Source organism: Mirounga angustirostris, unplaced genomic scaffold, assembly GCF_029215605.1.
Source record: "Mirounga angustirostris isolate CCGP_5_RB_7025 unplaced genomic scaffold, mMirAng1.0.hap1 SCAF_5, whole genome shotgun sequence".
In the NCBI taxonomy this organism is placed as follows: domain Eukaryota; kingdom Metazoa; phylum Chordata; class Mammalia; order Carnivora; family Phocidae; genus Mirounga; species Mirounga angustirostris.
This window is the reverse complement of record NW_026991713.1, coordinates 47,510,684-47,759,681: the sequence shown is the minus strand read 5'-3', so window position 1 is coordinate 47,759,681 and position 248,998 is coordinate 47,510,684. Positions and strand designations below refer to the sequence as shown.

General features: G+C 40.7%; 4 protein-coding genes and 2 pseudogenes across 25 annotated transcripts; 3 read left to right on the top strand and 3 right to left on the bottom strand.

The window, feature by feature from the left end:
• The first annotated feature begins 4,130 nt into the window (after positions 1-4,130).
• NUP107 (nucleoporin 107) lies at positions 4,131-53,750 on the top strand. 3 transcript variants are annotated; one of them, XM_045873011.2, is made up of 28 exons: positions 4,131-4,298; positions 6,556-6,647; positions 7,138-7,224; positions 8,017-8,132; positions 10,901-11,045; positions 15,531-15,634; positions 19,053-19,180; positions 20,107-20,155; positions 24,217-24,288; positions 24,675-24,763; positions 26,452-26,530; positions 28,026-28,139; positions 32,283-32,373; positions 32,525-32,601; positions 34,541-34,600; positions 35,294-35,439; positions 35,562-35,610; positions 39,045-39,114; positions 39,428-39,546; positions 40,659-40,697; positions 41,223-41,373; positions 41,711-41,823; positions 42,652-42,754; positions 43,238-43,398; positions 44,179-44,304; positions 46,116-46,229; positions 52,864-53,031; positions 53,397-53,750. In XM_045873011.2, the coding sequence occupies exons 1-28, from the start codon at positions 4,291-4,293 to the stop codon at positions 53,502-53,504; spliced, it is 2,778 nt and encodes a 925-aa protein (XP_045728967.1). In that variant the 5' UTR covers positions 4,131-4,290; the 3' UTR covers positions 53,505-53,750. The 3 variants fall into 3 exon arrangements, with proteins under 3 accessions (XP_045728967.1, XP_054362914.1, XP_064446992.1); XM_054506939.2 differs by lacking the exon at positions 8,017-8,132 and having other exon boundaries at positions 4,180-4,298; XM_064590922.1 differs by lacking the exons at positions 6,556-6,647; positions 7,138-7,224; positions 8,017-8,132 and having other exon boundaries at positions 4,181-4,298.
• Positions 47,004-48,533, bottom strand: LOC123843527 (dnaJ homolog subfamily A member 1-like; annotated as a pseudogene).
• A 5,629-nt stretch (positions 53,751-59,379) lies between the features above and the next one.
• SLC35E3 (solute carrier family 35 member E3) lies at positions 59,380-87,769 on the top strand. Of its 6 annotated transcripts, none has more exons than XM_064590917.1 (5): positions 59,380-59,998; positions 60,869-60,979; positions 65,424-65,582; positions 65,845-65,897; positions 87,566-87,769. In XM_064590917.1, exons 1-5 carry the CDS (start codon positions 59,597-59,599, stop codon positions 87,750-87,752), a joined length of 912 nt encoding a protein of 303 aa, XP_064446987.1. In that variant the 5' UTR covers positions 59,380-59,596; the 3' UTR covers positions 87,753-87,769. The 6 variants fall into 6 exon arrangements, with proteins under 6 accessions (XP_064446987.1, XP_064446989.1, XP_064446991.1 ...); XM_064590919.1 differs by lacking the exon at positions 87,566-87,769 and adding an exon at positions 67,832-69,073 and having other exon boundaries at positions 59,382-59,998; XM_064590921.1 differs by lacking the exon at positions 87,566-87,769 and adding an exon at positions 86,681-86,699 and having other exon boundaries at positions 59,384-59,998.
• Positions 87,770-105,186: 17,417 nt separating this feature from the next.
• Positions 105,187-148,061, top strand: MDM2 (MDM2 proto-oncogene). 14 transcript variants are annotated; one of them, XM_064590908.1, is made up of 14 exons: positions 105,187-105,556; positions 106,073-106,144; positions 106,292-106,376; positions 109,327-109,401; positions 111,645-111,778; positions 115,220-115,269; positions 118,681-118,748; positions 118,878-118,974; positions 123,927-124,087; positions 128,035-128,190; positions 128,935-129,012; positions 131,203-138,021; positions 140,398-140,635; positions 142,209-148,061. In XM_064590908.1, exons 3-12 carry the CDS (start codon positions 106,296-106,298, stop codon positions 131,764-131,766), a joined length of 1,464 nt encoding a protein of 487 aa, XP_064446978.1. In that variant the 5' UTR covers positions 105,187-105,556; positions 106,073-106,144; positions 106,292-106,295; the 3' UTR covers positions 131,767-138,021; positions 140,398-140,635; positions 142,209-148,061. The 14 variants fall into 14 exon arrangements, with proteins under 14 accessions (XP_064446978.1, XP_064446980.1, XP_064446979.1 ...); XM_064590914.1 differs by lacking the exon at positions 106,292-106,376 and adding an exon at positions 110,075-110,161 and having other exon boundaries at positions 105,188-105,556; XM_064590907.1 differs by lacking the exon at positions 105,187-105,556 and having other exon boundaries at positions 105,833-106,144; positions 131,203-135,180; positions 140,398-140,474; positions 140,568-140,635.
• Positions 138,571-208,131, bottom strand: CPM (carboxypeptidase M). 2 transcript variants are annotated; one of them, XM_064590916.1, is made up of 9 exons: positions 208,054-208,131; positions 207,567-207,729; positions 166,814-166,911; positions 156,795-156,967; positions 155,051-155,235; positions 154,181-154,351; positions 151,168-151,320; positions 143,025-143,173; positions 138,571-140,931 (listed from the first exon to the last, which is right to left on the bottom strand). In XM_064590916.1, the coding sequence occupies exons 2-9, from the start codon at positions 207,724-207,726 to the stop codon at positions 140,689-140,691; spliced, it is 1,332 nt and encodes a 443-aa protein (XP_064446986.1). In that variant the 5' UTR covers positions 207,727-207,729; positions 208,054-208,131; the 3' UTR covers positions 138,571-140,688. The 2 variants fall into 2 exon arrangements, with proteins under 2 accessions (XP_064446986.1, XP_045728955.1); XM_045872999.3 differs by having other exon boundaries at positions 208,036-208,100.
• An 11,907-nt stretch (positions 208,132-220,038) lies between these two features.
• LOC123845189 (U2 spliceosomal RNA) lies at positions 220,039-220,135 on the bottom strand (annotated as a pseudogene).
• Between the last annotated feature and the right edge of the window lie 28,863 nt (positions 220,136-248,998).

The window sequence follows — 248,998 nt, the reverse complement described above, 5'->3', positions numbered from 1 at the left end:
CCTAAGAAACACTCAACAATACCAATGTAGGGGCGCCTGGGTGGCTCAGGCGTTAAGCGTCTGCCTTCGGCTCAGGTCATGATCCCAGAGTCCTGGGATCAAGCCCCTCATCGGACTCCCTGCTCCGCGGGAAGCCTGCTTCTCCCTCTCCCATTCCCCCTGCTTGCGTTCCCTCTCTCGCTGTGTCTCTCTTTGTCAAATAAATAAATAAAATCTTAAAAAAAAAAAAAGAAAGAAACTTAACATTTAAAAAAAAAAGAACAATACCGATGTAGTATTCCTGCATCCTGTCCTTCCAAATGTTTTTTATTTTTTTATTTTTATTTTTTAAAAGATTTATTTATTTATTAGAGAGAGAGAGGAGGGGGAGGGGCAAAGGGAGATAGAGAATCTTTTTTTTATTTTAAGATTTTATTTATTTATTCATGAGCCACAGAGAGAGAGAGAGAGGCAGAGGCAGAGGGAGAAGCAGGCTCCCCGCGGAGCCGGGAGCCCGATGCGGGACTCGATCCCAGGACCCTGGGATCATGACCTGAGCAGAAGGCAGATGCTTAACCGACTGAGACACCCAGGCGTCCCTCAAATGTTTTTTTTTAAAGATTTTATTTATTTGACAGAGATTGAGAGTACAAGCAGGGCGAGTGGCAGGGAGAGGGAGAAGCAGTGTCCTGCTGAGCAGAGTTTTTTTTAAATGCTTATCATGAGAAAACAATGGGGACAAATCCAAATTGAGGAACATTCTGCAAAAATTGGTCTTAAAGTCTGGAGGACTATTCTAAATGAAAGTAGAACAAAGAGACAGGACAACTAAATGCATAATCCTCTATTGGATCCTGTATTGGAGGAGGGCTGTTATAAAAGGCATTATTGAGACAATTGGGGAAATTGAATATGTTAATTACGGTAGTCTGTCCATGCTAAATGTTCTGAGTGTTTATTGTATTGGGTAGAAGAATGTCTTGTTCTTGATTTAGGAGATGCCTTCTTAAGTACTTAGGAGTGAAGTGTCAAGATGTCTACAACTAACTTTCAAATGGTTCAGACAAAAAACAAGAACAGGCAATTGTGGGGAAATGTTAGTAATTGGTGATTATAGGTAAAGAATATATTAACACCTTGGGGTGCCTGGGTGGCTCAGTCAGTTAAGCATCAGACTCTTGGTTTTTGCTCAGGTCATGATCGTGGGGTCGTTGAGATCAAGCCCTGAGTGAGGCTCCGTGCTCAGTGCAGAGTCTGCATGAGATTCCCTGCCTCTTCCTCTCCCTCTGCCCCTCCACCCACTTGCATGCTCTCTTCTTTCTCTTTCTCAAATAAATAAAATTTTTTTTTAAAAAAGAATATATTTGATGTGGGAAACAAAGACAGAAAAAAAATTATTAAATTCCTTACTGTCTACAGCCCATGGACAAGTCCTTGAAACAGGCAGAGTGACATTCCTCTAGGGACTCAGCTGCCTCAATGTTAATATTTTGCTAAGGGCAAAAAGCAATCTTAGCCTGACCCCCCAGGATCCTGTAAGTCTTCTTCTTCTTTTTTTTAAAGATTTTATTTATTTATTTGAGAGAGAGAGAGAGAGAGAGAGCATGAGAGGGGGGAGGGTCAGAGGGAGAAGCAGACTCCCTGCCGAGCAGGGAGCCCGATGTGGGACTCGATCCAGGGACTCCAGGATCATGACCTGAGCTGAAGGCAGTCGCTCAACCAACTGAGCCACCCAGGCGCCCCCTGTAAGTCTTCTTTAACATATAAAAATTCCTTTGGAAACTTCCTTTATCTTCACCCCAACCCCCACCAAGATACATGTTAGGAATCATCCTCTAAGCACATGGTCCACTGATATACATCTAAAGGGCCTGAGGGTTTACTAAAGAATAATAAGTGACCTTTCCTAACAATAGCTAGCCTCCTCAGGGTCCTAGAAACCTTGCTTCCAAAACACCTTGGAGGCTTGTGCTATCCCTAACTCCCTCCCAACTTCAAACTATAGAATCAGTCACTCCTCACAACCCCTGTGCAGCTTTTTCTGCCCATGGGTTCTGTCCTCGTGCTTTAATAAAACCACCTTTTTGCACCAAAGTCGTCTCAAGAATTCTTTCTTGGACGTCGGCTTCAAACCCTAACATCTTTCCTACATCATATTGACACCTATTGTACTGTTTTTCAGCTTTAATGTAGGTTTGAAAGTTTTCAAAATAAAAAGTTAGGGAGGGGATAAACAAGGAATGATTTTCTTCCTCAACTGTTAGGGGTAAGGGAGAGGAAAGAGTGCTCTAGATCAGACAGTTCGGGTCTGAGTGCTCTTGGGATAGCTGTTTCCTAGTCTTTAGCTCCTGTGCCCCTGTTCCCAAGCCTTTTCTCCAGCTTCTTAACAATTCTGTGAGTTCCTGATAGGCTTCTAGTAAATTCCCTTTTGCTTAAGTTAATGATAATGAATTTCTATCATTGAAATCAGGATCTCTAAAAATAAAGCTGGAATATATACAATATGCACCACACAAGGAGTTTGTTCCAAATAGTTTTAAAGTAGGTAATCAAATGAATACATTTTCAAATATTTTGGGGGTAGTATGATGTTCATGCCTACTATTTAAATGTGTCAAAGTGAACCCCCCTGCACTTCAACAAGAGTTTTCTCTTTGCCCATGAACTGAACATTGGGCTAATCCTTTGACCCAAACTGCTCTTCCTCTTTATTATGTGCATTATGGTCAATCACTTCAAATACATTATATGAATAAAACACATTGGAATTCAGTTGCCAGGGGACACATGGCAAGAACCTGAACCACTGGCTCACATGGTGAATAAATTTGCTCCAGCACCACAAAATCATTAGGACCAGATTTCACTTTCTATAAAAGAAAAAGTGCACTTTTGTACAGGAGTATTTGGAGACAAGAAGAATGAGAGAGCACAAGGGCGGGACTCAGCAAGTAGGTTATTGAAAGAGGATATTTTTTTAAATTTAAATTTTAGTTAGTGAACATACAGTGCAATATTGGTTTCTGGAGTAGAGTTCAATGATTCATCACTTATATACAACACCCAGTGCTCATCACAACAAGTGCCCTCTTTAATACCCATCACCCATCTAGCCCATCCTCCACCCACCTCCCTCCATCACCCCTCAGTTTGTTCTCTATTGTTAAGAGTCTCTTATGGTTTGTTTCCAAAAGAGGAGACTTTTGAGGACTACTACGTGAAGTGGACATTTGGCATCTCATTGTTTATCTTTGCAATAACTCTCTGATAGAAGTGTTACCTCCATGCTACAGATGAGGGGGGAATATGTGCAGGAGGAGGGTTCGAGCCTAGATAGAGCCCCAAATCACTTTTCCCCCAAAAAATGTCATGTGGTCTTAGTGTGTCAAGAGGCGTTCTGGTACATTACCTAGGATTGCAGCAGAATATAAAAAGGTAAGGAAAAACTTGGACTGATTCCTTCAGGGCCAGAATATACTACTTTTTGGCTATAGGGGCACTTTGAAATAGAGGGCAATACCATCACCCTTTATCCTTTTTTGTATGTTTATTTCAAGTTTTTATTTAAATTTAAGTTAGTTATTACAATACATATGCTGTAATATTAGTTTCAGGAGTAGAATTTAGTGATTCATCACTTACATATCACTCTTTATGCTTTTTAAGACAGGTGATCTTTTTCTCCTTAATAGGGGAAAATATCAAGTAAAAAACGAACAGCCGTTATGGAAAAAAATTTCAAGAATCTTAGGGGGGTTACACTACAATTCAAACAAGGTGAGTAAGTGAGACTGACAGGGACCCCTGAGGTGGAGGGCAGAGTCTGCACGTCTGAATTCCAAGTCCGAGATTCCTTCTTACTAAGAATACCAGGAAATGACTGCAGGTTTCTCTAGACTGTCAACATACCTCAACTTTCCCTTTAGGATCACCTGGCGCTTGGACCACGCCCACAAATACCCGTCAGGCAAAGTGGCCGCCGCGCCTCCGCGCTAGACCCCCTCAGGCACCGCCCCCTGCCCGGCCCAGCACTGCCGCCTCGGCCGGGCCGGCCCCGCCTGGCGCCATCACGCTCTAGCACAGCCTTCGCGCCTGCGCAGGCCGGACCTGCGGCAGTAGGCGGAAGTCGTCGCGCGTGCGCTAGATGGGAAAGCTGTTTCTTCTCCCTCCCTCCCCCTTCCCTGTAGGGCGGCTCTTCTTGGACATGCTTCCGGGTCGAGGGGTTTGCTTCCGGAGAGCGGGAAGGCTGAAACGGGGTGATTAAACTGGAGCCGAGTTTGCGAGGTTCTCGTTGGAGAGAAGGCCGTGGTCATGGACAGGTCAGTTCTGGTGGTACTGGCCAAGCTCGGAGACTTGCCCCTCCTGCTTGTTGGCGGAACGAAATAGGTGAAACCCAACTCTCAGAGGAAGCCGGGGAGGGCCCGGGTGCTAAGCCTAAGACTGCTTTCCCGGGGTGGGGGCCTCTGTAGGTAATGGAAGAAAGGCCGCTTGGGTCGGGCTGGGTATAGACGGTGATAATGCCCTGCGTTCTCGCGGCAACTCTGCCATCTGTTTTGTGTTTTCGCGCGACATTTGTCGGTCCTGGGGTGGGCGGATAGGAGGTGGCCCGGCATTCGAGATGCTGAGTGACCTGCCCGAGATCACAAAGCCAGTCAGTGACGGAACTGGGTTTTCAACCCAGACTTTCTTATTACAAGTTCCAGCATCAGAGAGTTACTGAATTGAGTTCTTTCAGTCACCCTGGCACTATGCTAGCTACCTGCGACATAGGTGAGTTACTCTATGTTCTTGGCTACGGGGAGTTGGTTGTATAGTGGAGGAGATATCCGAGCAGTGCAAAGTGATGTGTTTTGACTATTCTGTGAGAAGAGAAAATGAGGATGCGGTTAAGTCCACCTGCCACGGGAGGTAGCAGGAAGACTTCTCAAAGGAGGTAACTTTCTAGTTAGTCTGAATAATAGTAGCCAACACTGAGTGCCTTAAACGCTTTAAATATATTACTGGGGCGCCTGGGTGGCTCAGTTGGTTAAGCGACTGCCTTCGGCTCAGGTCATGATCCTGGAGTCCCGGGATCGAGTCCCGCGTCGGGCTCCCTGCTCGGCAGGGAGTCTGCTTCTCCCTCTGACCTTCCTCCCTCTCATGCTCTCTGTCTCTCATTCTCTCGCTCTCAAATAAATAAATAAAATCTTTAAAAAAATAAATAAATATATTACTAGCTAATTTAATTTTCCTACAGTCGTTTGAGGATAGGTACTATGATCCTCTTTTCATAGATAATACTGGGGCTAAAAGAGCTTAAGAAATTGGTCACAGTTAGGAAGCTAGTAAGTAGAAGAACCAAGTTGCCAACCTGGATCAATGTGTCTCCAGATTCCAGGCGGCTCTTTCTGGTGAGTTAAGTGTTCACCAGGTGGGTGAACAAGGGGGCAAATGTAGGCCTCTGTAGAAGAAACAGCATGTATAGGGTGCAAGAATATGAAAAGGAATGCGTTGTGTAGCCGAATGGTCACATGCAATGTGTGTTTGTATGGGGATGTTGGTTGCTGAATGTGAGGCTGAACTGGTAAGCTGGGGTTAGGTTGTAAAAAACAAAGGAAATTTGGACTTGATTCTGTAAGCCAGAGAGATTCCGTAGGCTTCAGAGCTACCTGAAGGTTTTAAGTGGAGGAAAAGCATATTAGATTCTTGTCTCAAAATACAGGTCTTTTAATTCACACAATTTATATTTTATTTATTTATTTATTTATTTTTTAAAGGTATGTTCTTTTATTTATTTATTTATTTTAAAGATTTTATTTATTTGACAGAGACACAGTGAGAGAGGAAACACAAGCAGGGGGAGTGAGAGAGGGAGAAGCAGGCTTCCCGCGGAGCAGGGAGCCCAATGCGGGGCTCGATCCCAGGACCCCGGGATCATGACCCTAGCCGAAGGCAGACGCTTAACGACTGAGCCACCCAGGCGCCCCTCACACAATTTATATTTTAGACCTTGGACTGAGAATGGTGGGAGATCAGAGGCTCTGTGACTGCAAGTAGTACTGAGACCAGAGACGTCATTAGTGTACTCTGGGGAGAAATAACTTGAAGGATCATTTCTCTCCAATTTACTAGAATTCTTTTACTTAGTCTTACATTTTGTCAGTCCAAACAACAGAATTTTTCACAGTACCCCCGGTTTGAAACATTTGGAAACTACAGAAGATCCTTTTAAGAGAGAGTTCCTGCAATTTTAGGGAACTCCTCAAATTAACAGAAGAAAGATCTGCCTTCCTGAAGCAATTATGTAAAATAGTGTTATAATATAGATTTCAAGTGTTGAAATCATTCCATAGGCAAAAATAACGTATTGAGTACTAGAAACTCAAAGATACCTGTGCAGGAAAAATTTGAGAGGGACTTTGAAGGATAAGCAAGATTTGGAAACAAAGAGCACTGTCAACCAAAAGCTCAAGGACTTGGCTACTGGGATGATCTATACCTTGACTGACCCAGGGTCCTTTGCTCCAATCATGATAAAGTTCTTTGCAGATGCTGCATTCTCATTTCATTCACATGAACTTAATGATACTATTTTAGGAGTGGCTATGGAGAGATGTCATCCCCTGTGATCCGGGAGGCAGAGGTGACTCGGACTGCACGGAAACAGAGTGCTCAAAAAAGAGTTTTAAGTATCCTTTGCATTTTAAGTATTGTTATACAAATTGCAATATGCTTGGAATCAGGATTATAGAATTTTCTTTTTATGAGAGATACTAAACACTCGCTATTATAACAAAGTACTGTGGAAATTAGTTTTTTAAGTCCCCAGATATGTTATTTGGTAAATTAAATGCTGAAATTCAATGAGATTAAGATTTGTGTTACCCCGAAAATAAGGATGTTCTGTTTTACTGTTATCATATTGTCATTAGCTTCTGCTAAGATTAGATATCTTTTTTTAAAATTTGAAATGTAAGGACCATGTGTAGTACTAAGACTGATATTTGAGAAATTAAGTAGTAGAGGGAGTTATTTACTCTTTGCATAGAATAAATGGTAGCCATAAAAACCTTGTTCTTAAAAAAATGTATTCACATATTTATATAGTGTAAATATGGTTAATTTGAACTTTAATGGTGTCTTTTCTATGTGGAAAACTTTTCTTAATGCTTCCTATAGTTCGGCCATCCCAAGATGAAATTTTTGCTACTACTACACCAAGAAATCAGGTTATCCCTCGGACTCCCAGTTCATTTCGACCACCTTGTAAGGTTTTTTGCTTTTAAAGCATTTAATAATAATAATAGTAGCTGTAGGTTAAAACTTAAAATACACATAATAAATATAATCTTTGGTTATGATATCAATAATTAAGAACAAATAATAATGATTGCAGTTACTATGTACAAGGTACCGTACTTTACATAAATACACAATGACTGTAACGTAAGTATTATCTCTCTTTTGCCAAAACAAAGTGAGACTTGGAGAAACTATTCAGTAAGGATAGCATGGCTGAGCAAATATGTAAGTAATGGAATCAAAGTTCAAGCAATGATTTGTATACTTCAGAGGCTATGCCCTGTACACCAAATGGCCTCTTCAGTATGCTTTATAAAATTAGAATATGAAGAATCCATGGACTTATTCACGTCCTTTTTTTTTTTTTTTTTTACCACTCAGTTATGTTTTAACAAAAGCATCTCTATTTGCAGTAAAAATTTTTCCTGATGGGCTCAGTAGTACCAAAAGCCGAAATTTAGAAAAATAAGTTAAATCTTCATATCGTGGAAATGTTAATATTTAAAGTATTTACTTGGTTAGAATCTACATAATTAAAAACAAAGTTATTGGGACATCTGGCTGGCTCAGTCAGTAGAGCATGTGACTCTTGATCTTGAGGTTGTGAGTTTGAGCCCATGTTGGGTGTAGAGATTACTTAAATAAATTTTCAAAATTAAAAAAAAAAACCAACAAAGTTATTTACTGTTTGATTGTTTTGTTTTCATGATCATGTTCATGCGCTTTAGATTCTTTTTACTAACCTCTTATTTGTAGTTACTCCACCCAGCCGAAGCTTACTAAGGCATCCAGATGTTTCCTGCATTCTTGGAACGGGAGGGAGGTCTCCCCGGCTTACACAGTCTTCAGGGTTCTTGGGAAACCTGTCTATGGTATGTAGGAAAGCAGGGCTGAAAATATTTCCACCTTCATATAAAAGTATGATATTGAGCTGAAAAGCCTTTAGTGAGATTTGAAGTCATAGTCATCAAAAGAGTAACTAGGTGATGGAGATTGAAATAATTTTTTGGTTAGGCTTTCAGAAAACAAACCTGAAGCATCTCATGTCATAGATGGAAGCTGCAACACCAAAAACATTTAGATCCAGATAGAATGTGTTAATCTGATAGTCTGCTGATCCAAAGAAATAATTGGTGGGTTGCTAATAGCTATAAAAGCTGAGCCCTGTTTTGAAGCATAAAACAGTAGGAAGCCAAGAGTAATGGATGAAGAATAGCATAAGGAAGAGAGACGATGCATTAAAGGAAAGAAAAGAGAAAATGTTGGGAAAAGTAGATGAGACACTCTTCAGGAATCATCGTGGTATAGTATTGAAAATAGAAGAAATGTCATATAAACTGATACAGACTGACTTGATCTAGGTGTTTAAAATATCCTCTAGAAAAAGGAAGGATTGTATCTGAGACGGAAACAGAAGAGTTCTGTTGGAGTAGTAGAGTACGATGGCTAATTTAGTGCTAAAAATATAAAAACGGTCCTTCTATATTTGCCTCTGTGCTTATTAAAAAGGCACAGGAATTTTTACACACTCTTGAAATTGTCTAGGTGTTTTCTGAAGAATGGTTTTGCTTGGAAATAAGTCAATTGGAGAAAGACAAGTATCATACGATCTCACTGATAGGAGGAATTTGAGAAACAAGACAGAGGACCATAGGGGAAGGGAGGAAAAAATGAAACAAGATGAAACCAGAGAGGGAGACAAACCATAAGAGACTCTTAATCTCAGGAAACAAACAGAGATGCTGGAGTGGTGGATGGGAGTGGGGTGGGAGGGATGGGGTGGCTGGGTGATGGACATTGGGGAGGGTATGTGCTATGGTGAGCGCTGGGGGAATTGTGTAAGACTGATGAATCACAGACCTGTACCTCTGAAACAAATAATACATTATATGTTAAGAAAAAAGAAGATCGTAGGAAGGGAAAAATGAAAGGGGGGAAATTGGAGGGGGAGACGAACCATGAGAGACTATCGACTCTGAGAAACAAACTGAGGGTTCTGGGGGGGGGGGGGAGTTTGGGTTAGCCTGGTGATGGGTATTAAAGAGGGCACATATTGAATGGAGCACTGGGTGGGTTATACGCAAACAATGAATCATGGAACACTACATCAAAAACTAATGATGTAATGTATGGTGACTAACATAACATAATAAAATTAAATTAAAAAAAAAAATGATTTTGCATGTTAAATCTCTCCTTGTCTTAAAAGGTTAAATTGATCTTTAACATGTTTATTGTTGTCTTACAGATTTTAGTGTTAATGTCTAACAATGATCTAGCCATTGAACAGTTTTGCTCTGTATATGAATCTGGTTTATTTTGGCAGTGTTTACCATATTCTGCTTAAAACATGAGTGAATTGACTACATCTGGGTTTAAGCAAAAGAAGATAACTTATTATTTACTGTTTTAGAACTGCAAGATTAATAGTAAAATTCTTACTGTTTTAAAGCCCAGGACAGAGTAAATGTGTATTGATTATTATAAAATGTTTGGGTTTAAATATACATTTTTATTGTTGCTTGTGCCTAGATTTTAAATAAAGGCAATTTTTTTTAATAAAGGTTACAATTTTTAAAAGATGGATTTTAAATAAAGGTGAATTTTAAAAACAGGGACATGTTTTTAAACATTTTAGACATGTCCAAAAATAGTAGAGTAAGCCCCATGTTCTCATTGCCCAGTTATCAATATATGGCTGATCTTGTCTCATCTACACCCACAAGCCTTTCCCTATATTACTTTACAACTCCCAGGTTTCACACCACTTTACTCATAAATGCTTTTTTCATATGTATCTCTGAGACATAAGGATACATTTCTTTAACATAGTGCTATTAACATATCTAACACTGGGGCGCCTGGGTGGCTCAGTTGGTTAGGCGACTGCCTTCGGCTCAGGTCATGATCCTGGAGTCCCTGGATCAAGTCCCACATCGGGCTCCCTGCTCGGCGGGGAGTCTGCTTCTCCCTCTGACCCTAACCCCTCTCATGTGCTCTCTCTCATTCTCTCTCTCTCAAATAAATAAATAAAATCTTTAAAAAAAACAACAACATATCTAACACTGTATACACACACACAGTAATTCCTTTATCATTTCAAATATCCATTTTGTATATATATTTTTTCATTATTGTATATATTTCATTAAATGTTCACATTTCCTCGGTTATATCAATTTTTTTTTAAGTTGGTTTGTTTAAATCAGGCTTCAAATAAGATAAACACATTGCATTTGCTTGGTATGTCTCTTCTTTTAATCTGTAAGTTCCTCCATCATCCCTTTTATTATAATTTATATGTTGAAAAAACATAAATTTGTCATTTGTCCTGTATAATTTCCCAATAGTGAAAAACTGATGTGAACTTAGAGCAGTAGGACCACCATATTTTACCTGCTAATATCAGCTTAAATAGTACAAAATGCAGTGTTTATTGCTTTTAAAATATATATGGCATAGTACAAAGAAGAAAATAGTCATGAAAGCTGTGATTTCCTTAACAAAATAGCCTGTGGCTATCTCTTAAATGTGAAAAACACATATATAGGTTTAAAAAAATTTAACAATGTTAAAGTCTTTATTCCCTTAATGGCAGTAGCTCATTACTTTTCTGTATCTTCCTTTTTTTTTTTTTAAGGTAACTAATCTGGATGACAGTAATTGGGCCACTGCATTCACATCACAGCGATCAGGAACCCTCACAAACACAGAATCCCACAGTGTAACAGAGGATGTTACTCTCAGTGCTGTCATGTTACGTGAGGATGATCCTGGTGAAGCTGGTAAATGGCTTTGAGCTTTTTAATGAAGTAGCCTGTACCTTTACTAAGATGAAGGAAACTGTCTCTTGTGAATGTCATTATAAAGTATTTTTGTTTAAGCTGATTAGTTATGGTAATGCCTGAGCCATTTGATGTAGTAGCTCTGGAAGGTTGAGAACCTCACCTTAGTTCTCAGATGGAGCGTCTTGCTTCAGTGTAAATACCTTGTCAGGTTAGTAGACAAGTCTCATATCTTTATTCTTTTCACATTTGTTCTGTTGAAAGAACATCTCTTTTTCTTGAGGTTTAGTTTTTATCTAATATTGACATATTTTGACGTGGATGCTAATGCTGTTTATTTGCTTTTTTCAAATAGTATCGTGACCTTTCTAGTTTTAGATTGGTTATACTATTCCCTTTTGGAAAAAAATGTTTGCTTTCCATGTGTCTGTGTGTACTCATTATTACACAGGTTCTTCACTTTATCATCATCATAAGCTAACATATAATGGTGAGAGTCAATGTGCTTACCTCTGCATGAACATTATCTTTTCTAATGGTCCATTAAAGAGTTACAATAACTATTCCCATCTGGGGGGAAAGGAAATTGCTGCTCATGGTGGTTGACCTGCTTAAGCTCACCTGGCTAGGAAGTGACTGGCACCAGGATTTGAAACTAAGTTTGATTTTACAGCCCTTCTCTTAACAGGGTGGTAACCACTGCTTCCTTATAGTATATGCCAGTAATAAGTACTTAAATTTTGAGTGATTCAGAAATCCTTTATACTGAATCTATAAAATATAAAAAATGTTTGTTTTTTAGTATGAATAATGGATGAGACCTTAAATATGATACAGTACTTTAGTAGAGTGTATATACTTTCCCTGAGTAGAACATGTCGTCTTAGTATCTGTTATAACTTTCTCAGCTACCTTGTTATGTGTTTGAAATGCAATTCAGATATTTTAAAATATGGCTCACATTTTTATAGTAATTGTTGACAGATCAGATTAATACCTAACACACCTTTGGGCTCTTAAAAGACTTGTAGGTAACAAGAGAAAAAATAGATATATTGGACTACATAAAAGTCTAACATTTCTATGCATCAAAAGATACAATCAGTAGAGTGAAAAGGCAGTCCACAGAATGGGAGACTATATTTGCACATCTTATATCCAATAGGAGGTTAATATCTAGAATGTAGAAAGAACTGCAGCTCAACAAAACAAAAAACAATTTAAAATTTAAAAATGGGCAAAGGACTTAAATAGACATTTCTCCAAAGAAGATATAAAAATGGCCAGTAAGCATATGTTAAGATGTTCAACATTACTAATCGTTAGGGAAATGCAGATCAAAACTGAAATGAGACCACCTCACAGCCATTAGGATGGATACTACCAAATCAAAACAAAATAAAACAAAAAACAGGAAATAACAAGTGTTGGCAAGGATGTGGAGAAATTGGAGCCTTTGTACATTATTTGTGGGAATGTAAAATTGTGCAGTGCTATGGAAAGCAGATGGCGATTCCTCAAAACATTAAAACTAGAGGGCACCTGGGTGGCTCAGTCGTTGAGCGTCTGCCTTCAGCTCAGGTCATGATTCCAGGGTCCTGGGATCGAGCCCTGCATCGGGCTCCCTGCTCGGCAGGAGACCTGCTTCTCCCTCTCCCACTCCCCCTGCCTGTGTTCCCTCTTTAGCTGTGTCTCTCTCTATCAAATAAATAAAATCTTAAAAAAAAAAAAAATTAAAACTAGAATTACCATATGATCAGCAGTTCTACTTTTGGATATATGCCCCCAAAAACTGAAATCAGGATCACAGAGATTTGTATACCCTTGTTTGTAGCCCCATTGTTCATAATAGCCAAAAGGTAGAAGCAACCCAAATGTCTGTTGATGGATGAATGGATAAATAAATGTATTATCTACATACTGTGGAATATTATTCTACCTTAAAAAGTAAGGAAATTCAGGGCGCCTGGGTGGCTCAGTTGGTTGGGCGACTGCCTTCAGCTCAGGTCATGATCCTGGAGTCCCGGGATCGAGTCCCGCATCAGGCTCCCTGCTCGGCAGGGAGTCTGCTTCTCCCTCTGACCCTCCTCCCTCTCATGCTCTCTGTCTCTCATTCTCTCTCTCTCAAATAAATAAATAAAATCTTTAAAAAAAAAAAATTAAAAAAGTAAGGAAATTCAGACACATACTACAACATGGATGAAACTTGAGGATGTTTTGCTAAATGAAATAAACCAGTGACGAAAGAATACTGTATGATTCCATTTATATGAGGTACCAAAAGTAATCAGCTCCTAGAAAGTAGAATGATGGTTGTCAGGGACTAGAGAAAAGAGGGGAATGGAGTTATTTAATAGGTACAGAGTTTTAGGGTTTTTTTCCAACTGAGATATAATTGACATGTAACGTTGTGTAAGTTTAAGGTGTACAACATTGAATTGATGTATTTATATATTGCACTGTGATTATTAGTGTTCGCTAACACCTCCATCATACCTTCACATCACAGAATTACCATTTCTTTTTTGGGGTGAGAACATTTAAGATCTAGTCTCTCAGCACCTTTGAACTGTATATAATACAGATTTGTTGACTATAATCAACGCTATGCATTAGATTTCCAGAACTTACTCATCTCCTAACTGCAAGTTTGTACCCTTTGACCAACATCTCCAATTTTCTCACCCCCTAGCCCTAGTAACCACTGTTCGCTTTGTTTCTGTGAGTTTGGATTTTTAAGATTCCATATGTAAGTGTTACCATATAGTATTTGTCTTTCTCTGTCAGATTTATTTCACTTAGCATAACGTTCTCAAAGTCCACCCATGTTCTCGCAAGGGGCAGGATTTTCTTCTTTCTCATGGCTGAATAATATTCCATTGTATGTATATACCACTTCTTTATCCATTCATCTTGTGATGGACACTTGGGTTGTTTCCATATCTTGGCTATTATGAATAATACTGCAGTGAACCTGGGAGTGCAGATACCTTTTCAATATCCTGTTTTCATTTCCTTTGGATATATATGCAGAAGTGAGATTATGGTTTCATATGGTAGTTCTTTTTAAAATGTTTTGAGGACGGGGCGCCTGGGTGGCTCAGTTGGTTAAGCGACTGCCTTCGGCTCAGGTCATGGTCCTGGAGTCCCTGGATCGAGTCCCGCATCGGGCTCCCTGCTCGGCGGGGAGTCTGCTTCTCCCTCTGACCCTCCCCCCCTCATGTGCTTGCTCTCTCTCATTCTCTCTCTCTCAAATAAATAACTAAAAATCTTTAAAATAAAATAAAATAAAATGTTTTGAGGAACCTCCATACTCTTCTGTAGTACTGAAGCAGTTTACATGCATAAAATATGCATAAAAGTTCCCATTTCTCTACATTGCAGCAGTTATTATTTGTCTTATTAATCATAGCCATCCTGACCGGTGTGAGGTAATAAGTTCATTGTGGTTTTGATTTATATTTTTCTGATGATTAGTAACATGGAGCATCTTTTCATATATCTATTGGCCATTTGTAGGTCTTTGGAGAAATATATTCAGTTCCTCTACCCATTTTTTAGTTAGACTGGGGTTTTTTGTTGTTGTTGTTATTGAATTGTATGAGTTCTTTATGTATTTTCGAATTAACCTCTTAGCAGATATGGTTTGCAAATGTTTTCACTCATTCCATAGATTGTGTGTTTGCTTTTTCATTTTGTTAATTGTTTCTTTTGCTGTACAGAGCATTTTAGATTGATGTAGTCTCACTTGTTGACTTTTGCTTTTGTTTCTTGTACTTTTGGTGTCATATCCAAAAAATTGTTGCCAAGACGAATGTCAAGGAGCTCTTTGCCTGTATTTTTTTCTAGGAGTTTTATGGTTTTAGGTCTTATGTTTAAGTCTTTAATCCATTTCAAGTTAATTTTTATGAGTGGTATAAGATAAGGGTCCAATTTCATTTTTCTGTATGTGGTCACCCAGTTTTCCCAGCACCATTTATTGAAAAGGCTATCCTTTCCCCACTGAGTATTCTTACTTCCGCTGTCAAATATTAGTTGACTGTACATGTGGGAGTTTATTTCTGGACTCTTTTCCATTGGTCTGTGTCTCTGTTTCTTTGCCACTATCATACTGTTTTGATTACTAAAGCTTTGTAGTATAGTTTGAGATCAAGAAGTATGATGCCTCCAGCTTTGTTCTTCTTAGGATTGCTTGGGCTATCCTGAATTGGTAGTTTTGCAAGATGAAGAGTTCTGTGGGTAGATGGTGGTGATGGTTGCACAACAGTGTGAATGTACTTAATGCCACTGAACTGTACACTTAAAAATGGTTCAGATGGTAAAAATTTGTTATATTTATCTTACCACAGTTACAATTTTTAAGAAAATACAGGAGTAAGAAAAAAAAAAAGGATGTGTAGCTGTATTTTTAAGTTTTCAAAGAAACAGAATTACCCAGGAGTATGTCACTTAACTTTTGTTCCTTTTCTTTTTGATGTGTTCTAGCATCCATGAGTATGTTTTCTGATTTCCTGCAGTCTTTCTTAAAGCACTCTTCATCTACAGTTTTTGACCTTGTAGAAGAGTATGAAAACATTTGTAGTTGTCAGGTAAGTTAACTTCACACCAAGTTAACTTGGTCAAACTTCAGTACTCTTAGTGTTTTGAACAGCCTCAACCTATGAATTTCCATACTGTATTTAAGGGGGATATCTTAGGAGTAGTGGCAGGGGTGCCATGGTTGGGAGGTTAGCCAGAGCAGCTCTGCTTTTTGCATATTGAAGGTCCAGATAAGATTTCTTTGGGAACAGAAGGATTCTGCTGCTTTAAAAAAAGGAAAATCCAAAATATACAAAGAACTCTTAAAATCCAATAATTAGGAAATGAACAGTCCAATTAAAAAAATGGACGTGGGGCTCCTGGGTGGCTAAGTTGGTTAAGCATCCGACTCTTGGTCTCAGTGCCAGTCTTAATCTCAGGGTTGTGAGTTCAAGCCCACGTTGGGCTACATGCTGGGCATGGAGCCTACTTAAAAAAAAATAACAATACAAAATATGTTAGTAGAAACCACACCAGAGAAGATACACAGATGGCAAATAAGCATATGAAAAAATGTTCAACATAATTTGTCATTATGGAATTGCAAATCAAAACAATGAGATGTCACTGTACACCTATTAGAATAGCAAAAATCCCAAACACTAACAACACCAAATGCTGGCAAGGATGTAGAACAGCAGTAACTCTCATTCATTGTTGGTGGGAATGCAAAATGATACAGCCGCTTTAGAAGACAGTTTCTCGGTTTCTTACAAAACTGAACATACTCTTATCATATGATTCAACAAACATTCATACTCTGGTATTTACCAAAATAAGTTAAAAACATATGCCCACACAAAAATCTGCTTATAGATGTTTATAGCAGCTTTCTTCATAATTGCCTAAACTTAGAAGCAACCAAGATGTCCGTTAGTAAGTGAATGGATAAATCAACCATGGTACAGCTAGAAAATGGAATATTGTTTGACGCTAAAACGAAATGAGCCATCAAGCCATGAAGAGACAAGGATAAACCCTAAATGTATATTATTAAGCTAAAGAAACCACTTTGAAAAGGCTACATACTGTATGAATTCAACTATATGACATTCTGGAAAAGGCAAAACTTGGAGAGAGTAAAAAGACCTGTGGTCGCCTGGGGATGGGGAAAATGAGCATGAAAAGTGGATGGGTCTTTGGAGGAGTGAAACTGCTCTGTATGAGATTATAATGTGGATACCTGTCATACATTTGTCAACCCGTAGAATATACAACACCAGTTGGACGCCTCAGTAGCTCAGTTGGTTAAGCGTCTGCCTTTGGCTCAGGTCATGGTCCCAGGGTCCTGGGATCGAGTCCCACATCGGGCTCTTTGCTCAGCGGGGAGCCTGCTTCTCCCTGTGCCTGCCTCCCCCCCTGCTTGTGTTCCCTCTCTCTCTCTGTGACAAATAAATAACCCTTATATAAGCTATGGACTTTGGGAGATAAGGACAGGTCAGTGTTAGTCATTGATTGCTGTAGCAAATGTTCTGTTCTGGTGCTGGATATTCATATTCATAGTAAGTGCTGGAGTTGTATGTGAAGCCAGAAAGTAATGGGAACTCTGTACTTTCTACTCAATTTTGCTGTGAACCTAAAACTGCTTGAAAAAATTGTCTATTTTATTTTATTTGTTTATTTTATTTATTTTAGAGAGAGAGTGCTCACATGAGCTGGGGGAAGAGCAGAGGGAAGAGGAGAGGGAAAGGGAAATAATTTCAAGCAGACTCCGCATGTTGAGCATGGAGCCTGACACGGGGCTCAGTCTCACGACCCTGAGATCGTGACCTGAGCTGAAACCAAGAGTTGGCTCCTTAACTAACTGAGCCACTGAGGCGCCTACAAAAAAATTAAGTCTATTTAAAAAAAAAAAAAAGGAAAAGGGGTACCTGGCTGGCTCAGTTGGAAAAGCATGCAACTCTTTTTTTTTAAGATTTTATTTATTTATCTGACAGAGAGAGAGACAGGAGAGAGGGAACACAAGTAGGGGGAGTGGGAGAGGGAGAAGCAGGCTTCCCGCCGAGCAGGGAGCCCGATGCGGGGCTCGATCCCAGGATCCTGGGGTCATGACCTGAGCCGAAGGCAGCCGCTTAACCGACTGAGCCACCCAGGCGCCCCGGAAAAGCATGCAACTCTTGACTTTGGGATCATGAGTTCTAGCCCCACACTGGGTGTAGAGTTTACTAAAAAAATAAATAAATAAACTAAAAAGAAAAAAAAAGGACTTCAAATAACTATTGCATTTAAGAATAATTAAAATAATAATAGCCAATATTTTTTGAGCATTTAATATTGTTTCAATAATCAGTCTCTGAATTGTTCCATTATAAAAGCAGTAGCTTCATTAAATTAAAAAAAACAATAATAATCAGTGAATTACTGGAGTTAGGATTCCAATAGAAAATTTAATAATGAGAAGTACAGATAACATTTTTATTAAACCTTGCCCTTAAGATAAAAGGACCATTACTTCATGAATACTTTTAAAGGGAGGGAGAAATTGTGGTGGTAGTGATTCTTCATGTTCTGAATGAGAGCGATGCTGTTTCCTAGTTCCCCTTGATAAGATAAGGAAGTACTATTCATAACCTTTGAGAAAGGTTTCCTTTACCCTATGTCCTTAGGCTTTCTGATAAACAATTTTGTGTATGTTTCTGGGGAGAACATCCATACTTTTCATTAGATTTTCACACATGCCTCAACCTGAAAAAGGTTAAGAACTACTGTTTTAGAACAAGGAAGGACTTTGGTTAAATTTTGGCTAGAAATGACAATTTTTTAGTACCAATCTTTTTTTTTTTTTTTAATAAGAGCTAGAGTGCTTGCCCGTGGGGTTGGGGTGGATGAGGAGGATGGGCGGGGGGAGAGGAGAGAGAATCCCAGGTAGGCTCCACTTGTAGCATGGAGCCTGACTAGGGGTCCAAGACCATGACCCAAGCTGAAATCAGGAGTCAGACGCCCAACTGACGGAGTCCATCGGGCACCCCTCAGTACCAATCTTAAAATGTTTTTCTTGATTTGTTATATGATACTAATTTTTCAGGCATAATTTGAAGGTATCTTATTTTTAATTTTCATTGCTGTGCTGTTAGTTTATGTTATGATTTTGTCAGGTATACGTTAGATTTAGCTTTTTTTAGTATAAACAAGAAGAAAAAAATACACCCGTGGCTGTTATTGTTGAATCTGAAATCTAGAGTATGTTAAAACTTTTGCATATGTACTCACATAAACATACCTTACTTCACAGGCTGTTTCTAGTGGGAATGGTATATTGCATTCAATTTAAAAAGGCAATAGATAGGCAGGAACAATTTATAATAACAGTGTGTGTGTGTGTGTGTATTATACATGTATATATTTAGTTTTAGCACCCTGCAGTTGAAGAATACAAAGTTATGACTCAGAATGATAGAAAACCTCTTTACCGCTGTGTTTTTACGTCAGGTGAATATACTGAGTAAAATAGTGAGCCGAGCAACACCTGGACTTCAGAAGTTCTCAAAAACAGCCAGTATGCTCTGGCTTCTTCAGCAGGAGATGGTCACGTGGAGGCTGCTGGCTTCTTTGTACAGGTAAGGTTGTGTAGGGCTGACTCATCAGGGAAATAAACACACAGTAACCAGTAGGCAAATTAATTTAGAAGTTAAAAGTAGGATGTGTTTGGAAATCGGTTCTGCTGTTTATGATATTTATCATTTCGAATGCCTTGTCATTAGATCATTGTCCGGGGTGAGCTAGGAGGGAAGAGGGAAATACTAGGTCATAAAGCTGGTAGCTCCCAAGAATATATGTATAACGATTTAAGGAAAGTGGTGAAAGTACTTCAATACTTAGGAGATGGTAGATAAGAAAAAGAACTGAGGGGCGCCTGGGTGGCTCAGTCGTTAAGCATCTGCCTTCGGCTCAGGTCATGATCCCAGAGTCCTGGGATCGAGCCCCGCATTGGGCTCCCTGCTCAGTGGGAAGCCTGCTTCTCCCTCTCTCACTCCCCCTGCTTGTGTTCCCTCTCTCACTGTGTCTCTCTCTATCAAATAAATAAAATCTTAAAAAAAAAAAAAAAAAGAAAAAGAACTGAAAAACAGACTTCATGTCAAGCGGCACTTTGAAAGAAGTTAACCACATTTTCCTTCTCTCAGATGCTCAGTAGCTTTGGCTCTTATTCTGTTGCTTTTTCATCGTGATGAGAAAATCTTGAAAGAAAATCAGATTATTTAATTTTTGCCATGTGAAAACATTATATTAAAAGGTTAGGTGTCTCCATTAGTAGGTAGCCAAGAAAAACTTTTTGCAGTGTGTATTTTTAATATTGGTCTTGTTCAGGTCTCAATATCAGATCCAGAAGGTATTACTTGTAACTTTGTTGTTAAAGAATGATTAAGTTTGATTGGAAACTCATTCGTTTATGCTGGGTAGAATGCAGGTTTGTGTATATATGTAGTTTAAAAAGTGATTTCATATATAAATTAAGGCTTTTTCATTTTGTGTTATTTTTCCTCAGAGACAGAGTACAGTCTGCATTAGAAGAGGAAAATACTTTTGCAGTTATGGTAAGCTTAAGATTAATTTTTTCCTCTATAAATATTTAAAAATTAAAATGGTTTTTAGTAATAGAATTTGGTTTTTGACCATCTTGAGTTTCTTCATTTTAAAAATTTTACAAATAAGTGCTCGCTTCGGCAGCACATATACTAAAAATTTTACAAATAAAAGGTAACAATCTCATAAAATGATCAAATACCAATTTATATTACAGTAAAAGGTAAAAGTCCTCTTTTATCTCCCTTACTCTTCAGTCTAAGAGTTTGCTACCAGATACTTTTCTGTGTATCCTTATATGTTTATATGTACACATAGTTTTTTTAATGTATAGTATGATTTCATTTATACATTATACTGAGTTTCTTTTTATTCAATATTTTTTTTAATGTCAGTTCATGTAGATTTACCTTATTTTTTTATAGTATGCCAGAGTGTAAGTGAACCATAATTTTTTCAGACATTCTGATGGACATATTTAGGTTATTTCCAGTATTTCTGCTATAGCAATCAGTAATGCTATGAGCATTTTTCATATTTATCTGTATATTCCAAAATTTTCTACATTTCTAGAAGTGAAATTGTTGGGTCAAAGTTTGATAGAAATTATCATATTACCTTCCCAATGGAATGTACTGACGGTGGGTGAAGATGTTTAATATCAATCATTTGATGTTGCCAATTGGAGGGAAAGTGTGTTACTTTAATATGCAGATCATTGATCGTTAGCAAGGTGGAGTGTTCTTCATTCTTAAGCATTAATATTCTTAATACAAATTCTATATTCATATTCTTTGCTCATTTTCCAATTATTGTTTCCTCTTGTATATGTTAAAGATAGTCTTCTGTTACTTGTCTTTCAACTTTGCTTAAGGGGTCTTTGTTAAGCAGACATTTCGATTTTTATGTGCTCACATCTGTCAGGTTTTCCTTTGTCATTCATTATTTTGTGTCTTATTAAGGAAGGCCTTTCCTACCTATTTAAAATATTCTCCAGTGTTCTCTTCTAACCCCAAATCTTATTTTCTTGGAATTCACCTGGAGTAATTTTGTCTCTGAAGTAAGAAAGAGATTTAATTTTTTTCAAATGGATATCCATTTAGTCCAACACCACTTATCAAACAAATGTATTTATCATATTTATACGTAGGTCTTTTTTCTCTTTTATTGATTGATTCATTTAAAAACCAGTATTATATAACTAAGTCTGTAATTCAGAAGTTTTGATATTTGGCAAGGTAAGTCTCCCTCCTCATTTAGAAATACATTTTTGCACACTTTTTTCCAGCTAACTTTACAATTTTCAAGTTTTTTTAAGCCCTGTTGGGATATTTATTGAAGTGGTATTGAATTTGTAAATTTCGGGAGAAATGACGTCTTTACATGTTGAATCTGTTTATGACCATAGCATATCTCTGTATTTATTTAGATTTTTTTAAATTAACATGTAATGTATTATTGGTTTCAGAGATACAGGTCTGTGATTCATCAGTGCTCATTACATCACGTGCTCATTACCCAGTGCTCATTATATCACGTGCCCTCCTTAATGTCCATCTCCTAGTTACCCCAACCCTCCACCCCCTCCATTTATTTAGATTTTTTTATAGTTTATATAAACCTGTACTTTTCTCTATAAAAGTCTGTATAAATCCTATTGTGAAGGGACTCTCTGTCCTTATATTTTCTAATTAGTTATTACTGTCAAATAGAAGGTTAATGATTTGTGGGTAGAGCTCATATTTAGACATTTTTCTGAACTCTTACTAGCTCCAGCTGGTTTTTTCATTTGATTTTATTGAGTTTTCTACATTGGCAGTAATTGTCTACACATCGTAAGTTTCCTTTAATCCTTCTAATCTCATTTCTTTTACTTGCCTTATAACATTGACTAGGAACACCTGTACAGCATTGAATTGTATTAGTAATAGCAGGCATTTTTTTCTTATTCCTGACTTTTGATAAGAATGCTTTTGTTTTGGGGTGCCTGGGTGGCTCAGTCGTTAAGGGTCTGCCTTCGGCTCAGGTCATGATCCCGGGGTCCTGGGATCGAGCCCCGCATTGGGCTCCCTGCTCGGCAGGAAGCCTGCTTCTCCCTCTCCCACTCCCCCCTCCCCCTGCTTGTGTTCCCTCTCTCGCTGTGTCTCTTGCTCTCTGTCAAATAAATAAATAGAATCTTTAAAAAAAAAAAAAAAAGAATGCTTTTGTTTTATTGCAGATTAAGGGTTTTGCTTTTTTTTTTTTCCTCTTAACTAGCTAAGAGTTGGGATGGGTATTGAACGCAATCAGATATGTTTTAGCTTCCATGAATATCTGCTTTATTTATTAATGTAATGGCTTGCATTTTCCTAATGTTGAGTTATCTTCAAGTAGGATAAACTCTGTTATCATATATTCCTAAATATACTACTAAATTTTATTAGCTAATATTGAGAACTTTTGCAAATGTATTTTCTTTTTTTGTGACTTATCCTCATCCAGTTTTGGTGTATTATGTTAGCTCTCCAGAACAAGATCATAAATCTCCCATAATTTTTTCATAATCTGTTTGAAGAACATGGAAACTACGTAAAAATATGCCTTTAAAATCATAAAGACCAGGTAGCCTTTTGGGGTTTAATTGCTTTTTATTTTCTGATTATAAAAGTAATTCATGTTTGAAACAACTATAAATACATCAGAAAAGGAGAAAATAAACATTTTTATAGTAAATGGTTTCAGTCATACATGTCTGTTAATCTGCTCTTTCACCTAAAATATTTTTAATATCTTTTCAATCTTTTAATTTATTCACTCTATAAACACTATTTCTTTTTTTTTTAAGATTTTATTTATTTGACAGAGAGAGACACAGCGAGAGAGGGAACACAAGCAGGGGGAGCGGGAGAGGGTGAAGCAGGCTTCCCGCAGAGCAGGGAGCCTGACGTGTGGCTTGATCCCAGGACCCTGGGATCATGACCTGAGCTGAAGGCAGATGCTTAATGACTGAGCCACCCAGGTGCCCCTATAAACACTGTTTCATTCCAGTCTATAAATAGTGATGACTTTGATGTTTATTCCATACTTATTACTACTTAGTTCTTTTTCTGGTTTTACATATTAGTTAGAACTTCTAAGTAAAGTTGAATAATTGACAGGAATTCTTTTCACCGTCTCAATTTTATTTTTTTTTTAATTTTAAAGATTTTATTTATTAGAGAGAGAGTGCAAGCAGGGGGAGAGGGGCATAGGAAGAGGGACAAGCAGACTCCCCACTGAGCATGGAGCCCAATGTGGGACTCAATCCCAGGACCCCGAGATCATGACCTGAGCCAAAGTCAGATGCCTACCCAACTGAGCCACCCGGGTGCCCCATCTTCTCAATTTTGAAGGAATGTCTCTCTATAGTTATCATTTGCTATAGATTTCAACTAGATAGTCTATTATATTGACAAAACATTCTTCTATTTCTAATTTATGAAGATATTTTTATCAAGTGACATTTGGCATCTATCAAGATGTTCATGTTGCTTTTTCCTTTAACCCACAAATAAGATGGATTAATTAATAGATTTGACCCATGCTTCTACTGGTCACAATATCTTACCTTTTGATATACTGCTTAATATTACTTGCTAATATTTATGTGAAGTTGGCTTTTAAAGTCAATCTTAAGACCCTTGGATTGTTAAGTTTTATTACCTATCAACTTCTGCTATGTAAAGTGAAAAGAGTTTAAAGTTTTTAAATGTTCACTTTCTGATATGTCACATGACTACATACTGCCCTTTATTAAGACTTTTTTGTTTGTTTCATTTTGTCCTATGTTTTATTTTTCCCCACAACACCACCTCTGGGGACCCGTGTTAAAATTCCGAGTGTAGCCAAAGAATTAAAGTATCAAGTAAGAGCAGCTGCAAATTGATGTAGCAGTTTGAAATTTACTTAGGAAAATTTTTGAAACATGAATATCCAGATTTGTTGTATGGTTAAATGTTTATGGGTAATTAAATATAATTATGTCAGATTCACTTTAAAATAATATTCTTAGAACATCTTTTTTTTTCTTTCCTTCAAATAATTTTTTTAATAGGCTCTTAATGCCAGTGAGAAAGTGGTGGTGGAAGCATTATTTCAGCGAGATTCACTTGTCCGCCAAAGTCAGGTATGACTAGAATTTTGAAATGTTTTTTTATGAAACATGGAAAAAAGGTAAATGACATACAGAGAACTGAAACTTTTTTAAGTTTAAAACATTAAAAATTTTTTTCTTTTTGATCTTTCACTTGTAATTAAAAGGCATTAAGAACCTTGTTCTTCAGTTTTTGAATAATGGCCCTAGTATTTGCAGGAATAGCCTTTTAAGAATTGTATAGAACATTTCATTCTTTTGCCATATTTGTATATCTTAAAAAAGTAAAAAATGGTTGGAAAAATTGTTGGTATTTTTTTAAACAAACCTTTTTTGAATTAAGGATGTAAGTACCACTTCAAATAAAACACTGACAGATTTTATAGTTAATACTCTTTTTTTTTCTCTCTCTTTCCTAGCTGGTGGTGGATTGGCTAGAGAGCATTGCCAAAGATGAAATTGGAGATTTTTCTGATAATATTGAGTTTTATGCAAAATCAGTGTATTGGTAAGTTACTAAACATTTATTCTTAAAGTCACTCAACATTGGTTTTGTTTATCTTTCAACAATATTTATTCAGTTCTTACTGCTTATTCAGTCTGTCAGCAAAACAGATAAAAACTCTGCCTTTATGTAAAGCGTTATAATTCTTTAAGAGAGTTAGACCACAAATATTTAGCCTGTTGGGTAAGTAGAGCTTTGAAAAAAAGAGTCGGAGTTAATAGATAGAGGATGACAGTGGGTACAGTTTTAAATAGAAGAGGTAATCAGAGCAGACCTCTCTAAGGAAGTAACAAGTAGTGAGTGAGAGGAGGCAAAACATGCAAACATCTGGGCGACAAGTGTTGTAGGCAGAAACAGAAACTGCAAAGATCCAGAAAATGTAGAATATTTACACAAGGAGGCCAGTGTGAACACAGCAAAGAAAAGTATGGTAGGCAATGAGATTGAAGAGGGTCAAATCCTCTAGGACCTTTATAGGCAGCCCAGGGTAAGGCTGTGGGACTTTATTCTGTATGTGATAGAAAACCTTGAGAATAGAATAATGACATGGTCTGATTTGTGTTTTCAAACAGTTAACTGGCTATATTTTCTTAATAATTGTAATTCGATCATCAAGAAGATACTTCAGCTATGTTTCCAGCTACTTGTGATTTTTTTAAAAAAACTTTGGTCGTTAATGCTTTAATCCTTCTAAATTATTGTAGGATCTTGAAACGAAACAGCATGCCTAAGTTAAAGGGACAGTTTATTTCAAGTCTTGAAGAAAAAGTTCAGATGGTGTTCCAGTTACACCTGTACAAAGTCTGCAAGTCCATTGTTATAGCTTTTCTCTGCTTAACTAGGAAATTAGTGCTATTCAGTGTTTGTTAAAAATTAAATCTCGAGGAGTTACGAATTTTCTGAAAAAAGAAATTTTCATTTAAAATTTAAAAATTTAAGGTAAAATGCCTTAAGGATTTTTTTGCACATTTTTTATGGTTAGTCTCCTTTTCTTACCGATCAGTGGAACAGAATATAGAACCCAAAAACAGACCCACATTAGATGGTCTGTTGGTGTTCAATAAAGGCATTAAGCAGTCCAGTGGGGGGAATGAATGTCTTTTCAACAAACCATGCAGAAAAAACTGGGTATTGATGCAAAAAAAGGTCAACCTTGACACCTCCCTCACACCATACCCAACATTTAATTCAAGATGGATCACGAAAGCTAAAACCACAGAGCTTTTAGAAGAAAACATAGGAGAACATCTTTGTGACTTGGGATAGGCAAGAGTTTCTTAGGTCATAGGAAGCAATAATTGGGGAAAATTGATTGGACTTCATCAAAGTGAATAACTTCTCATTAAAGACATCATTAAGAAAATAAAAGGGAGCAAGCCACACACTGGAAGAAACGTGTAAGACTTGTAGCCAATAGAGAACTACAACTCAATAATAAAAGGATAATGCAGTAAAAAAAAAAGGGCAAAGATTTGAACAGGTACCTCACAAAAGCGGAGAGATGAATGGCCAATAAAGACATGTAAACATGTTCAGCATCATTAGTCATCTGAGTTAAAATACCTCTTTCTGTTTAGCATTTTTGCATGTTTTTCTGTGTTTGTACTTTTTCTTACTTTGACTTGATTTTATTGTCTTAAATAAACCTACTAAAATTACTGTTGTAAAAACTTTTGTGCTTTTTCTTGCAGGGAAAATACCCTACATACCCTGAAACAGCGGCAGCTACCTTCTTACATAGGAAGTGTCCGTCCCCTTGTCACCGAATTGGTAAGTTTCATTGAAATGAAAGTTGTCTTCAAGGTTGTTTTTTAAAGGCTGAGAATTTTCTTTCACACAGATCCTTGTTTTGGTTTCCCAAAGGTTTGCATATACCATTTAACTCAAACTACTCAGTTGCATTTGAATTTGATGGAATGTATTTGAACATATCTATGACCCCTGATTTGTAAATTGTAAAAGAAGGTAGCGAAAGTGATTTGCCAGCTGTAAAAACAAATTTATTTTGGTCTTACAGTAAGTTTGACTCTTCAACTATGAGGTGATGATTTATGAAGGCTCTTATATATAAAAAGCAGGGAAAAAAAACCTTTGAATTAGCTTGAGGTTAGAAAGGTCATTCTAGGATATGAGTAATAGGAATAACAGTAGATTTGAAAAGAACAGGAGTCTAATTCTTGTAGAAATAAAGGAGTAGAGCTTTGTGACAGGTGGAGACATGTGAACTAAATGTTTATAATGAAAAGTGAGAGAGATAAGTAACAATTGGAAAAATTGATAGAATTCCATTGAGTAACAAAAGTGGTTTTGATGAAAATTGTTTGGTAACTACTAGAAGAGCTTGAAATAAATCATAGCTAAATTACCCTGTAGCAAGCAACCAAAAATCATTTAATCTTAACATCTGGAAAGTGGTGATTTCCTTCTTGCCAGAAAGAGACCGTGTTCCAAAAAGGAATGATTGTATCAGTCTGCAAAATATTTGTGGAAGAGCTATTTCACCTATTATGAACTTTATTTTCTGAATCGATATTCATAATACCATATACTTAGTAACATTTGAAATAAGAGTCACATTAAAATAGTTTTTCACTTAAAATTCATCATGAAGATCACATGAGCTCTTTGCTGCAAGAGTGAGGACAGTATGTTATCCCAAATGTTTAAAGGCACATTTTGTTCTATCTATGAAAAATAGTAGGTGGGAATAACTGTTTTAGGTGGATTTTATTTACTAGAAATGTGTTCTTAAAACATTTTTTTATTGGACACCGGTGTGTTTTATTTGGCCTTAGTTCCATAATGGGCTCTCTTCCCATATGTTCTCAAAGTACCAGCTCAGCATTTTCAAGTCACAGAATGTATTGTCGACTTCCCCTTTAGTTTTTTCTCTGTGCTCATTCTCCATCTAGGCCTAATTCTGTTTAGAATTAACTTGGTTGTGTAATTGCTACAACAGAGTACAGCTCATGTCAGCTTGAATGGTGAGTGGCATTTTTAGAATTGTCTGGCTAGGCTGCCATAGTGGTGTTACCGCCTTGCCTGATCTAGGCGTGCACCTTTGTGGGTCAGCAGAGTTTGTTTTGAATGGGCAGCAGACAGTCGTGTGACTATCCGGGACACCTGTGATACTCTCACTCCCTTTGTTACTTAACTAAATTGTAAATAAATTTATTTCAGTATAGAAACTCAGAAGATTTATCATCTCTTGGTGATGTTTAAAATGTACAAAGAATTTATCGTTGATTTTTTGGGGGGGGCGTAGGACCCAGATGCTCCCATTAGACAAAAAATGCCCCTTGATGATCTGGATAGAGAAGATGAAGTCCGATTACTCAAGTATCTTTTCACTTTAATCCGTGCTGGAATGACAGAAGAGGTAAGTCCTATATCCCTGCTTCTTCAGTTTCAAAGTCATAGGCTCTTTTTTTTTTTTTTTTAAAGATTTTATTTATTTGACAGAGACACAGCGAGAGAGGGAACACAAGCAGGGGGAGTGGGAGAGGGAGAAACAGGCTTCCTGCGGAGCAGGGAGCCCGATGTGGGGCCTGATCCCAGGACCCTGGGATCATGACCTGAGCCGAAGGCAGATGCTTAATGACTGAGCCACCCAGGTGCCCCTTCAAAATCATAGACTCTTTAAGTTATAAGGGATCTTTGTGACACCTAGTATGTCTCCTCGATGCAGTAATCTCTTCCACAGTATTTCTGGATCTCCCTTCTGTTTGAACGTTTTCAGAAGGCAGTGCATTCTTGTTTGTGCAACTCTAATAGAAAATTCTTTTTAAGAAGTCAAATTTTGCCTCCCTGTGTTGTACCTCATACCCTAGGCATAACCCCGTTATTTTTAGTTCTGATTTTTTTTTTTTTAAAGATTTTATTTATTTATTTGACACACAGAGAGATAGAGAACACAAGCAGGGGGAGCGGCAGGCAGAGGGAGAAGCAGGCTCGCCGCCAAGCAGGGAGCCCGATGTGGGACTCGATCCCAGCACTCTGGAATCATGACCTGAGCCGAAGGCAGACGCTCAACCGACTGAGCCACCCAGGCGTCATTTAGTTCTGATTTTTAAGAGTTAAGAATGTATCTGACCCTGATTGCTTTTCTAGGTGACACTATTTACCCTTGAATGGCCCTCAGACTTCTTCCTTTTAATCTTTTAGAAATCTCTTTTGTGATAGTTAAAATCTTATGTATAGAATGTGAAGTATCTAATTAGCTTACTGGATGGCTTGGCTGACTCTTGAGGTGAGACAGTCTGATACCTGGGAGCTTGCACCTGTTTTGCAGTCTTCTTGGTGATGTTCTTTAGGTAGATATATGTTAGTTCAAACTATTGTAATTTCCTATGGTAGTAAGTCTTGAATTATTAAGCATCATTCTTATTTTTTAATTAAGAAAAGAAGTGGTTATTACATACTTATTTTATTCAGAAAATATTTAAGTTCCAGCCCCTCTGCCTGGTGATGTGGGAAATAACAGTGGCAAATAAGGATGTATTTTAAAAAACAGAAAACAAAAATATCACTTACTGAAGGCTTGAAAAACAAAAATTCTCAAGATCTCACTACCTTTACGTAACTACAGATAGTGGGGTTTTTTATAATTATTATTTACATACAGCGCTCTTTTTTTTCTGCCTTTTTTTTTTCTTAGAGATAGCAAGGACTTCAATAAAGTCCGTATTTTCCATCGTTTCCATTTACAAGCAAATAATAATACAACCCTGAAACCCAGAGAGCTTGGGTGACTTCCAAGGTCACAGGATTAGTGAAATAATCAAGGCTGGAATGCAAGGCTCTGATCCCAGTTCAGTGCCTATTCTATTACAGTGCGGTCAGTCTGGCTCTACTACTCACTGTGTGTCCATGAGTAAGCTAATCACCTTTGGGCCCCAGTTTTCTCATCTATGAAACAGGCACATAATTAGCACCTCTCTCGTTGGGTCAATATGAGGATCAAGTGAGGTAATTCATGTGAAGTAGCTAGCACAGTGTCTGGCTCATAGTAAATATTCAATGAACGAGAACTCTCATTATTATTAACATTTTCACCTTACATATGAAGAAACTAAGTATTAGAGCCTCAGAAAGACTTGACAAGAGAACAAGATTTTTTTTTTTTTTTTAAGATTTTATTTATTTATTCATGAGAGACAGAGGCAGAGGGAGAAGCAGGCTCCCCGCTGAGCAGGGAGCCCGATGCGGGACTCGATCCCAGGACCCCGGGATCATGACCTGAGCCGAAGGCAGACGCTTACCCATCTGAGCCACCCAGGTGCCCAAGAGAATAAGATTTTTTTTCTTTTTCTTTTTTCCTTTTACCTTTTGGCCCCCTTCATCCATTTCTCCCAACCCCCACCTCTGGCAACCACTGTTCTCTGTATTTATGAGCTGCTTTTGTTGTTTACCTTTTTAATTCCAAATGTAATAAGAGAGGTCACATGATATTTTTCCTAGTCTGACTTATTTCACTTAGCATAATGTTCTCCAGGTCCATCTGTGTTGGTGCAGATGGCATTGTATACCTATGTACCACATCTTTTTATCCATTTATCTGTCAGTGAACACTTAGGTTGTTTCTGTATCTTGGCTGTTGTAAATAATGCTGCAGTGAACATGGGGTGTATATATATTTTCAAGTTAGTGTTTTTGTTTTCTTCAGATAAATACCCAGAAGTGGAATTATTGGATCATATGGTTTTCCTATTTTAAATTTTTTAAGGAACCTCCTTACTGTTTTCCACAGTGGCTGCACCAGTTTGCATTCCCATCAGCAGTATGCAAGGGTTCCCTTTTCTCCACATCCTCGCCGGCACTTGTGTTTATTATCTTTTGATAAGACCTTTCTTTTGTACCTCTTTTGAACATCATCATAATCATAGTATAATACATTGAGGTTTTTTTAACAACTTTATTGAGATATAATTCACATACCATATAATTCATCCTTTATCTTGTATTTAAAATATACAAGTCACTAGTTTTGATACATTGCATTATGCATTTATTTTCCATTGTGGTAAAATATATATAACACATTTTGTCATTTTAACCATTTTTGGTGTACATTTCAGTGCCACTAATTGCATTTACAATTTTGTGAAACCATCACTATGTTTCCAAAAGCCTTTTCAGCAACCCAAACAGAAACTCTGTAACCATTATGTAATAACTCCCCATTTCTCCCTTCCCTCAGCCCCTAGCAACCTCTAATCTACTCTCTCTCTGTATGAATTTCCTATTCTAGCTATTTCATGTGAGTGGAATCATGCAATATTTGTTCTTTTGTATCTGATTTATTTTGATTAGAAAAATGTTTTCAAGATTCTATATACAGTTTTTATCCTTTTTTAGATAGCATATCAAAACATTTTTCCATGTTACTACATTTATAATTTTTAATAGCAACAAATCTAGAATGATGTTTGGGGTAGGATATTCTTTAACTGGTCATATTAATTGGGTTCTCTAGGTTCAAGTGATAGAAACCCAACTCAGGTTATTTACAAGGGAGGAATTGATTGGTTATGGAACAGGGAAGTATAGAGGGTTATATCTGGTTTTAAGTGGGATCCAGGGATTCAAAGGATGTCCCTAGGATACCATCTCTTTCCCAGGCTCTTGGCTCTGTCCCTCTCTCTGTGGCTTCATTCTCAAGAAGCCACTCCTCATGTCAGTGATGGCCCAGCAGCCCCAGGCTTACATCCTTCTGCCAGCTAGCAATTCCAGCAGAAGGAGTGTGTTTCCTTCTCACTATCTCCAGCAAGAGCCCTAGGAGTGATTCTTACTAGGTCACATCCCTAATCTTAGAGTTCAGAGGTGGGATCATAGGATCTTACCCAAAACATATGAACTAAATGGGGGAGAGACAGTTCCTAAAGAGGTTACGTCTCTATTTCACTGATTAGTCGAAGCTCATCTGTTTGGTCACAGTTAACATAAATATCAGCGGGCCGAGTGAGCACTAGCGCCTTGTCATTTTAGAGACTAACAGTGTTTGCATGATACTTTCGTGTGAATCAGGGGTCCTCGACCTCTTTAGCTGCATTTGTCTCTAGCAGAATTAAATGCTTGTGGGCACCATGGGAGCCAATTCGTAAGCCCAAAATCAAAGAGCAAAGGGATTATTAGGGAAAGAAAGAAAGGCAGAGACCACAGAAAAGACATGCATGCTGGTGGCGAAGTTGTCTACATTGTCCTTTGCAACATCGTGCTTTAAAGTATCTAATCCTGACATATATTGCTTTTCCCTTTTTTTTTTTTTTTAAGATTTTATTTATTTATTTGAGAGAGCACAAGTGGAGGGGAGGGGGAGAGGGAGAGAAGCGGGCTCCCAGCTGAGCAAGGAGCCTGATGTGGGGCTCAATCCTAGGACTCTGGGATCATAACCTGAGCCAAAGGCAGATGCTTAACCAACTGAGCCACCCAGGTGCCCCTGCTTATACTTTTCTATAAAGCACAAGTACTTTTCCAGTACTGCACTGGTTACATAACTGACTGCTCTTTTTTGTTTCTAAAGGCACAACGACTCTGTAAACGTTGTGGTCAGGCATGGAGAGCTGCAACACTTGAAGGCTGGAAACTCTATCATGACCCTAATGTGAATGGAGGTATTTTAGTAGATTTGATTCTGAGAATTAGGGATATATTTAGAACTAAATGCCAGTCTTTATGAAGCATAGCTTTTGTTTTTAGAAATTGTTGAAATAAGGAGTTCTCTATTTTAAACTATAAATTTTTATTTCTTTTACTGTTTTACAGGAACAGAATTAGAACCTGTAGAAGGGAATCCATATAGAATCATTTGGAAAATAAGTTGTTGGAGAATGGCAGAAGATGTAAGATACAAGAAAATCTTTACTGATACTGATTTTTACTCTAATTAATTGCAAGCCTGCTAATGGTGCTATGAAACATTCAGAGTGCTAGAAGATTCAAGTTTGTTCTCAAAAAACTTTTTTTTAAGTAGGCTCCACACCCAGTGTGGGGCTCGAACTCAGAACCCTGAGATTGAGTTGCATGCTCTACTGACTGAGCCAGGCAGGCGCCCCTGTTTTCAAAAAACTTCTGATCAAATTGAAGAATAGGGGTGGGCAGGCTTAGCTACCCATCAGAATTATTCAGATACTAAGAATTAAACACTGATAAAAGGCAAAAATACAAAGGAGGTACCAAATGAATTCAGAGAATAAGCAGGGGCTTCCTAGGAGAAAGAATTGAATCGCAGTTTGAAAAATTACTGGGATTTGAGTTGTTGGGTGTGAAAAGAAGAGGAAGGAATTCTTGGTAGGATGTGTAAGCTGGAAAACCTAAGGGAAGGTGGTAGTTATGTCAGGTTGGAGCAGAAAGCTCACGAAAGGAAATAGAGTCAGTTCTGTTACGACACCACATGACCTGTGCATTCCTAAAAAAATCACAACAGCATGCAGAATTGTGCAGAAAACCCACAGGTCTTTTCGGGAAAATAGACTTGCGAGCACAGTACTAAAAAACCATCGGTGATACATCAAAAGATAAAAACTTAACAAAACACTGTGAAACGGGAAGTACACAAATGCTACAATAAATGTAGCACCTTACCTTGAAAAAGCACTGAAATTTACTTATGGAATTGAGTGTCAGGGATTGCAGCTATGAGGTGTAGGAGTTTAGCTGAAATTAAAATGAAAATTGTAACACTTGATATGGATGGAGGTAGCTTATAATACACCTAATGAAGTGATGTAGCAGGTAGATGTTTGAAGTGTGTTAGTTTTGTGTATTTATAACTGGCTCCATTCAGCTAGGTGTGGTTTTCTGCATTCACCTAGTATTTCTTGTAGATGAAATTGCGCATTATGAGAAATTTGCATTATGTTTAAGTTGTTCCCTGATAGATCAGTTGCACTGGAACAAATTCATATTTTTAAAACAAAGGTTGTAACAGAACTAATGGAAAGGATGATTGAAAAAGATAAGTTAAGATCAGGCGTTGGTGGTCCTCAAGTGTTGCTCTAAAGAAGGAGTATATCCTATATAGTAGTGAACCATCAAAACCTCGAGGGCACATGGCAACAGTGCTTTAAGAAGATCAGCATGACAGTGAAAAATAGGCTTAAAAATGGAGTGGACTGAAGGCTGAGAAACTAGTTAGGAGCCTTCGGAATTATTCAGACACTAAGTATTAAGGTCCTGTCCTAGGGTAATATTGACGGTGGAAAGGAAGGGAGCAAGAGTGGTCTAGCGGGTGATTGGAAGCAAAGGCAGAGGAGGACTCAGGTATATAGTGAAAGTCTCTGAAGTCTTGTTTAGATGATAAGAAAACAGGAAATGCCATCAATAGAATCTGATAGTAAAATGGACTAATTTGATGAATATAATTAGTCCTGCTTAGGAATTAAATGCAGACTGATGCAGGACAGGTCCCAGGTGCCTTGTTTTGATGTTTTTAGATAAGTATCAAGTAGTGTTAGGTATTTAGGAACTTCCTAGAGGAAAACACCTACACCACTTCTATCTGGAATAAAATTTGACTATGATAAGTAATCAGAGCATCGTTAGAGTTGGATCTTTCGTTGTGTATTGGAAATTTAGATGGTTGATTTTTCCTGAAGATTTCAGCACTAACTGTATCAGCAAACCAAGGAGTCCTTCTTGTTGCGCCACTAGATCTTTAACTAAAGTTTAGAAACTATCAAGTGAATAAGTTCAGTTTAGAAGACATTGTAAAATTCCAGATTATGAAAAAAATTGACATACTAAGAAAACTATTTCAAATTTATATTCATTGTATTTCAGGAACTTTTTAATAGATACGAGAGGGCAATTTATGCAGCTTTAAGTGGGAATCTCAAACAGGTATGTAATCTATTTTAATTCTTCCTTTTTCCTATGGGACAAAATCAGATACATATTCTAATAATCATGTAATAAATTTTATAAGCTTAAGCTACTTTCTAAGAGTGGCAGTGACAGCATAATCATGAAATAGAATAGTGACTTGAGCTGCTTAATTTCACATATGCCATACACCAAATGATGTTTTAATACATGGAATCAGACTTTAATTTCTAAGAGTTGTAAATTTAATTACAATACATACGCATATTTTTTTACAACACACATTTATTGATGACTCGTAGTGCTCATAGGTTTTTACAGAAGCACCACTAAGGTACAGTGACTGTTGGGATTGTCTTGCATGTGTGTGTGTGTGTGTGTGCACTTCTTGCAAACCCCACCACCCCCTGCATTTTATAGCTATTTGAGGGATGTTATAATAATTAGTTGATACACCATCTTACATCAACATGGAAAACTGATACTATTGTGAACTGAGTATGGAAAAAATCTATTAATAGTTCAAACTTTTTAGAAGATGTGGTGTGGGTGGGGGTAAAAAGCTATTTCGTATGGTATTTTGCAGTCCACTATGTTTTATGTCATTAAAATGACTTTATAGTCCATATCAATGGAAGTAACTGCTTCCCCGTCCCCCCCGCCCCCATTGTTGACTGTGTATGTGTTTCTGGTTTGGCATGGGGGAAAAAGCTGCTTCCTGTCTGCGACACCTGGGAAGACACAGTGTGGGCCTACTTTCGGGTGATGGTTGACAGTTTGGTAGAACAGGAGATCCGGACGTCAGTAGTGAATCTGGATGAAACTGAAGAACTCCCTAGGGAATATTTGGAAGCAAAGTGAGTTTGTTGTTTTGTTTTTTTGTCCTGATGATTTGCAGTGTGCTCTGTGAAGTTTTATTTTGTAGCCCTTGTTCATATTATTAATACTGTTTTATCCCTTTCCTGTTTTCTTTTTAAAGTTGGACCTTAGAAAAGGTATTTGAAGAACTTCAAGCTACTGATAAAAAGGTAAATATTAGTAGGAACGTTTTAGGATAACTAGAATAGGAAACAACATTATGCTGTTGTGCCATGTATCTGAAAGGCGAAAAAAAATATGAAACTTTGTTATATTTTCTTACCTCTTATCTAAATGAGAGACATTCTTTTTTTTTTTTTTGAAGATTTTATTTATTTATTTGAGAGAGCACAAGCGGGGTGGGGGGGAAAGGCAGAGGGAGAGGGAGAAGCAGACTCCCCACTAAGCAGGAAGCTTGATGCAGGGCTTGATCCCAGGACCCGGGAATCATGACCTGAGCCAAAGGCACACGCTTAACCAACTGAGCCACCCAGGCACCCCTAAATGAGAGACATTCTTTATTTTTTTATTTTTATTTTTTAAAGATTTTATTCATTTATTTGACAGAGAGAGACAGCAAGAGAGGGAACACAAGCAGAGGGAGTGGGAGAGGGAGAAGCAGGCTTCCCGCGGGGCAGGGAGCCCGATGCAGGGCTCGATCCCAGGACCCTGGGATCATGACCTGAGCCAAAGGCAGACGCTTAACGACTGAGCCACCCAGGTGCCCCTAAATGAGAGACATTCTGTAAAAGGAAGAGACTTAATTGCATATTTATTTATTTATTTATTTATTTTTTTTTAAAGATTTTATTTATTTGACAGAGACAGAGACAGCGAGAGCAGGAACACAAGCAGGGGGAGTGGGAGAGGGAGAAGCAGGCTTCCCGCTGAGCCGGGAGCCCGATGTGGGACTCGATCCCAGGACCCTGGGATCATGACCTGAGCCGAAGGCAGTCGCTTAACCAACTGAGCCACCCAGGCGCCCGAGACTTAATTGCATATTTAAATGATACATCATTTCTGTCTCTTTTGTTCAGCATTGGTTTCATCTAAAAATAAGGGTTATGCATGTAAGCTAATTTATCCCTTTCTGAAAAGAGAAATATTAATGGAAAATTAACAAGGACTTTTCCTAGATCTTAAAATAATTAACATTTTTAGGTAATATTCTCCTAAATAATTTTAAATAACTGAAGTATATAACAAAATAATCCAAAGATATAAATAAAACCTATATAATAACTCCCTCCTAACCACTTTATGGTTATTCTCATTCCCCAGAGATGATAAAATATATAGCTATGTAGTCTTTTATATCCTTCTCCATACTCTTAGAAATATGTGTAAATAATGTAGATATTCCAAAATAGGATTGTGATTTTTGTTGTTGTTTTTTGCATCATACTACATACATTACTCTACAACTTGGCTGGGGGTGGGGGGGTGTTTTGTTTTTATTTATTTGCTTTTTTGAGAGAGAGAGAGATTGCATGGGGGGGAAGAGGCAGAAGGAGAGAGAGAATCTTAAGCAGCCTCCATGCCCAGCACAGAGCCCCAGCATGGAGTTGGACACAGGGCTCAGTTTCATGATCTTGAGATCATGACCTGAGCTGAAATCAAGAATCCGGATGCCTAACTGACTGAGCCACCCATGCACCCCAGTTGTTTGGTTTTTGGTTTTGGGGTTTTTTTGTTTTTTGTTTTTTTCATTTAATGATACTTTCTCCAAGTTAGTGGATATAGATTTTAATGTAACCTGACTTATTCTTTTTAATCATTCCTCTTTTGATGGTACTTAGGTTGTTTCTAGCACTGCAGTGAACATTCTTATATACATATATGCTTATCTACTAGTCCTCTATTTTAGGGTAAGTGTCCTAAAAGCAGAGTTGCTGAGTTAAAGGGTAGCTGTATATTAAATTAATTACCTGGTTGTAGCATTTAATTCATACTCCCATAAGTAATTTATTAATGTGGCCATTTCCTTGCATTCTCATGAGTCCCAAATATCACACTTTGAATTTTTTGCTAATCCATCAGATTAGGTGGGATGTAGGAACTCACTGTACTACTTATATTTCCCTGTTTATTCATAAGGCTAGCAAGTTTTCCTGTGTTTATTGACCATTTGTGAATTTCCTGTTGAGATCTTTTACCTATTTTTCTGTTGAGTTTTATCTTTTCCTTAATACTATATATGACCTCTTTGTATAGTAAAGAAATTAATGCTTCTTCTATCAAGTGTTTATTACCAGTCTGTTATTTTGGAGATTCCAGGTAATTGAAAATAAAACAAATAAAGGAATAGATACAAATATTAGAAAGGGGGGAATATTTACTTATGATAAAAGTGTAAATCTAGAAACTCAAGATTCAATCAGTTACTGGGATTAATAAAAGAATTAATAAGAATTGAGAGTTTTTTAAGTACCTAAATTCAAGACAAAGCTACCCAAAAAATCATAGCCTCTCTGTACTTTCCACAGCTAATTAGAAAAGGATTTAGTCCTCCCCCCAAAAAAGTCCCTTTAAATTACTGACCCAAACTATAAGATATATAGGATAAAATTAACTAGGGGTTTGAGGACTTTCATAAAGAAACTATAGAATCTTACTGGAAGACATGAGTCAATAGATGTACATGTTCCTGGATGAGAGGATTTGATGTAAATATTAGCCATTCCAAAATTAACATAGAAACCTAATACTTTGGGGGATTATTTCTGAACAGAAAATTTTACAAGTAGAAGAATAAGTGAGAATGGCAAGAAAATTTGGAAAGGAATAATATTATGAAGTACTTGACTTAATAATAAAACAGTATAAGTATACAACAAAACAGTATGCAGTTAGCACAGGAATGAATAGATCAGTGAAATACAGATGTCATTGTTAGATCCAAATATGTATTAGCATTCCATAGATGACAGAGGCTATCTTTCATTTCAAAGGAAGAGAGATGGTTTATTTACACACATGGTATGGACATGATTGACTTTGTATCTGGAGGAAAACAGAGCTAAATCCCTTCCTCATGCCACATTTTAAAATCAGTTCCAGATGGAGCAAAGATCTGAATGTAAACAAGAATGAATGCTGAAACAAAATTTAGATAATGAAATAAAAATTAAAATATATTTGACAAAAAAGAAATAAACTATTTGCTTCCAAACAGTGCAACAGCAGTTCACTTGTAGTTTTTTCTACTCTGTCTAATCACTATTTTGGTGGTTTCTGTTACGCTTGGTGCCGTGTGCAGAAGAGAATACACAAGGAATACTTTGAAGAACTGCTGTTCGTTTTTGAAGAAGTCTTATAGTTTGTTTTGCTTAGGTTACATGTGCCCTTCCTTTCTGGCTCACCATGAAAATATTCACAGAGATAAAATTGTTTTATCACAGTTCTCTGCTTTCAAGGATTGTTCAGCTGGAGTATATTCCAAAGGCATTCTCTTCCTCACATTTGTTTTGATCTCGTAAGACCCCTGATATGCAACTTTTCCTTTATGTATGTTGTTTCAGAAGTTGACATTTTAGTTTACTAATGAATACATACTATAGAATGACCACTGGGAGATTTATGGAAAATGTAAAAATTTTTTCAGAGAGTTTTGGAAGAGAATCAAGAACATTATCATATAGTTCAAAAATTCCTTATCCTGGGAGACATTGATGGTAAGATACTATACTTTTGTTTTACTTTCTGTGAGTTCTTTGTTTTCTTATGGCAGTTTTGTAAAAAGTTATCAAAACAGTGCATGACTCACCACATCTTTTAATCTTTATATCAGCCTATTTGAATGTAACTATTAATTGTTAGATAATAGCGTTTGAATTTAATCCTGGGTCTGTTTTATGTGGGGGTTATTAACAATGAGGTAGTGATTTCATAGTACTATAGGAATACAGTGAATATCCTTAGTAATGTTTATTTCTGTTCTTTTGGTTTTTATCCCTATTATTGAATTTTTGCTTTGATGGCTTGTAGGTTTGATGAATGAATTTAACAAATGGCTTTCCAAAAGCAGAAACAATCTACCTGGACACCTCCTCCGCTTCATGACTCACCTCATTTTGTTTTTCCACACTCTGGGACTACAGATCAAAGTAAATAAAAAAGAACAATTTACTGTCCTTCGCAGGGGTGATGCTATGTGCCTCTCATCAGAAAAACATGCTACTTTTTTGTTGTTATTTTCTAGAAATGGTGGTAAGGGTACAGAAGTCTTTTTTCTTTTTTCTTTTTTTCTCTAAGATTTTATTTGAGAGAGAGAGCGAGCATAAGTGGGGGGAGGGGTCAAGGGAGAGGAACAAGCAGGCTCCCTGCTCATGACCTGGGATCATGACCTGAGCTGAAGGCAGACCCTTAACCGACTGAGCCACCCAAGCACCCTGGCATAGAAGTCTTCTATATGGTCTTGTATGGTCACTCAATGATAATTCACTGTGGGTGACCCTTTAGGGCTCTAGTCTATGGACGCAGAATACCTCTGTGTGTGTGTGTTTTAAGTAATTTTTTTAAAAGATTTTATTAGCACGGGTAAATGAGCAAGGGGGAGGGACAGGGACAAGCCGACTCCCCGCTGAGCGGGGAGCCCGACTTGAGGCTGGATCCCAGCACCCTGAGATTATGACGGGAGCTAAAGTCAGATGCTCAACCGGACTGAGCCACCCAGGTGCCCCTGTGTGGTTTTTGATAAATTCATAACTTTATCCTCATTGGTACCCAGGCCTAAATCAACCAGCAAAGCTAACTGAACCAAACTACTTTTTCAAACCTTTGTTTTCTTTTTGTTGTTGTTTTTTCTTTTTCCTAAATGATGGTAACATTTTGGCAGTACATGTAGAAGGCAGAATGATACAGTAGTTGAAAGCTTAGGCTTTGGAGTAAGAATCCTGGGTTCACATCCTTACTCAGCAGCTTCTAGTATATAATTCTGGGTAAATAAAACCTCCGAAGTGCCTTAGTTTAGAAACTCTTAGTTTCTTCCTGTGTAAATTGTGAACAAGGATAGTAATCACCCACAAAGAGTTATGGAAGGTTAAATTGGGCAGCACATAAGCTTTGCTAAGTACTTAGCCTAGCATGTAGTCATTGCTCCATGGTAAATATTAAAATCATTAAATCATAATAGCAGAATTTTTATTATAAAGATACGTTGTTGGTACACATAAGCAATTGTGTTTATAATTGAATTATATCTTTTTTTTCTATGAAGGAAGAAGTTTCCATTGAAGTTTTAAAGACATACATACAGGTAAATTTTAAGAATCCACATTTTTTTTTTTTTTTTTTTTACTGTTTTGGTGGAAACAAAAATCAGAATGGTAATGTTTTAATGCTCAGTGGCAGGAAAGTCATCAGAATCTGTAAGAGATCTTTTAATTATCATAAGTATATATATATTTTTAAAGATTTTATTTATTTATTTGCCAGAGAGAGAGAGAGGGAGAGTACAAGCAGGGGGAGTGGCAGGCAGAGGGAGACGCAGGCTCCTTGCCAAGCAAGGAGCCCAATGTGGGACTCGATCCCAGGACCCTGAGATCATGACCTGAGCTTCATGAAGGCAGACGCTTAACCATCTGAGCCACCCAGGCACCCCAATCATAAGTATATTTTATTTGGAATTTAAAATCATTCTGTTCAGTGGCACAAATCCACATCTATATGAATCTCCCATATCATGTTTGAAATTTTGAAGTGAATTTTTTAAAAAGCACTTCTGATCCCAGAACCTGTTATTATTATTATTGACATACTTTGATCTTTTTCTGTTTTTTAGCTTTTAATAAATGAGAAGCATACAAATCTCATAGCATTTTATACCTGTCATTTGCCTCAAGACCTAGCTGTTGCCCAGTATGCATTATTTTTGGAAGGTGTTACAGAATTTGAGCAGCGCCACCATTGCCTGGAGCTGGCTAAAGAAGCAGGTAAAAATGGTTGAGAACTTTTTGTTGGGCTTCACAGGCAAGTTATCATTTGGCATTAGTAACATTTATCTTTCTAGTTTTAAATCTTCTTTTGAAAGAAAAAGAATGAAATTTTTGATGAAATTCTGTTTTAGGAATAAAATAAACTGTAACTCATGTGTAAAATATCCCTGTTACAGCATTTTCTTTTATAATTTTATAATGTCTTTCATACTTTACATGTTATATTTTTAAAGAATTTTTATTCCAATTTACTAAATCATTGTGACTGTTTAGAGAATATTAGTGTGAATGATTAATTCTTGTTTTTGTCTCTTAAAAAAAAAAAATTCCTTAGATTTGGATATTGCAGCTATAACAAAGACCGTAGTCGAGAATATCCGGAAGAAAGATAATGGTGAATTCAGTCATCATGACGTGGCCCCAGCCCTAGATACCAGCACCACTGAGGTAACATGAGGGGCAGGAGAGATGTGTGCGTAACTCCTAATAATCCCTCACGTGGCTCTTTGGTGAACTTCCACCTTAACATACTCTGGCTCCTTTCTTTTTTTTAAGAATTTTCCTTTGTCAGCCAAAACATTTTAGATTTTAGAAATGGGCAGCAAGCATTCTTCAGGTCTTATGTAAGGGATTTAAATTATTTGCAGTAGTATTGTGTTAAAAGGAAGCTTCTTTAACAGAAAAAAAGTGAGCATTGGATATTTGCTCATTGGATTATTCTAGATACTTGATCAATCACTAACTCTTAAGTAGTTTACTTATCCTGTTTTCAGAAAGAAAAACATTTTAGAGTAGCAGTTAAGGAATCACCTAGTTAAGTTGGTGGGACATAGAATATTTAATTCCAGATTCACACTCCAGGAAGTTTTTTTTTGTAATTTTTTTCCCAGGGTTTTTTTTTTTTTAAGATTTTATTTATTTGTCAGAGAGAGAGCGCACAAGCAGGGGGAGTGGCAGGCAAAGGGAGAAGCAGGCTCCCTGCTGAGCAAGGAGCCCAGTGCGGGGGCTCGATCCCATGACCCTGAGATCATGACCTAAGCCGAAGGCAGACGCTTACTCGACTGAGCCACCCAGGCGTCCCTTTTTTGTAATTTAATAGAGAGTTATTAAGTGTGAGAAGTGAAACTAAGGAAAGCTAGATTCTTTCATAATTTTGTATAACTTGAGGGAAAATCATGTTTACTAGAAGTGCAGATGTAAGTTAATTCTACTAATTTGCAGAATATATTAGAAAAAAGCACAATTGATGTTTCTTTTTTCCAATTAAATGAATAGGAGGACCGTTTAAAAATTGACGTAATTGACTGGTTGGTATTTGACCCAGCCCAGAGGGCAGAAGCACTAAAACAAGGCAATGCAATAATGAGAAAATTCTTGGGTATGCTTGATTTTAATATTCTTTTTTCAAGTTTTTGTTCAAATCTATATATTCTTAAATTTTGTTTTGTTGTGTTTTTTTTTGTTTTTCTAATCCTTCCAACGGGGGAGGGGAGGGCAGATGACAAAACAGCCATTTTTCTATATTAAGCCTAGTATTATGAAACAAAACATTTAACATTATCATTGTCCTAATCAGTTTTTCATATAATCTCAAGGCTTTTGAAAAATGTAATTGCCTTAAGATACAAAAGTTGGTAAAAGCAACTGCATTAAGTGAATCCTTTTGTGACTTGACACACTGAAATAAGGAAAAAGCTTGACCATTAAGTAGAAAGAATCACCCAAACCTTTAGCAGAAGTACTTTGGGACTCGAGATGCTTACAGCTGACTGTAAAAGTTGCAAACCAATTAATTTGACTCCTTTAGAAAGCACCATACAGCACTTCACATATGTTGAAAAATTGTGTATCTTTTTCACAGCCTCAAAAAAGCATGAAGCTGCAAAAGAAGTGTTTGTGAAAATTCCTCAGGACTCTATAGCAGAAATCTATAATCAGTGGGAGGAACAAGGAATGGAAAGTCCACTTCCCGCTGAAGATGATAATGCTATCAGAGAACATTTGTGCATTAGAGCTTATTTGGTGAGCTTATAAAGAAAATCACAAATGTGTCTATCTTCATGATGGTATTTCTGAATCACTCTCAGACTTTGAACTGTTTTTCCAGAAGTGGTGGCTGACTTTTTATCTTATCTCCCCTGTGACTGTGGTACTGACTGATCCACAGGAGCATTGAAATTGTGGTCTGGCCTTCATCAGCATAAGCTTCTAATTAATGCTAACCGACCAAGAACTTCTCACATTGTAGAGAGTATGCGATGTCTGAAACTTAGTTTTAAGATTCTTTGAATGCCTGTATCAACTTAAATATTTTTTGGTGGGGGAGGGCAGTAACTGAAAAAGGCAAGATAATCTGAATTTGTTATACCTAAAATTAACAACATACTCATTTAAAATTCATTCAACAAATAATGAAGTAATTACATCAGGCTAGGTTCTAGGGGACATCTGTGGCTAGCAGTCTCTCCTTGCCTTCTAGAAGCTAATAGGCTAGTCATGAAGACAGACAAGTAAACATGCGTACATCAGAGAGTGGTAAGTGTCAAGATACATATATGACCGGAGTGCTTGAGATAGGACTAGGTTCCAGAAAACACAATATACATGTACCTTGCTGGTGTTTACCGCTTGACAAAATATTTATTCACAATGATTTTTTTGTGTGTGCAAAAAATAAATACTGAACAGTTCTGTTTCTTGATGTTGCAAAATTACTTCTAAGAAGCAAATTTTAAAAGCTGTGTAGAACATATGGAAAACTTGTGTTTGTTTTGTATTTTTCTATTTTATTTTACATCTTAGGAAGCCAATGAAACCTTTAATGAGTGGTTTAAGCATATGAATTCAGCTCCACAGAAACCTACTTTGATACCTCAAGCAACTTTTACTGAGAAAGTGGCTCATGAACACAAAGAAAAGAAATATGAAGTAAGTTGAATATAGACAAGACCTATCAATTGCATTTTAAAAATATAGGTCATGTATTTATTTTTTTTCAGACTTTTTTTTTTACACAATGTTATATTACTTTCCGGTGTCCAACATAGTGATTCAACACTTCCATACATCCTCCAGTGATCATTACAGGTGCTCTCCTTAATCCCCATCCCCTATTTCACCCATCCCCCAACCTCTTCCCCTCATCTATGGACGGACACCTGGGCTGCTTCCATAACTTGGCTATTGTAAATAATGCTGCAGTAAACATAGGGGTGCACGTATCCCTATGAATTAGTGTTTTGTATTTTTTAGGTAAACCCCCAGTAGTGCAATTGCTGGATCATAGGGTAGTTCTATTTTTAACTTTTTGAGGAACCTCCATACTTTTTTCCACAGTGTCTGTACCAGCTTCCATTCGCACTGATAGTGCACAAGGGTTCCTTTCTCTCCACATCCTCACCAACATTTGTTGTTTCTTGTGTTTTTGATTTTAGCCATTCTGATGGGTGTGAGGTATTACCTTATTGTGGTTTTGATTTGTATCTCCCTGATGATGAGTGATGTTGACCATTTTTTCCTGTGTCTTTTGGCCATCTATATGTCCTCTTTGGAAAAATCTTCAGGTCTTATGCCCATTTTTTAATTGGTTTATTTCATTTTTTTGGTGTTGAGTTGAAGAAGTTCTTTATATATTTTGGACACCAGCCCTTCATCGGATATGTCATTTGCATATATGTTCTTCCATTCAGTGGGTTCCCTTTAAGTTTTGTTGATTGTTTTCTTTGCTGTGCAGGTTTTTATCTTGATACAGTCCCAATAGTTTGTTTTTGCTTTTGTTTTCCTTGCTTCAGGAGACATATCTAGAAAAATGTTGCTATGGTTAATTTTAGAGATACTGCCTGTACTCTCTTCTAGGATTTTTTTTTTTTTTTAAGATTTATTTATTTTATTTGAGAGACAGAGCAAGAGTGCCAGTGGGGGGAGGGGTAGAGGGAGAAAATCTTAAGCAGATTCCCTGCTGAGTGCAGAGCCTGTTGCTTCGCAGGGCTCCATCCCACAACCCATGAAATCATGACCTGAGCTAAAACCAAGAGTTGGGTGCCTAACCGATTGAGTCGCCCTAACACCCCTCTTCTAGTATTTTTATGGTTTCAGGTCCATTTAGGTCTTTAATCCATTTTGAATTTATTTTTGTGTTTGATGTAAGAAAGTGGTCCAGTTACATTCTTTTGCATGTAGCTGTCCAATTTTCCCAACACCATTTGTTGAAGAAACTATCTTTTTCCCATTAGATATTCTTTCCTGATTTGTTGAAGTTAATTGACCATATAACTGTGAGTTGATCAGGTCATATTTAGAGAGACAATTTCTTCAGCGGTTATATTCTTACTATAACAGGTGATCTTTCTGTTAATGTTATTTGAAAAAAAAAGTCATCTGATTAGTTAGTTTTCTGCAGGTTATTAACCAAACATGAAAAATACCTTTAGGTGACATTAATGTTCATTTACGAAGTTAATATTTTAGTGTTTTATTTCACTGCAATCTGTTGATACTTATTTTTGTATTTGGCTGACTAAAGTCAACTCTTCTTTTTTTTTTTAAGTTTTATTTATTTAAGTAATCTACACCCATGTGGGACTCGAACTCACGACCCAGATATCAAGGGTTGAATGCTTCTCCATAAAGTCAGCTCTTTAGAATGATATTCCGTGTAAATATTCCTGTGTGTACCTTTACAAATACATTATTTATTGGTTTTAGTCTGTTAATATGTCTGCCTTATGTTTGTTTTGCAGATGGATTATGTTATTTGGAAAGGGCATTTGGATGCCCTAACTGCCGATGTGAAAGAGAAAATGTACAATGTTTTGTTGTTTGTTGATGGAGGGTGGATGGTGGATGTTAGAGAGGTAAGCTCTGTACATTGTGTACAGCTAAAAAGAAAAAGTCTTTTTTCAAAGGTTCTTTCTCTGAGTAGGAGCATCTATGGATCTTTTATAACTGAACATCCCATAATTTTAACCTAGACTGAAAATACTAACTAGGGAATAAAAATCTTGGACTGTTGGGTGAACTATTTCTTCAGATTTAATATGTTCATTCAGGATACTTTAAAAATTCTGGACCTAAAAATTATATGTGTATTCAACTCAATTTAAGGATACGAAGATAAGTCTAGAGGCAGGGGCCGTGGCCCTCACCTCTGAGCTATCCATTTAAATGACCTGGGGGGCTTTTTAAAAGCCCACTCTTAGAGATTCTGATTTAATTGATCTGAGGTCTGAGTTTTTTGTTTGTTTGTTTCAGAGCTTTTATATTTGAGTTTATTATTCATTTAACTTTCAAAACACTACTGTAGGGGCACCTGGGTGCAGTGTCTGCCTTTGGCTCAGGTCATGATCCCAGGGTCCTGGGATCGAGCCCCACATCGGGCTCCCTGCTCAGCAGGAAGCCTGCTTCTCCCTCTCCCATTCCCCCTGCTTGTGTTCCCTCTCTCGCTGTGTCTGTCTCTGTCTCTGTCTCTCTCTCTCAAATAAATAAAATCTTTTAAAAAATAAATAAAATAAAACACTACTATAGTTGGGTGTTAAAAACAAAAACAGTAGCAAGTAGTGAGCTATGATTATAGTCCTTCACTCGTTCACTACTGCATATAAAATGCCAGCAGTTATTCACTGCCCACATTAAGAGGTCTGACACTGCACACCACCTCTGGGATGATGTTCATCATCCTCATCTGCTTCCCCATTGTAATGGTGCCATCTTTCCTGATTTGGATCAAAGTCCACCAGTTCTATCTGGTCCATTTCATCAGTCTCTTCTACTTCCTTCCTCTCAGGCAGGAGTTTTTCCAGCAAAGAGAGTTTGTCAGGAGAGAGAAGGTCATTCTCAGGAAAGTTTACCTTAAATTTGATAATTAGGCGAACCTTCTCATATGGTCTATGATAAATTGGCATGCCTTCATTTAGCACACACTTGATACCTCCATGCTTGACAATTTGACCTGGATGAGAGGCGATGATGATGGTTCGGTTGTCAAGAGTAGACATTGGCTTTTGAAAGCTACACACTGCTTCAACCAGCTGTATGTCCATATACATGAAAAGGTCTTCTCACCGAGTAAAAACAGCACGGTCCTTCTGGTGTAAAACAATGATAATATCTCCTAGTTCCAGTCCTGGTTCTTGGTCTCCTTCACCATGGAATGTTATCTTCCGGCCGTCTTTCATGCCTTGGTCAATATGAACTTCTAGAATCTTCTTCTCTCCAACTATCTTCCTTCCATTGCAGCTTTTACATCTGTCTTTAGGACTGATCCATTCCCATGGCCCTGGCACTCTGTGCGCACAGATTGAATTTGCTGAACCATTCCAGGTCTTATCTGATGAATTCTTATTTGTATTCCAGTACCTCAGCAATTGGTCCTGGAATACAACAACATTCGACTGCTCCTTTCTTACCACCTCAGCCGTCACATTTATTGCAAATCACATTCTTTTGCAGAGCTAGTTTTCTTGTTGCACCATTACATAAACCTTCTAAGGTTACTGAGAGCTGATGCACAACATTTTTACCTCTCCTTTCACTCTGCATCCTTCCTCCTCCTCCAAAAAATATATCAAATATGTCCATGGGGGAGCCAAAACCACCACCAGCTCCACCTTCTTTAATTGTTCTCCTCCTTTGTCATATAATTCCCTTTTCTTTGCATCAGAGAGTACTTCATAAGCTTGAGAAATCTGTTTAAACTTCTCTCCATTTGGATTCTTATCAGGGCCAGTTTCCTGTAGGCCTTTTTCAGTTCCTCCTGGGTGACATTGGGTTTGACCCCCAAAACATCATAGTAAGTGGTTTCTTTCACCATTTTCTACAGCCGGTGAGAGGGCCGAGGCCGGAGTGGGGAGCGGGAAGGAGTGCGTTGCCAGGCACAGCTCAGACAGCCACTGCTCCTCCGTGGTCTCACCGAGCGTTCTGGAGAGTTCCCGTTTTTTGTTTTTGTTTTTTTTTAATCTGCTGGAGAGCTTAAAGGTGTATCCTGGGTTGAGCCCAGTTACAAAAGTACCAAATGCCATAAGAAAAGCATAGATTAAGTATTTTGTGAGTTCAGGAAAAGACAAGGTTTTTACCTGGAAGAGGTCTAGACAGGATGCTTGAAAGGTGTAGCATTTGACTGATTCCTGAAGAATGGGGTCGAAGCTGAATGAGCTGAGGAGAAAGGAAGGATACTGCAGGTAACTATCATGTGAGCAAAAGACGCTGAGGCCTAATCCTGTGGCGTAACATAAACCTTGAGTAACCAGCTTTGCCTCTGCAGACCTCATGATCTGTCCAAGGGGAACTGGAAATGCTAGATTCTTGAATATATGGTGCAATATTTTGAACAGAGAAAACCATAGGAGTGTTCTTGGTATCTTTCTTTCTGCTATTCTCCATATCCTCGTATATTCACTACTGTTTTGGTTTTGTGTGTGTGTGTGTGTGTGTTTTAAGATACTACATTTTTCTAGCTCTTTCAGCTTCCCTTTCTGACCAGAAACAAAAAAACAATAGGGCATTGGACTAGACTAGATTTGAGCCCCTATTTACTACTATTCCTGATAATAGTAAATTCTCCCTAAAGTTCATAATAGAGTACTGTTGACTTCATAGTTTTGAACCTTCAGCAGGTTGCTTGAGCTAAATTTTTCTCTTGCGATGCATGCTGGTTTTCATGAAGATAAAATTTTAGTGTTGCAAAATGCTACTTAAGTATCATTTAAATTTTGAAAAGACTTGAGTGCTTTATTTTATTTATATATAAATCTTTGTTCTAATTAACCTTAGTAGGTTAGATAATGAAAAGTCACAAAATAGTCTGGGGTATTGTAAAAATAGAGTTGGAGTGAAAGGCAATGAATGATACTTTTGTGTTATATCAAACATTTAAAAATCAATATTCAGGGGCACGTGGGTGGCCCAATCAGTTAAGCGTCTGCCTTCGCCTCAGGTTATGATCCCAGGGTCCTGGGATCGAGTCCCGCATCGGGCTCCCTGCTCAGCGGGGGAGCCTGCTTCTCCTTCTCCCCCCTGCTCATTCTCTCACTATCTCTCTCTCTTTCTCTCTCTCAAATAAATAAATAAAATCTTTAGAAATTAAAAATAAAAATCAACATTCAGTCTCAGTCACTTCTTCAAATCTAATCCAGAAGAGAGTTCTTGAACAATCAAGTGATAATGATATTTTGAATCACCTCAACTGAGTTTAGCTTAATACTCTTACATATTCAACAAAGTAGGGGATTCCTCAGGGCTCCTGCTGGCACACGTGTCACTTGTATATGAATTTGGAAATGGTGCCCCTTCTCTTACCGACTCTGTGCCAAGTGCACATGACCTGTAGAGTCTAGACGCAGGCTAGACCCTCACACGCCAGGCCAGCCCCCATCGTGCAAGGCACAGCTATACAGGAGAGCCCTGGCAGCATACGCTGTCTTGTGTATCCACGACTCAGGTTTGTACGTAACGCTAGAATGATCCCTCTCCTGTTAGAGGCTCGTAGCATGCAGGGATGGCAGGGCGATTGGAGCAAGCAGTTTGTCTTTGCCTACTTTTCGCCACCTCTACCTCCACCACACTCTAGTTGAAGCCTCGACTGTCTTTTTTTTTTTTTTTTAAAGATTTTATTTATTCATTCATGAGAGACAGAGAGAGAGAGAGGCAGAGGGAGAAGCAGGCTCCCGAGGAGCAGGGAGCCCGATGCGGGGCTCGATCCCAGGACCCTGGGATCATGACCTGAGCCGAAGGCAGACGCTCAACCATCTGAGCCACCCAGGCGCCCCAAAGCCTCGACTGTCTTTCCCTTACTTCCCAGTCTTCCTTATACAGCTTCATCATCCAGATCAGCTAGTCATCCTTTTAAAGTGGACTAGATGTTACTCTTCTACTTAGAACCTTCTCATGACTCCTTATTACACTTTGAATAAACCTCAAAGTTCTTTTCTTGATGTACAAGATGGCACATACACTGGAGCTTGACTACCCCTCCCCCAGTCTTGTATCCTCCTACCCCTCCTCCCTGTCCACCCACTACATGTTAGCCTCTGGGCCTCTTTGCTGTTCTTTCTCTGCCTAGAATGCTCTTTCCCCAAGATAGCTGTACGGATGGCTTTCCTACCTTCTTCAGTAGTATGCTCAATGTCCTCTCTCTAGAGACCCTCCCCGTCCCCCAACCCTAACCCCCCATATCACTTTCTCATTATCCTGCATTGGTTTTCCTTCTGGCAGTTATATATAATGTATAATGTATATATTTATTTGCTTGTTGTGTCTACCTCCATTAGGATATAGATTTCATGAAGGCAACAACATTGTTTTCTTCATTTCTCTGACTTTGGCACTTAAGTTAATGCCTAGAACATAAGAAGCTTTCAGAAGATATTTGGTACATTTAGTAAATGACCGAGGTGAATGCCCTGTCTTCATATTAGAGATATCTATAATGTCAGTGCAGCTCAACTCCTGCTGGCAACACATACCAGCTAATGAATTTTTCTCACATGTAAGGCACTACTAGATGTCCATAATGGAAAGAATGTTTTAATTTTATGTATTTACAGGATTTTTCAAAGCTTTTGTTCATTTGGGTGACAAAAACAGCTTAGGTTGTGGAGAGCGATTTATTTCCTTTTCCTCGTGCAAATTGCTGGGCCCATCAGGCATGATTCGGGATGGTTGGTAGCCCTCAGTCTGCTGGTATGGGAATCCATTTTAGTTAGCAGAGCAGATTACCCGTAACACCAAGGGTGTTACAGGACGTAGAAGAAGCAGGTGCCAAAATCCATCCCATGAGATCAGATTACTAATAGAGCTGCTGCTACTTTCAGGTGATAAGGGCTATGGGAGCCAGGGGCATTTTGCCTCTTTAGCATCGGGGGGGAAAGACTACATTGGAGCACAAATGGAGTGACTCAGAGGAAGCAGTCCTCTCATTCTTAATAGGTTCTGGGTGGAAACAACTAATTTGAATTATGAGTAAGACCTTTGGTTTTAAATCCACTTCTGAAGGTAGTGAGTGCCTATTTGAGAAGAGAAATAAAAGTGCTTTCCCTTTTAAAATTAAGAAAACACAAGGCATGCATTTTAATATTTACTGTTACATATTTATATCTCAAAACAAGACTAAACGATTGATAGTAATTTTTCCTATGTGTGGAAACCTGACCTAGGTCACACCCTAAGTTAGTACAATCACTCATTGGTAGAATTACCACATTACATTTTGTTGCTTCATGCCTCCACTTACATCTACCTTTGAAATTACTTTACCAACTTAATAATATAGTCTGTCCCATGAAGATACTTTCACTGATTAATATAAGTTTTCATAAACAACAACAAAAAAGTTCCAAACTTCTAAGAAGGTACTGCTTTAAAAAAATTAATTAGATATTTTATTAGGCTTTTCTAAAGACCAGATATTTAGAGGTGCCTGGGTGGCTCTGTCGGTGAAGCGTCTACCTTCGGCTCGGGTCATGATCCTGGGGTCCTGGGATTGAGCCCCGTGTCGGGCTCCCTGCTCAGCTGGGAGTCTGCTTCCCCTCTCCCTCTCCTCCTACCCTCAGCTCATGCGCTGTTTCTCTCTCTCTCAAATAAATAAAATATTAAAAAAAAATAAAGACCAGATATTTAGGTTGTCTTGTTCTCTGTTTTGTCTTATGCTATGAACGCTATGGATTTCCTTCCTATTTTTAAGATTATTTCATAAATTTTAAGGTTGGGTACTTTTTAAATTATTTTAATGATTTTAAATTTCAAATTTGTTGCAAGAAAATGTATTGGGTACACTTCTGTACTCTTACTGCCCACATAATTTTTTAGAAAGGCCCATGTATACTGGGAGAAATGCTAATTGTTTTCTCCATATTGTTTTCCTCATTATATCTGTTCTGTCTCATTAATTATATTATTCAAATCTATAGGTTTTTAAAATTTTTCTATTTTTGAAAGATTATACAAAGGAATCATAAATTCATAGTGCTTAAAAACAGTTTGCAGTGACATTGTCCCACCCTGTGTGCCTCTCCCCACATCATGACCCTTCTCCCCTGTACCAGTCACCACCTCAGTTCGTGTCCTCTCACATGTATTTCCATCTGTACACATCCAGGGAAATGGTGCTGCTTTTCTGTTCTCAGTTTTGTTCCAGTGGTATTTAGTCTCTAATTTACTGCTTTAAGCATGTTTTTATTCAAGACGTAGTAAGTGTTAGAAATACAAATTAAAAAAAAAAATACAAATTTAGAAGCATTTTGTTTTCATTATCAGACCTGGGACTACTCTGAGTAGTATGTTTTGTTTGCCTTCATGCTGTTTTACCAAAAATTGTGTCTCTAGCTCTCATGATTAAAATCCTGCCTTGTTTTATTTTTAATGGGCATCATAAGCTTTAGAGAAACCCCATTAGCTTCTACCTGTTGAATTTTGGTTTTGATTCAGTACTTGATTTTTTTTATAACAGTATTTAGCTTAAACTTGTTAAAATGACAACTTGATGTCTGATTATAGGATGCTGAAGGAGACCATGAAAGGACACACCAAATGATTTCATTGAGAAAGCTTTGTCTGCCAATGTTGTGTTTCCTGCTTCATACCATATTGCATAGTACCGGTCAGTATCAGGAATGCTTGCAGTTAGCAGATATGGTCTCCTCTGAGCGCCACAAACTATATCTGGTAAGTTCCAGAGCATTTACAGTTTATATTTTAGTGATTTGATAAGCTCTGTAATAATATTTGATTTTTGTGAGATGTGTTTACATTTTGTAGATGTTCTTAGATTTTCTTAAAGTAATGGTCCACTTCTAGTGTTTGTTCTTTTTTTGAAAATACATACATATTCGTAAACACTTAGAAGTAAATAGACTGGCTCAAAGAAATAGCTTTGAAGTTCTTGGACCACACTAACATACTGGCCTCTGGCTACATAAATCTTAAAGAGGAATTTCTTCTTACGTTAAGCTAATAGGGTTGATTAAGTGACTATAAATTCATATATTCTTCCTTGTTCTCATTAACTTTTTTTCTTTTCTTAAAATCAGGTATTTTCTAAGGAAGAACTAAGGAAATTGTTGCAGAAGTTAAGAGAGTCCTCTCTAATGCTCCTAGACCAGGGACTTGATCCATTAGGATATGAAATTCAGTCATAATCCATCCACTCTACGATCTCACTAATTTCTGTGATAAATGGAGTTTCTTGTAAAATATATGTATTTGTAATTACTGGGTTTTTTCTTTTGCATTGTCATGGGGAAAATGAAAATTTAGACATTTGCATTTTGTATTTTTCAGAATATTATGGTGATACTTTGAAAATTTAATGTATTTTATCAGTATTTCCCTGTGTTTATTAATAAAATTATATAAAAATTAAAATTTTCTGTTCTTACAAGTTCCAGGATTGTCTCTTATGTAATAAGAAATTAAGTTTCCTATTATCATACTTCTCTCCTGTGAGCGTAAATACTCTGATATCTTAAAATTATAAAGAGGATGGAAAGTAGATTCATTTCTAAGCCAGGTATGTAATTTCTTATCATAAAATTTAGCATTTTTTAAATACCACAGTTAAGACGAATATAGTAAGACTTTTGTCTAGTATTATGCTATTGTTTTCTTTATTTTGGAAACATTTCTCTTTTATTAACTCTCATTCAGCAAACTGGCTCCTAATGAAGTTGGATCTTGTAAAGACTTGTTATAGTGTCTGGTACACAGTAGGCACTGAATAAACTGGGAAATACAAAAATGAGTGGCATCTAGTCCAGCCCTCCTAGTAGGGGAAAGACAACAAGTACATTTTTTAAATGCCATTAAAAAATGCAAGTAATCTGGGCGCCTGGGTGGCTCAGTCGTTAGGCGTCTGCCTTCGGCTCAGGTCATGATCCCAGGGTCCTGGGATTGAGTCCCACATCAGGCTCCCGGCTCAGCAGGGAGCCTGCTGATCCCTCTGACCCTCTCCCCTCTCATGCTGTTTCTCTGTCTCTCTCTCTTTCTCTCAAATAAATAAATAAATAAAATCTTTAAAGAAAAAAAGAACTGCTGTCGGAGTCATGCACTAAATTTGCAAGGGCAATGATAAAGCACAAGAAGAGTGAGGCACTGCACATTAGGAAATCAGTATGAGCAAGGCCCAGAAATGGTAATACATGTTCATGAATCAGCAAGAATTTTTTTCTTTTTTTTTTTTTAAGAGAGAGATTGCATGCAAGAATGGGGAGAGAGATGAGGGGAGAGAGAATCTTCAGCAGGCTCCACACCCTGTGAGGATCCCAATGCAGGGCTCTATCTCATGACCCTGAGATCATGACCTGAGCTGAAATTCAAGAATTGGATGCTTAACTGATTGAGCACCCTTGTGGCCCACACCGGAGGAATTTCTTAAATATTTGTTTATAGATGCCACCCCTAGAGATGTCTGGCTAGGAGGCCTGGGATAGGGTCCTGGAAGTTGTATTTTTAAGTATAATATGCCATAGGTGATTTTAGTTAGTTTCGGATATTCTGGCTTAAATCAGAGATGGATATTGATCCTCCTCTTATACCCAAGGCAGATAGCAGTAGTTGATCATGATATGCTGTTTGCATCAGCTGGGGAGAGGTGTAGAGGCAGTGGACTCCGCTTCAAGTTCTTATGCTAGTGAAAATGATCCAAAAAGGAAATAATTACTTTCCAAAACCTCTTTAATTTTTATACATTAAAAAAATGAGGTGGAGCAGTATGAACTGACTTGAAAGTCTAAATCTTAAACAAAATACGTATAGGATTTGTATGCTGAAAACTACAAAATACTGATAAACCAAAGAGCAAAATAAATGGGAGAGACACACCATGTTCATTAAATGGAAGACTCAACGTAGTAAAGATGCCAAATTGATAAACAGGTTTAACACAGTTCTTACCAAATATTTCAGCAAAAAAAATAGATTGTGTATTAGTTGGTATGACTGAATTAATCATCTTAGTTGTGATAATTGTATTGTGGCCAGATAGGAGAGTGTCCTTAAGAGATACACACTGAGGGACCCCGTTGGGCTCCCTGCTCAGCGGGAAGCCTGCTTCTCCCTCTCCCACTCCCCCTGCTTGTGTTCTGCTCTCGCTCTCTCTGTCAAATAAATAAAATCTTAAAAAAAAAAAGTAAATAAGGTAGACACAGACTGGGAGAAAATATTTGCAAAAATATATCTGACAAGGGGTCTGGGTGGCTCAGTTGTTAAGCGTCTGCCTCCGGCTCAGGTCATGATCCCGGGGTCCTGGGATCGAGCCCCGCATCGGGCTCCCTCCTCCACGGGGAGCCTGCTTCTCCCTCTCCCACTCCCCCTGCTTGTGTTCCTGCTCTCGTGCGTGCTCTCTCTCTCTCTCTCTCTGTAAGATAAATAAATAAAATCTTTAATATATATATATATATCTGACCAAAAAAAACCTCTCAGAATATACAAAGAACTCTTACAATTCAATAATAAAGCAAAAAGTGGGCAGAAGAATAGATGATTCATAAAGGAAGAGAATATGCATAACCAGAAAGCCCATGAAAAAGTACTCAAATCAATAGGGAATGCAAATGAAAACCACAATGAGATACCACCACATATCTATCAAAATGGCTAAAATCAAGAAGACTGACAACACCAAATTGTGGAGCAACTGACTGATATACATTGGTGGGGGAATATAAAATGGTACACTCTGGGAAAAATTTTGACTTTCTTACAAACACCTACCCTTTAACCTAGAAATTTCACTCATATATTTACTCAAGAGAAATGAAAATAAATTCCACAAAAACACTTGTGCAAATATATTCATAGCAGCATTATTTATAATAGCCCCAAACTGGAAATGACCCAAATTACCATCGGTAGGATGACTAAACAAGCACACTACTCAGCAATATAAAAAGGAAAGCACTGCTCTACTCAACAAAAGAACCTAGACACCAGAAGTACATACTGTACAATCCACTTATATGAAGTTCTAGAACAGTCAAAGCCATAGCGAAAGAAAAATGAAAATGAAAGTGGCTTCCTCTTGGGCATGGGGCGGTGGGGGTTTTCTAGGGAATTTTGTGAGGTGATGGAAATGTATCTCAATGGGTGTGGGTTACATAGGTGCATCCATTTATCAAAAAACGTACAGTTTAGATTATTGCATTTGAGTGAAAGTAAATTTACTTCTGAAAGATCAAATGGAGAGGTGAGGAGTAGGTACACATGAAAATGGCAGCTGTTGAAACCAGGTGACAGGTATTTTAACTTTGCACAAGTTTGAAATTTTCCATAATAAAAAGGAGGGGAAGTGGGCCAGGAGCCAGAGAATTTTGGGTTGGAATCTTATTCTCATCCCTCTAGCTGCAAGGTAACAGCCATGAACCTCTATTTTCAACATCTGTAAATGAGAATAAAGATAAAAATCACATTTCAAGACAAGTAAAGATTAGGACTACTGTGCTTTGTTAAGGAGGTAGAGAAAGCCGCTTAATCAATTAAATCAGTCTGGAGAAGGGCAGTTTCCAGAACAATAGAAACCTGGATTAAATGGCAAATATGGAGTTAGACTCAGTAACTCTAACCCAACAGGCATTTGAAATCCACTAGATACTGTTATATTTTAACCCAAATTTCAGATTTCATATCGTAACTATCTTCAAATATTGCAAGATAAATAGATGAATGATAAAAAGATTATTTATTATCCATGCTAAAATTATCAATCCAAATCTATAACCACAAGGAGACAATGAATTGAGTAGACTAAATGAAGACAGGGTGCCACGGCTCTTAATTGGGGAGCAGGTGAGGGTAAACATTGTAAATCGTTGATTAGAGGGTTCTGTAGACCCCAACTAGAAGGGAGGATGGCAATATAAACAGTGGAAAGGGCTCATGGTGTGGTATGAATCCGTAGAATTTGGTGGCATGATAGGAGGTTTAAAAGCTTATCAGGAAGACCATGTTGGGAAAACTAGACCTTAGACTTTGCCTAATTAACTTCTACTCATTCTCCTATCTTAAAGATTCATTTCCTTGGGGAACCTCTTGACCACCTCCCCCTCCCCAAGTTTAGATCTGATTGTCTTATACCTTCACAGGACCATATTATTACTTCAAAATATTCATTTATCATAGTTGATCATTGTTTACTACCAGTCTTCTCTCACTAAGTTATAAGGGAGAGGGAGGGTCTGGTCTGGCTTTATTCTCCACTATCTTCCAAGTGCCAAATTTAGTGCCTGGCACAAAACAGGTGCTCAATATTTGAATAATTCTTACATCAAAGAGGAAATTAAAACTGTCAATCAAACTACTTAGGAATTAAGGACAATATTAAAATGTCCTGAGGACTATGGGTAAAGCTATTCTCAGGGGGGAAACTCATAGCCTAAGTCCTTTGATTTTTTTATTATTTTATTTTCTCAAAGATTTTATTTATTTTAGAGAGCGAGTATGCGTGCCCATGTCCAAGTGAGCAGGGGGAAGAGTAGAGAGGGATGGAGAGGGAAAAGGAAACAATCTCTAGCAGACTCTGGGTTGCTGAGCACAGGGCTCCAGACTAGGGCCTCCATCCCACCACCCTGAGGTCATGACCTGAGTGGAAACCAAGAGTTGTCCTCAAACCCACTGAGCCACCCAGGTGCCCCTAAGTCCTTTTATTTTTATTTAAAGATTTTATTTATTTATTTGACAGAGAGAGAGCGAGAGAAAAAGGGCAGGAACACAAGCAGGGGGAGTGGGAGAGGGAGAAGCAGGCTTCCCCCCCAGCAAGGAGCCCGATGTGGGGCTTGATCCCAGGACCGCGGGATCATGACCTGAGCCGAAGGCAGACACTTAATGACTGAGCCATCCAGGCGCCCCAGTCCTTTTATTTTTAAATAAATTAACTGAACATTCTATTCAAGAAATTAGGGGGGAAAAGAAAAAAAGTAATAACGAATCAAAATCACTAGAAGTAATTTTTTTTTTAAGATTTTATTTATTTATTTATTTGACAGAGAGAGAACACAAGTAGGCAGAGAAACAGGGAGAAGCAGACTCCCCGCAGGGCAGGGAGCCCGATGCGGGACTCAATGCCAGGACCCTGGGATCATGACCTGAGCCGAAGGCAGACGCTTAACGACTGAGCCACCCAGGTGCCCTAGAAGTAATTTTTGAAAAGGCCAATAAAATAGTCAAACTACTGAGGTGGTGGGTGGCTCAGTCGGTTAAGCAATTCCTTCAGCTCAGGCTCGGGTCATGATTCCAGAGTCCTGGGATCCAGTCCCCCATGGGCTCTCTGCTCAGTGGGGAGCCTGCTTCTCCCTCTGCCTCCCGCTCCCCCTGCTCGTGCTCTCTCTCTCTGACAAATAAAATCTAAAAAAAAAAAAAAAAAGCTTAAAATAGTCAAATTACTGGCAAGAATAATCAAGGGACAGAGAAAACCCAAATGCATAGTTTTTACAATAAGTCGTAGAACAACAGATGAAATAAATTTAAAATATGGTAGATCACTATATACAACTCTAACCAAGTATTAGGACACCTAAGTTAAACGGACACTTTCCTAGAACAATTAAAAACCCCAACATGGATTCAAAAAGAAGAAAATCTAAATAGTGTACTAACAATGATGAGTATGAGAGTTCATCATACTATTTTGCTTATTTTGATTTTTAAAATAAAGTGTTTAAAAATACGCTTTCAGGAAGTAATGCTTTCCCCTCTCTAGTGATGACTACTTTTGCTCAGCCCCTGTCCCATACATAAAACTGGCCAATAGCGTCTGCACTCCAGCAGCCTGAGAGCAGCTGTCTAGCATGTGAGTCAACTGACACACAGGAAATCTCCAACGTCAAGAGAGGAGTCCCAGATGGACCCCACCAGAGTCCGGGTTAGGCGATCAAGGAGGTGGGGGACCGAGGACGCAGTTTTTCCTCACGCACAGCCCAACGCGCCTGCGCAGGGTAGACACTGCTCCACCCACAGCTCGGGGGCGGAAGCTCGGGCGCCCCGAGCCACGTGGTCGCGGGCGGAGAGGGGCGGGGCGCGCGGGACGTGCTGCCGCGTCGGCACCAGCTGAATGGGCGGTGGCGGAGCATGTGTGAGCCGCTGAGGCTGCCGCGCGCCCGGGACGCGGAGAGTGCATGCCTCTCCCGGGCCAGACGGTGAGGCCGGAGAGGACGTGGCGGCGGCGGCGGAGGGGAAGAGCAGCGGGAGGCAGGCTGGGCATCCCTCTCGGGGGCTGGAGGGCCCCGGCTTGGCGGGGGTTATGGCATCGCTTGCGGACCGAATGCGAGGCAACGGGCGCATCGCCGCTGGGCTCCTGCTCAACCTACTGGTGTCCATCTGCATCGTGTTCCTCAACAAATGGATCTATGTGCACCACGGCTTCCCTAACATGAGCCTGACCCTGGTGCACTTCGTGGTCACCTGGCTGGGCTTGTACATCTGCCAGAAGCTGGACATCTTTGCCCCCAAAAGTCTACCGCCTTCCAAACTCCTCCTCCTGGCCCTCAGCTTCTGCGGCTTCGTGGTCTTCACCAATCTCTCTTTGCAGAACAACACCATAGGCACCTATCAGCTGGCCAAGGCCATGACCACGCCGGTCATCATAGTCATCCAGACCCTCTGCTACAAGAAAACCTTCTCTACCAAAATACAGCTCACGCTGGTGAGTAGCTTCAGCTTCGCAAGGCACACCTTTAACAATCCACCACCTGGACCGTCTTTCTCCCCGGGAAATTTGAATGTTTAACCTTGCGCCACGCTCTTTCCCCATCATCTTGAAATCCACAAATGAGTCATCTGTGACCATGTGAACCTCAGGCTTATTTGGGAGAGGTGAAAAAAGTCATCTTGGCACTCTGTCGGGCTCCTAGCCCAGGAGAGTGTGCTTGTGTGAGTTTTAGTAACTACTGTTTGATGGAAATCCTTAAATGCTGTGATTGGTAAGAAAAGAAAGCTGTATTGCGTTACGCAATTCAGTGTATCGGAATATCTGCAAAATCTCAAACTGAAAAGCGGCCCTCCTTTGACGCAGGGGAATCAAATCATGTAAACGTTAAAGGTTCAGCATAAAATATGTCTCCGAATATGTCTGCAGAGACATACTGCAGAGGTTTCTGTGTCTTTAAATACAAGGAGATGATAATTTTAGCACTTAATGATTTACAGTATTTAAATTCTTAATGCTTTTGTTATACGTTCATGCTTATATGTTGTTTAGGCACTAGTTTGGGAGGGTCCATTTACTCCTCTGTGCTTGCAGGTCGTATGTGTTTGTTGCAAATTTAAATGCATTGACTCATTATTTTACCCAGAATTTTAAGTAGAATTAAATATGAATATAAATATAGAATTAACATATTTCACTTTGAGGAAATCGGTTTGTTTTATCAAATGGAAAAAAAATCCATTTATAGAGGTTCACTGTTTCCCAGTGATGTCTTTATGATTAACCTTGTAAGACAACATGAAAGGAATACTAAGTTTATGTCTCATGAATTTAATCTAAACAACATTTGCCTCTTTTTCTTTACAGATTCCTATAACTTTAGGTGTAATCCTAAATTCTTATTACGATGTGAAGTTTAATTTCCTTGGAATGGTGTTTGCCGCTCTTGGTGTTTTAGTTACATCCCTTTATCAAGTGGTTGGTAATTTTTTTTTCTTTATGTGCCTTTTTAGCAGATTTCATAAATTTTGAAGCTGTATCCCAAGGTTTAGAAAATACAGTATAGAGACAATAGGCTGTTGGGAAGAAAGCATAATTGCATAAATTGTCTGACTCAAGGTGAAGAGAAGAAAGGAGACAGAGAAACTTGGGTGTATGATGCTCACCAAATACCTCCCTACCTGTTGTAAGTGTATAATCCCCATGCTTAACAATTTGATTTTGGGGGGATGCTATAGCATTACCTGGGAAATCTTAACAAAATGAGTAGTAAGACTTCGTACTTGAAACTGAGAGCTTTGGTTAAATTTATGACTTACTCTTTAATGACAAGATTACTGTGAAGGAACGATTACCTTTCCAAAATTGGAACAGGAAAGGAAAACTTCAGATTTATAAATCTTTGCCTCAAAAAATCTGCTGCTGTTACAACTTGTATGTCAGCTTCCAGTGATTTGCCTGCATCCGTATTTTCTAGCAATGGATATTTCACTTCTGGTACTGTCGTAGCACGGTACTTTGCCTACAGCAGGCACTCATTAAAAATTTGTGCATGGATCCACTTACTTCATTACCATAAAATCTCAACAAGTATGGTTTTTTGTTTCTTACATGGGGGGAAAAATAACTTGGTGTAGGGTGCAGTGAAACAGTATTTTCTCTATACTGAAAACCTTGGACTGGAAATTCTGGGTGTGCCTGCATGGGGAGTCAGAGCCGCAATGTGTAACCAATATTCTCTTTTCACAAATATCTGCTGGTTATAAACTAAGGCATTCTTGTTCTGCATGCTACAACTTTAAGAATACAGCCTTACATCTGAAACTTTCTAGTACTGATCATTTCAGAAACATTGTTATATAAACATTGTGGGGCTGAGTACATTTTTAAGTGGGAAGAAGCAGTGTAAATAAGAGACCAGTGTCATGAAAGGACGGAGCACCCACTCAGTGCTGTCATTTGGCTCTAAGATATTCTGTCTTTCACTACAGAGAGGAATGAGAGCAAGCTCAGCCTTGTGCTTTAAGAAGATTGTACTTAGATGTACTTCAGTGAGTTTAAATTTTGTTACTAGATACAGTAAGTGAACATTCCTATTTGTCTTTTTTTGTTAAACAGACCTTTCTTTTTTTTTTTTTTTTTGGCCCAGGAGGGATTAACTGTTTATTAAGCATCAGAATTTCTTGTATTCCTTACGCATAATTTCAACTCCGCTTATTCACTGTCCTTGCCAATATGACCATTTTTTTCCCCCACAAGTCTCAAAATTGCTGTAGATTAGAATCAAAGGATTCTATATTCCTCAGGTACATATTTGAAATGGGATTGCCTAAGGAATGGTTGTGGACAAACTAATAGGCAGAGTTTTCATTTTTAGTAAACAGTAAAAGTACTGTTAAGGAATTAGGTGTATTCCCCAAAAGTTCATTTTTTAAAAAAGTTGTATTTTCCCATTGTATCCAGCTGTAATTCCTAAGTTATTTCTTCTTATACTGCTAGGGCGTTAAAAGGAGTTAAAGGATGAGTGATCAGGTATTAGCTTTAGTTGTGGAAAGACAGTTGATGCCCTTATTCATTCGTTTAGCAGACATTCCTTCTGCTTGATGCTCAGCCTTGAAGATACAAAGATGAAAAGCAGCTAAAATCCAGCATTGTAGAGACAGTCGCTGTAGAACCTTAGCTGTAGACAGCCAGCCACAAGCAGCGTAGCTGAGGGTATGAGGAGAGTTCTGAGGAACACCCGAGAGGAAGTGGCAGTTCTTCAAGGGGATGATGAGGTAAGACTTTATGGAAAAGCTGACACTTTAAATGGAAGGGCCCACAGGAGTTTGTTTAGCAGAGAAATACAGCAGAGGTCTTTCTTTGCAAAGATGTGTGACAGGATGGAGCGTCTTTGGAGAACTTGATGGATTTGGTGAGACTGTAGTTGCCTCGTGGAAGGCTGAGGCTTATGGGTGGGTGAGACCAGATGGCACGTGCTAAGCAAGTGTGCCCTTTATCTGCAGGCACCAGGAAGGGGGTTTAGATAGGGGAGTGGCTTGATCGGTCCCTGTGTTTCAGCAAATTAACTCTGGTGGCACATGATGGGTGAACAGTCAGGAGGCTCTCCACGGTTCCAGGGGAAGACAGGAAGGCACTGAGCAAGACAGTGATAGAGGCCAGAAACCTTTTGGAGGAGGAATTAGCAGGACGGGACCGAATGTAGAGTGAGAAAAGTAAGGCCTCTCATCCTTGGGGGAGATTAGGTCTTTAATTATGAGAGCAACAGTAAGTAAGTACTGAGTTGGTTTTAGAACAGTCCCTGCAGATCGGGTAAGTGAAGGTGGCCGGTAAGCTGTTGACATTTGGGGATTAAGGATGCCCTGAGAACGGAGGTCAGAGCTGGAGATGTCTTCTGGTGTAAGTGAGATCAGTCAGGGAGATAAAGGAAAAAGGCCAGACATCTACCTTAAAAATAGTAAATGAAGGAAGACGTGAGTGAGGAAACAGTGCAGACCAGAAGTCAAGTTCCCCCAGGAGAATTTGCTGGGCCCGCAGAGAGCCCCGTCAGGCAGAGCGCAGAAGGGTGACCTTTGGAGGTGACGGTGCCCTTTGGGAGAGCAGTTGCATTTAGAGCGATGGCGGGCAGAAGCCAGGGTGCACAGAGGGAAAGTGGAGGCCCTGAGAAGAGCCACCGTTCCAGGCAGCTCTACGGCAGGCATGCAGCCGCCGGGGGAGGCTGCTAAAGAAACCGAGGGCCGGGCCTCCACACTCTGCGGCCCCCCCCAGGAGCAGGCCACGGGAGAATCGATTCTTTGTCCTTCATACTCACAGAAGCCTCTCAGTTAAGGCTGGCGGGAGTATGTTTCAAATTTCCTGCTCTTCTGTTTTTGTCCTGGTGAATTTCTGTAGCCTTCGAGTTTATAGAACAGGATACCCAGATCTACAGGAAAAAGAATTATGTAGGAGCAGTTATTCAAAAGCCTGGCTGTTCATGCCAGATCTTATTCAAGCAGCCCTGTCAGGCTTTCTTTAAAGCCTTCTTTTTAGTCATATTTGCGAAACATTTTGAGGACTGATGGGATTTGAGGTTTTGAGGTGTTGGTTCTCCTGGATGACATAGTCCTTTATTTTTTTGAATCTTTTTAAAAGATTTTATTTATTTTAGAAAAAGAGCATGGAGTGGGGGGAGGAGCAGCGAGAGAGAGAGAGAGACAAGCCAGCTCTGCACTGAGTGTGGAGCCCAACTCAGGCTCTATCCCACGCCCCTGAGATCATGACCTGAGCCGAAATCAAGGGTTGGACACTTAACTGACTGAGCCACCCGGGCACCCTCTGAATGATGTAGCCTTTTTTTTTTTTTTTTTTTTTAAGATCTTATTTATTTATTTGACAGAGAGCACAAGCAGGGGGAGTGGAAGGCAGGCAGAGAGAGAAGCAGGCTTACTGCAGAGCAGGGAGCCTGATGTGGGACTTGATCCCAGGACCCTGAGATCACATCCTGAGCCGAAGGTAGACGCTTAACTGACTGAGCCACCCTGGCACCCCTGAATGATATAGTCTTTTAAAAGGATTTGCGATTATTTGGGCGCCTGGGTGGCTCAGTTGGTTAAGCAACTGCCTTCGGCTCAGGTCATGATCCTGGAGTCCCAGGATCGAGTCCCGCATCGGGCTCCCTGCTCGGCGGGGAGTCTGCTTCTCCCTCTGACCCTCCCCCCTCTCATGTGCTCGCTCCCATTCTCTCTCAAATAAATAAATAAAATCTTAAAAAAAAAAAAAGATGTAAAAGGATTTGCGATTATTTAATTTCTTCAAGTGTATTGGATTACCCACAGAAAAATCATCCACAAAGAAGAAAATTCCTTCTGCCATTGATTGGGGTTTTCTAACATGAAGGAAAAGGCTTCACATACTTTTCTAGCCACCCACACTGGCAGCCAGGGTAGCTGAGGTTCCTGTCAATCCCTAATTAGTCTGCCCCGCTCACCCCCTACTTCTTTGGGGGGGGGCAGTTTTAGAAAGAAATGAAGTCTAGCACTGCATCTCTGTTCCTGCTTATCACCTAAATTTCCATTCTTGTCTCCTTTCCCCAAGATCTCTGATAACTCATGGGCCCCTGTGTGAATTCATGGACTTGCTCATTTACTAGGGTTGGCAGGGAAGAGGATATTTTTTCTCCTTCTTTATAAATACTGAGGAGAAAATAGATGGACATACACTGAATTTGTAAAGCTCCTTTCATCCAAGGTGCTTAAAGGACATTTGTATACATTATTGATCTTTTTTTTCTAATTGATCTTTGGAGTCTTGTAGAATAATTAGGCATTTCCTCTTCCCCCAGCCCTGCCCTAAGTTCCCATCCCTGTGACTAGAGTCGCATCTTTTGTTTACTAAGCGGTGGTATTTTTTTCCTACCTCACGTGTTTTGTCTCCCGATTTTCAGTGGGTAGGAGCCAAACAGCATGAATTGCAAGTGAACTCGATGCAGCTGTTGTACTACCAGGCCCCAATGTCCTCCGCCATGTTGCTGGTCGCCGTGCCCTTCTTTGAGCCAGTGTTTGGAGAAGGAGGAATATTTGGCCCCTGGTCAGTGTCCGCATTGGTAAGTTCTAATTGTTTTGCTGTCTAAGAAACAAGAGAATCATCCCTCTGCGATGAGTGCGATTTTTAGTTTTCCGAGCACGATCTCAGACCCATTCTCACACTTAATCTTCATAATTACCCTTGAAGGGAGGCAAGTGAAGGATTATTTTTCAGATGAAGAGACTGAGATGAAGCGTGTGTGTGTGTGTGTCTGTGTGTAATTTTATACACATGGAATCATGTCATATATGCTGTTTTTATCATGGATTCCTTTTCCCCAGCCCTGCTCCCCACACGCATTCAACATTGCATTTCCCCGTCTCTGCCCCTGGAGGTAAGTCATGTTAACATTCTAGTGCATGTTCTTCCATAATTTCTCTGGGCTATCCATACCCACATAAACAATACACACACACATGTATATACATAAATTAAACATTTGTTTCTTTGACAAAAGTGGAATCATAACAAATAATTTTCTGCATCTTGCTTTTCTCGCTTCATATCTCATGCTTCAGAGCATTCTGTTCAGTGTCCATATAATAGATCCAATTCTTGACCCCTGTGAACAGTGTTGCAGTAAACATCCTTATACATATGTATTTAGGAACCGGTACTTTTTTTCTTTTGGAATCGAGTCCTAAGAGTAGAATTGCCAGATCAAAGGGAAGTGTACTTTGGGGACATTTTAAGTTAGAAAGTATAATCCCCCTCCTTAGGGAAGGAATTTCTGCTTCCTGCAACTTTAACCTTTGGAACACGGTCCGTAGAAAAGGCTTGTTTGTTGCTGGGGTTAATTTATCAAACCTACATAGCCCTTACTCTATGCCAAGAACTACTCTAACACTTTGCAAATGTTAACTTATTTAATCCTCATAACAACTTTATTAGGTGGATACTATTGTTATCCTTATATTTATGATATAGGATGAGGAAACTGAGGGACAGAGTTAAGTAGCTGACTCAAGATCCCACAGCTGGTGAGCAGACCCAGAGCCTGAGTCCAAGCATGCTGGCTCCAAAACGCGCGTTTTTCTTTTTTTTTTAAGATGTTATTTATTTATCTGACAGGGAGAGACACAGCGAGAGAGGGAACACAAGCAGGGGGAGGGGGAGAGGGAGAAGCAGGCTCCCCGCGGAGCAGGGAGCCCGATGCGGGGCTCGATCCCAGGACCCCGGGATCATGACCTGAGCCGAAGGCAGACGCTTAACGACTGAGCCACCCAGGCGCCCCGATTTTTTTTTTTTTTTTTTTTAAGTGGGGAACTACATGTAAACATAGGTCTGGGTAATGAGCTGTTGCAGCTGCAGAACCAGCAGAGGGAGTGCAATGCACTTCTCTCGCCCCGTCCAACAGAAACAGCGACTGCAATGACAATGCCGAGCTTTTCGAAGTGGAAATTGCAATCTCCTCTAAGGTGCATCAACGACAGAGCCACCAGCACCCGGCTATACATACTTCCAAGGGCCCTCGCTCACTTTTCCAATCTGTTCTTTTTTTTTTTTTTTAAGACTTTATTTATTTATTTGACAGAGAGAGAGACACAGTGAGAGAGGGAACACAAGCAGAGGGAGTGGGAGAGGGAGAAGCAGGCTTCCCGCTGAGCAGGGAGCCCGATGAGGGGCTCGATCCCAGGACCCTGGGATCATGACCTGAGCCGAAGGCAGACGCTTAACGACTGAGCCACTCAGGTGTCCCTAAGATTTTATTTATTTATTTGGCAGAGAGAGACACAGCGAGAGAGGGAACACAAGCAGGGGGAGTGGGAGAGGGAGAAGCAGGCTTCCCGCCGAGCAGGGAGCCCGATGCGGGGCTCGATCCCAGGACCCTGGGATCATGACCTGAGCCGAAGGCAGACGCTTAACGACTGAGCCACTCAGGTGTCCCTAAGATTTTATTTATTTATTTGGCAGAGAGAGACACAGCGAGAGAGGGAACACAAGCAGGGGGAGTGGGAGAGGGAGAAGCAGGCTTCCCGCCGAGCAGGGTGCCCGATGTGGGGCTCGATCCCAGGACCCCGGGATCATGACCTGAGCCGAAGGCAGTCGCTTAACCAACTGAGCCACCCCGGCGCCCTCAAAACCCATAGTCTTAAGCGCTCTGCTCTACTGCCTGTGAGCAGAATGCTGGTCGTTTCAAATTCAGATACTTTGCATATAACCTTTTTTCCACAGTAGAGATCACTCGTCCGTCTCTCAGGTAATATTTTCTCTTGATTTTACAAAAGCTCTAGCCATCTTGGTTACCTGGTCTTCAAACTCTTGCAGCACAGATCCCTTAAACCAGGAGGGTGCTTTAGGCAAAAGGCCCCCTGACAGATTCGAAGAAGAGAAAAGCAACCCCCAAAAGTCAGAGGAACTAAGAACATAGCAGTCTGAGTCGGCTGAGTAAGAACAAGTCACCTTCGTTCCTTAATGTCCCTAGAGGGCATTGTTGCCTCAAAGTAGAGCACGTAATTGTGTTTCCAGTGACCAGCCAAGTCATCAAGAAGTACGTGTGTAACATTCTGTCAACTCAATAAAATTAACAATGGTATACTTCTAGAAACAGTTTTTTAAGTCTTTAATGAACAAGGTTCTCGTAGTTGAAAATATAACGGACCTCACTGTTGTAAAACGAATGAGGCATTACTGTTTTTACCTAAATAGGACACAAACCCAGCTCCTTTAGTCTTCCTGTGACCTCGGTGATCTAAAAGCTGATAAAAGCCTCAGGGGACAGAATGAATCTTCAAATAGGACATATTTTCTTTATTTTTTAATTTTTATTTCTTTAAAATTCTTTACTCTTTTTTTTTTTAAAGATTTTATTTATTTACTTGAGAGAGAGAAAGCATGAGCAGGGAAGAGGGAGAAGCAGGCTCCCCGCTGAGCAGGGAGCCCGATGCGGGACTCGATCCCAGGACCCTGGATCATGACCTGAGCCGAAGGCAGACGCTTAACAGACTGAGCCACCCAGAAGCCCCAGGACATATTTTCTTTTGAATTTAAATTTCTCCGCGTGAGAGGCCTGCTTCTCCCTCTGCCGCTCCCTCTACTTATGCTCAGTCTCTCTCTGTCAAATAAATAAAAATCTTAAAAAAAAAAAAATGTATGTAAAGGTCAATGTGGCATCTCCTATAGGTCAAAAGTGTCTCCTTACTAATTAAAGGCCTACTTATTAAAAAAAAAAAACCAAAAACTTAAATCTCTTAATAATTCAAATCATAACTGATATTTTAACTAAGGTCTCTTATCTTAGAAGTAGAAAATGACTTTATAACTTTTTAAATACAGCAGTGGGAAAGGTTTGGACAGATGTGCTATGTGCACACAGAGGTTTTTTGTCCCCCATCCTCAGCCAGGCCGGTTTCTTCATGTCCCATTCACATGTCTTGTGCTTTCTTGCCGCCATGCTTTGGCCCCTACTGTTCCATCTGCTTGGAATCCTACCCCTTGTTCTTTCTCTAATCTGTACGTACATTCAAGTTCCAAACACTCCCTCCCCGAGCTCCAAATGATGTCTCCTGCCTAGAGATTCATAAAAAACCTGTTGTGTGTTTGCCTGTTCATGAGGCAGCACTCAAGACTCTTTTTATCTATTTCCTGAGCTCACTGTGTTTCACGTGGCGAAGAGGTAGCGTAGCAGAGAGGGTTACACACGCGGCCTCCAGAACCAGGCTGCCCTGGGCTTAAATCTCAGCCTTACCACTTACTACCGTGTGATCTAAGGCAAGTTGCTTTTCCTCTCTCTGTTCGTCTGTAAAAAGGGATAATAGTTTACTACCTCATGGGTGTTTGTGAGGATTAAACAAGTTAGTATATGTAAAACATTTAGGACAGTTGTTGTCATGTAATAAGTACTGTGTAAGTGCAAGCTATGATTATCATGATTTTTAGTATGTCCACAAGTGGTTTCTAAGCTCTTTGAGGATAAGACCCTATTCTGTTCCTCAAAAGCTATGGCCTAGCTTTATAGATATCCAATGAATGCCCACTGATTTAATTTAAATAAGAATAAATATGAGCAACTAATAGAGAAACATCTGGAAGGATACGTGCAAAGGTATTAACAGTGGTGGGTGGTTAGGATTATAAAAAGTCCTTACATTCTTTTTGCTTATCTTTATTTTCTGATTTTTCTATATGGAATATATATTACTTTTATAATTTTACAAAATTACAAAATAATTTTTCTTCAGATGGATAAGAAAAATGAACCTGGAAATTCACGTTCAGGCAGGATGTTATTGGAGAATTTTCCATTGCATTTTGTAGACAAAATTATATTTCTGCATATTATTCATTCTGCTATTTTGCCCTCAATTCTTGCTGTCTCTCAAATGGATTCTTTTAAAACTCTTGTTCTTAATGGTGGTTATTTAACTTTTTAGAAATGCCTAATGAAATGGATTTTTACTTGATGACTATAATGATCACAACTGCTTTACATTAATGATTCTTTGGGTTTATTTGTAGCTTATGGTGCTGCTCTCTGGAGTAATAGCTTTCATGGTGAACTTATCGATTTATTGGATCATTGGGAACACATCACCAGTCACGTATCCTTTTCCTAGTAACTCACAAATGCATAGTCTTTTATATTTTCCCAAACTCTGTCACATTCATTTCCTTCTGGGAGCCTTGCACTTACTATTACGTGGCCTACACTGAGTAGCTAGACTAGTTTTCAGTCTTTTCCTATATCTTTCCACACTAGACTGTATGGAAACTTAAAGAAAGGTGAGCCAGGGAAATGGGTTAGTTTTCTGTCTCACGAAGACTTTTTTATTTTCTTATGCGGTAAGTGACCTTTTTCCCTTATCAAAATCAACATAGAACACCAAGCCTGGTACATAGTTGAATTAAATAAATACTTGTTGAGTGGATAATGGAGTGGATGCCACGGTTTTTAATCACTTTGCAGTCCCTATAGTAATAAAGTACAGGTACAGCCAATCCAAAAACAAAAGATAACTTCAGACCATTGACATCTGACATTTGAATATGTTTTTGTACGTATTTGGATATGGGTGTGCCTGTTTTTCTCAGTATCACTTCCAATCAAGAAATGAAATCAGGCCTTAGAGGTCTGAATCATTTTTAACATTTTGCTTGTCATTTTGTTTCTCTTCTCGTTTCACTCCATCTCTACTCTTAAGCAAAGGCAAAGGATTTCCCCAAATCAGAGGTAGTTTAGAAACATTGTATCCAAGTGTGCTGATTTATTTAAATGAGTGAGAACTGAGATGTCAGCAAAGTAAAACAGCCTATTTGCTAACTATAATAAATACCAACAACAGTTATAATAAAAATAATTTTTCTAAAAAAACCCCAACACTTAATAAATGTTTATTTTGCACCAGGCACGTTGGAAAGAAACACCTCAGGTGTATCAGGCATCAAACTCTCAAAGCAGCTCTGTGAGGTAAATTCTATCACTGTATTTTGCAGAGCAGGAAGCAGAGGTGCAGAGAGGTTAAGCAACGCGCTTACGGTCCTATAGCTGAGAAGTGTGGTGTCCAGATTTGAACCCACGCGGTCTAGTCCCAGACCTTGTACACCATGCTGCCAAATCAAGGCACCCAGTGATGTGCCCTGATTAAGAACATTCGCTCAACAGATATTTATTGAACCCCCACTATAAACCATGCATTGACTTAATAAGTGCTTACATGATGAATATCTACCGTATGTTGGGTCCTGGAGATACAGTAGTGAGCAAAAATGCTTGCTCTCCCAGATTTCAATTCTGGTGAGGGAGACTATAAGCAAGAAAAACATTTAAGTCTACATGTACAGTGTGAGATAGTGTGAAGTGCCAAGGAGAAAAAAAGGAAAGCAGGAAAGAGGACCTGAAATGTTGGCGGCCGGGTTGAAACTTTAGAGGGGGCAGTCAGGAAGGGGACTTCTGAGTGAAGACCTGGCGGAAATGAAGTCGCCCCATGCAGATCGGGATGAAGAGCGTTCCCGGCAGAGGGAGCAGCAGGGAGGCCCTGATGAGCACCCAGGAGGCCTCGTGGTTGCAGCAGGGAGAGGACAGGTGGAGAATAGTAAGGCTCTGAGCGGAACAGGGTGCCGGGCTGAGCAGAGCTTGTACCTGAGTGAGATGGGAAGCCGTTGGCGCTTGGGGCGGGGAAATGATATGATTTTACCTATGTTCTAATGGGATCACTCTGGGCTACTGAGTTGAGAGTAGGCTGAAGCAGGGTGTTTCAGCCTCAGTGCTGTTGACCTTGTGGGCTGGACAGTTCTTGTTTGCAGAGGCCGGTCCTGCGCACCGTAGGATGTTTGGCAGCATCCCGGCTTCCACCCACTAGATGCCAGTAGCGCCCCGTTTTCCCAGTTACGACGGCCAGAAAGGTGTCCAGACCTTTTTGGTGACAAAATCAGCCCGGTTGAGAAGCACTGCACTAAAAGAGTGCAGTGCGCTGCAGAAAGGATGGTGGTTTGGTACCAGGATTGGAGCCTGGGTATGTTTTCAAGTAGCACCAACGGGCTTTGCGGACAAGGCGGAGGTGGAGAATAGGAGAGGAAACAGGTTGGCTCACGTGGCTCGGGCCTGAGCGCCTGCCTGGTAGGATGGCACTGCCATCAGCTGACATAGGACAGCCCGGAGGAGGTTTGGGGCTGGGGAGTTGGGGGAGAACAAGCCTGAGAGTTCCGGGTCGGGGTCTCAGCCGCAGCTCTTCCAGGGACAGTCAGGTGTCCTGCGTAGATGCTGTTTAAAGCGGTGAGGCTGGTGCAGGTCACCGAGCAAACAGGTAGGAGAAGAAGAGCCGCCCAGAGATTGGGTCCTGGGTCACGTCCGTGTTGGCTGCTCCAGAGCTGAGGGGAGCTGGCGGCAGAGGCCGAGGAGGGGCGGCCGGGGCAGGGGAAGGAAGGCGTACAGGCCCCCCCGGGGGAGGCCGTGTTGATTGGCACTGACAGGTCGCGCCTAGGAAGGCTGGGAATTGAGGAGGGGGCGCGGGAAGGTGGAGGGCACCCGTGTTCTGACAAGAGCTTCCTGAGCGTCGAGGGGAAAGCCTGACTGGAGCAGAGAGGGGAATTGGAGGTACCGGGTATAGACCGTTCCTTTTGCATTGAATTTAATGTGTATGTTTTTTTTTTTTTTTACCTCACTGAAGAATTTTCTTTCAATTTGCCTTCCCTCTCGTATAACCACCTTCCACAGAGCATGAACTACTTTAAAAGAGAGGCTGAGGAGTAAAGAAACACTGAAGTGTTAGAACCAGTGTGCTTTGAGATAGCCCACCATGGGAAACGAAGCGTGTCTACTAATGGGTGGAATTAACGTCCCGGGGACGGGCCTCTGTCTCTCGGAAACCCCGTCCAGTGGGTCCGGCGAGCGCAGGTCCCCTGGTGACGCGGCCGGCGCTCTCCTGCCCCGGAGGAGCCGGCGGAGGCCAGAGCCGGAGGCTTGCGGTCAGTGAGGGTAAATGTCATGCTTAATGACAGGGGGTGACACACGCAGGTAGCATGGCGCCCAGCGTGTCACCGATGCTCAGTCTCACTCCCCCCCCTTGCCCCTTTTCCCTCCCAAACTGAGGCATACTGGATGTGTTTACCTTGAGTCTGCTATCTGGTGCCACACACATCTCCCTCATTTGCCAAGGGAAGTTTATTAGAAATAGCACTATAAAACATAATCATAAATTGCTGGGCAAAACAGCTTCTCTGTGCCTTGTTCTGAATTCCTTTTCCAACCTTATAGCATAGCCCCTTTGCTCTTCTCTGGAGAGAGAGCGTTGAGGTAGTTGAGGTAGTCTCCCGTCACTATTGCTGAAGCCTACTGAGAAAACTAGGATCGACCCAGACCAAAGTTCTTGTTTCTCATATGGTGGCGGGGGTGGGGGGGGCAGGGGGCGCGGGCGCGACTCAATCGGTGCTTCCTGCAGTTCTTCCAGCCACGGGAAGGCTTCGCGGGCGTGCGTGTGTGTGTGAATGTAACATCTAGCTTGTTTTTCCTTCTCTGTGTGTGTGTGTGTGTGAATGTGTGGATATCACAATCTAGCTCGTTGGTTTTGTTGCTCCTTAGCCAAAAAACTCAGCTATAACATGTTTGGACACTTCAAGTTCTGCATTACTTTATTTGGAGGATATGTTTTATTTAAGGATCCATTGTCAATTAACCAGGGTCTTGGCATGTTATGCACATTATTTGGCATTCTCGCCTATACCCATTTGAAACTCAGTGAACAGGAAGGAAGTAAGAGTAAACTGGTACAGCGTCCATAATTGGGTTTTGGTGGAGAAAAGAGAGCCACCCCAAGAAGATAAAAAAGTGTTAATTCAGTGTGCAAGTTACTTTCAAAGAGGAAGAAAAAATTATATTGCAAAATCCATTGAATGATGGTTTGCAAGAAGTAGGACAAAGGACATTTTATTCATAAATAGGACTTTCTCTTTTAGAGTACCTCTAAGACCACAGCTCCCTGCTTCTTTTCAAAGATTGATTATATGAAGTCTCTAGGATGGCTTGATTATGCCAAATAAAATACATGAAATTGAAGTTCTATAATAGTGACAGAGGGATCCAGATCACTGTACTACCAATGTGTTGTGGTTTGTAGGTGTCCATACCCTTCTAAGGAAGGGCAGGGAGGACTCCTCTGCTTGCTCATAGGTGGCCCCCAGTGTGAGCTCTTTTATAATTTCAGCCAAAGCGTTCAAGTCAGAATTTAAATCTAGCATTTCTCTTTTAGTTGGTTTAGTACAACTTCCTGCTTATTTCGCTTACAGAAATGAAATATCAGTCATAGAAAGCAAGGTGTAGGAGAGAAGACCCTAAGAGAAAATCCAAATCTAAAAGTACCATATTTCCAGTAGAAAATTGATACAAGAAGTTACACATTATCCAGAAAACTACGGTTGCTATAGGTGTTCGCTTGTTTCTGAGCTCTCAGTGAACTCTAGAAACTGTATGTGACATTGAAAAATACAATAGCTGCATGTTTAAATGGCCCAAAGAGGAGACTATGCATGGAACTGAGCAGGTGTCTTATCCTGTTCTGTTGGCCTTGTCGAGCATTTCATGTTGGTCATTTCTTACTACCACCTCCCTGCTATCACCCCCTGCCTCCCACATTGGAGGCAGGCCTGGAGCTTTCTTTGGCACTAAAGGCTTTGTAGTGAACTCTCTTTCTAGGGTGGCTGAGGAAGATTTTCATGCAACAAGTCAGGGCAAATACTATCCAAACATTAAGGAGAAGCTTGGTGAAAATATGAGGAAAGATTTTAAAGAGAAGTAGAAAAATAGTCAATATTTGCCCAGTTCCATTAGTTTTTAAAGGGATCATTTTTAAAAATTAGGTTACAAGGGAAATACAGGGTTTCCACTTAAGGAAATGTAGTGTCACACATTTCCTTGCAAAATGTGTTTCTGCCTTCCAGCTTCTTGATAGTTGAGCATTAAAAGCTGTTGTTAACTTCTCACGATAAATTGACTGAGACAGTCCCTCTTGTAATAAATCTTTTAAAAATATTACATATAAACTTTAAATGAAAAAACAACTCTTAAGACAAAGAGCCACATATAAAAAAATAGACCTTTTAGGGTTTTTTTTTTTTTTCCTGGCCTGTTTGAAAGGAAAAGCCTCACTGAAAATCTGTTTTGACAGAATTTCAAACTATCGGTCAGTTATCAGGTGACCAGTATGTGTGATCTTCTGTTTTTGTTTTAAATATTCTTTGGTTCTCAGTTTCTAAAGATATATTTTATTGTGTTAAGAATTATGAAGCAATCTGTCTTACCAGATGAGTCTCAGGCATTATGTTTGTCTAAGAAATGTTCTCTGTGTGTGTTTAATATCTAATTATTTCCCCAAAGCTGGAGAAAAGTATTTCTATGCAGTGAGGATTATATGACTTCTGCACACAGACAGCTGAGTTGATTTGTGCTATGTGGAAATTCTTTTAACTATAAATACTTGGGGGGTATAATCAATGTTGGGGCGGGTTATAATAAATGACTGCTGTCAATAGGAATGCAATAAAAAGACTGGAGCAAGATAGGGTAAGGGTATGTGTATATAGAAGTGAATAAAATATGTACTGGAACTGGAGTCTGATCAACGTTTTTTGTCCTGAAGATGATCTGCGCACTGAAAAGGAAATCCCTCGGGGAAATGACCAGGCCCAGTCACAGAAACAAACCAGAAACAGTGCCGTGGATGAACACCCACTGTCCTTTTGTTACAGATGTAACTGTGCTGGGTTTTAATTCTATGTTAAATGGCCGAACTTCAGTTTTTATCTGTTACAAATAAAGAGAACCTGATATTTTTACTTTCATGTTGTGTGTCAGAACTTTTTGGAACCAGTGAAAGAAGGATAGCATCTGTGTGTATTTGCAGTGGTAATGCTGGTCTGACCAGCTCCCAAAAGTGTAGAATCTAATAAAACAAAATTCTCATGTTATTTTAAAATAACCCAGGGGCACCTGGCTGGCTCAGTCAGTGGAACATGCAACTCTTGATCTTGGGGTTCTGCGTTCGAGCCCCATGTTGGGTGTAGAGATTACTTAAAAAAAATAAAATCTTTGGGGTGTCTGGGTGGCTTAGTTGGTTAAGTGTCTGCCTTCGGCTCAGATCATGATCCCAGGGTCCTGGGATCGAGTCCCGCGTCGGGCTCCCTGCTCAGCAGAGAGCCTGCTTCTCCCTCTGCCTTCTGCTCCCCCTGCTTGTGCTCTCTCTCCCTGACAAATAAATAAATAAAATCTTTGAAAAATAAAAGCAACAGCATTCATCGGACATTCCACATTGACTCCATCGGTAAATAGTTGTTAGGTGAATGAATGTACAGAATGGCCAAAGGTGAAAGTCGATTAAAAGAATGGAGACCAGTTTTATTAGATATATTCTGTTTTGCATTTCTGTTTCCAAACTTGAACTGGGTTATACTTGCTAAGCTCAGGAATATAATGATAATTTCATTCACTCAGCAGAAGTTTACTGAACATATGTGCCAGACCTTCTACGAGGCCCTGTGCCAAAACAGCCCTGTATGCCCTATGATCTTAAACCTCTATCTAGTAGAAAAGATAGACATTAATGAAATAAAAACAAAGTGTATTTATGATGACATATTCAGATAAATGCTAAAAACATAATTCTCTAGAGCATATAATGAGAATGTGGCCCAGAATTGGCTGTCAGTGAAGGTGTCCATGAGGAAAAGATGACTGAGCTGAGCTCTGATGGAATTATGGACGTTAGATAAGTAAAGGGAGGGGATTGCATTCTGGTGAAAAGGAATAGCACATGCAAAGGCCCATTGGTTGGAGGAATTATGATGAGTGGAACTGCTAACAGGACGGAATAGAGAGGCTACATTTCAGGGAGGGGAGGTATGGTGTGGCATGAGAGGAAAGGAAGGCTGGCCTCGGACCATAGAACACCTTGCAGGCATGTTAGGAATCTAGTATGAGCAAGAGGGAGTGTTCTGAGTGTTGTCGCAGTCAACCCCTTTGTGTTGAAACTAATGAAGGCGAACCGGAGGGATGCTAGGAGACCCATCTGGGAGACGTTGTACTGAGATGTGATAGCTTGGAGGGCTGGTGGCGGTGGCAAGATGATAGACGTGGACAGATCCAAGCGAATTTAGTAGATGGCATCAACCCGGCTGGAGATGGATTGGAAATGGAGGGCACCGGAGGAGGTGAAGTCAGGAATCACACTCATTCCTGGATCTGGTTGGTGTCGCTGAGAGAGAATGGTGCCATTCTGTGAGTTAAGAAACACAAGACAAGGGGTGGCAAGGGAAGGAGGAAGATGATGAGTTAATACATAGCCATCTTGATTTTGAGGCATCTTTGAGACATCCAGTTAAAAAATGTTAATCAGGGCGCCTGGGTGGCTCAGTCGTTGAGCGTCTGCCTTCGGCTCAGGTCCTGATTCCAGGGTCCTGGGATCGAGCCCCGCATCGGGCTCCCTGCTCGGCGGGAAGCCTGCTTCTCCCTCTCCCACTCCCCCTGCTTGTGTTCCCTCTCTCGCTGTGTCTCTCTCTGTCAAATAAATAAAATCTTTAAAAAAAAAAAGTTAATCAAATAATCAGATACACAGGTCTAGAAGTCAGGAAATGTTTTAGTTGGAATGGAGATAGTACGTGGAGAGTTTACAGGGAGTGACTGATACGGATGAAAACACAGATCAGGATGGGCCTGCCTAGGAGGCCCGTATAAAACAAGAAGACCATTTACAGCCGAGCCGTGAGGAACCCCGGCAAACACCGGTGAAGGAATATAGTTCTGAGAAGGAAGAAAAAGAGATAGGAGGGAGCCGAGGCTAAGGTAATGGGAGAGAGGGTGGGCAGATGTGACAGCAGTGCTGAGAGGTTCAGGTAGATGTGCACAGAAAAATAACCATTGCGTTTGCTGGCAATTCACTGTTGACCTTAGTAAGGCCGTTTCCGCGGAGTGATGGTAGCAAATGCAGATTGGAGAGGGCCCGGTCAGCGTGTGAGAACATACGGAATCCTCGAGTATCGACAACTCTGTTGCTGTTGCAGCATGCGATCCTGAGTGCTGGTTGACATGAGCAGGGGGCTTTTTGTGTGTGAGTCTACGACTGACCATAATGGTAATTTATTATAAGTAAAATTGTAAAGCGCCAAATACCCTGAGTAACTCTGCAAGTAGTGCACGTACTTCTTTCTGTAGCAGGGATGATGTGTGGTCCTGAGGAGGAGTTTCCTTTTTCGCTCCTGAAGGTATTTTTGAAATATGGGTTGCTATTAATAAGATCAACAGTTACTTTTACCAACTGCCAGCATGCTCTGGGAAAAAAAAAAAGTTCGCAAGCCCACTAAGGGATGATCAGTTATGCATTTTTGGTTTCTATTACTGCAAGATAACCCTGCCAAGAAAAAGACCAGTCCAGTCTGGAGCTAGTGCGGCTCGGTGGAATGGGTGAGCCTGGACGCCAGGATCGTGGGTTCAGGCCCAGCCTCTGCCATCACATAGACAGCCTTTGACTGTGGCCTATCTTGCTTGACTCTTGGTTCTCAGTTTCCTCATCTACAAAATGAGGGCTTAGATCCAGATGATTTCCAAGGGACTCTTCATCTCCAAAATCCCCTGGTTCTGCTTTTTCAGATTAAAATTTCGATTTCTCATTTGTTTATGTTGAGAACAGATTTGATTAAACGAGAAAGGTTTTGTTTGACCCTTGTAAGAACTCTTCTTGTTCATGTGCATTTTTTTTTACTGGTGGATTGTTTTTAGAAAGTATATGCAAGGGGCGCCTGGGTGGCTCAGTCGTTAAGCGTCTGCCTTCAGCTCAGGTCATGATTCCAGGGTCCTGGGATCGAGCCCTGCATCGGGCTCCCTGCTCCGCGGGAAGCCTGCTTCTCCCTCTCCCTCGGCCTGCCGCTCTGCCTACTTGTGCTCCCTCTCTCTCTCTCTCTGTCAAATAAATAAAATCTTAAAAAAAAATGCAAAACATTAAATGTAATTTATTTTCATATTTGTTATGTTAGAGGACATATGATTTCCTTTGATTTATCGAAATTGCTTCACACTTCATATGAAGTCCTTAAAAGGTAAATTATTGCCAACGCACCAAATTATTTATGGCTGTTTGAGGGATTTTTTTTGTATATGCAGTTTTTAATTTGGAAAACAGCACATCACCCAAACCGTAGTAATTTGCATTTTTCTATTTAATTAAAAATCTCATAAATACTATGTACGCCACAAGAACAAGACTGCTTATTTATTTAACCAGCCAGGATTATGCCCTCCTTTTTTTTTTTTTTTTTTTAAGGACTTTATTTTTTTAGAGCAGCTTTAGGTTCATATGCATTTTTAAATGTTGAATTTTTATTACCCATAAAAATTCTTTTTTTATTTGTTTTGTTATTTTGTTTTTTTCTGAGAGAGAGAGCAGGGGTTGGGGAGGAGCAGAGGGTGAGGGAGAAGGAGAACCTTAAACAGGCTCCATCCCCAGCATGGAGCCTGAATTTGGGGCTCGATCTCATGACCCTGAGATCATGATCTGAGCCGAAATCAAGAGTCAGACATTTAAATGACTGAGCCACCCAGGTGTTCCAAAATTATTTTTTCTTTTACAATCAAATGATCTGTATCAAACAAATGTTTTCAATTTCCTTTTCCTGTTTGTTCTTACACTCCCCAAAGTCAGTTTCCTGTTTTCTCAATTCTCCTTCTCTCAACTTAAAGTTAGTGTTGGCGGTTTGGTATAGGAGAGTGATGGGGAGTGGTCTTCCCAGGAGATGGGAGGCTCAAAATCAATTAGTCTGTTGAGATTTGGGGTCTCCCAAACTGGGATTTACTATGGGAACGATCAGACTCTCCAGGTCTTTCTCTGCCTGGACTGTAGAAGAAAGACTAACCTCTTTGGACTAGAGTTCTTAGTCATGGAGTGGCTCGCTGACCATATTTGCCAGAATCAGGATGTTTTATACAATTTAACAAAAAGTTATACAGAGAAAAAAAAAAAGGCAAAAAATGCTGTGGAAACACGGTTGGTTTCCTAACCAAACACCCATTCCCATTCTTTGCTTCTACTCCAGAGGGTAGAAATGCTAAATTTTCTTTTCACCATGTTGCCACATAGTTAGAGATAGTCGTGTAAGATCTCGCCAGTGAAATGTGATTGGAGATCGCTGAGGATTTCTGGGGAGTGTTTTGCTTTCCTGCTAAAAGGGGCAGATGTGGCCAGCACTGCCTTTTCCTGCCTTGAATGTAGCTGTGGATGTCTAGACTTGTACTAATTGGTAGAGGAGAGTTGACGAGAACCTGATCTGAAAGTGCTGAGCTGCTAAAACAAGGCCATTAGGTACCTGTTTCCAGGCTTCTTGTTCTAGATGAAAAGTAAACCCTTATTAGTTTAAGCCACTTTTAATTGCTACTTGCTGCTGAAGGTATAACAATGAGAATTTGAGGGTGAAAGGGGCAGGAATGGAGGACTTGCTCTGTTAGACTTTAAAACCCAGGAAGAAACAGGTGAATGCAGTTGGTTAAAGACAAAACTAGAGTACTTGCTAGCCTGACCCCGGCCATCTTTGCAGTCCATAGAACACCAAACCCTAGGGGCCAGGTGGACGGGAGAGAAGAAATCGTTTGGTGGACATGGGGACACATAGATGGAGTCCATACCTGAAGCTATTGGTGCCTTGGGGTGAGTGAACCAGTTCTAACAGGAAGAAACTTTCCAGTTAGGTGGGATATATTCTACCTGGCCCTCCACTGTCGTCTTTTTGCTCCTTGATTTTGATCATCCCTAATTACCCAGTACTCCCCTTGCCCCAGCCCCAGCCTTATACTTATTCAGTAAGTACCTCATTCCCAGTATTTCCCCCAATTCTTCAAGTTGAGTTGGTAGATCAAGAAAGCACTCTCACCAATGACTTAAAGGTTATGCCTCCATCTTGGAAGGTTCTATAGATACTCTATGAGAGGACCAAGGAAAAACTTCCTAGTAATGCTCTAAGACTTCCATAAAATCATAGGAGAATGGAGTTTCACTAGAGGGCCTCCCACTGCCCACACACATAGGACTGTGGATATTAGTGAGAGCCTGTGTGCTGGGAAGAAATGAAGTGATTGTCATGGAAAACTCTTCAGCCAAACACAGGACCATTTTTCTGAAATAAAGAATATCAGGATATCCAGTGCCTGCACTCAAATAGCATTCCTCACAGGGATGTCAAGCCTGTGAATCTCTCTTACCTCTGGAAAGCTCAATGCTGTTCTGAAACTCAGGGATTTTGCCGAGGAGACTATGGGCTACAACTTTTGTCCTCTCCTCCCCCAACACTGCACTGTGTGGCCCCATGGAAGTATGACAAGTCCTGTCATCATGGGTACTCAAATGTCATCATGTTTGTTTCCATTCTAACCCAACCTTGGCCTCACCCTCTTTCCCGGTGGAAGATTCAAGTAGAGTAATCTAAATTTCCCCTACTCTAAGGGATCAGAGAAATCAAAGGAAGTCAAGATGTTCATCTGGAACATGCTAGAAATGTTCTTCAAAGAATGACCATTGCAGGGTTTACGAACTACGGGATCACGCATCTGATAACAGTTTTCTGGACTAGTGCCACTTAAGGTATGGATCAGTGTGAGTCCATGAACAGTTTCTTACCCGTTCAAACAAAGGTCAGAAGTTGAGAGTAAGTGTTGTGAAACTTTATTAGCACTTTGATATTACCATGACAGCCAGCCATTTGACTTTGTATTTTATAAAAGTATCAGCCTGCAATGGATTGAAAGTAAAAAACTGGTTTCCAAACAGTTGGAGGATTGCTTCTCCCCATCTGGGGAGAAAGTGCCAGAGTTTTGGCCACAAAGTGATTTGATTATGAGGAGCTTTGTGGTTCACTCAGACTGGCCTCTTGGTTACGTGGCTTAAAATGGGTCTTATGTTAGGGCCTTTGAATTCCCAGACCTCTCCGGCCCACTAGAGCCAGGGAGTTTAGTGGAGGGACAAGAAGACTGTGGGGCAATAAGATTGGGGCATCTCACCTCTAACTCATTTATCTGATGGCCTACTCAACATCTCCACTAGGAGGTCTAAGAGATCTCTCAAACTGAACTGCTCTTCCCCGACCCCAAACCCCTTTGTCCACAACATTATCTTAGCATTTGCTCAGATGAAAAATCTTTTTTTTTTTTTTAAAGATTTTATTTATTTATTTGTCAGAGAGAGAGAGAGGAAGATCACAAGCAGGAGGAGTGGCAAGCAGAGGGAGAAGCAGGCTCCCTGCTTAGCAGGGAGCCCGATGCGGGACTTGATCCCAGGACCCTGGGATCATGACCTGAGCTGAAGGCAGCTGCTTAACCAACTGAGCCACCCAGGCATCCCATCAGATGAAAAATCTTGAAGTTGTTACTGACATTTCTCTTTTTCTCACCTTCTTACCCACCCTGGCAGGCTGGTTGGCTCTGCCTTCCAAACAGCCAGAATCCAACCTCTTCACACCATCTCCACCGCTACTCTGATGGTCTCCTAAAGGATCTCCCCACGTTTACCTGAACTGCCCACAGTTCACCGTGCAGCAGCTAGAGTTGGCCTGCCCTGTCATGCCTCTGCTTGAAGTCACATAATGGCGCCCCCGTTGTACCCAGAGTCAAATCCTCCCAGCAGCCTCAGGCCGTATAGTACAGGAGCTCTTTTCTCACCCTTCCCCGCCTCCTCTGCCCCTGCCACCAGGACTTCATGCTGTCGCCGCGCACTCCAGCCACACTCCCACCTTGGGGGGTTTGCTCAGGCTCTGCGGGGAAAGCTCTTTCCCATTGTCTCTGTGGCTAACTCTCTCTCCATTCTAGACTTCCCTCAAAACCTCACATTTTCCGTGAGGCTTATCCTGATCTTATTACTGCAGAGTACCTCACCTTCTCCCCCAGCACTCTGAAATCTCCTGCCCCTGCCCCACTTTTTCTTTATCCCATAGAACATGTATCTTTACATTGTACCATTTTCATGTGCTCATATATTGTTTACTCTTGCCCCCTCCCACCAGGATGTAAGCTTCACAGAGATAGGGATCTGTTTTACTGACTGCCATGAATAGAGCCAGGCACTGAATACATGCATCTCCTTATAGCTGTTCTTTTTTTTTTTTTTAAAGATTTTATTTATTTATTTGAGAGAGAGAATGAGATAGAGAGAGCATGAGAGGGAGGAGGGTCAGAGGGAGAAGCAGACTCCCCGCCGAGCGGGGAGCCCGATGCGGGACTCGATCCCGGGACTCCAGGATCATGACCCGAGCCGAAGGCAGTCGCTTAACCAACTGAGCCACCCAGGCGCCCCTCCTTATAGCTGTTCTTACTAATTCCCTTAAGAATCCCCCCGAACCTCACTGTCGCTTTAGAGAAGGGAAAGCAGAGGGGGAGTGGGAGGAATAAGAGAGCTCTTGTTAAAATTCAGGGCTGGGGCGCCTGGGTAGCTCAGTTGGTTAAGCGACTGCCTTCAGTTCAGGTCATGATCCTGGAGTCCCTGGATCGAGTCCCGCATCGGGCTCCCTGCTCGGCAGGGAGTCTGCTTCGCCCTCTGACCCTATCCCCTCTCATGTGTTCTTTCTCTCTCATTCTCTCTCTCTCAAATAAATAAATAAAATCTTAAAAAAAAAAAAAAATTCAGGGCTGAATTACCCACTAAAAATTGCGAGAGCTTCTCGTGCCCTGGCATTGCCCTCCTTGTCTCCCCGTCTTTCATTCTGTCTTTCTTCCTTCCATTCTGGATGCGCCAGAAACAGGTGGCAGGTGAAGGATCGGAACCTATCCGCTGACAGATGTAGATTTCAAGGTACAGTTATTGGACCCGGTGATCTTGTAGCTTCACGGAGGCTCTGGATGGCAGTACAGGTGGGATGAGAAGGAGTAGGACCACAGTCTTTGTCCAAGATGTGTGCCTGGATCCAGAAAGGATGGAAGCAAGCATCATATGAGAAGGAGAACAGCTCAGGAGCAGGGACCTGATGAAGCTGTTTGCAGAACTTCTCAGGAAAGTTAAAAGAATAAAAAAATAAATGTGATTAATAAATAAATATGGGTTGCCACTAAGCATAAAGGGCGTGAGCAAGGGAGACGTTTTGGGCCACTTCTTTGGCCCCAGTTTCTATCTTTTTTTTTTACGTTTATTTTTTAAGTAATCTCTACACTCAATGTGGGGCTCAAACTCAAGACCCTGAGATCAAGAGTCGTGTGTTCTTCTGGCTGAGCCAGTCAGGTGCCCAAAATTTCTGTCATTTCTAGTATTATTCCTAAGGCAGGACATCTGGCTTATCCTAGATGAGTTACTCTTTTTCTTTACATTAGTTCTAAATTTTGTTTTAAAATCTTCTCAATGCGTAATTTCTAAAGTCACACTTTTTGTTAAAAATTTAAAAGTTTCAGGGCGCCTGGGTGGCTCATTCGTTAAGCGTCTGCCTTCGGCTCAGGTCATGATCCCAGAGTCCTGGGATAGAGCCCTACATCGGGCTCCCTGCTCGGCGGGAAGCCTGCTTCTCCCTCTCCCACTCCCCCTGCTTGTGTTCCCTCTCTCGCTGTGTCTCTCTCTGTCAAATAAATAAATAAAATCTTTAAAAAAAAATTTAAAAGTTTCTATATGCTCTTCTGACAGCTTTGCTTATTTTTGGGTTAGAGAACTTTTTCCATCAGACCTAAGATTGAAGGAATGCAGTATGCTGCCCTCAGCCTCTGAAACGGAGGCTTGTCTTCTCCAGCATTTACGTCTTCAAGCACTGGTTCAGAGGGAGCAGACCCAGACTCTGGGCCAACACGGAATGAATGCACAGTCAGGACACAGAGGGGAGAGAGCAGGGAAGCCTTGTTTAAACTGTGGTTGTGGCGAAAATCTTTGGGGGAAGAGAAATTCAAGAGGAGTTTATCAAGAGCATTATTTTAAAAGTATAAGATTTGTGACTGCAATATATAAACTTAAGTGACTTTGGGAATGAACAATGTATATGGCACAAGGGTGAAAAGTTAATCATAATTCTCGTTATAAATCTGACAGAGTATTTGTAATCGGGTATCCGATACCGCCGCTTGCCAATTAATTCTGAATGTTCTCATGGTGAACATTCTCTGGATGAGCAAGGATTCTCTGTAAAAGGAAAAAAGCAAGATCCTTAAAGTATCAGTATAAGTCGAATCTCCTTTTGCTGAAAAAAAAAAAACAAAAACGATTATGGTTCCAGTTATAGAGGATCGTTTCTCCATTTTGGCCTAGAGCCGTTAACCACTCTGCTTTGCTAATAATAAACAATAGTGGTTCACAGAGATGTTACTTTAATTAATGCGTTTCCTAAATGGTTTCCTTTTGAACTCTTTTTCTCCTCCTAGCCCTTTGCTTCAAATATGAGGCAAATCTCCATCCTGACCTCGACTCTTTATTCTCTTAGAAGCTTCCAGAGAGCAGAAAACGTGTCTGTTACCAGTGGGTAAAATAGTGCTGGTCACCTATTAGATGCGATCAGCCCTAAGCAGTTAGCTCTCAAAACCGCATCTTTCCTTCTGTGCTTCTGCCCATAGTTCGTCACTGTTCTTTCAAGAAACAATGGTGTCCCATGAAAACTGCAGTTCACAACTCGACGAGGGGAGAGCTCTTCCTTGAGGTCCCCGCATGCCTACGTCAGGGCCCAGCCCCAGTGCTCTGTGTACTTTGTATCACCCAGGCTCCTGAAAAGTCCTGTATTCAAGGGTCGGGACTACATAATATGAATCATTGTGACTGTTCTTCAAGGACTTTGTTAAGTGACTCTTAAGTGAAACTGGCTTTTGTTGTGTCACGGGAGGGCACGGTAGTGAAGAATAATGCGGTGACGGCTGGTACAGCCGGGGCCAGGAGTTTTGCCCACCCTTGTCTTCTCACCGTCAGTTGGTCCGCACGTGTCAGTGCAAAGCCAATCAAGTCTTAGTATTATTATGAAGAGTTTTGCCCTCACACGACCCTTGCAAGAGGTTCACTCGAAGCTTGGTGACGCGCTGCCCTAGGCTTTCAGGATGTCATGGCCGCTGCCCCTGTGGAGCTTGCGTTCCAGTGACGGAAGACGCCCAACAAGGGGAGAAGTAAACAAGGTGATTTCAGAGTGTGATCAATTCCGTGAAGAGAATAAACACTGGGAACGGGATAGACAGTAGCTAAGGATGGAGGAGGGGCTGCTTTGGAAGAGGCCTCTCTGAAGAGATGACCTCTGACCCAAGAACTCAAGGGTGGAAGGGGGTCTGCCATGCCCAAGACTGGGGAAGAGGTTTCTGGAAAGGTGATATAGCAAGGACCAAAGCCCCAAGGCAGGAAATAGCTTGGCATTTAAGGAAGAGGGGCCCCTGGGTGGCGCAGTTAAGCATCCCAACTCTTGGTTTCGCCTCAGGTCATGATCTCAGAGTCTTAAGATCAAGCCCCATGTTGGGCTCTGAGCTCAGCAGGGAGTCTGCTGAAGTTTCTCTCTCCCTCCCTGTGTTTCCACTCTCTCTCTTTCTCTCTCTAAAATAAATAAATCTCAAAAAAAAAAAAGACAAAGAGATTAGTCTGTTCTGGATAATGGCAGTATTTTTTATGACCCCTGTGGTTCCTTCAAGGGGGATTCCATATTCTTATCATTAAAAATTATAATAGTATATGTACTAACTTGTTTAATCCTTCTAACAATCCTGTTATCCCCATTTTACAGATGAGGAAACCGACGCATGCTGAGACTAGGAAAGTGGTGACAAAGCTAGAACACCAGGGGTTTTGGCCACAGAACCTCTAATCTTTAGAGCCTCTTTTTGAGAAAACAATCACTCAATAGATAAAAACTTCCTTGTTAGTGCATGAAAAAGCTTTTCTTTCTTTCTTCCTCTTTCTTTTCTCTTTTTCTTTTCTTTTCTTTCTTTCTTTCTTTTTTTTTCTTTTTTTTTTTTTTTTTGGTATATAATGTATAGAATTTATTCCTCCTACTTTGGGTCTGGAGAACCGGAAGCTGTCAGAGCCACTGACACATCACATCTGTCACTTGAGGAAAGAACAGTAGCTCAATGGAAAGGAGTTTCTCTGAATAATTCCCCTGAAAAGTTTCGCTCTCAACTTGAGCAGTCACAGATGCATTGAATCTTTATGAAGCTTTTGTCTTATTCTAAATGAGATATAAAGAGCAATGAGCTGTGAAACCGAATGATCCACTCTGGCAGGTTCTCTATCTCTGCGACGCAGGTTGGTTGGAGGGATTTGTCTAACTTCTGCACGGTCCTGTCAGGAGATCACAAAAGTCGAATGCCCTACTGCCGAACTTATGCAGATTCCCTCTCTAGGAGGGAAGGGAAGGGGACCTCACTGTCAGCTTGGGTAGGAAAGGACAGCCTTACCCCAAACAAGGGCAGTGAGACCACCCATGTCATATTCTTGAGATGTTTGCGCTGACCCAGCAGCATCTCTTTAATCTTTATGGAATCTTCTCTGCTTTGCTTCTTCTCAGCCCACCCCCCCTACCCCCCCAACTCCCCTCAGCTCCAATCCACAGGCATTGGGTGAAGCTGCAAACCTAACTCAAAAAGTTAGATTTACTCCCTTGTTATAGGCACTGTCATCTGGCCTGCAACGGAACCACATTCCTCACTGAGAGACCAACGCCAGTCCACCAGCCTTTTGTTGTCTACATCTCAGCCCTAATAGTAGACTCTGCATTCTGTTCACCAAGAATCCTGCTCGGAGCTTCTGGAAATTATGTGGTTAAATCAAGGAACTCTCTCCTGGCAATAAAATAAACACAGAATATGCTTGATCAATTTTCTACCTCTGACTTTTGTAATACCTAACAGACTATAAGCTTCACAAGGGTAGAGTCTTGTCTGTTTCTGCTCATCTTTGTACTCCCAACACTGGCACAATGCCTGCCACGCTGCGTGTGTTCAGTGATGATCTGTTGAATGATTGAATGATTAAATGAGTGGTTTAATTGGACACATGGATATAGACATGTGAGTGTAGTGAGAAATGTATTCATTCACTTGGTCTTTTCTTCATGGTTCCACAAATATGTATTGAGCACTGAATATAACAGACATGCTGTTAGATGCTAAGAATACAAAATCCCTGGTGAAGCAATCTAACCAAGGGGACTTTCCCAACGAGGTAGTCTCAAAGAAATAGTCCTCTATGCATTTGGCAGCATGAGTTAAGAGTCTTCTGCATGTAGTACTCTGTACTAACCCAGAAAAATGGAAGTAAATGGAAGACATTTCCTTTCATCACAGAGCCTTCAATCTAAAGGCCAGAGAACATGGCCATATGCAAAATACTAAAATGTTACGCAATAACACATATAGGAGCAAGAATTTTCTTGTTAATATATCACCTATTATACACTGCAGCCTTATGACTAATTGAGTGATTATTAGTTATGGTGTCTCCGTCAGAGTTTCCGTCTGCCTGCAAAGCTGTCCCCACCCTCTGTTTGTGGAACTCCCCTTCATGCAGATCTCAGGGAGTCTGTATCTACTTCTCTGTCCAGATGCCCCTTTTAGTCTCTCTTTTAAGAACCCAGTTCTCTTCCTTCTAAAGCTTCATCCCAATTTGCAATTAGATATTTGTTTGTAGTCTTTCTCTTTTACTGCACTGCAAGCTCCCAAAACGCAAGGACTTTTTCTTTTTTAATATTTTTTATTTTTTTAAGATTTTATTTATTTATTTGAGAGAGAGCAAGAGCAAGGGGAGGGGCAGAGGGACCAGGAGAGGGAGAGGCAGGCTCCCCACTGAGCAGGGAGCCCAACATGGGGCTCAGTGCCAGGACCCTGGGATCATGACCTGAGCCGAAGGCAGACTCTTAACGGACTGAGCCATCCAGGCACCCCAGGACTTTTCATTTTGATCAGGTGACCTTTCAAATGCCTTGCATTGTGCCAGTACAGATTTGTTAAATATATGAATTAAGGACCACAGCCAAATTCCTGCTTAAAATATTTTGATACCTAGCAGATAGGATTGCAGTGATAATTGAAGAAGCTCATGACTTGATTGGTCACACAGGATTTCTCTCTTTACGTTGAGCTAGATGACTGTTTTCACCCATGCTGGGCAACATTCTGGTCTAGATTCTAGTTTACTTTTTTTTTAACTTAATTTTTAATCATGATAAAGACTCTACTTAAATTTCAAGTGATTTATTTGCACAATTTATATAATATTGTTTTTACTGAAATTTTAGAAATACATGTTTTAAACAGCTGCTGATTTAGAAAATATATCAGAAAACAAGTAAATTGGTACTCTGGTAAATATGTATCCATTAATCTATCTTTTTTTCACTTGCTTTTATTTTTTATCTTTTATTTTTATTGAGATATAGTTTATCTCAATTATAGGACAACTATATATAACATTATGCAGGTGTAAGCTATACAAACGTACAGCTTTGATACACGTACGTGTTGTGGTATGATTACCCCCATAGCCTTAACTAATGCCTCCATCACCTCGCATAATTCTTTCTTTTTTTTTTTTTTTTGTGGTGAGAACATTTAAGACCTAGTCTCTTAGCAACTTTGATGTATATAATACAGTATTGTTAACGATAAACACAACGCTGTGCAGTTGATCCCCAAAACTTAATCATCTTCTAACTGCAAGTTTTCACCCTTTGACCAACATCTCTCCAATTCCCCCACCCCTCAGCCTTACTTTTAAAAACAGACAAGAATTTATTTTTTAAAGATTTTATTTATTTGAGAGAGAAAGAGAAAGAGCAGAGGGGAGGAGCAGAGGGACAGGGACAAGCAGACTCTGCACTGAGCGCAGAGCCTGATGTGGGGCTTGATCCCAGGACCCTGAGATCATGACTTGAGCTGAAATCAAGAGTCAGCCACTCAGGTGCCCCGACAATAGTTTATTTTTTTTTAAATTATTCTTGGGGCTTGGCTGGCTCAGTCAGTAGAGCATGCAACTCTTGATCTTGGGATTGTGAGTTCAAGCTCCATGTTGGGTGTAGAGTTTATTTAAAACAACAACAACAAAAAAATTATTGATTTATCTTCCTTTTTTACGTGGTATGTTTGGGTTTATAACTTTTAAGTGCTGACACGTTTTTAAAGATGTATTTATTTATGAGAGAGGCGGGGAGGGAGCAGAGGGAAAGAGAAACTCAAGCAGACTCCCAGCTGAGCATGGAGCCCTATGCGGGGCTCCATCTCAGGACCCCGGAAATTACGACCTGAGCCCAAACCAAGAGTCAGACACTTACCCGAATGCACCACCCGGGTGCCCCAAAAGTGCTGAAGTGATAAGGGCTGAAACGTTTAACCTTACCCAGATTTTTAATACTAACCACACTGCCGTAAGTTTGAAAACAAAACCACAGATTGTGGCATTTTCTGACCGTTAGAGGGAGCCACGACTTTCTGAATCTTAGACTCTGTAGAGAAACTTCCTCTTCTGTCATCTTTTTTTTTTTTTTTTAAGATTTTATTTATTTATTTGACAGAGAGAGTGAGAGAGCACAAGCAGGGGGAGCAGGAGGAGAGGGAGAAGCAGGCTCCCCACCGAGCAGGGAGCCCGATGTGGGGCTCAATCCCAGGACTCTGGGATCATGACCTGAGCCGAAGGCAGATGCTTAACCATCTGAGCCACCCAGGCGCCCCCTCTTCTGTCATCTTAAAACTAAGGCCTCTTGAAAGTATTTAAATTAAATTCTAGCTCAGTAAATTCCCTTAAATAGAAAAAGATCCTAAGAGGTAGAAAGAAATAAAATAGGTAGTCAATTGATTTACATTTAACATTCAGAAATGCTGCTTATTAGAATTTGAATTCATTTTCAGATTTTTCAGAGGTTTGAAGGGCCCCGCTGAGTTTATTAACAACACAATAGTCAGTTAGAAAACCAGAGAGGGAACTGCTTAAAAGGAAAGAGTGACTAATGGGGTCAGAGCCCTAAAATCCTGGTAACTTAGCAAATCGCAGCACAGGATTTTTCCCTTAAAAAATAGGGGGGGGGGTGCCTGGGTGGCTCAGTTGTTAAGCGTCTGCCTTCGGCTCAGGTCATGATCCCGGGGTCCTGGGATCGAGCCCCAATCGGGCTCCCTGCTCAGCGGGAAGCCTGCTTCTCCCTCTCTCACTCCCCCCTGCTTGTGTTCCCTCTCTCGCTGTGTCTCTCTCTGTCAAATAAATAAAATAAAATCTTTAAAAAAAAAAAAATAGGGAGGAGCGGTGCACCTGGGTGGCTCAGATGGTTAAGCAGCTGCCTTTGGCTTGGGTCATAATCTCAGGGTCCTGGGATCGAGCCCCAAATCCCTCTCTCTCTGCTGCTCCCCCTGCTTGTGCTCTCTCTCTCTCAAATAAATAAATAAAATCTAAAAAAAAAAAAATCTGTGCTGATTTCTCATGGTGGTCCCCGTCATTACTTCTCAGCCTATAATTGTGCTTACTCCTTCATTTCCTCCTCTAATGGTAAAGGAAGCTGTAGTTGCTAAATGTTTGAACCAAAAGATAGAGCCTGTGGTGCAGAAGTCTGGGCCTTCTCACTCTTCTTTGGTTGCTTTTTTGTTTTTTTCCTCGCTCTTGTTCTTTTTGTCTTCCTTTCCTATCGTAGTATGGGTTTTTCTTAACCCTCTCCCCCACCCTTTTTTCCTTCTATCACTTCTACCTTCCACCCACCCGTTAAAGCATTGCAGAGCACTTCTCCTGCAAGTCAGGAATGTTAGTACAAACAAACAAGACCCCAGTGGTCACTGCAAATATAATGTAAAGCGAATTCCTTTTTAAAATAAATGTAACATACAAGTTGTTCTAACTCATTAAAATAGATATGAGATGAAAATGGAAATTCTTTTTTTTTAAAAGATTTTATTTATTTATTTGACAGAGAGAGACACAGCGAGAGAGGGAACACAAGCAGGGGGAGTGGGAGAGGGAGAAGCAGGCTCCCCGCAGAGCAGGGAGCCCGATGCGGGACTCGATCCCAGGACCGTGGGATCATGACCTGAGCTGAAGGCAGTCGCTTAACCAACTGAGCCACCCAGGCGCCCGAAAATGGAAATTCTTAATATATAAAATTGGCAAACATTCAGTTTGAATTTTCATAGAGATCTATAAATCCATGTCTTTCTAAATTTAGTGTAGCCAAGGGATATGGGGAAACAAGTGCTCTCTTCTATTGATTGCAAGACTGTAAATTGGCATAGCCTTTCATTGACCCAGAGAATCCATGTGATCCCAAGGAAGGAGGAGTTGATCCCAAGGAAGCAAAGATGTGCATAAGGATTTTTGTCCAGGGAAGTTTATCATGACCCTATTGTTAATAGCAAAAAATTGGAAAGCACCTAAATGTCTAACAGTTCTTGGTCTGCTGATCTGTGTGATTCCCCAATCTTCTGGAAAGACCTAGAGTTTTTACTTTGTACTTGATACCTGACCCTTGGTTGGATGGGTAAAGACCCTGGAGGTCCGTGGACCTGTCTGGTTTTCTCTCATTTCTGAGTACAAACAGCTTAGTTTCACCACCGTTTTTAATCTGCTGCTTAGAACTTCCAACTACTGGCAATTATAACCCCCTCTACCAGACTAGAGTCTGGTTAAATATGATAACTATGGTCTTTAAAAAAAATTATTATGATTGTATTCCTCAGAGCTTAGCATCATGATTAATAAGTTCTTAGCAAATTCTTATTGAATGAGTGAATAAATGAATGAGGTATTTGTGATCTGCCTTGAATGTGATTGGCTCTACTTCATGCTGTAGGTCTGTATCCCTCTGCAGAAAGAAATCATTTACACAGTAATACAAGTCAGGGGTGGGGGGTGACTATGATTCATAGCATTTAAAATGTTAACCTAACAAAACAACAGTGATGGTTTGGCGATCCATCCATTCAACAAATGGGCCCAATACCTTCTATGTACTGGGCACTATACAGCACTAGAGATAAAACCACAGCATTAGAAATTCAGAAAACTATCTGGTTTGAGTTGTTTCAAGTCTCTTAAGGGACTGATGTGTAAGAGTATCAATTTCTCAATTCAGAAAAGTAGATATACCTGAAATACTCATTTCTTCTCTGTGGGCATCCCCTCCTTTTATGTCAAGGTAGCTGTGAAACTAGATAGACTATGAGAAAGTTTTTTAATTGGCATATCATCAGAAGTAAATGAGTAGACTAATGTAGAAAGCTATTTCTTTTAAGCCATGGAAAGACCTAGAAAATTTTATGTTTTTCTCTGATGAATTATTTCCATGCCAGACAATCATGATCAAATTCTTACTATTTAATTCCATTTTTTATGTAATTCCTGTATATAAATATAGCAGTCCTTTACTATATATTAATTTCAGAAGTCTCTAAGATAACTAAGTTACAGTTTTCATTTGAAGGACACATCCTGCTCACTTAGATAAGTCTGGGGTATTTGCCTAATTTCAGCCGCCTGTGTGTAAGCCTTTACTTAGCGTGGGTTATTCCTGTAGATGGCTAGTTCATCCAAGTTAGGGTGATATGTACCATAAAATTGGAATCTCCTCTCAGTAGGGGAGCTATTAAAATTTAGTAAATGGCGTTGGGACTGCTGATCATTTGTTTGGATAAAAATAAAGTTATATTCTGGGGTGCCTGGGTGGCTGTCATTAAGCGTCTGCCTTCAGCTCAGGTCATGATCCCCGGGTCCTGGGATCGAGCCCCACATCGGGCTCCCTGCTCAGCAGGAAGCCTGCTTCTCCCTCTCTTTCTGCTGCTCCACCTGCTTGTGTCTCTCGCTCTCTCTGTCAAATAAATAAAAATAGAATCTTTAAAAAAAATGAAAAATAAAGTTATATTCTCTACCTAATAACCTTTCACAAAAATATATTCTGGAGGGATTAAAGACCCAAACAAAAAAGAAAACTCTACATATATCAGAATAGACTATAGGAGAGTATGTTCATGACTTTGGGAAACTAGAAGTCATTCCAAACCAGACCCTAAATGCAAAATATGTAAAGGAATAGACTGATAAGTTTGACTCCACGAAGACTGATGAATGCGAGGAGCATGTCGAAGTTGTCTGCTACAAAAGGCGTCATCAGCGAAGTTTCAAGATTGGTAAGTGTAAATAACACCTACAACATGTTTAGGCAAAGTCAAAAAATAAGTGACAGATTAGGAGATAGTATTTGCCATATGTCTAGCACAAAACAGGTTAGCATTTAGATCTATAAAGCACTCCTACAAAAAGGGAAAACTCAGACCAATGGGAATATGGAAAAAAATAACAGGACAAGTTATTTATAGAAAAATAAATATAATTGGCCAATGAACATATGAATAGAAGCTGAACCTCACCAATTATCAAGAAAAAATTATTATATTTAGAACATCAGGTTAACAATTTTCAATCGTTATATGGGCAAAAATTAAACATTCTAATAAAATGTCTTGATGTGGGTGTGGGAAAGCATACACGCACATTGCTGATGGGAATATAAAATTGATACAGTCATGTAGAGGGGCAATTTGGCAACACTGAGTAACAAAAATATCTATGCCATGAGCCAGCAATTCCAGCTACTGGTGTCTGCTTTAGAAAAGCACTGGCCCTTTGCATAAGAAAACATGTACAAACATGCCCATTGCAGCCTTCCTCATAGGGTAAAACTGGAAACACTGAACTATGAATAGAACAACGGCTAACAAAATGTACATTCAAGCTACGTAAGCAGCGGTAGGAGGCCACTAGGAGATCGCTATTGCAGTTGGTGCGGATCTTAGTGCCTCTCCACCATGTCCAACTGGATAGAAAAGCAAGTTATGGATGTACTGTTGATGCCATTTTATACAAAAAGAAAATAAATGACACCACAGAATGAAATTACATATTGCCTGGGCGCCTGGGTGGCTCAGTTGGTTAAGCGACTGCCTTCGGCTCAGGTCGTGATCCTGGAGTCCCGGGATCGAGTCCCGCATCGGGCTCCCTGCTCGGCGGGGAGTCTGCTTCTCCCTCTGACCCTCCCCCCTCTCATGCTCTCTCTCTCTCATTCTCTCTCTCAAATAAATAAATAAAATCTTTAAAAAAAAAAAAGAAATTACATATTGCCTAAGGAACACATGTAAAGGTGTGTAAATATATGAAAGAAGGACTGAGAGGACACAAACTTAATTGATAAGCCAGGTTGCCTCTGGGACGATGAGGGACAGGGATGGGGGACTGGAAGGGGATTTGTCCTTGTCCTCTTTTTAAAAGAATTTCTGTATTATTTATGTATTTCAATTTTATTTTAAAAAATTAAGTCAGTTTTATGGTGAATAACTGCTGAGGACGAAACATGTATAGTCCCTTTAAATGTAGATAGATGCATAAAATATCAAAATTTAAATATGTATACATTTATACATAGAAATTTATTTTTAAAATTTTTTTATATTTAACTTTTTAAAGATTTTATTTATTTATTTGTCAGAGAGAGAGAGAGAGCGCACAAGCAGAGAAAGCAGGAGGCAGAGGGAGAATCAGGCTCCCCGCTGAGCAAGGAGCCTGATGTGGGACTCGATCCCAGGACCCTAGGATCATGACCTGAGCCGAAGTCAGATGCTTAACTGACTGAGCCACCCAGGCGTTTAACTTTTAAAAAAAATAGATTTCATTTATTTATTTGAGAGAGAGAGAGCACGAGTGAGAGAAAGCACTGGGGGTGGGGGTGGGCAGAGAGAGAGGGAGAAGCAGACACTGAGCAGGAAGCCCGACTTCAGGCTCAAACTCAGGACCCTGAGATCATGACCCGAGTCGAAGGCAGACGCTTGACCCACTGAGCCACCCAGGTGCCGCTATAAATAGAAATTTAAATTTAAACACACATGTATATGCATATATAGCCTAATTGAAATCAAGAGAGATTTTCTTTTGTATCGGCAATAAAAAGGGAGCTCCCAAATCTAAGCAGTAAGTGCTAGAGCCAAGGGGTTCACAGAGCAAGGGAATGGGATTAGATTTTATGAGTGGAGACTGGGATTTAACCTCTAGGTAGCAGCGTCAGAAGCTAACAGAATGTAGAGGAACCTGGTAGACAAGGGACATCAGGCTGGAAAGCAGAGTATGTGTGCAGGGTTGACAAAGCACAAACAGCACATGGCCAGGAGCACCCCTCCCCCCCATACTAAAATACCAACTTAGAAAAGCAGAGAGTGAGGGAAATCTAAAAAACTGGAACATTTCTTTCCCTTTCTTTTCCTTTCTATCCATATTTTTTCTTTTTAAGATTTTATTTATTTATTTATTATTTATTTGAGAGAGACCGCAAGCAGGGGGAGGGGCAGAGGGAGATAGAGAAGCAGGCTCCCTGCTGAGATGTGGGCCTTGATCCCAAGACCCTGAGATCATGACCTGAGCGGAAGGCAGATGCTTAACCAACTGAGCCACCCAGGTACCCCTCATCTATCTTTTTTTTTTTTTAAGATTTTATTTTTAAGTAATCTCTGCACCCAATGTGGGGCTTGAACTTACAACCCCAAGATCAAGAGTCGGATGCTCCATCAGCAGAGCCAGCCAGGCACCCTTATCCATCTATTTTTAAAACCAGAATACTTACTGCATGACTACCCATTGAAATCCTTAAGATAAACTGTTAAACACCAGAAGCACCTATAAATAATTCTACTTAAAAGAGACTGGAAACTCTCTACATTGACTGTTTAAATGATCAAACCCAGCCAGATTTAAATAATATTGAACACTTAGTTTTCCTATTAAAATCCAAGTATAGCCTCAGCAATAATTGTAGGTAAAATTAAAATGTTATTTTTTTATTTGCCTGTCTGAGTTGTAGTGAGTTAAGTGTGCAACCCCTCTACTTAGTAAAAATCCATTACAATATGTATTGTTTATAGCTCTATTTCCCCCCATGTTTTCAGTGCCTGTTTGTTCCAGCCAAAGAGGGTAAGTTCACTATGCTGACAAGACTCATCAATGAGAGTGTTCTGAGCTATTTTTCATTGAGCATGTACTGCAAGGCCAGTCATTTGTACTTCTTTTTCTTAACTTTCTGTCCTTTATTTTGGATTCTGGGGAACAGTTGACCCCAAATGTCTGACATACTCTATGTAAGTGATAGTGTTGGCTCACAATGAAGAAACAGACTATCATGACTTTAAAAGCAAAACCAAAACCAAGTGTTACAGTGACTTGAATTATAGGACTGACAAATAGAAGTTGGCTGTCCCCTTCTAGATCTAGCCACATGAGAAAAAATTTGAAAACCCATATGAAGAGGCAGCACCTCATCATGGAGAAGGCAGTGTCTTTTTTAAGCACTTTGAAGATCAGTAGCAGAAACATCCGGATCCAGTTGTAGTTGTTAGTTTCAAACAACTCAGAGACTAGCAACAGCATAAAACTGAGTGGTCAGGCAGAGACTCTTGACCTCCAAGGCAGGAATTCTCTGACCCACTCAAAGCATCCACTGAGGATAGCAACCCCCACCCAGCTTGCCTTGGGAGGAAAGCTTTAATGCCACCAAAGATTGCTCTACAGTCTTGCAAGACAATACTACTTTTGTGAGATTTTAATCTGAAGCTCATGCCAACATGTCATCCAAGAACACCCATCTCTGCCTAAGCTGTCAGATTTGCCAGTTCTGGGTTGTACCACAATTTTTTGCTCAATACATAATTATATCAGTCATGAGCTTGAAATGCATAATTTTCTTTCTTTTTTTTTTTTAAAGATTTTATTTATTTGTTTGACACAGAGAGAGAGACAGCGAGAGAAGGAACACAAGCAGGGGGAGTGGGAGAGGGAGAAGCATGCCTCCCGCCAAGCAGGGAGCCCGATGCCGTGCTTGATCCCAGGACGCTGGGATCATGACCTGAGCCGAAGGCAGACCCTTAACCAACTGAGCCACCCAGGCGCCCCCCCCCCATTTTTTTTTTTTAAGATTTTATTTATTTGACGGAGAGAGAGCACAAGCAGGGGGAGCGTCAGGCAGAGGGAGAGGGAGAAGCAGGCTCCCGGTTGAGCAGGGAGCCCGATGTGGGGCTCAATCCCAACACCCTGAGATCATGACCTGAGCTGAAGGCAAACGCTTAACCGACTGAGCCACCCACGTGCCCCAGAAATGCATAATTTTCTAGGAAAAATGTAAATGAACAAAACTGACTTCAGGAGAAATGAGAAATCTAAACACTAATCATTAAAGAAATTGAAATTTCTTTAGTAGTCAAAAATTTCTAATACCAAAAGACATATCTGGGCGCCTGGGTGGCTCAGTTGGTTAAGCGACTGCCTTCGGCTCAGGTCATGATCCTGGAGTCCCTGGTTCGAGTCCCGCATCGGGCTCCCTGCTCAGCAGGGAGCCTGCTTCTCCCTCTGACCCTCCCCCCTCTCATGTGCTCTCTGTCTCTCTCATTCTCTCTGTCTCAGATAAATAAATAAAATCTTAAAAAAAAAAAAAAGACATATCCAAGCCTTAATCATTTCATAGACCAGTTTGTTTTTTTTTTAAAGATTTTATTTATTTATTTGAGAGAGAGAGAACACATGAGAGGGGATAGGGTCAGAGGACAAAGCAGACTCCCTGCCGAGCAGGGAGCCTGATGCGGGACTCGATCCAGGGACTCCAGGATCATGACCTGAGCCAAAGGCAGTCGCTTAACCAACTGAGCCACCCAGGCGCCCTCATAGACCAGTTTTATCAAGTCTTTAATGAACAGGTAATTCCAGTCTTATATAAGCTGTTTCAGAGAATAGAAAAAAACTACTCAACTCGTAAAACCATTAAAACCTTAATATCAAAATAAGAGTATATAAGGAGGGGTGCCTGGGTGGCTCAGTCGTTAAGTGTCTGCCTTCAGCTCAGGTCATGATCCCAGGGTCCTGGGATAGAACCCCGCATCGGGCTCCCTGCTCAGCGGGAAGCCTGCTTCTCCCTCTGCCACTCCACCTGCTTGTGTTCCCTCTCTCACTGTGTCTCTGTCAAATAAATAAATAAAATCTTAAAAAAAAAAAAAAGGGTGTATAAGGAAAGAACAATAGAGACCAATCTCAAAAACCTAGACAAAAAAAATCCGAATTTAAAATACCAGTAGAGGGGCTCCTGGTGGCTCAGTTGGTTTTTGACTTAGGTCATGATCCTGGGGTCCTGGGATGGAGCCCCACATTGGGCGCCCTGCTCAGTGGGGGTCTGCTTCTCCCTCTCCCTCTGCTTCTCCCCCTGCTTGTGCTCTCTCGCTTGCATGCTCTGTCTCTCCCAAAATAAATAAAATCTTAAAAAAAAAAGTTTCTTATTGGAGTTTTACTGCAATCAAATGTATTTTGTTGAGTGCACTATGTAATCCCTGTTTTTACTGGGAGGCAGTTTCCCTCAATGACATCTCAATCCAACCTCATCATTGTTCAGTTCTTTTAGTTATTAAAACAGTCTCATTTCAGTTATTAAGACTGACTTCTTCATTTTGAAACTTCAATTCATATTCGGTTCAAAGTTTTCCTTCCTCATGCCCTAGACCAGGCTAAATTTGTGGCTCTGGTGACCTGGAACTGGAAATGGGGATGTGAGGCACGGATCTGTCACGTCCCATACCCTCTTCCCTGTTCTTACTACCAGTATGCAGAATTCCAGAACTGACCCTCAGCGATCCTTACCCTGTATAATCCTCTCCCCTTTGAGTGTGTGTACAACCTGGTGAATATGATGAGATATTATGCCCATGATTATGCTATATTACATGGCAAAAAGGAGTTTATCTGAGTTGGCCTGTTTTTTTTTTTTTTTAGATTTTATTTATTTATTTGACAGAGAGAGACACAGTGAGAGAGGGAACACAAGCAGGTGGAGTGGCAGAGGGAGAAGCAGGCTTCCCGCTGAGCAGGGAGCGCGATGCGGGACTCGATCCCAGGACCCTGGGATCATGACCTGAGCTGAAGGCAGACACTTAACGAGTGAGCCACCCAGGCGCGCCTGAGTTGGCCTGTTCTAATCACAAGAGCCTTTGGCCAGTCCCAGAGGAGTAAGTCAGAGATTTGAAGTATAAGGGAGGAACTCAACACACTGTTGCTTGCTTAAAGATGGAGGGGGCCATGTGCTAAAGAATGTAGGTAGACTTTGGGAGCTGAGAGGGGGCCCCCATTGACAGCAAGGAAAAGGGGGTCACAGTTCTACAATTACTAGGAACTGAATTTGGACAACAATCTGAATGAATGAGCTAGAAAGCAGGTTTTTCTCTAAAACCTCCAGATAAGAACCCAAGTTGGCCAATCTTCATTTTGACCTTGTGAGAACTGGAGCAGAGAAACCTAGTCGAGCTTACTAGGACTTATGACACATAGAACTATGAGCCCATATATTTGTATTGCTTTAAGCCCCTACATTTGTGGTAATTCATTACACAAATTACGCAATAGAAAACCACTACCTTACTCCTTTGGCATTGATGGGGGTAAAGAGGAGGAGGGGGAAAATGATCTTTCCCTATATGATTGCCCTTAAAATTTGTTGCACTTTTATTAGTTGGACATATTCATGTTTTCTTTATATGAAAAATACCAGCTAGACGAGGGAGAATTTCTGTCCCCTTTCTGTTGGTTGTCTTGGCCTCTCTGTTTAATGCAAATTGGGTATCAGTTCCCTCCAGGTGGCAGGTATCCAAAAGCTAGTTCTCCCAAGGGTCTTATGGCCCAGTCCTGGCAGGAAGTTGGACAGGGAGGATCGAATGAAGCTCAACTTTTTTTGCCCCAACTCAGCACATTCCACCAATGGACATCCTATAGTGTCTGGTGCTGCCAGGGTTCTCTTACCATGGCAGTGGCCATCTTGGGGGCTCCCAGCAAAACTCCTTATACCCCTGCCATCTTTTTCAGGGACCACTGACCTGTGAGAAACTCCAGAAACCCTTCCACACCAAAGCAGGGGGTACTACACAACCTCATTATGTATCTTCTGCCAGTTGAGTGGCTCAGCAACGTTCAGACAAGATGTAGTCACAAGTCTCAGATATAATTAGGGGGCAGGTAGGTGAGGTTATAAATTCTTCATTCCTCCAGACGGTAACCTCTTTTGCTCCTGGTCCTCCCTTAAAACTGTCAATGCTAAAAGTCATCAAACCAGTTGAGCCTGTATTGAGCTGTGGGAACCAGAATCCCAGGTCAAGAACGGGACCATATCTGAACTTAGCCTTGGAGAATTGAGTAACTGTTCTCAATAGGACAATATCTCCACTTAAATCCCTGAGATATTTGGTAACCTCTAAGGACAGGATAAGCTATCAGTTACGCTCCATATCATCCTGTTACACTATTCCTGTTGCAAATTGAGTTCATCAGTATCTTAAAAAAAAAAAAGACCCATTATAACTAAGTAGAGTCTATCTGAGTAAATACAAGGATGGTTCAGTATTAGAAAATCTATCACTACAGTCTTAACATATTAACAGATTAAGGAGAAAAGCCACATGATCATCTCCAGATACATAAAGAGGTATTAGATAAAACTGAACCCTTATTCGTATTTTTTTAAAGAAGACATTTTTAAAAAATATTTTATTTATTTGTCAGAGAGAGAGAGAACACACAAGCAGGGGGAGCAGCAGGCGGAGGGAGAAGCAGGCTCCCCACTGAGTACGGAGCCTGATGTGGGGCTCATTCCCAGGACCCTGGGATCATGACCTGAGCAGAAGGCAGACGCTTAACTGACTGAGCCACCCAGGCATTCCCACTCATTCATATTTTTAAAAATTCCAAAACATGAATAGAAGGAAACTTTTATAATGTAGTAAAGGGCACCTACCTAAAACTTACATCAAACATCAAACTTTAAAAGCATTTTTATTAAAGTCAGGAATAAGACAAGGATGTTCACTATCTTTGCTACTGTTCCATAAAATAATAATTGCTCTAATGGTTATAAGAAAAGAAGTTACAAGAAAAGAGGAGACAGATTGATGATTTTTACAGATGATATTACTGTTGTCATAAAAAATTCAAGAGCATCTACTGAAAAACTAGCAGTATTTATAAAACAAAATACAGCAGTTTTAATGGCTATAAGATCAAAATACAAAAATCATTGTCCTAAAGAGAAAATGATAAAACATTATTAAAGGATGTGAAGAGAGACCTGAAAAAAAGTGTCATGTTCTTTAGGACAATGAAGAACCCAGACTGAAAAGACATCAAACTAATCTATTGATCCAATGCAATTTGAATCAAAATTCCAATAGGATTCTTTTTTATGATTTAGACAAACTAATTCTAAAAGTGACATCCTAGAACAGCCAAAACAATACTGAAAAAAGATAAGACAGCTTTTCTTGTTAGACTTTGAAACTCAGCATAAGGCTTACTACCCCCTGGCCCAGTAATTCCTTTTGTATGTTTGCAGCCTACTGTATTTACTATGTACAGATTCATAAATTTATAGTCAGAGTTATAAAAAACATGGACTCAATGGGTGTACACCAAACTGATAGTTATAACTGCCTCACAGAGGAAGGGGAATGAGATTAAGAACAAAAATTGGGGAATTTCAACTTTTTTTTAATATTCCATTTTTTTAAATATACCTGAAGTAGAAATGACAAATGTGAATTCTAGGCAGTGGTTACATTAGATATTAATTATTCTGTGGATGTTTCTGCATACTTTAAACTGACAAGTTTAAACAAAAAGTTGATTACTTCTCGAAATAGAAACAAAATGCCTGTGTTTATATTAACCATTTAGTGGGATTTTGCTTTTTAACTAACACTATCTCCAGACGTTTGGAAAGGTAATCGGAATTTGAACTACTTCTGTAATTTTATTTATTTTTTTTAAGATTTTATTTCTTTATTTGACAGCGAGACAGCGAGAGAGGGAACACAGGCAGGCGGAGTGGGAGAGGGAGAAGCAGGCTTCCCACCGAGCAGGGAGCCCGATGTGGGGCTGGATCCCAGGACCCTGGGATCATGACCTGAGCCGAAGGCAGACGCTTAATGACTGAGCCACTCAGGTGCCCCCTACTTCTGTAATTTTAGACCGCCAAGTAAATATTGTGACAATTTCAGCATTCTAAACATTCTATACACTGTTTCTGAGATAAATCTTGTTTATTTTTCCTCATTCTTTTTTTTTTTTATCGTTAATAAATGCAAGTATGAAGTGGTCCTGGGACCAGGACCAAAGTCTATTGTGAATGTCTTTGCAGAGTTTAGGTTCCAAAGAATATTAAGATGCTCAAGGTGTCTCCATCTCTTGGAACAAAGGAGAGTATCAAGAGCAATGCTACTAAAAATTAAGCAGAAGTCTGCTTCCTGAAAAGCCTGGAGTAAATATAAGGGCAGAATGACATAGGATAATAGTGAAATGCAGGGAAACAGCAGCAGCTGGTGTGAATTTTTTTTAAAATATTTATTTATTTGAGAGAGAGAGAGAGAGAGTGCGCACGTGAGCAGGGGGAGGGACAGAGGGAGAAGGAGAAAATCTCAAGCAGACTCCCCCCTGAGCACAGAGCCCAACTCGGGGCTCCATTGCCTCACCCAAGATCATGTCTGGAGCCAAAACCAAGAGTAGGTTGCTCAACCAACTGAGCCACCCAGGCGCCCCTGCATTTTTTTCTTAATGGTAAAGTCACAAACAATAGGAACAGATTTTCGAGTGAGAAGATTCAGTGTGATTTCTCATCCCTCATTTTCTTTGACTCCTGCAGTATTCAGTATCATTACTTGACTCACCATTTCTGGGACACCATCTTTGGGACACCATTATATGGCCTGTGTTGGGTGGCTTTCTGATCATTCCTCTCATTCTTTGCTGTTTCTACCCCTGCTGCCTTATCCCAGTCCAGTCTCTTCTCTCCTTTGAGGAATTCATCAGTTCTTACATGTTGAGCCAATCAGCCCCCTCAGAAGCTCTGTCTTTAGCCTGAGCTTCAGTTCCACATTTTCTACCACTGAACTCTTTGTTCTGTGATGCATCATTCAAAACAACCAGGCAACTTTTCATTTCCTCCAGACTTTTTGTCAGTGGTATCTCATTCACTTTGGGTGGAAATTCAGAGTCAGCCTGGTAGATTCTATGACAGCAGGGAGTATGACTATCTTGTTCACTACCTGTGGCCTTGGGTAGTGCTTGTTACACATGGTAAGTTTTTAATACCAATTTCTTGAAAGATAGAATCCTTGCCTCATCCACCTCTCTCCCCAGCACCTTAAATCCTATCACTTCTTCCCTCATTTCTGTCTTCTCTTGTATTTTCTCCATCTCTTGAAGTTTTCTTTTATCCCGTGTCAAGCACACAGTTTCACAACCAGAAACCTTACTATATTTGATATTATAAAGATGAGATTTTTTTAAAAGCCAAACTAAATCCCTGAAGATAATAATGTTAACAATTAAATCAATTGAGTGACCAGTATGTTTAAGAAAGATTCCTTTTTATAGGCTAGGGAATGGGAGAGGGGAAAGTTATAACTTTATATAAAAAAAAGAAAGTTCCTATAAAAAAGGAACTACTTGCTTTCTGTGCTTTTGTGTTGAGCCACCTCAATTCTTACGTCCTTACTCATTTTTTAAATTGCCACGCCTATGTGCCACAAGGGGCAAGGTGAGTCTTCCAGTAGAGTTCCTAATATATAAATGTATATTCTTAATGAGAATGAATGTTATATAAACAAACCCAAACATTCTAAAAGCATAAAGTGAAAACTGTTCTTTATCGCCCCCGCCACCCCCCATCACGGTACCCACAAGTCTTCTGTTTCTCCAACTAGAACATTTGTATGCATCGTGTACAAGTCTAGATTATAGTAGTTTTAATCATACTTTTTTTTTAAACAAGTCTTGAAATAACTCATTTGTATACAACTCCAGTAGCCGGCAGTGTGGCCTTAATATATCGCACAGCTGTTAATTTTGGTTTCATTTTTGGTAGCTGCACTTAGATACGCCTGGTGCCTGCAGTCTCCCCCGCGGGCGGGAGTTGTAAACACAGGGCCCACAGAAATAGCACAACGGATAAAGAAGTCCCCAGGGCCGCGCGCGAAACGAGGCGCGGCGGCCCGAGCCGAGCCCCACCCCGGGGGCACTGGCGGCCCAGGCCGGCCGACCGCGCGAGCGCCCCGCACCCCCTCCCGCCCTGCGGAGGCTGCACGCCCAGGTTGCGCACGCCGCGCTCCCCGGCCTCCCCCTTCGCGGAGGCGGCCGACCCAGCCCTCTCCCCCCATTGGCGGACGTGGCGGGGCTCGGGCGCGCGCGCGCGCGCGTATCCGCCCGGAGGAGCCGCGGCTTCCGGCGCGCTCCCCTCGGGCGGCAGGGGGCGCGCATTGGGCGCCCCTCGGCTGGCTCGGCTCCCTTTGGGGCCTTTGCGGCCCTGTGTGGCTGGAAGGAAAATGGAGCAAGAGCCCGAGCCCCAGAGGCAGTCCTGACCCCTCTGGCCGAGGTCCTGCCGCTTTCGCCGCCCGGAGCTTCCTTCTTCTCTCGACCTGGTGCGTTCGAGCGCCCCAGTAGCCTGGGCCCTGCGAGTAGAATGGTCGCCGAGGCCCAGGGCGTCGGGCTTCTGCGCGCCCAGTGAAGGGAACTGGGGGGCCTCGAGGGTCTCCGCTCCCCCCACCTCCAGGCGCGGACAACCCCGCTTGGTGAAGAGCAGGTACCGGCCGGGAAGCGCGTGGGCAGTTCTGCGTTTATTTTGTGACTTGGGTCTCCCAGCTCGCTGTCGTTTGCAGCCTCTTCCCCGCCCGCAGCCTTTGTGCATTTGGTGGGGGGGGGGGGCGCGGGGCACGTGGGTCTGTGGAGGTTTTTGTTGGTAGGACGCGAGGTTGTGGCCGCTGGGGAGGAGGGCGGGGTTTCGGGCCCGGGAGCCCGGCGGGCAGAGGCCAGGGGGCTCCGCGGGTGGTCGGGGTAAAGGTCACGTGGGCGGGGGGCGTGTGCTGCGCTGTGGTCCGCAGTCTCCCGGCTTGGGGTCCGGATAATGACAGGTGCCTGTTCTGTAGCCTGCGTGAACCCGGCGCCGTGTCTGGGCGAGTTTGGGCTGGTTCTGTGGGCAAGTTGACTCAGCTTTTCCCTTTGGGCTGGTCAAGTTCGGACAAGTTCCTAGGAGGCAGTAAAAGGAGCTAAGTCCTGACTTGTCTCCAGCTGGGGCTATTTAAACCATGCTTTTTCCCAGCTGTATTCATTGGCGATTAGAGATAGATACCTGTGGTCAGCGACGTAGAGCACTTATTCTGCACCGATCCAGGTAAGGACCCGCTTGCTACTGGCTTTAGTTTTAATAAAGACAGTATTTAAGGGCATTATTTATATCCTTTCCATATGACTGGTTTTTTTCACAGATGTTTCATTATTTCAAGTTTTTATCTTGTGTGTTTCTTTTTCCCACTCGTAGGCAAATGTGCAATACCAACATGTCTGTGTCTACTGATGGTGCTGTAAGCACCTCACAGATTCCAGCTTCGGAACAAGAGACCCTGGTTGGTATTTTTGTCTCAAGCGTAACTTTTAAGAATATTTTATGAGGTGATCTAAATTCCATAGACCCCATTTATAGCACGGTTCTCTAAGTGAAATTGTATGTACACAGCTTAAATTCTGCCATTTATGCCAGGCATAAATGTAAAAGCTGACTGTAAGAATCGGTATTTATTTTCTTAGTCTTTTATCACCCTGGATTTAATATTAAGTTCCATTAACATTCTTAAGCATGGATGCTGAAGTTATGTTTGTTATTGACCGATTTTTTTTCTATTTTGACTTGTCAGTATTTAACTTTTTAGATGGTTTCTAAAAGTCACAAAAGTAATTCATGCTTGTAAAGATTTTAGGCATTACAGAAATGTAAAAGGTGGAAGCTGAAAATTCTAGTCTTCTCTTTTGATCATGTCTCCTTTTAGATTTTTCCTATGTGTGTACCCACATATATATGTGCAAATTTTAATCTGTTATTGTCTTGTTTTGTTCTGCTAAGACAGGTGTGCAAATTCCATCCATGTCAATAAATCTATAGAATTCTGTTTAATGGCTCCATAGTGTACCAAAGCATTAGTGTACCTTTTTAGAAATTTATGCCTCTGCTATAGGTTTTTTTGGATAGGTTTTTTTTAAATTGCCTTTAGTTTTTGATTATTATAAATAGTGCTGCTTTGTACTTGTATCCTGTGTTATGTGACTCCTTCTATAAGATTTTGTATACAGAACTCCTGGGTCCTAAACTATACATATATTTGATTGCTATTCATAACTTGCTAACAAGATTGTGGCAGTTTTCATCTCTGCCAACACTGCGTATTATCACTTTTTATTATCATTTTGCTATTTTTTTGGTAGAAGGGTCTGTATCATTGTTTAAATTTGTATTTCCCTGATCTCTCTTGAGGTTGGGCATCTTGTCATTTGTTAAATCATTTATTTCTTCTGGGATTTGCTTGGTCTTATCTCTCCACTTTTCCTTTAGGTTTATTGCGTTTTTCTTAATAATTTGTAGTAGTTCTCTGGTTTCAAATTTATGTAACTTTTATCATTGACAAAGGTTGCATTTAGTTTTGTTGTCTTTTTCCTATTGAGAATGTTGTTATGAAGTCAAATTTATTGACTTGTTGGTTTTTGCATTTCATATCATGCTTTGAAGAACTCTCCCATCCCAAGATTATACAGATACAGTCCTATATATTCTGGTAGTGTTTTTAATTTTCACATCTAGATCTTTGGAATTTATCTTTTTGTTATTAAATGTAAGATTAAGAATGGTATTGTCTTTTATAGTTTTCTTATTGCATGTCGTTTAGGTCTTAATAAAAAACTGATGACTTTCCATTGCAGATTTTTATTTTGAGTTGTTCTATGTAGTTTGAAGTTAATATACATATTTTTTTTCCTCCTAAAATTTTAATTTTTTATCTTTCAAGAGAGAGTTCATTCTTTAGCCTGAAAGTAAAGTGTATATGTAAGCACACACACAAAAAAGTGTAATCAGAACAATTAATGAATGATTCAGTACCACACTTGTGTATTTTAAGTTTTTTGTTTATTATTATTATTGTTTTAAAAGATTTTATTTACTGAGAGAGAGAAAGAGCACGAGCAGGGGGAGGGTGCAGAGGGAGAGGGAGAAGCAGACTCCCCACTGAACAGGGAGCCTGATGTGGGACTTGATCCCAGGACCCTGGGATCATGACCTGAGCCGACGAAGGCAGACGCTTAACCAACTGAGCTACCCAGGCGCCCAGTTTTTTGGTTATTAAAGAATATTCTGTTGATTAGCTGGAAAGAGGCAATTTTCTTAAATCTAGTTTTGACAGTTAGATTCCAAACTGAGATGCTATTAGATTTCAAAGTTAGGCAAAGGACAGGAGTATATTGAAGAGAGTCACAGAGGCACCAGTCTGTGTGGAGGTGGCAAGCTCTAAAGACACTTAAGTTTTAAAGATTTTGATACAGCAACAGTTAGGGAGAAAGTATATCATATCCCTGCCTCTTTGCCAGTTATTTTCTCAGTACCGCTTGGAAAACCTCTAGATCAGGGTCAGGCACACTGTAGCCTGTGGGCCATATTTGGCCTCCTATTTTTGTAAAGTTTTATTGAAATGTAGCCATGGCCTTTGGTTTACATATCTGTACTTCTGAGTCAGACCAGCTGGCAGGAAAAGCTTAAAATACTTACTATCTGGCTCTTCATAGAAAAAATTGACCCTTGCTCTAGTTGGTGGGTTCCTTGAATAGAGCTCATGTTTTATTTATCATTCCCCCCACCCAGCCACCCACACCTAGCACTGTCTGGTGCATGGTAGAAGCTCAATAAGTGTTTGTCAGTAGATATTTGAAATGTAGACCCACTAAGAGGTAACATGATATAGTAGGAAAGAAAATGATGGTTTGTAGTTGAGGGTTGTGAGTTGCTTTCTCAGATCTGCTCTTAATTATCCTTGTTATTTAAGTCCTCCAGCCTTCGGGAGCCTAACATGTGGAAAGAAAAGATTGGGAAACAGAGCTAAAGACTTACTCTTCTCTCTTGGATTTTGCAATTTAGTTTATGGTAATCTCATTGGAGTATTCCATTTATAGTTAAGTTTGTAAGGTAGTAAGCAGATAATAGAAATAGCTGGAGGAAAAAGAAAAATTTTCACTGCCTTGGCATGGATACTGTGTTTGATTGCAACTGATGATACTTGAGGATTCTGTGATTATTTGCACAGTAATAAAATCTCAGCATTTTTTTTCCAAATTACCTTGACAGTGATATTCAGTTTCTATAGTCTGTTACATTTAGTGAAAACATTGTGACTTAGTTTTTTAGTTCTAACCTTGTGAGATTGTCAAATATAACGTCTGCTACCTTTATTGAAATTCTTCATGGACATCTTGCTGTGAGGCTTATAGTTGTGGAATAATTTTGGAAGTATAATAGCAGCTTTTTGTTCTTTGTAGGTTAGACCAAAGCCTTTGCTTTTGAAGTTGTTAAAGTCTGTCGGTGCACAAAAAGACACTTATACTATGAAAGAGGTAAGCTAAATTAAGAGTTAACAAGATAACTAATGTCTTGCTAGTTACATGTAGCCATGGGGAGAAATTGGCCATATAGAGGGATTTTTCAGTAAGCAGCAATATTAAGTGTTGTGGTCATTTGGACTATAATTTGAAGCTGAAATTCTAATTATACTTGAATATCATTTCTCAGCTAGGAACTCTGAGACAGAGGGAGGCTCTGTAGGGGTTCTTAGCATTTTTGTGCTGTGGACCCACTTGGCAGACTGGTAAAGTCTTCTCAGAATCCTGTTTCTAAATGCATGAACCAAAATGTATAGGATTACAAAGGAAACAAATTATGTAAGATAGTTTTCAAAATACTAAACATGTTTGTGATATATGTGCTTTTTTGAGTGTTTTTTATTAACACATTAAATAATAAGATGTAGCAGCAGATCTAATAAATGTAATTTCAAAGTAGTGAGGAGTACAGTTAGTATTTTGAGATGTTTACACCAAGCATAGTATGATAAGAAAACACTTGTGATTTTTATTGGTGACATAAATCACAGGTATTACTAATACTTTGTGGTTTGTTGCCTATATTCATAATTGAAGGAAAAGCTAAATTTCAGTTAAAAGTTAGTGAAAATATAGAAAAATTTTTTTTTCCCATCCAAATTAATGGACCCCCTGAATTCTATCCAAGGACTTCTTGGGCATCCATGGATCCCAGGTTAAGAACTTCTGCACTAGAGATACATGAGTACAGTATACTGATCTTTCTGGGATAGAGGTGAGCTGATTCATGAACATATGTTCTATTTAATGGATACATTTCAATGTAATGTTCTCTAACTTTAAATTTGTGCACAGAAGCATGATTTTCAGTGAGAGATTGGGCCATCTTAGGCAAAATTTCATTGTGAATGAAATGTGCCTTTTCCCCATCTCTCCCACTTAGTTTATGGGGCCCAGATTGTTTAAAACACTGAAGTAACTTATCTACATCAGGTTAGTGGGTCAGGAAGAGACTCTACACCATTTTCCTTTTCAGCCACACTTTTATAAACTTCATTATGGGATGTTTGGTAGGAGTGTAGGTTCTCTTCTTCTTTTCCCACTGTCTGTCAACTTATCTTCAATTCATAATCACCAGGGAATATTCCTTTAAGTCTGAGGCCTTCTTAACCACTTAAGTCTACAGACAGTAGGGGAGCTTGCAGGGGGGACATCGAGATTAAGGATGTTTCCGAGGTTAAGGATGTATTTAGGGCTCTTAATTTGGGTTTGACCTCATTATCATCGCGTAATTGGTTAAGAAAACAAAAAGGTATGCATTTAGTAGTAGAAATAAGGAGAAAATTGATCAGGCCATTATAAAGGTATAGAATGCTTATGCTAAACCATGTAACGGTAATATATATATACTTATTGTCTGATTGAGTTTTCAGTTGCAGGATCTTTGTTCTGGGGCATATGGGAGAGTGATGACAGCTAGTATGGGGTGGTAGAAAAAACACTGGACTGGGAGTCAGAAGACCAGGTCCCATTTCCTTATCTTTAATACAGTGAAAACAATTCTATGAAATATCAGAGAATGAGGCAGTACTTGTAAGAGTACATTTAAACTGTAAAAAAATTCATACATATTTAGGTGGTTAATAGGTTTGTATGTGGATATCTTAAGGTGTATCACTTCTTTGTCTTAATGGCGCATACAGTAACTGTATATGCATGGTTCAGGGTCACTATTTTGATTATTGTTGCATAGATTATATTGATATCTTCAAGAGTTTATTTTATTCACTGAATTCTTCCAAACTGTTGTGTAGATGTAATTGGTTACTTTCCTGTGGTCCTCATCCATGATTACCTCATAGGCTGTTGAGATGTATGGTGTTTGGGACTATTTACTATTTACTAAATGACTCCAGGTCATTGCTGTATTTTAGTTGCAACTTTTTCTTGCTCTCAATGGTTTTGCATTTTGCTGCCTTTTCTCTTCTTCCTAGTTTGTAGTACCTAGATATCTGGGCAGAGTTAAAGTCTGTTAGGTACACACACTCATTTAAGTAAATTGGAAAAGCAGTGTCTACTCCCATCAAATTAAAAGGAAAAGATTTAAAAGCTTTTAGAGTACAGAATGGTTGTTATTCTAGACAGTTATGGGTTTGGTTGCAGGTTGTTTAACCATCTTTAGGTAAATGAGGTATTGAATGTATTTGAAACTAACATTTAATTTTCTTTAATGCTCAGAAATCCTATTTCTATTTCAGGTTATATTTTATCTTGGCCAGTATATTATGACTAAACGATTATACGATGAGAAGCAACAGCATATTGTGTATTGTTCCAATGATCTTCTAGGGGATCTATTTGGAGTGCCAAGCTTCTCTGTGAAAGAGCACAGGTAAATACTTCAGCTCCATTGTAAAAAGCCGGCGGGACAAACGTTTCAGTTTACCTGCATCTTCACTGCCTTTTGTCAGAGAAAAATTGTTCCTGTATATATAAAAGCTGCAGAAATTTAATTTCTTAGTAATAATAGCATATTGCTTGAGAACCTGAGTTCTGGAATCTTAAAAACCCGGGTTTGAGACCTAGCTCAGTCATTTACTGGCTGTGTGACTAGGTAAATTGATTTATCCTCTCTAAGCCTCAGTTTACCCTACTTGTAGGGATAATATAAATACCTCATGTGGAGGTTATGAAGAGACAGTGTGTAAGAAGCAGTGTTTGACACATAGAAATCATTTAAATGTTAGTCACCGGGGCACCTGGGTGGCTCAGTTGGTTAAGTATCTCACTTTGGCTCAGGTCATGATCTCAGGGTCCTGGGATGGAGCCCTGAGTCGGGCTCCCTGCTTCTCCCTCTCCCTGCTTGTGCACACACTCTCTCATATAAATGAATAAAATCTTAAAAAAAAAAAAAGGGCGCCTGGGTGGCTCAGTTGGTTAAGCGACTGCCTTCGGCTCAGGTCATGATCCTGGAGTCCCTGGATCGAGTCCCGCATCGGGCTCCCTGCTCGGCAGGGGGTCTGCTTCTCCCTCTGACCCTCCCCCCTCTCATGCTCTCTCTATCTCATTGTCTCTCTCAAATAAATAAATAAAATCTTTAAAAAAAAAAAAAAATTGGGACGCCTGGGTGGCTCACAGTTAAGCATCTGCCTTCGGCTCGGGTCATGGTCCCTGGGTCCTGGGATCGAGTCCCGCATCGGGCTCCTTGCTCAGTGGGGAGCCTGCTTCTCCCTCTGCCTGCCGCTCCCCCTGCTTGTGTGTGCACGCGCGCTCGCTCGCTCTCTCTCTGACAAGTAAAATAAAATCTTTAAAAATAAATAAATGTTGGTCGCCTGGGTGGCTCAGTTGGTTAAGCAACCACCTTCGGCTCGGGTCATGATCCTGGAGTCCCGGGATTGAGTCCCATGGGCTCCCTGCTCAGCGGGGAATCTGCCTCTCTCTCTGACCCTCCCCCCTCTCATGCTCTCTATCTCATTCTCTCTCTCAAATAAATAAATAAAATCTTTAATAAATAAATAAATAAATGTTTGTCACAGTTACTGTATATAAAAAAAAATTATTGCAGTTACTTTCAAAGACAATCTTTAGATCACACTGTGGTAAAGGCTTAAGTTTGAGCCTTACTTTGGAGATTATTTTGTCATATACCATTACAGCACTTAATCAGCTGAATTTAACCCAGATAACATTTCTAGAATTACTCTACTGGAAACCGAAGATTTTTTTCAGTCTTTCTTTCCTTACATTTGGAATTCCTTTTCCCATTTGGTTTGGCACAGTCTGTGTGGAGCTTAGCATGCTTGTGTATCTTCATAAGTGGAATGAATACCTTTCACCTGAAAAAATTAACTTAGATTCTAGTATTTAATGTTCAGTAATACTATAGCTAAAAAGATAGTAATTAAGTGGAATATTTACAACTTTAAAACAATTTTATTATATAAGCATAATTTATATTATTGGGCAGTAGGAAAAGACAGAAAGCTAAGAATAGAAAAAAAAGACTATAGTTTGTCATTGAATGGTAATTTTTAAAAATATTTATTTATTTTGAGAGAGAGCATGAGCAGAGGGGAGGGGCAGAGGGAGCGGAAGAAGCAGCAGGCTCCCCACTGAGCAGGGAGCCTGATGTAGGACTCCATCTCAGGACCCTGGGATCATGACCTGAGCTGAAGGCAGACACTTAACTGACTCAGCCACCCAGGTGTCCTTTGAATGGTATTTTTACCTGTTGTTTTTATATTATGTGCAGATGTGTTGTGAACATACCATATTTAATTTTGTCACGCTTCTTAATTTAACACTATATAAACATCTTTCCATTAAGAAATCACATTTATCTAATAAATTTATGTTACTATTTTATACTTGGCCTTGAGATATAAGCTTTATTTTTATAAGTTTAAGAATTAACAGGGGCGCCTGGGTGGCTCAGTTTGTTAAGCGACTGCCTTCGACTCAGGCCATGATCCTGGAGTCCCGGGATCGAGTCCCACATCGGGCTCCCTGCTTGGCGGGGAGTCTGCTTCTCTTTCTGACCCTCTTCCCTCTCGTGCTCTCTGTCTCTCATTCTCTCTCTCTCAAATAAATAAATAAAATCTTTAAAAAAAAGTTAACAGTATTGGTGATTTTGTACCCTTTGAGTGTTGAATTTTCTGTTAATGTTCTGAGGTATTGTATAGTTTCTCATATTGAAAGTGTAATTTAAAAGTTATCTTTGACTTGAATTCTAATATGTTGAGAGGTTAAACACTGGGGAAATTACTGACTTGGAAAAGAACAGGAATAGGAATATTGATATTTATGAGTTTATGGAGCTGTATCATTAGTCCCAAAGGTGAAAAGAAATATTTGGGATTGGCACTTCCCCTTAATCATGAGAATTAAAAATGATACCCTGTGACCATAACATTGCCTAAAATCATTAGTTAAAAGAAAAGTGTACCATAACATCAGTGAAGACTAAAGTAAGTGAATTGTCTTCCTATTGGGATGTAAGCTCCATGAGGGCAGAGATTTGTTTCCATTTTATTCCTTTTTTTTTTTCCCAGTTTCTAGAACAGTGGTTCATAGTGGGTTTTCAGTCTGTATTTATTAAATGACTGAAGGAAGCTTCATCTTTTAATAGATTTTAAGATCAAGAAAGAAAATCCACGGGCATCTGGGTGGCTGTTTGTTAAGCGTCTGCCTTCGGCCTGGGTCATGGTCCCAGAGTCCTGGGATCGAGCCCCACGTTGGGCTCCCTGCTCGGCAGGGAGCCTGCTTCTCCCTTTCCCATTACCCCTGCTTGGGTTCCCTCTCTAGCTGTCTCTCTGTCAAATAAATAAATACAATCTTTAAAAAAAAATTTAAAAAATCCATTAGGTGATTGGTTCATGGTTAATAGAAGTCAAAATCAAGTTCTTCTATAGTGGGTTTTGCATAATGCACTGCCTTTTTAGGCAGTCTACTTCTAAGCTTTAAGCACAGAGCTAAAAATTTTCTTTTCTGTTTGAAAATACATATATCAACCTGCTTTCTGCATTCACACCCTTGGGTCTTTTGGTAAAGTCCAAACAAGGCACATTTCAGGAAATGGAGATATGAAGTCTTTTCAGCTAGAGAGACCTTTGTGATTAGTAAGAGTAACTGTGTGTAATCATTGTACAACTAATTATCATGCTACTTTTTAGGACCTAGAAACTTGCCAGTGATATAGTTTGAATACAGTGATTTAAAATTTAGCTTGTGTACAATATAGTTCATGCTAATATGTATTTAAAAGTCTGGTTAAGTCCAGTTTAATATATTTTTATTTTAAAATGTACATCTTTTTTTTTTTCCTCCCTACAAGGAAAATATATACAATGATCTACAAAAACTTGGTAGTAGTCAATCAGCATGGTAAGTTAATTTTGAATACGATAAACAAAACCATAAAAATATTTTAAACACATTTTGTATATGTGGAGTCATTTAACAGGAAGAAATGAACTACATGAACTAAAATAATAATACTAAGGGTCTAATGTCTGTTTCCGATATGTAAAGTTAAATACCTTATTCCATCAATTTAAGCCTTGGGATATCAGTATTAGAATTTGTTTTGAAAGATAATTTCTGGGTTTTTTTGGGGGGGTGGTTTCACAAGCATTTATTAAACACTTTATTTTTAAAATTTATATTTTCATTTTAATTCCAGTATAGTTAATATACTGTGTTGTATTAGTTTCAGCTTTACAATGTGGTGATTCAACAATTACATACATTAGCTGGTGCTCATCATGACAAGTGCACGCCTTAATCCCCATCACCTGTTTAACCCATTCCCCTGCCCACCTACCCTCTGGTAACCATCATTTGTTCTCGATAGTTAAGAATCTGGTTTTTGGTTTGTCTCTCTTTTCTGGTTTTGTTTCTTCAATTCCACATATGAGTGGAATCATACGGTATTTGTCTTTCTCTGACTAACTTCACTTAACGTTATGTTCTCTAGGTCCATCCATAGTGTTGCAAATGGCAGGATTTCATCCTTTTTTATGGCTGAATACTAATTCCTGTGTGTGTGTGTGTGTGTATCTCACATCTTCTTTGTCCATTTATTTATTGATGGACACTTGGGCTGCTTCCGTAATTTGGCTGTTGTAAATAATGCTGCATATATCTTTTCGAATTGGTGTTTTTGTATTCTTTGGGTAAATACTCTTTAGTGGAATTAATTACTGGATCATATGGTGATTCTATTTTTAATTTTTGAGAAACCTCTATGCTGTTTTCCCCAGTGACTGCACCAGTTTGCATTCCCTCCAACAGTGCTTGAGGGTTCCTTTTTCTCCACATTCTTGCCAACATTTGTTGTTTCTGAAAGGTAGATAATTTCAAGGCATGCTTACTCGAGATATAATCAAACCTTGAAACATGTATTGAAAGGCTTTGGGAAGTAATATAGATACCTAAGTAGGACCATTTGGATGAGCCCTTTTTTGTTGTTTTTTATAATAGACAAAACTATCAATTTATTCAGGTAAGTGGCATTTAATTTCCCTACTTGTAGACTTGCAGTTCTTAACTGGTTATTTTTGGGTTACATACTCCTTGGATAATCTGATGAAAGCATTGGGTTCTTATTTCAGAGAGATACACATAAAACATACAGTGGTATGCTGGTAAATGTTTAACAGCCCACTTTTCAGGGGGAAAAGCCCTGATTTGTGGTGTTCCCTGAGTTCCATGGTGTGAATAACTCCCACCATGGCCATTTTCAGGCTACATACATGGAGTTGGTAAGAAAGGTATACAGTCCGCTTTGAGTACCAGTAGGAGCTGGTTCCCAGCACACCATAGATGTCTTAAAGCCCATCCTTGAACTACAATTAAAAACTGTTCTCAGAAGCTTGTTTACTTCCTACAGGGAACTGGCCACTCTTTTGTGCTTCCACTATTCTGTATTTAGACTTTATTGTTATGTTGTTTTGTTACAGTTGTTTGCATTTCTGTTTCTTGTATCCTAATCAGGTTTGCATTATGCATCAGCAGTACTACAGTGTTTTATCAATATGATGTTTAATAAATGTGTTGAGTTGAATGGTCTTCCACAGTTAGGACTTAAGACCCAGAAAAGGGCATCACTGTCTTATCCTAGAGTAAAAATGACTGTTAGACTGGTGACATGTTTTATTGTTTTACAAAGCTCTTTATGAAATCAAATGAAGGCAAATAAAACAAACTACTGTAGTATTATAGTAGTATTTTCAGTTTTCTTAAATATTATCCCTGATGTGTTCATTCATTCATGTAAAGAAACCTTGGTAGATTACTAGAAAAATTTTATTAATGAGATGGTAACCTGTAGATTACTTAGGTTATTTCCATTCTGGGTTTGTTTCAGATTTCAGTTTAGTAGAATTAACTTCCTCCTGTAACTGTGTTCTCAACCTGTCACACCTGGTACTTCCTTTTTATTACATCTGTATTGTAACATCTCTTCTATTACATTAAAACAAAATATAACCTCTCTTTATGTACAATGTAGAGTATATATATCAGTATAATACATAACCCATAGTGTAAAGAAATAAACTATTATGATAATGTGCATAAATTCAGAATGTTAATGTGTGGGCCTGACATTCCTATTAAGATGAAAATGTTTCCAAGGGAGTAACAAAGCGTATTTGATTATGATTTTTGGCAACTGTGTATACTCTCTATCTAAAATTTTGACTCTGAGCTCCAGGTCTATACATCCAACTACAAACGAAACCTACCTACCTGAATGAGTATCATCCGCTTAGTTCATTATATTTCCATAGTAATCTGTTTATCTTCTGAAGTTTCTCTCTTGGTGAATGGCACCACCATTTATCCATCCAAGGCAGAATCTTGGAGTCCTTCTTCACACCTTTCTCCCTTGCCTTGTATATCAGACCCCAGGCCTTGTTGGTTTTTACCTTTTTAACTTGTCTGGAATTGATCTTTCTTCCATGCCTTGGTTTAGGCTTTAATACTTCGGCATTTGTATTATTGCAGTTACTGTCTGGCACTGGCCTCCTTGCCTCTGCTCTCTTTTTCTTCTATTTTGCCTAAGTGATTTGTCACTCCTCTGCTTAAAATGACCATTTAGGGGTTCCTTATTGTTCTCTGGATAAACTTGCTGTGAACTAGCAAATCAGTTTTATCTATTGGATTAAACCTTTTTAATGGTGAGTGGCTGCAGCAGTGCCACAGGGCAGATTCTGAACTGTCGATGGGGAAGAATGCAGTGATGCAGACCTGATGGCAGGAGTGCCGCTCGTTGACGTCCTTGTGCTGTTTCGCAAGACACACAGGATCCTTTATGATCCTGCTTGCATTCCAGGAATAATTGACTACCTAAAATTCCCTGCAACAGGCATTTGTAATTCACTTCCGGATGCTTTTTTCACGAGGTGTTCCCTCAGTCTGGAATAGCCTTTCTTCGTTCTGCTTCTTCATATTCTACTATGTGAAACCTTTCCTGATTCCTTGCTCCTCAGACCCTGCCCTGTCCCTACCAAATAATCATTGCTCTGTATTCTTCACTGATTTATCTTATAATACTTCTTTTATCCTATTTATTATACTTTTATTACTGTTAATGTAATACTACTCAGTATTAAAATTGAATTATCTTATTTACATCTCCAGTATCTAGCATGGGGTTGGCTCCTGGGAGATACACATTTAATGTTTGTTGAAAGGTTAAATTGTGTAAGGAGTTTGTCCTGGACTGACAAACTAGTTTTTCTTTCTTAGTTTGTGATTCTTTGTTGTTGTTGTTGTTGTTTTCCCCATCAGAACCATCAGATTCAGGCACATCTGTGAGTGAAAATAGGTGTCACCTTGAAGGTGGGAGTGATCAAAAGGTAATCTTGAAATGAACACATTCTAGTGTGATGTTTCTTAAAAGTTAGGTTATTTTAAACCAATTATTGTTAGCTTCCTGGTGTTAAAAGTTTTTGTTTTGTTCCCCCCCGCCCCCCTTGAATGCTTAGGACCCTGTGCAAGAGTTGCAGGAAGAGAAACCTTCATCTTCAGATTTGGTCTCTAGACCATCTACCTCATCTAGAAGGAGAGCAATTAGTGAGACAGGTATATATGCGTATTTGACACTTTCAAACAGCTTTTTACTGTTTATTCTCTAATAAAATTAATGCATTTAGCCTTAATGAAATTGTGCTTTGTTTTTGCTTTAGATGAATTTCTGAGTTTCGTTTTTATTTTTATGTGATTTATTTGGTTTAAAAATTGCCTTCTTAGCAACATTTTTCTGGTTGACTATAGCAGGCACGGTTTCCTGGGCCCCACTGGAGTTCATAGTTAGCTGTCTATTATTCAAGATAATAGAGGACAAGCGTATAAACTCTATTTTAGTCCTTAGTTACCTTAACAGTTAAAATAAAATATTCTAATAAGTGATAAAACACACCATTCAGTTTAAAAGCAAAGCGAATAACCTCTGGAACTGAAGATGAGATAAAATGGCTGAGAACATTTTTACAGAGAAAAGATAGTGGAGGAGGAGGAGGAGGCTGTGTTGCCTGATTAAAAGTCATAATAACTAAAACTGTATGATTCAGATGAAAGAGGAGTTCAGCAGATCAGTGAGATAGAATAGATAAACCCGGACTAGTGTGTACATGAGAGCAGAGGGCGGTAAGGACAGAGGATGTTTTGTTAACTGCATGGAACAAATTGTTCGTTATTTGGGGAAGAAAAGACAAGTTCTATCTGTACCATATGCCAAAGTGAATTCCAAATAAGTTTAAAAGATAAATGAAAAAAATTATATTTGAAGGATAGTCACTTTAAACTCGACAGTGTTAATACCCTTATTACATAAAAAGTTCCCCAAAATTGATTAAAATATTAAAAATCCATATAGCAAGAAGGCCAGAAACCCAAGTTTTTCGTAGTTAATACAAATGACTGATAAATATGAGGAGGGAGTGGATGGATCTTCATGATTTCACTTTATAGGCAATAAAAAATGCAAAAGTGTCTTTTCTAGGCTATCACATTAGCAGAGATGAATTTTTGACTCCTCCTGGTTCGCTTGTGTGTTGGTGCTGCTATACTACTGGTGTATAAGTTGTTGGTGTTAAACCTTTATGGATTGTAAAAAGGCTTGTCGTTCTTACCATTATTCCAGTAACTGTACTTCTAGAAGTCTATTCTAGAGGTATCATCAGAAATTCAAAGATTATATATGTAGAGACACTAATTACAGCATCATTTATAACTGAAGACATATATAGTAGAAAATGTCATCACTCTGGTTCAGGCCATCGCCGTGTCTTTTCTTGACCATAGCAACAGCGTTCTGATTTTCTTACTCTTGCTCTTTGTGTTCCTTCATGTGGTACCAAAAGAGATGGTAAAAGGTAAATTGAATTGTATCACTTCCCACTTAGCCACTTTTGTTACTTCAGTAAAACCCACACTTTTTGGGGCGCCTGGGTGGCTCATTTGTTTAAACGTCTGCCTTTGGTTCAGGTCACGATCCCAGGGTCCTGAGATCCAGTCCCACATTGGGCTCCCTGCTCAACGGGGAGTCTGCTTCTCCCTCTCTCCCTGGCTTGTACTCACCCTTGCTCTCTCTCTCAAAGAAAGAAAGAAAAAGAATCTTTAAAAAAAAAAAAAAAAAAAAGACACACTTTTTACCTCAGCCTACAAGGCCATGATCCTACCTTTAACCTGGTTTTTGGCCTTTTCCGCCTACCTTTATTGTTTCCACTGTGCTGATTATTTGATTCCTCGAGTCAAAACTCCTTCCTGTGTTTGCACACAGTTTTTTTCTGCCAGCAGTTCTTCCTATCTCTGCTTACGTGGTCAGTTCCTCATTTTTCTGTTTTTGCTTAAATGTGACCTTCTGAGAGAGGCTGTCTCTAATCAGCCAGAAAAGCAGATTCTCTCTTTCCCTTAGCCCCCTGCTTGTTTCCCCATAGTACGCATTATAGCTTGTAAATAGTTATGTTTCGGTTGCCTTGGTGTTTGAAATTAAACTTCCTCTGGTGGCAGGGATGATGGCTGACTTCACTTTTGTATACCCACGGCCTAGCACTGTGACACAGTAAGCAGGTGCTCAGATTTGTGGACTAAATCATTGAATTATGAGGAACAATATAGGGGCGCCTGGGTGGCTCAGATGGTTAAGCATCTGCCTTTGGCTCAGGTCATGATCTCTGGTTCCTGGGATCCAGTCCCTGTGTTAGGCTGCCTGCTCAGTGGGGGTCTGCTGCTCTCTCTCCCTCTGCCTCTCCCCCCTGCTCATGCTCTCTCTCTCAAATGAATAAATAAAATCTTTAAAAATGATGAACAGTATATGAACCTATGTCACGGACACCATATTCTGCAGCCATTAAAAATAATGTAAAAGAAGATTTAAGAGAAAACCATCCCAAATTGTACATTTAGTATGATTCAGATATGTTTTTTAAAAGGAAATAAAAAATGAAAACTGGAAAATTATTACAGTAAACTTTTTTTTTAAGATTTTATTTATTTAACAGAGAGCACAAGCTGGGGGAGCGGCAGGCAGAGGGGGAGGAAGAAGCAGGCTCCCCGCTGAGCAAGGAGCCTGATGCGGGGCTCGATCCCAGGACCCTGGGATCAGGACCTGAGCTGAAGGCAGACGCTTAATGACTGAGCCACCCAGGCGCCCCTACAGTAAACTTCTAATATTGGTTTCAATGGTAGCACTACAAATGATTACATTCTTAAAAATTTCCTGTTTTTTTAAGATTTCTATAATGAGTAATATAATACTTTAATAGTCACAAAAAAAGCCCCAAATATTATTTTTAATGGAGGTAAAAATTATGAATCAGCGTGGTTTAGGCTCTAAGATCACCTTTTATAGGGAATATAAACATGATTAAGAATTTCTATCAAGAATTTGTGATCTAGTTGTGGAGATCAACACAGAATTACTTTAAGAGTGTTTGGGCAATTCAGAGGAAAAAGATGTCTTCTGGCAGGTAAGGTCAAGAGAAGGAAATGGAGTGAGCAGAGGTGTGCGAGTTGTACCTGTTTCAGGCATGTGGATTATAGTTTAATCCCATAACCCTGTTTGGTACTTAGATAAAAGGCTGCAATGAGCACCTTGCCACATACATCCTTAAGTAATTATGCAGGTATTTCTTGATCAATCTCTAGGATAGACATTGCCCACAGAATGTATTATTTTAGATTTCTACCAACAGTGTATAAAAATGTTCTTTCTCTCAAATCTCTTGAAACTCTCATTTTAAATTTTGTAATTCTTGTGGGTGAAAAATGGTATCTCATTTTAATCTTGTTGCGTGTCCCTGGTCAGTAAGAGGTAGGAGATTTTTTCATATGTTTATTAGTTCTTTGTATTCTGTGAATTGCCTTTTCATAGCTTTGACTTTTTTTTTTTAAGATTTATTTGAGACAGAGCACGAATGAGTAGCAGGGGCAGAGGAAGAGGGAAAGGCAGGCTCCTGCTGAGCAGAGAGCCCGATGTGGGACTCGATCCCAGGTGCCCGGGATCATGACCTGAGCTGAAGGCAGATGCTTACCCAACTGAGCCACCCAGGGGTCCCTTGACTTTTTTATTTTAAATCAAGTTTTGTTTTACTTGATTGGTGAGGACTTGTATATAATGGATAGTAACTGTTTTATGTATGTTGCAGATATTTTCTTCCAGTTTGACATTTGCTTTTTAACTTTTATTTTGCCATGTAAGCCTTAATTAACATAGTCTAATGTTGATAAACTTTTTCTTGAGGGCTTTGCAGTGTTACATCATACTTCCCTATCCCAGTATGATAAGAATATTCTCTTACAAGTATTTGGATGGTTTTATTCTTTGTGTTTGGCTCTTTAATTCACTTGGAATTTGATACACTACATGGTAGGACTCTCATTTATGTTCCTGACAGATTTGGTAACATTCTAAGTCAGAGATAATTCATTATTTAAAATAAAATAAACCATTTTCACTGCTTTTGATCCTTATTGAAAATACAGGGTACTGAGGAAATTGGAATGTAAAAAAAAAAAAAAACCTTCTAAGTGGTTCAGTCAGTTGGGCATCCAACTTGTGGTTTCAGCTCAGGTTGTGGTCTCGGGGTCGTGGGATTGAGCCCTGCTTTGGGCTCCGTGCTGAGCATGGAATCCGCTTGAGATTCTCTCTCCCTCTGCCCCTCCCGTTCATGCTCGCTCACTCTCTAAAATAGGTGGATCTTTAAAAAAAAAAAAAAAAAAGCCTTCTAAGTAAATTAAACATTTTTGTTTCTTTTCAGAAACAAATCTTGGGACGCCTGGGTGGCTCAGTCGGTTAAGCAGCTGCCTTCGGCCCAGGTCATGATCCCAGGGTCCTGGGATCGAGTCCCACATCAGGCTCCTTGCTCAGCAGGGAACCTGCTTCTCCCTCTCTCTCCGTCTGCTTGTGCTCTCTCTGTCAAATAAATAAAATCTTAAAAAAAAAAAAAAAGAAAAAGAAACAAATCTTACATCCTAAAGTATGATTTTTGACAAATTTTGATTGGTTAATGAAAACTCTAGATGGATTAAATTGTGAGTTAATGTAGATGATGTTCTGAAAGAAGCTTAAAACGCCTTTTTTTTTTTTAAAGTTTATTTACGTATGTATATCAGTTATCTCTACACCCAACGTGGGGCTCATACTCATGACCCCGAGATCAGAAGTCGCACGCTCCTCCTACTGAGCCCACCACACACCCCAGAAGCTTGAAAAGCTTTTTTAAAATGCAGTGTTCTGGGGGCCCCTGGCTGGCTCAGTCAGTAGAGCATGTGACTCTTGATCTTGGGTTCATGAGTTCAGGCCCCACATTTGGTATAATGCTTACTTAAAAAAAATACAGTGTTCTGTCATAGCTCTCAGTTGGATTGATCCAATAGAAGTGTTGACTTTTGAAACAGTAGTAATTGACTATTTTCTCTGCTTAATATCATTGAAATTAAATTTTGGTACAAGTAGGTACTCAAGGCAGCTCATTTGCTACATGAATCACAGTATAGGGTTTTAATTGACTTGTCTTTCTTTATGTATCCAGAAGAACATTCAGATGAATTACCTGGTGAACGGCAGAGAAAGCGCCACAAATCTGATAGTATTTCCCTTTCCTTTGATGAAAGCCTTGCTCTGTGTGTAATAAGGGAGATATGTTGTGAAAGAAGCAGTAGCAGTGAATCAACAGGGACGCCATCAAATCCGGTAATCTTTTCATTTTAAATAAAACAAGATTCTTGAGGCGCCTGGGTGGCTCAGTCGGTTAAGCGTCTGTTTTCGGCTCGGGTTGTGATCCCAGGGTCCTGGGATCGAGGCCCGCATGGGGCTCCCTGCTCTGCGGGGAGCCTGCTTCTCTCTTCCTGTGCTTGCTGCTCCCCCTGTCTGTGCTCTCTCTCTGTCAAATGAATAAATAAAATCTTCAAAGAAAAAGAAACCCAAAACTCTTGTTTTTAAAATCTAGTTCTAGAGGACGCCTGGGTGGCTCAGATGGTTAAGCGTCTGCCTTCAGCTCAGCTCACGATCTCAGGGTCCTGGGATCAAGTCCTGCATCGGGCTTCCTGCTCCTTGGGAGCCTGCTTCTCCCTCTGCCTCTCTCTCTCTCTCTCTCATGAATAAATAAATAAAATCTTAAAAAAAAAAAAAATCTAGTTCTAGAAGTCCTAATAAGCATTTGGGTAGAATGCACATATATGCTGTGGTATTGCTGTTATACACAGTGCTAAATTTTTCTGTCAAATAAAACTACTAGTGGCTCAGTTGGTTAAGTGGCTGCCTTCAGCTCAGGTCAATATCCCAGGGTCCTGGGATCCCCTTCAGTGGGGAGCCTGCTTCTCCCTCTGCCCCTCACCCCGCCTGTGCTCTCTCTTTCTCTGTCAAATAAATAAATATTAAAAAGAAATAAAAATAAAACTACTATATAAATCTTTTCTACTCCCAACCCCAGGTTTGAGAGAAGGGTGGGAGATAGTTGTGGGGTGTGTTGGTAAAATTAGTACCAATATTAATAGTTGTTAATGTCATCCTACATATTGGAGAATCTTTGTGGGCCACTGCACCAATAGTAAATTCAGATAAATTGGAGTATAGGATGGTCTGCGGATTTTTGTTTTACTTTTTAAAAAATAAGGGAACAGAAAAGCAAATTTGGTTCAGTTAGATATCTTAGAATTCTAAGGCTGGTTTGTTTTGAATATTTAGAGTAACAGTATCTTTATTATTGTAGCTAAGTAAGTCAGCATAGTCTAAGCTACACATTTGCCATACGTAGGCCTAGATACTACTAAGCCTCCATACTAAGGCTGTGGAATATAGGTATGTTACTGCATGGATGGTGGGAGAGTTTTAGTACTTTTTGATTATTGATACAAAATCCCAAAGCATTAGGAGTAAAACTCTTAAGAGATGTCATTGAAGGGGCGCCTGGGTGGCTCAGTCATTAAGCGTCTGCCTTCGGCTCAGATCATGATCCCAGGGTCCTGGGATCGAGCCCCGCATCGGGCTCTCTGCTCAGTGGGAAGCCTGCTTCTCCCTCTCCCACTCCCGCTGCTTGTGTTCCCTCTCTCGCTGTATCTCTCTCTGTCAAATAAATAAAATCTTTAAAAAAAAAAAGATGTCATTGAAAGAAGTTTGGTTAAAAAAAAAAAGGTTTTTGCTAACAAGAATACCTGACAAATGGAATATTACCTTTCTTGTCATTAAACATTTATCTTTAAAATACTATTAAAAATAGAACTTTTATTTGTGATATGGCAGTATCTCATGGTCGTCATTCTGGATATTAGTGATCATTTTATAGTTCCTAGAAGGTGTAAGGGACTGAATCCGTTGTGATAGTAAACTTATTCTTACTTTTTCCGTATTGTTACTTCTTACACATACTATGTTTACATTTTTCTCTTCCAAAGCAGTGATTTTAGTGGATACAGGATTTACTAGAGCTGTTACTTCTGTAGGCCACTAGATGGCACGGAGAGCAAGTTCTTCAGTCAGTCGGTCTGTTGGTGTTTTCTGTGCCAGGTTCTGTCTGGCACTGGGGTGGAGTGGTGGTCAAGGTAGATATGGTCCCTGCCCTCAGGGGGAGACACATCATCAACAATGAAACAGGTAATTAATACATTTAATAAATGCTATGGGAAAAAATACGGGTTCTCGAGAAAAAGAAAAGTGCATTTACCTTCCATCTTTCTTATGGGTTTAATAAATTGAGGAACTAAAGGCTATATTCTAGGCTCTATACTAGGCAGTTTATATGATATCTCAGGAGCCTCAAATTCCATTTACAGATGGGAAAGATAAGCTTGAGGGTTTTAAATAACTTGTTTAAGATCTCATAATAATTGCCACAGTTGGAATTCAGGCAAAACCAGGGACTTCTGACTTCAAAATTTAAGATCTTTCTGATGCTTTTTACATGTACAATATTGTAAAAGTTTCTGGGTCATTCTTTTTTGAACATTAGCCAAAACTTTAAAAAACAGCTTTTAATTTGCTTTCTTCATAGCACCCTAGAATACAGGGGTTAGCAAACTTTTCCTGTAAAGGGCCAGTTAGTAACTTATTTTGGGCTTTGTGGGCCTTGTGGTCTTTGTTGCAGCTACTCAATCTGCTGTCGGGCTTAAAGCAGCTGTAGACAACAGGAAATGGCTGTGCTCAGTAAGACTGGAGTTATAAAAGTCGATGGGCAGCAGGCCGTACTTTGCCAACCTGTACCATCGAAGATACTTGCTGAGACTTCAATCTGTCTTGTGATTTATCCCCATATTCTAAACTTAGTGCATTAAATGCTAGTTAATTGAAGTATCCAGTTTATTAGGTTACTTTATTAGAGATTGTATTCTAGCTTGATGTGTAATATTAACCTGTTAAGAGTCCTTGTTAAGAATTAGAACTGCAGCTTGTCAATTTTGCTTTTACTACTGCTTTCCTGACATCACTAAAAGAACAGTTGTTTGACCTCAGTATTTATAAAATACTTTGTTTTTATAGATAATAGAAATAATAATCATTTAATCCAAACTCCTCTTATAGATGAGGTAGCTGTGGTCTTTACAGGTTAAATATGTCCAAGGTTAAATAGCTCCTTAATGACAAATCTAGAACTAGAACGTTTGTATCTTGATTCTTAGACCAATGTACTTTTTCTAGTTCTAGCTTTCGACTTTGGATATGTTCCTCTTAGCCACTGACAGCAAATAATTATGGGATTAATGGTCTTATTAGGGTTCTTACACTATAAAATGAAGAACCACATGAGCTGATACAGAATTTTAAAAATAAATGTAAAAAAATTATGTCTGAAAGCTCTTCCAAAGAAATTATTCTCAAAGTTCACTAAAAAATAGATCTCATGGGGCACCTGGGTGGCTCAGTGGGTTAAGCGTCTGCCTTTGGCTCAGGCTTCCTGCTCAGCGGGAGTCTGCTTCTCCCTCTCCCTCTGCCCCTCCCCCCTGCTCCTTCTTTCTCTCTCTCAAAATCTTTTAAAAAAAATAAATCTCATAATTTGTGGGTTGGAGCTACTAGCATTCTACTAGTCTGAAGATATGAAGAGATTAAAACATGTTTTTAACTCTTTAACTCTTAAAGTGTGTATAACTCAGATATCTGAGACTCATGTATGCAAAATTGTGTATAATTTATGTATAAAAATATGTAATTGATATGTACTTATATATAAAATATATTTAATATGTAAGTAGTAAAGATAATTAAAAGTGGAAGTGCTCTCTTGGTTTTGGTATTGACAGAAGCTTTAGCAAAAAAGGATGAGTGGGACTTAAAAACTGAAGTTATTCCAGCGAGAGAGGTAAAATGTGGAAGTTGAAGTGCCAAGTTTGGTTGAGGGAAAAAAATGTAGATCTGGTTGATTTTTCATATTTGGGGGGTCGGGTGGGGTGTCTAGTTGGAAAGAAGATGAAAATGTTAATACGGTCCTATGTGAACCTTGAATGTCAAGGGGATTTAGCCTTTTTCCTTTAATGGGATTTTGAACAGGGTAAATAATATTAATGTAGTAATAACCCAGAATCTTAATCTAGTGTCATTGTGCAGGGGGGATCTAAGAAGTAAATATGACTGCAGGGATGAGCTAGGAAGCTGTTACAGAGGCAACAGGTAATGTACTTTAACTTTTTTTTTCTCCCCCCTGATCTTAGGATCTTGATGCTGGTGTAAGTGAACATTCAGGTGATTGGTTGGATCAGGATTCAGTTTCAGATCAATTCAGTGTAGAATTTGAAGTTGAGTCTCTCGATTCAGAAGATTATAGTCTTAGTGAAGAAGGACAAGAACTCTCAGATGAAGATGATGAGGTAGTTTTATTTCTCTAATTAAAGTCTAAAGATCTTTAATATTTTCTGTATTGATGACAATTGAAATAATGTATTCTGATTTCACTTACTCTTTGACTTTTGATTTGTTTGAACTAGAATATTGTTATGTGGACTTGAGGCTTTTTGTAGTTCCTTGTTGTCTGATTTATATTCCTGTAACTGTAAATGTCAAAAAGTCAATACTCCTTAATGAACATTCTTATAATAGTCTTATTTTTTTAAAAAATTCCCCTTTGGGGAGCCTGGCTGGCTCAGTAGGTGGAGCATGCCACTCTTGATCCTGGGGTCATGCGTTCAAGCCCCACATTGGGGGGGTAGAGTTTACTTTAAAAAATAAATTTAAAAAAATTCCCCTTTTATTATTTATTTACTTTTTACAAAAGTAAAGTATGCACACAGTTAAAGTCACTGGAGGTGACTACCTTCAACATTGCTATTTCACAGTTACTTAATATCTCCATATTTATAAAATAAAAATGCTTATACTGAATTTTTTGCTGTACTCATTTTAAACATCCTGTCTATTGCCTTTTAACCATAGTGGGTCAGGATTTCATGGTCCTCCACTTTTCCCCCTTTATACTCACTTATTCCATTTGACCTTTGTCTCAGAATTTCTCATATATAGTAGTACATGCTTTTCGTTTAGGACTTATCACGAAGAAGCTTTCCTGGTTAAGGAAAAAAGGTGATGAATTGATGCTAATGAATTTATTTTATTAGGTATATCGAGTAACTGTGTATCAGGCAGGGGAGAGTGATACAGATTCATTTGAAGAAGATCCTGAAATTTCCTTAGCTGTAAGTATACATCTGCTTTTTTAAGGAATTAAGAAAACATAGAGGTTAAGGTTAGAAAAATACAGCTAGTCTGCTTCCCAAAATGAAGTACTTTCTATAAAATTAAAATCTGTTTAGAAAAGTTTTAAAGCGTTTTTGTTCTTTTATTTGTTGTGTCAGAATCTGTTACTGAGTTTTTCTTTTTTTAAGATTTTATTTATTTATTTGACAGAGAGCGAGTACAAGCAGGGGGAACAGCAGAGGGAGAGGGACATGCACGCTCCCCACTGAGCAGAGAGCCTGATGCGGGGCTCGATCCCAGGACCCTGGGATCATGACCTGCGCCGAAGGCAAATGCTTAACCGACTGAGCCACCCAGGCACCCCTGTTACTGAATTTTTTAGGGTTTTTTTGGTGTGTGTGTTGGGATTTGAACTTTGAAAATTTTTTTATCGAAAATTTCAAGTATGTACAGCATAGAGAGTAGTAGTATGTATTTCTGGTGTATTTATCACCCAGCTTTAACAGTTATCAACATTTTGCCAATCTTGTTTATTACTAGAGAATGTGGTAGGTAGGATTTGCCATTTAAGAATTCAGGACTGGGGTGCCTGGGGGACTCAGTCAGTTGAGTGTCCCAACTCTTGATTTCGGCTCAGGTCATGATCTCTAGGGTTTTGAGGTTGAACCCCACATCAGGCTCAGCGCTCAGGGGGGAATCTGCTTGTCCTTCTCCCTCTGCTCTTCCCCCCTATCCTGGTCACATGTATGCTTGCTCTCTCTCAAATAAAACAAAATCTTAAAAAAAAAAAGAATTCAGGACTAAGGGGTGCCTGGGTGGCTCAGTCAGTCCAACTCTTGATTTCGGCTCAGGTTGTGATCTCAGTGTTGTTGAGGTGGATCCCTGCATCGACCCTACGCCCACCGTGGAGCCTGCTTAAAATTCTCTCTCTCCCTCTCTAAAAAATAATAATAAAAGAATTCAGGACTTAAAAATATTTACATTTCATGCTTCATGGGGTTCCTGAGGTATTGGAAGTTGTGTTTTTTTAACTGAATATTAATGCTTTAATTTTTGTTCTTAATATTGCTTTTAATTTGGGAAATCTCGTTTTTCTTTGCTAGTTTAAAAGTTATTATCCAAATGCAAAAAAGATGAAATTGTAAGATTTTCAAAAAAAAAACTTATGCTGTATTAGAAAATAATTCAAGTAACTAGTTGACTCATTTGATGCCAAAGATCCTGCAATTTATTGGGCTCTTTGAAGCACTTTCTTTCCCATATTGTAGAACTTTTGTCTTTGGTTTTATCAGTTGGGTAGTTGAGAACTTGAAAGAACTAATGTGGGAGAATGAAGTCGTCTCCATCCTTATACTGCTAATTTCTTAGGTTATTTGTGAGGCAAATTGAAAATGGTTATTCATGGCAGGTTTTACATGGACATTGTCCTCAGGCAAGAACCATGCTTCAGTTAAGATAGGGGGATAGGGACATGTTTGTTAAAGAGGCTGGGATGGTAAGGGAGTTTATTATTCACATTGGAAAGGTTTGGGAAGTAAGTTGAGGTATGGGAGAAGCAATAAGCACTTATAGAGATGAGGACACAGGAAACTAGAGGTAAGTAAGGGGCATACATTTTGGGTAATGACAAGGATGACAGATTTTAGCTGGCAGTGATTGCTGAGAAGAATGTTTTAGTGTTTCCTTTGTGTATGAAGTTAGGGAACACTCAGTTGAGCCCAGGTTTTAGAGCACTTCTGAGGCAGTCTTAGTCAATGGCGCATTGGGCGGTAGCTTCATCTAGATTGATTGGGTGGACATTGGGCACAGCATCCAAGATTGAACCTTTAAGGGAGTGAAGTGAGTATAGGCCTCATTTTAGAATAAAAGGCTATATCACCCTTGCTTCAACTAAATGAACCAGCTTTGTCCTTAAACAGATAACTTTATTGGGACATGGTTAAGATCACGGTGAATACATTTTTTGTTTTAGAGTTCTTTAGCATGGTTTGGCTGAAAAAGTTATGTACTTTATAATCTCATGCTTGAGGAAAGATTGTTACATGTCAGATATTTTATATAAAACATGAAATGCTGAGAATTGAACTATGTGATAGATTTTACCTCAGACATACTGAAGTTGCTAGTGTTGGCTATGACTAGTTGTGTTAAAGGGTTCCAGAAACTCACTCTGTCTTTTTTCATTGAAGGACTATTGGAAGTGTGCTTCGTGCAATGAAATGAATCCTCCTCTTCCACCTCATTGCAACAGATGTTGGGCCCTCCGTGAGAACTGGCTTCCTGAAGAAAAAGGGAAAATGCCTGAGAAAGCCAAACTAGAAAACTCAACACAAGTAGAAGAGGGCTTTGATGTCCCTGATTGTAAAAAAACTGCAGTGAATGATTCCAGAGATTCATGTGCTGAGGAAAATGATGATAAAATCACACAAGCCTCCCAATCCCAAGAAAGTGAGGACTATTCCCAGCCATCAACTTCTAACAGCATCATTTATAGCAGCCAAGAAGATGTCAAAGAGTTTGAGAGGGAAGAAACACAAGACAAAGAAGAAATTGTGGAATCTAGTTTTCCCCTTAATGCCATTGAACCTTGTGTGATTTGCCAAGGTCGACCTAAAAATGGTTGCATTGTTCATGGCAAAACGGGACATCTTATGGCATGCTTTACGTGTGCAAAGAAGCTAAAGAAAAGGAATAAGCCCTGTCCAGTATGTAGACAACCAATTCAAATGATTGTGCTAACTTATTTCCCCTAGTGGACATGTCTATAAAAGTAGAGTTCTATATTTGTAACTATATAACCCTAAAAATTTAGACAACATAAAAATATTTTTTTACACATATCAAAGGAAGAAATTATCTGTACATGTAGATTTCTTCTCTGTAGTGTAATTCACCTACTCTGGGAGGGGCGATAGTAAATACTTCTTTTAGAAAAATTTCACTTTTGTTTATATTTGGGTTTTAATGTAATTAAAATTGGACATATAGCTCATCTTAACCCCTTACTCCTCATATTTTAAATGATTTTCACTTCCTTAAAATTTAGAGAAGTACCTGATTTTAAAAAATATAACATTTAAATATAAGTTATGTGCATTCAGGTTATGGTATGCAGTAATTATGCTACTTACAAAACATTCAGATCTGCAGACAGTTTCATTCACCATGCTTATTCATTAAATTGTCTAAATTTTTAGGTTTAGTATACTTATTTATTGATTTACAAATAAAAATATTAAATGAATAAGAATTGTTTCTAGAATGATTATTGGATTTTATAAACTTTTATAATAATGAGTTCTGTTAAAATAGAAATTATACTTGAATATCATCTACTTGGGTAATCAAAGGTGCAGGTATGAATGTGCTTCTATTTTGGAACGGCCAAGGCTGCCCACTGTGACAGTACACCTATGAATGGACAGCTGGATGCAGCAGGGAGCCTGCAAGGCATCGAGTAAGACTCAGCTGAGAGAATGATGTTACAAATTTACTTAGTAGGGCCATGAAATGCTGTTTTCTCCTTCCTGTTCACTTGTGTTATCACATGGCAGCTTGGCTTAAGTGGTTTCTCAACAAATGATGGTGAATGTTCTTGAAGGGATGTAGCTGGGGCAGGGAGGGGAGCTAGGACTAACCACCCTGCTACTTGTCAGCATGAAAAGCCCTGTTGTAATTTTCTGTAATTTCTCTGCATCATCCCTGAAGCTAAATTCCATGAGGCCAATTGATTGTGACACCTATATATAGGTGATCAATAAGAATTTATTGAGTGAATCTCAAAGCATTCGGACCTGTCTTGAAGCTGACTTCAAAGCAGGAGTCTGTAGGCTCCAAAGTCAGACTAGAGTTAGCTGTTGGTATCATTTTGTTCACCTTCATTTTTAATGAAGGTTTTAAAGGTACTGATGAGCGTGTAGTGTGTAGACCTCTGTTAGTTTAGGGTGGTAACTGCAAGTTGTCATGGCATCGTGGAAAGTTCGTAGTTGCACTTGCTCGCTGTTTGGATTTTGTACTGGAGTTTGATTTCATCTTTACAGAAAGTGTTTCTTCAGCTTAAAAAAATACCGTTTAAAAGTTTGTGGCCATATTGTCTATCATACAGAGCAAGCCTTCCCTTATATATGGTAGGGAATTATTGACATTTACAAGTACTGCTTTAAAAATAAGTTTTTTTTTAAAGATTTTATTTATTTATTTTGACAGACACAGCGAGAGAGGGAACACAAGCAGGGAGAGTGGGAGAGGGAGAAGCAGGTTTCCCCAGAGCAGAGAGCCCAATGTGGGGCTCGATCCCAGGACCCCAGGATCATGACCTGAGCCGAAGGCAGATGCTTAACGATTGAGCCGCCCAGGCGCCCCTAAAAAGATAAATATATTAAAGCAGCAGCGCATAAGGTGCTCAGAAGTGTTAAATATGTTCAATTATAAAATGGACTGTTAACAGGAACTAATAAAAAGCAACAGAACAAACGAGTAGTCTCAAGTGCAAGCAGATGGGAGACTCCCCACATGTTCAGTAATTTATTATAGGTAATACATTTGAAGTGATGTACTAAAATTGTTAGAATTACATTTTGGATAAGAAGACCGTAATTGATTTTTTTTAGGAGAGAGATGATCCTAAAACATAAATTTTTGTTCTCTTTTAAAGCTCTTTAAAGATTCATGTTTTTAAAAATTAGGGACATTGGAGCACCTGGTGGCTCAGTCGGTTAAGTGGTTGCCTTTGGCTCAGGTCATGATCCCGGCCTCCTGGGATTGAGCCCTATATATACGGGGCTCCCTGCTCAGCGGGGAGTCTGCTTCTCCTTCTGCCCCTGCCCCGCCCCCCCACCCCCGCTTGCTCGTGCTCTAATAAATCTTAAAAAAAAATTGATAGACATTTTCCTTTCATCCTGTTTCAGTCCCACAGATCTGCTTGAAAATATATTTAGATGTCCTACTAAGAAAGTCAACTTATTACAGTAGTATCTTTCACATTCCAAATTGCAAAATTTGTCTTTTTTCCCTCATCTTTGTTACTGTCATGTTAGATGAATTCCATTTAAACATTTCTCAGTTAAATTATAGTACTATTATGTGTTAATTTTGGTTCACATCTTTCCAGGTCACACCCTGTATTAGGCCTTTTCCCAAGATCACAGTAAAACCTACCTAAATTGACCTCACTGCCTTTGGTCTCTCCCATTTTTGGTTCATTTATAGATAATTTACAGATAGCTTCATGTTGGTTCCCCGATTTAAATACAGAAAAAACTTCAATAATTCTATTTCTTATTGAATATTATTGCAAATGTTCTGGGTGTTCATTTTAGACATTTAGACTTCTCTAGAAACAGCTACTTTGTTTTCACCATTGTACTCTTAAACCCTTTGGTTGCAACAAAGTTCATTTGTATCCTCTCTCGTGAGTTATTTTTATTCTAATGGAGTGGGAAGGGCTAAATTCAAATAGCAGATCTGGCCCTTTGTGACCTTAGAATTAGAGACAAATCTATAGAGCCTACATATGACAGGGTCTGGCAGGTAGTAAAGACTTATAAATGGTAGCTTTTAATACTTTTGTTGTATCCATTTATGACCATTACCACTCCAAAACGCAGCTGAATTAGCCTTGAATTAACCTTTTTTCCCTTCTACACTGTCTCAGTTCTGAGGTACTTTGTTCACACTTAAATTTATTTATATGTTGCTTTGGATCTTCTCTCCAAAAGCAGGTTCTAACATCCATTTGTATCTCCTCCCCCCCCCAGGTGCCTAATATAATGCATTGTGTGGACAGTAGGCATTCAGTAAAGGATGATTGTCAAAGAAAACAGCTATGTAGTTTTCTCAAATTTATAAGAGGAAAAGACAGTTTTAAAAAAATATCCAGAAAAAAGAGTCTGTAATATTGCAATAATTGCAAAAATTACTTCAAAGGCAAAAGAGAAACATTCTAACAAAACAGTGGTTTTTCAAAAGTTGATATGCTATCAGGATTGTAACAATTGGTAAAGCTTTCTTAAAACATCCCTCTGTATTAAGTTTTTCCACCTTTTCTCACATTTATTTTGTTCTTTTTTAAGAGGCAAGTGAGAAGACCAAATCTCTTTAGTTAAAGACTTTTCTAACCACAAGGTGGAAGCACTACTCTGGGAGTTCTCTGCAGGCATCCTTTAATGGTAGGTAGACCTCTAATGGGACAGAACACTCCCCCCGGGAGAGCTTGCTGGGCTAGAGAGCAAAGATGTGATGGGAGTTCTGCTCTTGCTTGTTTAAACACAAACTTCCCATCTTGGTCCAGAAATCCTTCATTATTCATCCTTCAAAACTTCATGTCCGTGGTCCATAAGGGAAAACAATTTTTAAATTAACTTTGACTTAAGTTAAATAAGTGTTATTTCAGCATAAACTCTGGGAAATGTTTAATGAATGTGTTAAGGTGTAGCAATTACCTGTGTAAACTGGTACCTCTAAAATTTGAGGTTCCAATCTTTAAATCATTTGCTTTCTTTCATTATAAAAAATAGAAATAGAAAACTTTTTAAAAAATGAAGTCGGAAAAAAAAACACATAATTCTGTCATCCAAAAAAATGGACTAATTACTTGCTTTACTTCTTTTCCCTATTCTAATATTTTAAAATTTAGTTCATTTTAAAACTACCTTTTTGGGGGAGTGGGGAGTAATGGACCCTCTAAAGAACTGCAAATATTGAAGTCTAGCTAAAATGTTCCATCAAACTTCTGCCAAAGGGGGTCCTACATATAATGAGTTCTCTTGAAAATAGAAAACCTTTCCCACTTACTAAGTTGAGATATTCGTCATTTTTTAGAAATCGGTACCTCTAAATTAGCCATTTTGTACTCAGCCGTGTCTCATTTAAACTGTTGTATACGTGTTTCAGAGGGCAACCTTGAGTCTGTCCTTTGCTGGAAATTTGACATCAGGGGTTGTTACAGTGATGAGGGTTAAGGGTTATTAATTTTCCAGTTCTTACAGAAGGCAAATCTTGGTTTATAACTACGTTCTGTGTTTCACACTTTGAAATCCACAAAATTTATTACTTGGGACAAAAGACTTCTCCCTGTACCAGCATTTTCCAAAATGTATTTGGTAATCAAGGAATGTAAGTTCAGAGGGATGGTACTAGGCTAAACTATTTAAGGAAATAGTTCTCTGGCTTATGTTTGGAAAATGCATTCCTTTCCTGCATGATTTCTCAAAGCCTTTACTACATTAATGTGCATTCTGAAGTTTGCAGGTTTTTTTTTTTTTTAATCAGAAGGCACATTTTTCATCCATCATCTGCCCCATGGTACAAAGTGATTTAGGATATAACATATATAATAGCATGGGTATTTATCATAACTGTCCTGGAGTGACTGGGTTTTGAAGAGTTGTTGCAATATTATTGCCTCATAAAATGATAATTAAATTTGGTCTTGTCCAGGCTTTATTTGGTGGTAATCAGTTCTGTCTAGTTATGTAGACTTCGTTACATTTGCATATTTGTTTTTAAGGTAATGGTAATGGAAGGAAACCGTATTCATTGCTTACATGAATATTCTTATTAAGGATCAGGAGGGGCACCTGGGTGGCTCAGTCGGCTAAGTGTCTGCCTTTAGCTCAGGTTGTGATCTGGGGGTCCTGGGATTGAGCCCTGCATCAGGCTCCCTGCTCAGCAGGGAGCCTGCTTCTCCCTCTCCCTCTGTCTACCCTCCCCCCTTCCCCCCCCCGCCCCGCTCGTGTACACTCTCTCAAATAAATAATAAAATCTTTAAAAAAAAAACCCAGAATATTCTAAATTCAGAGGTAGTCATGGCCCCTACCCAGTAAACTTTGTCTTAGACAATTTGTGCAAGTTCTTAATTATAGTAGAGAAGAAAGTCACTGAGAAAACTTATAAATCAGCTGTGAAACATCTATAAAAGGCTGTGGAGTAGTTCATATGCTAAAGTAGGATAAGATGTTTTGTGGCCAGTAGAGTATCTGCTTATTAGTGATAGAATGTAAAGTCTCTAATGAAGTTCAACTCTTTCCCTAAACTTCTATTTTAGGTATTGTGAGGTGGTTTGTTTTTGTTTTTGTTTTTTTGGCTCTTCAATAATCATTTTCTCCCCCTTTCCCCCATCTGAAGTCATGAGGAAGATATAAGGATCTGTCATAAAATAAACTATTGTCACTGTAGAATAAAAACCAAACTTCTTAATAAGCAATTTACCCTGTTGCAATGAGACAATATGCTCTGCTCATTTTTTCTGGATTCCCTAGGAAAGGTATTTCCAATCCAGTATCAGATATTTTTACTTTCTAAAGCTAGAGGTAACTTCTTATAACCGTTTTAAAAACATTACAAATGCAAATCCGCTTCGGGAACGAAACACAACATTGATTTCTTAGACTTTAAAAAATGCTAAGAGGCTTTTAATACTTCTGCTCTGAACGTGATAATTAAGTACCAAAATCAAACTAACACTTAACTTGTGGGGACTTAACGTTTCTCTAAAATACTCCCTTCCATTTAGATTTACTCATGTTAACATTTATCATAATTTAGATAGGTACATAAAAAGCTGTGTTAGTTCAGGAGATGTCTTAACTATTATTAATGCTCATTCCCCTAGCCAGTGTTTCAGTTTTCAGGTCAATTCTGTTTGTATCTGAGACAAAAGACCTGGTCTTTAATAAGGTGTATTCTGCTTTCAAAATATTTATGTCACCTAGTGTTAGTTATCCTTTCTCTGCCTGGGCAAGTACCAAAAAGGACATCAAAATAATGGCATCTTAAACCACTGCTTTTGATAGTCACAGAATCAGTCCAGCAGGGGCCTTCATTTAACAGGTAAGGAAACTGAATGTGGGGTGGGTTTGAACTCAGGGTTCTTGCCTTCTAATTAAAATTTGACTCCTGCATTCTATCTTCTTTTCTCTATCTTATAAACCTTTACCATGTTGTTTCCTCCATAAAAGGAATTATACCTGAACTTAGGACCTGAGGAGCATAACCACCAGTCTAAGAGGGTAAGAGGATAGTGGGAAAGATGTCATGAGCGGAGATTTGGGGCTCTGGTCTGAGTATGGTTGGAAGTACATGGTGGTTTCTCCCTTTGGACACTTAACTTGGTTAGTGGAGATTCAATCATACTAAACCCTCACTACAAAGTTTACTTCTGAGCACTTTGCTGCAAAATATGTACCCTGAACGTGCTCTGTATTAAATTCAGGTTTGGTTTAGATTTGGTTTGGAGATTGCTTTACTTGTCTCTAAATGATTTTAGGTTTGATAAAATTTCTGATTTTAAAAACATTATTTCCTTAAGGAGTTTACTTGTCTCTAAATGATTTTAAGTTTGATAAAATTTCTGATTTTAAAAAACATTATTTCCTTAAGGAGTTTACATTAAGGCTGAACCAGTTCAGATTTTGGCTCATGTCCCTTTGAAAATTGGTATCTTAGAAAAGTTAGGACTCAGAATGTCTGACTGAAAAATAAGGCTTGATGGTAAATCGAGTTTATGTGCTTTGTAGCATACCGAAATCATTTCTGTAATATTGATACATACTTTCAAGTACATAATAAATTACTGTTTATTTAAATAAAAATGATCCAGATATTCAAGTTATTACCAGATTTTATAAGACATAAAAAGACTACAAATTCTGTTTAGATGAACAAGTATGATTGGCACAGGAATAGCTCCTGAGTGCCCAGGTATCTCCCACTCATTTGTGGTTCTCACGCATTCATCACATACCAACCACCGCATAGCTTTGTTTTCAGATCCTAGAGAACTTTCAGTTTAAAGAACCAAGGCAACTCACATTCCATGAGCAATATATAGCACTTAGAAATCTGCTTAGGAGTTGCTCTTTTTTGGTTTGTTTCCCCCTTAATTCTTATATAAAATGTTTTAAGATAGGTTAACTATGATAGTGGAGAACAGTTGTTTCAATTGAGTACTAATGGTAAAAATTTTGTTTTCTAATAGGTAGTTTGTGTTGTTAAGAGGTAACATAATTTACTATGAACCTTAGGATAAATGCAAAGCACAATAAAAACACCATATTTGAATTTACTTCTTGATATGTATTTGAAAACTCTTCTGAGTGTTGCTACTGAGCTAGAGATTGCCAAAGCATAGGACTTCATTTGACAAAATGACTCAAAGCCCAACACAGTTTCTGGGAGAGATTGGGTGTAGTAGGTTCATAGAACTCTTTGTTCACTCATTCGTTCAGTTTCTACTAAGTACTGGGCTCTGAAGATAAAAAAAAATGTATTTTTCAAACTAATTAAATAGACCCTGGCCTCAAAGCTCACATTCTATTAGGGAAAATCACACATGAAAGTAGAAGATTATAATACAGTTGTAAATTCATAATAGAGGTAACCCATTTAATTTGAGTACCAAAGAGGGAAGGTCCCCAGATTGACTGGGAGGGAGTGGAATGGGAGGGATGAAGGTCAGCAAAGGCTTCCTGGAGGAGTTGACACCGGAACTGAGTTTTAAAGGAGTGGGAAAGAAAACGTAGTGGTGGGTCAGAATGGTATTCAGATACGGGACACAAACCGTGCATTAAGTGTACAGGAACCATAAGCAAGTTGATTGTTGTTGCTTGTTGAGTAGACCGTCCTCCCCAGTGCTGTGTGAAGATGGATTTGAAGAGGAGAAGGCTGGGTGCAAGAGACCAGTAAGACTGCTGCAGTGGGGCCAGTGAGTCATGATGGCCTAAACTGACAATGTTACCAGCCACACACACAGGGAGAATCAACCAACAATTATAATTCACATCAATCTTTAGTGACTGACTGAATATACGGGCTGAGGGAGGAGGAGAAAGCATCAAGGATGGCTCTTGGGTTTCTAGTTTGCTGGTACCAGAGACAGTACAGGGGGAAGAGCAGCTCCAGGGAGAAAAATACGTTCCATTTCAACATGAGTTTGAGGTACCAGTGGGTCACATCCAGGTGGATATGTACAGTGGGAAGTTGGACTTGAGTCTGACGCTCAGGCAAGCTGCTAGAGTTACACATTTGGAGGTCCTCAGCATAACAGAACTGGCATCTGAGTGCAGAAAGGTTAACTGACCTGTTTTGGGGCTCTGTATCTAGAACCTTGTCATCCCACCAGGCCCATATTGTTTTTCTTGGGCCACTGAGACACGATTGCCTCTCTCCACTCCTATTTCCTTAGAACATCTGTGACATGAAATATTCCTAGTCCTATCCTTTCTCCCTGTGCTGAGAAGTAATTACATATGGCACTTACTATATCTTCACATACAGCACTCATGGCCAGGTTTTGTAGATAGTAGGTAATCAGTGAATATTCATCTTTATGGCTTATATTCATCTGGCTCTCTGTATACAAAATTTGCTCTGTTTTTTTCTTGCAGGAACTTCTTTCTTGATTCTCAAGTTAAATTTCTAAGACAACTTCAAGGTTAAGTGTTAAGTGGACAGTACCTGAAAGGTAGGTTTCTTCCATTCATCACGATTAAATCATTCCTTTGTTATCACCACACATTGCTTGTTGTGGTTTGAAAACAACCATTTCTCTTCTTAGGAAAGGACCATGGTGTTTCTTGAGTCAAGGTCCCACAGAGGGAGTTAAAAGAGTTGCAGTAACCTGGCGTGAGTAATCCCTGATTCCAGGTGATGATGGGGGTTGTGTTTCACATTTTGCTTTATTTGACAAATATGTGAAAGACAGTCACTAAAAATAAGAACAGACCAGGCTTTGTTGCAGCTGAGTGGCTTGGCAAATCACCATAGAGAGGAATCTGAGGACATGAAGGATTTGATACTGGGATAGAATCCAGTTGTCCTCTGAAGGGAAGTAAAATATCCTTTTTAAGAGCACTGAAGTTCTGGGGTTTTTCTGGAATAACCACCTTTGTGAGGTATGGATCGTGTCCAGGGACCGTAACCTGAGAGGAAACAAAAAACAATCATCTGAGAGTGATTTCAGATGTTTCGTGGTGCCAACACTAAAAACACTGACATCCACCACTAAAATGTGGCCTTTATGAAACACACATAACCAGCAGCCAGGCCTCCCAGGCTAGTAACAGCTTCAGGCTGACTCACTGAATGAGTTGTCCAATGCCTGTTGCCCAGAGTTATGAAGTGAAATAAAGACAGGTCCCTTATCTGGAGATGTATCCTAGGAAAAGGAAGCCATAGACTGATTCTCTCCCCATCATTTTTTGGAGAACAAAGGTAAAGAATTGACTGTTTTCCTTTGTTCCAAGTCTGTACTTAATATCCTGATTGGGTATCAAGAGTATTTATAAGTGGAATTCTGTTCTCAATTTATTCCATTTTCCTTGCAGCTGATCCAAGTGTACAAGTTTACTGCTTCCTCAAAAGGCTTTGATTTTACCTGGCTTTCCCTCTGAGTCTGAATCTTAAGCTAGATTTATTGACTGACTGATTCATTGGTTGATTTTGGTGGAAGAAATCAGGAAAAATAGGACAAATGCTAAACTAACTACAGATGATGTCCACTGAGAAATACTTTTTTTAAAAAAAGATTTTATTTATTTGACAGAACGCGAGCAAGCGTGAGTGGCACCAGTGCGGGGTTGGGGGTTGCGGAGGGAGAGGGAGAAGTAGGGTCTCCATTGATCAGGGAGCCCAACATGGGGGCTCAATCGCAGGAGCCCGGGATCATGACCTTAGCTGAAGGCAGACGCTTAACCAACTAAGCCACCCAGGCGCCCCTGAGAAATAGAAATAATATAGAAATATATGGAGAAGGAAAATAATGGGGGAAAATCATTTAGTCATTCATTTCAGCTTCCAAAGTCTTGCCTTCCAACCTTGTCCTAGAACTAGAGGCTAAAGCCAACAGGTACTACGGTAGTCTAAAAGGAAATGAACAATTCTTAACTTTATAAAGGTGTGCCTTATTTTTGGCATTACATAAAAATAATTTAGATTCATTACAAAGACCCCCCCCCACACACACACACACATTTTTTCATGGAATGGAAATGTCACTGTAACAGGAAAATAAAGGGCCTTTTTAGGCAAAAATTCACAGTGAATTGAGGTCTTTCCAGTTCTAGGAGCGATTCTTAAGAAGATTAGCAGTTGATGGGCCCCCTGCTGGGCTCTGTGGGAATAACCTATGGAACAGAGAAGCTCTGAATCCTACAGTTTTATGAACTGAAAAACATGCCTTTCATTATTTCACCTTTAGGATATAACAATGCAAAGCCAGTTTTTACTACTGAGTAGATGACCACCTTTTCCCAGGAGTCGCTCTATACAGAATGACTGCTTGTAGCTGGCATCAGACCCACTAAGCAAAGCAGAAGAATCTTGAGAGTTAGAGAAAGTCCTTATCAAGGAGGAAGAGGCACAATCTGGCCAACTAAATCAGGTACTTTTTCATTTAGTTCATTCACATACATCTGTTTGGGCTCAAACTAGTCCAAGCCTCCCTCTAGGAATAAATGACTCAAACATCTTCATAGAATTAAACCTGAAACTTTACATGCATTGATTGGAACTCACCATCATTTGCTTATGGAAGGGCTGCAAAATATGTCTATTACTAGCTTTATATAGTAAAATTTATGGATCAAATTTTATTTATAATGAATTCTAAGGAACTTGTGTCCCCCAGTCCATTTTTTAATAGCAGAAATTATGTCTCGTGAAATGGGCGTTGAAATGGTATTCCATGAAGCTTGGAAGTACTTTGACTACATTGTTTAATTATTCTTATTAATAATAAGGTTCATTCCATCTTTTATCATAGAACATGTTGCAAGAAATAGGTTTTGGCTTCTATTAAAAACATTGCCAGTTGGGAAAAAACATGATTTGTTTGGTATGTTCCTATTATTCCCACCTCTCCCACTCCCTGCCAAATGCAAGTCTGATGATGACCTTTCCTTCTTTCCTGATGTATCTACTTTTGGGACTTTCCACACTTATTTCGGATTCCTTCTGGGTAACTACTGCAAGTTCTAAAATGTTTTAATAACCATAACGAGGGCTGTATACTTACATTTATTACATAGGACCCAGGCAGGAGAAGAAGATAATACTCTCCAAATTTGTTGGTTCTATAAGGGCAGATATGTTTTCTGTCTTGGACTTCTACAATTACATTGGGTAATGGATTCCCATTCTGATCAAAAACTTGACCCTTTATACCTGCAAGACAAAAAGAACACTTTATGTTAACACTACATTTTCTGACATATGAAAAAAAATTCTTGTAGTTATTTAAGAAAAATATGTCCAATATTTATTAAGCTGTTTGGATGATGATAATAATAGTAATAATAAAGTATTTAAGGGAAGGTGAACCTTCGCAAAAAATTGAGATATAATTGTCATATAGCATTAGTTTCAGATGTACAACATAATGATTTGATATATTTGTGAAATGATCACAATATATCTAGTTAACATAGTTCAAGATTTTTTCTTGTTTAATTTTTATAAATGGATGTTAAATTTTGTTAAATGGTTTTTTCTGCATCTATTGGGATGATCATATTATTTTTATCTTTCATTTTGTTAATGTGGTATATTACGCTGATTTTGCAGATGTCAAGCCATCCTTGCATCCATGGAATAAATCCCACTAGATCAAGGAAGGTCCTTTTAATGTATTGTTGAAGTTGATTTGCTAATACTTTGTTGGAGGATTTTTGCATCTATGTTCATCAGGGATATTGGCTTGTAATTTTCTTGTAATGTCATGGTTTTGCTATCAGGGTAATGCTGGCCTTGTAAAGTGAGTTTGAGAGCGTTCTTTTCTGTTTTTTGGAAGAGTTTGAGGACTGGTATTAATTCTTCTTTAAATGGTAAAATTCACCAATGAAGCCATCTAGTCTTGGACTTTTATTTGAATTAGTAATCAAAAACAATCCAAAAATCTCCTTACTGGTAAAAGGTCTGTTCAGATTTTTTTTTTCATGATTCAGTCTTGGTAGGTGTATGCTTCTGTGGATTTAACTATCATCTAGGTTGTCCACTTTTTTGGTGTATAATTATTTAGTCTTTTATGATCCTTTGCATTTCTGTGGTATCAGTTGCAACATCTCTTTCATTTCTGATTTTGAGTTCTTGCTCTTTTTTTCTTGGTGAGTCTAGCTAAAGGTTTATCTTTTCAGATAACCAGCTCAGTTTTTTTTTTCCTATTGTCTTTTTAGTTTCTATTTCATTTATTACTGTTCTTTGTTTCTTCCTTCTCCTAACTTTGGGCTTATTTTGTTCTTTTTTTAGTTCATTGAGGTGTAAAGTTAGGTTGAGATTTTTTTTTTTAAATTTTAATTCCAGTGTAGTTAACAGCGTTATATTAGATTCAGGTGTACAATATAGTGATTCAACAATTCTATAAGATCTCTGTTTAATTGTAGGCATTTATCCCTCTGAATTTCTTAGAACTGCTTTTGTTGCATCCCATAAGTTTTGGTATGTTGTATTTTCATTTCATTCATTTCAAGATTTTGATTTCTCTTTTGACCTACTGGTTGTGCAGTAGCATGTTGTTTCATCTCTGAATATTTGTGAATTTTCCAATTTTCTTCTAGTAATTGATTTCTAGTTTTATTCCACCGAGGTTGGAAAAGATAGTTGATAAGATTTATTTATTTGACAGATCATGAGCACAAGTAGGCAGAGCAGCAGGCAGAAGGAGAGGGAGAAGAGGCTTCCGGCTGAGCAGGGAGTCTGACGTGGGGCTCAATCCCAGGACCCTGGGATCATGACCTGAGCTGAAGGCAGACGCTTAACCAAGTGAGCCACGCAGGCACCCCAGGCTTTGTAAATTTGTTCCATGTGCACTTGAAGCAAATGTGTATTCTGCTGCTGTGGGATGGACTGCTCTGTATATGTTAAGTACCATTTTCTGTCTGGATGACCTATCCATTGGTTAAAGTGATATATTAAAGCCCCTTACTGTTATTATATTGCTATTTTCCCCTTTAGGTCTGTTAATATTTGCTTTATATAGTTAAGTACTCCTATGTTAGATCATTTTGTTGGATTGACTCCTTCATAATTCTATAATAACCTTGTTTCTTATTAGTCTTTGTCTTAAAGTCTGTTTTGTCTGATATAAGTATAGCTATCCCAGCTTTCTTTTGGTTTCCATTTGCATGGAATATCTTTTCCACCTCTTCACTTTCAGTCTGTGTGTGTCCTAGTATCTGAAGTGAGTCTCCTGCAGGAAACATACATAGATGGGTCTTACGGTTTATTTATTTTTTTAATTGATCCAGCCACTCTTGTCTTTTTATTGGAGAGTTTAGTCCATTTACATTTAAAGTAATTACTGATAGGTATGTACTTACTGCCATTTTGATAATTGCTTTTGGGCTGGTTTGTAATTCCTTTGTTGTTCTCTTCCTTTGCGATCTGTTGGTTTTCTATAGTGGTATGCTCAGATTCCTTCATCTTGTTTTATGTATAGGTTTTTGCTTTGTGGTTACCTTGACACTTACATAAAACTGTAACAGTCTATTTTAAGTTTATAATATGATTGCATTCTAAACCTTTGCATGTTTACTCCCTCCTGCCCATATTTTACATCTTGTTATCTTGTGTATCCATTAACAAATATTGTAGTTATAGTTATTTTTGCTACTTTGTCTTTTAACCTTCATAATAGTTTTGTAAGTGATTAACCACTATCTTTACATTAGACTCTTTTGAATTTTATTAAAGATTTACCTTTACCAGTGAGTTTTTGTGTTACTAATTAGTACCCTTTCATTTCAGCCTAAAGAAGTTCCTTTAACCTTCCTTGTAAGGCTGGTCTAGTGGCGATGAACTCCTTAATTTTTGCTTGTCTAGAAAATCCTTTCTCTTTCAATTCTGAAGGACAGCTTTGCCAGATATTATCGGTTGGTGGTTCTTTCTTTCAGCACTTTGAATATACTGTGCTACTCCGTTCTGGCTTGCAAAGTTTCTGCTGAAAAAATCTGCTAATAATATTATGGGGATTCCCTTGTATGTAACAAGTTGTTTTTCTCTTGCTACTTTTCAGATTCCCTGTCTTCAACTGTCTGACACTTTGATTATAATATAATGTGTCTTGGTGTGGGTCTGAGTTCATCTTATTTGGTACTCTCCGGCCCTCCTGGATCTGGAGGTCTTTCCTTCCCCAGGTTAGGGAACTCTTCAGCCATTATTCATTAAGTTTTCTGTCCCTTTCTCTCTTCTCCTTCTGGGACCCCTATAATGTGAATGTTGGTATGCCCGATGTTGTCCCATAAATCCCTAGAGCTATCTCCACTCTATTTCATTCTTTTCCTTTTGTTGCTCTGATTGGATTAGTTCCAATGCCGTTTTCAAGTTCACGGATTTTTCTGCTTCATCTAGTCTGATGTTCAGTCTGTTGTATTTTTCAGTGCTATTACTATATTCTTCAGCTGTGTGACTTCTGTTTGGTGGTGTCTTGTAATACCTCTTTGTTGAAATTCTCATTTTGTTCATGCATTGTTCTCCTGAGCTCAGTGAGCATGTTTATGGTCATTATTTGAACTCTTTATCAGGTAGATCACTTATCACTGTTTCAGTAAGGTCTTTTTTGAGGCTTTACCTTATTTTTTTGTTTGGAATATATTGCTCTATTTCTTCATTTTCTTTGACTCTGTGTCGGTTTCTATACATTAGGTAAAACACCCACATCTTCCAGTCCCGGAGGAGTGGTCTTTTGTAGATGAACCTTATCATTCAGCTCTGCCCTAGCTCTTGGTTGTTTCTCAAACCTGATTGTCTAAGCAGTCTACTTGATTCTTAGTAGTTCCCAGTAGTTGAGGTTGTGCCAAGACCTATCAGTACCTAGATTCAGGCTGATTGTATTCCAGACCCTTAGGCGGAGGCTTTTAAAGGATGCAAATAAATCTCTTTCAGGGGAAGACAGACTGGGGGATGGATGCGTCTCCCTGTTCCCTCTACACTGAGCCCTGGGATGAGAGCCAGTTAAGAACTGTTTGCTAGTGTCCTGTTGGAGCCACTGGCTACCAGAGCTACTAAGCGGTATCCCTTGGATGATAGCTCCCCAAACTGGGACACCGGATGCATGCATAGATTCCCTTTTGGGGGAGACTGGTGACCGGGAGGGAGGGAGAGTGCAAACATGGTGTTTGCCAGCCTCCATCTTTGGAGAGTATTAAATTAGATGCCTGCCCCTCAGGTCAAAGCTTTAAGACCAGCAAATAGGCCGTTTTCACAGGAAAACTGGGCATCTTTCAGTTGGCTGGCTCTGCACTGGGCCCTGGCAGGCAGCCAGGTGCACCTGTGCAGACCCTTTAAGAACTATCTCCCAGTTTGAGGGTCTTGTGGATGCAAGCCCCATGGCTTTCAAAGCTAGGTGTTTTCAGGGATTGTTTCTTGGGTAGCTTTTAAAAGTTGGGGTGCCAGATGTGGGGTTCAAACCTTTTGCTGCTCAGGGAGAAGTTTGGAGTTGTGAGTTCCTTCAATGTGGGTTGCTGCAACAGGGATGGGGTGTATGGCAGGATCGTGTCTCAACCTCTCCTACTCGTTGCAATATAGGTTTATTCTCATTCGCCCAATATGTAGGAACGGCTTAGGTAGTTTTTGGGTTTCCATATGTAGCTATAGATTCGGTGTGTCTGGGGGAGGGGATGAATTCAGGATCCTCCTACATTGCCATCTTGAACCAGAACTTGGTAAACTTATTTTTGATGTAACTTAAAATACAGTCAAGCTAACAATCAGATTTATAGGCTAAATTTGTTTATTGTCAAATGTTCCATTTATGGCACCTAGTATCAAAATGAGAGAACACAGATGACAACCTAAATCCATTCCTGTCTTTTCCAAGTTGCTTACTCAGTCACCAAACTACTACAACATTGTCCTCGGTAGATTCCACTAAATCCTAAACTAAAAAATGCCAGTGTATTTACAAAAAGCAGGGGAGGTGGGGGCGGCTGGCTGGCCCAGGCAGTGGGAACATGTGACTCTTGATCTTGGGGTCATGAGTTCAAGCCCCACGTTGGGTGTAGAGATTACTCAAAAAAAAAAAAAAAAAAAAAAAAGCCAGTGTATTAATTTACAATAAGATACTTACCTGTGGAAGGGCCTCAATAGTTTTGTCTCATGGTCAAACTAGATGGGAAACAATTATAATCACAAGATTGCTTGGAATCATGGGATTGGTTAATGGTGTCTTATTACTAATAACAGGAGTGAACATTTATTGTTAGTATATTTCAGGCTCTATGGCAAATGCTTAACGTGCATGTTCTCACTGAATCCTCACATCAACTCTATCACGTAGGCAATACCTTCACACTTTTACAGATGAGGAAACTAAGGCTCTGGGTTATTAAATAACCTTAAGCTCCTAGAGCCTGGCTGTAAATCCACACTAGTCTCCAGGGCCCACACTGAACCTGACACCATGCCCCTCACCTCAAAATTTCAGGAGTACAGTTAAGAAAAGGTCATTTTAAATGTTACACTTCACCTTCCAGTGTGTTCACTCAGTGACATATCATCTTAATGATATGAGAAGAAGCCACAAGGAAAAAATGACCCTGAACTATTCCCAGAACATTTTACTTAGTAATTATTTACTGGAGCAGAAAGATAACGTGGCATAATTATAGTTCCTTCAGAAAAGTTTAAAATGAAATATAAAATTTTAACACTTAGCAACAAAATCTTTGTCTCGAACATTAAGCAAACCTCTGCTTGACCCAAGTTGCTGCTTTCACTTTCCTAATTCTTGACTCTTCATTTTCACCCCCCCAGAGAAGAAATTACTAAATGCCGTATTTCCTTCTCACATATTCAACAGATAGCAGCTGTGAACCTCTAGTTTCAGGTAATTTGTCCTTCTGCCTCTTCTAAAAGTTTCATTTATATTTATTCCTACTACTTGGTATGTATCCTTTTGATCTTTAGGTAGGACCCAACTATAAACATCAGTCATGACTTAATAACCCAATTATGCATTTATTCATTGGGTATCGGTGGCATTATTCTTTGAAGAGATATTCCCATCATGCCCTTCTTAGGAGGTCTTCTGACACATTAGGTAAGTACAGATAGATACCAGTCAGGCTCAGTGTAAATCCCAGGTCACTAAACATTCCCAGACTGTTTCATCACCTGTAAAATGGAAGTGATATGTACCACCTTCCAGGCCTTTCCTTCCCAGAGAAGGTAAGCCAGAGACTTCCAGATGGGTCCAAGTCTCAGATACATCTTAGCAAGTGGTGAAGCTAAGCCACTGAACGCAACACTGCTTGATAAATATCAGTACTTTCCTTAAACCACAGCAAAACCAGTAAGAAGGTTTGCTCCCATCATCCCCAAGCAAAGACAGTTTTTGGCTTCCTCCTACACACTGAAATGGAGAGAACCTATCAAGTGACAATGACCACACTATTAGTGTTTTGAAATTGGGTTTCATTAAATTAGGGGAAAAAAAAAAAAAAAAGCCTCTGTCTTAAACCACAAGGGGGCAGAGTTGATGTGCTTATACATTTATATTTTTAAGTAGGTTGTGCATCCCTGATTATAGGGATAGGCAGATGAATATTCTTTATAAAACCTGTGGACTTGTAAGCCCTCCAAATTAGTAATAGTCATGCTACAATGTGCATGTTACTTAACAGTTTACAAAGCTCCTTCACGGGCATTATTAGGCCAGCATGACACTTCAGAGCCCACCTTAATTCAGTGCTTGGAAAATAACCTTTACAGCTAGATTGAAATTCCAAAAAGAGTAGTGCAGTTATGTGGAGCATATTTCTTTTTCAGCTGCACTCCCATGTTGATGCTGATGAAGGAGAAATTTTACAATAGGCAGAGTAATACTAAATAAGGAAATACAATAGAAAGGCTAAATTACTATGTGCCTCATGAGGAAAATCTAGTAGCAAAATACCAGAATATTAGGAGAGGACCCAGTAATCTTAGTAACTGCTAGGATGCTGATGAAAAAAGACTCCTTTAACATCCCTACTTCATACATGTCTCAGCCCTGTGAATTCACCAATAATCTGTGTGCACCTGTGCTGTGGGGAGTGGTGCTGGAGGCTGGTTGGCAGGGAGGGGGGTGGGGGGCGGGGCATATATGGGGCCAAAGGAAGCTCTTAGTTATCCTTGCACTCAGCCCTGGACCCCCTGTGCGTCGGACTCTTCCCTGCGTCGCTCTAGCAGGTGGAAAGCTTTGGGGTAATTGCAGGAATTGTGCAGTTGTGCAGCAGGCCTATGATGCAACCCTCATCAACACAAACCCACACCTACTTCAGCGTGACGTAGCAGTCTAACTACTGTGCCAATTTCTGAAGCCCTTCTGAAGCCCTCTGAAGGGAGAGAACTGAAACCCTGGCAATGCAGAGAGCCTTCCACCCCCCGCCCACAGAGACACAGCCGGGCTAAAGAAGCTTAAACTGCATGACTCCATTGTCACCATCACAAGCACCGAGTTTCTCTGCTACAGTGGTTTTCGGAGCGTGGTCCCTGGACCAGCAGCACCAGCATCTCCTTGGGGAAGATGCACCATTCAAGATGCACTAAATCAAACTTCGGGGCTGGGGCCTGGCAATCTGAGTCTGCTGAGAGAGTCTGCTGTCCAGGTTTGAGAACTATCACTCTTGCCCGGTTAGTCTGTCCACCTGAGATAAAGGCTAGACAGCTGTCAGAAGACCAGCCTGGGAAGACTGCCAGGACCAGGTAGGTCATTTGGCAGAGTTGCAGGAGTGAGGGGTTTGAAGCTAATGGTGCTAGGTCAGCATCCCAGTACTAAGAAAAAGGCAAAATGGCATGTCCGGTATTCTCTGGATCTATGATATTGTGTGACAAGTGATCAGCAAACTGGGCATTTCCGAGATGGGGAATGATTTAACAGAGTAATAACTTGTTTTCCTGGATCTTTTACGAGATTTCCACATGAAAAATTCGAAGTACTCTGGATTTTCCACCCCCATATTAAAGTAACATACATCATGCTTTCTCTTCTATGAACTGATGGGCACTGCATTTCTCACGTGCTGCAGATATTCATGCAGAGAAAATTCTTAATCATTAGTTCTGGTACTCAAAATGAGGCTGTACCAGGAAAACAAATAGGGGCTTACATTCTCTCAACCCAAAGGTTTTGTTACATGCTATGTTTTGTGTTAACAGGAATTAATAAAAAAAATCTTACAAACCTAGGTGAACCTGTTTTATATATTCAATCAATGAGGCCTTGTTTTTATTCCAGAAGAATGGAAGCTTCTCCTCATGAGGATATTTACAGCATGACAGCTCCAACGTAATTTCAAAACACTGGGCCCAGACGTAGTTGTAATCTTGCATTCCACCTAAACACAAACATATTTAATTTTTTAAGGTCTAAAATTGGAATGGAGTCAAGTATCCTGTACCTTGGGGACAAGTGAATCAGATAGCTGCAAGGAAAGTACATGTAAACAGGAAAAGATGAATTTGACATATTAGCATATAAACTCAGGGCTTGACGTTTTATCACCCAGGCACGAACAGGCAGTCCTAAATACTCCCATATGGGTAACTGGATCAGAGCAGGCCCAAGTTCAACTGTGCAGCTGAGGGGGAGGGGAAGGGTCAGTCCTTTTTTGTCAATCATACATTACAAAAAGGATTCATCAGTGTACATTTCTTCTGTAAATTATATTCTAAACAGATATGGAACGATACTTCTAAAAAATTGTTTACAAACCATTCATAAATAATGTAAAGCTAAGTACACTCACTGGGAGAATAATGGCTAACGTTCAGCAAGTGTTTGCTATTACTGGGGAACCATTTGAAGAGCCTGTAACAGCAGTGACCCCCCCTTCCCCCCGTCTCAAGAGACAAGGAGACAATCCCAGAGGGTAAGTAACATGCACATGGGTGCAGAGCCCAGCGCAAACTGTCCTGCTCAAGGCCCTGTGCTCCTGCCCGTGACACCGAGCTGCTTAGGGGATGAAAGAGGGGGGCCGGGGCCGGCTCTCGGGACAGAAGGGACCCACGCCCCCTTCTGAGGCCGCCAGTGCCCATGCTCACCTCCCAGTTCTCACCTCTGGAGACCCTATTTTCAAAGGACTATAGTCCCATTTTGTATTTTCTCAAATGCAAAACTTTTCATATTTTAAAATCTCTGAATTGGGAGGGGTCTTAAACTTGATGGCTGAGAAACACCATTGTCATTAGATTGGCCAGGAACATTTTTGTTTCTTCCTTAGTGGTACAGTGTATTTTTATAATCAGTGGCATCTTGGATTTGATGAAATATAACTTTGAAGGAAGTACCTTCTGCCAGATTTTAATTTGTTATACTTGGTATCTGCCTAATAAAATATGTATTCTCAATTCTCTCGGGGTATTTGGGAAGTACTGAATTAGAAAAAACCTCATGCTAAGAAAGTAGTCAAAATATATCAAAAAATTTTATTAAGTAATATCTATGTAGGTCTAGATTCTAGCAGGAAGAATATCTCTGTCCTTTGTATTTATTTGCCTTCTAAGTTTTGTATTTCTCTCTGACCTTGTTTTCACCAAGAAATGAAAGAAAAGGAAGAAAGAAACAAAACCGAAGTCCTGGGTTGGATGGCTGCCAGGCAGAAAGAACCGAAATGGCAGAACAGGCGTACAAAGCGCGCAGGAGTGGGACTGCTAAGCGTGGGGTGTGCAGCTCTGGCTAATGCAACTCGGGCCTGGTGGACAAAACCTCCAGACCGAGCCGGAATGCTCTAAGCTCCTCAAAGTAGCGGGCTCTGCCTGCCTTTCTTCTCGGGGTACGCCGCTTCCCGACAGCCACGTTAGCTTCCTGGCTCATTCCCCACACATCTGGATCTGCCTTGAAGGTTACAGATGGCCATGAGGGACAGCTCTGCCCTGGAGCAGGAGGGAGCCCTCGGCTGCCTGCGAAGAGTGAAGAGCGGGCATGGGCCTGGGGCGGGAACTGTATCGGGGACAACAGAGAGGAGTGTGGGATGCTGCGGTGTCTAGCTGGCCCTGCTGCTTTCAGCACCTGGGAAGCTGGCAGAGACCGGAAAGTACCAGCTTGTGCAACAGGACGGCACAGCCTGTGCCTCCCAGTGACAACTGGGAAAGGGGCCCGCGTGCCGCAACGCAGCCTCCAGCTCGCTGCGGGCGGGGTCGGGCGAACCAGTCTCACAGGGGGCACCTTCCACCACCGAGGCCCAGTCCCCGCCGCTCTTCCGCCCTAGGGCCCTCCCGCTCGCTCAGGCCCCCGACAAGCCCGGGTTCTCCTACGCCCCTGGGCTTGCTTACGTGATTCCTTTTACAAGAACAGCCCCCTCCCCCCCATCCCGTGACCCCTACATGGCAGTCTCCTTACCCGTTCCCTCACCCGGCCGTCCTGGTCCAAGGGCAGAAAACCGGACCCTCCCTCCCCCACCCCAACCAGGTATCTAGCTGGAAAAGCGTTTTTTTTTTTTTTTTTAATTTTATTTATTTATTTGTGAGAGAGAATGAGATAGAGAGAGCATGAGAGGGGGGAGGGTCAGAGGGAGAAGCAGACCCCCCGCTGAGCAGGGAGCCCGATGCGGGACTCGATCCCGGGACTCCAGGATCATGACCTGAGCCGAAGGCAGTCGCTTAACCAACTGAGCCACCCAGGCGCCCTGGAAAAGCGTTCTTGTTCAGCTTGCAAAGTGGCTTTAAAAATCATGATACCTCACGTACAAGTTCAGCTTGTTTTACAAACTGGGCGATCTGGCGATATTTGGATCCCCCTGGCGTGTGGCCCTAAGTAGCTGGATTAGCAGGGGTCCCTGGTCGATGTGACATAAACATTACATTTCTCCAGGGGCTTCTCCACTCCTTGTTGTACTCTGGCTTTCTACCTCTCGGGCACACTACCTTTTCCAAACCTCCCATTTTTATTCTAATTACACTGCCACCACAGTTATTTACTTGCGTGCTGCTCTTCCCTATTAAGCCCGAGGGTAGGGGCTGGGTCCTGTTCAGCCTTCTTGGCAAAGTTCCCGGCTCATCGTGGGCAAACGCTGAGCGAGCATCTGAGCAGCTCTCGGGCCGTCACCCCCTAGTGCTTCTGGGCCATGAGCTGACAGAGACACGACTAAAGGATGGCACCGTGCCAAACAAATCTGGACACCTGCAGGGGTCAACCAAAGACAGTGGCACCTCTGGATGAAGGCAATAGGAGAATGCCAGAAGGGCAGAGAAACTGACCTTTGAGTGGATACCAGGAGTAGCCATTTGTGATTCCGTTAGGAAAGTTCATTTTGTTTTTACACTGGTCTCCTTTCTTCATGGTGGGATTTCTTGAAGCGTAGGTATGTGCAAGGTGTTGAAAAACATCGTCGTCAGGGGTTAAGCTATGGGAATGTAACATCCCCGTCGCTGTGTGTGAAAAACAAACCAAGACCTTTCTGTTGGTGTCGGAGTACAAGTACTCGGAAACACATGGCGCCGTATTAGAAAACACGCCACCGCATCACAGGCAAAGACCCTGCTTTCCCAGAGGGACACGTGTCCACTTCCACGAGGGCTCCCCCTACCCTTTCTCCTCGTTTCTAATGAGCAGACACAGGGTGATAGCACATGAAACAAACTAGATGCATATTCCAACTCCTCCTGTATCGGCTTACAAGGTGAATAGCCTCTTAGTCACTCTCACTCATTTCTGGAGGGGGATAAGCTCTCCTTACATACTGAAGGGGTTAAATAAAGGCACTGCGCTCGTTTTAAGTCCTCATCCCACGGAGTTTTAAGAGGAGTCAAATGATTGCTCCTATGATTAGCAAAGAAAGGTAAGTTATTCCGGTTTTATTTACTTTCAGGCATGTTGCCTCTTGTGGGGTATTCTAACCCGATTCTACTATTTTCCCGATGAATCTCAGATAATCCTGGGGGTCGCCAGGTCAGCCACCGTGCCCATCTGCGGTCTATAAATTGTAGGAAGAGTGGCTCAGAGGTGAGAAAACGAGCTCTTCCACCCCTGGCCGCAAAGGGCAGAGGGCAGACTTGTTCCCCTCCGGAGGCCGACTCTGCAGTCCCGCTCCGGGCTCAGGAAGCCAGGCCGGGCCGCTGTTTGCTCACCTGGAACACTGTTGTCAAACGGGTAACTGGCCACCAGGGCGCCGCCGTGGAGGTTTGCAGAGAGGACAAACGTCTCTGTTTTCAGCCACTCCATGACAGCCACAGTCTCAGGCTGCCTTGACACGTTATTAAATTCAAAAGCATCGGGGAAATTTCTATTCAGGTCATAGTAGTTATTATTTTCCCTTTAAAAGAAAGAATATTTTTGGGTTTACTGATGGTATGTGAGGAAGTGGACTCGTGCAGTGTGTATCCCTTTGGTTTGGGCTCCAGGTGTTCTTCCAAATGTGAGCACAGGGAAGGTGGATGGTCAGTCACCTGGGTAGCCTCGGAGGGCCACCCCTGGCATTCACGCACTCCGCAGCCCCTCCCGTGTGACTGGCTCTTACCAGGGGGATCGTAGCTGTTGTGCTGTAAGCAGGGGTTTGATGAGTGTTTGCATTTCAGGGCTTTTGCTCTTGGAACACTTCCTCTGGGAAACCTGAGACTCCGGTGCTAACCCCGTGGAGAGTCCGCCCGGAGAAATGAGGAACCCAGGTGACAGCCAGAATTGAGACCCCAGACATGTCCCAGGCTGGTGGTCTCAGCCAGCCTGAGCTGAGGCTCCAGACGATGGTACAGAGCTTGGCCAGCCTTGCTCTGGCTTGTCCAAATTCCTGACTTACAGAATTGAGAGTAAATAAAAAGGGAATGAATCCCTAAATTTGGGGATGGTTTGTTATATAGCAACTGATAACAAACAACAGGAACACACTATTTATACAAATGTACTTCTGGAAAGTAGACTGGCCATGTTTAAATACACTAGAAAAACCTAAAGTTGAAGGGAATCAATGGTGAGATTTTATTTATTTTTGGTAAAAACAAACAAATGTTTGCCCAAATATAAATGTATGTTAGACATTTGAGAAATTCTAAACTTCCTGAGGCACAATGCAACAAAATAAACTGTTTAAATCAGAAATACAAGACTCCCTCTTCTTTTTTAACAGCTTTTTTAGAGAGAGAGTGCACAAATGGGGGGAGGGACAGAGAGAGAGAAGCAGACTCCCCGCTGAGCACAGAGCCCCAGAGCTCCATCTCACGACCCCGAGATCATGACCTGAGCCGAAATCAAGGGTCAGACACTTAACCGACTGAGCCACCCGAGCGCCCTGACTCCCTCTTCTTTTGTGGTTAGTTCTTGCACTGGCTTAATAAACTAACTGGTAATTACTGACGGCCCAGCTAGGCCCTGGAGATTTAACAGTGAGCAACATGGGTGACAGGATTCCTGCCCCCAGCGTAGCTTACAGATCTGTGTGGAGAGAGACACTGAACAAAAAATCAGACCTTAAAATTTGTGCCATGAAGGTAAAGTGGCAGGCGGTATGAACCAGGGGCCTAATAGAGGACAGGTCATGGAGGGAGTCTCTGAGGAAACGCTGTTTGGCAGCGAGAGGGGCGAGGAGTGGGAAGTGAGATGCGTCCAGCGCCTGAGGCGAGAGAGAACCAGGTCGGTTCAGGAGATGGAGGAGACTCCGAGGGGCTGGGCCAGGGTGAGCGAGTGCGAGCAGTAGGGCGGGCACGGGAGTAAAGCAGCCTTCTTTGGGATTCTACTTTTCGTCCTCAAAGCAGTGGCAGCCTGAAGAGTTTTCAGCATGGCAGTGACATGACCCAGGCTGAGCTGGTTCACTAATAAGGCCCCGGGGTACTGTCTGATGGGGGCCTTGTTGTTGTTCTCAAGAGAGGAGCCCATCCTCACCTTCCATTACTGTAAAAACAGTCAGGCTTCATGACCACTTCAAATCCATCTGGGTTCATTGAAGGCAGGAAGTGTATCCGGGTGCTGTGGATTAAATTTGTGATTTCAAAGTCTTTTCCATCATTGGTTACGAGATGTTCAATTAAGTGCAGAAGGAGCTCCCGCCCGACAGTCTGTGTGTGTGAAAGACAAAACGGGATATTATTAGGTCAGAGGAGAATAGTCCCTAAAGCACAAATCGCCCCACGAGGGGTTCTGCTACAGTTTGGTATTTGAAACCAAAACCAGTTGTGAGACCACGATTTCTCAAACACATGGGGGCTCTGGCAAGTGGCAATCAGTCACCAGCGCGCTGAAAACTCTCAGCGAAAATTACTTAGAAAGTCAATTTTTTTTTTAAAGTACCCATATGTGAAGAATTTACTTTTCAATAAAAAAAATGAATTAGGTGGGATAAAGGTTGTGCTCATTATGTTTCCAATTTGTTTCCCTTCCAAAACACTTCCCAGACTGGAAGGGCAGGGGCGGCGCTTGGAGGGCACGGGAGCGCGGCTCCGCGAGCATGTGCGGTGCGGCAGGTCGCCGTCGTGCGGGTGTCGGGGGACGGCAGGGGGACACCACCTGCATCAGACCCAGTAGACAGGTGTCGATTTTGATAGGGGAAAATTCAGGCTTGTGACAAGCACAACTTAAATAGGTTTCACTTTAATATCCCTATTTCCAAATTTCCCTCTTGCACCCTTGTGCAATGTTTGCCCTATCTGCGTATTTCCGATTGCCACATTCTCGTGTTGCCGAAACTTGAGTGATTTGCACATCATTCTCATAATTTTTTTTTGCTATATCTGCATATTATCTATATGACTGCTCATTTATATTTTCTTTAAATTGGCTCACTTTTTACTTACAGGAGAAATGAAAACCTTTGTGTTATTACCATTTTGCTAGACAGGTTTCTAATGTACACTGTTTGAAAAGCAGGACTATGAAAATAAAAATGGTCATCTCCACCCACAATTATCTTATGTATCACCAGTGACTGGGAAACTGGAGACCTATGAGAGATCTCGTTTTATAATCCTCAATGGTAAGGACTATTTTTTTTTATTGTTATTTAAAAAAAGTAATTCACACCTCAACCTTATTATAGAAAGATCTGACTAGGCTATCTCAGCTTGTCTCTATAATCCTGGGTTCAGGGAATCTGCTTCTGAGTAAGGAATGCTGGCCTCTCATGGACGGTCAGATGCTGCTGAGGGTCAGTCCCCGGGAAATCTAGGGCAGCGGCTGCTTAAGGGCTGCCAAGCAGAGGTACTACTATGGTAGGCAGTGAGCAGGGCAGGAGTTTCCAGTTACAGCTCCACCGTATGAATTCACTGCTGTGACGACAGGTGAGCAATCCTTGAATGGTAATTTCTCACTTTATGCCCCACTGGCAAGGAAAGAAACCACATTTGATGAATTTGTGATCCTAATGAACATGGAATAATTGAAATGGGGACTAAGAAAACTTGGAATATGTCAATTACGTATTCACAGGTAGCCGTAAATTTCAGAGTGGAAATATATTCAATTCTGACTTCAATTTTTTTTTTCCTACTTATTTCTATCTTCTACTACCTTGATTTTTGTTTTTACAGTCAAAATTGTCAGCTTGTGGGGCGCCTGGGTGGCTCAGTAGGTTAAGTGTGTCTGCCTTCAGCTCAGGTCACGATCCTGTGATGGAGCCTCCCATCAGGCTCCCTGCTCAGCAGGGAGTTTGCTTCTCCCTCTGCCTCTGCCCCCTGCTCATGCTCTCTCTCTCAAATAAATAAAATCTTAAAAAAAAAAATTGTCAGCTTGAAAAAGTCTTTACAGATAACCAAAAAAGGCAAGTAAGCCACACACAAGGTTTCCAAGCGTCTGTTTTGGGAGCTCAAGCACTCTGGAAGCAGCCTCATGAGCTACTTGCTGGCCAGTGGAGGAGCTGCAGTGACTCTCATTTGTGAAAAGCTAATTTACACGTGGAAAGTGCAGTGATTTAAGGAGCGTTGTGCTAAGGGGTTGGGGAGGAGGCAGTGACCAAGAGTCACCTGCAGCTCCTGAGATTTCTAAATGTTAGTTGGGACTGTCGGGCAGTTGGTTCAGTTAGAGGGACGAATCAGGAAGAACCCGAGGCCCATGTGAGTCCCCAGTCAAGGACAGAGGAGCCGCACCAGAATCCCCATGGGGCTCAAGATGTGCCTTTCCCTCAACTATCTCAACTAAACAATCTCAAGCACGCCACAACTCAAGACGTGAGTTGGCAAAGACATTCAACCAACTCAAAGGAAATGAAAACAAAGAGGAGTCAAGAAGCTGTGATTAGGCTGTAGAATGAGACTGAGGAACTGTGGGAGAACAGGTACAGAACAGAATGGAAAAGTTAATGTTTATCATTAACAGAGGGTGGGGGCTGGGGGAGACAAGTGTTCATAGCAAGGGGTTAGAAGATTCTATCAACAGCTGAAAACTATATATTTTCAATGATTACAATTTCCAAGTTTTCCCTCATTTTTTTCTTGACTTTGGAAGAATCATCTGGTAATTGCTTATTTTGAGAAAATATTTATCAAGTTCACCGATTATTTTAGTTTCACTTCGGTTTATCCTGTCCAAGTAAAATGAAATCTCGTACTTATTTAAAGGGTAACAGAATATGGCACCCATTTTATTTTGTATCCTTTTAATCCTTCTCATTCTCTTACTACAGAAACCCATAGATGTCTAGAATGATGTGTGGCAAATATTAATGATGGTTATTTCTGAGTGATAGTATTCTGAATGATTTTTATTCATTTTTCCGGTGTCACTTTTTAAAGAAAACCTTTATTATTTTTACGAAACCAAAAAAAATCATGATTCTTTCAAGTCAACAAATGTAGAACGAAGGTATTTTCTGTTTGTCTCCATATTCCAAAACAAATCACATGTCCTTAACTGCAGAGGATAAGTAAAAAATCTTGGAAATATGGTAAAGAACGAATTAAGAGTCAGATAATTTAAAAACTGCTGAGGTTAAACAGCTAAAATTTCAGGGAGTTAAAATCCTCTCTTTTTGTTGGGCTATATTTTGCTGTCTTCCTAACAGCAGATTTATGCCAAATATTATTCAAATTAATTCTTCCCAACCTTAATATAAATGTTTCAAGCACTCATTCATGTTTTATGCATAAACCTCCCTTCTTTAAAACTAAGTCTTTGAATATGAAACCCCAGAGAGTCCAAATTTTAAAAAAGAACACGGTCAAAGCAATCCCAATAGCTTAATCAGCTTTCCATTTAGCACGCTCACTTCCTCTCTGGGAGGGTGTAGACTTAATATGAGAATCCCTCATGAAGAGACTGAAAGGCTGGATGAACACACCAGTTTCGGGAGCCTTTCACTGATCATTCATCTGCCAGTTAAAATGGCAATAACCCAGAAAGCAGAAAATAAATTCTCCATCAGTTTTAGTTTACAATCAAGGTGGAATTTGCTAGAGAGATAAAAATGAGTGTTCTACCTCTTCAAAGAATGTTTTTTTAACAGTGGAAAAAAATTTTTAAAGAGTCTACAATTACTAGGTAATCTGGGAGAGTGAGAGTGAGAGAGAGAGAAAGACAACAAAACCCAGCTATCCCAATGACGGAATCTGTTTTTAAATGCTACACTGCAATGCAGCCGCTCGGTGGAAGAAAAGCCTGTGACCTCTGGGGCTCCCGAAATGGTGTATTACTGATTTAATTCATTTGTCTGATTGCCTCCTTTAGTCCTTCTTCAAATATCAGCCTAAATATTACGTTATCTAGCAGACTTTTCCCTGGGCTCCCAAAGTCTGGGTGCCATGACCTACGCATGTGGTCCCAGAACTCTGCACGCTCGTGTTTCTCCTAATACCGCCCACATACATTCACAATCGCCCGGCTGACCTTGACTGACCTTGACTGACCACCCCCCCCCCCCCATCCTCTAAGCCTTGAGGGCAGAGATCCTAACGGGCTTCCTCTGTAGCGCTGGTATCTTGCCCAGCTCTGGGGATATCATATACTCAATAAATGATTGCTGATTACTGTTGACAAATCCATTACAAGGTCAAGACTATTATTCTAAGGAGGAAATTTCTGAAAACATGAGGACTTAAGCTGCTTAATGAGGGCAGAGGTACAAATGATCAAATTAGAGGCGCCTGGGTGGCTCAGTCATTAAGTGTCTGCCTTAGGCTCAGGTCATGATCCCAGGGTCCTGGGATGGAGCCCCACATCAGACTCCCTGCTCGGCGGGAAGCCTGTTTCTCCCTCTCCCACTCCCCCTGCTTGTGTTCCTGCTCTCGCTGCCTCTCCGTCATATAAATAAAATCTTAAAAAAAAAAAAAAAAAGATCAAGTTATTTCCTTTGAATCATTTTCAACATTAAACCACTTTTCCAGGGGTGGGGGCTAACAATTCTGATCCTGCCAAGGACTCAGGATATCTGGTCACCCTAGCCCAGCCTTACCAAAAGGGGAGATGAAGAGAAAAAGCACAATTACAGGAGAAATTTAACATGCTTAAAAGAATCCAACACTTCACTTGGAATAAAGATTAATTCTAGCTCCAAAAGGAGAAAATTAATGATCTAAAGCCACACTGCATAACTGAGGACATTCTGCTATCATCTGTGATAATGGTGGAAAACAGAACTTGGCAAATGGCATCTGGAAGGACAAGCTTTAATTTGTTTTTTTAGTACATTTGGAACTTGTACTGCATGTTGACTACACATCCCAGATTTTCCAGCATGGGCAAAATTCAGATATTATGTCTTAGTGTTCATATAAACCATTAAAATGCCCTTTAAATACAAACAGCATATAAACTACATCTCATAAGTTGTCTCTTATATGTCTAGAAGGGGTGTGAAAATCATTTATCCATTATCCTTTATTTTTAGGTTGAAAAATATGGCCACTGTTATCCAGGGAATGTTTCTGCTTTCAACTTATATATCTAGAACACAATAAACTATAAATTAATGCCACCCAAATGTGAAATTCTAAGTGTGATGTGGATATTTCAGAAGTCTACTGAGGGGCACCTGTGTGGCTCAGTTGGTTAAGCATCTGCCTTCAGCTCAGGTCATGATCTCGGGGTCCTGGGATCAAGTCCCGCATGGGGCTCCCTGCTCAGCGGGGAGTCTGCTTCTCCCTCTCCCTCTGTCTGCCACTCCCCCTGCTTGTGCTCTCTCTCTCTCTCTGTCAAATAAATAAAATCTTAAAAAAAAAAAAGTCTACCTGATTAACCCATCACAGTAAAAGTAATTTATTGATTTTTTTTTTTTTTAGAGATTTTATTTATTTGACAGAGAGAGAGACGCGAGAGCAGGAACACAAGCAGGGGGAGTGGGAGAGGGAGAAGCAGACCTCCCGCCGAGCAGGGAACCCGATGTGGGACTCGATCCCAGGACCCTGGGATCATGACCTGAACCGAAGGCAGACGCTTAACGACTGAGCCACCCAGGCGCCCTATTGATGTTTAAGTAATAGGAGCTTAGGGGGGAAAAAAAGAATCCAAATTGGCAATTCAGTTAAGCACAACAAGCACATATTGAATACCTACCCCCATACTACTTAAGACCATGGCCCTGAGGTCAAGGGAACCTTGGGAACCCAGCTTGTAACCTCTCCTTTGCCTATTACTGGATTAGCTTAAAACTACTGGCACTCAACGTTCTCAGCACATAGTCATGCCTCACTTCAGTATTTCCATTAGAGAGGAATTAGAGATGTCCTAACAATCTAGAGATTAGCGAAGATTTTCTTTTTCTACAAAGTTTAAAAACCAGGATAGGAGACAGGCACAAAACAGTGCAAGGAGGCCTTGAGGAAGGAACAAGGAGTGATCTTCCCAGGCTTCTCTCCTGTCCACATTGAGGCTGAAAGCATTAAGATGTTCCCAGTTTTGGGGCCTGGTAGATTATTGGTTATAGCTTACCTCAAAGCCAGCCATGAGCAGAAGGAGGGCACAGGGGACAAAGACCCTATTCTCAAACACTGTCAGTACTGGTGGAGGAAGGGAACGGTAGGGAGCCCCCCACTCAGCGTGTGCCGGCATCACCCCTTCCAAGGAGAAATAATCACCAGACTTCAGCTATGTCTGTACCACCGACTAGGCACCTGCATACGTTAAAACTAGGATCGAGGCTTCTACAAGGCGACATGTCAGTGGGTGTGCACACGGAGGGCCCAGACGAACTAGGAAAGCACCTGCTAGTCTTATGAAAATGAGAAAGGCAGAAGCTCAGAAACACTCCTCTCACGTCGTTCTGGAAAGGGCATGAACACCAGGTGGCAAAGGCTTCTCAAAGGGTGCTGTTAGCTACCCTGAGTGACTGCACAGCAATCACGGAGGGGGAGGCAGGCAGTAGAAAAAACGGACTTGGATTTATATCCAGCGTTACTCTAAGAGCTTGCCACTTTTTTACATGGTGAATAAGACCAAATCTTCTCATCGACGAGCACCGTTAGGTATCCATCCAAACAGATCATAGATCTCTACGTCAAAATGAAAAGAGTACAAACAGAACACTTAGCGGGCAGCAGAGAGAGTCAAGGAGGCAGACCCATAGCTGGGTAAGGCCCGGCACTTGGGCTGGGATTCAGACAGCCTACGACCAAGCACACACCCCCACCAAGCACTTAGTGTAGCCCATGCTCATTAATGTTGGCTCGTGTTATTACGTGCTTGTAAAGCACCGTGGAGAAAGTAACTTGCCAGTCTGATCAACAAGGCACCGTGAGCCAGTGTCATTGGAAGGACATGAGCCAACAGCAGGGTGAAGGGAGACAAGAAAAATATTATACAAGAGGAGGCTTAATATCACTTCTTTTATAAAATACCTGCCTGCAAAGGGGCCATTTTAAGTTGATTTTGCTACCCAAAGTTTTTGCAAACCCTCCAGCATCGACCAAATTAATCCATCTTCATGATTCCTAAGGGTCTATTAGCCAAAAAATGTTTCACCTAAATACAGCAAACCTTTACATTTAGCTTCCAGTTGGAAGGAACCAGAGGGACTAGAGGCACAAGGAAGCAAAAAATCCAGAATGTAGGACATTCTGCAGGACAGATAACTAATTGATCAGGTCTCTTTATTAAGTCTAGAGTCACGAAAAGATCCTTTAAATGCTAGAACAAAAGATTCAAGGGAATGGACCACATGTGATGCATGGTCCTGGACTGGATCCTGATGTAGACAATCTGGGGGACATTTGAGAAACCAGAAAGTGGGGTAGAAGATAAAGACAGGATAAACTCGTATTGACATGAAAGGGTGGCTAGTATTAACTTACATGTTACAAATAGTAAATCAGCATAGCTCATTTAATAGAAGTGCACACATGCACACACAAACACCTAGGTGGATAAATAGTAAGGAATTAACTACTAATTTTTGGAAGGTCAATATACAATGTTGTTGTTGTTGGTTTATGTTTTTTTCTGAGATGTACATGACTGATTTTATAATAACAACAACAGATTATCTTTAATTTAAAAAAGACCTGATTCTAAAACAAGGTACAAGGACGTAAGGTAAAAATTCATGGGGGAAAATAGCAGGTATGATCAGCAGAACTGGGTCTTCCTAATGCTGGGGATGTTCACTGCCATCTAGCCATGTATTCAGTGTGGGAAACAAACACACCTCTGTGGGGTGGGGTCCAGGTAAGAGAGGAAACATTTTAAAAACAGTGTGATTGGGGCGCCTGGGCGGCTCAGTTGGTTAAGCGTCTGCCTTCGGCTCAGGTCATGATCCCAGAGTCCTGGGATCGAGCCCCGCATCGGGCTCCCTGCTCGGCGGGAAGCCTGCTTCTCCCTCTCCCACTCCCCCTGCTTGTGTTCCCTCTCTTGCTGTGTCTCTCTCTGTCAAATAAATAAATAAAATCTTTAAAAAAACCAAAAAAACAGTGTGATCACTTCTGTCCAGCAGGCCATTCCGTGCATAGATGTCCCCTGTGGGGTTCTCCACGCGAGGCCCACAGACTCCTAGAAGATCCATACATCCTGAGGTCAGCACCCAGAATCTGTGGCGGAACAGCAAGGCATCTACCTAAAGAAGGTGAGAACCAGTGCCCTAAAATGTTAGCTATGTAGCATTTTATAGTGGGTTCTCGAAAATGCTCTTTCAATTCCAAAAGATCTGAGAGAGGAAGAAGGCTGGGTCAGGTGGTTGGACGCTCTACTCAAACACACTCCTCTGCTCCTGAGTGAAGCCATCACTGTCCCCAGCTCCTCGCAGCACCAGGAGGGCAGAAGGCACAAGATCTCACTTTCAGGATAAGTTCCTCAGTGGCCCACAGAGCCCGGACACTACCACTGGTGGGGACACATGGGGGACACACGGGTAATCACAGGGCCTCAGGTCCCCACCCCAAGGTGCACTGGGACTTCACCCTTTCTTGATCTCAGTCCTTAGCATTCCTCAAAGAATCAGGGTGAATTAGAGAGCCCCGATTTGATGGGATACATTACCTACCCGAACAGCAAAAGGCCAGAAGTTTGGGAAGGCGCATCTTAGAAAGAAGCCAACTCAGAGGTGAGGGAGGGAAAGGACTCTGGCTTCTCTTTCAAAGTTTCAGTTCGAAGGGTTATTTCTGAGCACCATGCTGGAACCCCCGAAGTGCCAGGAATTCAATAAGTAAACTACTGTAGTTAACGAGTGCTGTATGTCTCCTACTAAAGATGGACTCCATGGACCTGGATCCATAGACGACATAGCAAGGGGGAGGTCTGGGCTGCCATCTGCGGTGAACAGTTGTGTGGTTATCACACCAACGCTGGTCAGACTCCCAGCGACATCAAATCTGACAGGTACAGCGCGATCACACTCAGCAAAGTCACGGGGGGACTGACCTTCCATCCGCTCACAAATCAGGTCCAAAGGCCTACGCCTTTCTTAGAGGCCAGTGTCTGCACCTTGCTCCCATTGCAAGAAGTCCTGTCCTCCCAGCAGGACAGGTCGGGCTGCGTGCGTCCTGAGAGGTGGACCCTGCTCCTGCGGAGCCTGGGCTTGGGGAGGGCTAAGCCAGGACAGGAAGCCCAGCGTCGGAAGAGAGCCCGCCACCCACACTGCTGCCAACTCCCATGTGCCTTCACGAGGCAGTGGGTTGCACCCCACTGGACTATGCCTTTACTTCGACGCTCCTTAAAGGTAAGCATGTTTTAGAGGGCGCTACACACATTGCCATGTAAATTTTCCTGACTGTGACGACTGGGAACGGTCTTTCCCTTCCACTTCACTGCCCAGGCGCATGGGGTCCCGGGAACAGAAAATACCGCAACTGTCCCATTCCCCAAATCCTCTGAGGAAGCGCGGTAAGAGACGGACAGGAGTGCCCTCAAAGGCCTGAGGGGAATGACTGCCAAGTGGGGGAGGGGGGTAAGAGGGTAACGGACAAAACAAAATAAATATCATGACATCAAACAAAACAAAAGGAGAGTTTCTCTCTGATACGTTGGAAAAGAGGCAAGACATTACAGAACTTAAGAGCATTTGCTGAGTGAGAGAACTGTAAGCTTGATTGCCCATCACCTTCAATACTGAAAACGCTGAGTAGAAGATTAAGACAAGGTAACAAAAGCTTTCAAAAAGTCAGATATCAGGAGTTTGGAGAGCTCTCCGGGATCTTCTGATTGTTTGAATTCAAATATACTACAGCTCCGTAGCTGGGCCACCTGGATGTCCCCCAGGAGGTGGGAAACACCAGCCCAGGGCGGGCTTCAGGGCCTCGGCCGGCCGTGAGGGCTTGGGCGCTGCTGTTCTTCCAGTCCCGGCACAAAACGAGCTCCAGGGAGCCTCCCGGGGCACTGGCTCTGGTGGCTGTTGGACCCTGGTTCCTTCAATTCTCCCAGAAGGCCTCGCGGCAAGACCTTTCCAGATTTTTTGGTACGATTTATGCTGCTTCCTTAGCATTTACACGGAGCTCGAGACCCGAGGGGAAGCGTGTCTGGTGACCTTTCCGATACTCAAGGCGCATACATACCTCGTCTCCGTGCATGTTGGCCACGTATTTGAACTCTGGAATCCCAATTCTGTGCTCCTTTGGGAAGCGCCCCACGACAAGAACCCACAGGTTTCTGCCTTTACAGGGAAGAGAGAGAGAAAAATAAGTTGTGTTTGCAAATGACAGATGAACTCCAGGGAATGAGCAGAGAAAGCAAACTGCTGCTTCTCCCACCTGACTCGCGTCTCAGGACGACCGAAGCGCCTAAGTAAGACTAACACCTCATGCTCAAAATGCTTAGTTCACTTCCAGCCCCAACCCCTTCAATTTAGCACAGATATTTCACTTATTATTTCAGAATGTGATTTTTAAAAATTGAAGGCTGATTAGGCTACATGGGTCGGATTTTCCCAAAACGTTTATATACTTTACTCTGAGTTCCTAAGGCTTTATAGAAATGACCTTGCTAATTCACACAATTATACAAACTTAAATTATAGTTGATGGTTGACTGGGAGGGTGCCGTAATTCTCAGTTCAAAGAAAGGGAAAAAAGCAACAAGGAATAAAACACGGAACACAGAAGGGAGATTGTTTTTCAAGTACCAAATCCTGACTCTTTTATCAAACACCCACGAAACGGCTCCTTTGCAGTGAGTGTCCTTGATGTGCGTGAGTCCTGTCAAGTAAACTGGCAACCGCAACCCATCCTAACGACGCCTCAAGGAGTACTTCTAAGTCCTACTCCTGCCGTGAGGAGCATGATTCGGGCGAGGAAGGGCAGAGACTAAAAATCGCTGAGGATTTGCTCTGTGTAGACATTACGGTTGGTATTCCGGTACAGCTTATCTCGGTAATCCCTTGTCATGACCCACCGAGATGGATTTTTAACCAAACTTTACAAATGAGAAAACTGATCTTCCAAACACTTAAGTTGCTTATGATCACACAGCCAGTAAGAGGCTGTGATTTGAGCCCCAGAGCCAAGACGTGATCTATTTGACTTCGATTCTAGGGCTCCTTCCACTAAAGCAAACTGCCCATCTCTCAGGAGGCTTGGTTTCCTAATCAGTAAAATGAAGAGGTCGCTTTCAGTTCTAAAATCATCTCTTTCAGTCATCAGCCTCTCTTAATACAAAGACTTTAAAATTAGAAATTGAGGAATATGTTCACAATCTATCACATACGTATAATGCTCAAATATCTGTGATATCTGAGCCTTCTGTGGAATTCAAGAGCCCAGGGAAGGAATTTAACAGCAGCTGATGGGCTAATGTGGAACAGGTTTCTGTGGAATTTCAGATCCAGTCCCTTAAATCAGGGGTCCCACAGGCTGAGCACTCAGTTGGTATGAGGAATCCTGGAAGAAACAGATACTCAGCCTGTCTTTTTCACCATTCATTCTTAATTTATTGTAACAATATTTTAGGTACATTTTTCATGACAGGGTGATGCTTTAAATTTTGTTAACTGCAGGATGTCTCAGAAAATACCCACAAAATGCCGTTTATCTGACTGATGCCACTGACTAGAACAGAATCCTCACTCATTCATATATTCATTCAATTAGTACGACTATATCCAGCCATTTAGACATGTGATCAGACTGCACAGGTAAGTTACACTCTCTTAAAAAAAAAAACACAACTCACTGGGTGTAAAGATTTTACTTATTTGACAGAGAGAGACGTAGCGAGAGGAAACACAAGCAGGGGGCAGCGGGTGAGGGAGAAGCAGGCTTCCCGCCGAGCAGGGAGCCGGATGTGGGGCTTGATCCCAGGACCCTGGGGCTATGACCTGAGCTGAAGGCAGACGCTTAACACAACTGAGCCACCCAGGTGCCCCACCCAGTGAGTTTCTGATCTAGTGGAGAATAGCAATGTGCAAACATAGTTACACTAGACAGTGACATATACGGCCATAGAAGTGTATATAAGGTCCTGTTGTGCTTGTAGAATAAAAGAAATGGTTACTTCTTTCCAAGAAGGGGGATCACGAAAAGCTTTACAGATCTAGGGGTTTATAGATGAATTCTGAACAGGGTTTTGAAGAATGATTCTAAGTTTGCCATGTGGACAAGTATAATCCATCCAGTGATTTCCCATCAGAACCATTTCATTAACCAGAACCTTCTATTCCCCTGTATGATTTCTCAGGTCATCTGGAACTTCAATTCTACAAAGTTAACATTTTCATGTGAGCAAGGAAGTTTTTTTTTCTTTTCTTTAAGGCTGGGTGTGGAGCCTACTTAAAACAACAACAACAACAAAAAACAAGGGGCTTGAACTCACGACCCTGAGACCATGACCTGAGCAGAGATCAAGAGACGCTTAACCAACCGAGCCACCCAGGCGCCCCAAGGAAGAACTTTTTCTGAGCGAGCTAATAAACCTGGCTCTTTAGGTTTCCTTCTGCAGGATGCTTTTTTGGTAGCTATTAATGCTTTTAAAGCTAGAATGATCACAGATTTATACAGATTATGATTTAGTCCCCTCACAGGCAAGGGGGGGGGGGATTCAAAATCATCGGAACATAATATTTAGCAATTGTTTTAACAGTGTAACAACCAATTTGCAACAGCCGGCCTGTTACATAAGGATAGGACATAAGACAACAAAACCTGACTTGACAATGGAGATCCAAAGATCCAATCTTAATTGGCTTAAGGAAGGAGGGAGATCAATAAAACCTGAGTGAAGAAGTACTTTATGGGTAGCTCAATCTCAATTTTAGCATGAATGGCCCCTAAATGAACTGCAAGATGAGAAATTTACCTCGAATAACCTCAATGGCACAAAGTTTGAGAATGAAAACCAACCAATAATCCTAGAAGATATTTACGCAATGCTTTTGGAATGACAAGCTTCTTGAAGGGTTTTAACCCCCCTTTCCAAACACTGGCCATCTCTGGCTTAGACCAAAGTAAATGCACAAAGGACAAACTACTTTTCACAGTATGACTGCCAAGGTCAGGGTAATTTAAACAAGATTTTTTTTTTTTTTCCTATCAAGGTTGGAAAGGCTACCTTTATTGCCCCTTTCTCATAGCAGGTATGCTGAAGAGTTCTGGAACGCTTGGCCTCTTTCTCTTCACTACAAATCAAAGAAACCTGGATTCCAAATATTTTGGTATCTATATTATATTCAGGAACTTGGAGCTTGACACAATCCCAGGGATATGACACAGGTGCCCGACTGGGTTTGTTCAGAAGATCAGGAAAACTTTACAAATTTAGAAGGATTCACAAGATCCAAAGACAAGAAAGCAGGCAAAAAGTGCCACGAAATACTTTAGGAATTCAGGAGAAAGCCTGAAAGGATGGCGAAGTGCGGAAAACTAAGTATAGCTTCAACAGGTAGAAATGGGAGAAGTGTCATGCCCACATCAGAATCACCTGGATCCTCGTAAAAATGCCACCCCGAGCCCCATCTGCTGAATCAAACTGTAGGGGTAAAGCTCAAAACCTGCATTTAACAGGCTCCCTTGGTGATTCTGAGGCCCATTAAAATTTGAAAGCTTGCTGAGGCTGAGGCGGTGAACATCCAGACAGATCTGGGAGGCACTTGGTTTTTAGGTAAAACCGTCTCATTTTACATAGAATCATGAGCACACTTCTATGTTAACAAATATACTTCTATTTTACTACCTGAATACATTACCACTAGTTCAACCACTGCTCTTTTGTTAGATGTTCAAAAATAAGTTTTATGGGGCGCCTGGGTGGCTCAGATGGTTAAGCGTCTGCCTTCGGCTCAGGTCATGATCCCAGGGTCCTGGGATCGAGTCCCGCATTGGGCTCCCTACTTCTTGGGAGCCTGCTTCTCCCTCTGCTTCTCTTTCTCTCTCTCTCTCTGTCTTTGAAGAATAAATAAATAAAATCTTTAAAAAAAAAAACAAAAAAACCAAAAATAAGTTTTATGTGAACTACAGCATATCCACCAAAATTACATACAGAATTTCGAAATCAGAATACAAAATTATATTAACTCCAGCCATGTAAAAACAGATTGTTCATTTAAAAAGTACCATGGAAGGAAACTGCTCCATGGCATATAAAGCCTTAAATTAACAGATGGGTCTACAAGAGTCGACAGTGACGCACTATGAATGGTAAGAGCTTGAGTGACAGGGTGATAAAAATCAAAAAACTTTTTTCCCCACGTCCCTATCTTTCCAGTTTTTAAAAAATAAAACACCAAATTCTATCATTCATGAAGTACAGATCCTCTGCACCAGACCCCAGCCTAGGCACATTGTTACTTGACCTGCACAACACCTCCACGTGATGGGCGGTACCCACGACTTCCTGTCGACGAAATGGATTCAAGTGGCAGAACCAGGGTCCACACCCAGGTAGGTCTGTCTGATTCTAAAATCTGTATTCTTCTGATGATGCCAGGCTGCCTTAATCTCCCTGAAAGTACTAGATAGGCCAGAGCCAACATCCCCCTGGGGGAAATGTTCCCAGGCAGTTCTCGCAATCTTGTGTTGCTATGGTTCACACCTGGAACAGGATCCAGGTGCCACCTGGCTACGACCAATGGATCCAGGACAAGAGCCCCAACTGGAGGGCTGGCTACCCTGTCAGGCTCTCTCTGCTCTGAGGGTTTCAGACTCTGCCTGGGTGGCCTGGTCACCGGGGCAGAGCTGCTGTGATGAGGAGGCACATTCCGGTTTTTCATGAGGCTTGTTTGTATGTATTGTATGACCCACGAAGCTCTGGTATCCAGGGGGATGAATCAGCGGCTGGTTTCCCAGCCTCCACAGTGCTCTGCGTATCCCTACAATCACCCCGAGCTAAGTCAGAGCCTGAGAGAGCTTGCCCGAGAGAGTGTCCTCATATATAAGTGGGAATAACAGCTTCATGGGCAAGGCTGTTGTAAGGCTGATGAATTCCTCCCTCCTTCCCTAAGGATGAGTCAAAGATCTGACACCACACCTTCGATTTCACTTGTGCACATTCCCATTACCACACACACACACAGCTCGGCACACAGAGCTCAGCCCTACATTAAATATTGGGCGAGGTGAATACAGCACATCACTTGAGTCAGGTTAAACACTTGGCCTCCAAGTTCACATGGCCTCTGGCTTTGAAGTGGAGGAAAAGAGGTTCCTGCTAAGTGGCTCATTAAAAACCACACACACACACACACACACACACACACACACACACAAACAGCAGCAAACAAACAGGGACAGAAAGCATGGGCCAAAGTTTCCAGATTGGCTATGCTTGCACAGTAGCATCATTCCTAGCTCAGAGCCTTTTCTGTATATCCACTTAATCCCGACAACCACAAGTGGGAGGCACGAGGATGCTCCTTTCAGCCAGGTGGGCACAGTCTTAGGTAGCCTCAGAAGGCCATCATTCTCAAAGCGCAGTCTCGGGACCAGCAACATCAGCGTCACCTGGGACCTAGTGAAATATGCACTTTCTCAGGCTCTACCCCAGATGCGCTGAATCAGAAACTGAGAGTGAGGACCAGCAGTCTCTGTTTTAATAAGAACCCAGGGGATTCTCATGCACACTGAAGTTTAAAAACTGCTGTAACAAGAGCTGGAGGTAGGGGTATTAAAAATTTCTGTAGTAGAGTTTAGCTTCTCCTGTTTGATATCCCTCTGTAACCAATCCACCCCAAACGATCCTTCCCTCCACTGAACGTTCATCATTCTTATCGCTGATAACCAGTGTGTGTTTTCAGACAGGGGCTCCCAGAACGCTAAAATTTTGTGGGGATGACCCAGAGGTGAGGAAAGTTTAAACACTTTGCTTTAAAATTACTCAGAATCTGCTCTACTTCTCCCTCTCCCTCTGCCCCTTCCCCTGCTCGTGTGCACGCTCTAAAAATCAATCAGTCAGGGATGCCCGGGTGGCTCAGTCGGTTAAGCATCTGCCTTTGGCTCAGGTCATGATCCCAGGGTCCTGAGATCAAGCCCCACATGGGGCTCCCTGCTTCTCCCTCTGTCTGCAGCTCCCCCTGCTTGTGCTCTCTCTATCAAATAAATAAATAAAAATCTTTAAAAAAATAAAAATCGATCAATCTTTAAAACTACTCATGTGGGGGGATGCCTGGGTGGCTCAGTCGTTAAGCATCTGCCTTCGGCTCAGGTCATGATCCCAGGGTCCTGGGATCGAGTCCCACCATCCGGCTCCTTGCTCAGTGAGGAGCCGGCTTCTCCCTCTCCCTCTGCTGCTCCCCCTGCTTGTGCTCTTTCTCTCTCACAAATAAATAAATAAAAATCTTTAAAAAAAAAAAAAAATATATATATATAAATAAAACTACTCATGTCGGGGCACCTGGGTGGCTGAGTCAGTTAAGCAACTGACTCTTGGTTTCCACTCAGGTCATGATCTCAGGGTTGTGAGATCAAGCCCTTGAGTCAGGCTCCCTGCTGGGCGTGGAGTCTGCTCTCTCTTCCTCTCCAGCCCCCACACCCTCTCCCCCCGCCCCGGGGAGTGCTCTCAAAAAAAAAAAAAAGGTAGTATCATAGTAAGACATCATTGGCAAGGCCTACCTCTTCAAACTTTTTTCCCTGGATAATCTCATTATATGTGCCTGCATCATCAAATAGTATTTGTCTGTGGACAGACATGATTCCAGAGCTGAAATAATGCTTTGAGTTATAGAAGTGCAGAGTGGGACATGAATAGAGAAAAATGGAACACAAAAGGACCTAAATCCTTGTCATGTGGAAGTGGAGTGGGGCAGTCTCAAGCCAGGTAAACAGGGGAGGCCCCTTAAGGATGCAGTAAAACCCAGGCACAGGCAAAGCGGTAGCCCAGTTACCCGCTGGAACACGAGCCTGCCTGACCTGAGAAGCCAGGACCGGGGCAGCCGAGGCTTTGCTAACCCACGCCTAGGAGACCACACTGAAGGCCCGCAGCCAGCACCAGAACCAGCAACTGCAGCCTGGATGGACTAAGGGCTCCTGGAGGCAACCAGACTCCTTTGTAAATCCCAGTATGGACTTAACAAAAATCAGACACATCTTCACTGTGAAAGCTACTACCCGTACAGAGGCTTAGCCTTTCATTCTCCCATTTATTCGTTCACTAAATAGGTATTGAATGCCTAGCCTGAGTCTGGCATTTAGTCAGCTGAAACAATTGTAAATCACGGATTACACTGGCCTGAAAAATACTAATTTTCTATTTTTTAAAAAATATTTTGGAATGTCCCTTTTTAAGTAATCTCTACACCCAACATGGGGCTCAAACTCACGACCCTTCGATCAAGAGTCTCATGCTCTACTGAGCCAGCCAGGTGTCCCCTGATTTTCTGATTTCTGACATCACTTTCACTTGAAGGAAAAAAAAAAAGTCCAAATGAAGCACAATGTCTTATAAACTTTCCGTTATTTGGGGGGTTAATCAAATGTGAATCAAATCCCACGGCGCCACTGCTTATCCTGCAGTAGCCCCCATGGCATTAAGATAGAACCCAAGCCCCTGAGTGTGGCATATCAGAACTCTCATGGTCTGTCCACTTTCTGCCTCAGCAGCCAGCCCCCAACCACAATCCCATACACCAGGCTCTAGCCATTCTTGATTACGTGTAGTCCCAGAAGGAGCCAACCATCCGCCTCCACCTTGATGCATGCCATTCCTTCCGCATGGATAGTCCTCTGTCCACCTGGTCAAAGCGGCCAACTTCCGCTGGACTTCTCAAGGCTCAACCAAGAGCCCTCTTCCATCCAACACTTTTCTTACCCTTCTCCTCCCTCGGTGCCATCCCTTGCCAGCCTGAGTTACTCTCCCTTTTGCACCTTCCTAGTACTTCTGCAACCCCTCTCCTAACACTTATCGAAACCGCAGGTTTTCCCGCAAGCAAGGGACAGTGTATCATTGTGCTCGCAGAATCTCGTACAATGCCTGGCACATACACAGATGATTGATACGTGATTGTTGAATGGATGGATGACTGGATAAATTAACAACTCAGGAAGTCCAGCTGGAGCTGGGGTCAACCCTGGTCCAGAGACTAGATGGGGTTTTCCAGTATTATGGAAAAGCCTGCAGCTAGTCTACAAAGTACCATTTGGGTAGGATCTGAAAAGGATCCAATTTTCTAGATTGCAGTTCCAGAGTAGATGGACCTTCTTGGAGTATTACCATGGGAGAATGCAGCTATCCAAACCAAACACCTGGCTTTGTGTTAGATTCTTCCAACATTATGGGGAGATGGGGTCTCATTTGCTTACACATTTGTCCCCATGCACGGAACTAATGTTTTGAAATGATACCTGGGAAATGTAGATGTTAGGTTCCATGTTATTTCTTCCTGAACAGGTGACATGGGGTAGGAGAGGAGGTTGGAGATTTCAGTTTCTAAATCAGGGATTCTTCTGATTGCTGAGAGGCATTTCCTTTTTTAATTGAAAAACAGGAAAAATTTGAAGATGCATTGAGTTGGGATAAATTCTTTTTTAATTTCAAAACTAGTCACGACTCCCAGAGAAGTAGAGAAGCTTGTCTAATTATTAACCAGCAACCCAAACAAGAGGATCCTAGAAAATCCCTCTGCCTTTCTGAGCTGGCAAGTCTACCTTCTCTGGTCCGCCCACTCTATTCCCAGATCAGACGCTGAGGAATTGGTTCCCCTTCCTCTAAAGATTTTCATTTTTGGGGCACCTGACTGGCTCAGTTGGTTAAGTGACTGCCTTCCGCTCAGGTCATGATTCCAGGGTCCTGGGATCGAGCCCCGCATCGGGCTCCCTGCTAGGCGGGAAGCCTGCTTCTCCCTCTTCCACTCCCCACTGCTTGTGTTCCCTCTCTCTCTCGCTCTCTCTGTCAAATAAATAAAATCTTTAAAACAAATTTCATTTTTAAGCTATAAATTACATGAAGTTTTAAAAAATCAAGTTTTACTAGCCATCATTCTCAGATCCCAACCACCATAATCTCCCTGTTTCTTTCTAGTCTTTTTTTTTTTTTCTTTTCTTTAATATAGAGACAGGAAACTTGTTTTTTAAATCCCCCAAAGTGAAAATCTCTAGAGGCCTCATACTATAAAAAGCTGAGAACTTCCCTTTTCGGTCCCTCAGGAGAGAAGTTGAACATAACCAAAGCATCCTTTTGAAGAGCAGTGCAGCAATCGGTAGCCGAGTATTTTTTTTTTTAATTTTATTTATTTATTTGAGACAGAGAGAATGAGAGAGAGAGAGAGCACATGAGAGGGGGGAGGGTCAGAGGGAGGAGCAGACTCCCTGCCGAGCAGGGAGCCCGATGTGGGACTCGATCCTGGGACTCTAGGATCATGACCCGAGCCGAAGGCAGCCGCCCAACCAACTGAGCCACCCAGGCGCCCCAAGTTGAGTATTATCTTAAAATGCAAACAGTGCTTAAAGAGGCCTTTTAAATCTTCTTTTAAAAGATGCAATAATTACAGCTAGCACTACACATCTATTGTCCATTTGCAAGTTCTCTTTTAAGGTTTGTCAGGAGCATTCACATTCAGTGTTGATGTTCCAGTTCTTTCTCCCCAGTTGTTCTTATGAGTTCCTGTAGGTGTCACAGAGCTGTGATTTGTGATGAGGTCAATTCAGATCCATTTGACCCAGAAAAAGACAGCGCGCTGGAGGCTGGCTTATCCTTACTGCCTACTTATTGTTACCCTAAGAACTCATCTTTTCGTGGCAAGGAATAATGGCAATTAATTTACTAGTTTCCTCATAAGCTACCTGGGAGGATAGAACATTTTCTTTCCATCATCCCACTCCCTGAGCTTGTGCTCTAAAAGGCTTTCATTTGAGAGTAAAGCAGGCCAGAGTCCAGACAGAAGGATGTGGAGCTCCTGACAGCAGGAGCCCTGAGGCTGCCAACATGAGACAAGCTTCCTTCGAGGACTGGACCTAACCAAAAACCAGGGCATCTGATGGATTTGTGGGATTAACAAAGGTAGATTTCTCACTAGTACCACTGTTCTGAGATTTAAATGTCACAAAGGAATCAACTATTTAGTAAGGACATCAAAACCAGTATTTCTTTTTTTTTTATTTATAGATTTTATTTATTTATCTGAGACAGAGAGAATGAGAGAGACAGAGAGCACATGAGAGGGGGGAGGGTCAGAGGGAGAAGCAGGCTCCATGCGGGACTCGATCCCGGGACTCCAGGATCATGACCTGAGCCGAAGGCAGTCGCTTAACCGACTGAGCCACCCAGGCGCCCCAAAACCAGTATTTCAGTGGCACACCATCTACCTCAAAACAGCATCTTGGATTTTTTTTTTTTTAAGATTTTTATTTATTTAATTGAGGGGGAGAGAGCACGTGCAGAGGGGAGGGGCAGAGGGAGAGCAGAGTCGCCAATAAGCAGGGAGCCCGCTGCAGCACGGGACTCAGATCCCAGGACCCTGGGATCGTGACCTGAGCCAAAGGTAGACGTTTCACCGACTGAACCACCCAGGTGCCCAGCATCTGGGATTTCTTAAAAGATACTCAGTATCCCTGCAGCGGTACTTTATGTACTGACGCAGGTTCTAGAATCAAATTGCCACGGTTTAACCCCCGGTTCTGCCACTTACTAGCCATGTGGTATTGGGCAAGTTGCTTCATCTCTCTGACTGAATCCGTTTTGTCATCTTTGTTACGGGATTAAGAGTACCCACGTCTCCTGGGGCTGCTATCTCACTTAACCCCCACAAGCTTTACGAATAGTGCCAGAAACATGGTAAGCACACATCTGCTTGAGGGCCTCAAGTACGCAGAACTGGCTGATGACAAACTTTAGGCTCTAGCAGATGAAGCAGCAGCGAAGCAATTAAAGAAAATTTTCAAATACAAAGTGCCTATAACATATGGAGAGAGACTTTCTGCCAGGAGTCAGCAGCAATGTATGTTCCAGAAGATCTGCAGATCCGATCAGCTCAGAAACACCAATACCCACTTCGGTTTTTTAAAAAATAGAAGTATGGACCCAGAAAGTAAGAGGGGCTAGCTTGAGAAAACACGTCCTTCAAAATCTGTAAGCAAAACAAAAGGTCACAAACATTCCTATCACCAGACATCCAGTGAATTTATTTTTTAAGGCCAGGCCCTGAATCTCATTCAGAATTCCCAGGACGAGATGCCGGAGGATGGCATTGAGCCTGGAGGTTGCACGCACACATGGCCAGAGGGCAGGGCAGGAAACTGGTCACCTCAGCTAGTTGTGCTGAACCATTAACCATAAACATGTCTTTCACATTTTCTTACACGGCTTATTGTCAAAGTGATTGAAGTCATCACACAGATTTTAACTATCTCCAGTCTAATGAGGCTGGAAACCATGTTAAGATTTGCAGTCTGGAGGGACTCCAACTCATCACTGAAAGAGCACAACCCAAGAGCTTGTAGATAAGGAATTTGTTCATTAACGAGTGAGTCAATGACATAAAACTGGTTCAATATGAGCGGGTCAATGTCAACAAAAGGGAGGGGGGATGGTCCCAGATTACGAGACTAAAGAGACATTAACACTATATGCAACATGTGAGCCTTGACCGGATTCTAAGAAAAAACAAAAGTTATAAAAAGGCATTCTTGGGATCATTGGAGAACTTTAAAGTGGAGTATATTGTTCACTGAGTAGTATTTTTCTTGGTTTAATAATGGTGTGCTGTGGTAAGATAGGACGAAGTCATTTTTAGGTGATGCAAGCTGAAGTATTTAAGGATGATGTGGCAGGCTACTTAGCATTTCTAATAGTTCAGCAAAATCTATAGACAGAGCTCAGAGTGACAAAGCCATGTGGCAAAAGACTAACAACTGGGGTTCTACATGAAGACTGTGTGAATATTTATTTTACTATTTTTGCAATTTTTCTACAGGTTTGAAACATTTCAAAATAACAAGCTGGGGAGAGGGGAGGTTTCAAAAAGGTAAAGGTAAAAAATCATGGCCTGATCCATTGGCTTCCGCAGCTTATAGAGATGAGACGCAGGATCAAGAAAGATCAGAGTTGTTCACCTGAATGGTGAGGCCATGAGGAAGGGAAGGGAGGCCCTTCCACAGGCTGCCTCTCCCCAGTGAAAACACAGGACTACCCTATAAAAGGAGTTAAGAAATTGCTATGTCAACTATCTCAAACCAAAGCACATTAGCTTCTTACATCTCTAAGGATAATGAGAAAGAGAAATCATCCCCACATAAATGTGAATGTGAACTAAAGGACAAACTTTTTTTAAATTTTTACTACAACCGGAAAACAAACCACAAAAAGTATTTTTAAATCATATGATTTATGTGACCATTGACCCTTCAGATCACCAAGTCATTAAGCCAGAAAGGCCAAGTGACTAACATAGGATAAAAATAAGGAATCAGTAAAGCCTGGGTGTTCGGCAACTGAACCAGGACTCCCATTTCTTCCTCAAGACTGGACTTTGGATCAGGGGAAAAAAGGAATGTAAACGGTTGGAATTCTTCTCTCAGCCTCAATGTGATCACCATTCCCCTTCAGGCTTTAGTTGGAGAAGCAAAACTGTTCTGGGGGAGGAAGAGAGGGGAGGCAGGGACAGGGGCAGCAAAGTCTGAGAAAGAAGGGTCTGTCACCCAGCCCTACACAGACTCCAGAGAAGCCCTACTTTACCCCATGGATATCAGTGCAAGACCAGACGTCTGTGGCTTTCACGGACCCTTTCAATTTATCCTTTGACAAAAAAACAAACAAACAACAACACAAAACCCACAGCATATATTTGCTGTCAACAAACTTGAGAAGCTACATGATAATCACTCAAGTGCTTTCAAAGAAGTGGTGAATATGAGATTTACATTTCTGTTTGTTCATTTTTAATACAGCCAAGAAGAATATGGGCATACTTTAACACTATAGTTCTAGGTTGTGCCTAGAACGATAAGCTGGTGCTAATTTCTTTTCTTCCTTTTTTAAGATTTTATTTTTGGGGTACCTGGGTGGCTAAGTCAGATAAGCATCTGACTTGGGCTCAGGTCATGATCTGGGGGTCCTGGGATGGAGCCCCACATCGGGCTCCCCGCTCAGTGGGGAGTCTGCTTCTCCCTCTCCTTCTGCTCCTCCCCCTGCTCAAGCTCTCTCTCTCCTTCTCTCAAATAAATAAATCTTTAAAAAGAATAAAAATATTTTATTTTTAAGTAATCTCAATACCCAATGTGGGGCCCGAACTCATGACCCCAAGATCAAGAGTGGTACGCTCCATGGACTGGGCCAGGGAGGCAGCCTAGCTGGTGCCAATTAATTTCTCTAACAAAGTAGCATGTTAAATTTGCTGTCCCTATTGTTGCAAAGTGGATACAAGTATAAACATTGACTTAAAAAGAACCAGTGACCAGGCATTCACATCACTGCAACAGCCTACTTTCAGAAACTGTCAACACATTTCTCAAGCTTACAAAGCAATCCCCAATGGTGTTTTCAGCAGATCCACTCACAATGGTCACTCACTGAGGGGCATTATAGAGTGAGCTGCTTTAGTAGGAATTTCCATTCATTTTGGGCTTTTCCAGGGTTTCACTGAGAATTTGATTAGGATTACAAAGGAAGTAGCATATTTACATGATGTCATAATTATGGAGTCTGAGGAATAACTCAAAAGATTTTAGGAAATCCTTGGGGCGCCTGGGTGGCTCAGTTGGTTAAGCGACTGCCTTCGGCTCAGGTCATGATCCTGGAGTCCCAGGATCGAGTCCCGCATCCGGCTCCCTGCTCAGCGGGGAGTCTGCTTCTCCCTCTGACCCTCCTCCCTCTCATGCTCTCTCTCTCTCTATCTCATTCTCTCTCTCAAATAAATAAATAAAATCTTAAAAAAAAAAGAAAAAAAAATTTTAGGAAATCCTATCTGCTTAAAATACTGATGTTTTACATAATTTCCAAAATGTTTTCATACACTTCATCATATTACTTAATCCTCAGCAGAAACCCCACGAGATAAGTAAGGCAGGTATTATTATCCTCATTTCACTGGTGAGGGAAGAGGCTAGGATACCTTGGATTGGAAGTGTTTTTTGTTTGTTTCACTCTGAGACTAATGTGTGTGTGATGGGTGTGAGTGGTGTCACTGTGGTGTGTGATACCGTGGACAGTATACCATGTCCTCACCATACATGAAACACGTACACGTGCACTGATATACCACACGCGCATTGCATACACAACACATGGATACCACACACAGCGCACCAAACATATACTGCAAACACACAACACACATGCACCACACGTGACACTTCTACGTGAAAACACAACCACATAGCTCACGCGTTTAACATGCTTCTATATCACACATACACCACACTCACTGCAAAGACCACACACACATCACAAAACACACACGACACACAGAACACCTACACCACACAAAATCACAGTATACCATGTCCTCACCATATATGAAACACGTACACGTCACTTCTATCAACAGTACACTATACACAGAAACAACTTTTAAGTCACTTCTCCAACAGTGACATTCAACTTATCAGGCTCATCAATGAACGATGCCTTCTGGAAAGTCATGTGTTTATTTTCTGACTATAGAAGCTTTGAGAAACTAACTGCTTCTCATTCAAAATCAACATTACCTGGGGTATTCACCAAAAGAAAATATACTAATTCAAGAAGATAAATGCACCCTTAAGTTTATTGCAGTGCTATTTACAATAGTTAAGATACGGAAGCAACCCAAGCATCCATCGACAGATAAATGGATAAAGAAGATGTGGTGTACACACACACACACACACACACACACACAACTGAGTATTACTTACCATCAGAAAGAATGAGATCTGGCCATTTGTGACAACATAGATGGACCCAGAGAGTATTAAGCTAAGTGAAATAAGTCAGAGCAAGAGAAATATCATATGATTTCACTTACATGTGAAATCTAAAAACAAAACAGACGAACAAAAAGCAGAAACAGACCTATGAAATACAGAGAACTGATGGTTGCCAAGGTCGGGGGGCGATGGGCAAAGTGTGTGAAGGCGAGGGGGAGGTCAAGGCCGCTGGCTATGGAATGAACAGGTCCTGGGGATGAACAGCAAAGCAGAGGGAATAGAGTCAGTGGTACCATAACAGCGCTATACGGGGACAGGTGGCGGCTGCACTTGGGGTGAGCATAACACACAGACTTGTGGAGTCGGTATGTTGTACACCTGAAACTAATGTAACATTGTGTGCCAACTATACCTGAACTGAAAAAAAAGTTTTAACCCCCCCCCCCCCCCAAAAACAACAAAGTCCACCTTATTTGCAAAGTAGGCCTATGCACACACAGAGAAACCAGCATTTATTTTTTGGCAGTTGCTAAGTTTCCCAGCTATTTCTCTGGCTGTGTATTTATAACCAGCTGATCACAAGTCTTTTCTAAGCTGAAGACCGTGGTCTTAACGATGCCACTTGTCCTCGTAACCGCAGCTTTCACCCAATGTGCCTGAAGCAGCCACACTGAGGGTTCAGGCTCTGCGCTGCCTGCTGGAGTAGATCCAAGACCGCGTGGACTGTCGTAAGGTCAGGAAAGTCTCGCAGGCCCACCTCTTTGGCTTTATCAAACTGTATAATTACGCTAACATCTCAGGTCAGCTCCCACCTCAAAGTGTGGGCTGAGAAATGGCCATTTCTGAGGAGCGTGAGGAAACGCCGCTAATAAGCCACCTCGGTTTACTCACCCATTTAAGCACATCTTATCTTGGTCTTTGGTAGTTTATAAAGTATTTAACAATTCATGCCCTGCCAATTTCACAAGGATATGAGGCAGCTTGGTCAGAGAGCACAGTGCTCATGGCAAACTAATCTCAAGAAAGAGTGGGCCTAACAGACTCATGAAATAACGCTCCACATCGCTTGGCAGCAGGGAAATCCAAATCAAAACCACAAAGAGACACCACCTCACACCGGTCAGCATGGCTAACATGAACAACTCAGGAAATAGCAGATGTTAGCGAGGATGCAGAGAAAGGGGAACCCTCTTACACTGTTGGTGGGAATGCAAGCTGGTGCAGCCACTCTGGAAAACAGTATGGAGGTTCCTCAAAAAGTTAAAAATAGGCCTACCCTATGATCCAGCAATTGCACTATTAGGTATTTACCCAAAGGATACAAACAGTGATCCAAAGGGACACCTGCACCCCAATGTATATAGCAGCATTGTCCACAATAGCTGAACTATGGAAAGAGCCCAGATGTCCATCAACAGATGAATGAGAAAAGACAAACAATGGAATATTAGCCGTCAAAAAGAATGAAATCTTACCATTTGCAATGACATAGATGGAACTAGAGGGTATTATGTTAAGCGAAGTTAGAGAAAGACAAATATATTATCTCACTCACGTGGAATTTAAGAAACAAAACACATGAACATAGGGAAAGGGAAGGAAAAATAAAGCAAGATGAAAATAGAAAGGGAAGCAAACCATAAGAGATGCTAAAGTCTAGGAAACAAACAGGGTCGCTGGAGGGGAGGGGAGTGGGGGATGGGGTAACTGGGTGATGGACATTAAGTAGGGCACATGATGGAGTCTAGAGATTGTCCATCAACAGATGAATGGGAATGGTTCTAGATATAAGTTCAGGAGTTTGCATTTTTCACGATACCTCAGCTGACTAGAATACACACCAACCAACCAACCTCCTTAGTGAAATACAACAGACACACAGAAAATTGGATTGTAGAAACTGAACCCACAGTTGTGTAGCTAGGACCCTAGAAGCACCTGTGTGCCTGCTTCCAGACACTGGCCCCTGTTGCGGGCTCACGCATCTGTTGTGTTAGACCTGGAAACCATTCGTTCTCTGGGCGGCACGGTATTTCATCGTGTGATGCAAACCAAATGGAGAACCACTGCCTTCCAGAACGAAGCATAAAGAGAACTTCTCTCTGCGTGGATCAACCACATCTTGTATCTGAGGGCACTCCTCTCCCCCCTTTTTTTTTTTAAACCACGAGGCTGAACTTTGCCAGGCACTCCAGAACTCACACAGGAACGGGCACCAGAGGGCTGCTCTGGGGTGCAGGTGGGCTACAGGGGCAGCTGCTGTTCAGCTGGGAGGGGGCCCCTTCCGGGGCGGCCTGAGAACCACAGACACGTGGGACACAGGTTCCTCAGCTCGGCCTCCGGGGAACTCACGGGAGTGTAGTTCCCTCTCCTGGCGGCTGCATTTGCGGACACAGCCAATGTGGAGACAGTATCAGCACAGGGCTTATGCTTCCCTGGAGCCAGACGACCTGGGTCCCCGCTGTGATTCTGCTACTTCTTGTGTGACCCTGGGCACCCAATTTAAGTCCTTGGAGTCTAAATTTCCTGCTGTGTCAAAGGCGGCTTATAACTGTACCGCATCGGGCTGCTAGAAGGGTTAAATGAGCTGACCTTCGAGAAGCACTTGGCAAGCAATCCTGTGTGTTTGATGAAAGAACTGGTATTTCTAAGCGCGCTGGCGTACCACACACGGTACAGGGTTGTATGGCTCTCAATGCCGAAAGAAAGGTACTGAAGGGATTCTGAATGGATTGGCCCAGATGAGCTCCCACTACCAGCCCTTTTTTTAAAAAAATTTTTATTATGTTAATCACCATACATTACATCATTAGTTGTTTTTTTTTAAGATTTTATTTATTTGACAGAGAGAGACACAGGGAGAGCAGGAACACAAGCAGGGGGAGTGGGAGAGGGAGAAGCAGACTTCCCATGGAGCAGGGAGCCAGATGCAGGGCTCAATCCCAGGACTCTGGGATCATGACCTGAGCCGAAGGCAGACGCTTAACGACTGAGCCACCAGGCGCCCCTACATCATTAGTTTTTGGTGTAGTGTTCCATGATTCATTGTGTGTAACACCCAGTGCTCCATGCAGAATGTGCCCTCCTTAATACCCATCACCAGGCTAACCCATCCTCCCACCCCTCTCCCCTCTAGAACCCTGTTTGTTTTTCAGAGTCCATCGTCTCTCATGGTTCGTCTCCCCCTCCGATTTCCCCCCCCTTCATTCTTCCCCTCCTGCTTTTTTTTTTCTTAACATATAATGTATTGTTTCAGAGGTACAGATCTGTGATTCAACAGTCTTGCACAATTCACAGCGCTCACCATAGCACATACCCTCCCCAGTGTCTATCACCCAGCCATCCCATCCCTCCCACCCCAAACCCCACTCCAGCAACCCTCAGTTTGTTTCCTGAGATTAAGAATTCCTCATATCAGTGAGGTCATATGATACATGTCTTTCTCTGATTGACTTATTTCGCTCAGCATAATACCCTCGTTCCATCCACGTCGTTGCAAATGGCAAGATCTCATTCCTTTTGATGGCTGCATAATATTCCATCATATACACACACACACACACACACACACACCACCTCTTCTTTATCCATTCATCTGTTGATGGACCTCTTGGCTCTTTCCACAGTTTGGCTATTGTGGACATTGCTGCTATAAACATCAGGGTGCACGTACCCCTTCGGATCCCTACATTTGTATCTTTGGGGTAAATACCCAGTAGTGCAATTGTTGGATCATATGGTAGCTCTATTTTCAACTTTTTGCGGAACCTCCATAGTGTTTTCCAGAGTGGTTGCACCAGCTTGCATTCCCACCAACAGTGTAGGAGGGTTCCCCTTTCTCCTCATCCTCGCCAACATCTGTCCTTTCCTGACTTGTTAATTTTAGCCATTCTGACTACTACCAGCCCTCTTTAAAGAATGATCTACTGAAGGCTTATTCAATTGTTACCCATATTTCAGCCATGTGACATCCTCTTTCAAGTTCTGAAAATGGAGACCTGCTTCATTAAGAAGTTGGGGGTGGGATAGGGTGAGGAAGAGTGTTCAATGACATGGGGGCCAGTCAGGGATCTCCTTATTTGTTTTGCATTTGAGGAATCCTAGAGCAGCCAACTGAGGCTCCCTAATTTTATAAAAATCATGGAGACAGTCTTATGAAGACTCTTAAATGTTAATGGGATTTTATCTATTTATTTTGGTTGCAGTTTCCAATTTTTAAAAAATGTTCAGGTGGGGCGCCTGGGTGGCTCAGTCGGTTAAGCGGCTGCCTTCGGCTCAGGTCGTGATCCCAGGGTCCTGGGATCAAGCCCCGCATCGGGCTCCCTGCTCAGCAGGGAGCCTGTTTCTCCCTCTCCCTCTGCCTGCCTCTCTGCCTACTTGTTCTATCTCTGTCAAATAAATAAATAAAATCTTAAAAAAAAAAAATGTTCAGGTAATCTCTTCCACCTTCCCCAAATCCCAATTCTTGTAGATTCATTAATGTTGAACCAATGCTTTCTCATGTCTCAATTCTTTGTATATGCATTCTTTTCAGATGTATTAAACAACAAGAAGAAAAACCCTTAAAAAATAAACTCTCTGAAGAAACCCTTAAATCTAAAAAGGGTTAATTAACATACCTATCAGTCAGTGGTTCACTTTGAACCTCTGGTAGCCAGAATTAACAGAAATAAAGTCAATCATTAATCCAAGGTAGGGTTTTGTTTTGTTTTGTTTTGGTTTTGGTTTTAAAGGTTGGGTTACTTTTATTTTTATTTATTTTTAAAGATTTTATTTATTTATTTGACAGAGAGAGGGACAGTGAGAGAGGGAACATAAGCAGGGGAATGGGAGAAGAAGCAGGCTTCCTGCTGAGCAGAGAGCCCGATGCGGGGCTCCATCCCGGGACCCTGGGATCATGATCTGAGCCGAAGGCAGACGCTTAACGACTGACCCACCCAGATGCCCCTTAAAGGTTGGGTTACTTTTAAATAGGATATTATCCCAAAGTCATTTTTGTCCCAGATAATGGATTAATAATCCTATTACATTACAATTAGAAATACCAAAGAATCCAATCTTATTTTCTGGTTCTTGTAACTGAAGCTGTGTCATTTCATGTATTTGAGAATTTTCATGTATTTCCTGAGCAACCAGGACACAAGGTCAGCCAGGGGCTCATCCTTCTGCCTCTGTCCCTCCCTACACCCATTATGACCCAATTTATTCCACAGGCCACAGCCTTCTTTCCCATCACTTTACCTTTCTCTTCTGGACATCCACTCCCTAAGTGTCTTTTTCCTTTTTTTCAGATTTTATTTTTAAGTAATCTCGGCACCCAATGTGACACACGAACTCACAACCCCAAGATCAAGAGTCACATGCTCTACCGACCCAGCCAGCCAGGTGGCCCCCAAGTGTCTTTTCAAAGTCTTCATGCTTCTTTCTGCTTTCAGAAATCATACACACTTTTAAAAAATTTTAACATTCAAAAATATATATACTGTATGTAGGATGTGAAATCCACACACACTCCATTCACAAGAATAGATTCCAGATGGGGTCAGGTGCCAAATGTAAAACTAAACCTATAAAAATATTAGAAAAAAGTACAGACTATATTTATGACCTCAGGGTAAAGGCAGGCTTTTAAAATGAGACATAAAACATAAAAGCATAAAGAAAAAGATTGAAGACTATGGCTTTATAAAAATTAAAAACTTGTGTAAGGCAAAAAAAATATTGAAAACAATATTTATATTGTATATATATTAAACAATAAAAGACAAGCCACAGAATGGGTGAAAATATTTGCCACATATATCACAAAGAATGTCCAGAATATCTCAGAACTACAAATAAGCAGAAAAAGAGGTAAAGGGCATGAGGAAATATAAATGGCCAATAAACTTTGAACGTAAATTCGGGGGGGGGGGACAGGGATTTAATGTTTGTTCACTGCTGTCTCTAGCATCTACCGTAGTAGCTCAGTGTTTATTTAATGTTAAATAAATGTGAAAACATGCTCAATCTGATTTTTAATCATGAAAATGCAATTTGAAAGACTTTTTTTTTTACTGATTGAATTGGAAAAAATTTAAAGTGTTTGTTAGGATTGGGGAAATGTACATATTCATGTGATACTAGAATGTAAATAATATCTTATTGAAGGGCAATTTGCCAATATCTACCAAGTACAGAAATGCACGTACCTTTTGACTTAGCAATGCCTACCCTGACAAATTATGGAGCCCATGTGCTTGTTCAAGAGTATCAGGCATAACATTATTTGAGATTTCTGAAAGTTGTAAATACCCTAAATACTTACCAATATGGAAATGATTAAATAAATGGAGAAAAATCAAACCTTGAACAGTATGAAGCAGCTAGAGACAGTGGGGTACAATTACCCCCACTTTTTGAAAGTTTGTAGTACACCACTCCATTTTTATGGAAAAAGTCAAAAAGAGAACATAGCATCCAGCACTTGTTTGCAATGAGCTGTCAGAGGCTGCGGGCCCGAACAGCGGTGAGAGGGCCCCCCGCCCCACCTATACTCCACACCTCAGCATCAGGCCACCACAGAACTGTATCTGTGAGCCTCTGTGCTTCTTGATTATTTTGTGCATCTGTTAGTAAGAGGTGTCCTAAGGTATCAGAAAAGCCTAAGAGAAGTTATATTTTGGGTCTGTGAACACTTGAAAATTTTTCCATATAAATTAATGGTGAAGGCTTCTTCACTTTACTCCACGGGGCTAAGGAGAGGTGTCAAAGGAATGCTCTACTTTCAGATAGCAGGGGAGACCTGTAATACTATGCGTACCAACCCCCAACACACATAAGTGAAAAAGGCAAGTTGCATAACAATACTTAGGTAGTGATACCCACAAAACTATAGACATATGCATATATAAAAATGTGTAGAAAAAAGTTTGGACATGACTTTTTTTTTCCTTTACAATATATTCTGGACATTGTCCCTATCAAAAACATAAATCTACCTCATTCTTTTTATAAAGCTTATATAATATTTCATTGACTGAGTATAGCATAATCTAATCAGTTCCCTATTGGTAAATGCATGGTTTTATTTTTCAACAGCTTTATTGAGATAATTCACATTCAATTCACCCACATAAAGTATACAGGTTGATGGTTTGGGCACATTACGTTATTTTTTAAATTGTGGTAAAATACAAAATTTGTCATTTTAATTACTTTATGTATACAATCTAATAAGCATTAGTTAGATGACCATCATTTTTATTTTCTGCTGTTATAAATAATGCTGCAAGGGCCCCTGGGTGGCTCAGTCATTAAGCGTCTGTCTTCGGCTCAGGTCATGATCCCAAGGTCCTGGGATCGAGCCCCACATCAGGCTCCCTGCTTGGCGGGAAGCCTGCTTCTCCCTCTCCCACTCCCCCTGCTTGTGTTCCTGCTCTCGCTGTCAAATAAATAAAATCTTGAAAAATAAATAAATAAAGCAAGCTGCAAATCTACATCCTTATACATACTTTGTTTCAATGTGTTTCTCTATTGAATAGAAAGCTCTCATCTGCTGAGAGCCAGTGGTAAAAGTATGGGTTGATCTTTTCCTAAGATTATTACATTATAGTTAAACATGATTTTAAACCTCTTAGGCAAATTTTCAAAGCAAATACAAAAGTGGAAAAACAAAAAAAATCCCTTATTACTCTATGTTCATTCGCACTGCCAAGTATATAAATACAAGCCAATTAAAGCGAAGGACCATTTGTTGTTCAGTATTTGAGCATGTATATATTAAATCCCAATGGAATCAGTGTTCTGGTATCTGACAACTTATCTTGAGTCTTTTTTGCCAAACAGATTGTAAGCAATTGGACCCTATATAGAGAGACACAGCCTTAATATTAAATCTGGTTTCCCCATCTGGACGTCACAGTCTAACTAGAGGGGGACCTTTGGCAAGTCACTGCATCCGACAGCCTCATGGTCCTCTTCTGTCAAAGGGAGGGTGTGGCTTGGATGCCGCATCTTGTACGGCCCAGCTCCCGAGGTGTGCAGGCAGGAAGGAGGTCAGCCAAAAGCTGCAGGTGTGGGGGTAGCCAAGCTCTGAAGATGGAGAGCTCTGGTCTGCATCTGCCAGCTACTTACTTTGTGGCCCTGGGCAAGTTACTTAACCACTGGCAAGTCAGTCTCCAAAGCTGTCCACTGGTATCTCCCTCCTAGAGGGCTACAAAGACTCAAGGAGAGAAAGCACAAAGACGCCCTCAGTGAACAGTGGTTCCACCTGCTCTCAACACCAAAGCATGTATCAGTGCTGTGCTGCCCCCTTGCCAAAGACCCCAATTTCTGTAACAGCAACAGCGGCGGGTACTTCCATAGCATTTCTTAGGTGCCAATCAGGAGCACTTCATATCTATTCATTCATTTACCTTCAACAACCCATAAAGTTAATACTATTATTTCCATTTTACAAAAGAGCAAATAAATGGGCCCACAGTAAGAATCTTGCTCAAAATCACGATTACTGAAGAGCATAACAAGAGTCTTAACCACAATTAAACTGTCTTATTGTCATTTTCAAACATCTGTGTATTACAGATCTGGGTATAAATATGGTATTTCACCCTATTCTGATAGCTCCCCAATTTTAATACCTGTTACCAAGATCTCTTTCTTACCAAATTACATTGCTAAACACTTAATTTTCACCCTACCACTTACTTTAAAAGCCTATTTTTAGAATGACTGCCAGATGGGAACCTGTTTTAAAGGTGACTCTATAAAAAAGAATGAATGGGGAGAAGAGGCACTTTTCAACTTCTCACTTGTCAATTATGACCTCAGAGATCACGCTGTGGTGCTAGGAGCGGAAGATGTTTGGGAGCTCAGACGCCTGGACAGTTACCTTCTCCTACTAGGCAACACTCTATTCCATTAGTTCACTCTATTTCCCTAGCGTTTCCACCTCAAAAATGAAGGATTTCTCACTAGACCGCACTGTAACTTTATGCCAGCTCACGAGACATCCCTTAGAGGACGTACAGGGTGTGACAGCCTCAGATTCTGTTTGTTTCCCCAGTGTGAAAGGTTACTCTGTTTTCCTTCCTTAACTCACCTCTATCTCCATTTCTGGCGAGCGGGCCCCCGGTGACGAGGAATGGCACCATTACTTGTCTGACTCAACTGTCTCATTCACCGGCTGCACCTGTGTCTTATGCAGTCCTCACTTGGGATCCTACAGCCTCAGCATCTAAGGTATCTTAGTCTGTGCTCACCGGAAAATCCCAAGTTCCTGATGGCCAGATTCCATCCCCTGCTCTCTCCCCTTCCACCTTGTCCATCAACCGAGCCCGTATGGGTCTGAACCTCAGTTGTGAGGGGAGCTGCTGGGCTCAGGCAAACCAGGAGGGGTGGTTAAGTGTTTCCAAGCATTTTGAGATACTTAAGAGAGACTGTGTCTCCCTAGAGCATAGCAAGGATTTGGGCATGGGGAGGGTCAAGAATGAGATCTTTTGCCTAAACCAACACATAGGTGATCAGCCAAGACACTCTTATTTACACAACCTCCTAGCATTTGGTTTGATTTATACAGAGTATATTCAATATTCTCTAATGGATACAATCTTGTGTTGATCAGTTTCAGAGGCCTCTGAACCCTCTGTAAAGCATCTACGTTCCAAAACGGCAGGAACTGATACTCCTTCGCACCTACCAGAGGGCCTGGCACATTGCCTTGCCTGTGGCACATCCTCCTCAGTCTATTCTGGCAAAAGTATCATGGTCAATGCAGTAATTTTCATGCCACCCACCGTTGGTCACGGGACCTTTATTCCAATAAAAAAAAATCTAATGTAAAATCCAACGTAAGCAGTTAAAGCTGAGCTGCTCTGCATTAGGGAAGGGCAACCCAAGCTGTCTTCTGTTTCCTTACCCACTGAAGTATCCCAAGCCACCTGGACAGGAGCCTCCAGGCTCTAGAGACCATTTGAAAATTGAAACAACTGGGGCTCTGAATTCTGACAGACCTGGGTATGAATTCCCAGCCCTGCCGCATACTAGCCTAAGTGTCTTGGGCATGTCATCTTTCTCAAAGCCTCAGTTTCCCATCTGTAAAGCAGAGAGAACACCACTGAACTCCCAGATTGATATCAGGATTTAAAATAATGCAGACAAGTAGATGAACCATGAGAGACGATGGATTCTGAAAAACAAACTGAGGGTTCTAGAGGGGAGGGGGGTGGGAGGATGGGTTAGCCTGGTGATGGGTATTAAGGAGGGCACGTTCTGCATGGAGCACTGGGTGTTATGCACAAACAATGAATCATGGAACACTACATCTAAAACTAATGATGTAATGTATGGGGATTAACATAACAATAAAAAATAAAATAAAATAATGCAGACAAGTAAGTATCCAGCACATAGTAAGTATTCAATAAAGTATAGAACTTTATTACTAATCCTCAAATACCCTTTATCATTCTTTTTAAACATATTTTCCCAAGGACAGAGAACAGAATGTCCTATGGAAACATAATTCCCTTGGGGCTACAAATATTGCAATTTTAGTGAAGAGTTACGGGAATCAAAATATTTCCCCTATTTATCACTGTTCTTTGAACAATCAGTTTCAAAAAAAAGCCCCATGACGACAAAATCCTTCAAAAACTTTGTATCTTCCAGTGAGCACAAACTAAGATACCCTAGTTGCTAAGATACAGCAGGAACAACCACCGGCAAATCTTTATCCTTGATCATACACACAAGGGCACCACAGAGCACACAGAGCTCCGGCCGCTTCTCGCAGCTAACCCCACCAAGGCCCCTGGGCTGTGGTCTGTTTTTTCACTCACTTTACCTGGCATTCCTATCCTCTCACCTGTCTGCCTGATAACATTCAAAGCTTTGTTTAAGTATCAGCTTCCCTGATAAGCCTTCCTCCACTTTACCAAGCCTCCTGGAGGTTAGGCCTTTGAATGTCCATAGCCCTGTTACAGTGCTTTTCTCATTCAAGTGACTGGGTGTCAGGCCCCAGCCCAAGCTCCTAAAGAGAAAGGTCCAGGCCTTGTCGTTCTTCGTATCTTTCCACACAGATTCTGGGAGACAACAGGAGCTCCCTAAATATTTGAATATATAAATGAATTACTAAGAGACAAATTTGAGTTAATGACCCAAATCTACCAGTTACCAAGATAGAAGCTTGGGTCATCAATTGCTTCATCTTTGAACTCTATTTATTTGTTCTCAGCTCTAAAATGGGAATGTAAAGAATTCAGAGTGTTTATATGGCTCAAATGAGGAAAATTTGTAAAGGGCCTAGCAGAGTGCCCGGTATGTAACAGGGGCTCAATAAACATCACTTGCATTTCTTTCATTTCTCATCCTCACTGCTCTTACTGAATAGCTTCCCTAGAAAATGAGACCATGATGGAGTTCCCTCCCAGTGCTGCTACTACCAGCTGGAAATACAAATGGTTGTATTTCCTAAGAATAATATTCCAACATTATTTTTAAGTAGAAAGTATCTGTGCACTGTTGGTGGGGATGTAAAATGGTGCAGCCGTTATGGAAAACAGTATGGTGCTCCCTCAAAAAAATTAAAGATAGAACTACTATGTGATCCAGCAATCCCACTTCTGGATATATAGATCCAAGGGAAATGAAATCACTATGTCTAAGAAGTATCTGCACCCCTATGTTCATTGCAGCATTATTCACAATAGCCAAGACATGGAAATAACCTAAGTGTCCAGAGATGGATGAATGGATAACCAAAACCACGTATATATGTGCTATATTAATATATATAATATAGTCTATTATACATTATATTAAATTGCCTATTATATATAGTAAATTTTTATGATATGTAATGGAATATCATTCAGCTGCCAAAAAAGGAAATCCTGCCATTTGAGACAACATGGATGAACCTTGAAAGCATTATGCTAAGTAAAATAAGTCAGACATAGAAAGATATATAGTCTATAATCTCATTTAGCTGTGGAATCTAAAAAAGCCAGGGTGCCTGGGTGGCTCAGTCGTTAAGCGTCTGCCTTCGGCTCAGGTCATGATCCCCGAGTCCTGGGATCGAGTCCCACATCGGGCTCCCTGCTCAGCGGGAAGTCTCCTTCTCCCTCTCCAACTCCCCCTGCTTGTGTTCCTGCTCTCTCTAGGTCTCTGTCAAAAAAATAAAATCTTTAAAAAAATAAAAAATAAATAAATAAAATAAAAAAGCCAAAGTCATAGAAACAGAGGAGATTGGTGATTGCAAAGGATCAGGGAGTGTGGGAAATGGGGAAATGTTGATCAAATGGTACAAACTTCCAAGTTCTGAGGATCTAATGTACAGCATGGGGATCATAGTTAACAATACTGTATTATGTACCTTTAAAGTTGCCGATAGTGGATCTTAAATGTTCTCACCACCTGCACAAAATAGTAGTAATGTGAGGTGAAAGATGTGTTAACTAATCTTATTGTGGCAATCATTTTACAATATATGCGTATCAAATCATCATGTTCTACACTTTAAGCTTACACAATGTTACATGCCAATTATATCTCAATACAGCTGGGAAAAAAGTATTTGTTTCTATATACTCTGGCATTTCTCTTTGAATTCTAGATTTAATATTTAGAAGTTTCTCTATAAGTTTAGCATACACAGAATTGCCTCCAAAACTGATTAAAAAGATCCTTCCTTCTCATGTGATCTGTGCTCTGTGAGGGCAAAAAGAAAAGATAGTATGTGTCATACATTGGTGAAATGTTTTTAATAGATGTATTGTAAAATAATCTTTAAGGTTTAGATGAAGAGCTCAGTCCAATTATGGGATTTAAATCAGAACTTTTCACACTGATAGTTGTTGGGAACTGTTATTTTTACAGATTTGATATTACATTTTGTTGGTGTTCTGATTTACCCAGTCTGGTGGGTTTGTATTTTCTCACTGAACCCCCACCCCCCCCACCAAATGGCTGTTCCACTTTATATCTTAAAGGGTATCTTTACTGTAATGCAAAATAAAATGTAAAGTTATCAGAAATTTTCCAATCAAGAAAACAAATTTGTCATTTTCCCATCAGGCATGAATCCCTAGGATGATTATGGCTCCTCCTGGATGAAGCCAAAATCTTCAACAAAGTGTACAAGGTCCTCCATGATCTTCCCACCTTGCCTCCTCTCTCCCCTCCACGCTCTCCTCTTCAGCCACACTGAACATCATGTGTTCCTTAAGGTCAATATGCTCCTTCACCACCAGGCCTTCGAACGTGCTATTTACTGCCTCGCCGTCCTCCTTCCACCTGGACGCCTGCAGGTCTCGGCCACAGCGCGTCTCCTTGCCGTGGCTCCCACAGGGCCGCTCGCACCTATATCTCATGGGGGTCTCTTCCCTCCTACTCACTTCTCAGGCTGTCAACCCCATCAGGGCAGGGACCAAGTCTAACTTCTTTACCTATATTCCTATGCTAGCACACAGCACAGACTATATTAGGCATTCAATAAATGTCCTCGGAATAAAGAGGTCTAGAGAAAAACAATTTAACTCCACTTTCTGGCTCTCAGTTTTCAGTTACAGCAGCAGTCAACATGGTTGGTTAACCAAGACCTCAGCAAGGAAAGAGTTAAAACAGCCTGTCTCTTTTACTCACCCCTTGCTTATCTCCGGGAGCACTTGCAGTGGCAGGAATGAGCCTTAGCCAAACTCTGAGCACTATACTCCTGAAATGTTCACTAATTAATGATGTTATTTTGTACCCTCAAGCCAGTAGTCGGTCAGGACGAACCAAGCCAAAAGCATTGTTTAAAGTAAACAAGAAGATTCCTGATGCGCACCTGGTATCTTGCAGGAGCCTGCGCTCCAAATGGGTGCACAGTTATGTGATCAGCTCCCCTGAAGGACTCTGGACTGCCAAGACTTGAGTGGGCTTCCCTGGGTGGAGGTACAGTTCACAGCTGGAGAGAAACACATAGCTGTGGGATCCTCACACGGGGACAGCAAAGAAGCTGATGCTGACCTTTCGGGTCTTTGCCTATGTAGATCATTATCCTGCTGTTCCTGCACCATATCCTTTATTTAATAAACCTTAGCTCTAGGGCACCTGGGTGGCCCAATCGGTCAAGCATCTGCCTTCAGCTCAGGTCATGGTCCCGGGGTCCTGGGACCGAGCCCTGCATTGGGCTCCCTGCTCAGTGGGGAGTCTGCTTCTCCCTCCCCCCTGCTCATGCTCACTTGTTCTCTCTCTCTCAAATAAATAAATTAAATCTTAAAAAAAAAAAAATAAACCTTAGCTCTAAATAGGACTTCATGTTGAGTTGTGAGCCCTTCTAGCAATTCACTAGTGGGTGGTCAAGGGACCCCAAAATAGCCTCCTTCTTGAGCTGCTGCCCTTCCTTGATGTCTGTGATTCCACTCTTCCTTTTCTTCCTATCCTATTGCTGATTTTCTTTTCATCTCCTTTACTGGCTTCTAGCTTTACCAGATTCTAAATGGCATAATGTCCTATAGCTCTCTTCTGGCCTTCTTTTATCTTCACTTGCTTGTTAGATTATTTTCAGTTCCATGGGTTTCAATGCCATCTATATATCAATAACCCTCAAGTGTATTTGTCTATTTCTCTAGCCAACCTCTCCCCCAAACTCCACACCCATACCCAACTACTGGACATCCCCATTGGATATCTACTAAGGACTTCAAACTTATGAAAAGTTGTCTAAATCAGAGCTCTTGATTTCAACCCAAACTTGCCTTTTTCTAGTTGTCCCCATCTTGGTCAATAATCCCTCCCACACTCAGTTGGTCAAGCATAAAAGCTAAAGGTCATTCCAGGGTTTTTTCTCCTGATATTCCCCTTCCCCTTTTAATCTATTAGCAAGTATTGTTGGTTTTGTTTACTGAAACATATCTTTAATCCTTACACTTCCTTCCATTTCTAATACAGCATCTTAATCAAAATCACCACCATCACCATTTGCCTGGATTATTATAATTGGATTATTCTCTCTGCTTCTATACTTGCCCCTTTCTAATTCTCTATTTAGCAGGCAAAGTTATTTTTTTAAACCTACCTCAGTTTATATTACTGTCCTTAAAACCCTTAAAACTGTCCTTAAAATAATGGTTCCCTATTATCCTCAGAACAGAATTGAACTTTCCATGCTTGAATTGGCTTGCTATAGTACTCTATGATCTGTCCCCTACACACCTCTCCAACTTCATCCAGTAGGGCTCTGCCTTTGCTCACTATCCTCCAGCTCCCCTGGTTTTGCTTCTATTCTTAGAATATAGCAATAACCTGTCCACCTCAAGGCCTTTGCAACTGTTGCCCACTTCTGCACTTGGAACCAGTGTGTGCTGTAGATCCCATAAACACATTTTGTGCACTTAGAAATACACGTTCTTAAAACTTAAAAGATGATCAAGCTCAATTAAACTGTTTATTAAAGCCAAAATGTGGTATATCCAAATTTATCTGTTTCTTTAAAAATAGAAAGGAACTTACCAATAACAAATGATAAACCAGTTAGGCTTATCTCCAGGATGCTAAAAGATTATTCAACTGAGTTCCTAAGAGTAACAGAAAGAAAATGTTCTCCAATTGAGTGGCCTTTATCTGATATTTAACTCCACGTACATCTAGTATTATTAAGATGTACATAAATCTTTCTAATTAAAAAGTAATGGGGAGGGGCGCGCCTGGCTGGCTCAGTCGTTAAGCATCTGCCTTCAGCTCAGGTCATGATCCCAGGGTCCTGGGATCGAGTCCCGCATCATTGGGCTCCCTGCTCGGCGGGAAGCCTGCTTCTCCCTCTCCCAATCCCCCTGCTTGTGTTCCCTCTCTCGTTGTCTCTCTGTCAAATAAATAAATAAAATCTTAAAAAAAAAAACAACCGGGGGAAAAAAGTAATGGGGAAACTGCTGAATTGCTGCATGTTAAAATGATCTGTGCAGGGCACCTGGGTGGCTCAGTTAAGAGGCTGCTTTCAGCTCAGGGTATGATCTCAGAGTCCTAGGATGGAGCCCCGAGTAGGACTTTGTGCTCAACAAAGCGTCTGCTTTTCTCTCTCTCTCTCTCTCTCTCTCCCCCTCTGCCCTTCCCCACAGCTTGTTCCCTCACTCTCTCAAATAAAATCTTTAAAAAAAAAATGGTCTGTGTGCTCTACACATCTCCAGATGCCTGTACTCACAAGAGTGACTACCACCCCCTGCCTTTAAGAGAATTTTAATGGGTGCCCAATGGGCAAGGGAATGAATATTTAGTAGGATCTAAAAATTAAAGTTAAGGTTCTTCAACAGTCTATCTACCTGTGAATTTCCAAAACCTGGGCCTTTCTGAACCACTTGAAGCGAGAATAAACGTGTCATATACCTTCATCTTAAATCTGTACAACATTCCTGAGTGTGGATGGAAAAAAGCCACTGAATCAAGGGGTTTCCATTTTCTGCTGAACTGTGTGGGGTGGAGGGCAGGAAAGGATCCTTCTCTTTTTAAATTCCCTAAATAGGCACTTAAATTATCTTTGCACTGTTCAAATAAAACAAGGCATATTTATTCTACTTACTGGAGGAGCATGCATATCTCCTTTTTACTCGCTCTTAATACATGCTTGGTTAGTGTTTGGGGGACCCAAGGGATAGGGGGACAGAACCACTCCAGGCTTGGAGTAATTCAATTATGCCCTTCACTGCCTGAAAGACACTCAGGTCCCTGTTGCCACCTCCTACGCTCCAGTGACTTATCTTAAGCGGTGGCATCTACCTCTCCAATTTATATTATTTGCCATAAAATAGCAGCAATTCAACAGTTTCCCCGTTACTTTTTAATTAGATTTATTTACACCTTAATAACACTAGATGCACATGGAGCTAATTTCAGATAAAGGCTAGTCAGTTGGGGACATTTTACTTTTTTCTATTACTCTTAGAAACTCAGTTGAATACCATAAAAATACCACAAAAATACTTGAGAGACTGAAGTACTTACTAAATACAATTTATGTAGCGATATAAAGTTATATATGGTAAATTTAACTATATAAAAGCATATATAAAAATATATATCCTATATACTTAACACAGTATAACAACATGACTATATACTATATTGTATAAAAGTAGATTTATATTCATGTTTCACTTACTATGCATGGAAAAACTCTTCAGCTTTGATCCTGAGAGTGCTTAGCCTTTAATAAGCACAGATCCAGGCCTAGGATAGGAAGATGAGTACAGCCTGATCCCTGCCCCCAGGTGTAACATAGCTTGTTAGAGTCAGAGCTGCCAGGAAGAGGGGTGCAGGGAGATGCTAACTCCGCCCAGGGGACTGGAGAAAGGCTTCCAGGAGGAGTTAACATTTTGAACTAAGCCGTGAAGAACTCAATGAGTGATCACAGGGTCTGTAACATCCATTCCCACTCTAAAAATGGGACATTGTACTAAATTTTGTCTGACTGTATTCATAATATACTTGTGTACTTTGTCAGAAAGGTATCTGAGGCATGTATTTGGATAATTGTTCATGTGACTTCAATTGTGCTCAAGTATGGTTCTAGTTTTCTCAGAAGATTTCTATCAGAGACATTAGAAAACCGGGAAAGGAACTAATGGAAAGCTCTTTACCTAAACAGAAGGGGGATTTCCCTGGTTTCTTCTACTAAACTCTGTGCAAGGGTAAACCCTCCCAATACCTAAGCACGACGGTTAATGCCTTTATACCCCACATGAAGGTTGTTATCTTCAGCTCTGGGTAAGTTCATGATAAGTCTGTGGACCCAGTTTGAAGGCAGTTTGTTTGAAGTTGGCAGCCTTTTTTTGCTGCAGTGGGGACTAAGTCCTCCAGCTGAGCTTGCTGAAGCTACTATGCCAAGGGTCACAGACCAGAAAATTTGTACTTTAAAACATCTGACATGCAGCAATCCTTACAACACTGAGATGAGAAACAGTCTTAATGTGCAACTCATGTCTGTTTCCTTTTAACCAAACTCAAATTAGGATTTACGAACTTCTCAGCAGACTACTATACTGTATTACACTGAATCACTAAGGAGCTAGAAAGAACACCAGTTGCTTTAAATCACTAGATAGGAAGACCTGCTTTAATCTCCTACACCAGATGCAAGCTGGTGTTTGAAATAATCTACTTTTTTTTTTTACTTTAGGATTCCTTTTATCTTCCTAGGTACTCTTAACGAAAGGGACATTCTAGAAACACAAACTGAAAGAAGGAAACAGGACTAATGGCAGTTTTTGTGGCTCAACTCCAGCTACCACTGTCACCACAGTGTTACCTCCAGACACGCATGTTCACGGATTAAGAACAGAGACCAAACACCTTTTGGATGCTGGCTACATAAACCTGAATCTAGGTCTGTGATTTTACTTCAACAGTTCCTAGCCCTATCAGTTTATGCCTCTTTTTTCATGTCCAATATTTTGCAATCTTCCTTTACCATGCTGGCATAACATGCCCAGAAAACACATTTACGTAATTTCAGAAAGATCAGTATAACATTCAAATTATATAAAAGAGAAATAAAAGAGAAACTTATAATAAAACCTGGTATCAGCAGGTAAACCCTTGGACATGAGCCACGAGAAGACACGGTAGAGTCCGATGCTTATACCTATATTTGAGAGTCACAACGAATGCATCTGCTACCAAGGCAGACGGATTCAACTGTGTGGTCACTGGTGTCAGGATTTTATGAATGTGAAACCCCTCCCAATCAAGTTCAGAGCTATGGAAAATAGAATTTCCCCTCAGTTTACATACAGTTACATTCCTGGAAAGTTCAGTATATATTAAAACTGTGGGAAAAGGATTTTTATTTGTACATAAAACAGAGTTTGGTTTTAGGTTCAGATCATTGTAAACTGGTCTTTCACCTAGAGGGCATTAGAAAATGTGGGTGACAATTTTTTCACTCTGCATAACTATTCGTGCATTGCTGACAAGATCAGAAGAATGCATCAGGAGGGTTCCCCCTGCCAAGACTTATGTTATTGGCCTAAACCTCCCCCTCACATTTCCAAAATTCCCCCTAGGGGGCAGTACTGCTCTTAATGAGAACCACTGTTCTCTAAAGAGATAGCATTTTGGTGGGTGGATGTCCCGTAAGTGTGCAAACGAGAATCTCAGACATCTCCTTTTGCTTCATACTCAAAGAGTTTTGGCATATAGAAAAAATTTATCTTTAAAACAAAAGATGGAATCCAAACTGCTTTAGATGAAACTGAATACCTAAAACGGATCCAGGAATTCCACAGATCACTTATCACATTGAAAAAAAAAAATTAATATAAGACTTTTCTTGGATGATAGAGAAAGCCTGTCAACTTTTTCAGAATTGGGTCAGAGGGAAGATGGCAGGGGCAGGAGATACAGGGTGGAGGTGGTAAGGAACAAGGACAGAGAAAAAAATAACTGGAGAAACTAAAAGTAAAGAAGGTTCAAAATTTGGCACAAGACAGGCATTGGTTTCATTTACTAATAATTTGGCTCCTCTGTCATTTATTATGTATAATTCACTTAATCTCAATTCTTCGTATGTAAATTGGAGGATAATAATGGTATTTCATACCATGGTTAGAATGATCAGGTGAAACATAATACGTAAAGTACCAGGCAAATAGTAAAAGTCACTTGATATTGGCTGTCATTTTTTTTTTAAGTTTCAAATGCCACTTGTCCCTAGAGTATTGCCATTTAGATCGATTTGAGATTTGGAATAAAAATGGTTACTAGAGAGAAGAAGCAGAGTAAAATCCTATGTTACCTTTTGGATATTCTGTCTCAATTTCCTCTTTTATTTTTGTTTTTTAAAGATTTATTTGACAGAGATAGCGAGAGCAGGAACACAAGCAGGGGCAGTGGGAGAGGGAGAGGGAGAAGTAGGCTTCCCGTGGAGCAGGGAGCCCGATGTGGGGCTCGATCCCAGGACCCTGGGATCATGACTGAAGGCAGATGCTTAATGACTGAGCCACCCAGGCGCCCCTCAATTTCCTCTTCTAAAATATCATACTATAAATGTAGGGAAAATCTAAATCTTTTCTTTATTTTAAAAAAAGGCAGTATCTTTAAGAAACCCTGAATGGTGATAAACAAGGCTGATATTTATGTTTCAGAAAAGGACTCTGCATTTCAAACCTTTCAAGAAGCAGAAAGGCTTGCCAAACCATTATAACTTTAAATCACAAACATGTATTACAGCTGAAATTCCTAGATTGTAATGATTTTCTTGATATTTGGTCCTCGATATCATATTTACATCATAATGAGCATTTTAGGGGCGCCTGGGTGGCTCAGTTGGTTAAACACTTGATTTCAGCTCAGGTCATGGTCTCAGAGTCATGAGATTGAGCCCATGTTGGGCTCTGTGCTGGGCCTGGAGCCTGCTTAAGATTTTCTCTCTTCCTCTGCCCCCACGCTTGTGTACGCATGCTTTCTCTCCAAAAAAAAAAAGCATTTAATACAGGATCCTACAGGATCCCAAGCAAACTAGCTTTATGATCACACTTGAGAAATGCTACACTTGATCTTAGCTAAAAGGCGGAGAAGCAATCACACTTGAGAAATGAACAGAGTGTGACAGAAAACCAAATGTGGCAAAGTTTTATACACAATGTTCTTTTCTGAGGGCAAATCACCAGCTAAAATCTACCCCATGAAGGGCAGTAGACAATGAGAGATCTGTGCATGAGCACACAGTACTTGCCTCTGTGGGGCAGGAGTCTAAACCAATTCTAGGGAGATTACTGAGCATCTGAAATGGTATTGCTCCTGGCAGAGTAATTCCATTAGTATCTGTTGAATGAATAAGTGAAGGTGAGTGTTGTTGGGGAAAAAGCATGAGAAATAAATTCTCCCTTATACATTAAACAATGAAAAACAGACACTTCAATAGTCTTTATTATTATGCTATTATTTTAAGAACACAACATAAGATCTACCATCTAGGCAAATTTTTAAGCATACAATACAGTATTGTTTAACTGTAGGCACTATGCAGTAAAAAGCAGATCTCTAAGACACAGTCATCTTGTATGACCGAAACTTTGTACTCTTCGACCAATCTACAATAATCTTCCAAATCACTAATGCCAGTACTGATTTATGACTAACAGAAGATTTAGAGAAGTTGTTTTTTTCTTAGCATACATTTCTCGTGAGATTATAAAAATCAATACAATCTTTTTGGGAAAGCAATTTGGTTACATGTATCAAATACATAAAACTGCTTAAGACCTGGTAATTTCCTTTTTGGAAAACTTCTCCCTAACAGCATCTACTATATCCCTAGCAGCAGCTTTTATGTAGCACTTTCTATGTGCCAGGAATTATCCAACAACTCCAGGTCACATTGCTACAGAGTAGAGGATCTAGAATTTGCACTTGGGCCCTGTGGTTCCAAAGTCTGTGTTCTTCTGCCGTCTTAGCTTTGAAGAGGTCTACTGTGGCACTATTTGTAACAGGAAAAGTTTAGAAACAAACTAAATGTCCATCAGTGGGGTAGAAGTTAAATAAACACTAGGATATCCATTGATAGGACACAAAGCAGAGCATTAAAATCAACTTTTAGAAATAACATGTTTGCATGCACAAACAAGATAATTAGCTTAGTGTGAGGGAGAAAGGCACAGAACAGTACACATAGTGATTTTAGTCTACTAAATGTTTTCTTTGTATGGTGAGATTTTAATTTTCTTCTTGGTGCTTTGCTGTACCTTCCAAATTTTCTAAATGAACTTAGCTTCCTTTTGTACTCAGAAAAAAGTTACTAACAAATTTCTCTCTAGGTCAGCATGGCTCAATCAACATATAACACGAGTCATATAATTTAAAATATTCTAGTAACCATAACCACATTAACAGAAGTAAAAAGCAGGTGAAATTTTAAAAATATTTTTAACCTATAGTTCTAAATTATTTCAACAGGTGATCAACATAAAAACATTATTTTACTTTTTTTGTATTAAGTCTACAAAATCACTTAGCACATCTCAATTCTGTCTAGTCACATTCCAACTGCTCAATAACCAGGTGATTAATGACTACTGTAATGAACAACACAGCCATAGATCCTTGGCAGAAGCTATACTTTCAAATCACATGTGCCCAAACCATGACTCTAGAAAACCCAATCTCCACGTAACCATCTACATCCGTGTCAAACTGCCTCTTTAAGGGGCAAAGAGATGGGCTTGGGAGATACATTGATCTGCATTTGAATCCTCTAACACTTACTAACTTGTGTGATCTAATGTATTAAAACATATAATATGGAAGCACTTGATAACAGATTTTTATGATCTACTCCTTGCCCTTTGCAACCTTTTTTATTCAGATAAAGTAAAGGTTAGACTAAGCAGAAGGGAAGATTCTTAAAATGGAGATGGTAGAAAAATCTCATTTTAAATGGTCCTAAAACTAGAAAAAGGAATACTCATTCACTGTTGGGAAGGCAGACTGGTGCAGTCACTCTGGAAAACAGTATGGAGGGTCCACAAAAAAGTTAAAAATAGAACTACCCTACCATCCAGTAATTGCCCATTGGGTATTTATCCAAAGAATACAAAAACACTAATTCAAAGGTATACATGTACCCCTATGTTTATAGCAGCATGATTCACAATAGCCAAGATATGGAAGCAGCCAAGTGTCCACTGATTGATGACCGGATAACGATGTGAACACACACACACACAAACACATACAATAGATTATTCAGCCATAAAAAATAATGAAATCGTGCCACTTACAAGGACATGGGTGGAGCTAGAGTATAATAGTAAGCAAAATGTCAGTTGGAGACAAATACCCATTTCACTCATATGTGGAATTTAAGAAACAAAACAATGAACAAAGGAAAAAGAGAGACAAAATAAAGAAACAGACTCAATTATAGAAAACAAACTGATAGTTACCAGAGGGGAAGGGAGGGAAGTGCAGGATGGGTGAAATGGATTGATGGGGATTAAGGAGTACACTTGTACAGAGCACTGGGTGATGTATGAAAGTGATGATTCACTATATTGTACATGTGAAACTAATATAACACTGTATGTTAACTGGAATTAAAACTTAAAAAGCCAAAAAAAAAAAAAAGTCCTAGAACTAATTTTGGGGGATGTGGAGAGGCTCGGGGAAATCCACAATAAATATATTCGTCCTTTAAAGGGGGCTACTTAATGGCAGGCAACGAATGGCACACAACTTTGCTTGCTTCACATGGCTTTCACTCAGCAAACATTCAATTCATTAACAAACAAAATATAAATTACTGAATATGTGCCAGCATCATACTAGACAGAGGGGGTTACGAGTGGAAAAAAAGGGGGGGTATATTCGCTTAAATGGACGAATGAATAAACCAATGAATATTGTACCTTTTCTAATTTTTCTCAACTCAGTTGTCAGTTTGAGTTGCTGCTCTTGTTTCACCTAAGATTTTACTAGGTCATTATGTAATGGGGTTTCCCCAAAAGCTCCAAATGAAATATGGTCAGTCTACTATGGCTGAATCTGGGTGAAGGGTAAATGTGGGCTCAACTTTTGTGTGGATTTCAAGCATTTCAAAATAAAAAAACTGAAAAGAAAAATCACCAGTTACAACGGAAGGTAATCATCATGACATGTATCAATGCTTTTAAAGCATCATTGTTTATAATAGATCATCAGAACCATATAGATGCCCCCAAATGGTGAATGACTAAGACAATTCCCATAACCAAGAGGATAAAATACTATATAGCAACCAATTTACATCTGCAGACTTTGTCAATTCATAGAAATATGTAATGAAATAATGTGAATTGAGGAAAAAGGCAGAATAGGATCCATGATTACAATAACAAAAATCCACGTGATGTGCATTTACAAAAACTAAAAATGTACTTGACTGGGTAGGAATATTACTTCCTCTTCTAGGTAGATTGCCCAGGTTCATAATAAAAAAAAATAACAAATATGGTAAAGGCTGTTTGCTAAGCAAACGTATCCTACACCAGAGGGTGGGACAGCCAGGGAAAACTGCCTATCTAGTGAAAAGAGCACCAACAAACGAGCACTGGTTTTCAATGGTCATGATAACATGCAGTGATACAGTGTACAGTTTAACCCACCACTTGGAACCTTTTTCCTAATCAGAGTAATTATTCAGAATATATTCAACACAAACATCTGACAACGAGTGTCAGATTTTTACATGATAACTTCTCAGTCCTTTAACAACAAGAGTGCATACAAAGTGGGGGAAAAAAAAAGCCTACTGGCTTTCAATGTTACTGTGGTCTGATATCATGAAAGATGGATCAGAGTAGCTGGTTCACATTAAGAGATTCCCCAATTTTCTTTCACAAGCACTTTGTGTTTGAAAACATAAAAGCTTAGGGCGCCTGGGTGGCTCAGTCGTTGGGCGTCTGCCTTCGGCTCGGGTCATGATCCCAGGGTCTTGGGATCAAGTCCCGCATAGGGCTCCCTGCTCAGCAGGAAGCCTGCTTCTCCCTCTCCCACTCCCCCTGCTTGTGTTCCCTCTCTCGCTGTCTCTCTAAAAAAAAAAAAAAAGAAAGAAAGAAAAAAAAAAAGAAAACATAAAAGCTTGCCAAATCATTTAGTACTTAAAATTAACAACACCCTCATCATCTTGTGGTTTAAATGACTAAACAGTAACTCAAGATATTTGCTTTACTAAAGATCTTTTAAAATTGCTCTTCTCTTGAACTCTAGGGGGAAATGATTTCAAAAGGCTGAACACATATGCTGATTCAAGATGTGATTTCTCACACATCCAACCTCTAATTCGGATTATAGAGCAATATAGAGTAATTCTGGCACCAACTCTTTGGCAATGTTTTTGAAAACAAAGATACCATTAAACACATGACCCAGCATTTTTTATTTTGCATTACATATAAGTAAATTTGTATAGTAGGTCTTCTTTAATATGAAAACCATGACTTTAATTTTTTTTCTTGAAAATGATTGAGAATATGGTAATTAAGAGACACTCCTTGGTTCAAAAGCTCAGAGCTAAAATCTACGTGGAGTGTGAACACACCTTATAAAGAGAGGAGATCCAAACTGCATAAACTTAACAAAGCTTCTGATTTAAGCATTAAATTTTCAGGTAATCCGTTCGGGAGCACCAATATAAAAAGATTAAGAAATAACAATGTTTGATAAAGTATTCGCCTTGTCCCCAAAATATCTACGCCTTTAAGTAGAAGGATCTGAATGCCAATCCTGGTTATAAAATCCACCATCTGGTGATCTTGAGCAAAACACTTAATATCGGATTCAAATTCCCTGTCTCTAAAAATTAGACAATATACAGCTATTTTTTTAATATATAATTTCTAAATTAAATAAAGCAAACGATAAATGTGAAAATGCTAGTCCCAGTCATTGCTAACATATATTTATTATCTAGCAATTGTCTTATTCAAACAGATGATTTTAAAAGAGCCTTTAATCAGTATCAGAGCCACTTTTTGGCACAACTTTAAGCCATAGGGCTAATTACACAGGACACAAATCTTACCAACTGTGCTATTTAACACTAAAACTTATAGAAACGATAGTTCTGCATCACTTTATGTCACAGGGCTAATTATGCACAACAGAAATCTCACCAACAGAACTGAACTATTTTAGCTTAAAGGAGACTTAAAAAAAAGACACTAACAGTCCAAATCATTTAAAGAAGCCAACAAAAAGGGAAAGCTGCTATGGATAAACGGAGACTTTCTCGACATAAGCTTACCTACCAAGAAAAACTAAAAGACACACCTCAAGCAACCAGAGCAAGATGGAAAAAGAATGCCATTAACGCATAGGACTCAATGACACTGAATGACAGCAGAGACGATTACTAAAATTCAGGTCTCCCTACTACCTCCCTGACAAAATAAAACAACACAACACACAAAAGCAGAAAACCACCAACACGCAAGGCACCGGCTTACCCGCGTGGAGCTCCTCCAAGCAGCTCCAAGGAAAGGGGACAGGAAGCTAAGGTATATTTAATGAACGAAGGCGAGGGCTGGGGGTTTGGGAAAGTGCACGAGATGGACCCTACCTTTCACAGACTTCCCAATACTGTGTAAGCGAGTGATAGAACTGTAGTTTTGGGCCACATTCTTCAAAAACGCTTCCATCTCTTCCTGGTGGTGGTAGCCGAAATCCAGCGCAGCTACCGAAGGCAGCAGCAACCCTAGCCACAGGCGGGCGAAGTCCATGTTCTAGAGATGAATACAGATAACAAAGCTGAGAACCGGTAAGAAAAGGGTTGTGGACGTCACTAGCTCGGCTCAGCCCTGCAATGTCAAGTCTCCTGACGCTGCCGCTCCGCGCTTCCAAGAAGGTAAAAGTTGGAAGCAGCACCTTCGGGAGGTGGTGGGAGCGGAGCACGGGCAGCCTCCGGTGCCCTCCATCCCGCCGCCCGCCCCTTCCTCCCACTCTCCTTCCCTCCCTCCTTCTCCTCCGGGAGTCGCCGCGGGCCGGCAGCTGCGGCAGCTGCGAGGAGGTCCGCGCGCCCTCAGCCTCACCCCTGCCCAGGCGCGCACCTCCGCCCGCCGCCTGCCGCCCGCCGGGGCCCGACATTATAGCGGGGCCGGGGGACGGGCGCTCCCGGGCCCCGCCCCCGGCCCTGACTGACGTGCCGCCGGCCCACTCGGGCGCCGTGCGGGCCCCTGCTGGGCGGGGCCGAGCGGCGCGGCCGGGGCGGCTCAGCACCCTTCGCACCTGGGCGAGCCGGAGCCCGCTCGGCGCCAGGTTACCGGGTTGCGCCGGCCCGTGCGGGTGGGCGGCGGAGGGCGGAGGAAAACCGAGTCGCCTGTCGCGGTCCCAGGCTTTGCCGGCGGTCCCAGGCTTTGCCGGCGCCCCCGGCTGGAAGCGTCTCCTCCCCTCGGCCACGGCTCCGGCGAGGGGCACGCGACTTTGCAGCTGTAGAGCCGGGTCCTTGGCTCACCTGGAGCCCCGGGACGCGGTAAGAGCTCCACGTGGCTCTCACGGGTCTCTGCGGCGCGAGTCGTAGGGGCCGCGCCCCCAGCTGTGCCAGGCTACCCAGCCGTGCTCCGAGGACGCGTGGGATTTTATTTTATTTTTTTTTAAAGGTTGATTGATTGAGAGCGCGCACGAGTGGGGGGAGGGTCAGAGGGAGAAGCAGACTGCCCACTGAGCATGGAGCCCGATGCGGGGACTGATCCCGAGACTTCCAGGATTATGACCCAGCCGAAGGCAGCCGTCCAACCGAGCCACCCAGGCGCCCAGACGCATGGGATTTTCGAGAGAAGAGCGCATGTGTGTAGAAGTTTTAAATTGCCAACTGTGCAGTATAGGGAAATTTCCGACAAATTTATTTGGTGTGTGAGATTCGCTAAATCAGTTAAATTTAAAACTGGAAATCACATGGAAGAAAGCACAGCTACTGTTTGTAAATCCAACACTCCCGCCACCAACACTCCCTAGGCCAATTTCAGTTCTCTTTCTAAAATGCTTCTTTCTGGAAGGTGGTCTACATTTGCACTAGGGATAACAAAGATTTCAACTAAACCCGAGAGGCGGTTTGTGGTGCCGGCCAAGACCTCACACACCTGTCACACATGACCTGTCAGAGAGATTGGAGATTCGTGCCAAGGGTCCAGTGAATATGAAAAGCTTGAAAACCACTGATTTGGGATAATACTCCTCTTTAACAGATTAAAAATCCTAGAGCCCCACTGAAAACTAATTGAACAGAGTTTCTCTCCATGAATTCCTGGAAAGGACATTTTAAAAAAGTGTCTTGAGTGAATCAAATATGCCATCCAGAGCTGAAAACCGCTATTGATTTGCCTGCCTCTTCTTTGTTGCAGATACAGATACTATTGTAGAATTGAGCTCTCAGGAACAATGAAGACTCCTGTGATTCCCAGGCAGCAGAGCCCGGATGGATAAAACCTAACTAAGACTGTAGCGTCCACAAGATATGGGTTCCAATCCTTGCTCGGACTCTCTCTGGTTGTGTCAACTCGCGGGTTTCTTTTTTAAGTATCAGAGTTACTATGCTAACTGTGACTTCTACTAGATGGCTTGAAGAGGTTCTTTCGCTGTTGTTCATTGACTAAGAGGTTCTAAAGGAGGTGGAATGGGGTTGAGGAGGTTACATTTAGGCAAAGTTACTATAAAAATGGGAAAGGGAGCTGATGAGGAACAAAGTGAAAGCTTGCTGATTGGACTTTAGAAATGATACATTTGTTATAGAAGAAGGTAGCAGTTATAAGATTTCCTTCAGGGGTACTGTGGCTGGAGACTGGAGAAATGTTGGCTTTGTCAATACTGGGGTGGAGATTGCAAGGGTTGTTGTTCCAGAAAAACAAAGGGGTGAAGTAGAGTTGAAATTCCGGTCCTTGGGATTCACAGTAGGTAGGAAAGGAAGGAAATTCAGAGGAGAACCAATCAGAGAATGGAGGTAGAGGGTACAGAGGACTGAGGGCTGAAGGTCTAAAACCTAGTGACTCAAAGTGTGGCCTAGGAACCGAGTTGACATCACCTGTAAGCTTGTTGGAAAGACAGGCTCCCTTGTCCCATTACAAACCTACTGAATCCGAATGTGAATTTTAATAAGATTCTAGTTAATTCATATGTACATTCAAATTTAATTTGCACTGGTCTAGAAGTAGCAAAGTCTTAGTATTAGAGTCTAATGAGAAATAAAGAAAAATAGAAGGTTGGTCTAATAGAATAAAACACTGAAGTATAAGACTTCAGAGGTGATCTTTCTAAGTATGACACCATTAACAGTAAAACCACAATAAAGAGGCTAATAATTTGACAACATAAAAAATGTATACCTTCTGTAAAGGAAAACTCAGCATAAATGTTACCTGAAAAATTACAAACTGGAAGAAAGAATTACTAGCTCTTACAAACCCAAGAATGGACAAAAGACATTAATTAGCAGCTCACAAAAGGAGTAATACAAATGACTAATAAACATAGTAAAAGCTACCAACCTGGTTAGCAATCAAAGAATTTACAAATTTAAAGGGCAAAATGATATGTTTTGTTTTTCACTAAGAAAGACAGTACTTGGACAAGATGTGAGGAAATGGCATTTCTGCTGTTTAAACGGTAATGTAAATTGATACAACACTTTTGGAGGACTATCTGGGAATAGATATCAACATTTAAAATATGTTGTTCCTTTCTAGGAATTTAAGCTATGCAGGTAATTCAAAGAAGTGCTAAGTTTATATATGTTAAGATCTTTATTAGCACCACTGTTTTTAATTATAAAAAAATAAATATAAATGTCAAATAATAGCAGATTGATTGTATCAGTGGTTCTCAACTGGGGCAAGATTGTCCACAGAAGCCATTTGGAATAGCTGGAAACATTTTTTTTTAAAAGATTTTATTTGTTTGTTTATTTATTTATTTATTTGAGAGAGAGTACGCAGGCTCACAGGGGCGGGTGGGGTGGGGGGAGGGGCAGAGGGGGAGGGAGAGGGACAAACAGATTATTTCGCTGAGCATGGGGCCTGATGCTGGGCTTGAGCTCAGGATCCTGAGATCATGACCTAAGTGGAAATCAAGAGTCAGATTCTTAACTTACTGAGCCACCCAGGGGCCCCTAGCAGGAAACATTTTTCATTGGCATGACTAGGGGAATGGTGCCACTGGCATGTAACTGGTAGATGGCAGGAATGCTACAAAACATCCTACAGTGCACAGTACAGGCCCCACAATAAATTATCCAGCCCCAAATGTCAGTGCTGAGGTTGAGACACCTTAAGTTAGATAAAGAATATTACATCCATAAAATAAATTATTTTTTAGCCATAATAATGATGATGTGGTCTGTATAGATTGGCTTGGAAAGGTAAATCATTGAGTGGCAAAAACCAGATTATAAAAGTAAAATGAATGGTAAGATCCCATTTTGGAAAGCAAAGAAAAAACTATTCCTAACAGCAAGTTTAAAAGGTTGCAAAAATGCTGAGTGGTATGCTCTGGATTGCAGTGTTTTGATTCTCTCTTTTGAATCTTTCTGTATTTTCTTTTTTTTTCCCCAAAGATTTTATTTGACAGAGAGAGACACAGCAAGAGAGGGAACACAAGCATGGGGAGTGGGAGAGGGAGAAGCAGGCTTCCCACTGAGCAGAGAGCCCGATGCCGGGCTCGATTCTAGGACCCTGGGACCATGACCTGAGCCAAAGGCAGACCCTTAATGACTGAGCCACCCAGGCGCCCCTGAATCTTTCTGTATTTTCTGAAAAAATTTTCCGGCAAATGTGTTACTTCATTTAATCAGAAAAACAAGGCATTTTCATCTAAAAGCAGAACAGAGCAAAAAGCACAGAAACATCTGAGATGAACAGTTCTGAATGAATGCAATATCTAAAATTCTTTGTACTGAATTACAGAAGTGAAGAAGTGAATTACAGAACTGGAAGGCCATTGGAAATGAGATATGAAGGAACTGAAAAGGGAGAGGGTAGATCAGTCCTGCTCGAAAAATGCTGAAGTTCCCTGAGTTAGCAGCAATTGGAACAGAGGGAAAGACATAGCTATGGTCTAAATACCTCAACAGTGGTCAACAAGAATGAGAAGAGAAGTGTCACTAGATTTTGTGATCTTTAAGCTTTTTTCTTCTTCCAAAAGTGTCACAAGAAAATATGAACAACGTAAAAGAAATTTCTGAAACCTACGAATTCCACTTGTCCAGAAACAACCATTCTTAAAACAAATTTAGGTATCAGTTGGTCCTCTAGCATTGCATAGTTGTTTCTATTTCACTATTATATACAGAACACCCGTAATCATTCTTAGAGCTAAATCTTTGAGCACATCCTTATCTTCTTAGGATCGATACTTAGATAAGCAATTGCTAGGTAAAAGAGCATTTATATTTTTAAGATTTTAAATATTTTTAAATATTTAAAATAGTGCCAAGTTGTACTTCTATAAAATGTCAAAGTAAAATTTCAAAATGTTATAAAATAATTCTCATACAAATATAGTTAAACACAGGTCGAGTTTTTAACTGTCGAGAAAATCAGCAGTAAACAAAGCTGATTTAAAGAAAGATAAGAGAAGGGACGCCTGGGTGGCTCAGTTGGTTAAGCGACTGCCTTCGGCTCAGGTCATGATCCTGGAGTCCCGGGATCGAGTCCCACATCGGGCTCTCTGCTCAGCAGGGAGTCTGCTTCTCCCTCTGACCCTCCCCCCGCTCATGCTCTCTCTATCTCATTCTCTCTCTCAAATAAATAAATAAAATCTTTAAAAAAAAAAAAAAAAAAAAGAAAGATAAGAGAAATAATGTGCATACATCAGTATAAGAAAATACTGAAGTCATTCTAAACTATTGCTAAATTGCTAAATTAGATAAAAATCTGATTAATGTCCTACAGAACATTAAACTATTACCTTTGGTGCTATCCTCTTTACAGAACAAATTATGAGCATCTTAACAATTTTCTACAAATTAACAACTAAATTTCTTTTTTTTTTTTTTAAGATTTTATTTATTTGACAGAGAGAGACACAGTGAGAGCAGGATCACAAGCAGGGGGAGTGGGAGAGGGAGAAACAGTCTTCCCGTGGAGCAGAGAGCACGATGCGGGGCTCGATCCCAGGACCCTGGGATCATGACCTGAGCCGAAGGCAGACGCTTAACGACTGAGCCACCCAGGCGCCCCTCTCTTTTTTTTTTTAAGGATAAGTTTTAGTTTATGCCTATTAAAGAAATTGAGCCAATAATGAATAACCTTCCCAAATGGAAAGTGTCAGGCCCAGGGGGGTTTACTGGTGAATTCTACCAACATTTAAAGAAGAAATTATACCAACCCTTTACAAACTCTTTCAGAGGATAGAAGCAGAGGGAACACTTCCTAACTCATTCTATGAAGTCAGCATTACCCTTATACTAAAACCAGATAAAGACATTATAAGAAAAGAAAACTATAGGCCAGTATCTGTCATGAATATAGATGCAAAAATCCTTAACAAAATATTAGTAAATCAAATCCAAAGAAGTATAAAAAGAATTATACATCATAACCAAGTAGGCTTTATTGCTGGTATGCAAACCTAGTTGAACATTCAAAAATCAAATAATGTAATCCATCACATTCACAGACTAAAAAAAGAAAACCACATGATCATATAAATAGATGCAGAAAAAGTATTTGACAAAATCCAACACCCATTTATGATAAAAACTCTCAGTAAACTAGGAATAGAAGGGAATTTTCACAACTTGATAAAGACTATCTACAAAAAAACTTAGAACTCACATCATACTTAATGGTGGAGAGACTCAAAGCTTTTCCACTAAGATCAGGAACAAGGCAAGGAGGTCCCCTCCCACTACTCATTTTCAGTATTATACTGGAAGTCCTTCCAAATACAATAAGGAAAAAAAAAAGCAAAGGCATACAACTGGGAAGGAGATATAAAACCATCTTTGTTCACAGGTGATACAACTGTGTAGAGAATCCAAGAGAACTGACAAAAAAAAAAAAAAAACCTCCTGGAACCAATAAGTGATTATAGCAAGATTGCAGGATACAGAGTTAACATTACAAAAGTCAGTTGCTTTCCTATATACTAACAATGAATAAGTGGAATTTGAAATTAAAAACATGATACCATTTACATTAGCACCCCCCAAAATGAAATACTTAGGTATAAAACCAACAAAATATGTACCAGATCTATATGAGGAATACCAGAAAACTCTGATAAATGATATCAAAGAAATAAACAAATGGAGAGATATCTCATGTTTGTGGATAGGAAGACTCAATATTATCAAGATGTCAATTCTTCCCAACTTGCCCTATAGATTCAATGCAATCCCAATCAAAATCCCAGCAAGTTATTTTGTTGGTATTAACAACCTGATTTTAAAGTTTATATGGGAAGGCAAAAGCCCCAGAATAGCTAACACAATGTTGAAAGAGAAGAACAAAGTTGGAGGACTGATGCTATCCAACTTCAAGACTTACTCTAAAGCTACAGTAATCAAAGCAGTGTGGTACCAGTAAAAGAAGAGATAAATAGGTCAATGGAACAGAATAGAGAGTCCAAAAATGGACCTCCATAAATACAGCCAACTGATCTTTGACAAAGGAGCAAAAGCAATACAGTGGAGCAAAATAGTCTTTTTAATAAATGGTACTGGAACAACTGGACATCCACAGGTAAAAAAAAAACATGGATCTACATGCAGACCTTATACCCTTCACAAAAATTCATTCAAAATGGGTCATAAACCTAATGTAACACTTACAAAGCTATGAAACTCCTAGAAGATAACATAGAAGAAAGCCTAGATGATCTTGGGTGTGGTGGTATCTTTTGAGATACAACACCAAAGACACGAATCATGAAAAAAAAAAAATTGATAAGGTGGACTTCATTAAAATGAAAAACTTTTGTTGGGCAAAAAGACAGTATCAAGAGAATTAGAAGACAAGCCACAGGTTGAAAGAAATTATTTGCAAATGCACATCTGATAAAGGACAGTTATCCAAAATATACAAAGAACTCCTAAGACTCAACAATAAGAAAATAGCTTGATTGGAAAATGGGCCAAAGACCTTAACAGACCCTTCTCCAAAGATATACAGATGGCAAATAAGTGTATGAAACAATGCTCCCTCCATCATATGCTTTAATGAAAATTAAAATAACAATAAGATACCACTATGCACCTATCAGAATAGCCAAAATCTGAAACTCTGAAACACCAAATGCTGGTGAGGATATGGAACAACAGGAACTCTAATACATTGCTGGTAGGAATGCAAAATGCCACAGCCACTTTGGAAGACAGTTTGATGGTTTCTTACAAAACCAAACAAATTCTTTTGTTGTTGTTTTTTTTTAGATTTTATTTATTTTTCAGAGAGAGAGAGAGCACAAGCAGGGGGAGCGGCAGGCAGAGGGAGAAGCAGGCTCCCCACTGAGCCAGGAGCCCGATGCGGGACTTGATTCCAGGACCCTGGGATCATGATCTGACCCAAAGGCAGACGCCCAACCGACTGAGCCACACAGGCATCCCAAAATCAAAGAAATTTTTACCATACGATCCAGTAATCCTGCTCCGTGGTATTTACCCAAATGAGATAAAAAACTTATGTCCACATAAAACCTTGCACAAGGACGTTTATAGTTTTATTCCTAACTATCAAAACTTGAAAGCAACTAAGATGTTCTTCAGTAGACTGTGGGATAATCCAGCAATAGCATATTATTCACTGCTAAGAAGAAATGAGCTATCAAACCATGATGAGATATGGATGAACCTCAAGTGCATTTTACTAAGAGAAAGAAGCTAATCTGAAAAGACTACATACTATATGAGGACATTCTGGAAAAGACAAAACTATGGAGACAATAAAAAAATCAGTAGTTGCCAAGGTGGATGGGTTGTGAGTGGGCAGAGCACAGAGGACTTTTAGGGCAGTGACAATGATGGATATATGCATTATACATTTGTCCAAACTCATAGAATGTACAACAATAAGAGTGAACCCTAAGGTAAACCAGGGACTTTGGGTGATTATGACTGGTCATCATAGGTTCATCCTCCATGAAAAATGTACCATTCTAGCTAGTGATGCTAATAATGTGAGAGGCTACGCATGTGTCTCCTGCTATCAGGAAGTAGGACATTCCTACGAGAACCTTCATAAATCTAAATGGCATAAAGCAAAGAAAACAATTATCATTAACTTATATGGAAGATTTTTTGAGCACTCCCATGCCCCCCCAAAATAACCTCTTTTTAGGCTTTTCTGATATCTTAGGACACATCTTGTTACTGGATGCACAACATAAATCAAGATAAAGCATAGATGCTCACAGACAGTTTCAAGCCATGGAGGCTTGATGCTGAGAGGCTGAGTGTAGTGAGTCTGGTGGGACCACTCTTGCTGCTTGGGGTGCACAGTGCCTCTGTAATAGCTTACTGCAAAGCAAGCACTGAAGGCTAATTTTACTTTTCACCTTTTTCTGTAAAAGTAAAAATCAGAAACGGATATTAATGTAGGTCTTTTGTAAATGCAAAGTGGTGTAATATAAACTTTTGAAAAGCAGGAGATATCTGTATGTGGGAAATCTCTGTGCCTCCTCAATTTTATTGTGAGCTGAAAACTGCTCTAAAAAATTGCCTTAGGGGGTGCCTGGGTGGCTCAGTCGTTAAGCGTCTGCCTTCGGCTCAGGTCCTGATCCCAGGGTCCTGGGATTGAGTTCCACATCGGGCTCCCTGCTCTGCGGGGAGCCTGCTTCTCCCTCTCCCACTCCCCCTGCTGTGTTCCCTCTCTCGCTGTGTCTCTCTCTGTCAAATAAATAAATAAATAAAATCTTTAAAAAAATAAATAAATAAAAATAAAAAATAAATAAAAATAAAAAATTGCCTTAGGGGCGCCTGGGTGGCTCAGTCATTAAGTGTCTGCCTTTGGCTCAGGTCATGATCCCAGGGTCCTGGGATCGAGCCCCACATCGGGCTCCCTGCTCAGTGGGGAGTCTGCTTCTCCCTGTCCCACTCCCCTTGCTTGTGTTCCTGCTCTCGCTGTGTCTCTGTCAAATAAATAAATAAAATCTTAAAAAAAAAATTGCCTTAAAGGTTGCTGGAGGGGAGAAGGGTGGAGGGATGGGGAAACGAGGTGATGGACATAGGGAGGGTATGTGTTGTAATGAGCCCTGGGTGTTATAGGACTGATGAATCACAGAACTGTACCCCTGAAACAAATAAAACATTATATGTATTGAATTAATTGAATTTAAATTTTAAAAATTGCCTTAAAAAAGACACATTTTCTTGAAATTTCACATGTAAAATGAGGTACTGATGCCACTCACTGATTCTTTCCACTGCCGCCGCTTCCTATATATCTAAGAGGAGGTGGTATTTATGTTAAGTCTGACTCCTCTGGTACCTCTCTCTCTGCACCATACCTACCTCTTGCAAACTAGCGCCCCCAAATCAGATCTATCCCTCCACCCAAACTGGATTTATTATTATTTGATAAAAACAAAAGAAGAAAGTGACTTTACAGTGTTGCAGAATAGAAAGATTATAATATTTAGCAAAGGCTATGGAAGTCGTTAGTGAAAAGCTAGATGGTTTCCATGAAGGTCCAAGATTTGATCCTTCCCCTTAACTACCAAGGAGTGATATCTAAACAGTGGGACCCAGAAATTTAAAGAACACAGGTTAACTCAAGCATTCTATTTAAAACAAGGACTCTGTAGTCTGTGCTATACCTATTTTTGTTTTGTTCCTTTTTTTTTTTAGACCTGTACATCTTTTTAACAAGCATTTCTCTAGGAATGGTGATTGTGTTTTCTATTTGCTATGGAAGCTATCTATCAAAATCCAAAGTAGTTCTTTTATCTTGGATGTGCGACTGTAAATATGTTAGCATTCCTTTGGGAGATTCATAAATAATTTATGATAAATTTTTGAATCCTAGAATTCTTTTTTTTTTTTTAAGATTTTATTTATTTATTTGAGAGAGAAAGAGAGAGCACGAGCAGAGGGAGGGGCAGAGAGAGAGAGGGAGAGGGAAGGGGAAAGAATCTCAAGCAAACTCCCCACTGAGTGCAGAGCCTGACTCAGGGCTTGATATCATGAGCCTGAGATCATGACCTAAGCTGAAACCAAGAATGGGACACCTAACGTACCAAACCACCCAGGTACCCCGGAATCCTAGAATTCTTGATGGTACACAGAAAAAATAAAAGGACTGGGACACCTGGGTGGCTCAGTCGGTTAAGTGTCTGCCTTTGGCTCAGGTCATGATCCCAGGGTTCTGGGATCAAGTCCCAAATCAGGCTCCCTGCTCCACGGGAAGCCTGCTTCTCCCTCTGCCCCTCCCCCTGCTCATGCTATCTCTCTCTCTCTCTCTCTCAAATAAATAAATAAAAGGACTGAAAAATGCTATTTAAGTCATCAAAAAGCACAGCATAGTTCCTAGAAGAGTATGACAAAACAGCATGACTATAAAGGCATCTACCATTATCATTCTTTCCGTGGTCCGTCTTCAACACTATGTCATTGTGGGAGTAGACCTATTTGCAGCTCTGCCTCACTCTCTTATTTTCATTCATTCACTCACTCATTCCTTTATCAAATATTTATTGCTTACTCTGTGCCAGGCACTGGGATATTGCCTAGGGATTACAACTGTGAACAAGACAGGCCAAATCCTTGCCCTCATGTAGCTTACATTCTACAAGAGCCCAAATTCTCCAATAGAGAACATCATATGTTCTCAGAAACCTGTGATCTTTCTTGGGAGCTGGCTTGACATTACTTTCTGCCTTTTACATCTTATCCTTAGTGGTGTGGACCACATTCTACACTGCACAGCATGACCTTCTTCGCTCAACATTTTCTCTATCTACTGTCAGTGAAGTGGAATTACACTTTAATCAGATCAAAGTTTGATCCAGCACTCCAGTAGGTCCTAACACACCACTTGAGAACCACTGTCAGGGAAAATCTAAACAAGTGTGAAATTTAATTTGGCCCAGAAAGATACTTCTAAAGTGAGTGAAGCATCATGTTATAATTTTTTGTTTCCCCCATTGCATCTAGGTCAGTGCTCAGTACATGCTTGCTGATTTATACATGTTACTCTAGAAAGGATAGAACATCAACATATTATGCATAATAAGCAACACAGTGATTTGCTAAAAACCGTGTCTGTGGAGGCAGACTACCCAAGTTTAAACCCTCGCTCTGTCACTTACTATGTGGCTTTGAGCATGCCACTTAACCTCTATAAAATGGGGCTAATCATGGTATCGATCTTACAGGGTGATAGAGAACTTACAGGGTTGCATATATTAAACGAGTTACTATAAGCTAAGAGCTTATAACCAACAGTGGCATATTGGAAATGCTTCATAAGCCCCAAACTAAAACTATTGTTATTATTATTACTACCTAGTGAAAATGAACAAACAGAAAGGAATACAAGGTCTAATATATGTTTCTGTTTCTCTTTTATTTCTACATGCTAGCATCTTCCAACATACTCCCAACAGTGGAATAGGTCTTTATCAACTGTGTTAATTTACTGTCAGGGAGCAATTGTTAGGACAATGACTTTTTCTTTCAAAGCATGGTCTTTGAGCGCAAAAGTAATACTTTTCCTGCTATGCTTTATATAGATGATAGATTTGAAAGAAAGCTTCCCGGGCCTAATAAGGCAAATTTCCAAAGCCAAGATGGTAACATTTAGCAGCATTTAATCTGGTCATTAGATTATGTAGATATCAAACCATCTGATGTAAGAGCAGATGATAAATGTACCCTTATCTCTTTAGGAAATGGTGTAATCGCTGAATTCTATTTTCTTCTCTACTTTGTATTAAATGTTGAGAAATAGCTATCTTTTGGCTCATTAAAAAAAAAAAAAACCCGTATATTTGAGAAACAAACCCCTTGACTTGTTAATATTCCATACCTGCCATGAAAAGGGGTGGGTGTGGGGAGAAAGAAAGAAAAAAAGATGTACATAAACTAGAATGACAAAGAGACTACTTGAATATAGTTGAGACTTGTAAGTTTCACCTATGTATAGGTGGCTTTTAACCTGGTAAGAACAGATACTACACTTGATCTTAGCCGAAAGGGCGAGATATGGAGGCTGCCGTTAGACAACAGGCTTGAGCAGCGGAAACCTGATCAAGGTGGAAGGGCCCAGAGTGACCCTGAGCCCCTGACTGAATCAAGGCGATCCACCTCAAAACACCCATAGGCCCAGGGGCGCCCGGGTGGCTCAGTCGTTGAGTGTCTGCCTTCGGCTCGCGTCGTGATCCTGGGGTCCTGGGATCGAGCCCCACATCGGGCTCCCTGCTCCGTGGGGAGCCTGCTTCTCCCTCTCCCACTCCCCCTGCTTGTGTTCCTGCTCTCGCTGTCTCTCTCTCCCTCTCTCTGTCAAATAAATAAATAAAATCTTAAAAAAACCCTAAAACACCCATAGGCCCTAACTAACCAATGGGTTACTTACAACCAGGCAGTCACCAGAAAAGGGAGAATTCCATATGTCATCATACCTCCTCACCTTCCCTCTTTCAAAGCAGCCCTCAACCACTGCCTCCTTGCAGACAGCCTCTCCGTCCCTGTCCTGCCCTCCCCTCCCTTGTGGTGTATTCAGTACACTTCTGTCTCCTTTGTCCTGCCTCAGGTAATTCCTTTCACTGCCCACCCCCACATTTGGGGGCCCCCTTCCAATCGGGAGAGACACCACATTTAGACACCACAATCTAATCATTTACTTTTCAGTTGATTCTTTTGAAAACAGCCTAAATCTTGTCCATTCAACAATGGACTCCACAAAATCAAATTATAAATACATTTAGACAACACTCAAAGCAAATTCTCTTGTCTTCTCAGGGTTAACTGATTCATTCTGTCAGGGTGCCAGTGTTACAGGATTTTTTTCCTTCGTCGGTGCCCACGGCTCTCGGTCACGCCACTTGGAAGAATGAAGAGGCAGACCAGACAGAGTGGTGGGCAGCAAAGCAAGGTTTACTGAGCCATGGTAAGGTGATAGTACAAAGCCACCCAAGAGGGTTGCCACCGGAGTTTCTTTTCTTTTCTTTTTTTTTTTTAAGGTTTTATTTATTTATTTGACAAAGAGGGATAGCGGCGAGAGCAGGAACACAAGCAGGGGGAGTGGGAGAGGGAGAAGCAGGCCTCCCGAGGAGCAGAGAGCCCGATGCAGGGCTCGATCCCAGGATGCCGGGATCAACACCTGAGCCAAAGGAAAATGCTTAATGACTGAGCCACCCAGGGGCCCCACCACCGGAGTTTCTAAGTCTAGGGGTTTTTATGGGCTCATTGTCGGGCTGTTTTAATCTGATTAACCTTCCCTGCGCCTCTCATCCAATCAGGTTTTTGTCATCTATCTATCTATCTCATGGGAAAGGCTGGAGGGCTCCTTCCAGGGTGGTGTAAAATCCTTTTAAGGATGGTTTCCTCTTAGGGCAGGGCCTCTTGTCCCTGCCCACCTGCCTTCCAACTATCCTTCATCACCAGTAATTATTTATTGAGCATTTAATAATATGCTAAGGGGCGCCTGGGTGGCTCAGTTGGTTAAGCGACTGCCTTCGGCTCAGGTCATGATCCTGGAGTCCCGGGATCGAGTCCTGCATTGGGCTCCCTGCTCGGCGGGGAGTCTGCTTCTCCCTCTCCCACTCCCCGTTTGTGTTCCCTCTCTCGCTGTGTCTTTCTCTGTCAAATAAATAAATAACATCTTTATTTAAAAAAAAAAAATAATAATATGCTAAGCACTGCGAATGCCATGATCGACAGGAGAAACAATCTTCACTTTAATAGAGCCCGTATTCTATTGGGGAAGACTCAAACAACCATTCAACGACCATTTTGATCTGTATTACAAACAGGAAATTGTAGGATATTGTGACACAGACTAACAGAAGGTGCTAATTGGGTAGGGGTGGGCATGAGTGGAGGTCAGGGAAGGCTTCTATAAGGTGTGTCTAAGTTAAAGCCTGAAGGAAGGAGAAGTAGAGGGCCCAAGCAGAGACAATCGTATGCTTCATTTTACATGCTCATGTAATTTTTATTACATTTCTTCACACACATCAGAAACAATATTGAGATAATGATAAGCTGTTTTGTTTTGGGAGGCGAATTATGCTTGGAGACTGAGTTTGTCTTTGCCAGCAATTAACACAGGTTTGCTGTGGGAATCTCACAAGCCCAGAGCATACAGGATAAGGTCTCTTAATAAACTAATAAAGAAATAACATACCCCAAACCAGTGATAGATCGATCACATAATTCCAGGCAATGGGAAAAGAAAGGAATAAAGTCCAAATGTAGTTGAGGTGTGCTTTTATATGAGTTGGTACTCAGGCTACCGGACTGCCTTCAAAACTGTTGGAAAAGAGTTGCCTTTACCAGATAGGAGCTAATTGCCCCAAGGTCTTCGGAGAGCTATTTAGGTCAGCTACGCGTTGCCTTGCCCGAACCAAACATTCTTGGGCACTCCTCACAAACTCTTGGTATTTATAGTCAAAATGTACCCTGGCCATTGTTGCTTCTTTGTGTGCTTTTATTGATAAGCACCCCCTCCGTGGGGCCCAGAGTTCCTAAAACCTTTGGAAATTCCTGAGTGGTAAGAGTTTTTCTAAAGCTCTCTCATGTTATGTTAATTAGGTGATTTTTTGGGACCACACCTAAGGAGGGGGCTAGTTGTCAGGAAAACCAAACATGTGATTAGAAGGTTGGAACTTTCACCAACAGGAAAAAGACAGTCTCTTCAACAAATGGTGTTGGGAAAATTGGACAGCCTCTTGCAGAAGAATGAAACTGGACCATTTTTTTTACACCATACAGAAAAATAAACTCAAATGGATGAAAGACCTAAATGTGAGGGGCGCCTGGGTGGCTCAGTCGGTTAAGCGTCTGCCTTCAGCTCAGGTCATGATCCTGGGGTCCTGGGATCGAGTCCCCCTGCATCAGGCTCCCTGCTCAGGGGAGAGTCTGCCTCTCCCTCTCCATCTAACTTTCCCCCAGCCCATGCTCTCTCTCCCTCTCTTTCACACGCTTTCTCTCTCAAATAAATAAATAAATGAATAAAGAAGCAAACCAAAAAATAAATAAATAAATAAAATCTTAAAAAAAAAAAAAAAAGACCTAAATGTGAGACAGGAATCCATCAAAATCCTTGAGGAGAACCCAGGCAGCAACCTCTGTGACCTTGGCTGCAGCAACTTCTTGCTAGACACGTCTCCAAAGGCAAGAGAAACAAAAGCAAAAATGAACTATTGGGACTACATCAAGATAAAAAGCTTTTGCACAGCAAAGGAAACAGTTGACAAAACCAACAGACAGCCCACAGAATGGGAGAAGATATTTGCAAATGTCTTATCAGATAAAGGGCTACTATCCAAAATCTATAAAGAACTTATCTAACTCAACACCCAAGGAACAAATAATCCAATCAAGAAATGGGCAGAGGACACAAACAGACATTTTTGCAAAGCAGACATCCAAATGGCCAATAGATACATGAAAAAGTGCTCAACATCGCTCGGCATCAGGGAAATACAAATCAAAACCACAATGAGATACCACCTCACACCAGTCAGAATGGCTAAAATTAACAAGTCAGGAAACTAACAGATGTTGGAGAGGATGGGGAGAAAGGGGAACCCTCCTACACTGTTGGTGGGAATGCAAGCTGGTGCAGCCAGTCTGGAAAACATTACGGAGGTTCCTCAAGAACTTGAAAATAGAGCTACCCTATGACCCAGCAATTGCACTACTAGGTATTTACCCAAAAGATACAAATGTAGTGATCCCAAGGGGCACATGCACCCCAGTGTTTATAGCAGCAATGTCCACAATAGCCAAACTATGGAAAGAGCCCAGATGTCCATCAACAGATGAATGGATAAAGATGTGGTATATATATACAATGGAATATTATGCAGCCATCAAAGAAATAAAATCTTACTATTTGCAATGAACTAGAAGGTATTATGCTGAGCGAAATAAGTCAATCAGAGAAAGCCAATTATATGATTTCACTCATATATGGAATTTAAGAACAAAACAGAGGATCATAGGGGAAGGGAGGGAAAAATAAAATAAGATGAAAACAGAGAAGGAGAAAAACCATAAGAAACTCTTAACTATAGGAAACAAATTGAGGGTTGTGGAGGGGAGCGGAGTTGGGGGGGACGGGGTAAATGGGTGATGGGCATTAAGCAGGGCACTTGAAGTAATGAGCACTGGGTATTATATACAACTGGTATGAATCACTGCACTCCGCTTCTGAAACTAATAATACACTATATGTTCATTAACTGAATTTAAATAAAATAAAATTTTTTTAAAACACAGAAAGTTGGAACTCTCAGTCCCACCCTGTTGGTCAGAGGGGAGTGGGGCTTGGAGATTGAATCAATGACTTGGAGATTTAATCAACTGTGTCTATGTGATGAATGTAAAACCCTGAAAAGGCAGGGTTTCGATGGGTTCCGGGTTGGGGAGCACATGGAGATTCAGGGAGAGGGGCAAGCTTGGAAAACTGCTCTGGGAGAGGCGATGCAGCCAGGAGAGCCTCTCGAAGTACAGTGTTTTGGGAAGTCCCAGAAAAACCAGACATGAGATCGGAGAGCTGACCCAGGAAAGACCCCTCCCCTCCTCCACTTAAGAATGATAGGATGCAGTTGGCATGGAAGTAATCCCTGAAGGCATTCATATACTACCTAATGGTATGTGATACATTCATGTTGCAAGTATTGAGTTTCAGGAGTGGACATCTTATTTTGTGATCTGTAACAGTAAAGCGAGCAGAGAGGGAGTGAAGGCAGGTTTGCACTGGGCAGGGCCGGGCACCAGAAGACCAGCAGCAGCTGAGACATCGTCGCTTCCCCGCTGACTCACGCGGGTGGCAGGGCGTGGCAGCTGGGCCCTCAGCTCCTGAGATCCTGCCAGGTCTCCTCCTTCAGCCTTTGTGACCCCAGGGCCAGGTGCGGTGTGTTTACCCCAGACAAAGGTACCTACTGCTCCTGGAAGTCATCCTCACCTGGACGTGGGAGGCTTGGAGGCAGGGAGATACCAACGTGGGTTGCCCTAGGGTCCGCGGACTCCAGTCTGTCCTTGCTTTCTCCTACTTTCCTTCCTGACCACCTGCCCTGCAGACTGCAGGCCCAGCACCAGATGCAGAAGCAATAGCCTTACACAGACCATTTAATGAGCTCCAGCGATGACTCTTTCAAGGTCTAATTCTTAAAACAAATGCCTCACTCTGTATCACTCCTGGTGGTTCTACTCCGACTGAACTCTGACTGACATAGGGAGTTAAGCATATAGACTTCAAGGTCTCACAGCCTGATGGAACCACTTCCAGCTGTGTGACCTTAGGCAACTTATTCAACCTCTCTGAGCCTCCCTTTTCCCATCTGTTAAATGGGAACACTAATCCTTTCCTTCTAGAATTGTTGTGAGATTATAAATGAAAATTGCTTAACAGTGCCTAGGCTTCAACAGCATCCTACATTTTTCTTGTTGCCAGGTTTGGGGAATATAATGGAGAAGAAGACTAGCAAGTCCCTTTTCTGATCAGGCTGGGGGTCGAGTGAAGGATGCAGGCAAGTTAGCAAGAATGTAGTAAGTACAATGTGATAAGTATTCCTATAACGGGAAGAAAGAATAGTAAGGGAGGACTGGCTTAGTTTGGGTGGTGAGTGGGAGGAGGGGTGGGGTAGAAGGACAAGTAGAAGTCCTTAAGCATTCTGAGAAGAGGGCAGCGCATGCAGACCTGAGAGATAACTGAGAGCCCGTGGCTGCCATCATTGTTAGAGTTGGTTATATATGCCCAGTGCTGGCCCTGCCAGCCCCCACTGCCGGTGGGTCTTGAGTCCAGAGCAGGGAAAAGGGGTGGACCCTGGGAAGTGGGTAGAACCCAGAACTGCAGAGCCTTACTGGGAGCCAGGAGGCCTAATCAGAAGCCAACTGGCCTGGCTGTGAGGCGCCTCTAGACTGAGAGAGGAAATAGAAAGCACTTTTAGGGTTGGGTTCTAGCAAGCAACTGTGACTTTCTTTATAAGAAGAGGAAAAGGAAGAAGAGCAGAGAAAAAGGAGCCTGACACCATGTGTTACATAATGTGCCAGTGAAGGCCACGGGGAGGGCCACGTGAGGAGAGAGAGGAAACTGGAGTCCTGTGAGGGGTATTTGCTGAATTGGAACTTGGCAGGGCCTCTCCTTGACCTGTGTGCCCCCCATTGTTACAGCATGGGAGGTTACTTGGCGGGGAGGGGGCAGAAGGCCTTTATACACAAGTGATAAAGAGGGTGTATCTTCTTCAAGTGTCAGTCTTACTTAAAGATTATTTTGGGGGAAAAGGCCTATCTTATTTTAAAAACATACCCAACAGATATATTATGGAACAGAATGCAAATATATATATTTTTTCTTCTTTTAGGATAAAATATTAGCCTTCAAAGGAATGTAACAGTTGAGAACTGTTTCCTGCTCTTCCCTTAGATCCTGGTTAGTGAGTCCAAGATCCCTTTGTTCTGACATTGGGTGTGCTTGGGAAGAGAAAGAACTTGACCAGAAGCCAGTCAGCAAGCACCAGCGTAAGGCCCAGGTGAGAGTCTGGCCTGAGCTTGCTTTTCCCTGCAGGCTAGTTCTTACCAGCTCCCGCCTCTGGGACAGGCTACACAATTTGTAGGTCCCAGTGCAAAATGAAGAAGTGAGGTCCTTTGTTCACAGACTGGTAAGAATTTCAAGACGGTGAAGCCAAGAGCCCTGAGTAACGGTGCAGGTCCCACACTCACGAAGCTGGCTCCACTTCTCTCCCCTCTACCAGACACACACCTGGGACATTTCTGAGACACCAGCTGAAGAGAGGGAAAGAGAGAATGAGAGAGAGAGAGGTGCTTTCCTCCAGTTTGTCCTATTTATAGCCTTTCACACCTCCCAGGGTCTTTGACTTCCCTGAATGGTTGAGAAGAGGGTGGACAAGGCAAGATTCCACAGAGGTTCCATGTTGTGTTAGTCCTGCAGGTGTCCTTGATGCCAGCCTGTGTTTCCCCATGAAAGTAAGTAGGAAGGCAACCCATTTTGTGCCTACACCTCCTCTGTGCTTACAGATAGATGGGTCAGGAGAACATGAGGCGTGAGCTCTGCTAACTGTGTTACATATGGTCTAGTTGCATGATAACTGAAGTCGGATGGCTGAGCATCTTCATCCAAAACCGCTATTTCTCAAGAAGATAAAGTCAGTCGGGGGAGGTAAGTACTAGTTCATAGAAAACAAGCTTCCTCTGCAAGTTGTCACTGTGAGTCCCAGCCCAGGACACTCATACACATTGCTGCTACAGAATATTTGGCTTAATGTTAGATGGGAACTCAAGGCAGTATGCTTCATGGGATTGGGCAATGCAGTGCCTCCTTCAGCATGTATATCCTTTCTCTTTCCTCTTTAAAGGATCTCCTTATGTGGTCAAAAATGTTACATTTCTCATCCCACCCCCCTTTTTAAAGTTTTATTTAAGTAATTTCTACACCCAACATGGGGCTGAAACTCATGACTCCAAGATCAAGAGTCACTTGCTCTTCTTTTTTTTTTTTTTTTTAAAGATTTTATTTATTTGTTTGACAGAGAGAGACACAGTGAGAGAGGGAACACAAGCAGGGGGAGTGGGAGAGGGAGAAGTAGGCTCCCCACTGAGCAGGGAGCCTGATGCGGGGCTCGATCCCAGGACCCTGGGATCATGACCTGAGCCAAAGGCAGACGCTCAACGACTGAGCCACCCAGGCGCCCCGAGTCACTTGCTCTTCTGACTGAGCCAGCCAGGTGCCCCCTTCAAGGCCTATTTCAGGAATCACAATCTTTTCAGAATTCTTTTCTGACAGTCCTAGTCCTACATCCCTTTGTTTGTTTTTCTGACTTATTTTGTAGTGTATTTTAAGCTATTTGCTCAATAACTATTTCAATAAATAGTTATTGAGCAACTACTATGCACCAGATACACTTATTTTTCTGTATTTTAAACTCACTCATTTATTCATTTATTGTCTCACGTGCCACTATGCCTGAACATTTGTGTCCCCCGAAAATTCAAATGTTGAAACCTAAGTCTAAGGTGAGGATATTAAAAGGTGGGGTCTTTGGGAGGGACTTGAGGGTCATGAGGGTGGAGCTCTCATGAATGAAGTTAATGCTCTTATAAAAGAGACCCCACAATGCTCCGTAGCCCCTTCCACCATATGCAGATACAGCAAGGAGATGGCTGTCTCTGAACCAGGAAGCTCTTGCCAAACACCAAATCTGCTGACACCATATCCTTAACTTCTCATTCTCCAGAACTGTGAGAAATTTCCGTTTCTAAGTGACCCAGTATTTGGTATTTTGTTATCACAGCTTGAACAGACTAGGACAGGAGCCTTCTACGTCTAGGTGTTGGTTTACAATGGTAATCCCGAGTGACTCAGTCCCTGCTCCTGTTGTGGTGGCAGCCTGGTGATAGGAGAGTTCTTGCTAGCTTTTTGGAAGGTAGGAACTGCTTATGACTCGTCCTTGTGTCTCCTTCAGCAGTAATCTCAGCCCCTTCCCCTTACCATCTGCAACATCAACAAAAACAGTTGTTGCATTCAATGGAATAGATCCTATTTCAGTAGCACGTTGTGACAAGAGAAAAAAGTCTGTCACAACTCTAGACAAATATTTTGCTAGTTTGGGGATTAGTTATAATGTGAATGCCTTAACCACAGAAGTCAATACCATGTGTTTATGGTAGCTTTGTTAGTATTGCCACATAGAAATTCATCAGGCATAAATTGTCCCCAGTCAGGTTTTCTATTTTTGTTAGCCTTTTTACAATTGCTTTTATTAGGGATTCCTTCATGATGTCTTGGAGACCTACCCCATAAAATTATTAATGCTGGCTATTTGGCAGTTCTTTCAGGACATTGCAAGATTTATGAGCTATGTAGGTGGCAATGAAAACTTCATAGCATTTTTTTGTTGCATATTTTCTGTGTGCCACAGAGTTTAGGGGGAAAAAAAAAGCAAAACAAAAACCATTAAGAACATTATATGCTCCTGGACCAGCACAGCTTTGTGGGGTATTGGCTAAGCTTGAGGAGTATGGATCTATATTTCTTTAATCCCCTCTCTGTTCCTATCACTCTGAAACTGCCCTGTCAAGATCTCCAAAGACCCCCAATGGCCACTTCTCAATGGCTCCTTTGCTGACTTCTCTGCTTATCCTTTAAGCGGTGGTGTTCTTGACTCCTCATCTTCTCCATTTACCCTGTCTTTAGATAATCTCATCTAACCCCATAGCTTAGACTTCCATCTATATGCCAATGACTCCCAAATTTCAATTTTTATCCCTGACCTCTCCTCCGTGCTCCAGACTTACATATCTAAATGTTCACGTGACAATTCTACTTGGATGTCTAATAGGCATCTCACACTCAATATTTTTTGAAGATGTGAGTCTTGATTTCCCCCTACAACCTGTTCCACCAAACTACCCCTCCCCAGCTTTTCCATCTCAGAAAATGACACTGTAATACATTCAGTTACTCAAACGCAAACCCAGGAATCATCCGTGACTCCTCTCTTTCCTTTCCTTATCGCCATATGCAATATGTCAGCAAATTCTGTTGACTCTTTCTCCAAGTATATCCTGACTTTGCTGCTGACACCTCTACAGGTACCATCCTGACCCGAGCCACCATCATCTCTGTCCTAACTGCCCTCTCTGCTCCCTCTCTGGCGTCTATAGTCAAGTCACAACCCAAATGCCAGAAGGTTTTGTTTTAAAACATAAGCATAATATGTCATTCCCCTGCTTGAAACACTCCAGTGGCTTCTAGTCACACTTAGAATCAAACCCAAAGACTCCTCCTGACCTCTCAGACTCCACGTAAACTGGCCCTTGTCTACCTCTCCCCCTTCATTTCCCTTGGTAATCCTACATTCTAGCCACAATACCCTGGAACACACAGAGCTACCTCTCACCTTAGGGCCTTTGTATTCGCTCTTCCCACATGTCAGACATGTTCTTTTTCTAGACCACCCTATGTCATCCTTCTTATCATTCAGGTCTTAACTTCAATGTCATCTCCTCAGACAGGCCATCTTTGACTACTCAGCTGTAGCCCCCAGCCCATGCCCCCGTGGTCACTTCTCTTCAGAGCACCATGTCCTATTTTCATCATAGTGGTTATCATTACCAAATATTTCCTTATTATTTGTTCATAGATTTATGTGGGGAACATGCCTAGAATGTAAGTTCCATGAGAATAGGGACCTGATCACCTTGTTCAGTGTTGTATGCCCTGGCACACTAAGAACTAAGAACTAAGTCCTTAGTTCATGTTTGATGATTGAATAAAGAAATGATTAAGTGTCTTTTACAAAAAGCCAGTCCTGTTCATAAGTTGTTATCTAAATTATGAGACTCAGAGGTATCTCAAACTCCCAGTTGCCTAGCCATAATTTCCACTTTCATAGTCACTCCATTGCCACTGTCCTGAAATATTGTTATTGTAAAAATAAAAACAAAAATGAAACCCCAAAACAGACAGGAGAATAGGATGCTACCTTGTTAATACATTAATTCATCAAAATATGAGACTGAGATAGAAATTAGATTATTTTCATTCTGAAAATCAGAAAAAGTGGGACCAAGAACAAGTAAATTATAATGGAAGTGTTCAAGAGAGAATATGAAAAAGTTGGCTACGTGGTGATGCTGCCCAATCAGGACAGATAAGGGTGAAAAATTAGCTGATGGGAGGAGCTTGATCCCTGAGAGGCCATAATTGGAGAGAGGGTAAAGCGAGGGTTTGCTGAGTACTTTTTACGAGCCAGCATTAGTAGGTGACTTAAGGATAGGAGGAAGTAAAACACAGACTTTGGACGTCAGTGCCTTTTGAGAAAGCTGACTTATGGTGATTTCTGATGAGGAAGGATAATCATGCTTAATAAATAGGCACAAACATTTCAGTTCTGTCATATCCCCAGTCTTCTCTCCTAATATCAGCTTATATCTCTACAAGCAAAAATCAGTTAGCTTAGGGGTTTATAAAATTCACTAAAACACAAATGTAAAAGTAAATGTTATTGCTGATTTGGAATGGATCCTGGCAAGAATTCCCAGATAAACATACAAATACATTCTTTGTTCATTTCTATGAAGAGCCTTTTTATGGCTTTTGAGGCCTAGTCTAAATCAGTTACCGTAAGAATTAGTGTTTCTGATAGGTGTTGGCCTTGTAAAACTGGAAAAAAAGGAATCATATTTTCTATAACATATGAATGCACAAGTGATTCATTCTTTGGCTTAGGATGGAAACTTTTTTTTTTTTTTTGGCATTCTTGATTCATCTTTCTGCATTAGCGTCACAGATTTTTCTCAATAAGATGTAGACACTGGATAGACTTCATTCACAAGGAAACACCAAGATAAATGGAGTTACTGATATCCAGCAATTTGAAACTTGTAAATATTTATGAGAAAATTATATCTGTGTGGATTTCTGTTTGAAACTTGTATGTAACTATTATGTGCTCTAGGTTCTCTTTAAATTGTGGATTCTAGTATTAGTATTGCCATGCTCTATGGCAAAATCACTATGAAAATTTTGTATAAAATAGCTACATTGAATCTTGAATAAAAGGGACAACCCAGCTTCTTTAGTCATATAACCCTTCTCCCAACTGAGCCTAGAGCATCACATTTTACAATCAGTAAGTTCTAGACCAGCTAGATAATTTCTGGGGACCAGTGCAATATGAAAATGTGGGGCCCTGGGCGCCTGGGTGGCACAGTCGGTTAAGCATTAGCTTTCGGCTCAGGTCATGATCCCAGGGTCCTGAGATTGAGCCTTGCATCGGGCTCCCTGCTCAGTGGGGAGTCTGCTTCTGCCTCTCCCTCTGCCCCTCCCCCTGCTCATGCTTTCTGTGTGTGCGCTCTCTCTCTCTCTTAAATAAATAAATAAATAAATAAATAAATAAATAAATAAAATGTGGGGCCCCTTGTTAAAAAACTATTAAGAATTTAAAAAAAAATGCAAGATGGCAATCCAGCAGTCACACTACTGGGTACCTACTCAAAGAATACAAAAATCAAAGGGATACATGCACCCCTGTTTATAGCAGCATTATTACGATAGCCAAGATTTGGAAGCAGCCCAACTGTCCATTGATTGCTGATTGGATAAAGAAGATGTGATATATATAATGGAATATTACTCAGCCATAAAAAGAATGAAATCATGCCATTTGCAATGACATGGCTGGAGCCAGAGAATATAACGCTAGGTGAAATGAGTCAGAATAAGACAAATACCTATGATTTTACTCATATGTGGAATTTAGGAAACAAAACAATGAGCAAAAGGAAAGAGAGAAGAGAGAGAGAGAGAGAAACCAAGAAATAGACTCTTACCTATAGAGAACAAACTAATGATACCAGAGGGGAGGTAGGAGGGGGGATGGGTTAAATAGGTGATGGGGATTAAGGAGTACACTTGTTGTGATGAGTACCAGGTGTCATATGGAATTGTTGAATCACTATATTGTACACCTGAAACGAATATAGCACTGTATGTTAACTAACTGGAATTAAAATGAAAACTTAAAACACAAAAAGAATTTCAAGATGGCAACAGCAGAGCATTAGGCCCAGCATGGGGCTTTCTAAGTATGGACCCCTCAGTGACCACATAGGTCTTGAGCCCAGGAAGCTCTGAACCTACCTTTCCCTGTGTGCAGCACAGGTAAGAAGAATAACACACTTTTGGGTAAGCATGCTATAACCTGTAACAACTGAGGGAGGGAAATCAAGTTGTTTATGTAATTGTGATGTTCAAGTAAGAGAAAATAGAATTTTAAAACAATTTGCTAGTGTAAGGGTTTCTCCTGACAAGTCTTCTAATTTAAACTTAGAACTTTAGTAAGAGCTTCAAAATCACTTTAGAGTATTACTCCCAAATATTTACTTGTTCATGAAAATATTTTAATGCTTCCCCTCTAGTCTGGTAGTTCCCAGACCTGGCTGATCATCATAAATACTTTGGGACCATTTAAAAAACACAGATTTCTAGGCCCAAGGTTGTGGACCTAGGTGGCCAGTGAGAAAGTATATAGAAAATATATAGGAAATCAATCAATCTATCTACCTATCCTTTTTTGGCCTACTTATCTTGACTTAAGTAGAGGCTCTGCAACTTAGTATTGGGAACTATCATCCTTAGCAAAAATTAGGAGAGTTTGTTAATTTCAACTTACTGGATTGATCCAGCCATTATCAAATAGAATGCTGTGGGACAGTGTCAGGAGGACTGGGGTACAAAAGTATGAGGAGGACAGGAAGATTTATGAGAAAAAGAATGTAAATATAGTCTTTCAAAAATTTGTATTATATGTTGTTATTCTAAAAACAACTGTACAAGCTAGAACGCCATCATAAGTATACTTAAATTGTAAACCTTTAAAATGTTAGATTATTTTCACTATTGTATCTCATGGTCTTTTTTATAGGTTTTCAAGATATTTTTCGTTGTGGTAAAATAAGTATAACATAAAATTTACCATCATAACCATATTTAAGTCTACAGTTCAGTAGGGTCAAGTATATTCACATTGTGGTGCAACTAATCTCCAGAAGTTTTTCATCTTGCAAAACGAAACTCTTTACCCATTAAAAATATCTCATTCCCCCCATTCTAACCCTTGGTTCTTCATTCTACTTTCTGTCTCAATGAATGTGATTACCCTAGGTACCTTATATGAGTGGAATCATAGAGTATTTGTGTATTTGTCTTTCTGTGACTGGCTTATTTAACCTAGTACAGTGCCCTCAAAGTTCATCCATGTCATAGCATGTGTCCGAATTGCCTTTCTTTTTTAAGGCTGAATAATATTCCATTCTACGTACGTGCTACATTTTATTTATCCATTCATCCATTGATGGATACCTGGGTTGCTCGTCTTCGCTTTATACTCCCAAAAGACCTTACCAAGACATTGCTTCAAAACAAGCACAGTGTTCTCCCCAAAAAGAATTCTACTGCATAACATTTCTCCATTGTTACCAATAGCAAATTTGTGGTTTGGCTGCTATGTTAAAAAAAAGCGAGTCAAGCCATCATTAGGTAAAGTATCGCCACTGTTGGAGAAAGGTAACATCATCTGAGAGTTTCAGGGTCTCCATTGATAAATGCTGTCTAAATGGTGATCTGGACTTGTCTTTGCGGCTCATTTGCATATGGTAGCAGCAGAATTAATAGAAGGTTTAGCAAAGAAGGACTTGATTTTGAAGACTGTTTTCCTTGCCAATGTGACTTCATGGAAAAATGAAGTTCATCAAGTTCATGTAAACTCAGTTGGAACATTTATATGCATGTGGTAGAGTTAAGGAAATCCATGAACTTTCTATAAACATCCTGAATGCACTGTGTTAGGGAGCTCCTGGCCTTCCAATTAGTTCCCTTGCTTCCTTTTCCTTCCACCTCATCCTCTTTGATCAGAAATATATGCGGCTTCAGTCCCGTATGAGGCTTCTGCTTGCTTTCTGTAAAGGAAATAAATAAGAAGAGAAGGTGTGACTCATTGGCGGGTAGAACAAGGAAGAATGAGTGAGAAAGTGTCAGGTGACAGATCCACAAGAAGCGTGTTAAAGACTTAAGGGAAGTGAATAAACACATCTTAATATTTGCATTGATAAATGGGACCAGAGAGAGACTGTTGAAGAAAACTGGCAGAAGTTTAAAGCATGAAATGGAAAGAAAGAAGATGGATAATCAGCTTTTTGCATCTATTTCTAGAGCTGAGCCAATTTGGACAGAGACCTGCTCCCACAAGTCTACAAACCAATGTGGAAAAGTTGATAAAAACAAAACCAAAAACATTAAATGCAGAAATTCCCGGACCTCTGTCCACACTCAGCTCCTAGAATGGGACAGTTTTCCAGACCTTACCCTCCAGGTAGGAGATTGTAAGGCTCTTCTTACAGTCCAAAGGGAAATACTTAAAAATACTAATATGGGGGGTAGAGGATGGGGAGGAAAGTGTCAGCAAATAATCCACCCATATTACCCTGGAACTAGAGTGAAGATCAAAATTACTAAGCCTCTTTCTTGAACTTCCAAACAGTGTTTAGTCTCTCATTCTTAGTTGGGGCTGTTAATAAGCAGAATAGGCAAAAGTCCTGTTCTCTATGAGCTAATTACATTCTAATGAGGGAGCAGAAGATAAATGGGTAAAATATTACATAGTATTTTAGAGAGCGATAAATGCTTTGGATAAAACAGGTGGCAGTGGGGCGCCTGGGTGGCTCAGTTGGTTAGGCGACTGCCTTTGGCTCAGGTCATGATCCTGGAGTCCCTGGATCGAGTCCCGCATCGGGCTCCCTGCTTGGCAGGGAGCCTGCTTCTGCCTCTGACCCTCCCCCTCTCATGTGCTCTCTCTCTCTCATTCTCTCTGTCTCAAATAAATTAAAAAAAAAAAAAAAAACAGGTGGCAGTGGTTATGAGAAGCCATTTTGGGAGGATATTACCATAGTAGGTGACGTTTGGGTTGGGAGGGAAATCACACGCACCTACACAGCCTGCCATCTTCCCGCAGAAGCTCTGCATCTGAACCACTTTCATTTTCTGAAACAGACTTGCTTGCACCGGCCTGCAGCCCTTCCTGTGTTCAGTTCCCTTGATCTGGGGCACTGGACCCTCGTTCCATCTGACGCTCCACTTCTGTCAAAATGAGATTTGGGGTTGTGCTTAAAATTAACTAGGTTAGCCTCACCTATTTATTTTTTTTGCATAATCAATGCAAGGAGAAAAAGCTTCCGGTATTTTCCTTATGCCAAGAAAACCAACAGCCTTTTTATACTGGTTGAGGTCATTCTATCAGCCTCCGCGAGGTCTTTACTGGTTCATTATCACAAGGCTGGCGAACTAGTTTAACCTTGGATGACAAACAGTTTACTACATCACGTGAAGACACAGGATTCTCGGCAGCGGCAGTCGAACAGGTAGAATGCCATTCTGCAGGACAAACATTCACAGTCTCCAGGTAATGAATCAACAGCTCACCTATAAAAACACACCTCTGAGTGTGTTTTTGCTCTTCTTAGTAAACAAGGAGAAACCTAGCTTCATGATCACAAGATAAAGAATCATTATAGATCTACCTTTACTGGGAACAGGTGTGTAAACATTCTCTAACCTTCTGTATGTTTTCAAACAGAGGGTAGTAACTAACCTGGTGCTATGTGAAGTTAAAAGCACCTTCTGTCACAACATGAAGTTTCTCGTTTAGCACCACTGAAACATCGATCGTCTCAGCTACGATTTTAAATGAAGGTGAATCCAAAAATTTGGAAGTTAGGGTCATTTTATTTCATGCTTTCTACCTCAGCTTGTTCATCATTCCTCCAGGAAGCCTTCCCTGATCCCCTAAGAAGGGAATTGCCACCTGTACTCCCCCATCATATACTTATCACATTGTGATTGTCTTTGCCTATTTCCCAATTTTGAATGCCCCAGTAGACTGGACACTTCTGAGAGCAGAAACTAAGTTTATCTTTTTCTCAGTTCAATCCCCAGGGCTCAATACAAAGGCCAGCCTCCGCAGGCACGGAATAAATATTTGTTCAGCAAATTATTAAAAATATAAATGAACAAAAAGCTCAACATCATGATAGGGCATTAAATAGTTCATATACCTTAAATCTCAACAAGTGTTCACTATTATTTATTAAGATGTTCATTTGGATTTAAAATAACATTGAAAATGCTCGATTAAAAAATGTTGAGCTCTGTCCCAACGTCGCCTCCTCAGTGTGCCTTCTCACAACATCCTATCTGAGATTGTACCTGCATCACTTGCCCTCTCTTAACCCTCCTGCTTTTCATGGTGCTTATAGAACCACCTGACGCTGTACATCTTCTGTCTTCCTATTCTAGGGGATCTCTGTGTGAACAGAGATCTCCGTTTACTACCACTGTATCCTCAGTGCCTAGAACAATGCCTAGCATATGGTAGCAGTAAATGAATAATCCTCTTTAAAACAAATATAAGTTATTAAAGATTAATGTTAGTGAAGAGTAATTGTTGGGGTAAGGATGGAGTTGATGATTTTTTTTTTTTGAATGAGAAGAACCCTGGATATTCTCTGAAGTTCTGTGCTTTTAAACCCATTTGACCATAGCCCATAGCGGGGACGCATTTGACATAGTGACTTGGCACATCACATGAAGTAATATCTACCTTTATTACAGGTGATGCTTTTTTTTTTCCTTTTCTTTTCCCTTCCATTCTATTTCATTAAAAAAAAAAAAAAGCCAGTCTGACCCACTTAACTGATTTCCTAACCCACTCACAGTTTGAAAAACATTGATCTTTTACCTAATAAAATACCTGACTCATGAAAATAAAATAATGACTGCCTTCCCCATGGCACTACAGGTGTGTGTGTCCTGAAAGTTCCACCAGAGCTCTGTTGATTGCTGAAAATAGACCAAGAATTAGTTCCAGCCCAGTAAGCTTATTTTATTTTTTTAGGTCTGTTGGACACATTTTTTCCCCTACATAATTTTATTTATTCGGTGTTGTCCAGAAGATAATTTTATGCTGTATAAATAAAATTTCTTAATATCCCATCATATTAATTAAAATTTCTTCTCGGGCATATTTAGAGGAGGGAGGAAAGGAAATTTAAAAGTCATTATATTTGAAGTATCAAGTGTGGATAAAAAATGTCTTCGGCAATGAATGGTTACAATAAATTTGTAGGGCATAGAGTTCCTTAGATATCTTAAAAGTTTTCTTTATTTTAGGGGCACCTGGGTGGCATAGTTGGTTAAGCGTCGGCTCTTGGTTCAGGCTCAGGTTGTGATCTCAGGGTCTCGAGATCGAGCCTGCCCCTGCACTCAGCATGGAGCCTGCTTGGGACTCCCTCTTTCTTTTTCTTTCCCTCTGCCCCTCCCCCCCCTGCACTTTCTCTGTCTCTCCCAATAAAGAAATCTTTAAAAAAATTTTTTTCTTCATTTTATTTATTTATTTATTTGAGAGAGAGAGTACATGAGAGCGGGGAGGGTTAGAGGGAGAAGCAGGCTCCTCGCCGAGCAGGGAGCCCGATGCGGGACTCGATCCAGGGACTCCAGGATCATGACCTGAGCCGAAGGCAGCCGCTTAACCAACTGAGCCACCCAGGCGCCCCTTTTTTTCTTCATTTTATAAGATAGGACCTTAGAAGAAAATTTTAGACTGAGTTTTGATATGAGATTATATAATATATTCTTTAGGAGTGAAAAAAGTTGCATCAAGGTAATCATCACTGAAAAGGAAATAGTCCAGGCAGAAAGCATTTGCAACAATACACAAAAGAGGAAATACAAATGACTAACATATGGAAAAGTGTTTAACCTCACTGGAAATAGAAAGACATAAAACAATAGTGACAACTGTTAACCTATCAGAAGAGCAAATTTTTTTTTTAAATTTTCTATTTATTCCTTTTTAAAAATGAGATTTCTAGTATGAGTCAGGATACAAGGAAATGGCCATTCATACATTGTGGGCAGAAATGAAAATTGCTCCAACCCTTTTAGAAAACAATTTTGGGATGTAGTTTTAAAAGTGTTTATCAACGTTATTCTACAAACCTATCCTAAGGGTATCATCTGAAATTTGGAAAACATTTTTTTCATAAAGGTAGTAATCATAGTATTACTTATAATGGCAAAAAATTGGAAGTAAGGTTTAAGCTAAAGACAAATGGACTATAGCCTCTGTTAATATATTGGCACTTATTTGTCCGTATGTTTTTTCTCTGTATGTATATGCATATATTTTTGTTGTTGTCCTTTCAAAATGGGGCAATTCTAGTAAATTTTTTAGTTACCTATATATGGTCAACACCTTTCAAGGCCAGTATACAGTTCTACCACATTATATTTAATAGCTGCATATGTTCTGATCATACTGACATGTATTTAACCAAATTGCCCATTTTTGATATCTATAAACCAATGTTTTTCAAACTGTAGTTCACAATTCTTAGTAGGTCATGAAATAAATTTAGGGGATCATGACTAGCAGTCTTATTTACTACACTTTAAGTATTACACCTTTATAATATGTTTTGGTAAATAATTGATAGGACAAGTCCTTCCTTAACCACATTCTCCTGTTTTCCTAAATTATATTGGTTATTCTCATAAGTTTAGCCTAAAAAGTTGAGGTTTAAAATTATTTTGAATAGATCCAAGGAAAATACTATGGAAAATTTTGCATTAAATTTCTAAATTAATTTGGGAACTGATGCCTTTATAATAATGAAACTTCCATCCACAAATAAAGTATGTCTCTTCATTGATATATTTTCTATTATGTCTCTGAATAAAGTTGTAGAGGATTCTTCATATAGGCCCTCATAGTTCTTAAGTTTATTCATTGGTGTTTAATATATAATTTTGCTATTGCAAAAATATTTCCATTATTTTTTTTCCAACTGAACACAGCCATCTGTAGGAAAGATACCAGTTTGTTTATACACTTATTTTGTAACTGAGCATACTGACTTCTAAAAATATTTTCCCACTCAAGTTGTATAAATGGAATGAGAATGAGAGCTCTGAAATGTAACTGAAAATTTGCTCCTACCCCTCTTCCTTCCTCAATCACATTTTGAGTCATTTTCATCTCATTAAAATAAGTGGCTGGCCTGTGAAAACAAAAATAAGAACGTAAGGACATCTGTACCACCAAAGCTCTTTCTTGAAAGAGCAGAGTGAATTTCCAAGTAAACACGATTAAATAACACGTAACAGGACCCACCTGTGGTGGCTTTATCCGTCCCCCTTTGTCAGCAGCTGCACATCCTGAAACCATGTTCTCCCTGAACAGGAAGAACATAAAGGGCCTGGGGGCTAGTTAAGACTCGTGCCTGCATTTTGACACTGGTTGCTATATATATTAATATTGAGTGCTACTATTATCCTCATTTTCCAAATGAGAAAACTAGGCCCAGAGGGGTTAAATCCTTCATTCACTCATTCAAGAATCCGCATCGAGCAGCTACTAAGCACCAGGCCCACGTCTATGGCTGCAAGCTACAGGAAGTGCTCACCCCCATGGAAGTTACACTTTAATGGGGCAGACATGTGTAAACAAAAATGTACCTTGTTCAAGGTCATACACCTGAACTGTAAATCTGGCTGCAGCGCCCATGGGCTTGACCACTAGCTCACATCACATGGGGAGAGAGGAGAACACAGGCCCGGAGAAGGTCATCTGCCATCTCCTGTGAAGCCTTCAAGCTGGCATGACTTGGGGAGCTGACTACAGCCCAGGTTCCACATAGGGAGCGAATATTTATCTCTCAGAGACAGTTGATTTTTTTTTTTTAATCAGGCTTTGGATACCATTTTATGTGTTCATCTTTCCTGACCTTTGCGGCCCACCTGCCCAACCCAACCCAGAGTTCTCACCTTCACAGCCTTGCTAGTGCAAATGCCAATCAAACTAGAGGTATTAGCAACTGATAAAAGCTAACGGATTTTAGCAGGGACCGATAATGAGGCTGATGTCGGATTTTCACATACTAGTAGACCAGGCAGGGTACAGAGAAATAGTTGAGGGCAGTTAGGCAAAAACTTTCAATATCATTCATAATTACCCTTAAAAATAGAGCTGGTGGTTAGAGGGCTATCACCTGAAGCCACATAGATTAGCTTACTCTTATTAGTATTTTAACAGAGAGTAACTTTTACTTAATAAAATTCCATTTACCAGCCCCTGTTATTCCTTCAGTAATGACACTAAAGCTCTTCTTGCCTTACAAACATATATATTTGATAAATATAGATACTTCCCAACTATCCAAGGTGAATCTCTGCTTACTGTTTTCAGGATTTGTCTAGATTTTAATTTTTTTATAAAAATATTTATGTTGTTGCTCGGCATCAGGGAAATCCAAATCAAAACCTCAATGAGATACCACCTCACACCAGTCAGAATGGCTAAAATTAACAAGTCAGGAAACAACAGATGTTGGCGGGGATGCGGAGAAAGGGGAACCCTCCAACACTGTTGGTGGGAATGCAAGCTGGTGCAGCCACTCTGGAAAACAGCATGGAGGTTCCTCAAAAAGTTGAAAATAGAGCTACCCTATGACCCAGCAACTGCACTACTGGGTATTTACCCCAAAGATACAAATGTAGGGATTCGAAGGGGTACATGCACCCTGATGTTTATAGCAGCAATGTCCACAATAGCCAAACTATGGAAAGAGCCTAGATATCCATCAACAGATGAATGGATAAAGATGTGGTGTGTGTGTATATATATATATATATATATACACACACACACACACACACACACAATGGAATATTATGCAGCCATCAAAAGGAATGAGATCTTGCCATTTGCAATGACGTGGATAGAACTGGAGGATGTTATGCTGAGCGAAATAAGTCAATCAGAGAAAGACATGTATCATATGACCTCACTGATATGAGGAATTCTTAATCTCAGGAAACAAACTGAGGGTTGCTGGAGTGGTGGGGGGTGGGAGGGATGGGGTGGCTGGGTGATAGACATGGGGGAAGGTATGTGCTATGGTGAGTGCTGTGAAGTGTGCAAGACTGTTGAATCACAGATCTGTACCTCTGAAACAAATAATACAATGTATGTTAAAAAAAAAAAAAGATAGCAGGAGGGGAAGAATGAAGGGGGGGAAGTCGGAGGGGGAGACGAACCATGAGAGACGATGGACTCTGAGAAACAAACTGAGAGTTTTAGAGGGGAGGGGGGTGGGGGAATGGGTTAGCCTGGTGATGGGTATTAAAGAGGGCACGTTCTGCATGGAGCACTGGGTGTTACACACAAGCAATGAATCATGGAACACTACATCTAAAGCTAATGATGTAATGTATGGTGATTAACATAACAATAAAAAATTTTTAAAAATATATTTATGTTGTTTAACTCCTTTGAAATCTTTGGAGTTAAGGAGGCTTTTATTTAAATCCAGGGTTTATTTGAGAGCCCTAGGAAGTTTTTGAAGGATTTCAGTTGCTTTTATTCAACACTGTTAGTAGTTTCAATACAGGAGAAAAAATATTCTTTCTGCTATTAATTTAGCTTGAAGTCAGATATTGTCAGTCCCTTTGAAATATGCCTCAAATTTTCAGCTGTAATTCAAAAATAATTTGTGAGTTTCGTTGTTGCGGTTGTTCCTGTTGGATCTGTGAAAGCTAGGGAGGAAAGAAGAAACCCAAAGGAGAAAACCCCTAGACGTCGCGTAGCCTTTCTATTAGCACTGCACAGAAGTGTGGTTGATTCCTCTGAACCCTCTGTAATTAAGTGGTTTGCATAAATCTGGTGAGCACACTTGCTTTGGAAAACTTTACACGCCTTTTTTTTTTAGTACATCATGTGAAATCCTTGCAAACACAAGGACCTTTTATTTATTGACAAAGGCAACAGTGCTTCTAGACAAGAAGCTCTCTTGTCCTTCTCAAAAATAAGAAAGAGAATCTGTTTCATATTTTGGTGCAGAGTTACCAGAATGAAAACTATGTATTGTGGGTTATTTCTGCTTTATTTTGTGAATGCTTTCCATCCACCGGTGCAAATTATTTAATTAAACTAGCTTTGTGCTTTCTGCAAATGACCTGAAAAGCAGAAATATTCTTAAGTCGTTCAGGGCCAAGCAGTACGTTACAGACCACACTGAACAAAGTATTAACTTACCTGCCCTTGGGAATTAGAGATAAAATAAAGAAACTGGTGGAATGCTTTTTCCCTTTATCTACATTCCTGGATGGGCAATTGTGTATTCATCTCACAACATGGATTGAATGCCTCTGTATGCGAGGCTGTGTGCTAGGCACATAAATAAGCCAGGATCCTGCCCTGGCCCAGCTCATTCTTGTAAGGGAGCTGGACAGGTAAATAATTACAAGGCTGGGAGACACATGTTCTAATCAGGGACACCTGGCAGGCACAGGGACTCCCTTAAACCAGAGACCCAGCAAAGGATGAGAAGATGCATATCATAGCCAAACAATGCGCTGATTTAAAATCTTCACTGATTCCAACCAACCCTGCACAGCCCGTTACCATTTATTGCCTGTAGGCAAGGGTGGCCAAAGACCGGAAATAGGGTATTTTAGGGAGGGTCTCTGATGCAGGCAACTTCTGGTCTAAAAGAAGCTTTTCTGGGCTAACACTACCTTCCTGGCCTTCCATCATTTGGTCTGAGTCTTAGGACAGAGCCAAGGATCCCTGTCTTCAGAGACCACAGTGGGTTCACCATGAATCTCCAATTAACAATCATTTATTGAGTGCCAACTCAGTGTTTTTGGCGTCTATGTCACCTGCTCAAAGAGTCCCTCACCAACAGAGACGAATTTAGGACAAAGCTAGTGAAGCTTCCATTTCAGAGCCCCTCACCTACCACGTCCTTTTCTAAGTCCTGGGGTGGGGGGGCCCTAGGGATCTTTTCACATGCTTGTGTGTTTTTGTAAATGCTGCAAAAATAAAATATTTTGGCAACCATCAGTTAAAATATAAGTCTACTCTCTCTTTTTACTCCGGTTGTCCCTCCCTCCTGTTCCCCCTTGCCAGGTAGCATTGGCATGGCTGTGGGAATTTTGGGGAGCTGGCTAAGGGGAAGCTGATTTACTGTCCTGGAAAACTCTCATCGCCAATCATGGTCATATGCAGGCAGCTCACTAAGAACAAGTCCCATGACACGCAGCAACCACCAGATGAGGCTAGCAGGAGACAAGAGTGAGCTGGAAATGTGTGGAGTCTGAAGCTAGCTGTGGTACATCTTTCCAAAGCTCACAGCTCATTTAGGAAAGACACTTCATAGAGGCTTCTCCAAACTTGACAATAATCCTAAAAAGTCACATGATTTCGACAAATAACGAGTTCCAAAGCTCAAAGAAACTTAAAAAAGCAACAGTAACAACAAAACAGTGACAATAACAAAAAAAGTTTGATTTTTTTTGGTCTACCATTTTAGGGGAAAGATCAAAATATCTTTATTCTCTTAAAAGATGGTATATTACCAAACCATTATCACATGAGGACATCATCAAAAAAATATAGCCAAACAATGTAGAGGTGTGTCAGGGAGTTCATGTAAATATCATGGGTTTTTTTTTCTGGTGGATTTTGTGATGTTTGAGGCATTTGTTAGCTTTTATTATTTGTAATTTGTCCTCATTTCTCATTTTGAATAAATCTTCATGTTTGTACTGGTTTTATTTTCATGATTTTACATATTCTTCTACTCTGAAGGAGGCCCCCAAATTGTAAGCTTCAGGTTCCACAAGATCTGAATCCAGCCCTGGCTCGTGGCCACGCAATCACAGTCTCCTTCATGTCCCTGAATGCTCCTTCTCGCCTCACATCTACCGCTATGTGACTTTTCCCCTTGGAACATCTGTAGGTGTTGTTGCGGCCCCGGCCAGAGCGCCTTGACCAGCCAGTGTGCCCACAGCCCACTGCCCGTAAATGCCACCTCTGTGACAACTCGTACCTGTGACCAGCTCTGCAGTCTCTCCCTTGACTGAGGAGCCACTTCACCTGGGGTGGCCAAGGACGGACAGAGACAGGGGTACAAATGGTCCGTCTTCTTACTTCAAAGTACAACTCTGAAGGTGTGGTCTGTAGGCCAGAGCCCCCACTGACCAGGCCAAGGTGAGATCCTACCTCACACCCCTGCTCAGCTTCTTGCCTTTCCTGCTCCTGGTTCCCTCACCCTTTACAGGTTTTTCCTGAATCAATCATGGGCATCCAAATCAGGTGCTGACCGCATTTACCAGCTGATGGTCTGTCTCTCCTCCTCACTGGAGTATTAACGTCAAGAAAGCAGGAACTTGATCTGTCTTGCTCACTGCTGTGTTTCTGTTGCCTGGTGCTTGGCAGGTAATAATTAGAGTAATAGGGGATGAGATGAACAAACAATGAATGAATATGTAAATTCCAGTCACTCCATACATATTTCTCTAATCCTCATGGCAACCCCGAGAGGTAGATGTTTCTTTTGATATTACAAATGGTGAAGTGAGACAGACTGGTTAAGTGGCTTCCGCAAAGTAACCCCCCCTTGGGAGTGCCTTGAGGCTCTGAGCCCAGCCGGCTCTCTGCTGCTCCCATCTTCTGACCTCAAGGGAGGGGATCCAGCATTTCCCTGGATCACTCTGACCCAAGTGTGGGTGTGGACCTGATCGGGTGCAGGACAGGCTGTACGGATGACAAAAGGCTATGTGTCACAGAGAATGATTCAGGGAAACTACAGTTAGGGCCTGACCTGAGGTCCTCTCCTCTGCACGCTCCCTGCATGCCCCCAAGGTTCTTGCCCTGTGACAAGGAACAGCTCCTACCCCAACAGAAGTGCTCCAGGTGATTCTGTAACACTGAGATTGGGCCGCGTGTGGACCAGATGAGGAGCCAAGAAAATATCCCTCCTCCCCCTGAGTCTATTCCCCCGACTGGTCTCTTCCCAGGGCAGCTGACCAGGAGCCACTCCCCTTAGGGGACAGACACCCTCACCTCCGTGGAACCAGCAAGATATGTTCATAAATATGGCAATGTATTTCCAAAATCTGTTACTTACTCTTTGTTATTCTTGAATTTCTAATTGAGATATAATTGACATGTAATATTGTGTAGGTTTAACGTGTACAATGTGTTGGTTTATATATTTATATATTGCAATGTGATTACCATCCTATCATTAGCTAACTCCTCTATTACATCACATAATTTTCAATCCTTTTTTGGGGTGAGAACAATTAAGATCTAGTCTCTTATCAACTTTGAGGTTTATAATATAATAGCATTGACTATAATCACCAGGCTGTGCATTAGATCTCCAGAACTTACTATCTTCTAGTTGTAAGTTTGTTCCCTTAAACAACATCTCCCCAGTCTCCCAACCACTGCCCCCCCCCCCCCGCCCCAGCCCCTGGGAACCACCATTGTACTCTCTGTTTTTGCAAGTTTGGCTTTTTTAGATTCCACATATGAGTGAGATCATACAGTCTTTGTCTTTCTCTGCCTGACTTATTTCACTTAGCATAATGCCCTCAAGGTCCACCCATATTGTTGCAAGTGACAGGATTTCTTCTTTTTCATGGCTAATATTCCATTGTGCGTGTGCGTGTGTGTGAGTGTGTGTGTGTGTGTGTGTGTGTCTTGCATCGATTTTAACCATTCATCCATTGACTGGCATAGGTTGTTTCCTTATCTCGGCTGTTGTGAATAATGCTACAGTGAAGATGGATGTGCAGATATCTCTTCGAGATACTGATTTCAATTACTTCATATATATATACCCAGAAGTGGGATTGCTTGATCATATGGTAGTTCTATTTTTAATATTTGAGAACTGTTTTACATAATGGTTATAACATTTTATATTCCATTATTTAAGGGTTACCTTTTCTTCACATCCTCACCAACATTTATTATCTCTTGTCTTTTTTAACAATAGCCATCCTAACAGGTGTGAGGTGATACCTCATTGTGATTTTTGATTTGCATTTCCCTGATGATTACTGATGTTGAGGATATTTTCATTTGTCTTCTTTGGAAAAATGTCTCTGCAGTTCCTCCTCCAGTTTTTAATTGGATTGTTTGCTTTTTTGCTATTGAGTTGTATGAGTTCTTTATATATTTTGGATATTAACCCCTTATCAGATATGTGATTTGTGAATATTTTCTCCCATTCTGTAAGTTGACTTTTCAATTTACTGACTGCTTGCTTCGAAGCAGCTCTTTAGTGGGGGTTCCATGGTGTAATGGTTAGCACTCTGGACTCTGGGAATGCAGTCCCTTCTTGTTTATTTTAGTTTTTGTTGCCTGGGCTTTTGGTGTCTTATCCAAGAAACCATTGCCAAGATTTTTCCACTATGTCTTCTTCCAGGAGTTTTACTGTTTCAGGTCTTACACTGAAATCTATGATCCATTTTGAGTTAATACTTGTGCGTGGTATAAGATAGGGGTCCAGTTTCATTCTTTTGCATGTGGGACATCCAGTTTTCCCTAAACCATTACTTGAATCCTTTTTTAACTATGTGTATTTGCACCCTTGTAAAAAATTAGTTGACCATGTATGCTTGGTTTTATGTCTGAGCTCTCTGTTCTGTTGTTCACACTCAAAATAACTCTCTCTATCCCAAGCTCTGTTTTCCAGTTTCTTCTTAGAAAGGTTTCATAAGATTTAGTAATGTGTTTTCATCCACGACCATCTTCTTACAGAATAGTAAACCAAGGTACAGGCACTGAGTGTTTTACAGTCTGGTTATGGGAATGAGATGAGCCCATATGAGACAGTTATTTGGGTAGTACAAAATTAAATTGTAAATAAGACAGAGAATTAAAATGTACATAGAAGCCTAAAGTACTTCTGTCTGAACCTCTCAAAGGAGAGGGTGAGATCATTTGTCACTAGCTGAAGTTGTTGGTAAGCAGCAAAAGTGATGCATTTCCTCCTGGATCTAGTTCACACATCACCTAAGGTGGGAAGGGTCAGTGCAGGGTGCTGGCTCTCCATGGGCTGCTGTTGGCAATGTGACTGGAGGAGTCACCCTCCCAGCTCCCTCCTGCCATTCTCATCCTGCTCTCAACATCTGATTCTCCTTTCTGTCTTCCTACTTCCCATATTTCTCTCTGCTCCCTCTTCTATTCATTTAACCCTTCTCTTTTCCTCTTTAGAATTTAAGATTTGGTCACATATTCTACTTAAAAAAAAAAAGATTTATTTAGGGGCACCTGAGTGCTCAGTCGGTTAAGCGTCTGCCTTTGGCTCAGGTCATGATCCCAGCGTCCTGAGATCGAGTCCCACATTGGGCTCCCTGCTCAGTGGGGAGCCTGCTTCTCCCTCTCCCTCTGCCTGCAGCTCCCCCTGCTTGTGCTCTCTCTGTGTCAAATAAATAAATAAAATCTTAAAAAAATAAAAATAATAAAATAAAAATAAAATATTTATTTATTTATTTATTTGAGAGAGAGAGTGTGTGTGTGTGTGCAGTGGGGAGGACAAAAGGGAGAGGGAGAGAGAGTCTTAAGCAGACTCCATGCTGAGTGCAGACCCAGGGTGGGGCTCAATCCCAAGACCCCGAGATCATGGCCTGAGCTGAAATAACTCTTGAGTCGGATGCTGAACTGGTAGCGCACCCAGGCACCCCTCATATATTCTACTTTTGAGGCACTGCAATTTATAGAAGGGCAAGGGCTCCGGAGTCACACAGACCTGGGTACACACTCAGATCTGTGCCTTTTGGGCAAGTTATAGAAGCTCTCAAAGCTCTCTCCCATTATTCGTAGAAATGGGGATACAAATCTCTCTCATTATGTTATTTGAAGGAATAAATAAGATGATAAATGTAAAGTGCCTGGCAGATAGCTGGCTCTCATTAGATGCTTATTTTTCTCCTACTTTCTTTTTTCTTATTTTGTTTTTACAGTACTATGCATTCAGTAGTCATTAAATAGATGCTTATTGAAAGAGTACTTAGGAGTTATTTTGGTAGACCCTCATTTACTTGGAATGATTGAGTTTGGGAATTATTTAACAACTGCTATTATAACCCACTTATTATTTGTGCCAGGCACTGGGATTGGGGAAGTCCTTTTCATATGATGTCTGATATTATTTCCCCAAGTGCATAAGGTAGGCTTTACTTTTATTATTCAAGACACAGCCTGTGTTGTTCAGAGCCCACACTTCATTTTACATATCAAGAAAGTGAGGCTTAGCGGGGCTGAGTAATTTACATGAGGAGAACCTTGACCCCAGACCTAAACCCTGAACCACTAGGTTAAACTGTAGGCCATTTATTATTCATAATCCTCACAGCCCCATAAGGAGGATCGAGCCCCATAACTGGAGGGTCATTTTTTTCCTGGGTGCAAAGTGAAATGATCTTTCTTAAAGAGACTATTAAGTAATGTGCAGTTATCCAAAATGGA

Coding starts and splice junctions, on each gene's coding strand:
- NUP107 (XM_045873011.2), top strand. Junction 24,764..26,451: donor TATGCAAAATCAGTGTATTG/GTAAGTTACTAA, acceptor TTTTTCTTGCAG/GGAAAATACCCTACATACCC. Junction 39,115..39,427: donor TATCCTGGGAGACATTGATG/GTAAGATACTAT, acceptor GATGGCTTGTAG/GTTTGATGAATGAATTTAAC.
- SLC35E3 (XM_045873008.3), top strand. CDS start 59,597: ATGGCATCGCTTGCGGACCGAATGCGAGGCAACGGGCGCATCGCCGCT. Junction 60,980..65,423: donor TTACATCCCTTTATCAAGTG/GTTGGTAATTTT, acceptor CCCGATTTTCAG/TGGGTAGGAGCCAAACAGCA. Junction 70,105..73,593: donor GGGAACACATCACCAGTCAC/GTATCCTTTTCC, acceptor CAAAAAACTCAG/CTATAACATGTTTGGACACT.
- MDM2 (XM_064590907.1), top strand. CDS start 106,059: ATGCTTTTTCCCAGCTGTATTCATTGGCGATTAGAGATAGATACCTGT. Junction 106,377..109,326: donor CTTCGGAACAAGAGACCCTG/GTTGGTATTTTT, acceptor TGTTCTTTGTAG/GTTAGACCAAAGCCTTTGCT. Junction 129,013..131,202: donor ATCCTGAAATTTCCTTAGCT/GTAAGTATACAT, acceptor TTTTCATTGAAG/GACTATTGGAAGTGTGCTTC.
- CPM (XM_064590916.1), bottom strand. CDS start 207,726: ATGGACTTCGCCCGCCTGTGGCTAGGGTTGCTGCTGCCTTCGGTAGCT. Junction 155,236..156,794: donor TGTTTTTACAGTAATGGAAG/GTGAGGATGGGC, acceptor TTTCTTTTAAAG/GGAAAATAATAACTACTATG. Junction 154,352..155,050: donor GTTTGACAACAGTGTTCCAG/GTGAGCAAACAG, acceptor TTTCACACACAG/CGACGGGGATGTTACATTCC.